The sequence below is a fragment of the Salmo salar genome, chromosome ssa20, assembly GCF_905237065.1.
Source record: "Salmo salar chromosome ssa20, Ssal_v3.1, whole genome shotgun sequence".
In the NCBI taxonomy this organism is placed as follows: Eukaryota; Metazoa; Chordata; class Actinopteri; order Salmoniformes; family Salmonidae; genus Salmo; species Salmo salar.
The window spans coordinates 27,044,922-27,251,858 of record NC_059461.1 but is presented as its reverse complement, the minus strand read 5'-3'; the positions used below and the strand labels follow the sequence as shown (position 1 = coordinate 27,251,858).

General features: G+C 42.0%; 11 protein-coding genes and 1 long non-coding RNA gene across 30 annotated transcripts; 2 read left to right on the top strand and 10 right to left on the bottom strand.

Moving 5' to 3' along the window:
* Positions 1 to 8,272: 8,272 nt before the first annotated feature.
* Positions 8,273 to 10,028, bottom strand: LOC106580367 (N-acetyllactosaminide beta-1,3-N-acetylglucosaminyltransferase 4). The gene has a single exon (XM_045703134.1). It carries the CDS (start codon positions 10,026 to 10,028, stop codon positions 8,892 to 8,894), a length of 1,137 nt encoding a protein of 378 aa, XP_045559090.1. The 3' UTR covers positions 8,273 to 8,891.
* LOC106580366 (leucine-rich repeat-containing protein 43) lies at positions 9,752 to 37,417 on the bottom strand. Of its 2 annotated transcripts, XM_014161327.2 has the most exons (13): positions 37,114 to 37,414; positions 34,897 to 35,154; positions 34,422 to 34,532; positions 33,151 to 33,290; positions 32,104 to 32,342; positions 27,638 to 27,801; positions 27,369 to 27,558; positions 22,853 to 22,992; positions 22,609 to 22,683; positions 19,378 to 19,608; positions 14,635 to 14,740; positions 13,651 to 14,420; positions 9,752 to 10,032 (listed from the first exon to the last, which is right to left on the bottom strand). In XM_014161327.2, the coding sequence occupies exons 1-12, from the start codon at positions 37,198 to 37,200 to the stop codon at positions 14,263 to 14,265; spliced, it is 1,899 nt and encodes a 632-aa protein (XP_014016802.1). In that variant the 5' UTR covers positions 37,201 to 37,414; the 3' UTR covers positions 9,752 to 10,032; positions 13,651 to 14,262. The 2 variants fall into 2 exon arrangements, with proteins under 2 accessions (XP_014016802.1, XP_014016803.1); XM_014161328.2 differs by lacking the exons at positions 9,752 to 10,032; positions 13,651 to 14,420; positions 14,635 to 14,740; positions 19,378 to 19,608 and adding an exon at positions 22,049 to 22,092 and having other exon boundaries at positions 37,114 to 37,417.
* Positions 37,418 to 45,683: 8,266 nt separating this feature from the next.
* On the bottom strand, positions 45,684 to 95,093 carry mlxip (MLX interacting protein). The gene is given in 18 exon segments (XM_014161332.2): positions 45,684 to 48,758; positions 49,608 to 49,737; positions 52,748 to 52,871; positions 53,824 to 53,951; positions 54,255 to 54,362; positions 54,534 to 54,649; positions 54,939 to 55,011; positions 55,145 to 55,251; positions 55,648 to 55,810; positions 55,813 to 56,259; positions 56,414 to 56,508; positions 65,101 to 65,190; positions 65,350 to 65,590; positions 66,176 to 66,217; positions 66,481 to 66,570; positions 67,052 to 67,137; positions 67,614 to 67,720; positions 94,354 to 95,093. Coding segments are annotated over 18 exon segments (2,583 nt in total). The 5' UTR covers positions 94,668 to 95,093; the 3' UTR covers positions 45,684 to 48,636.
* A 768-nt stretch (positions 95,094 to 95,861) lies between these two features.
* Positions 95,862 to 103,284, bottom strand: bcl7a (BAF chromatin remodeling complex subunit BCL7A). 4 transcript variants are annotated; one of them, XM_045702920.1, is made up of 6 exons: positions 103,050 to 103,284; positions 102,138 to 102,219; positions 101,814 to 101,910; positions 101,538 to 101,717; positions 99,018 to 99,166; positions 95,862 to 96,739 (listed from the first exon to the last, which is right to left on the bottom strand). In XM_045702920.1, exons 1-5 carry the CDS (start codon positions 103,139 to 103,141, stop codon positions 99,033 to 99,035), a joined length of 585 nt encoding a protein of 194 aa, XP_045558876.1. In that variant the 5' UTR covers positions 103,142 to 103,284; the 3' UTR covers positions 95,862 to 96,739; positions 99,018 to 99,032. The 4 variants fall into 4 exon arrangements, with proteins under 4 accessions (XP_045558876.1, XP_045558877.1, XP_045558875.1 ...); XM_045702921.1 differs by lacking the exon at positions 103,050 to 103,284 and adding an exon at positions 102,874 to 103,011 and having other exon boundaries at positions 99,063 to 99,166; XM_045702919.1 differs by lacking the exon at positions 103,050 to 103,284 and adding an exon at positions 102,780 to 102,859 and having other exon boundaries at positions 99,063 to 99,166.
* Positions 103,285 to 103,481: 197 nt separating this feature from the next.
* On the bottom strand, positions 103,482 to 113,258 carry cfap251 (cilia and flagella associated protein 251). The gene is made up of 21 exons (XM_045703123.1): positions 113,153 to 113,258; positions 112,441 to 112,726; positions 112,202 to 112,342; positions 111,907 to 112,016; positions 111,706 to 111,814; positions 108,559 to 108,639; positions 108,363 to 108,440; positions 108,226 to 108,270; positions 107,913 to 108,115; positions 107,543 to 107,731; positions 107,197 to 107,447; positions 106,314 to 106,465; positions 106,013 to 106,186; positions 105,688 to 105,875; positions 105,455 to 105,569; positions 105,142 to 105,305; positions 104,975 to 105,065; positions 104,708 to 104,851; positions 104,294 to 104,522; positions 104,001 to 104,102; positions 103,482 to 103,843 (listed from the first exon to the last, which is right to left on the bottom strand). The coding sequence occupies exons 2-21, from the start codon at positions 112,705 to 112,707 to the stop codon at positions 103,692 to 103,694; spliced, it is 2,985 nt and encodes a 994-aa protein (XP_045559079.1). The 5' UTR covers positions 112,708 to 112,726; positions 113,153 to 113,258; the 3' UTR covers positions 103,482 to 103,691.
* A 219-nt stretch (positions 113,259 to 113,477) lies between these two features.
* On the bottom strand, positions 113,478 to 118,061 carry LOC106580369 (26S proteasome non-ATPase regulatory subunit 9). 5 transcript variants are annotated; one of them, XR_006760892.1, is made up of 6 exons: positions 117,962 to 118,061; positions 114,713 to 114,812; positions 114,329 to 114,522; positions 114,087 to 114,178; positions 113,848 to 113,935; positions 113,478 to 113,693 (listed from the first exon to the last, which is right to left on the bottom strand). XR_006760892.1 is itself a non-coding variant. In XM_045703124.1 (4 exons), the coding sequence occupies exons 1-4, from the start codon at positions 118,001 to 118,003 to the stop codon at positions 114,161 to 114,163; spliced, it is 354 nt and encodes a 117-aa protein (XP_045559080.1). In that variant the 5' UTR covers positions 118,004 to 118,061; the 3' UTR covers positions 113,478 to 114,160. The 5 variants fall into 5 exon arrangements, 2 of the variants coding, with proteins under 2 accessions (XP_045559080.1, XP_014016811.1); XR_006760891.1 differs by having other exon boundaries at positions 113,478 to 113,935; XR_006760890.1 differs by having other exon boundaries at positions 113,478 to 113,935; positions 114,087 to 114,522.
* A 250-nt stretch (positions 118,062 to 118,311) lies between these two features.
* On the bottom strand, positions 118,312 to 123,079 carry rabx5 (Rab5 GDP/GTP exchange factor). Of its 3 annotated transcripts, none has more exons than XM_045702914.1 (9): positions 122,975 to 123,079; positions 121,699 to 121,880; positions 121,452 to 121,582; positions 121,111 to 121,262; positions 120,822 to 120,891; positions 120,485 to 120,620; positions 120,228 to 120,322; positions 119,800 to 120,056; positions 118,312 to 119,682 (listed from the first exon to the last, which is right to left on the bottom strand). In XM_045702914.1, the coding sequence occupies exons 2-9, from the start codon at positions 121,854 to 121,856 to the stop codon at positions 119,263 to 119,265; spliced, it is 1,419 nt and encodes a 472-aa protein (XP_045558870.1). In that variant the 5' UTR covers positions 121,857 to 121,880; positions 122,975 to 123,079; the 3' UTR covers positions 118,312 to 119,262.
* Positions 123,080 to 134,785: 11,706 nt separating this feature from the next.
* LOC106580370 (translation initiation factor eIF-2B subunit alpha) lies at positions 134,786 to 140,295 on the top strand. Of its 3 annotated transcripts, none has more exons than XM_014161342.2 (10): positions 134,786 to 135,008; positions 135,165 to 135,178; positions 135,404 to 135,505; positions 135,698 to 135,834; positions 136,029 to 136,145; positions 136,258 to 136,370; positions 136,480 to 136,548; positions 139,599 to 139,674; positions 139,780 to 139,905; positions 140,003 to 140,295. In XM_014161342.2, exons 2-10 carry the CDS (start codon positions 135,166 to 135,168, stop codon positions 140,156 to 140,158), a joined length of 909 nt encoding a protein of 302 aa, XP_014016817.1. In that variant the 5' UTR covers positions 134,786 to 135,008; position 135,165; the 3' UTR covers positions 140,159 to 140,295. The 3 variants fall into 3 exon arrangements, with proteins under 3 accessions (XP_014016817.1, XP_014016818.1, XP_014016816.1); XM_014161343.2 differs by having other exon boundaries at positions 135,146 to 135,178; XM_014161341.2 differs by having other exon boundaries at positions 135,113 to 135,178.
* A 1,232-nt stretch (positions 140,296 to 141,527) lies between these two features.
* On the bottom strand, positions 141,528 to 144,144 carry LOC100195679 (transmembrane emp24 domain trafficking protein 2). Its single transcript, NM_001140708.2, is given in 4 exon segments — positions 141,528 to 141,736; positions 141,950 to 142,057; positions 143,244 to 143,436; positions 143,873 to 144,144. Coding segments are annotated over 4 exon segments (606 nt in total). The 5' UTR covers positions 144,053 to 144,144; the 3' UTR covers positions 141,528 to 141,611.
* Positions 144,145 to 149,773: 5,629 nt separating this feature from the next.
* On the bottom strand, positions 149,774 to 153,257 carry LOC123729145 (uncharacterized). The gene is made up of 2 exons (XR_006760889.1): positions 152,915 to 153,257; positions 149,774 to 150,144 (listed from the first exon to the last, which is right to left on the bottom strand). It is a non-coding gene; the product is annotated as an uncharacterized lncRNA (long non-coding RNA).
* A 459-nt stretch (positions 153,258 to 153,716) lies between these two features.
* On the bottom strand, positions 153,717 to 172,391 carry LOC100306824 (VPS33A core subunit of CORVET and HOPS complexes). 2 transcript variants are annotated; one of them, NM_001165363.1, is given in 13 exon segments: positions 153,717 to 154,659; positions 155,496 to 155,664; positions 155,961 to 156,098; positions 156,213 to 156,350; positions 156,518 to 156,585; positions 156,832 to 156,958; positions 157,772 to 157,968; positions 158,140 to 158,314; positions 161,014 to 161,130; positions 161,263 to 161,449; positions 171,684 to 171,811; positions 171,973 to 172,038; positions 172,272 to 172,391. In NM_001165363.1, coding segments are annotated over 13 exon segments (1,800 nt in total). In that variant the 5' UTR covers positions 172,374 to 172,391; the 3' UTR covers positions 153,717 to 154,471.
* Positions 172,392 to 172,979: 588 nt separating this feature from the next.
* On the top strand, positions 172,980 to 198,469 carry LOC106580372 (rabphilin-3A). 6 transcript variants are annotated; one of them, XM_014161351.2, is made up of 19 exons: positions 173,016 to 173,250; positions 177,940 to 177,975; positions 188,475 to 188,568; positions 188,765 to 188,776; positions 189,163 to 189,291; positions 189,512 to 189,641; positions 189,797 to 189,880; positions 190,431 to 190,611; positions 192,031 to 192,216; positions 192,344 to 192,526; positions 195,650 to 195,729; positions 195,891 to 195,965; positions 196,235 to 196,344; positions 196,548 to 196,674; positions 196,775 to 196,831; positions 197,010 to 197,164; positions 197,408 to 197,489; positions 197,676 to 197,772; positions 197,879 to 198,469. In XM_014161351.2, exons 3-19 carry the CDS (start codon positions 188,495 to 188,497, stop codon positions 198,007 to 198,009), a joined length of 1,893 nt encoding a protein of 630 aa, XP_014016826.2. In that variant the 5' UTR covers positions 173,016 to 173,250; positions 177,940 to 177,975; positions 188,475 to 188,494; the 3' UTR covers positions 198,010 to 198,469. The 6 variants fall into 6 exon arrangements, with proteins under 6 accessions (XP_014016819.2, XP_014016826.2, XP_014016823.2 ...); XM_014161348.2 differs by lacking the exon at positions 177,940 to 177,975 and adding an exon at positions 186,315 to 186,517 and having other exon boundaries at positions 173,022 to 173,250; XM_045703122.1 differs by lacking the exon at positions 177,940 to 177,975 and adding an exon at positions 186,315 to 186,527 and having other exon boundaries at positions 173,022 to 173,250.
* The last annotated feature ends 8,468 nt before the right edge of the window (positions 198,470 to 206,937 follow it).

The following is a 206,937-nucleotide window of genomic DNA, read 5'->3' as shown; positions in this document are numbered from 1 at the left end:
TTGGAACAGTGAAACCCAACGCTGGTTGACTTTCAGTAAAAAACACCTGACCTCGGCCGAGTGGGATCGTGGTCAAGGTTGAAACCGCTAAACAAACCTAAAGGACTGCATACACTTTATTTCTGTTTAAAATCCTTGGATCTTTTTTAAGTGGCCTTTACAAGAACATTGCTTAATTAAATTATCATTTAAGAGAATAAAATATTGTAAACAGATGGTATAATGCTTATGAATTTCTGTACCTAACTTTTTGAATGTTGAATATCTGTACAAAAATAAATGAAATTTATGGATGAATTAAAAAAGTTTTTTGCAGGAGCTCATGTGAAAGGACCTTACTTTTGACCATTTATAAAGATAATTTCTCTATGAAAGGAATGCTTATTTTACAGTAGCGAGACAGACAAGTACAGAAAGATACACACAACACCTGATGCCTCATATCCTTAATCTAAAGCACTTCAGCTTTGTGTCCTGCAGTAGAGACCACATGGTCCACATCTTGGTGGGATTCAGTTTGTGCACCAGCATAATCTCCCTGTAAATGCAGGGGTTGAAGTGTGACACCACCTGATGGAACCCAAAGGTCCTGAAGCCAGAGTGGTGTGTCAGCGTGACATTAATCTTCTGCAGGCACATGCCCACAAAGACATCATCAATGGGGAAGAGGTCAGTGCTGGACACTGCCACTCCCAGGCTCAGCACAAACCATACAACTCTATGCACAAGGACTAATGTACTTTTAACAATTTCCACTGAGAATTTTACCAAAACGTTTGGTAACAGAAGGGGGGGCCAGTGCCCCTGTGAAAACAATTTTGGACCCCCTTGTGGCCCCCCTAAATGTGGAGTATGAAATAATTTTTACATACATTTTTGTTATTCTTTTTTTACATCTGTTATTAATGTAACTGGCCCCTCTAACAGTACAACTGGCCCCAGCTTGCCCCCCCCCCAGTTGAAATGGTCTAGAACCGCCACTGATTCTGTTACCAAACTTTGGATCTGTATTGTTCTTCAAGTAGATGTTTTTGTAAAGTTTGTTGAAATTGTTAAAAGTATGGTTTGTGTAACTTTGCAATCATTGATTTTTGTTCAATATGCATCTTAAACCAAAAATGGAGTCTGTTAATTAAATGTTTACCGTGACTGTCCGCATTTACCCTATCTTGCACTGACTGCCTCACTCACAAGACTATATATATATACACACTATATACAGTACCAGTCAAAGGTTTAAACACACCTACTCATTCAAGGGTTTTTCTTTATTTTCACTATTTTCTACATTGTAGAATAATAGTGAAGACATCAAAACTATGAAATAACACATGGAATCTTGTAGTAACCAAAAAAGTGTTAAATCAAAATATATGTTATATTTGAGATTCTTCAAAGTAACCACCCTTGCCTTGATGACAGCTTTGCACACGCTTGGCATTCTCTCAACCACCTTCACCTGGAATGCTTTTCCAACAGTCTTGAAGGAGTTCCCACATATGCTGGGCACTTGTTGGCTGCTTTTCCTTCACTCTGCAGTCCAACTCATCCCAAACCATCTCAATTGGGTTGAGGTCGGGTGATTGTGGAGGCTAGGTCATCTGATGCAGCACTCCATCACTCTCCTTGGTCAAATAGCTCTTACACAGCCTGGAGGTATGTTGGGTCATTGTCCTGTTGAAAAACAAATGATAGTCCCACTAAGCCCAAGTATCACTGCAGAATGCTATGGTAGCCATGCTGGTTAAGTGTGCCTTGAATTCTAAATAAATCACAGACATTGTCACCAGCAAAGCACCCCCACACCACCTCCTCCATGCATCACGGTGGGATCCACACATGCGGAGATCATCCGTTCACCTACAATGTATCCCACAAAGACACCAAAAATCTCATTTTGAATCATCGGACCAAAGGACAGATTTCCACCGGTCTAATGTACGTTGCTCGTAAAAAATAAAGAAAAACCCTTGAATGAGTAGGTGTGTCCAAACCTTTGACTGGTACTGTAAGTATTCACATCCCTGAGTCAATACTTTGTAGAAGCACCTTTGGCATTGATTACAGCTGTCAGTCTCTAAGAGGTTTCCACACCTGGATTGTTCAACATTTGCCCATTATTCTTTTCAAAATTCTTCAAGCACTGTCAAATTGGTTGTTGATCATTGCTAGACAATCATTTTCAGGTCTTGCCATAGATTTTCAAGTATATTTAAGGTATAACTGCAAAACTGGCCACTCAGGAACATTCACTGTTTTCTTGGTAAGCAACTCCAGTGTAGATTTGGTCTTGTGTTTTAGGTTAAAGGTGAAATCTTCTCCCAGTGTTTGGTGGAAAGCATACTGAACCAGGTCTTTCTCTAGGATTTTGCCTGTGCTTAGCTCCATTCAATTTCTTTATTTTCATGAAAAACTCACCAGTCCTAAACAATTACAAGCATACTCTTAACATGATCCAGCTACTGTACTACTATGCTTGAAAATATGGAGAGTGGTACTCAGTAATGTGTTGGATTGGATTTGCCCCAAACACAACACTTTGTATTCAGGACAGAAAGTTCATTGCTTTGCCACATTATTTGCAGTATTACTTCCTTGTGCGTTGTTGCTGTACAGGCTTGCTTCTTTTCATTCTGTAAATTAGGTCAGTATTGTGGAGTGACTACAATGTTGTTGATCCATCCTCAGTTTTCTCCTATCACTATGTAACTGTTTTAAAGTCACCATTGACCGCATGGTGAAATCCCTGAGCGGTTTACTTCCTCTCGAGCAACGGACTTAGGAAGGGCGCCTGTATCTTTGTAGTGACGGGGTGTATTGATACACCATCCAAGGTGTAATTAATAACTTCACCATGCTCAAAGGGATATTCAATGTCTACTTTTTAAATGTTTTACCCATCTATCAATATGTGCCCTTCTTTGCGAGACATTGGAAAACCTCCCTGGTCTTTGTGGTTGTATCTGTGTTTGAAATTCACTGCTCGACAGAGGGACCTTACAGATAAGTGTATGTGCGGAGTACAGAGATGAAGTAGTCATTCAAAAATCATGTTAAACACTAAATTGCACACAGAGTGAGTCCATGCAACATTATTTCATTTTTTAAATATGAGTCATTTAGCAGATTCTCTTGTCCAGAGCGACTTACAATTAGTGCATTCATCTTAAGATAGCTAGGTGGGTCAAAAACATGTCACTGTCACAGTAACTATGACTTAAGCACATTTTTACTCCTGAACTTATTTAGCCTTGCCATAACAAAAGGGGTCAATACTTATTGACTCAAGACATTTCAGCTTTTCATTTGTAATTACCTTGTAAAAATGTTGAAAAACATAAATCCAGTTTGACATTATGGGGTAAATCACACTCTGTGTGTAGGCCAGTGACCATTTTAATCAATTTTAAATTCAGACTGTAACACAACAAAGTGTGTAAAAAGTCAAGGAGTGTAAAGACTATCTGAAGGCACTGTATCTACCCCAAATAACTCATACGCCTGCACATTGATCTGGTACTCCCTGTATATTCTGTAGCTTCCTACTTGTGTATTTTCTTCCTCTTGTGTTCCAATTTTTTTTAAATCTTATTTTTTTCACTCTGCATTGTTGGGAAGGGCTCTTTAACAAGCGTTTCACAGTAAAGTCTACACCCGTTGTATTCGGCGCATGTGGTAAATAGCATTTGATTTGAGTCAGTGTTACCATTTTACTGTGAAATTGCTCGTATATGAAATAGGCCTACAATAGGCTTCAAGCGGCAAACTTATTTTGTCATACCAAAAGTAAGCAGTTCACACATAATTGTGCCTCTGGGGTAGCCTAGTGCCAGATATGTTTGTGCTATCATGTCAGGTGTTTGCCATGACAAGGAGTGGCATGATGGCACAAACAGACTGGTGCCCAATCTACCTCTGGGGCTTTCTCCACCACAGAATAATACACCATGTTTGTGGAGAATGTCATTCTGCATTCATAACCAAGTGGAATGGTGGTAATTACCAATTGTGACATCGGAAATACCTGTTTTCCACTTGTGTTACAGCCTGAATTTAAAATTGATAACATTTAGATTTTGTGTCACTGATCTACACACAATACCCCATAATGTCAAAGTGGAATTATGTTTTCAGAAATGTTTACAAATTAATAAAAAATGAAAATCCAACATGTCTTTAGTCAATAAGTATTCAAACTTTTTCTTATGGCAAGCCTAAATAAGTTCAAGAATAAAGATTCCACCTCCAACATTGTTTTAGAGAATTTGGCAGTTCATCCAACCGGCCTCACAACCGCAGACCACATGTATGGCGTCGTGTGGGCGAGCATGATAATGCACGGCCCCATGTCGCAAGGATCTGTACACAATTCCTGGTAGCTGAAAAATGGCCCAGTTCTTCCATGGCCTGCATACTCACCAGACATGTCACCCATTGAGCGTGTTTGGGATGCTCTGGCTCGATGTGTACAACAGAGTGTTCCAGTTCCCGCCAATAACAGCAACTTCGGACAGCCATTGAAGAGGAGTGGGACAACATTCCACAGGCCACAATCAAAAGCCTGATCAACTCTATGCAAAGGAGATGTGTCGCGCTGCATGAGGCAAATGGTGGTCAAACCAGATTCTGACTGGTTTTCTGATCCTTGCCCCTACCTTTTTTTTTAAAGGTATATGTGACCAACAGATTCATACCTGTATTCCCAGTCAAGTGAAATCCATAGATTAGGGCCTAATGAATTGATTTAAATTTACTTATTTCCTTACATGAACTGTATCGCAGTAAAATCGTTTAAATTGTAACATGTTGCGTTTAGATTTTTGTTCAGTATACAAACAGAGAACAGCCACCTTTTCAACTACATTCAGTACATTGACATGCTTAACACCCTGGCCATCCTACAATCTAAGCTTGATGCCCTCAATCTCACACAAATTATCAATGAACCTACCAGGTACAACCCCAAATCCGTAAACACGGGCACCCTCATAGATGTCATCCTAACTAACTCACCCTCTAAATACACCTCTGCTGTTTTCAATCAAGATCTCAGCGATCACTGCCTCATTGCCTGCATCCGTAATGGGTCTGCGACCAAACGACCACCCCTCATCACTGTCAAACACTCCCTAAAACACTTCTGCAAGCAGGCCTTTCTAATTGACCTGGCCGGTGTATCCTGGAATGACATTGACCTTATCCCGTCAGTAGATGATGCCTGGCTATTCTTTAAAAGTGCCTTCCTCACCATCTTAAATAAGCATGCCCCACTAAAAAAATTTAGAACCAGGAATAGATATAGTCCTTAGTTCACTCCAGACCAGTCTGCCCTTGATCAGCACAAAAACATCCTGTGGCGTTCTGCATTAGCATCGAAAGCCCCCGTGATATGCAACTTTTCAGGGAAGTTAGGAACAAATATACACAGGCAGTTATAAAAGCTAAGGCTAGCTTTTTCAAACAGAAATGTGCATCCTGTAGTACTAACTCAAAAAAGTTCTGGGACACTGTAAAGTCCATGGAGGATAAGAGCACCTCCTCCCAGCTGCCCACTGCTCTGAGGCTAGGAAACACTGTTTCCACCAATAAATCCACAATAATTGAGAATTTCAATAAGCATTTCTCTACGGCTGGCCATGCTTTCCACCGGGGTAGCCACCCCTACCCCGGTCAACTGCCCGGCACCCTCCACAGCAACCCGCAAAAGCCCCCACCATTTCTCCTTCACCCAAATCCAGATAACTGATGTCCTGAAAGAGCTGCAAAATCTGGACCCATACAAATCAGCCCGGCTAGACGATCTGGACCCTCTCTAAAATGATCTGCCGAAATTGTTGCAACCCCTATTACTAGCCTGTTCAACCTCTCTTTCGTATCGTCTGAGATCCCCAAAGATTGGAAAGCTGCCGCAGTCATCCCCCTCTTCAAAGGGGGGAGACACTCTAGACCCAAACTGCTACAGACCTATATCTATCCTACCCTGCCTTTCTAAGGTCTTCGAAGCCAAGTTAACAAACAGATCACCGACCATTTCGAATCCCACAGAACTTCTCCGCTATGCAATCTGGTTTCCGAGCTGGTCATGGGTGCACCTCAGCCACGCTCAAGGTCCTAAACGACATCATAACCGCCATTGATAAGAGACATTACTGTGCAGCCGTCTTCATCGACCTTGCCAAGGCTTTCGACTCTGTCAATCACCACATTCTTATCGGCAGACTCGACAGCCTTGGTTTCTCAAATGATTGCCTCGCCTGGTTTACCAACTACTTCTCTGATAGAGTTCAGTGTGTCAAATCGGAGGGCCTGTTGCCCGGACCTCTGGCAGTCTCTATGGGGGTGCCACAGGGTTCAATTCTCGGGCCAACTCTTTTCTCTGTATACATCAATGATGTTGCTCTTGCTGCTGGTGATTCTCTGATCCACCTCTACGCAGACGACACCATTCTGTATACTTCTGGCCCTTCTTTGGACACTGTGTTAACAAACCTCCAGACGGGCTTCAATGCCATACAACACTCCTTCTGTGGCCTCCAACTGCTCTTAAATGCAAGTAAAACTAAATGCATGCTCTTCAACCGATCGCTGCCTGCACCTGCCCGCCCATCCAGCATCACTACTCTGGACGGCTCCAACTTAGAATATGTGGATAACTACAAATACCTAGGTGTCTGGTTAGACTGTAAACTCTCCTTCCAGACTCACATTAAGCATCTCCAATCCAAAATTAAACATAGAATCAGCTTCCTATTTAGCAACAAACCATCCTTCACTCACGCTGCCAAACATACCCTCGTAAAACTGACTATCTTGCCGATCCTTGACTTCGGCGATGTCATTTACAAAATAGCCTCCAACACTCTACTCAACAAACTGGATGCAGTCTATCAAAGTGCCATCCGTTTTGTCACCAAAGCCCCATACACTACCCACCATTGCGACCTGTACGCTCTCTTTGGTTGGCCTTCGCTTCATACTTGCCGCCAAACCCATTGGCTACAGGTTATCTACAAGTCTCTGCTAGGTAAAGCCCCGCCTTATCTCAGCTCACTGGTCACCATAGCAGCACCCACCCGTAGCACGTGCTCCTGCAGGTATATCTCACTGGTCACCCCAAAAGCCAATTCCTCCTTTGGTCATCTTTCCTTCCAGTTCTCTGCTGCCAATGACTGGAACAAACTGCAAAAATCTCTGAAGCTGGAGACTCATATCTCCCTCACTAGCTTTAAGCACCAGCTGTCAGAGCAGCTCACAGATCACTGCACCTGTACATAGCCCATCTGTAAACAGCCCATCTATCTACCTACCTCATCCCCATACTGTATTTATTTTTTTATCTTGCTCCTTTGCACCCCAGTATCTCTACTTGCACATTCATCTTCTGCACATCTACCATTCCAGTGTTTAATTGCTATATTGTAATTACTTCGCCACCATGGCCTATTTATTGTCTTAACTTATCTCATTTGCACTCACTGTATATAGACTTTTTGTTTTCTTTTGTTCTACTGTATTATTTACTGTATGTTTTGTTTATTCCATGTGTAACTCTGTGTTATTGTATGTGTCGATTTGCTACGCTTTATCTTGGCCAGGTCGCAGTTGTAAATGAGAACTTGTTCTCAACTAGCCTACCTGGTTAAATAAAGGTGAAATAAATTTTTTTTTACAAAGATTCTATCACATTTTGCATGACTGCTGAAAAACAGGTGCCACCCACAAGGAAGTGGTGAGCTGCACAAATTTACATGCCTCTTCAGATTACAAAGTTGAGAGGCTGTAGTTATCTTCTTTACGATTGGACACACTTTGAAAAAGGTTGCCTTGTCAATCTGTCTGTGTGATAATTGTGTGGTGGAAAGGTATGCAGAGGGACATGGCTGGCTCCTGCTGCCTGGAACTGTTGGAACAGTGAAACCCAACGCTGGTTGACTTTCAGTAAAAAACACCTGACCTCGGCCGAATGGGATAGTGGGATCGTGGTCCAGGTTGAAACCGCTAAACAAACCTAAAGGACTGCATACACTTTATCTCCTCTCTTAAAATCCTTGGATCTTTTTTAAATGGCCTTTACAAGAACATTGCATAATTCAATTATAATTTAAGAGGATACAATATTGTAAAGAGATGGTATAATGCTCATGCATTTTTGTACCTAACTTTTTAAACGTTGAATATCTGTACAAAAATAAATGAAATTTATGGACACATTTTAAAAGTTTGTGTCTCAAAACATTTGCAGGAGCTCACATGAAATTACCCTTCAAACACATTTCATAATACAGTATTTATTTAAATTTTGTTCTCTTATATTTTCTTTACACAAACTACTTCCTCATAAGAAAGTACTGGCTCTGCTATGCAATAAAGTTCATCTGAATAGAAACTGACAAAACCCTGGAAATGACCACATGTTTCAGAAAGCATTATGACGTCACATTTAAATATACATTTACAATCCACAGATTTCAGCTATAGAAGACAAGTTTTAATCACTGCTCCCTCAAACAATTTATTGTGTCTAATAATTCTACACCACAGCTCCCCCTCCCCCCACAGCACACGAGACCTGTTAAGTTTGTTAACCATCAGTACCTCTGTAAACCACTAGACCTGTTTTTAAAGCTTCTGTTCGACCTTTCTAGAACCCAAGAAACATTCTAGAAACGTCCTTGTCATAAGTGTCAAATCTCCGTAGGGATCGTACACCATCTTTGCTGAACTGAATACACAGTAAAGCCAATATGTCAGAATACTTCAAATATTAATATGGAGGAAGGAAAGGAAGCTATTTTTGACCATTTATAAGGATAATTTCTCTATGAAAGGAATGCCTATTTTACAGTAGAGAGACAGACAAGTACAGAAAGATACACACAACACCTGATGCCTCATATCCTTAATCTAAAGCACTTCAGCTTTGTGTCCTGCAGTAGAGACCACATGGTCCACATCTCAGTGGGATTCAGTTTGTGCACCAGCATAATCTCCCTGTAAATGCAGGGGTTGAAGTGTGACACCACCTGATGGAACCCAAAGGTCCTGAAGCCAGAGTGGTGTGTCAGCGTGACATTAATCTTCTGCAGGCACATGCCCACAAAGACATCATCAATGGGGAAGAGGTCAGTGCTGGACACTGCCACTCCCAGGCTCAGCACAGTCTGACGTGACATCAGGTAGCCCCCACCGCCAGCGTATGGAGGATATGGCTTGTTGGGGTACATCTCCTCTGGTATGAAGTACTTCCATTGGTTGAGCCGGATTGGATAGGCTCTTGAAATTATGTCACCAGCGAACAGTTGCTCAGAGGGCTTGTGGCCTTTAACATATTCAACCAGATTGCTGGTGTGAACAAAAACGTCATCGTCCCCTTTGAACACATAGTGGGCCCACTGGCACTCCAAGGTGAACCAGTTCAGGAAGTGGACCTCCTTCAGGGTCAGGTTGAAAAAACTGTCCTCAAAATCCCACTGCAGGATGTCCCCAAACTGCCTGCTCTCCCACTCCAGTAGCTGCTGCAGCAGGAATCCCTGTATTCTGTCTAACGATTTACCTACTAAGAACAACAGTTTCACCCTTTTACCCTGAACATATCCCCTCTTCCCCCAAGTGCTCCGGAGCGCAATCCTGCGATCCACCTGGATGGCTGTGGACTTTATGGCCAGCAGGAGAAAAAGGTCATTCTCACAGGGTGTTGGAGACAGCAGGCGGGGGAATGTCCTGCAGTGTTTGTACATGAGGAAGTTACGGTGGGGAGGTGGGACAGAGGACGGAATATTCTGCATGCTGTCATTGAGGGAGCACTTGAAAACATCCACAGTGGGCTGTGCCAGCGGTGGTGTGGTGGAGGCAAAGGTGTTCCAATGCCAATCTGTGTGGTCCTTACGCCCCACTCTGAGCTCTCCCCTATATGGTAGTGAGACATTGACGTCAATCGTCATAAAGATAACACCAATCAATGACACCAACGCAGTCCCAATGACAATGGACCATCTACTGAGGCGTAGGTTTCTGAAGAGGATCCTCATGGTTCTGAAAAGAATTGCAAGCACAATACGTTTTAGCAACAAGGAGACCGAATTGGCACTGGTAGCATATGGGCAATTCCACTGTAATAGAGTGACATTTTAAAATGTATGACAAACAAATGATTGCAAAGTTAAGCAAACCATACAGCTCTATGCACAAGGACTACTTTTAACAATTTCCACTGAAAACTTTACAAAAACACCTTTTCTTGAAGAACAGTGCAGATGCAAAGTTTGGTAACAGAATTACTGTTTGTGCCGTCATTCAGTATGTACTGTATCTACCGGTATATGTAGTAGGCCTACAATAGACTACAAACGGCAAACTTATATTGTCATACCAAAAGTATGCAGGCCACACATAATTGTGCCTCTGCGGTAGCCTGGTCCCAGATACAGTATGTTTGTGCTATCATGTCAGCTGTTTGCCATGACAAGGAGTGGCATGATGGCACAAACAGACTGGCACCCAGTCTACCTCTGGGGCTTTCTCCACCACAGAATAATACACCATGTTTGTGGAATGACGCAGAAAAATTAATCCATGCTTTTGTTACTTCTAGGCTGGACTACTGCAATGCTCTACTTTCCGGCTACCCGGATAAAGCACTAAATAAACTTCAGTTAGTGCTAAATACGGCTGCTAGAATCCTGACTAGAACCAAAAAATTTGATCATATTACTCCAGTGCTAGCCTCCCTACACTGGCTTCCTGTTAAGGCAAGGGCCGATTTCAAGGTTTTACTGCTAACCTACAAAGCATTACATGGGCTTGCTCCTACCTATCTTTGCGATTTGGTCCTGCCGTACATACCTACACGTACGCTACGGTCACAAGACGCAGGCCTCCTAATTGTCCCTAGAATTTCGAAGCAAATGGCTGGAGGTAGGGCTTTCTCCTATAGAGCTCCATTTTTATGGAATGGTCTGCCTACCAATGTGAGAGACGCAGACTCAGTCTCAACCTTTAAGTCTTTACTGAAGACTTATCTCTTCAGTAGGTCCTATGATTAAGTATAGTCTGGCCCAGGAGTGTGAAGGTGAACGGAAAGGCTGGAGCAACGAACCGCCCTTGCTGTCTCTGCCTTGCCGGTTCCCCTCTTTCCACTGGGATTCTCTGCTTCTAACCCTTTTACAGGGGCTGAGTCACTGGCTTACTGGTGTTCTTCCATGCCGTCCATGGGAGGGGTGCGTCACTTGAGTGGGTTGAGTCACTGACATGGTCTTCCTGTCTGGGTTGGCGCCCCCCCTTGGGTTGTGCCATGGCGGAGATCGTTGTGGGCTATACTCGGCCTTGTCTTAGGACGGTAAGTTGGTGGTTGGAGACATCCCTCTAGTGGTGTGGGGGCTGTGCTTTGGCAAAGTGGGTGGGGTTATATCCTGCCTGTTTGGCCCTGTCCGGGGGTATCATCGGATGGGGCCACAGTGTCTTCTGATCCCTCCTGTCTCAGCCTCCAGTATTTATGCTGCAGTAGTTTATGTGTCGGGGGGCTAGGGTCAGACTGTTACATCTGGAGCATTTCTCTTGTCTTATCCGGTGTCCTGTGTGAATTTAAATATGCTCTCTCTAATTCTCTCTTTCTCTCTTTCTGTCTTTCTCTCGGAGGACCTGAGCCCTAGGACCATGCCTCAGGACTACCTGGTATGATGACTCCTTGCTGTCCCCAGTCCACCTGGCCGTGCTGCTGCTCCAGTTTCAACTGTTCTGCCTGCGGCTATGGAACCCTGACCTGTTCACCGGACGTGCTTGTTGCACCCTCGACAACTACTATGATTATTATTATTTGACCATGCTGGTCATTTATGAACATTTTAACATTTTAACATCTTGACCATGTTCTGTTATAATATCCACCCTGCACAGCCAGAAGAGGACTGGCCACCCCTCATAGCCTGGTTCCTCTCTAGGTTTCTTCCTAGGTTTTTGGCCTTTCTAGGGAGTTTTTCCTAGCCACCGTGCTTCTTTCACATGCTTTGCTTGCTGTTTGGGGTTTTAGGCTGGGTTTCTGTACAGCACTTTGAGATATCAGCTGATGTACGAAGGGCTATATAAAAATAAATTTGATTTGATTTGAATATGTAGTGCTGCAAGGTGGTAATTACCAGTTGTGATGTCGGAAATACCAGTTGGATGCTAATTGACCACAAGCTGTGTCAACCATAAACTACAATTACAGCTATTATGCTTGTAAACAAATCATAGTGTTCAAAAGCCATATTCTTAAATTGTTTTTTATAAATAATGTTTTGTTTTTTAATTTAACTGCCAAAAATGCTGTTATCAAGGTCATTTTCTTAGTGGGTGATGTCAGAGGTCAGATTGTGGGTAAAGTTAGATGATAGAAGAGTTTCCCACTTGGTTATGAATGCAACATTGGACCTAGGCTATGCTTAACAAGTGGGTGTCTAGACAGGTAAATTAGGGGCTCTATTCAATCCGCATCATAGAAGTTCAGCTTTACATCGTAATTGAAATTTAAAGGCAATGTTCCCGCTTTAGCAGAGACTGCATTTGTTAAAAGCTGCATATGTCGGCCCTATTCTATCTTATTGCAACACAATCTCACACTCAATTCGTGCAAATATCTACAAAAAGTATTTCAGCAGATTTTGTGCGTTTTTGCGCGGCTTAGCACCATTATACCCAAGTATTAAGCAAAAACAAGCATAGAAAACAGCATTGGCATTAATAAAACATGGTTGATTAACAATATTGGGTTGTTAACACGTTTGTTTTATGTGGGACACATAAAAAGGCAGCGTAAAAGAACATTTCCCAAAATGCATCGCTCTAATAACTTTAAAAAGATTGCTTAGATGTTTGCCCCCCAAAACAGTATTTTCCTATAAATGAAGTAACACAAAAGTGTGTCTTTTCCTACGAATTAAGTCGCACAACAAATGTGTGTATTTTCACACAGAAATGCAGAAAATCGGCTGAAATACTTTTTGTACATATTTGTACTAATTGAATGTGAGATTGTGTTGCTTATTTCGTAAAGCAATAACAGGGTGCTTGAACGAAGCCAACAAGCAATTCCCATCAGTGGAGAGGACTGCTCATAATAATAGCTGGAATGGAGCAAATGGAATGGTATTGGAAACCATTCCACCAATTCCGCTCCAGCCATTACCACGAGCCCGTCCTCCCCAATTAAGGTGCCACCAACCTCCTGTGATTCCCATAGGCCTATACAAAAGGAAACAGGGTCCAACACTCACTTGATTTAGTTACAATTTAAGTTTTGTTTAATTCAGATTTTCTTTTAAGAGCAAGATGTCTTGTGTGTTTTATAAACAGAAACTGAAAAACCTCAATAATGTTCCAGCACTCAGGTGTAGCCTAAAGAACCTTATGATAATAGTTGATAATAGTTTAGGCTACACCACAAAACTATTTGTCAATGATATACTAGTTACACTAGTTATTTTATACTAGACTGTATTTACTTATTATAAAACAAGGAAATACAATATAATGCGTGATTGATTAACAATTGATAATTGATCCTATCAAGCCCAAGATATTTGGTTTATTTTTTTCATCTTTTATGCGCCTATTCAAACATTTTTATTTTTAGCCATTAAAAAAAGAGTTTCAATAAAACACTAATTCACTTACTTGATATTAAAAACAAAGACGAAGAGACCATCAAAATAGTTGTAGCCTACTTAGGACGTGAGTTTCAGGGGGGAACTGAAGTGCTGTTCCATATTTACCACCATACAATCCTTAGCGGGAAGGATGCACAATCAATGTGCGCACCTGTTGCTGAAATACTTCGTTTATAATTTGCTTGATCCAGTTATAATTCTTTACAAATACTACTATACCCGCGTTTTTAAGAAGTTATGCTATTTGTCTTGAAAAATCGTTGCGAATTGACTACTAAATTCAAGTTACCTCACTGCCCTGAAGGGAAGTTGCATTACATGTATTGTCACCAATTGATCCTATAACCTTGAAGGGCGTGCCTTGCGCTTTGTCATTTGGATATTCTTCATTCCTTGTGACTTTTGTAGACTATGTCCAGTTCCTGCTATGAGATCCATGCACTTTTGAAAATGGAATTTCCCAATATTTTGATATAGCTACTACGAACATGAGGTACAAAAAGGGTGCATTGTATTATCATACATTTGACCAATTTGAGTTCGTAATTGGTTTTAATCCCCAAATTTGTCATGACAACTTTTTGTTTTTCTTCATAAAAATAGCTGGGCTGATGGCTCATCATGGGTGAACCAGGTGATGAGCTTCTGAGGCTGAATGCCATTTATCCAGATGCACAGTGAACTCCACAGTCATTGACTCGAACTGGTTTGGACTGGGAGCAGAGTTGTCGTCCATGCAGAAATCTGCCTCGCTTTCCTTCCATCCTTTTCCGTTACCTATAAGTATGAAGGGAAATATTTAATCTTATGAACAATTTATTTAGTACCATTTTACGTGGAATTGTAATTTTTTCCCCCGTACATTGTGTCCCTTGCACAAATATATTATTCTCTAGAAACTAGCAAGGCTAAGGTATTCTATTTTTCATCCAGGTAAAACTGTCCTAAGAACTGATCAACGCCTACACAGTTGCTATGTATTTTTTCTCACTTTTAGAGGGTGGAGCAACATTCTTCTGCCCCCCTGCACTGTCAGCACTTGATTTAGTTTTCTTGTCCTCCTTCTTCTTGTCATGTTTGGCTTTCTTACTTGGGTCCTGCAGAAAATTACAAAGCATGTCATACATGTACAGTGCATTCGGAAAGTATTCAGACCTCTTGACTTTTCCACATTTTGTTACGCTACATCCTTATTCTAAAATGGATTTAAGAGTTTTTTTTCTTCATCAATCTACACAAAATACCCCATAATGACAAAGCAAAAACAGGTGTTTAGAAATGTTTGCAAATGTATAAAAAATGTACTGAAATATGACATTTACATAAGTATTCAGACCCTTTACTCAGTACTTTGTTGAAGCACCTTTGGCAGCGATTACAGCTTTGAGTCTTCTTGGGTATGATGCTACAAGCTTGGCGCCTATATTTGGGGAGTTTTTCCCATTCTTATTTGCAGATCCTCTCAAGCTCTGTCAGGTTGGATGGGGAGCGTTGCTGCACAGCTATTTTCAGGTCTCTCCAGAGATGTTCAATCGGGTTCAAGACCGGGCTCTGGCTGGGCCACTCAAGGACATTCAGAGATTTGTCCCAAAGCCACTCCTGCGTTGTCTTGGCTGTGTGTTTAGGGTTGTAGTCCTTTTGGAAGGTGAACCTGCACTCCGGAGCAGGTTTTCATCATGGATCTCTATGTACTTTATTCCATTCATCTTTCCCTCAATCCTGACTAGTCTCCCGGTCCCTGCCGCTGAAAAACATCCCCACAGCATGATGCTACCACCACCATGCTTCACCGTAGGGATGGTTTTGGCTAGGTGATGAGCGGTGCCTGGTTTCCTCCAGACGTGATGCTTGACATTCAGGCCAAAGAGTTCAATCTTGGCTTCATCAGACCAGAGAATCGTGTTTCTCATGGTCTACGAGTCCTTTAGGTGCCTTTTGGCAAACTCCAAGCGGGCTATCGTGTGCCTTTTACTGAGGAGTGGCTTCCGTCTGGCCATTCTACCATAAAGGCCTGATTGGTGGAGTGCTGCAGAGATGGTTGTCCTTCTGGAAGGTTCTCCCATCTCCACAGAGGAACTCTGGAGTTCTGTAAGAGTGAGCATCGGTTCTTGGTCACCTCCCTGACCAAGGCCCCTCTCCCCCGATTGCTCAGTTTGGCCGGGCGGCCAGCTCTAGGAGTCTTGTTGGTTCCAAACCTCTTCCATTTAAGAATGATGGAGGCCACTGTGATCTTGGTGACCTTCAATGCTGCAGACATTTTTTTGGTACCCTTCCCTAGATCTGTGCCTCGACACAATCCTGTCTCAGAACTCTACAGACAATTCCTTCGACCTCATTGCATGGGTTTTGCTCTGACATGCACTGCCAACTGTGGGTTGACAGTGTATGTCAACCCACAGTTGCGACCAAACTGTGCTCAGTTTGGTCGGAAGGCCAGCTCTATGCAGAGTCTGGGTAGTTCCATATCTTTTCAATTTTCTAATGAAGGAGACCACTGTGTTCTTGGAAACTTTCAACACTCTAGAAATTGTTTTATACCCTTCCCCAGATATATAACCACAAGTCTATCTCGGCGCTCTTTGAACAGTTCCTTGGACTTCATGGTTTCGGCTCTGACATGCACTGTGAACTGTGGGACCTTATATAGACAGGTGTGTGCCTTTCCAAATCATGTCCAATCAATTGAATTTACCACAGGTGGACTCCAATCAAGTTGTAGAAACATCTCAAGGATGATCAATGGAAACAGGATGCACCTGAGCTCAATTTTGTGTCTCATAGCAAAGGGTCTGAATACTTATGTAAATAAAGGTATTTCTGTTCTTCATACATTTGCACAAATTTCTAAATACCTGTTTTTGCTTTTGTAACCGATGTGAAATGGCTAGTTAGTTAGCGGTGGTGCGCGCTAATAGCGTTTCAATCGGTGACGTCACTCGCTCTGAGACCTGAATTGGTTGTTCCCCTCGCGTTGCAGAAGCCGCGGCTTTTGTGGCGCGATGGGTAACGATGATTCGTGGGTGTCAGTTGTTGATGTGTGCAAGGGTCCCTGGTTCGAGCCCAGGTTGGGGCGAAGAGAGGGACGGGACCTACACTGTTACATTGATGCTGTTGACCCGGATCATTGGTTGCTGCGGAAAAGGAGGAGGTCAAAAGGGGGGTGAGTGTAACCGATGTGAAATGGCTAGTTAGTTAGCGGTGGTGCGCGCTAATAGCGTTTCAATCGGTGACGTCACTCGCTCTGAGACCTGAAGTGGTTGTTCCCCTTGCGTTGCAGAAGCCGTGGCTTTTGTGGCGCGATGGGTAACGATGCTTCGTGGGTGTCAGTTGTTGATGTGTGCAAGGGTCCCTGGTTTGAGCCCAGGTTGGGGCGAAGAGAGGGACGGAACCTACACTGTTACACTTTGTCATTATGGGGTATTGAGTGTAGGGGGGAAAAAAGATGTAATCCATTTTAGAATATGGCTGTAACGTAACAAAATGTGGAAAAGGTGAAGGGGTCTGAATACTTTCCGAATGCACTGTATAGGCCTATCTCTATTGACTAGAAGAGATTCATGACTCTTTATTTGCCTTGACCACAATTGTTTATTTCTGTCAAGGTCTCTTATGGATCATTTACAAATGACAATGGGCAATTTCATGGTTCATTCCATGGTTTGTTTCTTTTTAATACAGACTCAGATTTTTCACTTTAAAATGTATACCAAATCAAAACCATTGATTTCAAAGTTTAACAAACCATAGAATTCTGTGTACAAGGTTTACTTTTAATAATTTCCACAGAAAATGTCACAAAAATATACTGCTCAAAAAAATTAAGGGAACACTTAAACAACACATCCTAGATCTGAATGAAAGAAATAATCTTATTAAATACTTTTTTCTTTACATAGTTGAATGTGCTGACAACAAAATAACACAAAAATAATCAATGGAAATCCAATTTATCAACCCATGGAGGTCTGGATTTGGAGTCACACTCAAAATTAAAGTGGAAAACCACACTACAGGCTGATCCAACTTTGATGTAATGTCCTTAAAACAAGTCAAAATGAGGCTCAGTAGTGTGTGTGGCCTCCACGTGCCTGTATGACCTCCCTACAACGCCTGGGCATGCTCCTGATGAGGTGGCGGATGGTCTCCTGAGGGATCTCCTCCCAGATCTGGACTAAAGCATCCGCCAACTCCTGGACAGTCTGTGGTGCAACGTGGCGTTGGTGGATGGAGCAAGACATGATGTCCGAGATGTGCTCAATTGGATTCAGGTCTGGGGAACGGGCGGGCCAGTCCGTAGCATCAATGCCTTCCTCTTGCAGGAACTGCTGACACACTCCAGCCACATGAGGTCTAGCATTGTCTTGCATTAGGAGGAACCCAGGGCCAACCGCACCAGCATATGGTCTCACAAGGGGTCTGAGGATCTCATCTCGGTACCTAATGGCAGTCAGGCTACCTCTGGCGAGCACATGGAGTGCTGTTCGGCCCCCCAAAGAAATGTCAGCCCACACCATGACTGACCCACCGCCAAACCGGTCATGCTGGAGGATGTTGCAGGCAGCAGAACGTTCTCCACGGCGTCTCCAGACTCTGTCACGTCTGTCACATGTGCTCAGTGTGAACCTGCTTTCATCTGTGAAGAGCATAGGGCGCCAGTGGCGAATTTGCCAATCTTGGTGTTCTCTGGCAAATGCCAAACGTCCTGCACGGTGTTGGGCTGTAAGCACAACCCCCACCTGTGGACGTCGGGCCCTCATACCACCCTCATGGAGTCTGTTTCTGACCGTTTGAGCAGACACATGCACATTTGTGGCCTGCTGGAGGTCATTTTGCAGGGCTCTGGCAGTGCTTCTCCTGCTCCTCCTTGCACAAAGGCGGAGGTAGCGGTCCTGCTGCTGGGTTGTTGCCCTCCTACGGCCTCCTCCACGTCTCCTGATGTACTGGCCTGTCTCCTGGTAGCGCCTCCATGCTCTGGACACTACGCTGACAGACACAGCAAACCTTCTTGCCACAGCTCGCATTGATGTGCCATCCTGGATGAGCTGCACTACCTGATCCACTTGTGTGGGTTGTAGACTCCGTCTCATGCTACCACTAGAGTGAAAGCACCGCCAGCATTCAAAAGTGACCAAAACATCAGCCAGGAAGCATAGGAACTGAGAAGTTGTCTGTGGTCCCCACCTGCAGAACCACTCCTTTATTGGGGGTGTCTTGCTAATTGCCTATAATTTCCACCTGTTGTCTATTCCATTTGCACAACAGCATGTGACATTTATTGTCAATCAGTGTTGCTTCCTAAGTGGACAGTTTGATTTCACAGAAGTGTGATTGACTTGGAGTTACATTGTGTTGTTTAAGTGTTCCCTTTATTTTTTTGAGCAGTGTACATTTACAGGAAGAACTCTGCAGATACAATGTTTGGTAACAGAATAAAACTGAAGTAGATTTTATCATAATTCTGTTACCATACTTTGCATCTGCATAGTTTTTCCAGTAGACCTACATGTTTCATTTATTTACTGTGTAAATTCTTCAAAGTAGTCACTGTTCTATGGTTTTTGTTTAAAGTGAAAAATAAGTCTCAGCATAATTCCAGTACTGTGGAATTGCCCCAATACTTTAATATAGATCATGTAGAGCAAGGGGGCTCTGGTGTCAACTTTGGCACATATTTTCACTTTGATAGTTGTACTTTGCTTGCAGAGAAAGAGGAGAGTCACAAGCTACAGAGTACCTTATCTCGGGGTGGCATGGCCCTGGTGCTTTGCTCTGTGAGCAGCACCCCAAGGTTGCACAGGGCATCAACTCTCTGATCACCAGACACCAGGTCCTGTAGTGGCACATGGATCGAGCCCAGGGTTCTTCTGATGGGAGTGTCCTGGACCAGGTCCATTATTGAGTCTTTCTTCTTCTTCTTGTCTTTTGATTTTTGGTTGGAACAAGTGTTGCTTGGTGGTCGCGCACACTGTCCAATAGACAAAACAATACTTATTTTGTGCTAGTCGAATCTGTCACCATAAATGCGTTCATAAAAGGTTTCCATTAGACATATCATGTGTTGGATTACTACATACTGTAAAAAGGCAGAGAAAATCGTCTGATGACTGAAATGGTAGCTTACGTTGTTACAAATATAGATATTTGTAACAACAGATATAGCCCGTTACAGATATAGCCCATGGTTCACTCCAGACCTGACTGCCCTTGACCAGCACAAAAACATCCTGTGGCGTACGGCATTAGCATCAAATAGCTCCCACAATATGCACATTTTCAGGGAAGTTAGGAACCAATATACACAGGCAGTTAGGAAAGCAAAGGCTAGCTTTATCAAACAGAAATTTGCATCCTGCAGCACAAACTCCAAAAAGTTCTGGGACACTGTAAAGTCCATGGAGAATAAGAGCACGTCCTCCCAGCTGCCCACTGCATTGAGGCTAGGAAACACTGTCACCACCGATAAATCCACAATAATTGAGAATTTCAATAAGCATTTTTCTACAGCTGGCCATGCTTTCCACCTGGCTACCCCTACCCTGGTCAACAGCCCTGCACCCCCCACAGCAACTTGCCCAAGCCTCCCCATTTCTTCTTAACCCAAATCCAGATAGCTGATGTTCTGAAAGAGCTGCAAAATCTGGACTCCTACAAATCAGCAGGGCTAGACAATCTGGACCCTCTCTTTCTAAAATGATCAGCCGAAATTGTTGCAACCCTTATTACTAGGCTGTTCAACCTCTCTTTCGTATCGTCTGAGATCCCCAAAGATTGGAAAGCTGCCGCTGTCATCCCCCTCTTCAAAGGGGGGAGACACTCTAGACCCAAACTGCTATAGACCTATATCTATCCTACCCTGCCTTTCTAAGGTCTTCGAAGCCAAGTTAACAAACAGATCACCGACCATTTCGAATCCCACAGAACTTCTCCGCTATGCAATCTGGTTTCCGAGCTGGTCATGGGTGCACCTCAGCCACGCTCAAGGTCCTAAACGACATCATAACCGCCATTGATAAGAGACATTACTGTGCAGCCGTCTTCATCGACCTTGCCAAGGCTTTCGACTCTGTCAATCACCACATTCTTATCGGCAGACTCGACAGCCTTGGTTTCTCAAATGATTGCCTCGCCTGGTTTACCAACTACTTCTCTGATAGAGTTCAGTGTGTCAAATCGGAGGGCCTGTTGTCCGGACCTCTGGCAGTCTCTATGGGGGTGCCACAGGGTTCAATTCTCGGGCCGACTCTCTTCTCTGTATACATCAATGATGTTGCTCTTGCTGCTGGTGATTCTCTGATCCACCTCTACGCAGACGACACCATTCTGTATACTTCTGGCCCTTCTTTGGACACTGTGTTAACAAACCTCCAGACGAGCTTCAATGCCATACAACACTCCTTTCGTGGCCTCCAACTGCTCTTAAATGCAAGTAAAACTAAATGCATGCTCTTCAACCGATCGCTGCCCGCACCTGCCCGCCCATCCAGCATCACTACTCTGGACGGCTCCAACTTAGAATATGTGGATAACTACAAATACCTAGGTGTCTGGTTAGACTGTAAACTCTCCTTCCAGACTCACATTAAGCATCTCCAATCCAAAATTAAACATAGAATCAGCTTCCTATTTAGCAACAAACCATCCTTCACTCACGCTGGCAAACATACCCTCGTAAAACTGACTATCTTGCCGATCCTTGATTTCGGCGATGGCATTTACAAAATAGCCTCCAACACTCTACTCAGCAAATTGGATGCAGTCTATCACAGTGCCATCCGTTTTGTCACCAAAGCCCCATATACTTCCCACCACTGCGACCTGTATGCTCTCGTTGGCTGGCCCTCGCTTCATACTCGTCGCCAAACCCACTGGCTACAGGTCATCTATAAGTCTTTGCTAGGTAAAGCCCCGCCTTATCTCAGCTCACTGGTCACCATAGCAACACCCACCCGTAGCACGCGCTCCAGCAGGTATATTTCACTGGTCACTGCTGCCAGTGACTGGAACGAATTGCAAAAATCACTGAAGCTGGAGACCCATATCTCCCTCACTAACTTTAAGCACCAGTTGTCAGAGCAGCTCACAGATCACTGCACCTGTACATAGCCCATCTGTAAATAGCCCATCCAACTACCTCATCCACATAGTTATTTATTTTTTTGCTCCTTTGCTCCCCAGTATTTCTACTTGCACATTCATCTTCTGCACATCTATCACTCCAATGTTTAATATCTAAATTGTAATTATTTCGCCACTATGGCCTATTTATTGCCTTACCTCCCTTATCTTACCTCATTTGCACACACTGTATATAAACTTTTTTCTATTGTGTTATTGACTGTATGTTTGTTTATTCCATGTGTAACTCTGTGTTGTTGTTCGTGTCGCACTGCTTTGCTTTATCTTGGCCAGGTCGCAGTTGTAAATGACAACTTGTTCTCAACTAGTCTACCTGGTGAAATAAAGGTGAAATAAAAAATTAATTAAAAAAAAACAAACAAAATGGACTTACTGGACGTAATCTCGTCAGATTAATGGTTATGCTTTTTTAATAGTGTATCTGAAAGTTTTTTTCACACTACCATGGCTTGTAAGTGATTGTAACCATTTCAAAAATGTGATGTACTGTAACTTGACCAGTTTGAGTGTCATGGAAGTGAATTTCCCTCCCCCATTGTGTTAACCACAAACATGCAAAAGCCACATAAAGTATATGAGGAAGCAATGACCTTCTACATGACTATGCTGAAAAACAGGTTATGGCATGTGATACTGTGCCACTAACAAGGAAAAGGTTTATCAGCTGTTAAGTGAAACTATTAACCTCTCTGAAAAAATGACATTGTTGAGAGCTTTTCCATCACCAGACTATAAGGACTGTTAAATTGTATAAGCTCGTTTACCCAGAAGTAAAATTCTGGTGAAGGTTTGTCACTTCCATGAGAGATTACAAATTGTGTAACATCACCTCTTTCCCCCCTTTCTTTTCTGTTGTAGATTTGGTTATTGGCTGTTCTCCTGAAGGGGCAGGCCATGAGAGGACCTAAAAAAAAAGCCAAATAATAGTCAGATAACAATAACTCAATCCTCACAAGACATCCATGCATCAACCTAAACATAAATCTATGCATCTAGAGTACTCAGTATGTGGGTGTGGGAGTATGTGAACTGTCTTTGTTTGCATGGTGCAGAGCGTCTATTTTGTTCTGTACCTTCTCCTCCTCCACAGTCAACCAGAGCCCACGAAGGACAAAGGACTTGAAGGACCCCAGGTCACCAACACTATGCACACTTGTGTGGTCATAGTCCATGGACTCTGCCCATGCCAGCTTATGTGTGCTGTTCATTATCACTGCAAAATGGGGGCAGTGAGAGAGAGAGAGAGAGAGAGAGAGAAATAGTTGTTACTAACTAAAGACACAGAATGATTTTATAGATGACAGAGGATGAGATCAGTGAAAGCTCAATCAGGCGATGGAGGTTTCAAGAATCACCTAGTGGAATCGAATTAAAAGGCATCCTAAGCACGGTCCTGCGTCCCTCAAATATTAATCTAGGGATAGTGTGAGATTTTGGTAATAATTTTCTACTTACCCAGAGTCAGATGAACTCATGGATAGTAGTTTTGTGTCTGTGCGTGCAGTTTGAAGGTAGTTGAGCAAGCCATGCAAACTAGCATTATCGCAATGACTGGAAGTCTATCTTCACATCACAGGGCTTTCTGTAAAGCTTGTATTAAAATTGGAGGAAATACAACTCCTCTGAAGGTAAGAAAACAAGATTCAGTTAACATTTCTGAAACAATATCCCTTAACAACTCTGCATAGTGTTCTCTGATACTTGGCAAAAGTTTTATCATCATGATCAGACTACCTTAATTTATGATGAGAACCTGAAATACAGGAAGCCTAGTGCTCAGGAAGCCTTCTGTGTGGTAGTTAAAGTACTCATACCCTTTGACACATTTTGTTGTGTTACAGCCTACATATACGGAAGGAATTTTTTTTAATGAAATGTATACATTCACTACTGTAAGTCGCTCTGCTAAATGACTAAAAATGTAAATGTAAATATATTTAATCCATTTTATTTTTCTCTCACCCATATACACACACACACACAATACCCCATAATGACACAGTGAAAACATGTTTAGAATCTTTTGCATATTTATTGAAAATGAAATACAGAAATATTTCATATACATACACCATTGTAGAAGCACCTTTGGCGGCGATTACAGTTTTGAGTCATCTTGGGTATGTGTAACCGATGTGAAATGGCTAGCTAGTTAGCGGGGTGCGCACTAATAGCGTTTCAATCGGTGACGTCACTCGCTCTGAGACATTGAAGTAGTTGTTCCCCTTGCTCTGCAAGGGCCGCGGCTTTTGCGGCGCGATGGGTAACGATGCTTCGAGGGTGACTGTTGTCAATGTGTGCAGAGGGTCCCTGGTTCGAGCCAAGGTAGGGGCGAGGAGAGGGATGGAAGCTAAACTGTTACATTGATGCTGTTGACCCGGATCACTGGTTGCTGCGGAAAAGGAGGAAGTCAAAAGGGGGGTGAGTGTAACCGATGTGAAATGGCTAGCTAGTTAGCGGGGTGTGCACTAATAGCGTTTCAAATCGGTGACGTCACTCGCTCTGAGACCTTGAAGTAGTTGTTCCCCTTGCTCTGCAAGGGCCGCGGCTTTTGTGGTGTGATCTGTAACGATGCTTCGAGGGTGACTGTTGTCAATGTGTGTAGAGGGTCCCTGGTTCGAGCCCAGGTAGGGGCGAGGAGAGGGACGGAAGCTAAACTGTTACAGTGGGGGAAAAAAGTATTTGATCCCCTGCTGATTTTGTACGTTTTCCCACTGATAGAGAAATGATCAGTCTATAATTTTAATGGTAGGTTAATTTGAACAGTGAGAGACAGAATAACAACAAAAATATCCAGAAAAACACATGTCAAAAATGTTATAAATTGATTTGCATTTTAATGAGGGAAATAAGTATTTGACCCCCTCTCAATCAGAAAGATTTCTGGCTCCCAGGTGTCTTTTATACAGGTAACGAGCTGAGATTAGGAGCACACTCTTAAAGGGAGTGCTCCTAACCGCAGCTTGTTACCTGTAAAAAAGACACCTGTCCACAGAAGCAATTAATCAATCAGATTCCAAACTCTCCACCATGGCCAAGACCAAAGAGCTCTCCAAGGATGTCAGGGACAAGATTGTAGACCTACACAAGGCTGGAATGGGCTACAAGACCATCACCAAGCAGCTTGGTGAGAAGGTGACAACATTTGGTGCGATTATTCGCAAATGGAAGAAACACAAAAGAACTGTCAATATTCCTCGGCCTGGGGCTCCATACAAGATCTCACCTCGTGGGGTTGCAATGATCATGAGAACGGTGAGGAATCAGCCCAGAACTACACGGGAGGATCTTGTCAATGATCTCAAGGCAGCTGGGACCATAGTCACCAAGAAAACAATTGGTAACACACTACGCCGTGAATGACTGAAATCCTGCAGCGCCTGCAAGGTCCCCCTGCTCAAGAATACATATACATGCCCGTCTGAAGTTTGCCAATGAACATCTGAATGATTCAGAGGACAACTGGTGAAAGTGTTGTGGTCAGATGAGACCAAAATGGAGCTCTTTGGCATCAACTCAACTCGCCGTGTTTGGAGGAGGAGGAATGCTGCCTATGACCCCAAGAACACCTCCACCGTCAAACATGGAGGTGGAAACATTATGCTTTGGGGGTGTTTTTCGGCTAAGGGGACAGGACAACTTCACCGCATCAAAGGGACGATGGACGGGGCCATGTACCGTCAAATCTTGGGTGAGAACATCCTTCCCTCAGCCAGGGCATTGAAAATGGGTCGTGGAGGGGTATTCCAGCATGACAATGACCCAAAACACACGGCCAAGGCAACAAAGGAGTGGCTCAAGAAGAAGCACATTAAGGTCCTGGAGTGGCCTAGCCAGTCTCCAGACCTTAATCCCATAGAAAATCTGTGGAGGGAGCTGAAGGTTCGAGTTGCCAAACGTCAGCCTCGAAACCTTAATGACTTGGAGAAGATCTGCAAAGAGGAGTGGGACAAAATCCATCCTGAGATGTGTGCAAACCTGGTGGCAAACTACAAGAAATGTCTTATCCCTGTGATTGCCAACAAGGGTTTTGCCACCAAGTACTAAGTCATGTTTTGCAGAGGGGTCAAATACTTATTTCCCTCATTAAAATACAAATCATTTTATAACATTTTTGACATGCATTTTCTGGATTTTTTTGTTGTCATTCTGTCTCTCACTGTTCAAATAAACCTACCATTAAAATTATAGACTGATCATTTCTTTGTAAGTGGGCAAACGTACAAAATCAGCAGGGGATCAAATACTTTTTCCCCCCACTGTACATTTGGATCAGCTTTGCACATCTGGATTTTGAGATTTTCTCAAGCTCTGTGACGTTAAATAGGGCGCAACAATCATCAAGTCTTTTCACAGATTTACAATGGGATTCACGTCTGGGTTTTGGCTGGGCCACTCAAGGACTTTCACATTCTTATTCACATTCTCAAAGCAATTACAGCATTGCTTTGGCTGTATGCTTGGGCTCATTGTCCTGTTGGAACGTAAATCTTTGCCCCAGTCTAAATTGGTTTGCACTCTGAAGCAGGTTCTCATCAAGAATTTGCCTGTATTTGGCTCCATTCATTGTTTCTTCTATCCTTACCAGTCCCTGCCGCTGAAAAGCATCCCCATATCATGATACTGCCACCACCATGCTTCACTGTAGGGATGGTGTTCGTCGGGTGATGTGCTGTGCCTGGTTTTCTCCAGACATAGCGCTTTGCATTCAGGCCAAAAGGTTCCATTTTTGTCTCATCAGACCACAGAATCATTTGCCTTAAGATCTGAGATCTTCACATACCTTTTTGCAAACTCCAGGCGTGCGGTCATGTGCCTTTTTCTCAGGAGTGGCTTCCATCTAGCCACTCTCCCATAAAGCCCAGATTGGTGAAGTGCCGTAGAGACATTTCCTTCAGGCAGGTTCTCCTATCTCAGCCAAGGAACTCTGTAGTTTTGTCAGAATGGTCATTGGGTTCTTGGTCACCTCCCTGACCAAGGTTCTTCTTGCCCATTTGCTCAGAAGGCCAGCTCTAGGCAGAGTCTGGGTAGTTCCATATTTTTTCAATTTCTTAATGATGGAGACCACTGTGTTCTTGGAAACTTTCAACACTCTAGAAATTGTTTTATACCCTTCCCCAGATATATGACCACAAGTCTATCTCGGCACTCTTTGGACAGTTCCTTGGACTTCATGGTATAGTTTGGCTCTGACATGCACTGTCAACTGTGGGACCTTATATAGACAGGTGTGTTTCTTTATAAATCATGTCCAAATAATTGAATTAGCTACAGGTGGACTCCAATCAAGTTGAAGTGACATCTCAAGGATGATCAAAGGAAATTGGATGCACCTGAGCTCAATTTGGAGTGTCATAGCAAAAGGGTTTGAATACATATGTAAATGAATTATTTCTGTATTTCATTTTCAATAAATTTGCAAAGATTTCAAAAAATATGTTTTCACTTTGTCATTATGGGTTGTTGTGTGTAGATGGGTGAGAGAAAAAAAATCAGTTTAATTCATTATGAATTCAGGCTGTAACACAACAAAATGCGGAATAAGTCAAGGAGTATGAATACTTTCTGAAAGCACTGAAAGTTGCTTACCATCAATGGAACAATGGTTCGTTTCCAAACTCTCCATTGTCCTGGCTGTGGTGTCTGGTTTTGGAGTGTTGGTTGTTTCCTCCTCACAGTTCTCTTTTGGTGTCTGATAGATACCAACGATGCCCCCATCCATCTTCTCCGCTATGGGTGCCATTGGATCAGATGTGGATGCAGTGTCACTGCCAGCCTGCTGTGACCAATCAATAACTAGATTGTAATATGACAATCAATTAAGTTGAATGACTAAACAGAAAAATGGGATATCATGCCTTGTTGCCAGGGGGTGATTGGCTGAGGAACTCATAGTTGACAAAGTAGCTGTAGCTGACCACAGGGAACTCAGGGACACTCTCATCCACAGTCAGCAGTGGGTCCGGGACACCCCTGATCCTTCGCACTGTCACTGTTGCCATGGCCTGGTCCACTATCTGGTCTGTGGATGGAACATAACCATCTTACTCTTCAAAAGCAGGCTGATACATTTTCCCAAGGTGATTTTATTTGGCCCCCCAAGTTTTATTATTTGACTTGTTGGACATAAAAGACTGTAAAAACACCAGCAAATCAGCTCCAAGTGATTTCATTTTTGTAAATCTGTTCCAAAGTATTCCCACACGCATAATACAGAGATACAGTTGTCACGATAATTTCTAGTTCCAATGATATTAACTCAACTCACTATAAGCTTTGACCAATTCCCCAGAGGTTGTTAAGGCCCTGGTTAATAGAAGAATTTGACAAAGTCCCAGGAGTCTGCAAAAGGTTAGTTCTTTATTCAGAGAGCTCTAAAAAAAATGATACAATGCACATATCCTTTTATACCTCACATTCGGTCAGACCATACCCCTTATAAATGCCCCTCCTCTTCTCTAACACTGTCAATGCTGTTTACAAGTCTTCTCCAACACATACATTGCTTATCATATCCTGCCACATGTCACATAATCTACTGCAAGCCTAACGGTTTCTCCCCTCCCTGGGTGGGGAGACCTCCTTCGTGTTATCAGTTTCACAGTGGTCACAAGTTGTCTGTCACAAGTTGTCTGTTAACAGTTTCTCTTTTCCTTGAATGTCTCACTTACATTGCTAAATAGTAAAGTCTTAACTTGTCCTATGCACACACATTAGAGAATTACAGTCTTATAATTCTAATTCTTTACACAGTTATACATTTCAGGGTGGAATCCTTTAGTCATTACCTTAAAGATATAAATTCCATTATCAACAGTTGAAGTCGGAAGTTTACATGCACTTAGGTTGGAGTCATTAAATCTCGTTTTTCAACCACTCCACAAATTTCTTGTTAAACAAACTATAGTTTTGGCAATTCAGTTAGGACATCTACTGTGTGCATGACACAAGTAATTTTTCCAACAATTGTTTACAGACATATTATTTAACTTATTTCAACTCAGTGCCTCTTTGCTTGACATCATGGAAAATCAAAAGAAATCAGCCAAGACCTCAAAAAAATTGTAGACAAGTCTAGTTCATCCTAGAGCAATTTCCTAGAGCATCCTAGAGCAATTTCCAAACGCCTGAAGGTACCACGTTCATCTGTACGAACAATAGTATGCAAGTATAAACACCATGGGACCACACAGCCGTCATACCGCTCAGGAAGGAGACGTGTTTTATCTCCTAGAGATGAATGTACTTTGGTGCGAAAAGTTTTAATCAATCCCAGAACAACAGCAAAGGACCTTGTGAAGAGAGGAAACCGGTACAAAAGTATCTATATCCACAGTAAAACGAGTCCTATATCGACATAACCTGAAAGGCCGCCCAGCAAGGAAGAAGCCACTGCTCCAACACTGCCATAAAAAGCCAGACTACGGTTTGCAACTGCACATGGGGACAAAGATCATACTTTTTGGAGAAATGTCCTCTGGTCTGATGAAACAAAAATAGAACTGTTTGGCCATAATGACCATCGTTATGTTTGGAGGAAAAAGGAGGAGGCTTGCAAGCCGAAGAACACCATCCCAACCGTGAAGCACTGGGGTGGAAGCATCATGTTGTGGCGGTGCTTTGCTGCAGGAGGGACTGGTGCGCTTCACAAAATAGATGGCATCATGAGGAAAACTATGTGGATATATTGAAGCAACATCTCAAGACATCAGTCAGGAAGTTAAAGCTTGGTCGCAAGTGGGTCTTCCAAATGGACAATGACTCCAAGCATACTTCCAAAGTTGTGGCAAAATGGCTTAAGGACAACAAAGTCAAGGTATTGGAGTTGCCATCACAAAGCCCTGACCTCAATCCCATAGAAAATGTGTGGGCAGAACTGAAAAAGCGAGCAAGGAGGCCTACAAACCTGACTCGATTACACCAGCTCTGTCAGGAGGAATGGGCCAAAATTCACCCAACTTATTGTGGGAAGCTTGTGGAAGGCTACCCGAAACATTTGACCTAAGTTAAACAATTTAAAGGCAATGCTACCAAATACTAATTGAGTGTATGTAAACTTCTGACCCACTGGGAATATGATGAAAGAAATAAAAGCTGAAATAAATCATTCTCTCTACTATTATTCTGACATTTCACATTCTTAAAATAAAGTGGTGATCCTAACTGACCTAAGACAGGGAATGTTTGCTAGGATTGAATGTCAGGAATTGTGAAAAACTGAGTTTAAATGTATTTGGTTAAGGTGTATGTAAACTTCCGACTTCAACTGTATATAGTGCCTTCAGATAGTATTCACACCCCTTGACTTTTTCCACATTTTGTTGTGTTAACAGCTTGAATTTAAAATTTATTACATTTAAATTGTGTCACTAGCTTACACACAATACCCCATAATGTCAAAGTGGAATGACGTTTTTACACATTTTTACAAATTAATAAAAAATGTAAAGCTGAAATGTCTTGAGTCAATAAGTATTCAACCCCTTTGTTATGGCAAGTCTACATACGTTTAAGGGTAAACATGTGACTAAGTCACATAATAAGTTGCACGGACTCACTATGTGTGCAATAATAGTGTTAAACATGATTTTTGATTGACTACTCCATACATACAATTATCTGTAAGGTCCCTCAGTCAAGCAGTGAATTTCAAACACAGATTCAACCGCAAAAACAGGGAGGTTTTCCTATGCCTTACAAAGAAGGGCATCTATTGAATTTCATCCATTGAATATCCCTTTGAGCATGGTGAAGTTATTAATTACACTTTCGGTGGTGTATCAATACACCCAGTCACTACAAAGATACAGGCGTCCTTCCTAACTCAGTTGCCGAAGAGGAAGGAAACCACTCAGATTTCACTATGAGGCCAATGGTGGCTTTAAAACAGTTACAGACTTTAATGGCTGTGCTAGGAGAAAACTGAGGATGGATCAACAACATTGTATTTACTCCACAATACTAACCTAAATGACAGAGTGAAAAGAAGGAAGCCTGTACAGAATACAAATATTCCAAAACACGTTTGCAATAAGGCACAAAAGTAAAACTGCAAAAGAAATTAACTTTATGTCCTAGGGCAAATCCAACAGATCACTGGGTACCACTCTTCATATTTTCAAGCATAGTGGTGGCTGCATCATGTTATGGGTATGCTTGTCATCGGCAAGGACTAAGGAGTTTTTTTGGATGAAAAAAAAAACGGAATAGAGCTAAGCACAGGCAAAATCCTAGAGGAAAACCTGGTTCAGTCTGCTTTCCAACAGACACTGGGAGAGAAATTCACCTTCCAGCAAGACAAATTCACCTTCCAGCAAGACAATAACCTAAAACACAAGGTCAAATAAACACTGGAGCTGCTTACCAAGACGATATTGAATGTTCCTGAGTGGCCTAGTTGCAGTTTTGACTTATATCGGCTTGAAAATCTATGGCAAGACTTGAAAATGGCTGTCAAGCAATGATCAACAACCAAATTGACAGAGCTTGAATAATTTTCTTAAGAATAATGTGCGAATATTGTACAATCCAGTTGTTCAAATCTCTTCTGGACTTACCCAAAAAGACTAACATGTACTGACTAACATGTCTTGATTCGGGGATGTGAATACTTATGTATACTCTGAATTTCATTTTCAAAAATGTCTAAAACCCTGTTTTCACTTTGTCATTATGCCGTATTGTGTGAAGATGGGTGAGAAAAAATCTATTTAATCTCAGGCTGTAATGTCTTTTGAATTCAGTCTGTAACCCAACAAAATGTCAAATAAGTAAAGCGGTATGAATACTTTCTGAAGGCACTGTATGTGATCGGCTGAATCTAATTGATTTTTTAGCTAGGGTACTTGGCTCTCATTGATGATGAAATGCACAGGCCTAACAGAGTGATGAGAACACTGCTGGGAAATGCCTGAGATAAAAAGGAAGATAATAACTGGTTTAGTGAGTAGAATGTTCTGTCAATAATCACTGTAAGGCAGGCTCCTTCAATATGAAAATACACTATGTGTCCACATCATTGAACAGGTAAGGGGTGCTGATTCATACCTGGCGAATCCGATGTACAATCAGATCAACTATCATTACAACTGCCAGGTCGCAGTTGTAAATGAGAACTTGTTCTCAACTGGACTACCTGGTTAAATAAAGGTGAAATAAAAAACTAAAAAAATAATTCTTGTGATTAGCGCATTGTTACGTCAGGTCCTACACTCCTACACAACGCTCCTACACAACGCTCATCCCTCAACCGATCAGCGCAGACGTAGTCGTCACACTATATAATGTAAGACAGTGGTGATAGTGTGGTGATTGATAGCTTAACCTCTCATCTTGGCCAGGCCTTCAAAGCGATGGTGATCATCCGGTGTGACCCGTGTGGCATCCAGGTAGAGCAGCCGCGGGAGGCTGTCGAGGATGAAGCCTGGGTAGGAAGGGGTGAGGGTAAGGGGGTTGCCCTCCAGCACCAAGGTCCTCAGGCTAGGCAGGGTGGCCAGGGCATCCACAAGGGCCCGCTGTCCTTGGAAGCCAGACCAGCTCAGGTCCAGAGATACCAGCCGCGGCCTGAAGAGGGAGTCAGAATGCAAGGGCTGAGCTGACAACTGGTGAGAGGAAGCTGTGGAACTACCTCTGTATGTATGGGATCTGCCTTTTCATCACTCATAACAATGTTTGATTGACCACACAAACAACCTGAACAGCAATGGTAAAAAAAAAGTATGTTTCTCATATTGGGAATAGATGGTATAGCAACTAAATAAATATACATGATAGCTAGTTAATATTTTTTATGAAAATAGTATTTTAGTAACTATAATATGTTGTGGCCCTAATCGATGGGCGACAGGTAGGTTTCGGGTAGAGCGTTGGGCCAGTAACCAAAAGGTAAAAATCAGTCGTTCTGATCAAGGCTGTTAACACACTGTTCCCTGGGCGCCGATGACATGGATGTCGATTAAGGCAGCCCCCCGCCCCTCTCTGATTCAGAGGGGTTGGGTTAAATGTGGAAGACACATTTCAGTTGAATGCATTCAGTTGTACAACTGACTAGGTATCCCCCTTTCCTAAGATCTTCCGTTTCACCCGCAAAGGTTACTTTTGTTAGAACTTTTATTTTATTATTTTATGATGTGCATAACTTTGTTACTTGAATTGAAAAGCGCTATACAATTAAAGTCGCTCTGGATAAGAGCGTCTGCTAAATGACTTAAATGTAAATGTAAAGTTATTATTATTCACATGACCGCTAAGACATGTAACGTCCCTTCCTATTAATGCTAGAGTCTGTTGTCATCTGCTGGTGATTGTGAGCAAGTGCAGATGAGTATTGAAATTGTACTGCTTGTCACTTGCCCTGTGTGTGAGCACTTACCATAGAGTTCCAGTGAGGTACTGGATGTCTGCGGGGGAACCCAGCCTGTTGCAGCCCAGACCCAGATGCTGAAGGCAGGGTAGAGGCTGGCTGCTGAGACCTTTAAGGCTGGAAACCTGGTTGGCGTAGAGCTCCAAAACCTTTCAAACGAACGCATAAAATGCATTGAATTGAAGGACTGTGCAGTGATATCAAAGACGATCACTATATGCATCAGTGTTCATAAAACATCCCAATGATATTAAAAGTTATAACCCTAACCCCGACCCTACTCCTTACCCTAAATTCATGTCCACACCCCGGCTCAACCCTAACCCATCCTAGCTTCATGTCCACATCCCGGCTCAACCCTAACCCACCCTAGCTTCATGTCCACACCCCGGCTCAACCCTAACCCTAACCCACCCTAGCTTCATGTCCACACCCCGGCTCAACCCTAACCCTAACCCACCCTAGCTTCATGTCCACACCCCGGCTCAACCCTAACCCTAACCCATCCTAGCTTCATGTCCACACCCCGGCTCAACCCTAACCCTAACCCACCCTAGCTTCATGTCCACATCCCGGTTCAACCCTAACCCACCCTAGCTTCATGTCCACACCCCGGCTCAACCCTAACCCATCCTAGGTTCATGTCCACATCCCGGTTCAACCCTAACCCACCCTAGATTCATGTCCACACCCCGGCTCAACCCTAACCCTAACCCATCCTAGCTTCATGTCCACACCCCGGCTCAACCCTAACCCTAACCCACCCTAGATTCATGTCCACACCCCGGCTCAACCCTAACCCATCCTAGCTTCATGTCCACACCCCGGCTCAACCCTAACCCTAACCCACCCTAGCTTCATGTCTACACCCCGGCTCAACCCTAACCCTAACCCACCCTAGCTTCATGTCCACACCCCGGCTCAACCCTAACCCTAACCCATCCTACCTTCATGTCCACACCCCGGCTCAACCCTAACCCTAACCCATCCTAGCTTCATGTCCACACCCCGGCTCAACCCTAACCCATCCTAGCTTCATGTCCACATCCCGGTTCAACCCTAACCCACCCTAGATTCATGTCCACACCCCGGCTCAACCCTAACCCTAACCCATCCTAGATTCATGTCCACACCCCGGCTCAACCCTAACTCCACAGAATCACTCCTCCTACTATAGTTCAGTGCACATGAATGGCGCTCTGAGTGTCCCTGTGGTGGGATTCAATGAGACATGGGTTGATGTGTCACAGCCCCTCCTCTCCCTGTGTTGTGTGACTCACTTGTAAAGTGCAGGGCAGGTACTCTGCTTGTAGTTCAGAAATTTTGTTGGCACTCAGCACTAACTCTCTTAGATTGGAGAACCTGAGCAAGCCATCATCAACTATGGAGACCTGATGAACACACAAAGACCCATTCACTGACAGTATGAATTCACATTCAAATAGATAGGAACATATGGGGGACGGTCTTCCTCTATATAGCTGGTCTTTTCCTGAAAATGCGAGACGACACTGCTGGGACTTATCAAATAATGCATTCATCACACATTGTTTTCGTATTGTGCCTGTCCTGCTCAAAGTGATGGCACGTCTTACTATAATTGCCGATTACTGTACAAAATAAAATGTTGGATGAATTGTTTATTTCAGTAGGACAGGTATATAAAGGCTGGTAATATAAACTGGAGACAAAAGATTGCTCAACATATGAATCAAGGCTTGTGAGCATTGGCTATCAGACAGCTAAGATACTCACACCCTTGTCTACAATACGTAGGGTGTTGAAGTGGCTGAATATGAAGTTGCCATGGAGAAGTTCAGGTTTTCGCACGGACAGCTCTCTCAGGGTTGGGGCTTGGGGGCTCCATGACCCCTCATGTCGCCATGGGGACAGTGGACTGGTCAAGTGCTCCATAAGGGCCTCCTCCTCCTCCTTGGCTGCACCTTCTCTCCCCTCGTCCTGCTCGCTGTAGCCCCAACTCTGTTCCTCAAAGATACTCCCTCTGGATTTGCTCTAAACACAACAGCACAGGAACATGCCGTTGAGGTAAAAAGCATTCCATTTCTGTTAATCAATGGTATTTTGTACCACCTCATTCATATCCACTACTTTGTACATGAAAAGAGTTGGAAACCACCACCAAGAGGTGACCTTGCTCGCTGGATGGCACCATCAAGAGCCATGTACTATATATACAGTGAGGGAAAAAAGTATTTGATCCCCTGCTGATTTTGTACATTTGCCCACTGACAAAGAAATTATCAGTCTATAATTTTAATGGTAGGTTTATTTGAACAGTGAGAGACAGAATAACAACAAAAAAATCCAGACAAACGCATGTAAAAAATGTTATAAATTGATTTGCATTTTAATGAGGGAAATAAGTATTTGACCCCCTCTCAATCAGAAAGATTTCTGGTTCCCAGGTGTCTTTTATACAGGTAACGAGCTGAGATTAGGAGCACACTCTTAAAGGGAGTGCTCCTAATCTCAGCTTGTTACCTGTATAAAAAACACCTGTCCACAGAAGCAATCAATCAATCAGATTCCAAACTCTCCACCATGGCTAAGACCAAAGAGCTCTCCAAGGATGTCAGGGACAAGATTGTAGACCTACACAAGGCTGGAATGGGCTACAAGACCATCACCAAGCAGCTTGGTGAGAAGGTGACAACAGTTGGTGCGATTATTCGCAAATGGAAGAAACACAAAAGAACTGTCAATCTCCCTCGGCCTGGGGCTCCATGCAAGATCTCACCTCATGGAGTTGCAATGATCATGAGAACGGTGAGGAATCAGCCCAGAACTACACGGGAGGATCTTGTCAATGATCTTAAGGCAGCTGGGACCATAGTCACCAAGAAAACAATTGGTAACACACTACTTCGTGAAGGATTTGAAATCCTGCAGCGCTCGCAAGGTCCCCCTTCTCAAGAAAGCACATATACATGCCCGTCTGAAGTTTGCCAATGAACATCTGAATGATTCAGAGGACAACTGGGTGAAAGTGTTGTGGTCAGATGAGACCAAAATGGAGCTCTTTAGCATCAACTCAACTGACTGTGTTTGGAGGAGGAGGAATGCTGCCTATGACCCCAAGAATACCATCCCCACCGTCAAACATGGAGGTGGAAAAAATGCTTTGGGGGTGTTTTTCTGCTAAGGGGACAGGACAACTTCTCCGCATCAAAGGGGCGATGGACGGGGCCATGTACCGTCATATCTTGGGTGAGAACCTCCTTCCCTCAGCCAGGGCACTGAAAATGGGTCGTGGATGGGTATTCCAGCATGACAATGACCCAAAACACACGGCCGAGGCAACAAAGGAGTGGCTCAAGAAGAAGCACATTAAGGTCCTGGAGTGGCCTAGCCAGTCTCCAGACCTTAATCCCATAGAAAATCTGTGGAGGGAGCTGAAGGTTCGAGTTGCCAAACATCAGCCTCAAAACCTTAATAACTTGGAGAAGATCTGCAAAGAGGAGTGGGACAAAATCCCTCCTGAGATGTGTGCAAACCTGGTGGCCAACTACAAGAAACGTCTGACCTCTGTGATTGCCAACAAGGATTTTGCCACCAAGTACTAAATCATGTTTTGCAGAGGGGTCAAATACTTATTTCCCTCATTAAAATGCAAATCATTTTATAACATTTTTGACATGCGTTTTTCTGGATTTTTTTGTTGTTATTCTGTCTTTCACTGTTCAAATAAACCTACCATTAAAATTATAGACTGATCATTTCTTTGTCAGTGGGCAAATGTACAAAATCAGCAGGGGATCAAATACTTTTTTCCCCTCACTGTGTATATATATATATATATATATATATATAGCTCTGGCCCCATCCATTCCATTCCATTGAGACTTTGGGATCTTTGAGTGAAATCACACAAGTTTGTCTGCCCTCTTTTGCACCAACCTGATCTGATGTGTGGCCAAAAAAGCTTCATACATAAATGGCTTGTGGACTCACCCAACAGCCATGCCCACATGGAAAGTCCTTCAGGCAGAGGCTACGAAGCTGCTCCTCCACAGCCAAAGAAAGTGTCCGAGAGCCCATACTAAAGGATTAGGGTTGTAGATAAAGAAAAAATAACAGACCCATTAAAGGGAAAATCAATCCCATAAAATGGTGTGAGAGCCACTGCATCAAACTAATTTACTTTTGGGTTTTTGGTAGAATTATGGCTTTGTTTTTCTTGTTTTTTCAAGGCCCTGTTGCTTGTTTACAATCAATTGGCTGCATTTGGCTGTGGAGCCTTCTGAAAGGTTGCCTGGCAACAGTTGACAGAACACATACCAGAGATCTACATTACACCACTTTCCTGTTGTGGGAAGGTACAGTGGCAAGAAACAGTATGTGAACCCTTTGGAATTACCTGGATTACTGCATAAATTGGTCATAAAATTGAGTTTTATTTTCATCTAAGTCACAACAATAGATCACCACAGTCTGCTTAAACTAATAACACACAAACAATTATACATTTTCATGTGTTTATTGAACACACCGTGTAAACATTCACAGTGCAGGGTGTAAAAAGTATGTGAACCCTTGGATTTAATAACTGGTTGATCCACCTTTGGCAGCAATAACCTCAACCAAACATTTTCTGTAGTTGTGGATCAGACTTGCAAAACGGTCAGGAGGAATTATGGACCATTCCTCTTTACAAAACTGTTTCAGTTCAGCAATATTATTGGGATGTCTGGTGTTAACTGCTCAAGGTCATGCCACAGCATCTGAAATCGGGTTGAGGTCAGGACTCCAGAAGGCATATTTTCTTCTGTTGAAGCCATTTTGTTGTTGATTTACTTCTGTGTTTTGGGTCGTTGTCCTGTTGCATCACCCACCTTCTGTTGAGCTTCAATTGGCGGACAGATAGCCTTACATTCTCCTGCAAAAGGTCTTGATAAACTTGGGAATTCATTTTTCCGTTGATGATAGCAAGCTGTCCAGGCCATGAGGCAGCAAAGCAGCCCCAAACCATGATGCTGCCTCCACCATACTTTACAGTTGGGGTGAGGTTTTGATGTTGGTGTGCTGTGCCTTTTTTTCTCCGCACATAGTGTTGTGTGTTCCTACAAAACAGCTCAACTTTAGTTTCATTTGTCCACAGAATATTTTGCCAGAAGCGCTGTGGAACATCCAGGTGCACTTTTGCAAACTTCAGACATGCAATGTTTTTTTTGGACAGCAGTGGCTTCTTCCGTGGTGTCCTCCCGTTAACACCGTTATTGTTTAGTGTTTTACGTATCGTAGACTCGTCAACAGAGATGTTAGCATGTTCCAGAGATCTCTGTAAGTCTTTAGCTGACACTCTAGGATTCTTATTCACCTCATTTAGCATTCTGCGCTGTGCTCTTGCAGTCATCTTTGCAGGACGGCCACTCCTAGGGAGAGTAGCAACAGTGCTGAACTTTCTCCATTTATAGACAATTTGTCTTACTGTGGACTGATGAACATCAAGTCTTTTAGAGATACTTTTGTAACCCTTTCCAGCTTCATGCAAATTGACAATTCTTAATCTTAGGTCTTCTGAGATCTCTTTTGTTTGAGTCATGGCTCACATCAGGCAATGCTTCTTGTGAATAGCAAACTCAAATATTGTGAGTGTTTTTTTATAGGGCAGGGCAGCTCTAACCAACATCTCCAATCTCGTCTTATTGATTGGACTCCAGGTTAGCTGACTCCTGACTCCAATCAGCTTTTGGAGAAGTCATTAGCCTAGGGGTTCACATACTTTTTCTAAACTACATTGTGAATATTTAAATGATGTATTCAATATAGACAAGACAAATACAATAATTTGTGTGTTATTAGTTTAAGCACACTGTGTTTGCCTATTGTTGTGACTTAGATGAAGATCAGATAAAATTGTATTACCAATTTATGCAGAAATCCAGGTAATTCCAAAGGGTTCACATACTTTTTCTTGCCACTGTACACTGAACTATTAAATGAAGTTCCTTTGGCACATACACAGATGGTCTAAAGATATATACATTGTCTTCAAAAAGTATTCACACCCCTTGAATTTGTCCACATTTTGTTGTGTTACAAAAATGTATTTAATTGTAATTTTCTTGTCAAAGATCTACACAAAATACTCCGTAATGTCAAAGTGGAAGAAAAATTCTAACATTTAAAAAAATTTAAGGGAAAATAAAACACTAATTGATTAGACAAGTAACCCAGAGTCAATACATTTTTTTGAATCACCTTAGGCAGTGATTACAGCTGTGAGTCTTTCAGGGTAAATCTAAGAGCTTTGTATGCCTGGATTGTATAATATTTGCCATTTATTCTTCAAAAAAATTCTTCAAGTATATCGTTGGTTGTTATTTATTGCTAGACAGCCATTTTCAAGTCTTGCCATAGATTTTCAAGCTGATTTAAGTCAAAACTGTAACTGGGCCACTCAGGAATATTCAATGGTAAGCAACTCCGGTGTATATTTGGCCTTGTGTTTTAGGTTATTGTCCTGCTGAAAGCTGAATTTGGCTCCCAGTGTCTGTTGGAAAACAAACTGAACAAAGTTTCTCTAGGATTTCGCCTGTGCTTAACTATATTCCATTTATTTTTATCCTGAAAAACTCCCTAGTCCTTGCCTCTGACAAGCATACCCATAACATGATGCAGCCACCACCATGCTTAAAAATATGAAGAGTGATACTCAGTGATGTGTTGTATTTGCCCCAGACATAACGTTGTATTACTTTAATGCCTTATTGCAAACAGGATGCCTGTTTTTGAATATTTTTTATTGTATACAGGCTTTCTCTTTTCACTCTGTCATATATGTTAGTATGGTGGAGTAACTACAATGTTGTTGATCCATCCTCAGTTATCTCCAATCACAGCCATTAAACTCTGTAACTGTTTTAAAATCACCATTGGCCTCATGGGGAAATCCCTGAGAAGCTGTATCTCTGTACTGACTGGGTGTATTGATACACCATCCAAAGTGTAATTACTAACTTCACCATGCTTATAGGGAGCATGGTCTGCTTATGTTAAAAAAAAAAATCTACCAATAGGTGCCCTTTGTGACCCATTGGAAAACCCTTGTCGTTGTGGTTGAAATTCACTGCTCGCCTGAGGGACCTTATAGATAATTGTATGTGTGGGGTACAGAGATGGAGTAGTCATTTAAAAATCAAGCACATTTTGACTCCTGAATTTATTTAGGCTTGCCATAATATGTTTTCAACCGTTTTGTTGACTCAATACATTTCAGCTTTTCACTTGTAAACATTTCTAAAAACATCATTCCACTTTGACATTATGGGGTATTGTGTGTAGATCAGTCACACAACATTTTAATTTGATCTATTTTAAATTCAGACTGTAACACAACAAAATGTGGAAAAGGTCAAGGGGTGTGAATACTTTCTGAAGGCACTAAGTGTTCCATGTTAATGTTATCACCTGGACTTGTGACTAATGGGGAAATTAAACCTTGAAGGATTTTTTTTACAGAATGTGCAAGATCACATCTCATATTGCACTTTTTCTGTGAGCGGTTTTATTCTAAATTGCCTTCTATTTCTCATATTCTAGTGGACATGGATGCAATGCATTATTTCTAATACATGCAAAGTTATTACTATTCAACCATGCTCATTGGTTTGATCACCTGATTCATCAACATCACATTTGCAATGATTATGGAGGAAAGTAGTAACCTAGTGACACCTTCCACTTGCAAACCAAAGTCTGCTGGTAAACACTAGGCTGCGGTAGGAAAAATTACTACAAGATTGTTTAGTAGATTATGGGATTGGAGTCAGAAACTAAAAAATTCCATGTAGGTACATTTCCATGTTTGAAATAGAAATTAGGCTCATTAATTCAAAAACTGTCAGACATCACTAGACAAGCACTCATTAACACATCTTCAGAAACTTGTGCCATGGATCTCACTCGAGGTAAGACACTTAACACCACAGTCACCTACATAATATAGTTGCCGCAAACAAAATGTTTATTTTTTTTATTTTAACAAAGAATAAAAACAAACAAATCTAAGAGAGTATTCATGGGCAATTCATAGACTTTACAAAATATCTCTAAAATCCTGATTTGGTAGGATATGTGGAAGTGGATTCAGATACATTTTTATTTCATTAAAATGGACAAGCCATGCAGAGTGACATCAAATGTTCACCCGTTTGTAGTAGTCAGTCAAATCTATTCCAAAAAAGGAATGCATTAGGATTTTCATAGTTATTTGATTTACCTCATTGTTGAACTGCTATCTCTCTATGTGAGTTCTGTTTAGGACTACCAATATCTTTCATTGCAACATTGTTGATCGTCAGCACTGCCTCAAGGTCAATGGGCCAAATTCAAACTCTGAACTGGCTTGCATCTCAAACACAATACCTGCTTAAAGAATATGTAAGTAGTGGACATCAAATGTTATTTGTCACATGCGCTGAATACAACATGTGTAGGTAGACCTTACTGGGAAATGCTTACTTACAAGCCCTTAACCAACAATGCAGTTCAAGAAATATGAACAATGGACATGGTTATTATATTGTGTAAAAGTGAAATAATGGAAAAAGAGCTTAGGCCTATACATAATATTTGGTAAAATGATTAGACAAGAAAGAAAACATAAGCTCTGAAAAAGAAAGACTGTAAAATGGTGCTTTAATCCTAAATGTATCTTCTCATTAGGTTAACAACAATTTCAAGGGAGAAGACCCACAACTAAATTTGACCATTACAGACATAATTCTGCATGTGACGAGTGTCTCTGCCGTTAGATCCTCCTGTGCCATCGATGGATACCTTCAACAACTGAAACAAATGATTCAGCGAGATGATTTGACTGGCGACTCAGAGAGATTCATATCTCAGACTGAAGTCATCAGGAGCCAGTTCATAGCAGCCATGGATAATCAAAACTGTGTGAAACTAGATCTGGAGAAGCCAGGGGACAGTTCATACATGAGGAAATTAATGGGTTACAAAATCCTTGATAACGTCTACAAGTGGCTGAAGGGATACATACTAGCAAAACACAACAAGCGTCCTTAGACTAGTCTTGTTCTTTGGAGGATAAATGATAAACTTGATATATTTATTCATTTCAATCTATTTATTAATTAATATGTGTATTACTTTTTCACTTGTTTACATAGCATATTTATTTATTTGTTTATGAACCTATAGTAAATTATGCTGTTCAGTTGACCTACCTGCGCTCCATACATAAAAGGTCCTGTTAAGTGCACAGGGGAGCAGCGGCTGCATAAGGTTTTCCCGAAAGTTTTTGATTAAAACTCATTTTAAAACCCATAGTCCCATTTGTTCACAAACCATTTGACTGTCATGCTGCTCTTGTATGATTTTGTGTGCAAAATAAATACGTTTTCTTTTATTCAAAGAAAAGGCCATACGTGTTCCCAATTTAATAATTTTGTATCTGAAGGATGGAATTAATTAAAGGAAAAACACATTATAGATAGCCATAGGTTTTCACATTTTAGAAAAATGAAATATGATCAACATAAGCCAGATACAGGTTGACTAGGGTAGGCCATCATTGTAAATAAGAATTTGTTCTTAACTGACTTGCCTAGTTAAATAAAACATTTAAATAGGCTAGAACAAGTTCAAAAACGTATTAGCACAATGTGATCCAGATATGAATGTGAAGGTAAGGGTTGTTTAGGGTTATGCAATAATGTTGAAAAAGTAGTATGACTTCATATTGTCCAGGACATCTTAGACGAAAATGCATAGTTTGAATTCTGAACATATCAGTTCTACTGGTCGTGAAAACTGGAACCACATTAGTGAAATATTGCAAAATAGTCCTGTATATGCCAGGATAATTGCACAATAGTTTGTATACTCAAGTACCAGCAACAATGTGAATATCTCTTTCCATACCTCCCAGTCTATTTAATGGGAATGTATTAATTTATTAATATATATATTTATTTGCATTTCCTCAATTTGCATTCTGGGATGTGAATTAGGTTTATTCACAGTACTTTTAAGGATATAGTCCTTCCATTGACATACTTCCTAGACTTGTGACATGTGCCGTCGGGAATTTAAGAAAGTAGGATTTTGAGGTTACCCAAAACACTGTACACAACAAAAACACAAACCATGTAGGAAAAAAAGTATTTTCTTTACTTCATAGAGCAAGAAAGAAAATATTTACAACACTTACTTATCTCAGAGGGAACAAACATAGATGAGAACTTCTCCCCCGATTGCTCAGTTTGGCCGGGCGGCCAGCTCTTGAAAGAGTCTCGGTGGTTCCAAACATATTCCATTTAAGAATGATGGAGGCCACTGTGTTCTTGGGGACCTTCAATGCTGCAGAATGATGGAGGCCACTGTGCTCTTGGGGACCTTCAATGCTGCAGACATTTTGTGGTACCCTTCCCCAGATCTGTGCCTCAACACAATCCTGTCTCGGAGCTCTATGGACAATTACTTGGTTGTTGCTCTGACATGCACTGTCAACTGTGGGACCTTACTACCAGTAGACAGGCGTGCGCCTTTCCAAATCATATCCAATTAATTGAATTTACCACAGGTGGTCTCAAATCAATTTGTAGAAACATCTCAAGGATGATCAATGGAAACAGGAGGCACCTGAGAGAGTGCGTCTCATAGCAAAGGATCTTAACACTTATGTAAATAAAGTATTTATGTTTTTTATTTTTAATAAATATGCAAACATTTCTAAAAACCTGTTTTTGCTTTGTCATTATGGGGTATTGTCTGTAGATTGCTGAGGATTCTTTATTTTTTTTAATCCATTTTAGAATAAGGTTGTAATGCAACAAAATGTTGAAAAAGTCAAGGGGTCTGAATGCTCTCCGAAGGCACTGTATATATATTCCATAAATGATCACTCAACCTTTGCCCTTATGAAATTATTCACCATCACTGATATTTCTCCACAGGGTCATATTCTGTGTGTGAGAAAAAATCTGTGTGTGAGATTTGAGTTTTCAGAAACCCTGTGCCAAATATGGTATTCCTACGACTACATTTTGAATCAGGCCAGCCCCAACATCTGGTGAATAGTCAGGCAAGCCCCAACATCTGGTGAATAGTCAGACAAGCCCCAACATCTGGTGAATAGTCAGGCAAGCCCCAACATCTGGTGAATAGTCAGGCAAGCCCCAACATCTGGTGAATAGTCAGACAAGCCCCAACATCTGGTGAATAGTCAGGCAAGCCCCAACATCTGGTGAATAGTCAGGCAAGCCCCAACATCTGGTGAATAGTCAGGCAAGCCCCAACATCTGGTGAATAGTCAGGCAAGCCCCAACATCTGGTGAATAGTCAGGCAAGCCCCAACAGCTGGTGAATAGTCAGACAAGCCCCAACATCTGGTGAATAGTCAGGCAAGCCCCAACATCTGTCACTCAAGTTGATCAAATTACACATCTCATTTACTCTCAATAGTAGTGATTACTCACACAACAAAAAATGACAATAAAGCAATTTCAATATGCATTTTCGAAAGAAAGAGGAAAGAAAGCATATTGGATGATCTTTATCTCAACCTGCACATTTATAAGCAAAGGCCTTTGCCACTTTGACCAGATCTACGCAGCTATTTGACATGGGACTCTGTGGTGGTGAGAACTGAAAGTTTATTTTTAACACTGTGTTTTGCTTGAGAGGAATTTATATATTGGAGACACTCAGTAAAGATGTAATCTGCAGTCTCTTAGACAAAACATTGCACAATATTGTTTGATCTTATAGTGAAGATAACATGGGTGGTGTAAGTGACTATAGTAGAAATATTCATGGTCTTTTAAGGACCAATAGCATTTTGATGATAAACTTACAGGTCAGATATGGGTTGTGTTGGGGACTAACTTGAGCGCTCTCTTTCAGTGTTTTACCTGTTCCTGTGCCTTACTTCACAATTAGCAGCCTTCCAATGGACACAGATGGCAACATACATGATGTTGCATCATGGACAAAAAGAGTTGGACTACTTGGTATGTTTAGGAGCCTTTTCCTGAGTGTTAAAGGTTAAAGAAACTAAAACTCTATAAAGAAGAGCAAACAACATTAGCACTGATTAACTGTAAATCATTGCCTTCATCATAAATGCAATCAATGATGATTATATTGACACTGTAGAGCCTTTTAACAGTAGAAACTGACTTCGAATTCCCTTTCATATTCCACTAGAACCAGCCCGGGATTCTTCCCCCCCTTACTGGGCCCAACCAGGTGGGCTGGATCCAGGAGCCGAAGATGAACGAGAAGCTCACCGGAAAACATCTTTCTGCCTTTCTTTGTTATATGAGTGAAGCTGCCAAACTGAACATGGAAAAGAGGGTGATCAATGGACTCAATGAGACCTGTCAACATATCAAAGACCTGAAATCCTGGATGTGCAACCACCAAGATTGCCAAGAAGTGTGCCAACTCCCTTTTGATGTGAACGACCACTACGAAACTCTTATGTTTGTGAAGAGGCTTCTCACCCTCTACACACAATGGTTGATTAAAGGAACAGAGTAATATACAATATGACTAATTGAAGTCTAGCTTTATTAATAATTAATATATTTATGACAACATTTATTTATTCATCAGTGTACTGATCAGTGTCTTATCAATTGAACACACTTATTTGGTTCCGGGTCACATTGAAAATACTGTTTTTTTGTCAAAGAATTGGCTGTATCATTATGTTACCAATTGTTGGAAATGCCATGTATTGTAGCTGATGCACATTAAGTAACTATGTTCCATTCATTAAAAATGTTTCCGGAAATTGTAACGTTTGACATACTTCCTAGACTTGTGATGTGCCGTCGGGAACGTAAGAAAGTAGGATATTGAGGTTACCCAAAACACATGAAAAATTAAAAAACCATGTAGGAAAAAAAACGATTTTCTTTACTACAAGAAAGAAAATATTTCCAACACTAACTTCTCAGAGGGAACAAACAGACAAGGACTTCCAAAAAGTCATCTCAGAAATGAAACCTTCCTTAAACAAAATTGTTAATACTTGTTTTATAACTTAAACCATGTCATGATTCTTGACAGAGGAATATTTCACACATAGTAACTGCTTTGCAAAAAAAAAAAGTTAAAATCATCATGACATCCTCATGCTCTTGCCCTTTGTGTATTTGCATAGCTCCAATTCCCTTTGAATGGAACAGAAACAAAACGTTTGATCTGAATGACGTCAGATGAATGTTAGTTGTGATTAGCCCTAATGCTGTCTGATGTGGACAATAATGGGCATGTGGGGCTCAGAATCTTGATCTGTAACAATAATATAGTCCCCAGTCATCGGGTAAAGGGGACTCCACTCAGAAAGTAGCAAAGGGTGCAAACATTAAGTGATCACAGTTAAGACATGTACTAAGGCCTCAAAAAGCACACTATAAAACCCCCATAAAATAATATACATTCATGAAATAAACATAACCAATGCTGCTAGATTTGACATCATTCAAAGTAAACTGTTGGTGTGCATCAAGTAATAAATACAGAAAAATCATTAGACTGCCTGAGGAGAGTTAACACAAAATGTGCTAAGACATATAACAAACAAAAAATGAAAGACAAAATATCACACTGCAACAGTAATACAGTATCCATGCATGTACTGTTCTGGAGTGCATTTGTCATAAAGGACTAGTCTCTCTAGACAGATGGGATGACTCCCACAATGTGACAACGTAGGTTGGTGTTTCCAAGACTAATAAAGGAGAGGGGCGTAAAATGTATGTTTCTATATACATTTCAATATGGCCTATAAAAGTTGAACTGCATCTTCGACAAATAAGATCTGAATTAGGAGAGACCTGCATCTTTGAGAGGCTAGCATAACGGCGTCATAAGCATGACTCGATTATGAGAAACAAAAATAGAACATACGCTATGTAACCTGTATGCTTATAGCTGACGCTTGTCTTCAGCTTAAAGTATCTTAAATGTGTTTGTTTGGTTAAAGGGTACAGCATAAACACTCACCAGCGCCTCTCTTAGCGGAACAAGAAAATAGCAACATTCACCTCAATGTTTGAATGCTTCTATAACACAACGTTTCTTTGTTTAATTGACTGAATGGAAGATAGGCTGCAGCGTATGATGTTAAATGTACAGTGTGTGTAGTGTGTGCCCCAAGTGCTTCGCATCGGTCATCGGACCACTCAGGGTCCATTCCGTAAAACTGCATTTTCCTTAAGTGAAAGGTGAATACTTTTCCATGGATAGCCCTGGGCTTAACATTATCTGAGGATATTAGAGACTTCTGGTATGATTTGAACAGTCCAACCCCCCAAGAAAAGGGTAGAAAACCCAGGACGTCTGTCCACAAAGGACTGGTACACCCTCCCTCCCTCTTGCTGCATGGACAGAAGAAAACTGTGCAAGAGTTTGAGACCCCACCAGATGCATATGAGCTGAATGATGAGAATGAAAGACCAGTAGCAAATAGTTACTGTTGAAGGCCTTCATGGTACTCAAAGCATACTGCCAATCAATGCTAAGCTTTTGGTTTGTTTTATAGGCTTTTTGATGGCAAGCTCAGTGCATCCACACTCATCGTCATACAACAGAGTAAACAACAGAAACAACTGAATCTCACTCCTTCAAGAGATATTTCCCTTTTAAGACAGTTCATAGGCCATCTTACACCTTAAATAATTTAAGAGCTGAATAAAAACAAAAAGATAAAACAAAAATGAGCAGGTATGCTAAATGGTTGAAGCGCCATGTTATTTGCCTGCTGAAGTGAGCCTGAAAAAAAGCTGGGACTTCCCCCATCAGATGTGTTGAAGGTTACATTAACAAAGAGCAACAAGGGCAGCAGGTCGCCAGTAACTGGAAAGGTCGCTCGATCGAGTTCCTGAGCCAACAAGGTGAAAAAAATCTGAGCAAGGCACGTAATCCTAATTGCTCCAGGGTCGCCTTTTACAATGGCTGAACATGGCCATGACCCCACTCTCCGAGGGTGTCCCAGGGGGAGTTGGGATATGCAAAAAACACAATTCCAATTCACACATGCATATAATACACACTTGTACATGTGTGAAATAGGATAAATATAAGCACCCACATTATTGCTGTGTTCAAAAGATGCTGTAAAGTTGTTCTATGGGTTGTGTGTATCAATCCTCCAAAGTAATGCACCGAGCCTGGGTTGTCGACAGCAAAGCCCAGTGGATGTGTAGGAATGATAGGTCAGTGAGCTGGATAAGGTCATGTATAAAAAGACCCTAAACATCATGTCCTGTTCTGAATGGTAATGGATAGGGTGGAAGACAGAGTAACCTCGTTGGATTACCTTTAAGGCAAACTAGTGCTGGTGCTTTTCCATACTATTGTTTCAAGGTGTTTTTCAATCTGGGGAGGTTAGAGGAGTTTGTGGTAGGGGCCCTCAGTGGGGGGCTCTACTAGAGGGTACTATGACCATGCCTTCTATCTGAACCCTTCTTCACACCCTCAGCGGAGAGGAAGCGGCTAGGAGTCTGCAGAGTGCCTGTGGGTGTTGGTGACAGCCTGGGTGGCTTCCTCAGGCAGCAGGTTAGGGTCAGTAAGGACAGATGTGCTTGTGCTGAGCTGCCGGAGAGTGCTTAGGACCACTGGACAACAGAAAGACCAATCAGCTATACATTCATCAGAGTTGACATTTTGTGTGACAACAAGTTACACAAAACAAGGTTGAATTTTAAATATTTCTCTCCATAAAATGATGTGAGAAAGTTAGAGGCATAAATATCATACCCCTCCACAGACGGTCATGTGCTAGCTGTCTAATCTGTGTTTTATAAAATGTGCAATAACCATAACAATATGCATTTATATAAGGAATGAAACAAAGATGAAGACAAGGAGCTAGCATGCCTCAGTAGGGCTTCAGATTGTGGAGCTGACTCTTCAGGACCCTACGTCCTGCAGCATGCTAACCAGACAGTAGTAATATAACCTAGTGAACTGAACGGTCTCCAGCGAAGTTAATCTCTGACGTCAACATCCCTCCCTCATATCATGAGATCGCTCCTCTTTGAGCGCAGGAGACAAAGGTTGGCCAAGACACTGAATGTGTTTTTTCTTCTAAATAAATTACAGGAAAAGATTGTGGGTGATAAGAGGTTGACAGATCATGACACACCATGACGCCAATCTTTCCTTAGAAAGCAATGGGGGTGGAATGGATTTTTATACATTCTAAAGAAATAGGTATAGCATAACGTCACACATGCAATCTAACACCTACAGAAAGACAGTCATTCAAGTAAAAATCATAGTGAAATGCCATAATGGAATCATTAGCCACTCTCCTACTCTGACACAGCTACCATTTAATTAAAAATAAAGTGTGTGTGTGTGTGTGTGTGTGTGTGTGTGTGTGTGTGTGTGTGTGTGTGTGTGTGTGTGTGTGTGTGTGTGAGAGAGAGAGAGATTTGGGGTGCTGCGTGGGGTTTACTTACTTGGCCTCAGCACAGGCAGGGAGCAGTGACAGTCCAGCCATTGCAGTGTGGTCTCGCACAGCTCCCCTTTGCTTGTGGTGGAGACCATCCCATTGAATGACTCAAACAGGGGCTTAATGATGATGCTGAACTAAGGATGGTGGGTCAAGGGTCAAACACACTATTGAGAAAACAGATCTGAATTTGCATCCTATTCCTTTCTCACACTGACAAACAAGACAGATATACTCAGATGGCTCATGGAACAACAGTCCTTCAGTTAAGTCCAAAAGTATTTGGATAGTGACATGTTGTTGTTTTGGTTCTGTACTCCAGCACTTTGTATTTGAAATGATACAATGACTATGAGGTTAAAGTGCAGACTGTCAGCTTTAATTTGAGTGTATTCTCATTCATATCGGAAATTACAGTACTTTGTACATAGTCCTCCCCATATTAGGGAACCAAAAGTATTTACACAAATTGACTTATATGAGTATTAAAGTAGTCAAAAGTGTCGTATTTGGTCCCATATTCCTATCGTGTGACTACAAACTTGTTGGATCCACTTGCAGTTTGTTTTGGTTTCAGATTATTTTGTGCCCTTATAGAAATGAACGGTAAATAATGTATTGTGTCATTTTGGATTCACTTACAGTGTAAATAAAACATAGAATATGTTTCTAAATACTTCTACATTAATGTGGGTGCTAGCATGATAACCATGAATGAATCATGAATAGTGATGAGTGAGAAGTTAGAGGCATAAAATTCATACCCCTCCAAAAATGCTAACCTCCCCTGTTATTGGTAATGGTGAGAGGTTAGCATGTCTTGGGGGTATGATATAAAATGCTAACCTCCCCTGTTATTGGTAATGGTGAGAGGTTAGCATGTCTTGGGGGTATGATATAAAATGCTAACCTCCCCTGTTATTGGTAATGGTGAGAGGTTAGCATGTCTTGGGGGTATGATATAAAATGCTAACCTCCCCTGTTATTGGTAATGGTGAGAGGTTAGCATGTCTTGGGGGTATGATATAAAATGCTAACCTCCCCTGTTATTGGTAATGGTGAGAGGTTAGCATGTCTTAGGGGTATGATCTTTGTGCCTCAAACTTAGTCACTCATCATTATTCACAACTCATTCAGGATAATCCATAATAATGGTAGCAATCACAAGTGTTCAGAAACTAGGGCCTCCCGAGTGGCGCAGAGGTCTAGGGCACCGCATCGACTCCAAAATGACACCTCATTTACCATTTGTTTCTAATGGGCCAAAATAATCTGAAACACAACCAAAACAAAGTACAAATGCATCCAAAAAGTTTATCAAGCTTGATGTAGTCATTGTGTGGTAGGAATATGGGATCAAATACTAAACTTTTGACTACGTAAATACATACAGAGCATTCGGAAAGTATTCAGACCCCTTGACATTTTCCACATTTCGTTACGTTACAGCCTTAATCTCTAAAAATTGATTAAATTGTTTTTGACCCTCAATCTACACACAATACCCCATAATTACAAAGCAAAAACAGGTCTAGACATTTTTGCAAATGTATATTTAAAAACAAATCAAATATCATATTTACATAATTATTCAGACCCTTTACTCAGTACTTTGTTGAATCACCTTTGGCAGCAATTACAGTCTCGAGTCCTCTTGGGTATGACGCTACAAGCTTGGCACACCTGTATTTGGGGAGTTTCTCACATTCTTCTCAAGCTCTGTCAGGTTGGATGGCTGCACAGCTATTTCCAGGTCTCTCCAGACATGTTCGGTCGGGTTGAAGTCCGGGCTCTGGCTGGGCCACGCAAGGACATTCAGAGACTTGTCCCATAGCCACTCCTGCGTGGTCTTGGCTGTGTGCTTACTGTCGTTGTCCTGTTGGAAGATAAACCTTCGCCCCAGTCGGAGGTCCTGAGCGCTGTGGAGCAGGTTATTATCAAGGATCTTTGTACTTTGCTCCGTTCATCTTTCCCTCGATCCTGACTAGTCTCCCAGTCCCTGCTGCTGAAAAACATCCCCACAGCATGATGCTGCCACCATCATGCTTTACTGTAGGGATGGCGCCAGGTTTCCTCCAGACGTGACACTTGGCATTCAGGCCAAAGAGTTCAACCTTTGTTTCATCAGATCAGAGAATCTTGTTTCTCATGGTCTGAGAGTCTTTAAGTGGATTTTGGCAAACTCCAAGTGGGCTGTCATGTGCCTTTTACTGAGGAGTGGCTTCCGTCTGGACACTCTACCATAAAGGCCTGATTAGTGGATGGCTTCAGAGATGGTTGTCCTTCTGGAAGCTTCTCCCATCTCCACAGGGGAACTCTAGAGCTCTGTCAGAGTGACCATCGGGTTCTTGGTCACCTCCCTGACCAAGGCCCTTCTCCCCTGATTGTTCAGCTCTAGGAAGAGTCTTTGTGGTTCCGAACTTCTTCCATTTAAGAATGGAGGCCACTGTGTTCTTGGGGATCTTCAATGCTGCAGAAATGTTTTGGTACCCTTTCCCAGACCTGTGCCTCGACACAATCCTGTCTCAGAGCTCTACGAACAATTCCTTAAACCTCATGGCTTGATTTTTGCTCTGACATGCACTGCCAACTGTGGGACCTTATATAGACAGGTGTGTGCCTTTCTAAATCATGTCCAATCAATTGAATTTCCCACAGGTGGACTCCAATCAAGTTGTAGAAACAGGATGCACCTGAGCTAAATTTCAAGTCTCATAGCAAAGGGTCTGAATAATTATGTAAATAAGGTATTTCTGTCTTATTTTAATACATTTGCAAAAATGTCTAAAAACCTGTTTTATCTTTGTCATTATGGGGTATTGTGTGTAGATTGATGAGGATTTGTATTAATTTAAACAATTTTAGAATAAGGCTGTAACGTAACAAATGTGGGAAAAGTAAAGGGGTCTGAATACTTTCCAAAGGCACTGTACTCTACACTCGTAACCTTTCACAAGTCTGAAACCTGAGGTTAGGGTGCTTTCCAACAGTCAGAAACGGTGGCTCTTCTTTGCTGATATAGTGCATCTTATCTAGCCATCTGGTCTAAATAAAATGAACCAGCATAATATTAAAAGTAGCCTGATTGAATCTTATATTATTATGACAAAGTTATGTTCAATGTCAAGGATAAGGGTAAAAGGATACAATCCAAAACTTCCAGTTCTGAAGTGTGCGGCTCTTCACATACTCATCAAACTTCTCCCGCATGTGGTCGAAGCGGTGGCGTGTGATAGGCACTCCCGTAGCAGGCAGCTGCTCCTGACACACACTGTGGCACAGCAATAACGTACAGATCAGATTACTATGTAATGTATCTGACACATGGTATCATCACATATGGTAGGGTGTACATCCACTCTGCCCAGATGCACTTTGGTGATGAAACTTTATTTCCTTATGTTATAAAATACATTTTACAGAGACAAAAAGTATTATTGATGTTCTGAATCCTTCAGTGGGGTCTTTAACATATTATTAACAGTATATACAAAAAATCCGATTTTGCAACCTAATACATCCAATAACAAGCCATGAACTCTTGACAAAGCTGTGCAGGTTTCTCTGAACAACGTGAGGATTTTAAATTTTGTGGTCGTTCTTCAAAGTTGTTTCCACAGGTCGCAAAAAACGAAATTAAATATAAAGACTTTGAAAATAAAAAAAACTTGGTATACATTCAGTGCTCCGTTGACATTTCACAGAGACACGCTTGTTTTGTGAGAAATCTTTGAGAAATAACAGGAATTTAGAATAAATAGGAAAAGCTTATACTAAAATATGAAAATACTACGTCTCAAAATCAATATCTATTTTACCTCTATATTGTTTTATGTCCTGCGGATTCAAGAAGAAAGATGAGCTCAATGGGAAAGTAGCTTGCCAGGTAGCCAGTAGGTTTAATTCATGCACGCGATGCAATTTTCTAGATTTTTACCACTATTTTTCTCTGGCTTCCATTAATTTATTCACCCTAATTTTGGCCATCCTGCAAGGGTACACACTCCAATAACTTTTGAATGGATTATAATAAGAGACATGGGGTTTGGACCATTGGCTTTCTTAGAGGACTATATATACAATTAACATATTTTTGCCATTGGTCAAAAGATGCGTTTTTGATTGGACACCCTACATGTGGCTGTGTACCAATAATGAAACTGTTTCATGAACTCGTCTCCTCAGAGGAGAGTAATAACAGATAACAGTGGGGCAGTACGTACTTTATGGAGGCATTGATCTCCTCAATCTCCTCCCGTAGCCTCTTGGTCTCTTCCTGCATCTGCTGCCTCTCCTGCTGCAGCTTCGCAATGTAGTCAACGGTCTTCTGCAGCGTGCCAGCATTACTGATCTGGTATTAAACACAACAAGAATGGGTGGCAATATTGGGAAGGTCATGTAGAAAATAAATATATATTTTTTTTTTTAATAGTTTAAATAAAAGCTTTGGGTTGCATGTTGGAACATTCAACAGTGTGAGGGTATCCATCTTTCTTTCATTACTTTACTATTTGTACCCTGCACCTGAAAAGAACAGGATGTGCATACACAATGCTTCTGAACTGAACTTTAAATAAAAGCCATCAAAAGCTAGATTTGGAAGATATGAGTATGATGATTCAGAAAACGGATGACAGAAAGATAACGGCTTTACATTGGACTGGGACTTGAGAGTGGGAACCAGGCTGCTCAGCGTTTTGAAGCCAATGTTGATGTTAAAGCGCCTCTTCTGTTCAGCAGTGATGTGGGTCACCCTACGGCTCTGGAACAGATAGGGAGGAGAGACAAGTGTCATCACAATGATCAGTGTCCACAACGCTTCTACGGCAGGCACACTCACCGGACCTGCTTGAAAAAGCTGAATTTATACACAGTCAAAGAAACGCACACAGAGACAGAGAGAGAAGCAGGCAGGTGTGTGGGCTGATGATACCTGGTTGGACTCGTTCTTAGAGAGGGCTGTGCTGCTGCTGCTGAGGGGAGACTTAGGGCTGGAGACCTGCTCTGACCCACACGGTGACCCCTGACCTGAGCCACGCTCCTCATGCCCTTGGAGACACAGATGATCCAGAGTTGCCAAAAACCATCACAACAAAGACTGCTACACCAGTGAGCACCAACTCACAAAGACAAAATCAATAATGTTATGTAAAGCAGAAGTGCTGTAAACATTCCAAAACAATGTGTATGAATGTGTTACCATGCCACATCCTGTATGCATATGTAAAGTTAATGGATCGATAGCTTTTGTTAGACAGTAGGAACGTACCCTCTGACACTTGACTGAGGTTAGTGTACATACAACAGAAAAAGTAAGGGCATGGCGTATGTCACTCACCAGTACAGTCCTCTTTATTGATAATGAGCTGGGGAGACTTCGGAGTCTGTGGAAGGATATGAAATCCAGGAGCCTGAGAGAGAGAGAAGAGAGAGAGAGAGAGAAAGATGGGAAGAAATAAAACACAAATGAAATGAAAATGAACTTACATAAAACTGGGTTCAGTGTAAAGTAAGGCAGGCCCGTGAGAGCAGTCACGGTCTTACCCTTGATAGGCTTGAGGAGGCGATGACCACGCCAGTTGAGGGAACCACGTCTGCTTTCAGGGGAGTTGGAGTAACAATCACTGCACTGGTATGCCCTGGGAAGGGGGCTGAGACAGCAAAATATTTGACATTACAACATCACAGAATAAAAGCTAATTTTCTCTCATTTATTTTATCTCTAATATTGAGCTTGGATATCATTGATGATCTTTGCTAGGATCATTTGGGCTCAATTGCTTGCAAATATTGACTAGGTTTCATTCAGTTTTTCATTACAATAGTGACTGACTATAAAAATGACAAACAGTATTGCCACCTTGTGGTGTGATCACAATATGAGATAGCTCTCTAGTGAAGCAGTAATCCCCCACTTCAATAAATGGTAGTGTTTTGGGAGTAGAACATGCTAGGCATGCATTAATTCAATATTAGATGCAATATTCAAATCAATACACCATTCTCATCCATCAACAATGAAATAGTTTGGGATGTGATTAACTCACTTGTTAGGATGAGGTGAGATGAGGGGATGGGGTTGGCAGGAACTATCCTTTGCACATGGCATGTCTTTTTGCTGGAGCAAGAAGGCTGGATGGGTCTGGGCAGGGCGAAAGTCTGGGGGTGTTGGAGGGGGATGGCAGGTGAGGGTGCCAGGGGCTGGAGGGGGGTGGTGGTGGTGGTGGAGGAGTCCGGGTTAAGGAGCTAAGCTCAGAGCCCTGACTGAAGGTGGTGGCAGCCTCACTGGGTGTAACAGTGGAGGAGGCAGTGTGTGTGATGACAGATGGGGGTGGGGAACCGTCCAGGCTTGTGGCATCGTCCACGGGTGGGGGGGCTACTGATGTTGCTGTGACAGCACCTTGGCATGGCTGGGTGTGTGGCAGTGTGGGAGGGGCTGAGGGTTGCATGAGGGAGGAGCCTCCAGCCTGACCACTAGGGGGCCCTGGCGCAGTGAACAGAGGCATGTAGTTCTGTACATAGGAGGAACCTTCACCGGTCCCACTGGTTTGATTGGCCATGAGGGAGGAGATAGGCAGGGGGGCTGGGGAGACGAGTCTGTGGTCATGACTGATGGACGGTAGGTCAGCTGAGAGGTGCATGGAAGAGAGAAGCTGGCCCTGTCAAGTCACAAGGACAGGAGAAAAGAAAGCACATTTATAATGTTATCAATTAGTCAAATTATGTGAAAACATCTAAGAATAAAGGCAGGAGTGTGTTAGTTCTGGGGGTATGTTAGGGCTGAGGTTCACAGTGACTGGGCCTAGGGTTTACCTGGGATTGAGAGCTGCTGCTGGGTAGAGGAGTGACGGATGAGGCAGTGAGGGAAGCAGAGGGGAAGATGGGCTGACGGAGGCTGTGAAATAAGTCTGGGAGAAGTCTCTAGGTTAGTTAGAATTAGTATAACATCCACTCCACCAACATAAGTGTTAGGATATGCCACCTGCTGTATTACAGTCAACTGCATGGGACTAAGAGGTTCGGCAGACTTTACTCAACGATTCGGAGCACAACGCAGTACGTGAATGTTTTTTGGTCACAAAATGGGTGGCCTATGGCGCTTGCAACGCAGATTTTCTCTGCTCAAATTTTGAGAGGGAACGTATTATTTCTTCCGTCACGGTGCGGGTACTGTTGTGTAGATAGGGAGGCTGTATTTTACCAACAAACTTGCTTGGTTGAAACATTTATTTTGGTCCTCTTTCTCTTCTGGCACAATGTTGTTTCACAAAAGAATGAACTCTACATTATAAATTTAAACTACTCGAAAAAAAATAAGCAACAGTAGCTAGGTTTCTAACCAATTGGCGGAAATATGCACATTTTCCCACCAGTAGTGTTTTTCCACCAAACGGACTTAATGCAGACAAAAAAATCAGCGTGTCAGGTAGTGCACACAAAATCTTTTTTTTTGCTTAAGTTTTCATGTATTGAATAAAACTAAAAAAGGTTCAATGTGTTCCATCGCATTTTCAACTCTATCGACAGTTTTGTCACAAAAACTTGCATTAACTAGCAAATGTGACTATTTAGGTCTTGGCAGGTGTGCTCTAGCCAACAGCTAGAGCAGGTAGGCTAGTCTACATGATGAGATTATTATGGATAAGAGCAAGAATATTTGTATTTGTCAAACGCCAGTCAAGCATCGATCATCATGTCACCAGAATAAGGAGCTCGGTATTTATTAGAAAAGAGCATCAAGCTCATCACTGTGCACTTTCACCACCCTGTGAAGTTCATTATAACTTATTTCATCTCTAGCCTAATAAACTGCTCGGTTTCCCGAGTCATAGGACCACAAACCATATCATCGTGTGACTCCAAGTTAATTTCGATATGATAGTTATTATATCAATATTTGCGCTTAAGCCCCCTAAGGTTGATATCCGCACCCCCGAGGAAATGTAATTAGCATAATATAAAAAATCCCTGTAAAAATCAGTCAGTTTAAGCTAGAGATATGTTTTTTTTTTTTTTTTTTTTACATGGGATGTGTCTCATTCCAACACATCCGCCTATGTCGCACTTCCGCATCAGCAGTGAAAGGTGACAGAGCTAGAGCTGTGAGACATCCCAAAGATCCGTCTTCTCACAAAATCGGCTATAGCGTTCGAACGGTTTGGCCTATAAACCCTCTGTGGAAAGATGAGACGCTCACGAACACTATCGTGTTCTCCGTTTTTCTCTACGACCCCCACAAGAGTCTTGGGATTCGTCTGAAGTAGGTACGGCTGATTTGTCAACTTCTGTCTGTAGCATCCAGACAGTATGGGTTAAACACTGTGCACAGATGGGACTCTCACGAAAATCTACATGCCGGTTGTCTCGCTCTAGGATGCCCAGGCTCGTCTGAAGGTCCCACGGTACCAGGCTGATTTTTTTATTTTTATGGAAGTACACACACACACACACACACACACACACACACACACACACACACACACACACACACACACACACACACACACACACACACACACACACACACACACACACACGTGTATGTGGACACCCCTTCAAATTAGTGGATTCAACTAGTTCAGCCACAGCCGATGCTGACAAGTGTATAAAATTGAGCACACAGCCATGGAATCTCAATAGACAAACATTGGCAGCAGAATGGCCTTACTGAAGAGCTCAGTGACTTTCAAAGTTGCACCGTCATAGGATGCCATCTTTCCAACAAGTCAGTTCGTCAAATTTCTGCCCTGCTAGAGCTGCCCCGGTCAACTGCAAGTGCTATTATTGTAAAGTAGAAACGTCCTGGAGCAACAACGGCTCAGCCGCGAAATGGTAGGCCACACAAGCTCACAGAACGGGATCGTCGAGTGCTGAAGCGCATACAAATTGTCTGTCCTCGGTTGTAACTAGAGTTCGACCGATTATGATTTTTCAACGCCGATACCGATTATTGGAGGACCGCTTTTTTTTTTTTTTTTTGTAATAATGACAATTACAACAATACTGAATGAACACTTATTTTAACTTAATATAATACATCAATAAAATCAATTTAGCCTCAAATAAATAATGAAACATGTTCAATTTGGTTTAAATAATGCAAAAACAAAGTGTTGGAGAAGAAAGTAAAAGTGCAATATGTGCCATGTCAGAAAGCTAACATTTAAGTGCCTTGCTCAGAACATGGGAACATATGAAAGCTGGTGGTTCCTTTTAACATGAGTCTTCAATATTCCCAGGTAAGAAGTTTCTGGTTGTAGTTATTATAGGAATTATAGGACTATTTCTCTCTATACAATTTGTATTTCATATACCTTTGACTATTGGATGTTCTTATAGGCACTTTAGTATTGCCAGTGTAACAGTATAGCTTTCGTCCCTCTCCTCGCTCCTACCTGGGCTCAAACCAGGAACACATCGACAACAGCCACCCTCAAAGCAGCGTTACCCATGCAGAGCAAGGGGAACAACCACTCCCAAGTCTCAGAGCGAGTGACGTTTGAAACGCTATTAGCGCGCACCCGCTAACTAGCTAGCCATTTCACATCGGTTACACCAGCCTAATCTTGGGAGTTGACAGGCTTGAAGTCATAAACCGCGCAATGCATTGCGAAAGCTGCTGGCAAAACGCAGTGAAGTGCTGTTTGAATGAATGCTTACGAGCCTACTGGTGCCTACCACCGCTCAGTCAGACTGCTCTATCAAATCATAGACGTAATTATAATATAATAAACACACAGAAATACGAGCCTTAGGTCATTAATATGGTCGAATACGGAAACTATCATCTCGAAAACAAAATGCTTTTTTCTTTCAGTGAAATACGGAACCGGTCCGTATTTTATCTAACGGGTGGGATCCCTAAGTCTAAATATTCCTGTTACATTGCACAACCTTCAATGGTATGTCATAATTACGTAAAATTCTGGCAAATTAGTTCGCAACGAGCCAGGCAATGAACGCAAGAGCAGTGACACAATTTCATGTTAGCAGGCAATAGTAAGTAAATATGCAGGTTTAAAAATATATACTTGTGTATTGATTTTAAAGAAAGGCGTTGATGTTTATGGTTAGGTACATTGGTGTAACGACAGTGCTTTTTTCGCAAATGCGCTTGTTAAATCACCCGTTTGTCGAAGTAGGCTGTGATTCGATGAGAAATTAACAGGCACCGCATCGATTATATGCAACGCAGGACACGTTAGATAAACTAGTAATATCATCAACCATGTGTAGTTAACTAGTGATTATGTTAAGATTGATAGTTTTTTATAAGATAAGTTTAATGCTAGCTAGCAACTTACCTTGCTTCTTGCTGCCCTCGCGTAACAGGTAGTCAGCCTGCCATGCAGGCTCCTCGTGGAGTGCAATGTAAGGCAGGTGGTTAGAGCATTGGACTAGTAACCAGAAGGTTGCAAAAACGAACCCCCTAATCCCTCCTGAACAAGGCAGTTAACTCCCGTTCCTAGGCCGTCATTGAAAATAAGAATGTGTTCTTAATCTGACTTGCCAAGTTAAATAAAGGTGAAAAAAAAACAAACAAAAAAAATTCGGTGGCCAAAAATACTGATTACCGATTGTTATGAAAACTTGAAATCGGCCCTAATTAAATCGGCCATTCCGATTAATCGGTCGACCTCTAGTTGCAACACACTACCAAGTTCCAACCTGCCTCTGGAAGCAACATCAGCACAAGAACCATTCGTCAGGGACCTTCATGAAATGGGTTTTCAATGCCAAACCGCCGCAAACAAGCCTAAGATCACCATGCACAATGCCAAGCGTCAGCTGGAGTGTTGTAAAGCTTGCCGCCATTAGACTCTGGAGCAGTGGAAATGCCTTCACTGGAGAGATGAATCACGCTTCACCATCTGGCAGTCCAACGGATGAATGTTGGTGTGGCGGATGCCAGGAGAAAGCTACCTGCCCGAATGCATGGTGCCAACTGTAAAGTTTGGTGGTGGAGGAATAATGGTCTGGGGATGTTTTATGATGATTTGGGCTAGGCCCCTTAGTTCCAGTGAAGGGACATCTTAACATTACAGCATAAAATGACATTCTAGACGATACTGTGCTTCCAACTTTGTGGCAACAGTTTGGGGAAGGCCCTTTCCTGTTTCAGCATGACAATGCCCCTGCGAATAAAGTGAGGTCCATACAGAAATGGTTTGTCAAGATCGGTGTGGAAGAACTTGACTGGCCTGCACAAAGCCCTGACCTCAACCCCACCGAAGACCTTCGGGATGAATTGGAATGCCGACTGCGAGCCAGACCTAATCGCCCAACATCAGTGCCCGACCTCACTAATGCTCTTGTGGCTGTATGGAAGCAAGTCCCCACAGCAATGTTCCAACATCTAGTGGAAAGCCTTCCCAGAAGAGTGGAGGCTGTTATCGCAAACGGGGGACCAACTCCATATTAATGTCCATGATTTTGTAATGAGATGTTCGACGAGCAGGTATCCACATACTTTTGGTCATGTAGTGTATATATGGAGACTGTTTAGTGCTAAAAATAAGGGGCCAAAAAAACACTTCCTTTAGATTTTTTGTTGGGGGGGAACAACACTACATATTGTTCCATGTAGTGAATCTGTTATTCAATGTGTTTATATGGGATAATAACAGTTTTTAATAAAATAATAGTAAAATAATAGCTTAGACGTATAATTTAAAAACGTTTCCACCTCTATTTCTCGCATAAAATTGTACCGAAACTTCCTGTTTCCATCACAGCTGTGGTGATTTATTTTTTTATACGGTATGACATATATGGTGTTCCCAAGAACACTAAGGTAACCTGCCTAAATGACTACCTACCCGTAGCACTCACGTCTGTAGCCAAGTAGTACTTTGAAAGACTGGTCACGGCTCATTATCCCAGAAACCCTAGACCCACTCCAATTTGCATACCGCCCAAACAGATCCACAGACGATGCAATCTTTATTGCACTCCACACTGCCCTTTCCCACCTGGACAAAAGGAACACCGATGTGAGAACGCTACTCATTGACTAAAGCTCAGCGTTCAACACCATAGTGTCCTCAAAGCTCATCACTAAGCTCAGGACCCTGGGACTAAACACCTCCCTGTGCAACTGGATCCTGGACTTCCTGATGGGCCACTCTCAGGTGGTAAAGGTAGGTAACAACACATCCGCCACACAGGGGTGCGTGCTCAGTCCCCTCCTGTACTCCCTACTCACTCATGACTGCACGGCCAGGCACAACTCCAACACCATCATTAAGTTTGCAGATGACAACAGTGGTAGGCGTGATCACCGACAACAACCAAACAACCCATAGGGAGGTCAGAGACCTGGCCGTGTGGTGCCAGGACAACAACCTCTCCCTCAACGTGATCAAGACAAAGGAGATGATTGTAGACTACAGGAAAAAGAGGACCGAGTACGCCCCCATTTTCATTGACAGGGCTGTAGTGGAGCAGGTTGAGAGCTTCAAGTTCCTTGGTGTCCACATCACCAACAAACTAACAAGGTTCAAGCACACCAAGACAGTCGTGAAAAGGGCACAACCAAAACCTATTCCCCCTCTGGAGACTGAAAAGATTTGGCATGGGTCCTCAGATCCTTAAAAGGTTCTACAGCTGCACCATTGAGAGCATCCTGACTGGTTGCATCACTGCCTGGTATGGCAATTGCTCGGCCTACAGAGGGTAGTGCGTACGGCCAAGTACATCACTGGGACCAAGCTTCCTGCCATCTAGGACCTCTACACCAGCCGGTGTCAGAGGAAGGCCCTAAGAATTTTCAAAGACTCCAGCCACCCTATTCATACTGTTCTCTCTGCTACCGCACAGCAAGCTGTACCGGAGCGCCAAGTCTGGGTCCAAGAGGCTTCTTAACAGCTTCTACCCCCAAGCCATAAGACTCCTGAACATCTAATCAAATGGCTACCCAGACTATTTGCATTGCCCCGTCTCCTCTTTTACACTGCTGCTACTCTCTGTTCTTATCATCTATGCATAGTCACTTTAATAACTCTACCTACATGTACATATTACCTCAACTAACCGGTGCCCCCGCACATTGAGACTGTACCGGTACCCCCGTGTATAGACTCGCTATTGTTATTTTACTGCTGTTCTTTAATAACTTGTTACTTTTACTTCTTATTCTTACAATTTTTTTATGAAAGAAAAGTAACTGCATTGTTGGTTAGGGGCTTGTAAGTAAGCATTTCACTGTAAGGTCTACAGCCGTTGTATTCGGCGCATGTGACTAATACAATTTGATTTGATTTACTCGCATAAAAACAGTGGATGGAAACGTGGATAGTGTTGCTATAAATCCATGAATACAAAAGTGATGAAAGCATAACCGCCGTTCCTTGATCTGACCTATACAGTGGGGGAAAAAAGTATTTGATCCCCTGCTGATTTTGTACGTTTGCCCACTGACGAAGAAATGATCAGTCTATAATTTTAATGGTAGGTTTATTTGAACAGTGAGAGACAGAATAACAAAAAAATCCTAAAAAACGCATGTCAAAAATGTTATAAATTGATTTGCATTTTAATGAGGGGAATAAGTATTTGACCCCTCTGCAAAACATGACTTAGTACTTGGTGGCAAAACCCTTGTTGGCAATCACAGAGGTCAGACGTTTCTTGTAGTTGGCCACCAGGTTTGCACACATCTCAGGAGGGATTTTGTCCCACTCCTCTTTGCAGATCTTCTCCAAGTCATTAAGGTTTCGAGGCTGACGTTTGGCAACTCGAACCTTCAGCTCCCTCCACAGATTTTCTATGGGATTAAGGTCTGGAGACTGGCTAGGCCACTCCAGGACCTTAATGTGCTTCTTCTTGAGCCACTCCTTTGTTGCCTTGGCTGTGTGTTTTGGGTCATTGTCATGCTGGAATACCCATCCACGACCCATTTTCAATGCCCTGGCTGAGGGAAGGAGGTTCTCACCCAAGATTTGACGGTACATGGCCCTGTCCATCGTCCCTTTGATGCGGTGAAGTTGTCCTGTCCCCTTAGCAGAAAAACACCCCCAAAGCATAATGCTTCCACCTCCATGTTTGACTGTGGGGATGGTATTCTTGGGGTCATTGGCAGCATTCCTCCTACTCCAAACACGGCGAGTTGAGTTGATGCCAAAGAGCTCCATTTTGGTCTCATCTGATCACAACACTTTCACCCAGTTGTCCTCTGAATCATTCAGATGTTCATTGGCAAACTTCAGACGGGCATGTATATGTGCTTTCTTGACCTTGCGGGCGCTGCAGGATTTCAGTCCTTCACGGCGTAGTGTGTTACCAATTGTTTTCTTGGTGACTATGGTCCCAGGTGCCTTGAGATCATTGACAAGATCCTCCCGTGTACTTCTGGGCTGATTCCTCACCGTTCTCATGATCATTGCAACTCCACGAGGTGAGATCTTGTATGGAGCCCCAGGCCGAGGGAGATTGACAGTTCTTTTGTGTTTCTTCCATTTGCGAATAATCGCACCAACTGTTGTCACCTTCTCACCAAGCTGCTTGGCGATGGTCTTGTAGCCCATTCCTGCATTGTGTAGGTCTACAATCTTGTCCCTGACATCCTTGGAGAGCTCTTTGGTCTTGGCCATGGTGGAGGGTTTGGAATCTGATTGATTGATTGCTTCTGTGGACAGGTGTCTTTTATACAGGTAACAAACTGAGATTAGGAGCACTCCCTTTAAGAGTGTGCTCCTAATCTCAGCTTGTTACCTGTATAAAAGACACCTGGGAACCAGAAATCTTTCTGATTGAGAGGGGGTCAAATACTTATTTCCCTCATTAAAATACAAATCAATTTATAACATTTTTGACATGATTTTTCTGGACTTTTTTGTTGTTATTCTGTCTCTCACTGTTCAAATAAACCTACCATTAAAATTATAGACTGATCATTTCTTTGTCAGTGGGCAAACGTACAAAATCAGCAGGGGATCAAATACTTTTTTCCCTCACTGTAGATATTATTTAATTATAAATCGGATTATTTGACATGGGGGAGATGTGGGAAGCTCAAAGGCTAGCTTGCTTGCTTTTTTTAGCAAGCAAGCTGCTAGCGGAGTAGCCTACAGCCGGCACAAAACGAGGTAATGTAAAACACTAAACTTTCATTACATGTAGCTATTAATCAAATATGCAGGTGTTTCTCTTAGAAATGAGCTAACACTGGTGATGATGTTCTATTTCATTTCTAGTCGATCTACAACACCATATGAATCATGACCTTTCCTGGTCAGGTGATATGAGCAGAATTGCAAATTAAAAAGTCAAGCTATTCGGGGGTCTAGGAACACATGGATGGGGGAGGGTATCATTTTACCAAAAGGTGCACGTTGCCCCCCCAAAAAAATATGACTTCACCCAAGCGAACACACAGTAAATGATGGAGTGATCTGTGGATCGGCCTTAACATGGTGCTCCGAGGTCCTGTTAAAGTTTGTGCACTGTGCAAGTGACATTATTTTGGAGTTTGTCGCTGTGGTAGAGTGCATTGTCATTACCTTGCAATGGCTCAAAGGAGTCCATAAAGTCCAGGTTGGGCTGTAGGGGGATGAGTCCAGGCTGGATCATGTCTGCGTTCCCTGCATGAGCTATGGGGAACAGGTGGACACGGATGGGGTGTGAAAAAAAAGTTGTTGAAAAGCAAATCGATTTTTCCAATAGATCTGGTTGAAGGAAGGCTTGGGTGGATCTGAGTAAATAGAAACAGGCTTGGTGTATGGAATGGGATGTTGGTGGCGGGCCCTCACCTATCTCTCTCGGATTGGGCCAGGCCATGGGCTGGTGGGAGGCCAGCGTGGAGAAGAGTGTGTCAGAAAACTCTGACATCAGCACGTCCATGTCAAAGAGTGGGTCCATCTCCATGGGGACAGGTGACTCACGGCTTTTGCGAGCAACTCGGCGCACGGCCATTTCCTCATCCTGACAAAGGGACACACGGAATGTGTCTGGAAAGATCTCCCCAAACAGCAAAAACTGCTCCTCTGGCCCCTTAGGGTGTTCAAAATGCAACAAGCCAGCCAGTCAGTTACACAAAAAACATGCAGTGCACATACTGTACAAACCATATCAAATCATAGAACTAATCTATTTAACAGTTATGAAACATGCAGACTACATACTTAAATTGATTAAATTCAGCCTCTTCAATAAAACACATGCCTCATAACAATCCAAATACAGACCAAGCAGTGTTTGTTTGCACAATTGAAGTAGGGGGGGTGTAACTTGTAACATGTCAAAGTAATAGGAATGTGGATCTGTGTTTGTGTTTTTACTTTGATTTTGTTGTTTTTCAAAATTTCTGTTTTCACATTTCTTAAGGACTCTTGGAAGACTAGCCCTTGGTGGGCTAAAAGAGATCCTAATAGCATAAATCAAATCAACATAGCCTATAGCTTTCCTACCCACGTGTAGTATATGTATTCTTTGTGCATTAATGGCCTATTCTTTATTTTATTCTTTGTCATTTTCACAGATGTCAGATGTAGTGATTATTTGGGTGTTACCCTTAGTTTTTCACTCGCGCTACTTTATTACCTAATTTGAATTGAGGCAGCACACAAGAAGGCATACCTTGAGAAGGCTTGAGAGATCGTCATCCTTGTGCTTCTGTAACTGTGACAAATTGGAAAATCAATGTTATGTGGCAGATTCATATAATGACATAAAATTATAACATGGAGTAGAGCATAGTAAATGTAATACATTCATCAACTGGTTGCCTCACCATCCAGTTAAAGCAACTGACAAGAACCTAATATAGGCCTAATGCTGCTCAGTCATGAACATTAGCCAACTTTGTTTAATTGGTACTTTAATAAATGTTATTATTTTTATTTAAAGGCACAATCTGGCAATAACAATATCCATTACCCTACCCTTTTCTTGAAATATGTCCTCCACTTGTGATACTCTCGAATTACAATTTCAATTCTTCTTTTCCAATATTTCCCCTCTGTGGCTATTGCCTATGGAAGACAAAGGGAGAGGGAGAAAATAATGTGGGGATTGGTTTAAGTGGTAAACAGTAAGGAGAGGAGAGAGACAGAGTGGAACAGAGGAGAGGAAAAAAAATCTTATGATAGATTATGAAGAGGGACATGCAAAGGAGCTAAACGATACATACGGGATAAAAAAAGTGGTCACAGAGAAGAGTTTGGTTAATAGGGTGGAGCAGTGGTATGGTAGTGCTGCATATTATTTTCTGTGATTTTGTTATTGCCGGGGCGGCAGGTAGCCTAGTGGTTAGAGTGTTGGGCCAGTAACCGAAAGGTTGCTAGATCGATTCCCCGAGCTGACAATGTCAAAATGTAATACTGCCCTGAACAAGGTAGTTAACCCACTGTTCCTAGGCAGTCATTGTAAATAAGAATTTGTTCTTAACTGACTTGCCTAGTTAAATAAAGGTTAAATAAAAAAAATATCCCCCAATCCACTGCCCTTTCTTACCTCTGCCGGACGATGGTCCTCTATGTCCATGGTACCATCCAGAGGAGTGACAAAATGGCAGACAGGGTTGTCTCGCTTCTCCACATCTGTAGAGTAGAACACATGCAAGAGCTACCAGTTGAGCAAAAATAACACACCACCTATACTGACATAGTAGTGAATAACTGTACTGTACACTCACATTTTTTCATTTGCTCACATTGTACATAGACTTATTTTTCTACTGTATTATTGACTGTATGTTTGTTTTACTCCATGTGTAACTCTGTGTTGTTATATGTGTCGAACTGCTTTGCTCTATCTTGGCCAGGTCGCAGTTGTAAATGAGAACTTGTTCTCAATTTGCCTACCTGGTTAAATAAAGGTGAAAATAAAAATAAAAAAGACTATACTTCTCAATCATAAGGGGATTCAAGTGCCATTCAGTGGCTCTGCAGACCCAACCCTGGAGCAATCGTTAAATCAAATATTTCTTTCAGCCAAGTTAAACCTGGCATTTATACTATGTTACAACAGTGAGATTGCTGTTTTTAGTGAGAGACAATAGAATATGAAGCATTACATTGCATGTACCAGGCCCTCCAGATAGCGTTGTTGAGCCGAATCTTGTCTCTCCACAGCAGCTTTAGGCCTTTGAAGTTCTTCCATTTTGGTGACACTAACTTGCCGCTGAAAAGGCAGAAGATAACACAAGCCTCTTAATGACCTACTCAAGCGGGAGAGGTGCAGATTGGCAAAATGAAGAGGTGATTTTAACAGTTAGGTAACCTCAAACTGATCAGGTTCCTGGGGTCGGCAGGTAACCTAGCAGTTAAGAGCGTTGGGCCAGTAACCAAAAGGTGGCTGGTTCGAATCCCTGAGCCAACAAGGTGGAAAAATGTATCGTTCTGCCCTTGACCAAGGCAGTTAACCGCCAACAACAACCGCTCCCCGGGCACTGATGACGTGGATGTCGATTAAGGCAGCCCCCCCCCAGCATGCAGAGCGGTTGGGTTAAATGTGGAAGACACATTTTGGTTGAAAGCATTCATTCAGTTGTGCAACTGACTAGGTATCCCCGTTCCTTTTTCCCCTTTTCCTAGAACAATTGTGGAAGTCACCCCTGATTTCAGACAGCTCAACACTATGCTAAGTGAAGGCTACAGGGATGCCTTGACAGTAGACACATCATTTTGATGACCTTGATTCAAACAATATTTAGCGTATTTAAATTACTTTCAATATACATGTTTTGTATATGATTATTTTTTATAACATATTTTAGGAAATACACTTGGTAAGTATTGGCATGTATTTGAAAATCTTAAAATACGGTGCATTTTTATATACAAATAAATACTCCCATGCATTTGAAACCAGGTCTGTTTGTTATTTCATAAAATGTATTTAGAATAAGTATTTTAATAGGAAATTATTTGAAAATACTTCCAATAGAAGTAGTTGAAGAGTTGGTCCACATGATTTGAACATACAAAAAATACACAGAAAAAAAGTAGGCCTATTTAAAGAACAAATAATCAAATACACATGTATTTGAACCCAGGTCTGAACATAACACCTACATCCATAAAGGGACTAAAGCGTTGTTCACACTGGCAGTTAGAATGTTTTTTGCATATCCGATTCTGATCTTTTTCCTGCAGTCTGAACTGCCAAAATATCTATGGAATTGGATACTTCAAGACACATTTCAAACCACATTCATAGGGGGATTTGAAATCAGATACAAAATCAGATTCATGGCCATGCGACTTGTGTCTGAACAGTTGAATCTGATTTATTTGCCCTCGTGTTTTTTAGACTGTTATTTGGCATATCTTGTTGCTTGCTAGTTACTCTGTTGACAGATTGGCAAGAACATGTGGTAGCTAAATAGCAATTGTTAATTGTTTACAATGAACTTAGTGAATGTGTGCTAGCAAACTAAACTAGTTGACTGTTGTGGTTATCCAAAAATAACTTATTTTGAAAGTTGGATCATCTTATCTTTTGAAGCTTTAAAAAAGTGTTTTTACACTACGATTTCGAACATTCAAAGCAACTGGGAAACTTCCATGGCAGGCATTGTTGTCACCTTAGCTTGCTACACAACAACAACTTCTGAGTGAGAGGAAGCACGAGCACCACCCCCAAATCAGCTGCCACAGAACACACACCCGCCATTACCGTGACAACTAGCGTAGCCATGTCAGCAAATGACTACAGTCAACACACAAATCCGATTTGGTCACTGGCTGTTTGGACAAACAAAACTGATTTGAGCATTAAGGCCTGCAGTGTGAACAAGGCTTAAGTAGGCCACCGTTGACAGTGACAATAGTGAGAGGCAGAGAGCTTAGGTGAGGCAATGACAAAGCAGTGGAGGTATTAGCATGTCCTATATATCAAGAACAACTTGTATCTCAAAAGGATCTAACAGTATTTTCACATTAGGCCTATATGATCTGTTGTCTTTGACTGTAATGAAGGAAATCTGCGCCATAGAATGACATGATGCTTAAACTTAATAAATCATAGCATATGCCAAGAGGGACTACCTAACCCCAAATGAGGGATCAAATAGATCCCTTTCGGTGTTTGCAAACATTACCGCACGAGGGGACGCGTGCAAGTTGGTGGCAGAACAAGGGTGAGCTCTCATAGAATGCCAGCAAAAAAAATACTCCATTTACATGTTGCATATGGGTGCATTTCACACTACTTCTGGATTATAATTGGATTTTAATGCTCGTATGAATGTCCTGCTTAATATAATGTTTGTGTCATAATTACAAATCAACTGCATTATACTTTATCTTTTTAAACACTTAAACTTCAACCAGTAAAATGGTTCTTTGGCTAGTTTTGCTACAGCCTATATCAATGAGCGTTAGCATTCTAGCTAACAACTGCTGCATCCAAAAAAGTTATTTTTGCAAAGACCAAACATAATCTAAGCGACTGTTCAAGTAAGATTTTTTGTAAATATTCTAAGTGTATGAGAACCGCAACAAGTTTTTTTGTTTACAAGTAATAGAAACTTAAAATCTAGGCTGTGTTGAATAGGCGCAGATGGTGATGGCTTTCTTACTCCAAGAGTCGCACGCATCTATGCGTGACGTCAGTGTATTGTGTACTGCAAAAGGGTCTATACTGTTCTACTTCAAGCAACCACAACGTTATTATGGCCGTGTCCACATAAAACTTTTAGCAGACGATAGCACACTGCCTAGTAATATAATCTGTTTACTGTAAGTAATGGGCAGTTCATAGGGCTGAGGCGAACCAAGGAAGACAAACTATCAACAGGACAAGAAAAACAAGAAACCGGACATTCAATTTGAAGGACACGTTGTTAATGGCCAGTGTTTAGCTAGCCTAACCTATATCAAATGACCCAATGGGCATAGACTCAAACTACAGGGCCTTCAGAAAGTATTCACACCCCTTGTCATTTTCCACATTTTGTTGTGTTAACTCCCAAATTTAAAATAGATTAAATTGAGATTTGTCATCACTGGCCTACACACAATACCCCATAATGTCAAAGTGGAATTATGTTTTTACAAATTAATAAAAAATAAAAAGCTGAAATGTCTTGAGTCAATAAGTATTCAACCCCTTTGTTATGGCAAGTCTAAATAAGTTCAGGAGTAAAAATGTGCTTAGTAAGTTACATGGACTCACTCTGTGTGCAATAATAGTGTTTAACATGATTTTTGAATGACTACCTCATGTCTGTAACCTACACAGGTCCTGGTCAGTCCCTGGATGGGAGACCAGATGCTGCTGGAAGTGGTGTTGGAGGGCCAGTACGAGGCACTCTTTCCTCTGGTCTAAAAAATATCCCAATGCCCCAGGGTACTGCCCTGTGTAAGGTGCCGTCTTTAGGATGGGACATTAAACGGGTGTCCTGACTCTGAGGTCATTAAAGATCCCATGGCACTTATTGTAAGTCTAGGGGTGTTAACCCCGGTGTCCTGGCTAAATTCCCAATCTGGCCCTCAAACCATCACGGTCACCTAATAATCCCCAGTTTACAATTGGCTCATTCATCCCCCTCCTCTACCCTGTAAGTATTCCCCAGGTCGTTGCTGTAAATGAGAACGTGTTCTCAGTCAACTTACCTGGTAAAATAAAGGATAAATAAAATAAAAAAAACACATACAGATAATAAGGTCCCTCAGTCAAGCAGTGAATTTCAAACACAGATTCAACCACATAGACCAGGGAGGTTTTCCAATGCCTCGCAAAGGGCAACTATTGGTAGATTAAAAAAAATAATAAAAAAAAACAGACTTTGAATATCTCTTTGAGCATGGTGAAGTTATTAATTACACTTTGGACGGTGTATCAATACACCCAGTCAGTACAAAGATACAGGTGTCCTTCCTAAGTTTCCGAAGAGGAAGGAAACCGCTCAAGGACTTCACCATGAGGCCAATGGTGACTTTAATACAGTTAGAGTGATAGGAGAAAACCGAGGATGGATCAACAAACATTGTAGTTACTCCATAATACTAACCTAACTGACAGAGTGAAAAGAATGAAGCCTGTACAGAATACAAATATTCCAAAACATGTATCCTGTTTGCAACAGGGCACTAAAGTAATACTGCAAAAAATTTGGCAAAGTGATTCACTTTTTGTCCTGAATACAAAGTGTTATGCTGGGGGCATATCCAATACAACATTATTGAGTACCACTCTCTATATTTTCAAGCATAGTGGTGAATGCATCATGTTATGGCTATGCTTGTAATCGTTAAGGACTGGAGAGTTTTTCGAGGTAGAAAAAAACCTGTAATGGAGCTAAACACAGGCAAAATCCTAGAGGAAAACCTGGTTCAGTCTGCTTTCCACCAGACACTGGGAGATGAATTCACCTTTCAGCAGGACAACCTTAAACACAAGGCCAAATCTACACTGGAGTTCCTTAGTGGCTGCATTACAGTTTTGACTTAAATCTACTTGAAAATATATGGCAAGACTTGAAAATGGTTGTCTACCAATGATCAACAAACCAATTTGACAGAGCTTGAAGAGTTTTGAAAAGAATAATGGGGAAATTATGCACAATCCAGGTGTGGAAAGCTCTTAGAGACTAACCCAGAAAGACTCTCAGGTGTAATCGCTGCCAAAAGGTGCTTCTACAAAATATTGACTCAGGGGTTTGAATACTTAAGTAAATGAGATATATTTCTGTATTTCATTTTCAATAAATTTGACAACATTTTTAAAAACATGTTTTCACTTTGTCATTGTGGGTTGTTGTGTGTAGATGGGTGAGAATAAAAAAATATTGAATCCATTTTGAATTCAGGCTGTATCACAACAAAATGTGTAATAAGTCAAGGGGTATGAATACTTTATGAAGGTGCTGTATATATTTTGCATAGAAATAACAACTTAATTTGTTCTGCCCCCTGACTGGTGAACAAACAATCAGTGGGTTAAGGACATGTCTTTCCACTGAAGCCAAGATGATGGAGCGGGTGATTCTCACGTAATTGTCATTTTTAAAAGGAGCTCTTTGGATTTCTTGAGAATACATTGACTACCACATTTTCATTTGGAGCAAAAATAGTAAGTTCTAACATCATTATAAATGTTGATTCCAAAGAGTTTAGTTAATGTTTATGTATTTTATAACATTTTTCACAACTGATTGAAATTTCACATAATCACAACACAAAATATCGAGAAAAGAAGAAAAAGTGATGATTTTCCATGTTTATATATATATATATATATATATATATATATATATATATATACACATACATACATACATACATACATACATACATACATATACACATACACACACACATATACACCACAGAGCAAATCTAAGCTAGATATACAGTTGAAGTAGGAAGTTCACATACACTTTAGCGAATTACATTTAAACTCAGTTTTTCACAATTCCTGACATTTAATCCTAGTAAAACGTCCCTGTTTTAGGTCAGTTAGGATCACCACTTAATTTTAAAAACGTGAAATGTTAGAATAATAGTAGAGAGAATGATTTATTTCAGCTTTTATTTCTTTCATCACATTCCCAGTGGGTCAGAAGTTTACATACACTCAATTAGTATTTGGTAGCATTGCCTTTAAATTGTTTAACTTGAGTCAAACGTTTCGGGTAGCCTTCCACAAGCTTCCCGCAATAAGTTGGGTGAATTTTGGCCCATTCCTCCTGACAGAGCTGGTGTAACTGAGTCAGGTTTGTTGGCCTCCTTGCTCGCACACACTTTTTCAGTTCTGCTCACAAATTTTCTATAGGATTGAGGTCAGGGCTTTGTGATGGCCACTCCAATACCATGACTTTGTTGTCCTTAAGCCATTTTGCCACAACTTTGGAAGTATGCTTGGGGTCATTGTCCAATTGGAAGATCCATTTGCGACCAAGCTTTAACTTCCTGACTGATGTCTTGAGATGTTGCTTCAATATATCCACAGAATTTCCCTCCCTCATGATGCCATCTATTTTTTGAAGTGCACCAGTCCCTTCTGCAGCAAAGCACCCCCACAACATGATGCCGCCACCCCCGTTCTTCATGGTTGGGATAGTGTTCAACTTACAAGTCTCCCCCTTTTTCCTCCAAACATAACAATGGTCTTTATGGCCAAACAGTTCTGGTCTGATGAAACAAAAATAGAAGACATTTCTCCAAAAAGTACGATCTTTGTCCCCATGTGCAGTTGCAAACCGTAGTCTGGCTTTTTGGTTTCATGGCGGTTTTGGAGCAGGGGCTGCTTCCTTGCTGAGCGGCTTTTCAGGTTATGTCGAAATAGGTCTTGTTTTACTGTGGATATAGATACTTTTGTACCTGTTTCCTCCAGCATCTTCACAGGATCCTTTGCTGCTGTTCTGGGATTGATTTGCACTTTTCGCACCAGAGTACGTTCATCTCTAGGAGACAGAACGCATCTCCTTCCTGAGTGGTATGACAGCTGCGTGGTCCAATGGTGTTTATACTTGCTTACTATTGTTTGTACAGATGAACGTGGTACCTTCAGGCATTTGGAAATTGCTCCCAAGGATGAACCAGACATGTGGAGGTCTACAATCTTTTTTTCTGAGGTCTTGGCTGATTTCTTTAGATTTTCCCATGATGTCAAGCAAAGAGGCACTGAGTTTGAAGGTAGGCCTTGAAATACATCCACAGGTACCCCTCCAATTGACTCAAATGATGTCAATTAGCTTATCAGAAGCTTCTAAAGCTATGACATAATTTTCTGGAATTTTCCAAGCTGTTTAAAAGGCGCAGTCAACTTAGTGTATGCTAACTTCTGACCCACTGGAATTGTGATACAGTGAATTATAAGTGAAATAATTTGTCTGTAAACAATTTGTGGAAGAATTACTTGTGTCATGCACAAAGTAGATGTCCTACCGATTGCCAAAACTATAGTTTGTTAACAAGAAATTTGTGGAGTGGTTGAAAAACGAGTTTTAATGACTCCAACCTAAGTGTATGTAAACTTCCAACTTCAACTGTAGTAATGAACAAATGACTTATTCGTAAACAAATGTTATTTTGAAGATCTCATTACCGAAAAACAAAGATCTGAATCATGACATTTGTGATAAGTAATATAACGTAAATTATCTTAACACATTTTGCTGGATAACTACCACAATGTAACTCCTAGTGTTTACCTGTACTATTGCAACCTACATTAGATAAACAATTAAACAATGAATTGACAATTATTTAAAGTGTTTCAGTAATGATAAGCAGGTTGCGGAAATGAGAATGAATATTTCGGTAATAAGCATTACTTTTTGACCAAGAAGTTTTAAAAACATAACGAGTATGCAATTAGCTTTTACCTATGAACCGTAAAAGGGTCAATAAAGAATTGTTCTGAAATATGAGGAATGGGGTATGAGCTTCAAGTAAAATGAATTAGAGGTCGACCGATTATGATTTTTCGCCGCCGATACCGATTATTGGCGGGCCGATTAATCGGCCGATCTTTTTATTTTTATTTATTTGTAATAATGACAATTACAACAATACTGAATGAACACTTATTTTAACTTAATATAATACATCAATAAAATCTATTTATCCTCAAATAAATAAAGAAACATGTTCAATTTGGTTTAAATAATGCAAAAACAAAGTGTTGGAGAAGAAAGTAAAAGTGCAATATGTGCCATGTAAAAAAGCTAACGTTTAAGTTCCTTGCTCAGAACATGAGAAAGCTGGTGGTTCCTTTTAACATGAGTCTTCAATATTCCCAGGTGAGATGTTTTAGGTTGTAGTTATTATAGGAATTATAGGACTATTTCTCTCTATATGATTTGTATTTCATATACCTTTGACTATTGGATGTTCTTATAGGCACTTTAGTATTGCCAGTGTAACAGTATAGCTTCCATCCCTCTCCTCAACAACAGCCACCTTCGAAGCATCGTTACCCATGTAGAGCAAGGGGAAACAACTACTCCAAGTCTCAGAGCGAGTGACGTTTGAAACGCTATTAGCGCGCACCCGGCTAACTAGCTAGCCATTTCACATCGGTTACACCAGCCTCATCTTGGGAGTTGACAGGCTTGAAGTCATAAACAGCGCAATGCATTGCGAAGGGCTGCTGGCAAAACGAACGAAAGTGCTATTTTGAATGAATGCTTACGAGCCTGCTGTTGCCTACCATCGCTCAGTCAGACTGCTCTATAAAATCATAGACTTAATTATAACACACAGAAATACGAGCCTTAGTCTTCCCTGTGGCTCAGTTGGTAGAGCATGGTGTTTGCAACGCCACATGGTGTGTGCAATACCAGGGTTGTGGGTTCGATTCCCACGGGGGGCACGTACAACATTTTTTTTTTGAAATGCATGAAATGAAATGTATAAAAAGTATGCATTCACTAATGTAAGTCGCTCTGGATAAGAGCGTCTGCTAAATGACTAAAATGTAAAAATTAATATGGTCGAATCCGGAAACTATCATCTCGAAAAACGTTATTCCTGTTACATTGCACAACCTTCAATGTTATGTCATAATTACGTAGAATTCTGGCAAATTAGTTCGCAACGAGCCTGGCGGCCCAAACTGTTGCATATACCCTGACTGCGTGCAATGAACGCAAAATGACACAATTTCACCTGGTTAATATTGCCTGCTAACCTGGATTTATTTTACTAAATATGCAGGTTTAAAAATATATACTTCTGTGTATTGACTTTAAGAAAGGCATTGATGTTTATGGTTAGGTACAGTCGTGCAACGATTGTGCTTTTTTCGCCAATGCGCTTTTGTTAAATCATCCCCCGTTTGGCGAAGTCGGTTGTCTTTGTTAGGAAGAAATAGTCTTCACAGTTCGCAACGAGCCAGCCGGCCCAAACTGCTGCATATACCCTGACTCTGTTTGCAAGAGAAGTGACACATTTTCCCTAGTTAAAAGAAATTCATGTTAGCAGGCAATATTAACTAAATATGGAGGTTTAAAAATATATACTTGTGTATTGATTTTAAGAAAGGCATTGATGTTTATGGTTGGAGCAATGTCTACCTAAGCGATTATATGCAACGCAGGACAGGCTAGATAAACTAGTAATATCATCAACCATGTGTAGTTAACCTCTTGGGGCTAGGTGGGACGCTAGCGTGCCACCCGTGGTGCACTCCATCAACAGCAGGTGCATTTCAAGAGCGGCAAATTTGAATCCAAATAAATGTCAAAATTCAAATTTTTCAAAAATACAACTATGTTACACCATTTGAAAGATAAACATCTCCTTAATCTAACCACGTTTTACGATTTCAAAAAGGTTTTACGGCGAAAGCATAAATTTAGAGTATGTTAGGACAGTACATTTACAAGAGTTGTGTGTAATGTTTTGTCAAGTCAAAGACAGGGTCACCAAAACCATAAAACCAGCTAAAATGATGCACTAACCTTTTACAATCTCCATCAGATGACACTCCTAGGACATTATGTTAGACAATGCATGCATTTTTAGTTCTATCAAGTTGATATTTATATCCAAAAACAGCGTTTTACTATGGCATTGATGTTGAGGAAATCGTTTCCCTCCAATAACCGGCAGTCAAGTCAGCGTCACAAATTAAATAATTAAAATTAGAAAACATTGGTAAAATATTATATTGTCATTTAAAGAATTATAGATTTACATCTTTTGAACGCAATCAACTTGCCAGATTTAAAAATAACCTTACTGGGAAATCACACTTTGCAATAATCTGAGCACTGCGCCCGGAAAAATACGCGTTGCGATACAGACTAGACGTCATGTTGGGGAGATCTAAAATCGAAAATACTATGTAAATAATCCATTACCTTTGATTCTCTTCATCAGATGTCACTTCCAGGTATCACAGGTCCATAACGAATGTAGTTTTGTTCAAAAAAGCTCATCATTTATGTCCAAAAATCTCCGTCTCGTTAGCACATGATGTAAGCCAGCCGGACTTCTCGTCATGAACGAGGGGAAAAAATATATTTCCGTTCGTTCAAACATGTCAAACGTTGTATAGCATAAATCATTAGGGCCTTTTTTAACCAGAACATGAATAATATTCAAGGTGGACGAATGCATACTCTTTTATAACGTATTGGAACGAGGGTACCCAACATGAACTAGCGCGCCAGGTGTCTAATGGGACATCAACGTTCCATGGCTCTTGTTCGGTCAGATCTCCCTCCAGAAGACTCAAAACACTTTGTAAAGGCTGGTGACATCTAGTGGAAGCAATAGGAAGTGCCAAAATATTCCTAAACCCCTGTGTTTTTCAATGGGATAGGTTTAAAAAGTCAATACAACACATCAGGTATCCACTTCCTGTCAGAAAATGTCTCAGGGTTTTGCCTGCCAAATGAGTTCTGTTATACTCACAGACACCATTCAAACAGTTTTGGAAACTTTAGAGTGTTTTCTATCCATATATAATAAGTATATGCATATTCTAGTTACTGGGTAGGATTAGTAACCAGATTAAATCGGGTACATTTTTTTTATCCAGACGTGCAAATGCTGCCCCCTAGACCCAACAGGTTAACTTCTCTAGGGCCGGCGGGACGAAATCGTCCCACCTACGTAACAGCCAGTGGAATCCTGTGGCGCGTTATTCAAATACCTTAGAAATGCTATTACTTCAATTTCTCAAACACATGACTATTTTACACCATTTTAAAGACAAGACTCTCGTTAATCTAACCACACTGTCCGATTTCAAAAAGGCTTTACAACGAAAGCAAAACATTAGATTATGTCAGCAGAGTACCCAGCCAGAAATAATCAGACACCCATTTTTCAAGCTAGCATATAATGTCACAAAAACCCAGAAGACAGCTAAATGCAGCACTAACCTTTGATGATCTTCATCAGATGACACACCTAGGACATTATGTTATACAATACATGCATGTTTTGTTCAATCAAGTTCATATTTATATCAAAAACCAGCTTTTTACATTAGCATGTGACGTTCAGAACTAGCATACCCCCGCAAACTTCCGGTGAATTTACTAAATTACTCACGATAAACGTTCACAAAAAGCATAACAATTATTTTAAGAATTATAGATACAGAACTCCTCTATGCACTCGATATGTCCGATTTTAAAATAGCTTTTCGGTGAAAGCACATTTTGCAATATTCTAAGTAGATAGCCCGGCATCACAGGGCTAGCTATTTAGACACCCAGCAAGTTTAGCACTCACCAAAGTCAGATTTACTATAAGAAAAATGTTATTACCTTTGGTGTTCTTCGTCAGAATGCACTCCCAGGACTTCTACTTCAATAACAAATGTTGGTTTGGTCCCAAAAATCCATTGTTATATCCAAATAGCGTGGTTTTGTTCGTGCGTTCAAGACACTATCCGAAAGGGTAAAGAAGGGTGACAAAAAAATTCTAAATATTCCATTACCGTACTTCGAAGCATGTCAACCGCTGTTTAAAATCCATTTTTATGCCATTTTTCTCGTAAAAAAGCGATAATATTCCGACCGGGAATCTGCATTTAGGTAAACAGACGAAAGAAAATAAAGCATGGGGTCGACTCGGGCACGCGCCTAAGCCCATTGTCCTCTGATCGGCCACTTGCCAAAAGCGTAAATGTGTTTCAGCCTGGGGCTGCCTCAATATCGTTCAGCTTTTTCCCGGGCTCTGAGAGCCTATGGGAGCCGTAGGAAGTGTCACGTTACAGCAAAGATCCTCAGTCTTCAATAAAAAGAGCCAAGATGAACAACAACTTGTCAGACAGGCCACTTCCTGTACGGAATCTTCTCAGGTTTTTGCCTGCCATATGAGTTCTGTTATACTCACAGACACCATTCAAACAGTTTTAGAAACTTTAGGGTGTTTTCTATCCAAAGCCAATAATTATATGCATATTCTAGTTACTGGGCAGGAGTAGTAACCAGATTAAATCGGGTACGTTTTTTATCCGGCCGTGTCAATACTGCCCCCTACCCCCAACAGGTTAACTAGTGATTATGATTGATTGATTGGTTTTTATAAGTTTAATGCTAGCTAGCAACTTACCTTGGCTTGTTACTGCATTCGCGTAACAGGCAGGCTCCTCGTGGAGTGCAATGTAAAGCAGGTGGTTAGAGCGTTGGACTAGTTAACCGTAAGGTTGCAAGATTGAATCCCTGTGCTGACAAGGTAAAAATCTGTCGTTCTGCCCCTGAACAAGGCAGTTAACCCACCGTTCCTAGGCCGTCATTGAAAATAAGAATGTGTTCTTAACTGACTTGCCTAGTTAAAGGTCTAAAAAAAATATATACATATATAAAAAACTTTTTTTTTTAAATAATACAAAATAAAAAAATACAAATCGGCGTCCAAAAATACCGATTTCCGATTGTTATGAAAACTTGAAATCGGCCCTAATTAATCGGCCATTCCGATTAATCGGGCGACCTCTAAAATGAATTAAGAACAACAATAAATGATCCAAGCGATGAGACTTAAACATCATGATAAAATGAATTAGGATACATTCACAATGTTGGACAATGGTTGTGAATAGGGCTGTTGCGGTAACCGTATTACCGCCACACCGGTGGTCACGAGTCATGAAGGCAGACAAATTCCATGTGACCGTTAAGTCACGGTAATTAGGCTTCTCCAAGCTCTGATGCTGCTGATGGTCATTAGTAGCCTACCAAACTTGCTAACTGCCTGGTAGCACTATTGTCCCTCTAATCAAATGTAATAGAAAATCTAATCAAAGACTTCATGAGAGCCCATGAGCTCATGTTGTGCAACATTTCTTGTAGCCTGTGAGAAAGACCCGATCACGTGATGGAGAGCCATGTGAGTAAGAGGTGTTCCGGAGCGCAGAGCACCCAAGGAGAAGGGCACAACAGCCACTGGACGCAAAAAGGCATGGATTTTTTTTAGGGTGTATTACAGCCACACAAAGGGGATGCTGCTGTGAAATTTGAGGCATTATCAAGTGTTTGTCAAATTGTGAATAAGAGACTGGTAGATTATGTACAGCCTGTTCAAAAAACAAAGCAGAGCTCATACCTTTCAAGCTACTTTTTTTCAAATTAGAGTCGCATCATGCAGCCTTACAATGTATTAAAAATCAAAACATATAGCCCAATGTTTGTAGAACAACTAAAGTTACATTAATCTAGGCTGTATCACATCTGGCCATGATTGGGAGTCCCATAGGGCGGCGCACAATTGGCCTAGCGTCGTCTGGGTTTGGCCAGGGTAGGCCGTCATTGTAAATAAGAATTTGTTCTTAACTGACTTGCCTAGTTAAAAAGGTAAAATTTAAAAAAAAATGAATAAGTCTAAATTAACCATATAGGAGTACCTATTTCTTTGTTGCTAAACCCAATAGCAGCATGTGCACACTCCCTTAAAGAAAAAAAATGGCTTTGAAATAATGGTTATACCATGTAATTATTATTATTTATTTTTTTTACTCAAATCATCACCGCTATCGTACAATGCTGGTTTCATGAGAATCACCCGGGTACACAGTGCACTTGGAAAGGCTGTTATCGCTGCCAAAGGTGCTTCAACAAAGAACTGAGTAAAGTACTGAATTCTTATATAAATGTGATATTTCCGGATTTTTTTATTATTATACATTTGCAAAAATGTATAAAAACAGTTTTTGCTTCTTTCATTATGGGGTATTGCTTGTAGATTGATGAGGGGAAAAAACATTTAATCCATTTTAGGATAAGGATGTAACGTAACAAAATGTGGAAAAAGTCAAGGGGTCTGAATACTTTCCGAATGCACTGTAGCTGCCTAAGCCTGTTGCCTGTGTCCACAAACATAGCCACTGCATGAGGGATCCCTGGGGACACCAGGCTGTAAAACCTCTCCATCTAAGACAGGCTATATGAGGACACTGGCTGCTCCCGATAGACACTCAACTGCCCTACCAATCCCCCCCACCACCCACCCGCAATTGAAAGGCAATACGCTGCTACTGAGCAACGGTGCGGGTGGGTGGGGGATTTATATGCGCTGTGTCATACCATTTGAATGAGTGCCGAGGTTAAGAGAGGACTTGAATGTGGCGGACTGGCACAGTTTAAGGAACCACAACAATTCTGTCAACCTTTTGCACACATAGCAGTTCCACATTGACTGGGTGCGTCTTTAATTGCAGTATGTTGAAAAAGCGGAGTGAGTTTGATTTTATTGTGGTTTCTTCAAGCTATTGTGTTGTAAAAGAGGGTGTAGCTAGATCTACAATGTAGTGCACTTTAGTTGCTCTAAGAGAGCGCCAAAGCCAAAGTGCTAAAGGAATCCAGGTTATGGAGCATGTAGTAAAGGGTAAGAGGTAAATATAGCAGACCTTATCTGACATGTCTGAGGAATTAACTTAGGTTAGGAGAATGGAAGTGCACGAAATGCTGCTGATTTTATTGCCCAAGATCATATTGTGTACCTGCACCATGGCCCTACCACCTACATTTAGTTCAGGTTCTGATCATCAGTTATCGTTCACTACATGTTGTCCACAGTCAAAGGAAATGATCGTGGACTACAGGCACACGCCCATTTACATTGTCGGGGCTGTAGTGGAGGGGGTCGAGAGCTTTAAGTTCCCCGGTGTCCATATCACTAAGGATCGATCATGGTCCACACACACCAACACAGTTGTGAAAAGGGCACAACAACGCTTCTTCCCCCTCAGGAGGTTGAAAAGAGTTGGCATGGGCCCTCAGAGTTCTACAGCTGCACAATTGAGACCATCTTGACTGGCTGCATCACCGCATGGTATGGCAACTGCTTGGCATCCGACCGCAAGGCGCTACAGAGGGTGGTGTGTACAGTCCAGTACATCACTGGGGCTGAGCTCCCTGCTATCCAGGACCTCTATACCAGGCGGTGTCAGAGGAAGGCCAAAAAAGAAAACTGTCAAAGACTCCAGCCATAGACTGTTCTCTCTGCTACAGCACAGCACCGATGCACCAAGTCTGGGATCAACAGGACCCTAAACAGCTTCTACCCCCAAGCCATAAACTGCTAAATAGTTAGTATCTATTTGGTCAACTATTTATCCTGTTGCTGAACTTCTGGGAAGGCTTTTCACTAGATGTTGGAACATTGCTGCAGGGACTTGATTCCATTCAGCCACAAGAGCATTAGTGAGGTTGGGCACGGATGTTCCAATTCATCCCAAAGGTCTTCGATGGGGTTGAGGTCAGGGCTCTGTGCAGGCCAGTCAAGTTCTTCCACACCGATCTTGACATTTATGTATTGACCTCGCTTTGTGCACAGGGGCATAGTCATGCTGAAACAGGAAAGGGCCTTCCCCAAACTGTTGCCACAAAGCTCGAAGCACAGAATCGTCTAGAATGTCATTTTATGCTGTTGCGTTAAGATTTCCATTCACTGGAATTAAGGGGCCTAGCCTACAGAAGGTAGTGCGCACGGCCCAGTACATCACTGGGGCTAAGCTGCCTGCCATCCAGGCCCTCTACACCAGGCGGTGTCAGAGGAAGGCCCTAAAAATTGTCAAAAACCCCAGCCATAGACTGTTCTCTCTACTACCGCATGGCAAGCGGTACCGGAGTGCCAAGTCTAGGACAAAAAGGCTTCTCAACAGTTTTTACCCCAAGCAATAAGACTCCTGAACAGGTAATCAAATGGCTAGCCGGACTATTTGCATTGTGTGCCCCCCCAACCCCTCTTTTTACGCTGCTGCTACTCTCTGTTTATCATATATGGATAGTCACTTTAACTATACATTCATGTACATACTACCTCAATTGGGCCGACCAGCCAGTGCTCCCGCACATTGGCTAACCGGGCTATCTGCATTGTGTCCCGCCACCCACCAACCCCTCTTTTACGCTACTGCTACTCTCTGTTCATCATATTTGCATAGTCACTTTAACCATATCTACATACTACCTCAAATCAGCCCGTCTAACCGGTGCCTGTATGTAGCCTCGCTACTGTATATAGCCTCGCTACTGTTGTTTTTATTTATTTTATTGCCAATTGTTCACCTAATACCTTTTTTGCACTATTGGTTAGAGCCTGTAAGTAAGCATTTCACTGTAAGGTCTACACCTGTTGTATTCGGCGCACGTGACATATTAACTTTGATTTGGTACCCTGTGTATATAGCCAAACTATCCTTAATCATTGCGTATTTATTATTATGCGACTCACTTTTCTATTAGTTCTCCATTTTCCTTCTCTGTGCATTGTAGGGCCTGTAAGTAAGCATTTCACTGTTTAGTCTACACCTGTTGTTTACGAAACATGTGACGGATAAAATGTGATTTGATTTGATCCACTAAGCGTAGTCTGCAGTAAAACTGGGGCAAAGGTTGAGGGATTGGCGATGGATAGTGCCAACCCTTGGCAAGCAGAGAGCTGTAAAGGGGATGCGATTCCTCTGACACAGGTGTCCTATCATGTGTTGACAGGGGTTGAGGGGGTGCCAAGGAGGAGCAACAATTACTTCTATCGCAAAACCCCTGTCAAAAAAGTGGTGCTCAGGCTGTTTGCATTGCCTGGGCAACTGGTGTCAAGTGTCCTTCTCCACACATCAAGCATGGCTAAACAAAGGCTGTAAAATCCCAACCGTTGATTTGAGCAGCAATGCATCAGTCTACTCTAGGCTGATGGGGAGAAGGGGATATTATGGGTGCTCTAAAAATCCCGGCTGCCCCAAGTTGACGTGCTGCATGCAATTTACAAATGCATGTGGAGACCCTCTTGGAGCAGCTGGCCTTTCACCTAAGAGGTTAACTTCTAACATCTAGATGTTCCGCTAGCGGAACACCGCTCCAATATCCAATGATAGGGCGTGGCGCGAATTACAAATTCCTCGAAAATCCGAAAACTTCCATTTTTCAAACATATGACTATTTTACACCATTTTAAAGACAAGACTCTCCTTTATCTAACCACACTGTCCGATTTCAAAAAGGCTTTACAACGAAAGCAAAACATTAGATTATGTCAGCAGAGTACCCAGCCAGAAATAATCAGACACCCATTTTTCAAGCTAGCATATAATGTCACAAAAACCAAAACCACAGCTAAATGCAGCACTAACCTTTGATGATCTTCATCAGATGACACTCCTAGGACATTATGTTATACAATACATGCATGTTTTGTTCAATCAAGTTCATATTTATATCAAAAACCAGCTTTTTACATTAGCATGTGACGTTCAGAACTAGCATTCCCAACGAACACTTCCGGTGAATTTACTAAATTATTCACGATAAACGTTCACAAAAAACATAAATTATTTTAAGAATTATAGATACAGAACTCCTTTATGCAATCGCGGTGTCCGATTTTAAAATAGCTTTTCGGTGAAAGCACATTTTGCAATATTCTGAGTAGATAGCCCGGCCATCACAGGCTAGCTATTTTGACACCCACCAAGTTTGGCACTCACCAAACTCAGATTTACTATAAGAAAAATTGGATTACCTTTGCTGTTCTTCGTCAGAATGCACTCCCAGGACTTCTACTTCATCACCCAATGTTGTTTTGGTTCCAAATAATCCATAGTTATATCCAAATAGCGGCGTTTTGTTCGTGCGTTCAAGACACTATCCGAAGGGTAACGAAGGGTGACGCGCCTGCGCATATCGTGACAAAAAATTTCAAAATATTCCATTACCGTACTTCGAAGCATGTCAAACGTTGTTTAAAATCAATTTTTATGCGATTTTTCTCGTAAAATAGCGATAATATTCCGACCGGGAAACCTTGTTTTCGTTCAAAGACTCAAACTTGAAAATGGAGTTGTCTTGTGCACGCGCACGCCGTCTCATTGTTCTCAGATCGACCACTATCCAAATGCGCTACTGTTTTTCAGCTAGGGACTGCAGAGTCATCATTCAACGTTCTGGCGCCTTCTGAGAGCCTATAGGAGCCTTAGAAAGTGTCACGTTACAGCAGAGATCCTCTGTTTTCAATAAAGAGGCTAAAGAAGGCCAAGAAATGGTCAGAGAGGGCACTTCCTGTTTGGAATATTCTCAGGTTTTGGCCTGCCATATGAGTTCTGTTATACTCACAGACACCATTCAAACAGTTTTAGAAACTTTAGGGTGTTTTCTATCCAAATCAAACAATTATATGCATATTCTAGTTTCGGGGCAGGAGTAATAACCAGATTAAATCGGGTACGTTTTTTATCCGGCCGTGAAAATACTGCCCCCTATCCATAACAGGTTAAGAGAGACAAGCACACCAAGATGAGCCTCTAACACAGGGTTTCTCTGCTCTGTTCTAGGGGACCTTCTGTGTACAACATTTTCATTTCTTCAACTAGGCCTATTTCAGATTAGACAGGGTTTAAACATATGATTTGAATAAATCACCAAACTGCTGTAGCTAAATTAGGTTTAACTGTCAAACTGCTAAGCAAACTTTGCAAAGTTACCCAGACCTGTCCTGTAGCACAGGACCATATTACTGCAACAGCAGACAGTTGACCTTGGTACCACTTCACAACACATTATTTAAAATGCCTAACATCGCATACCGCCCAAACAGATCCACAGATGACACAATCTCTATTGCACTGCCCTTTCCCACCTGGACAAAAGGAACACCTACATGAGAATGCTGTTCATTGACTACAGCTCAGCGTTCAACACCATAGTGCCCTCCAAGCTCATCACTAAGCTGGGAGTGAACACCTCACTCTGCAACTGGATCCTGGTTTTCCTGATGGGACGCCCCCAGGTGGTGAGGGTAGGCAACAACATATCCATCACGCTGACAATCAACACGGGGGCCGCTCAGGGGTGCGTGATTAGTCCCCTCCTGTACTCCCTATTCACCCACGACTGCATGGCAGCGCACAACTCCAACACCATCATTAAGTTTGCAGATGACACAACAGTGGTAGGCCTGATCACAGACGACGAGAATCTATAGGGAGGAGGTCAGAGACCAGGTAGTGTGGTGCTAGGGCAACTACCACTCCCTCAACGTCAGCAAGACAAAGGAGCTGATCGTGGACTACAGGAAACGGAGGGCCGAGCACGTCCCCATTCATATTGACAGGGCTGTAGTGGAGCGAGACGAGAGCTTCAAGTTCCTCTGTGTCCACATCACTAAGGATTTATCATAGTCCAAACCAGGGTTTCCATTAGGAAAATGTTTCGCCAGACATTTGACCAGTAGCTAGGGATGTTAACCGCTAATTTGACCAGTCATACTTATCGGTCTATAGGGTAAATTAGCATAATTGTCTGTAATTCAATTGGTGCGTGTGTATTTTCGTTAATCGTTATGCATAGGGCTATGGCAGTCACAACATTTCGTCAGCCGGTGATTGTCAAGCAAATAACTGTCGGTCTCACGGTAATTGACCGTTAATTAACAGAAACACATTTATCATCTCCTGGCTCCACACAAGCCACTGATTCTGACCCTTGGAACATCTAAAATAGAAAAGGATATTTTCTCCAAACGATTTGAGGGAGTGTGCACATGTGGCTATTCTGTGTTGAGCGGTTAACAAAGAAATAGGTACTTCTATATGCTTAATTTAGAGTTATTAATCTAACTTTAGTTGTGATACAAACGTTGGGCTACATTGTAAGGCTGCATGATGCGACTAATGATGATTTGAAAAAAGTCACTTGAAAGGCATGAGTTCTGCTTTGTTTTTTGTACATACTGTACAGGGTGTTCATATAACATCAGTCACGCATTCACAATTTGACAAGCACTTGATAATGCCTCGAATTTCACGGCAGCATCCCCTTTGTGTGGTGGTAATGTACCCTAAAAGAATTCATGCCTTTTGCAGCCAGTGGCTGTTGTGCCCGTCTCCCTGAGTGATGTGCGCACACACACGGCTCTCCATCAGGTGATCGGGTCTTTCTCACAGGCTACAAGTGAAGACACATTGGGGATGCAACTGCGCGCATCCTTATCCAAATTCCGAGGTGTATATTGAAGATATTGGAAGAACTGTCCACATTTACTTTTCGTCAGCCAACAAGATGAGTAGGCCTAACAAACAGCAAAAGCACTAGCCTATGTCAATCTACAATCCCCCATAGTACAAAAGTTGACCTATTCTATTCTGTGCGAGAAACAAATATTCCAAACAGTTTGGGACAGTTGTGGGATGCGATGGATCCCAAATTAATACAACCACTAGTATCAAACACATTTTTTATGCAATGTGGCTGACACAACAGATCAGAATGTTTAGCCTAATAGTTTACATTTTAAGCTATTTCTTCACATTATAAGTGCAGCAATGCGTACATGGTAGTAGGCCATAAGCCGAATGTTCCATTAGCGGGAAAACACCTTTATAAAAAGTGACCACAAATGCAATTATGCATGTAATGCTTTTATTATAGGTGCATTTTTATGGTGAAAATTATCTTCCCAAACTGGAAACTCACGCGCTGTTTATGTATGCCAGTTAGGCTCTACACCCCTTGTAAAGCGGATTAATGTGGTTAATTTTAAGAAGTTATTTTGGCCACTTCAGTTGTGATACAAACCTTATCAAAACATATAGGCCTATGGGCTAGGCTACTTTGAGGTGCGTGACTATGATTAGAAAAAGTTGCCAAAAAGGCATTGTTTCTTATGCTGGGCTAATATTGTCACCCATCAGACTATTCTTGGTTTAATCTTGTCTTTACATATACATGTTACGTTTGTTTTGATATAGAATGGACCATTAGCAAGCATCTGTCTTGAAACAGGGGCAGCGGAAAAAAATACATATCTATTCACTTAAACAGCAAATGGAGGATGCTTTTCTCTGTGGTTTATTTTCAACTTGTTCTCAACTTGCCTACCTGGTTAAATAAAGGTGAAATAAATGAATAAATGTCAGAGTGATTAGAGGGACAATAGTGCTACCAGGCAGTTAGCAAGTTTGGTAGGATACTAATGACCATCAGCAGCATCAGAGCTCAGAGAAGCCTAATTACCATGACTTAACGTTCACGTGGAATTTCACTGCCTTCATGACTAGTGACTGCCGGTGTGGCGGTAATACGGGGTCACCGCAACAGCCCTAGTCATGCATCTTATTTATCACACAGGCACAGCATACAGAGACTAGTTTGAGGAGCAGAATAGCCTACCACCTGTCAGACAGCACAAGAGTAGCTCCTCAAAAAGTCTCTAGGCTACTGGAGTGAAACCTGCTTTTGTAAGCCCAGCCATTGCGCAACATAACAATTCTAAATGCAATCACGTGTTAACTTGTGGCCATGGTAAAAATGAGCTATTTTTATTTCTCAATCTCAAATCGTAATTAAAGCGCATCTCCCATTCGCCATTCGGGTGTATAGGCCATAGCCTGCCTACCGTTGACTATCAGCAAGTCACCCACCACTTTGCAATATGAGCTTGAGGCAGTATACAGTGGGGGAAAAAAGTATTTAGTCAGCCACCAATTGTGCAAGTTCTCCCACTTAAAAAGATGAGAGAGGCCTGTAATTTTCATCATAGGTACACGTCAACAATGACAGACAAAATGAGAAAAGAAATCCAGAAAAATCACATTGTAGGATTTTTTATGAATTTATTTGCAAATTATGGTGGAAAATAAGTATTTGGTCAATAACAAAAGTTTCTCAATACTTTGTTATATACCCTTTGTTGGCAATGACACAGGTCAAACGTTTTCTGTAAGTCTTCACAAGGTTTTCACACACTGTTGCTGGTATTTTGGCCCATTCCTCCATGCAGATCTCCTCTAGAGCAGTGTAGTTTTGGGGCTGTCGCTGGGCAACACGGACTTTCAACTCCCTCCAAAGATTTTCTATGGGGTTGAGATCTGGAGATTGGCTAGGCCACTCCAGGACCTTGAAATGCTTCTTACGAAGCCACTTCTTCGTTGCCCGGGCGGTGTGTTTGGGATCATTGTCATGCTGAAAGACCCAGCCACATTTCATCTTCAATGCCCTTGCTGATGGAAGGAGGTTTTCACTCAAAATCTCACAATACATGGCCCCATTCATTCTTTCCTTTACACTGATCAGTCGTCCTGGTCCCTTTGCAGAAAAACAGCCCCAAAGCATGATGTTTCCACCCCCATGCTTCACAGTAGGTATGGTGTTCTTTGGATGCAACTCAGCATTCTTTGTCCTCCAAACACGACGAGTTGAGATTTTACCAAAAAGTTATATTTTGGTTTCATCTGACCATATGACATTCTCCCAATCCTCTTCTGGATCATCCAAATGCTCTCTAGCAAACTTCAGATGGGCCTGGACATGTACTGGCTTAAGCAGGGGGACACGTCTGGCACTGCAGGATTTGAGTCCCTGGCGGCGTAGTGTGTTACTGATGGTAGGCTTTGTTACTTTGGTCCCAGCTCTCTGCTTGTCATTCACTAGGTCCCCCCGTGTGGTTCTGGGATTTTTGCTCACCGTTCTTGTGATCATTTTGACCCCACGGGGTGAGATCTTGCGTGGAGCCCCAGATCGAGGGAGATTATCAGTGGTCTTGTATGTCTTCCATTTCCTAATAATTGCTCCCACAGTTGATTTCTTCAAACCAAGCTGCTTACCTATTGCAGATTCAGTCTTCCCAGCCTGGTGCAGGTCTACAATTTTGTTTCTGGTGTCCTTTGACAGCTCTTTGGTCTTGGCGATAGTGGAGTTTGGAGTGTGACTGTTTGAGGTTGTGGACAGGTGTCTTTTATACTGATAACAAGTTCAAACAGGTGCCATTAATACAGGTAACAAGTGGAGGACAGAGGAGCCTCTTAAAGAAGAAGTTACAGGTCTGTGAGATCCAGAAATCTTGCTTGTTTGTAGGTGACCAAATACTTATTTTCCACCATAATTTGCAAATAAATTCATTAAAAATCCTACAATGTGATTTTCTGGATTTTTTTTTCTAATTTTGTCTGTCGTAGTTGACGTGTACCTATGATGAAAATTACAGGCCTCTCATCTTTTTAAGTGGGAGAACTTGCACAATTGGTGGCTGACTAAATACTTTTTCCCCCCACTGTAATTGTTTGAAACCTGAAAGTTTTACTTTACTTCAAATAATGAGGCATGTCTTACCTTGCTTCAAAGTAGCCTTGCAAAAATCCATCCGTAGAAACGTGAAGGCAATTATTTTATAAAGACTTCCTCATGCCATTAACCAGCATTTCTCCCGTTCTATTGTTTTTCATATCAACTCTCTTTTGTTGTCCAGAAGCCAAAGGCACAATCCTAGTCATATCAGTAACCCATCAGTTGTTGCTATTAAATACCCCTTTTTTAAGATTCTAATTCGCATTAGGTTTAGAAAGGCGTTTTCCGCTAATTGCATTTTGGCAAAAGTTTGAAAATGTTGTTTTATTAGCTGCTATAGCCTTTTGAACTATAACAGGATAGGCTTGCTATTGTTGCACGTTTCCATTAAGCTCTTAATGAAAAATGTCCGGTCCTTGTATGCATGCATGGTATCAGAGAGGAAGAGGCAAAGCAAGAGGTTTCCCTCGCGCCAAAATCTGTCCAAAATAAGCCCAATATGTTTCTATGGGCTTATTTTAGCCTACGGTTGTCACCCGCCTTTCCACCTTGGGACGGCTCCCATTGCTAGGGTGGAAACATACGCATCGCACCATTATTCACAGATCTCTGATAGTGTGTGTGTGTGTGTATGTAGTTCCTAAAGGTGCATCGCGGGACATGTCTGCATGGTTCAACCTGTTTGCTGATCTGGACCCCCTCTAACCCTGACGTCATCGGACGCTCTGAAGATGAGATCCTCAATGCCTGAGGGTGTGTGTGTTTGTGGGTGTGTGTTTGTGTGTAGTTACTGTATACTTTATAATGTCTGTAATATTCTATATTGAATGCATCCATTCTGTTGGTCACCTAATTTTACTGTTCTGATTTTTTTTTTACTGTTTCTTGACCGGTTAGTTGGCAGCAAAATTAACCAAAATATGCATCCCTACCAGCAGCATTTTAATTTACCGGACATTTGAGAAATGTACCGGACCCATATGCGTTGGGTGCATAAACTGATTAGGGCGTCCATCCACGGTGCTCAGAATGACAGAAATCACATTTAGATTATGGTAATTCATATTAACAGAACATGCAAGTCGAGGATGCAACGATGTGCGGCCCTTCTTACCAAATTCTGATGCGCACTTTGAAGATGTTTAGAATAACTGTCCACATTTACTTTTCCCCAGCCTACAAGACGAGAAACAAACATCAAAATCACTACCTTATGTCAAACTACTATCCCTTTTAGTAGAAAAGTTTACCTATTCTATTGGTCAGCTTGTCGAGAAAGAAAGCCTATTCCAAACAGACTCTGGGACAGTTGTGGGAGGACAGATCCCAAATTCATACAACCAGCAGACCTAGGCTACGTAAAAAGAACTTTAAAAAGCAATGAGTGATGCAACAGTTTAGAACGTTTAGGTTAAAATGTTGATAAACTATTATTTCTTCACATTATAAGCACAAGGCAGTAGGCTACGCTCAAACGTTTGCTCCATAATGCAATAGGCTGGAAAACATCTTGTCAAAAGCCCACCACACATGCATGCGGATTAACGTGACAGACTAAATATCTCTTTGAAATATAGGAAGAGGGGAGATCTAATAGGTAGCAACTAGCATGGGTTGCTAATATGACTAGGACTGTGCCTTCGGCTATTGGACAATGAAAGAAAGTTGATATAAAATAATTGCCTCCACAGATATGGTCTGATTATTGCTAGACTACTTTGAAGCAAGGTAAGTATACAGACCCCTTGACTTTATCCACATGTGGTTATGTTACAGCCTTACTCTAAAATGTATTAAATTGTTTTTCCCCCTCATCAATCTACACACAATACCTTAGAATGTAAACAGTTTTAGAAATGTTTGCAAATGTATTAAGAATAAAAAAAACTTTAATATCACATTTACATAAGTATTCAGTCCTTTTACTCAGCACTTTGTTGAAGCATCTTTGGCAGCGATTACAGGAGATGGGAGAACATTCCGCAAGGACAACAATCTCTGGAGCACTCCACCAACCAGGCTTTTATAGTAGTGGCCAGACGGAAGCCGCTCCTCAGTAAAATACTCTTGACAGCCCACTTGGAGTTTGCCAAAAGGTACCTAAACGACTCTCAGACCATGAGAAACAAGATTCTCTGGTCTGATGAAACCAAGATTGAACTCTTTGGCCTGAATGTGGAGGAAACCTGGCATCATCGCTATGCAGAAGCATGGTAGTGGCAGCATCATCATGCTGTGGGGATGTTTTTCAGCGGCAGGGACTGGGAGACTAGTCAGGATCTAGGGAAAGATGAACAGAGAAAAGTACAGAGAGATCCTTGATACAAACCCGCTCCAGAATGCTCAGGACCTCAGACTGGGGCGAAGGTTCACCGTCCAATAGGACAACGACCCGAAGCACACAGCCAAGACAACACAGGAGTGGCTTTGGGACAAATCTCTGAAGGTCCTTGAGTGGCCCAGCCAGAGCCTGGTCTCTGGAAAGACCTGAAAATAGCTGTGCAGCGACACTCCCCATCCAACCTGACAGAGTTTGAGAGGATCTGCAGAGAAGAATGGGAGAAACTCCCCAAATACAAGCTTGTAGCATCATACCCAAGAAGACTCAATGCTGTAATCGCTGCCAAAGGTGCTTCAACAAAGTACTGAGTAAAGGGTCTGAATACTTACGTAATATTTCTGGGTTTTTCCCCCAACAATTTCTAAACCTTGTTTTTGCCATTATGGGGTATTGTGTGTAGATTGAGGGGGGGAAACGATTTAATCAATTTTAGAATAAGGCCGTAACGTAACAAATGTTGAAAAAGTCTGAAGGGGGAGGGGGGGGGGGGGTCTGAATACTTTCCGAATGTACTGTATCAACTAGCTATAGGACAAACACTTATAAACCTTGTTTCTTATTATTAATTGTTTTACTGTCATTCTTCTACGCTTCCCATGCTTAAGTTTTGTATTTGCATATTTTACTTTCGGTTTTGAACACCAGCTTCAAACAGCTGAAAATACAATATTTTTTATTTATGGAAAATATATGTTTCACAACGAGTTAGATGGTACAATGAATCTACACTGTACTTGCTTGTTTTTTCACAAACTATAATTAGGCGAACCATCCACCCTACTCGTTTTTAACTTAAGTAACCATCTGTAACCATACCAAAACGTAACATATACTAATTTGAGCCTCTCGGATTTACATGTACTGTTACTTCTAGTCTATGAGACCAAGCTGTATTATTACGCGTTTTACTTTTCTATTATTTCTCCATTTTCTCTCTGCATTGTTGGTAAAGACCCCTAAGGCATTTCACTGTTAGTCGACACTTGTTGTTTAGGAAGCTTTTGAAGAATAAAAATGTATTAGATTCTCATCTGGCATTGGACTCCACATGCAACTGAGTTGCAGTTATTGGAATTATTACATTTAAAGCATTAGACTGTACGCGTGTTGTTTTATGGCACTACTGTAGCCTATACTTTTTTAGAAAATTGTTCTGGAAATGTAGACTCGTGACTAGCTACACCTCATGCTTTGTCTTTGGGCGTGGATTCTGATGCTCGAGACAGATGCTGGAAAAGTAAATACTCGTCCAATTTGTGTTTTGCTTAAATAGAAAAACAAAACAGCTAAGTAGGGATACTTTGGTAGCATGGGATTGAAAACCCTTAACTTAATAAACACAATTTGAACCCAAGTCATAGTCCAAAATGTAGCCCATCTTTAAATGCATTGGTGGTACATGCTTGCATTGTTGGCCTTTCAAAGGCCAGGCAGCTAGCTTGATATCTAGTTAGCTAAAGTTGAACTTTTAGTTTATTTACGATGAGAAGCAATGAAGACACAAACCTGTATGCAAGGGTCATGCATTCGAAAAGTTTTGTTAAGGACGCGTCAATGGAGAGATGTGATGTGCTGGTCTTCCCGAAGTGATACGTCCGACAGGTTTGTTTGTTGACTGTGTCAAAGTCGTAGCCTTTTTTTGGTGGGTGTTCAATGTGCGGCGAGGATACCATGAAATGACCACTGTGGATTATCTGTGACTCTCGTCCATCCGATTTCTTAATCCCCAGATGAGACTCCGTGTCCGAGTCATCGTCCTGCTCCTGCTTGACACTCACTGTGGGACGTCGGTATTGTCTTAGCTCCCTAGTGGTAGCCATATCTTAGCTAGCTAGCTGTTTCTGGACCTATTTGCTAGCTGTTCTCATAGTTAGCGAGTTAAAACAAAGAAAAGTGAATATTATTTATGCCTGATATTTTGCTCGTTCGAATACATTTTCCCGTGTTGTTTGACCCTTTGAGATATACACGTTGAATTGTTGGCAGCCAGTCTTTGGAGTATATCGTCTTTTTCTGGTAGGCTAGCATCAGCTAACAAAAGTGTTGCTAGTGTCGAGGGATTTCCAGTGGGACCAACTGCTCCGTCATGTCTGCAAATGTGATTGGATGGAGTCACAGAAACACCCTCCACTCGAGAGCAGCGGGCTCAAAATAACTAGCCTGGTTGCCAATCTCTGTTCAGCTAACCTAACGTAGCAGGCGTAAATAACTAGCGATTTAATTCCACCCCATGTCATGTTTGGCAGACATGGAATACAAACAGTAGAATGTTACAGAGACTGGTACCCAGACTAGGAGTATCTGACTTTCGTTGTTTGTAAATTACATATTTTCATGTTTAATCTCGATTGCTTTATGGACATGGCTAAATACTTGTTTCGTGTGTGTACTTCAACTAAATTCCTTTTTTTTTATAGCGAATTATCGGGACATAATTACAAATAATTTGACGACTGCAACAGATATTTGACTAAAACAATAATTTCAAACCTTGCTTACGTTTGAATAAGATCACGTGTCTCTATTTCCAAAATGAAAATCACTTGGTGCTGATTTCCTGGTGTTTTTAGAGTCGGGTCCAGCAAGGAAAATTCCGTATAAGTGCACTCGGAAGGTATTCAGACCCCTTGACCTTTTCCACATTTTGTTACGTTCCAGCCTTTTCCTAAAACTGATTAAATACAAAATGTATTTTTTTTCTCCCTTAATCCATTTTAGAATAAGGCTTTATTGTAACAAAATATGGAAACGGTCAAGGGGTCTGAGTACTTCGCAAATGCACTGTATAAAATTGTTTTGTTTAGAAAACTTCTGGGGCCAAATAAAACTACCTGTGAGGCAAACTCAGCCTGCCAGTTGGGGAACATGATATGGCAACATGCTGCCCACACTCTGCATTGTAGCTGTGTAACAGGTTTTTAAAAAATTTACATTATAGAATCAATATGTGCAATAAAATGGCTAGTTAGCTAAAACCAACTGTACAATAAAATAAGGGTCCCAAAAGACAATAGTCAACATTTGACTTTCTGTAGCCAGGCCAGAATTTAAAAAGGCATTTTTAGTTGGGCAAAGGCTAACAAGGAAACAACTATTTAGGCTACTTACAGTTTGCAAATAAAGGTTATACTTAGTTTAATAATCTATACATAGTGTTGCCAGCACTGCTGGACTCCAGTGAGGTATTCAAAGAGCCATCTATAACCAAACAGCCTACATATGCACTGAAAAATGCTTTACAGGTTAACGAAAACTGGGCACTTGTTATACCAGAGTGAAGTATACATACGATTTAAACAAATCAACACGTTTTTCATTATTCTGGTAATTCAAGGTACACAACTAATCTGGTAGCAGGACTATGCTACAAGTGAGTCTCCATAAGAGGAGTAAAGGAAATAGATATGCGACTGACTGAGTGGCACTAAATATGTAGGTGTTGTCTTTAGTTAAATTAACTAAATGTTTTACTGTCAAAGTAATAAACAGAACAGCAGCAGAACCAACAGATCTTAAGAGGATTCAGACGGAAGGATTCAAACAGTGTGTTGACCCGCATGATCAAAAAGTAAATATGTACATATACTTGAGAAGAACAAAAATAGCGGATGTGTGGCAAAATAAGATTTAGCTGCAGTTTAGGTCGACACTGCCCCATCCAGCTGATCCTGGTTTAGTTTAAGTTTTCAAGTCTTTTTTGGGGTAGAGGTGGGTGCTGGACTCCACTTGGACCAATTCAGAAAAATAAAGAAATTAAGACACAGGAGGGATGAGGACATGGCAACAGATCAAGGAATTGGTGATGGTAAAAGATAAGTTAGCTGGTTTTGAGGAAATCTGAGGGAGTTTCCAACTTCCCCTTCTTATTGGGAGGAGTGCCATCTTCAGATTCCTGCAAAAATAAAAAATATTTCAGGAAACATTTAAGCTTCTCATTAAAATACTAATGTCAAAATTAGTTTCATTATACTGCATCAATCAAATTTCTAATTGACTAAAACATACAGTTAACTGCCAAAATAAAGGAAACACCAACTTAGTGTCTTAGGGTGTTGGGCCACCACGGCCTGCCAGAACAGCTTCAATGCGCCTTAATGTTCCAGACACTTGTAGAATCTACGTTATTGGAGGCATGTGGCACCATTCCTCCACGAGAAATTCCATCTGGTGTTTGAAAATTGTGGTGGAAAATGCAGTCTCAGGCACCACTCCAGAATATCTCAAGTGTTCAATTGGGTTGAGCTCTGGTAACTGAGACAGACACACCCTTTAAACCCCCTAAGCTCATTTGAGACCCCTCAAAGTCACAGATCTCTTCTAGCCATGGTAATCAAAATAATAGGCAACTGGGCGTTTTTACACATGACCCTAAGCATGATGGGATGTTAATTGCTTACTTAACTCAGGAACCACACCTGTGTGGAAGAACTTGCTTTTAATATACTTTGTATCCCCCATTTACTCAAGTGTTTCCTTTATTTTGGCAGTTACAGTGCATTCAGAAAGTGTTCAGACCCCTTGACTTATTACACTGTTACATTACAGCCTTACTCTAAAATGGATCAACTTGTTTTTTGCCCCCCATCAATCTACACACAATACCCCATAATGACAAAGCAAAAACAGGTTTAGACATTTTTGCAAATGTATATATAGAGAGAATAGGGCATCAGATTGGACCCCCTTTACAATCCCCTGTACAACTTAGTGCACTACATAGAGAGTAATAGGGCTTCAGATTGGACCCCCTTTACTATATATATATATAAATAAAAATGTCACATTTAAATAAGCATTCAGACACTTTAATTAGTACTTTGTTGAAGCACCTTTGGCAGCGATTACAGCTCTTCTTGGGTATGATGCAACAAGCTTGGCACACCTGTATTTGGGGAGTTTCTCCCATTCTTCTCTGCAGATCCTCTCAAGCTCTGACAGGTTGGATGGGGAGCGTTGCTGCACAGCTGTTTTCAGGTCTCTCCAGAGACGTTAGATCGGGTTCAAGTCCGGGCTCTGGCTGGGCCACTCAAGGGCATTCAGAGACTGTTCCCAAGCCACTCCTGCCTTGTCTTGGCAGTGTACTTAGGGTCGTTGTCCTGTTGGAAAGTGCACCTTCGCCCCCAGTCGGAGATCCTGAGCGCTCTGGAGCAGGTTATCACCAAGGATCTCTTTGTACTTTGCGCCATTCATCTTTCTCTAGAGCCTGACTAGTCTCCCAGTCCCTGCCACTGAAAAAAAACCCACAGCATGATGCCGCCATGCTTCACTGTAGAGATAGTGCCAGGTTTCCTCCAGACGTGACGCTTGGCATTCAGGCCAAGGAGTTCAATCTTGGTTTCATCGGACCAGAGAAACTTGTTTCTCATGGTTCGAGAGTCCTTTAGGTGCCTTTTGGCAAACTCCAAGCGGGCATTTACATGCCTTTTATTGAGAAGTGGCTTCCGTCTGGCCACTTTAAAGGCCTAATTGGTGGAGTGCTGCAGAAAAGGTTGTTCTTCTGGAAGGTTCTCCCATCTCCACAGAGGAACTCTGGAGCTCTGTCAGAGTGACCATCGGGTTCTTGGTCACCTCCCTGACCAAGGCCCTTCTCCCCCGATTGCGCAGTTTTTGGCCGGGTGGCCAGCTCTAAGAAGAGTCTTGGTGCTTCCAAACTTCTTCCATTTAAGAATGATGGAGGCCACTGTGTTCTTGTGGACTTTCAATGCTGCAGACATTTCTTGGTACCATTCCCCAGATCGGTGCCTCGACACAATCCTGTCTTGGAGCGCTACGGACAATTCCTTTGACCTCATGGCTTGGTTTTTGCTCTGATATGCACTTTCAACTGTGGGACCTTATATGGACAGGTGTGTGCCTTTCCAAATCATGTCCAGTCAATTGAATTTACCACAGGTGGACTCCATTTAAGTTGTAAAAACATCAAGGATGACCAATGGAAACAGGATGCACCTGAGCTCAATTTAGAGTTTCATAGCAAAGGGTCTGAATATGTAAATAAGTTATCTTTCATTTTCAATAAATTAGCAAAAAATGTCAATCAGTTTTTGCTTTGTCATTATGGGGTATTATGTGTAGATTGAGGACATTTAAAAAATATATAGAATAAGGCTGTAACGTAACAAAATGTGGAAAAAGTCAAGGGGGCTGAATACTTTCCGAATGCACTGTACCTGTACAAAGACATTCTAGTCTTGGATGGTGGTGGAGGGGAGCACCTGAGAATCTTGAGGAGTGTCCGAGGATGGTTCATTCCTTCCTGTGGACCTTCGGTCTCTCTTAGGTGTGCTTGTGTTTGAAAATGCTGAGGGGTGAACATTTCCTGCAATACCAGAAAGTCTGTCTCAGTGCATAACCATGGGAGACAATATGCTTTAAGCAAATAGAATAAGAAAACAAGACAAGTGTTTGTATACTATTCCTACTACTTCTGTAACAGTTCTGATTAAAAGAGAACATACAATTCCAACAAGGGGCAACTGCAAGTGAATTTGCTGTGTTATTCACTTTCCACAATAGTTTCAACTTCAGAGTCGGCAATCAGTGACCTTGCTTGGTGTGCATTATCGCAGGACTTGGTAGACAAGGCCTGTTTGCGAAATGACCCAGGAAGATTTATTAACCTGTATTTTCTCCAAAATGACATGACCAATTCTGGGTGATGACAAATACCCTATTGTAGCTGACTTCAAAGTCTACACTACAGCACCATCTTGTGGCAAGAAAGACAATGCGGAGTCACATCCATGTACAGAACAAAGGGCTGATATTGGATTATGTTAAATACTCTTTCAAGGGTGTTTAGCTTACGACGTGGTAAAAACCGCATCAATGACAAGTTGACGTACTGTAGTTTGATGAGTTTTGAACTCTGTCCTCAAACGGCATTAGCATGGCAGACTGTTTTAACAGCTCATTACTACAGAAACTACAGCAACCCTTAGTGAAATCCTTTGTTCAAGCCCACCAGAGGAGCCAACAATCTTCTCGCTAGTCTAGTACATAACAGCTAAACTGTTCTCCAAATACACGACATGACCAAAAGTATACGGACACCTGCGTGTCGAACGTCTCATTCCAAAATCATGTACATTACTATGGAGTTGGTTCCCCTTTGTTGCTACAACAGCCTCCACTCTTCTGGGAAGGCTTTCAACTAGATGTTGGAACATTGCTGCGGACTTGCTTCCATTCAGCCGATAGAACGTTAGTGTAGTCAGTGTTACAATTCATCACAAAGGTGTTTGATGGGGTTGAGGTCAGGGCTCTGTGCAGGCCAGTCAAGTTCTTCCACACCGATCTTGACAAACCATTTCTGTATTGACCTCGCTGTGTTTACGGGGGCATTGTCATGCTGAAACAGGAAACTAACTGTTGCCACAAAGTAGGAAGCACAGAATCGTATAGAATGTCATTGTATAGTGTAGCGTTAAGATTTCCCTTCTCTGGAACTAAAGGGCCTAGCTTGAGCCATGAAAAACAGCCCCAGACCATTATTCCTCCTCCACCAAACTTCACAGTTGGCACGATGCATTGTGGAAGGTAGCGTTATCCTGGCATCCACCAAACCCAGATTCCACCATTGGACTGCCAGATGGTGAAGCGTGATTTATCACTCCACAGAATATGTTTCCACTGCTCCAGAGTCCAATGGCGGCGAGCTTTACACCACTCCAGCCGATGCTTGGCATTGCGCATGGTGATCTTAGGCCTGTGTGTGGCTGCTCGGCCATGGAAACCCATTTCATTAAGGTCCTGACGAACAGTTATTGTGCTGACGTTGCTTCCAGAGGCAGTTTGGAACTCGGTAGTGAGTGTTGCAACCGAGGACAGACGATTGTTAAGTGCCGTTGTTGCTCCTAAACGTTTCCACTTCACAGTTGACTGGGGCAGCTCTATCAGGGTAGAAGTTTGACGAACTGACTTGTTAGAAAGGTGGCATCTTATGACGGTGCTACGTTGAAAGTCACTTAGCTCTTCAGTAAGGCCATTCTGCTGCCAATATTAATCTATGGAGATTGCATGGCTGTGTGCTCAATTTTATACACCTGTCAGAAACAGGTGTGACTGAAATAGCCGAATCCACTAATTTGAAGGGGTGTCCACATACTTTTGTATATATATAGTATATTTGACAAACTGTTGTTGTTCAGACTTGAACAAACCTCTCCGTAGATGCCCTCTTTTTCTTCTTTAAAAAAAAAAACAATACTGCCATGTTTAGCATTTAATTATATATTCTATAACCTCATCATTGATTATGGTTTGTCAATATGAATCTTTAAATGAAATATTTAAACAAAAACTTGCTCAATGTTTTCAAAGCCATTCTCTGTATGGTGATGGGTTAATTCTTAGAAATGTTGCTAATGCTGCCAATGACATTGATGAAGACTGAAGAACATTTTGTTCACCTAATGTTCTTTATGAACCTCATCACTACAAGCCATAACATGTACCCTTTTGACCTTGAGACAGCAGTGCAATTCTGGGATTATGAGGGCTGGGTGAAAGCAGTCTGCCTGTCAAGTTAAACCATATTTTTTGACAAGTTGGCACTACTCTTAGAAAATACCTTGAGGTAAGAACAAGAGCAGGGCTAATGAGGACAAGTTGCAGTATGTATATGGTATGGTTTAGTTGAAACTAAGACAGTGCTCTCCCTTTCTGTGCTAGGTAGCATATATACTGACCACTCTTGCTGTCTGTGCTCTTCAGCTGCTCTTTGCCAGGGGACTGACTCTGGTCACTCTTGGCCTCGATGCCGTCACTCTGGGAAGTTGCCATGGCCTCTTGGGCAGGGCTGGCACTGTTGCTGTTCTCCTGCTTCATGGGAGAGCAGTCAGCAATGGAGCTCTGGTTACTGTTATCATCTGAGAGATACAGAAAGTGACAAAGATGAATTTACAACTATTATTGAACCAAAGAACATCATTTTTTAAAGTATTTTGCCCTTTTTTTTAGCTTACCATGCATATCCATCATTCCGGGAGAGGAGCTGTTTTCTGGTGTTGTGATCTCCGACCCATACTTGTCATTGTTGGCTTTCTTCTTATTTTTGCTCTTCTGCAAGATAGCACATACAATGCTGAAGTGGTGCTATTTATTACAGATTTATTAAGAATTACATATTGATGTACTTTATCTCAATATAATAGATAATTGTGGACAAGTTTCTGTAATTAGGAATTGGAAAAGACATGAGGAAAGGAAGCACATGTTGATCATTCTGCAAGGATCTGCAAAAACTATTAAGCAAATGTGGTGCCCCAAACACCCTGTGGAGGACTTACATCATTTGACTTGGGTTCGGTCACAGGCACCCACTTGTAGATTCGCAAGGATGTGTCGCCGACAGTTACCCATTTCTTCTCCCTGCATTAGTTACACAAGGAATTAATAACACTTGTTTGCAATTGATGTATTCAATTTGAAATGTCAACAAAACCCAATATTTTAGTAAACTATCAATTTAAATTACAATTCCCAATAGAAAATGTCATGATACATTTACTTTGGCAAGTTCATTTGAGGTTTAGGAATTTGTTGTTACTTCTTTCTAGACCCAATGACTGCCTATAATAGCCTCAAATCAATTATTTCGGCTAAATTTAGTGGTGATTATACTTTTAGGCTACTTGCAAGCAAATCCACATGACAGTAAACGATATAAATGTCAATTTAATTGAACTATAGGGGCCTATTATTAGTCATACAAAATAAAATTGTAAAGCAATTCGGGTTTTGCACAGTTCGTGTACCCACCACCACCGCACGCGCTCCCTCTATTTGGAGGACACAAAAGAACGAACCTCTCCAAGCGCTAAATTTAAAACCCCGCGAACATAAACTATTCTCACTATACCGCTGTCGTCGAACTACGGCTCTGAAATTAATATTGATACCATTCGAGCGGTGAAAAAGCAGTAACCTACCAGGCTTCTAGTGCATTACAGAATGCTCGAACAGCAACGAAATGGCTTCTAGGTTCAACCCACATTTTTTTATGAATAGATGTCATATTCCTACATTATAAGTGTTTTAAGCGGCGACCTCCTCCCAGATCAAGGCGAGAGAGTGCAGTACACCTGAGCCGAGGTATCATCCGACCAAATTTGATTTAGTGTGTATTTCGTTCTTTCTTCTCCTGGTCTCTCCTCCCCCACTAGCATTGCTGCTCTCTTAGATAACGCGTTCCCTCTTACCAATTTCGTACTTTCTCAACAGCAGCCATAACCCGCTTGATGTCATCTTTCGCCCTACTCCGTGTCTCCGCGCGGACCGACCTGCCCGACATAGCTGCTATTGGTAAAATATTTGGTTAAACTCGCCGGCAGTTTAGACAACGCAAACACATCGAAGAGAGCTCTAGGAGGAAGTAACGCGCCTGCGCCGTGAACAGCGCAAAGCGCTTCTATCGTTCTTTTATTGCTCAATGGCTTGCACGCACACTTTTTGGGTGTTTTTGTTGACAGTCAGGAGAGAAGTTGCACTATTTCAGACGAGTTTTTTGGCCTTTATTTTGAAAGTCTCCCAGAAAGTTAGTTAATGCATAGGCTATTGATGAATTAGACTTTTTTACTTGACACAATAAGGTAAACAATTATAGTGGATGAATAAATTAAATACATTTGCAATTAAATGTTTCTACATTTTTAATATATCATAACATCTGATGTTTTCAATGTATCTTTATTAGCTATTTATATCCAATAAAAGGTCATATCAAACTACACCCATAAGGAAACGGCTGTCAATCATGTTTGTGGGTGCTTCATGAACTACAATCTTCCCATGAGTCTTTTATAGAATGAGCCCCACACTCGCACATGCAGTACATGTAATTCCTATGCAACTTCTGATCCTGAGGGGGACAACATTCCCTCTTGGGAGGAGTGAAGAATCTCTTTAATATAAATGGGGAATCCCAGGATATCACTTGCAAATGTTTCCATGGAAATCTCCTCTGGGATCTCACTCTCCAACACATCTTCTGCATCTGTCCAACACACACACACACACACACACACACACACACACACACACACACACACACACACACACACGTTTTAATGGTAGACTATCAAAACCGTGTAATTTCAGTCTCATTACGAGATTTTTAGATACTACTCTAAACTGAACATGGTGATACATACCATCACATTCAAAAGCTCCCAGCTCAGGTCCCCCCCCTTCTGGATTTAGTCCTACCAGTGTGGTGAAACATTCTGCCAGCTCATTTTCAGTCATGTGTTCCCCTGAGGCAAAAACAGGGTTGACGTGTTATTAGAATGAAATCCCATTACTGACACAGAACAAAGGAACATAAGTACATAACGCTTGCAAATTGTAGATACTGACACTACCCTGCATAAAATTATAGACACAGCAACCAGAAATGTGTGGGGACTAAGAAGATGCCAATTTACAGGCAGCTACACTAGCACACCTCTGTCCTGGAGGAGTTCCAGCAGCTCGTTCTTGTTCACCACAGGCTCTCCCATCACATTGGAGTCACCCAGGACCTGGAAGGTGTGAAGCAGTTCCTTCCTAGAGATGCCAAACGCTGGCCGGTGGTTGACGTAGAGCTTAATGAACTCCTCCAGGTCTATGTCGGTCACATATCTCCCAGACTCAGCATACCTGCTGAACTTGACTTCGTTCTGCATGTCCTCCAGCTGGATAGAGTCATGATCAACAAACATTACTCTTTCTATACTGAACTTAACTCATTTTTAGAACTGAAGATGTTATTATCACTGAAAAACAGGTAAGAAAACAGAAAATGATCAAAGACATAGATTGATCAATCGTTTCCAAATTAGCCTAGTCATCACATTAGTCCTCATTGAGGACTGTGTACCTCTTGCTCAGTGGGAAAGAAGCCCAGAGCCCTCATGACAAAGGGGACCTCTGCTAGGGGGATTCGGGTGGACACCTGTCGCATCTCCATGGAGTCAATGCCTTGGTTACGCAGCTGACAGTAATAGAAAAAGTCCTCCATTTCCTAAAGAGAAAAATTAAAGTGTCACAACAAACAAGTATTGTACAGCCATAACAACTGATGTACCCCACTCTATACAGTTATGAATATTGATGGTTACATGATAAATATATCACTTTAACCTACTCTAAAGAGTTCCCCGTCTCTCCCTCCATCCAGGAGGCTGTAGAAGGGGATCAGCTCTTTTCCACCCAGGGATGCAGCAGCTTCTAATGCACTAATCACACAACAAGAAATAATGATTCAGTTCAACAGGACAACTCAAGGGTCTATTCAGTGAAGGGTCTACTCACTTTAAACTAATCTCCCATGAGAGGACTGTGCAGTCAGACCCCCCAGCAGTGAAGACATATCGACTGTCATAGGAGCAGGCCATAGCAGACACCCCTGTTGGGTGGCAGATCAGAGCAGAGGACTTGTGGGGGTTCCCATCAATGGGCAGAATCTGGACACCCACCTTGAAAAAGAACAATGACAAGTTACACTGAAACCAGTGTCTCTTCATTAGGCAACAAATACACACAAGTCTGGCCCTTAAATTAAGACATATTTGATCTGACTTAGGAGAAGGTGGTTTGATATGATTGGGAGTGACTCAACACTTACCTTGTCTTTTGTGATGTATGCCATGTAATGAGCACTAGGGTCATGGTCCTTAGAAAATGGAAGCATTGCCATCTTTTCAACTGGAGACCCGTATGTGGGACCAAGGAGTGTCTTTCTGCAAGAGAAACCAGAAGTATTCATTTGTGGCCTTCATACTACACCCCAATGACACAGAGATGACCAAAAATAAGAGTACTAATCATGCTTTTACAGACTGTTATTTGGCCGCTGACCTGCACATTTTGGTGGTGCTGTTGAAAAGCTTCATTTTGTAAAGATCCGAGGCGGTGAGCAGGAAGTCCTCTGTGGTGAGGGGTGGGTACCAGGCCATACAGGTGGGCACAGCGCTCTGCTCAATGCGCTCAGAGCTCAGGATCAGCAGCTCATCCTTGACTTTGCTGTTCTGCAGGTCATACTCCACCTGGGCAATCACCACCACACACCAAGGCAAAGTTATCCAAAGTGAGTCAGCATGTCTAGTGGTTCAGCATGTGAAGAAACATGGCATGTAAGTAAACCAGAGTCCTCCTAAAATAAGTGTGAGGGATTGGGACTCACCAGTCTGCGGTCCATGCCCAGGGAGAGTAGTCTGGGTTGGGTGCTGTCCAGGTACACCCCAAATAGGAGGTCCCTGATGGGCTTATAGTGGGAGTGGTGTCTCCCCAGGTATTTCCAGCGCTGCATGCTCTTACCGGTGTACAAGCAGAACACCATCACCGCTCTTCCAGCATCCTGACAGTAGCAACAAAACAGGAGGGGAAAATACAACTTCAGTTTGATTATAAGGCTTCAAGGTAGAGGGCTCAAACCTGTTACTTTCCCTATCCCAATGCCAGAACCACATAGTGTGTCTGCTCACCGCTGTGGCCAGGTAGAGGGAGTCTGGAGAGAAAGTAATGTGAGTGATGCAGTCTTGGCTGAAGTTGAAGCGCTCCTCTGCCTCACTCAGCAATGTGCAAGCATCCAGTACATGGACAGATCCACTTGCAAAGCCAACCGCCAAATAAAATCCTATTCACACACAATGGTGGAAAAAGTACCCAATTGTCATACTTGAATAAAAGTAAAGATACCTTAATAGAAAATGACTCAAGTAAAAGTCACCCAGTAAAACACTACTTGAGTAAAAGTCTAAAAGTATTTGGTTTGAAATATACTTAAGTATCAAAAGTAAATGTAAAAGTATAAATCATTTCACATTCCTTGTATTAAGCAAACCAGACTGAATGTGTTTTCTTGTTTTATTATTTTACGGATAGCCAGGGGCACACTCCAACACTCAGAAATAATTTACAAACGAAGCATTTGTGTTTAGTGAATCCGCCATATAAGAGGCATTAGGGATGACCAGGGATGTTCTCTTGATAATTGTTGGAATTGGAAAAATGTTCTGTTGTGCCTTCGAAATGTAACTAGTACTTTTGGGTGTCAGGAAAAATGTATGGAGTAAAAAGTACATTATTTTCTTTAGGAATGTAGTGGAGTAAAAGTATAAATAGTAAAGTACAGATACCCCCCAAAAATACTTTAGTACTTTAAAGTATTTTTACGCCACTGTTCACACACACAAGATAGCCTGGTCAAAGCTGAGCCAACTCACACACAGACAGATAATATGTTCTAAGGGGAGTTATCCATACACCACAATTTGAATTTGAGAAAATGTGAGATCTTTCTACGTATGAATATAGTTTTACTGTATAGGAAATTAAACAGACAAAAAAAAGCCTCTGCTGGGTCACCTTGGGGGTCATAGGCGATGCACTGAATATGCCTCTCCTTCTCAAAGACCCTGCTGCAGATGGACACCTTGCGCTCATAGTCCCACACCTTCAGGATGCCGCTGTGGCTACCCATGGCAACAACTGGTTGCTGGGGGTGACAAGCCACAGCATGCAGTGCCTCGCAATGCTCGCGCAGCAACGTCTGCAGCACACCACCCTGTGCATTCACATGTACCACCGTCGAGCTGACTGTAGACAGGACAAAGTTCCTACAGACGAGAGGGGGGTTTAGAGGGGGAAGGAGAACAAAGCAAATACGTTACACATACACTGGGGCACAAACTGGCATCACACTGATTCTCACCGGATAACAAACATCTTGGCTTCCAGAGTGCAGTCCTTCAGATATCCCTGGCTGCTGTTGGGTGGAACTTCCTTGGAAAAGGAGATTGATGTGATTGGGTCCAGGTTGAATTCACTGTACCAGCTGATGAGCTTGAAGTTCTCATCATAGAATTTTACATGGCCCAGAGTGTCACCAGTCACAATGAAGCTAAGGAATCAAAGACCATGGGGATATACAAGGAGAGCAACAGTTAGAGAACAACAGCTACACATACCAGGCTGCAATACAAATAACAATACTTCAATAGTGGTAAGGGAGTAGAACTCCAAGCAGAAAGATAAAGCTCCTGTTTCAGCGTTGTTTGAAACCTTGAATGTTGCATGTTCACCTGTCAGTCAGAGTGAGCACGGTGATGCCGTCCTTCTGGAGGGGGATGAGCTTGACGGCTCTCCTAACGAGGGGTCTTGAGGTAGAGGAGGCCCTAACCATGTCCCACAGCACCAAGTTGCCTGCGGAGGTGGCCGAGAGGGCCTGAAGCCCCCTCCAGTGGAACACAGACTGGCTCAGCATGCCCACAACCTTGTTGAAAGTCTTTGAAAAGATGGTGAAACCACCAGAGAGTGAAAGGTGAGATTATTACATGATTATTACAATGACATGATTACAGGTTCTATAAACAACTAAACAGGTAGCGTCCTTACCTTGTCTAAGAGCTCTGGGGCAATATAATCAAGGTGTTGCTTGTCCTGAAATAAATAACTGACAATCATATACTGTAACGCTAGCTGATAACTGTAGCAGTGTTAAACCCAGAGCAAAACAAAACTGTGGTACTTGCCCTGGTGTAAAATAAGACTTGGCTCTCACTGTTGCTGAGCAGCTGAGTGATGTCGTTGGGATTAAAAATGATGTGATTCTGAAAAGGAATTTAAATCAGAACATGTTGTAAAGTCATACATTACTGCAGATATTATCATATGAATGTATTCAATTATATACACCATCTTAAATATAGTGAGACCATAAAAGCTTACCTGAAAACCATACTCCTGGTTGAGGTCAGTTACACACAATGGATCCTCTGTCTCATTTGTCCAGTCCCATATACAAACTCGCTGTGAACAGATCAGAAAGTCCTGTCCACTGTTTGTGTGTTTAAGTTCAATTAACAACATACACCTAAACTAGAGGTCGGCCGATTATGATTTTTCAACGCCGATACCGATTATTGGTGGTCCAAAAACAGCCGATACCGATTAATTCGGCACATTTTATATATATATATTTGTAATAATGACAATTACAACAATACTGAATGAACACTTATTTTAACTTAATATAATACATCAATAAAATCAATTTAGTCTCAAATAAATAATGAAACATGTTCAATTTGGTTTAAATAATGCAAAAACACAGTGTTGGAGAAGAAAGTAAAAGTGCAATATGTGCCATGTAAAAAAGCTAACGTTTAAGTTCCTTGCTCAGAACATGAGAACGTATGAAAGCTGGTGGTTCCTTTTAACATGAGTCTTCAATATTCCCAGTTAAGAAGGTTTAGGTTGTAGTTATTATAGGACTATTTCTCTCTGTACTATGTATTTCATATACCTTTGACTATTGGATGTTCTTATAGGCACTATAGTATTGCCAGCCTAATCTCGGGAGTTGATAGGCTTGAAGTCATAAACAGCGCTGTGCTTCAAGCATTGCTAAGAGCTGCTGGCAAACGCAGGAAAGGGCTGTTTGAATGAATGCTTACGAGCCTGCTGCTGCCCACCACCGCTCAGTCAGACTGCTCTATCAAATATCAAATCATAGACTTAATTATAATATAATAAACACACAGAAATACGAGCCTTAGGTCAATAATATGGTCAAATCCAGAAACTATAATTTCGAAAAACAAAACGTTAATTCTTTCAGTGAAATACGGGACCGTTCTGTATTTTATCGAACGGGTGGCAACCCTAGGTCTAAATATTCCTGTTACATTGCACAAACTTCAATGTTAAGTCATAATTATGTAAAATTCTGGCAAATTAATTACGGTCTTTGTTAGGAAGAAATGGTCTTCACAGACTTCGCAACGAGCCAGGCGGCACAAACTGCTGCATATACCCTGACTCTGCTTGCACTGAACGCAAGAGAAGTGACACAATTTCCCTAGTTAATATTGCCTGCTAACATAAATTTATTTTAACTAAATATGCAGGTTTAAAAAAATATATACTTGTGTATTTTAAGAAAGGCATTGATGTTTATGGTTAGGTACATTGGTGCAACAATTGTGCTTTTTTCGCGAATGCACTTTTGTTAAATCATCACCCGTTTGGCGAAGTTGGCTGTGATTCGATGATAAATTATAAAGGCACCGCATTGATGTGCTGTGATTCGATGATAAAGGCACCGCATTGATTATATGTAATTCTGGACAAGCTAGTTAAACTAGTAATATCATCAACCATGTGTAGTTAACTAGTGATTATGTTAAGATTGATTGTTTTTTATAAGATAAGTTTAATGCTAGCTAGCAACTTACCTTGGCTCCTTGCTGCACTCGCGTAACAGGTGGTCAGCCTGCTACGCAGTCTCCTCGTGGATTGCAATGTAATCGGCCATAATCGGCGTCCAAAAATGCAGATTACCGATTGTTATGAAAACTTGAAATCGGCCCTAATTAAATCGGCCATGCCGATGAATCGGTCGACCTCTAACCTAAACATTATAAATTGGGACACGCACTCATCCAAACATTCAAAAAAGCACTGGTAGATTTCACAATTTATGTTTCCCCTCAACTTTAACACGGGCCTTAAAAAAAAGAGCAGCTCAGCTGGCTCAGCTGAATTACACATTATTCTATCTAACTACACCCCCATATGCCATGTCTGGAAATATGCAGACAGATGGATTAAAAGTAAGTTTACATTGTAATACTTCTGACAGCCCAATTTCTAGCTCCGCCTACAACTTCTGGACTTTATAGCATTCCCAGAAAGCATGGATTATTGAGTCATTATTAGTTTTACACTTGAGACATGACTCTGCCCTTGTGCTGTAGAATTTGTGAATTTTGTCTCTTATATAATAAATTCTATACATTAGTTTGTAGTGGATTATGCATACATTTTCATTAACTGTAATTTCATTAGTTATGCTCCAACTTTCCCTCCATCTTGTGTCAACATCAACTCTTTTTAGAACTTGGTTCCAGTAGTTTATATTTTTTTCTAAGAGATTGTTAGTTGGATATGCTCTCTGCAAAGGTTTGGTATATATTCCCTATCATATGAACATCCTTTTCTGACTCAAATAAGATTCCCTGAAGGTTGCTCTGATGTCCAAAATATTTCAAATCGACATTTCATGATATGTAACTTTTAAGTTGTGTGTATATGATACTATCTACATTGGTCAGTCCAAAATGTATTTAATTCTGTCATGGAAATACATTTATTTCCTGTTACCAAGTCATTGACGGTTTCCATGACTTTAGTTTTCCATATAGCCCAATTCGTCGATTAACTCTGAAAAGCTATCCAAGGACTGTTCCATAAGGGTGTGTTTTTAGGGTGGGATATTGTTTTTTGTAGAATCCATTTCATTTTCTCCCATACTTTTATAGTGTTCTTAACTATGAAGTTGTTAATATTCTTAGCTTTATACTTTGAAAATAGACACGTAAAAAGATTCTGGGGATGAGCATGCACATCTTCAATATGTACCCATTGCTCCTCTTCAGTACGTTTAACTATATGTTGCAAGTAAAAGCCTTGGGTGGCGAGTTGATACAATTCCAAGTCTGGAAGGTTAAAACCCTCAGACTTAGGAAGATGTAAAACTTTCCTTTTTATTCTATGAAATGTATTTGCCCATATAAAGTCTGTTATGACCGAGTATACGTTTTTAAGAAATGTCTTCAGTGAGGTAATTGGAATTACTGAAAATAAATACTAACTTTGGCAGGCATGCTATTTTAAAGAGGTTTTAGATTTAGCTATCATACTTTTTCACAAAGTAGTTTGCATTTAGTGAACTACTTTTTAAAAGTAACTTTAGTTAAGTAAACTATATTTTTCTTTAGGGTAGCTTTGTGTAGCTTAACTTCTTCCAGTGTGAAGTAATTGGTAGTTTGGTAAACTATATTTCCATTGTAGCTTCCCCAACACTGAGCTTACCTGAACATCTCCAGCTCCAACTGTAACCAGGTATTTGGAGTCCTTTGACAGTGCCAAAACTGCAACACCGCCCTCAGGGTGACTGTCAAATAATGTCCGCACAGGAATCCTGAAACATAAGCCAAACAACCACTGTTTCAGAATAACAAATTGAAACAGATACATCAAAAATATAAATGTACTGTTAGAATATTGTTCTACCCTGAAAAGGAGTCCCAAATGATCACCAGACTTTCCTGTCCTCGGTCTGCTGTCACCAGCCAGCGCCTGTCCTCACTCACACACAAACACGAAATGGGGCTGCTGTGACCCTGTGGAAGGTGACCTTCAAGTTTATGTCAATACTATTTGCCTTGAACAGTTATTATTGGCTTTACCTTTGCCATTGAACACTGGCATTCCTAACAGCATAGACATAGCACTCACTCCCTATAACCACAGGCTTTTGCCAACTTCTGACCTTTCTGAGTGCATTTTGGCAACTGCTGGGCCTTACCTGAAGGACGTGTTGTGAATTTGATGTTTGGTCGTACATGACGGCTACATTGGTGCCACCATACAGGATCACCAGCTGATCCTGGTCCTGAAGGCTGAAGACAGGAAGAGCCCTGTTCATCCCAAAGGCCCACTCCAGTGTCTGTCACCAAACACATTACATTTTTCAAATATTGTGCTTTTTTTCTTAGATATATAGTTGAATAAAAATGTGTATGATAAAAAGCTAATTTCATTTACCAGTGCGTGGGTTTTTACATGAGGGGACTTCGGTAACAGTGTCATTTTAGTGGCTGTGTAGACTTGAGAGACAGTTGGATTCTGATCATCTGTCTTGGGTTCCCCATTCTGTCCACTGCCACGGTCACTCATTTCACCCTCCCCTTTACTATCCTCCTCTTTTCTCTGATGCAGATCCCCTTCATCCTTGTCGAGGCCAGTTGTGGCCTGCTGCTCCTCTGGAGGGCTAGGCAAGGGGTCAATGCTCTCGGTTCCAATACCTGACATGACTCAACTCATCACAGGCCTGGTGTATTTTCAGAGAATAGACAAATGCAATTTGAAATGGATGGGTACCATGAGGGCAGTAGCTAGCAACAAAAAAAATCGTTTAAAAAAACGATTAGTTGTCAGTTTGTTGATGAAAAATATCTAAATGTATTACGCCCCCAATCTAGCTATGTTTAATAGCTATTTTCTGCAAGTCTAATTTGAAACCTACTTAGGTTCCTACTTCTACTAACGTTAGCAAGGTATGACAGTGTTCAATAATAAATTGGCTAGCTAGCATAAACTAACTAGCTAGCTATTAGCAAGTGGACTGCTTCTTTAGAGAGGTGCAGCAAGTTGTTTCACAACGAAGAAATAAGACGAATAAACAATGTAAACTATAAATTCCCTGTTTTAGCTAAATATTTCATCGACAGTTGTAGTTGAACAGCAAAATACTCACTTCAGAAACGCATGAACCTACAGCACTGTCTAGTATGAAAGCATCTTGTTGCCTGGATACGCTTGCTGTACAGAGAATGGAGTGGCCAGAGCAAACACGAGCCAGACAGATGTCTGGGGCTTCTCACATGCAAATTGTAAATGTCTAATATCAAAAAGTAATTGCAAGGAAAAACCTGCAAGACCAAGACTGATTAACACTTTTTCATATTTTGGCAATTAATTTGTTGTAACATGTTTCTTCAGGTGAAGAGTTTGGCAAAGGGGAATGTCATCTGAAGAAAACCATTTTCACAATGAAAGCAAATGTAAACTCACACAGAAAATAACCTTAAACAATACTTTTATTAGAACATGAAATTAACATTAAATCAGTTGAAAATGGCAGTCTTCTAATCTATGGGCTCAAAAATGTAATTAACTCATTGCCACCCAGTGGCATACCAAAGCAGAGCTAGTGGTAAGGTTTACCCAAAGATGTCCCTATATGATCCTGCTGGTCACATTGTCCTTATCATTTTTGGATGGGCACAATGTTGCATCTGTTGGAAAAACAATTAACAAGAAGTCAATAGTCAATCTCTCTTAGATATATATGCATCTTGGCATGGCATGTATTTTAACATCCATGCTATCAAATGTGAACTACAAATAGAAATCAGTCTAATATCCATCTCAATAGGTAGGAAACTCAACCCAGTAAACCTCTCCCTGACCACTGCAGTGGGGTAAGGCCCATTTGGGTTTTCTGGCCATTTCGAATCACTGTAACGCTTAATGGTTTCTACGGAGAAAATGGAAAGACAACATGTCATGCCTGGTAAGTTATCACTGTAGTGACTGCATTTCATATGATAATGATTAGGCCATTTGGCATATGAACAATAAAATAAAAGTGGTTATAACAAGATTATTTTGATCAGACTGTAACATACCCCTTCACTATGCTGAACCACCGAGGCAATATTCTGCAGGTTCTGGAAGTTCCTTGCGTTGACGGATCCAAACGCTATGATACCATCACTAACTATGGGGAAGAAACATACATTTCTCACAACTGAAAACAAAACCACCCTTAAATACCCCAAACAAACACACTAAGTAAATACCCATGCCAGTGTCGTAAAAAAAAAGTATATATATGTTTTAGGTCAATCTAGGCACTGTAAACACTCACAGCCTGACAGGCAGGGGAGCCTTGTGAGACAGCATCCGCACGAGCGAAGGGAGAGGGCAGGGTGACCTCCTGCTCCATGGACTCAGCCTGGGACTCTGCCTGGTCCTGGTCCCGCTTTGCCTTCTCTCGAGCATGCAGCCTGTGTAGGGCCATCTCAATTTCCACCATGATGGCTTTGTGATAATTCTGTATACCTGCCACGTTGACAAGGTGGTCATAGTAAGCAGAGAAAATCCAGTAGGCAGTAGCACGTGAGCAAGGGAACCCTTTACACATGCTAGAAGCAATGTACTACATCACTGTAAATTGGTTGTCTAACTGTTGTCAAGTAATATGTCAGTCAAAACATTTTATATTGAACAGCAGTACTCCAAGCTCTCTTACAAGAAATACTGTGCTTTGCTGTTCTGATCTGGTACACATTAACATCTGCGCGAGGGAAGCCCTCTGCATCAACGAGAGGACCTTCCATTCCAACGCCTTGCTAAAAGAGAACACACAAATGATTAATGAATGGAAAACATATTTCTTGCAGAATAGATGTTTTTTAACCTTTACTTAATTAGGCAAGAAAGTTAAGAACACATTTCTATTTACAATAACAGCCTACCAAAAGGCCTACTGCGGGGACAGGGACTGGGATTAAAAATAAAATATAGGACAAAACACACATCACGACAAAAAAGACACCACAACACTACATAAAGAGAGACCTAAGACAACAACATAGCAGCAACAATATTATAGCCCCACAACACGCATGCACGTTGTTTGTAACGTTAGATAAGCAGTGATGTAAAGTAACAAAGTAAAAATACTTTGACGTACTTCTTAAGTCATGTTTTCGGTAACTGTACTTTACAACTTATATTTTTGACAACTTTTACTTTTACTCCACTACCTATCTAAAGAAAATATGTATATTTTACTCCCATACATTTTCCCTGACACCAAAAAGTACTCGTTAAATTTTGAACACCCAGGCAGGAGAGCAATATGGTTCAATTCACACACATCAATATCATCCCACTGGCTCTGATCTGGCGGACTCACTAAGCACAAATACTGTGTATGTAAATGATGTCCGAACGTTGGAGAGTGCTCCTAGCTGACCGTAAATTTAAAAAACAAGAATATCATGTGGTCTGGTTTGCTTAATATAAGTAATTACTTTACTTTGTCAAGTATGACAATTGAGTAATTTTCCCACCGCTGTACCTAAGTACATTTAAAACCAGATACTTTTATTCAAGTAGTATTTTACTGGGTGACTTTCACTTGAGCCATTTTCTAATAAAGTATCTTTACTTAAGTATGACAACTTAGTACTTTCCCCCACTACTGCTGACAGTGGTGTAAAGTACTTAAGTAGTTTTTTGGGGTATCTGTACTTTACTATTTATATTTTTGACAACTTTTACTTCACTACATTCCTAAAGAAAATGATATACTTCTTACTCCATACATTTCACCGGACACCCAAAAGTATGTTACATTTTGAATGCTTAGCAGGACAGGAAAATGGTCCAATTCACACACTTGCCAAGATAACACATGGTCATCCCTTTGGCCTCTGATCACAAACGTACACAAATATATATTTTGTAAATTATGGCTGAGCATTGGAGTGTGCCCCTGGCTTTCCATACATTTTAAAAACAATTAAATGGTGCTGCCTGCTTTGCTTAATATAACGAATTTGAAATTATTTATACGTTTGACACTGAAGAATACTGCTCAAAAAATAAAGGGAACACTTAAACAACACATCCTAGATCTGAATGAAATAAATAATCTTATTAAATACTTTTTTCTTTACATAGTTGAATGTGCTGACAACAAAATCACACAAAAATAATCAATGGAAATCCAATTTATCAACCCATGGAGGTCTGGATTTGGAGTCACACTCAAAATTAAAGTGGAAAACCACACTACAGGCTGATCCAACTTTGATGTAATGTCCTTAAAACAAGTCAAAATGAGGCTTAGTAGTGTGTGTGGCCTCCACGTGCCTGTATGACCTCCCTACAACGCCTGGGCATGCTCCTGATGAGGTGGCGGATGGTCTCCTGAGGGATCTCCTCCCAGACCTGGACTAAAGCATCCGCCAACTCCTGGACAGTCTGTGGTGCAACGTGACGTTGGTGGATGGAGCAAGACATGATGTCCGAGATGTGCTCAATTGGATTCAGGTCTGGGGAACGGGCGGGCCAGTCCGTAGCATCAATGCCTTCCTCTTGCAGGAACTGCTGACACACTCCAGCCACGAGGTCTAGCATTGTCTTGCATTAGGAGGAACCCAGGGCCAACCGCACCAGCATATGGTCTCACAAGGGGTCTGAGGATCTCATCTCGGTACCTAATGGCAGTCAGGCTACCTCTGGCGAGCACATGGAGGGCTGTGCGGCCCCCCAAAGAAATGCCACCCCACACCATGACTGACCCACCGCCAAACCGGTCATGCTGGAGGATGTTGCAGGCAGCAGAACGTTCTCCACGGCGTCTCCAGACTCTGTCACGTCTGTCACATGTGCTCAGTGTGAACCTGCTTTCATCTGTGAAGAGCACAGGGCGCCAGTGGCAAATTTGCCAATCTTGGTGTTCTCTGGCAAATGCCAAACGTCCTGCACGGTGTTGGGCTGTAAGCACAACCCCCACCTGTGGACGTCGGGCCCTCATACCACCCTCATGGAGTCTGTTTCTGACCGTTTGAGCAGACACATGCACATTTGTGGCCTGCTGGAGGTCATTTTGCAGGGCTCTGGCAGTGCTTCTCCTGCTCCTCCTTGCACAAAGGCGGAGGTAGCGGTCCTGCTGCTGGGTTGTTGCCCTCCTACGGCCTCCTCCACATCTCCTGATGTACTGGCCTGTCTCCTGGTAGCGCCTCCATGCTCTGGACACTACGCTGACAGACACAGCAAACCTTCTTGCCACAGCTCGCATTGATGTGCCATCCTGGATGAGCTGCACTACCTGAGCCACTTGTGTGGGTTGTAGACTCTGTCTCATGCTACCACTAGAGTGAAAGCACCGCCAGCATTCAAAAGTGACCAAAACATCAGCCAGGAAGCATAGGAACTGAGAAGTGGTCTGTGGTCCCCACCTGCAGAACCACTCCTTTATTGGGGGGTGTCTTGCTAATTGCCTATAATTTCCACCTGTTGTCTATTCCATTTGCACAACAGCATGTGAAATTTATTGTCAATCAGTGTTGCTTCCTAAGTGGACAGTTTGATTTCACAGAAGTGTGATTGACATGGAGTTACATTGTGTTGTTTAAGTGTTCCCTTTATTTTTTTGAGCAGTGTATATTTTAGCAATAACATTTACTTTTGATACTTAAGTATATTTCAAACCAAATACTTTGACTTTTACCAAGTAGTATTTCACTGGGTGACTTACTTGAGTAACTTTCCATTAGGGTATATATATATATATATATATATATAATATATACACATACACACACTTTTACTCAAGTACGACAATTGGGTACTTTTTTCCAACACTGACTGTTGATATGACAGACTGAATAAAATCAACATTGACTGACATACAACATATTAGAAAAATAACCTAATTTGAGCTCGCTAACGTTAGCTGGTCCACAATGTAAACGTACCAACTTACATCTCCCAAAACGTCGTAGTAAGCTTTAATTTGTTCTTCCATATACTTTAATTTCCATTGTTTTCCTTAGTCATCTTTATGATCCTCTCTCGTCCGGAAAGAACTACAACTACGAGTCGGTGAATAGCAAATAAGTCCCAGAAAGCGCGAAGTAAAAATTCTTAGGTGCAGTCACTATTTCCGGTTTCTATGTGTTGCAAAGAATCGTAAAAAAATAAATACTGTTTTCAATTCGAGACAGAGGGCAGAGCTAAATTGCCTAATAAACATCAAAACGTATTTACAAGAAAATCAGCTTCTTGGTAAAAGCAAAAATGTTTCCATGGATACAGAACAAAAATAAAGTCCACTTTCCTTATGCTTTTTCTTTAATTAGAGGTTCTGCTGTACATTCACTAACAATATTTCTTCATGATCTTCAGAAACTTTATTTAAAACATGTAAACAAGGTTCTTCACAAAAGTTTGTGCTATTAATGAGTAGAACGATTACATGGAAAGGAATCAGCTTTTAAACAAGAACAGGTATATGCAAGGGATTGTAACTGTACCTTCAACAGTCTAATATTGGAAAGTAAGACGTAATCCATAATCAAACATTCAAATAAAGTATTCTACTTTGACTGAGCCACCTCTACTTTACAGGGTTCTACAATAACAGGTTTCACATTTTATTCACAATCTTCATTACTAGTTTTTGCATAGGCACTTGGGTTTATCTTAATTGAGTAATCTAAGAAATATGATAGGAGCAATCAATAGTAAGTCTGCTCACTACCCCAGTAAGTGCTAAATTACAAAAATAATTGTCCTACTGTCCTGATATTTAACAAACTTCAGGGTGCAAGACATAGCTTTTCTCTGACAGCATATAAGAACACATTTCTTGTAGATACGAGAGTAATGTACAAACAAATAAGAACCGTAGAAACGTTAAACAAGGTCAAGAATGTAAACAGATGACAGCACTTTGTGACCTGTTAAACCAAATAGCAAAAATAATTGCTTGTGTTAACAATGGTTTCAAGATCGGCATTTGTCATCAGGTTGTGCTTTTGGTGTGCAAAGTTGGCATCAAGGAATGTTGAGGTCTGTTTTTCTTTGAGGATCCCACCGAAACAAAAATGTATGCCCTTATTTGGTACCTCCTCTGTTATCAATTATGCTACTTCCTATAGTCCTACATAAATACGTATTTTAGCCGATCACCTGCAACTCACTAATATTTACCACACAAAGCTCACAAGCATGAAGAACCAGGGTAAAAAGGTTGCCCACTGTACCTGAGTCTTAATATGGCTATCACTCTGCCTCTGTTAGACAAGTGTTGTTGTTGGACTCTTGACCATCTAGCAACAGCACTGACTGGTCTTTGACATCTGCCTGTGTTATAGTAGAGACAGAATGGCTTTGCAAAAACTCTGACTGGGCTTTAATTTCTTCTTGTGCCAGAGCAGACTGGGATGTCACCTCATCTATCTGTGCCTTGACCGACTGTACCCAATGCTGTAGCTGCTCTTTGAGGGCATTTATTCCTTGGTCCACCTTCTCCTGTCGACCCTTCAGGTCCTCTAGTTGGTCTTGCGTCTCCCTGGCCATCTTTTGCCTCTCACTGCCCCTCTTTGAGGGAGCACGGCGACCCTGCATGTACCCCTCAAACTCCTCTGGGCTAAGGTTGAGTGCTGGCCCATCCAGCTTCTCAATGAAGGCCACTGCGCAACACTACATTAAAACAAAATGATAACATTACCAAAAACAGACTGTAGTAATCTCAGCACAAGTCATTCATGACTATGTACAATCAACTAGTGTACAGTACGCATGTACATATTAGCTCACCAAATTGGTGAAGTAGTAGCCACTCTCTCCTGCCATCAGGCTGTGAGGGAGGCCGAAGCGGATCACATACTGCATGTTGGAGTGAAGCCGGGGTGGGTTGGCCTTTAGTACTACGTAAATCAGGCCAGACAGGTAGTCGTCAGCATTTGCTGGCTCACTATTGGAAGAGGAGAGAGCCTGGAAGACATTCTGACTGCACTTACATACGCATGTAAGCTTGTCCTGTGGCGCTCGCTTGGCATCCATCTCGATTATGGCTGGGGATTGTGAGTGTAACAGTTAGTCCACAGGTAGAATTTGAAAAGGTCTGGAAATGTTTTAGTCAAACTAATTTAGTCATTTGGCTTTCTTCATAATGACATTTCAGTGTTGCTGTTGTCATCTTTTATCCAAATAAAGGAACACCGTCTTCCTTTAAAATAAGTCACCTGTTATAGCAGGCAGAAAGGGATCGCTGACAACCTCAGCCCTCTCGTCAGGGAAAGGCACCCTCAGCATGTGGGGGGTGACCCAGTTTAAGGACCTGTCGAAGTTCAATTCAAATTAAAAACAATGGTGAACTAAGTTGAATCACAATACTAGTCATTAACATTGCTAAGATAGTTTATCTAGCATCACCGAGACCTATAGTACGGGGAGGGGGTTTGGTAATAATGTTAGACAAGGTTATGCATGGCAGTCTGACCGTATCCTCCTCTGGAGTGCCAAGTCTTTCACTTCATCGTCACAGCTGTCATGGCAGAACACCCACTTGTGCAGACGCGTCATGATCAGCTTCTCCATGTGCTCCATCATCTGAGAGACCTGAACCTCTGAAAGACCTACCAATACAGCAGACACAGTGAACAAGTATGTGAAGTTGGGGAATAGGGTAGAGTGAAGTGTTCAGTGCAATATGTTGTGTAATGAGACTGATATTCAAGGACAAACAAAATTATTGTCTATATGTTAAGTGAACAAACATAGGCCCACAATAATTAACATAAAATGGGAACCCACACAGCAGCTCACAAATGACTCACTACTGAAATGCACAGCAATGTTCTGGTAAAAGTCTTGAACAAGGTCAGATTGCTTCTGCACTGGCAGGCCCTGCAGCAGGAAAGAAAATATAACAAGAATATGAATTAAGAGGCTTTATTCGAACTTCAAATATCAAGATAAAAGAAAAGCAGCACAAGAAGCAGGCAATGGAAAGGAATCTGAACTTGACAATTGGAAAAGGCAGTTGAGAGGGCCGTAAAAACAAGTTGAAAGAGAAAAGTAATTGCAGAGATAAGAGTGGAGATAAAGAGGAAGGAAGCACATTACGTGGTAAGCCTCCATGGTGTTGAGGAAAGCAGTGCAACGGGACTGCAGACGTTGAGAGGATGGGTTCCTCAGCAGCTTCAGGAAGCTGGTAAAATCCCCTGGCTCAATGCTCTGATAGGCTTTTAATGTAGCCACCTGGCCCTCTGAAGACTCTGAAAGAGTATAAGGGGTCTCATAAGATCAGCTATTACGGCATTAGCCAAACATGTTTTTGCTTCGTATCACTTCAGATTATAGCATAATCCTACAAAAAAAAATTCACATTAAAATACTCATACAGTTGTGGAAATGACATAACATTTTTTAATGACTGAACTGAGAGGAAGTGCAGAGGGAATCACCTGGGCGTTTAGGAGGGGACGGTCCACCCCAGAAGAGCCTCCTCATCGTATTCACTTTGCGACCCTTCTCCATATTCTTCTTCTCCTCAAATTTAGAAAAGGTGAGGGGAGAACCTGCATCATTGTGGGGCCTGACAGCAGGGAACAACAAAAAGGAAACTTTTGAATATTTCCCTGATCAAAAGACCGGATCGGTCTCTGGTGGACTTGTTTTGCCAATATTTATGAACGACAATAAAACCATTACCCAGTCTCCTGCCTGTCCGCCTCTGCTTTGCGGGTTCGTTCTCGCCAGCACTTGGAGCAAAAGCCCTGCCATGCAGGGTTGCCATAATAGCCACACGCATCCTTGCAGAGAAGCTCTGCTTGAGTGACTCGGATCCCTCTTTGCTGCTCCGCCGCCATACTTCAGCACTCTTTTACTCCCACCTGGTGACATAGCAAACAATTGTTTAACTGTTTTGAACAACTCCTAGACAAACATACATTAAGTAAATACAAACGCAGTAGTGGAAATACATGGATTTGTTACATAGCATAGTTGCAGTTGGAGTCAAATCCCCCCCTTAAAAATGTGGTCCTCCACAATTCAGAGTGTTTTCTATCCGAATGTGTTAATAATATGCATATCCTAGCTTCTGAGTTGGTGTAGGAGGCAGTTAAAAATGGGCACATATTTTTTTCAAAATGTCTCAATACTGCCCCCGAGCCCCAACAGGTTAACTGTCCGGTTGTAATTCTGTTTGTTGAATATCCTAAATTGTTGTAATGTTAATTTAGATCCAATCCTAACCCCGAGTAATATAACGATGATCAAGTAACTAGATAAACCTTTTTCACAATAAATATTACCAGTAAATGATTCATAAAATATCTAACATGATGCCATTTAATCGAGCACAACCACTGGTTCTTAGATATTTTGTCTTCGTCAAAATGACCAACCGTCCTGTCCACAGGCACAGTACGTTGAAATTTAATTGCATTTAACTTCTGGCTTCCCGCGGAGTGTTTTTGTTCAACCTAGCAGTTTACATATGTAAATACACGCGTTGTTAAAACAAACTAACTGATTCAGACGTCTTTTCTGACAGTAAAATAAAACATATTCCTTACTTTGCAAAAAAAATATATTGTTCATTAAAGTAGTCATATTCCTGGTAAAATAGAATGTGTCGCACTTCAGCAGTTGTCCTAACGTTACCACTACTCCAGCTATAAAGTTTAAGTTAGCCCAAATTCAAAACCTAGTCATCTAATACATTAAATACAGACTCTGAGTAAAGCTAACTAGGTTAGTTAGCTAACCAAGAAATGACATGGTGAGTTCACAGCTGGTAGCTAATTTGTTGTGCTAACGTTAACTAGCTAGTTCGAGAAGGCTCCAAAAGGCTAGACAAATTAAATACTTATATATCATGCAAACATTTTAATGACGCATAACCAAAACCCAAATAGTTGGGTTCTTCGATTTTAGTAACTATAGCTAACACCTTTTGATAGCTAGCAAGAAAACGACTTACCTTGGCAGGTTCACTTGGTTGGCCGACGTGACGTGATGACGTGACATCAGCTGCCTGTCTGATGACCCCATAGAATTAGAATACTAGAATGTTCATGAACCTTCTTACGATGGGATAACGGTCAGCCATGTTGGTCAACCATGGTTTGCCAGTGCTGTGATATTGGGCGCTTTCCAGCGGATCACTTTTGTCAAGAGTTGACCAACGTCTTTCAAAGTGTGTTGAATTATGAGTCTAAACATTGTTTGACTTGTGACTAAATGTCTACTGCATTAACTTTACACAAATTATGTGATCAGGTCATGCAGTTTTGGATGAGATCGCCTTCAAGTTGCTTCTCACCAACTGCACCATGCTGCAGCCATCAACTGCGTTGTGGGAAGCACTATTTGTCAAACAATCATTACACGGAACCCAAACCGGCTGCGGGCATGCGCTATTGTGCATAAATGTATTTTGTTCCCCTACACCAAACGCGATCACTACACTCAGGTTAAAATATAAAAACAAACTCTGAACCAATGACATTAATTTGGGGACAGGTCGAAAAGCATTAAACATCTATGGCAATTTAGCTAGTTAGCTTGCACTTGCTAGCTAATTTGTCCTATTTAGCTAGCTTGCTGTTGCTAGCTAATTTGTCCTGGGATATAAACATTGAGTTGTTATTTTACCAGAAATGCACAAGGTCCTCTACTCCGACAATTAATCCACACATAAAACGGCCAACCGAATCGTTTCTAGTCATCTCTCCTCCTTCCAGGCTTTTTCATCTTTGAACTTATTTGGTGATCGCATCTAAACCTTCATAGTATTACCACAACGACCGGCAAAACAGTTTGTCTTTCAATCACCCATGTGGGTATAACCAATGAGGAGATGGCACGTGGGTACCTGCTTCTATAAACCAATGAGGAGATGGGAGAGGCAGGACGACGGACACGTGTAGAAATCCATGTTATTCAATTATTGCACCCACACTGCTCGTGCGTGTCAACGAGCGTCTGCGATGCCAAGGGCTAACACGGAACCCAAACCGGCGCACGTGTGCGCCATCGCTGTCTACGATTAAGATTATCCTACCAATGGGACATCAAAAACTGTAACATCTTATGTTTCACCGAGATGTGGCTGAACGACGATACGGACAATATAGAGCTAGCAGGATTTTCCATGCACCGGCAGAACAAAGACACTACCTCTGGTAAGACGAGGGGTCGGGGTGTGTGTCTATTTGTCAATAACAGCTGGTGCACGATGTCTAATATTAAAGAAGTCTTGAGGTATTGCTCGCCTGAGGTAGAGTACCTTATGATAAGCTGTACACCACACTATCTATATTATTTGTAGCCGTCTATTTACCACCACAGGACGAAGCCGGCACTAAGACCGCTCTCAACCAACTCTATAAGGCCATAAACAAAGAAGAAAATCCTCCTCCAGAAGCGGCGCTCCTAGTGGCTGGGGACTTTAATGCAGGAAAACTTAAATCAGTTTAACCACATTTTTATCAGCATGTCACATGTGCAACCAGAGAAAAAAAAATCCTAGACCACCTTTACTCCACACACAGAGATGCATACAAAGCTCTCCCCGCCCTCCATTTGGCAAATCTGACCATAATTCTATCCTGATTCCTGCTTACAAGCAAAAACTAAAGCAGGAAGTATCAGTGACTCACTCAATACGGAAGTGTTCAGATGACGTGGATGCTACACTACAGGACTGTTTCGCTAGCACAGACTGGAATATGTTCCCGGGATTCATCCAATGGCATTGAGGAGTACACCACCTCAGTCATCGGCTTCATCAATAAGTGCATCGGTGACGTCATCCCCACAGTGACTGTACGTACATATCCCAACCAGAAGCCATGGATTATAGGCAACATCCGCATCGAGCTAAAGGCTAGAGCTGCCGCTTTCAAGGAGCGGGAGAGTAATCCGGATGCTTATGAGAAATCCCGCTATGCCTTCAGACGAACCATCAAACAAGCAAAGCGTCAATACAGAATTAAGATTCAATCCTACTACATCGGCTCTGACGCTCGTCGGATGTGGGAGGGCTTGAAAACTATTACGTACTACAAAGGGAAACCCAAACACGAGCTGCCCAGTTATGCGAGCCTACCAGATGAGCTAAATGCCTTTTATGCTCGCTTCGAGGAAAGCAACACTGAAGCATGCACGAGAGCACCAGCTGTTCTGGATGACTGTGATAACGCTCTCGGTAGCCGATGTGAACAAAACCTTTAATTAAACAGGTCAACATTTACTAAGCCGCTGAGCCAGACAGATTACCAGGACGTGTACTCAAAGCATGCGTGGACCAACTGTCAAGTGTCTTCACTGGAATTTTCAACCTCTCCTTGACCGAGTCTGTAATACCTACATGTTCCAAGCAGACCACCATAGTCCCTGTGCCCAAGGAAGTGAAGGTAACCTGCCTAAATGATTACCGCCTCGTGGCACTCACGCCGGTAGCCATGAAGTGCTTTGAATGGCTGGTCACGGCTCATATCAACGGCATCCTCCCAGACACCCTAGACCCACTCCAATTCACATACCACCCCAACAGATCCACATACTTATTTCCCTCATTAAAATGCAAATCAATTTATAACATTTTTGACATGCGTTTTTCTGGATTGTTTTGTTGTTATTCTGTCTCTCACTGTTCAAATAAACCTACCATTAAAATTATAGACTGATCATTTCTTTGTCAGTGGGTAAACGTACAAAATCAGCAGGGGATCAAATACTTTTTTCCCTCACTGTACAAATTACCTCAACTAACCTGTACCCCCGCCCACTGACTCGATGCCCCCTGTATATAGCCGTATTGTGTTACTTTTTATTTTTGTCTACTTGGTAAATATTTTCTTAACTCTTCTTGAACTGCACTGTTGGTTAAGGGCTTGAAAGTAAGCATTTCACGGTAAAGTCTACACATGTTGTATTCGACACGTGACAAATAAAGTTGGATTTGATTGCACAATTCGCAGGGCTAATACTCTCTATCACTGGTACTCTAAGCCACGATGCATACAAAGCCCTCCCCCGCCCTCCCTTCGGTAAATCCGACCACGACGTCATCTTGCTCGTTCCGTCTTATAGGCAGAATCTCAAAGAGGATGTACCAGTGACAAGAACCATTCAATGCTGGTCTGACAAATCAGAAGCCACGCTTCAAGATTGTTTTGATCACTCGGACTGGAATATGTTCCGGTCAGCCTCAGAACAACATTGACCTATACGCTGACTCGGTGAGTGCGTTTATAAAGAAGTGCATTGGAGATGTTGTACCCACTGTGACTATTAAAACCTACCCTAACCAGAAACCGTGGATGGATGGCAGAATTCGCGCAAAACTGAAAGCTCGATCCACCGCATTTAACCATGGAAAGAGGTCTGGAAATATGGCTGAATATAAACAGTGTCGTTAATCCCTCCGCAAAGCAATCAAACAAGTGAAATGCCGGTACAGGGACAAGGTGGAGTCGCAATTCAACACGGACTACAAAAACAGCCACGTCACGGACACCGACATCACGCTTCCAGACAAACTAAACACCTTCTTTGCCCGCTTGAGGATAATACAGTGCCACCGTCGCGGCTCGCTAACAAAGACTCCCCTCTCCGTGTCTGACTTGAGTAAAACATTAAACTTGTTAACCTTCGCAAGGCTGCTGGCCCAGACGGCATCCCTAGCCGCGTCCTCAGAGCATGCGCAGACCAGTTGGCTGGTGTGTTTACGGACATATTAAAACGCTCCCTATCCCAGTCTGTTGTCCCCACATGCATTAAGATGGATACCATTGTTCCTGTACCCAAGAAGGCAAAGGTAACTGAACTAAATGACTACCGCCCCGTAGCACTCACTTCTGCCATCATTAAGTGCTTTGAGAGGCTAGTCAAGGTCTTGTCACCGCCACCTTACCGGCCACCCTAGACCCACTTCAGTTTGCATACCGTCCCAACAGGTCCACAGATGATTCAATCGCCATCACACTGCACACTGGCCTATCCCATCTGGAGAAAAATAATACCCATGTAAAAATGCTGTTCATTGACTACAGCTCAGCATTCAACACCATAGTACCCTCCAAGTTCATCATGAAGCTGGAGGCCCTGGGTCTCAACCCCGCCCTGTACAACTGGGTCCTGGACTTTCTGACGGGCCGCCCCCAGGTGGTGAAAGTACGAAACAACATCTCCAATTCACTGACCCTCAACACTGGGGCCCCACAAGGGTGTGTGCTCAGCCCTCTCCTGTACTCCCTGTTCACCCACAACTACGTGGCCATGCACTCCTCCAACTCAATCATTAAGTTTGCAGTAGTGGGCCTGATCACCAACAATGATGAGACAGCCTACAGGGAGGAGGTGAGGACACTCGGAGTGTGGTGTCAGGAAAACAACCTCTCACTCAACATCAACAAAACAAAAAGGAGATGATCGTGGACTTCAGGAAACAGCAGAGGGAGCACCCCCCTATCCACATTGAAGGGACAGCAGGGGCGAAGGTGGAAAGTTTCTGGGCGTACACATCACAGACAAACTGAAATGGTCCACCCACACAGACAGTGTGGTGAAGAAGGCGCAACAGCGCCTCAGGAGGCTGAAGAAATTTGGCTTGTCACCTAAAACCCTCACAAATTTTTACAGATGCACAATTGAGAGCATCCTGTCGGGCTGTATCACAGCCTGGTATGGCAACTGCATCTCCCTCAACCGCAAGGCTCTCCAGAGGGTGGTGCGGTCTGCACAACACATCACTGGGGGCAAACTACCTGCCCTCCATGACACCTACAGCACCCAATGTCACAGGAAGGACAACAACCACCCGAGCCACTGCCTGTTCACACCGCCATCATCCGGATGGCGAGGTCAGTACAGGTGCATCAAAGCTGGGACCGAGAGATTGAAAAACAGGATCTATCGCAAGGCCATCAGACTGCTAAACAGCAATCACTAACTCAGAGGCTGCTGCCTACATTGAGACCCAATCACTGGACACTTTAATAAATGGATCACCAGTCACTTTAAACAATGCCACTTTAAATAACGCCACTAACAATGTTTACATATCTTCCATAACTCATATCACATGTATATACTGTATTTTATACCATCTACTGCACCTTGCCTATGCCGCTCGGCCATCGCTCATCCATATACTTATATGTACATATTCTCATTCACCCCTTTAGATTTGTGTGTATTAGGTAGTTGTTGGGGAATTGTTAGATATTACTGCACTATCGGAACTAGAAGCACAAGCATTTCGCTACATTCGCATTAACATTAACTTGATTTGAGTGCCTTTCCAAATCATGTACAATCAATTGAATTTACCATAGGTGGACTCCAATTTTGTTGTAGAAACATCTCAAGGATGATCAATAGAAACAGGATGCATCTGAGTTAAATGTGAAGTCTCATAGCAAAGGATCTGAATACTTATGTAAATAAAATAAAAAATGTCTTCTCAAATTTGCAAAAAAAACTGTTTTCACTTTGTCATTATGGGGTATTGTGTGTAGATTGCTGAGGATTTTCATTTATTTAATACATTTTTGAATAAGGCTGTGACAAAATGTGGAAAGTCAAGGGGTCTGAATACTTTCCGAAGGCACTGTATCGTTGGTGCACACAGGCAGCGGCTGCGGAGAGGGAGCAGACTGCAGAGCAGGCACACACACAAACAAACAGGGAAGTTGCGAAATCAACGAAAAGTTGCTAGGGCAACCTTAACAAGTCGCCAAATTTGTTATACAGGTTGTAGTAAGGGGAAAGGAAATTGGATTAAAATTGATAAAATTGCATGATTAAGGGATTTATTTACAATTTAAGAAGTGTGGTTTGAGCTACAGTGGCCGCCATCTTAGATATGCCATCTTGTCTGCAGATTTGTCACTGGTGTTACTGTTCTTGCCGGTAACAGCAGTGACATGACGATAACACCAGTGATAATAACACAAAACTTTTTTGTCAACGTAGTATTTTAATAAACCCTCAATTATATTAAAAAATACTTGTTAGCATTTTATTACTGTTTCAATATTGTAATCGCATAATATGGCTTTCCTTTTGATAGATATGGCAAAATTAGGTGCTGCTGAAAAGCAAAGACTCTACAGACTCTACGCTTACAAGTATGCTTCAGAGATCCAGTCAATTCACTTCGGGGGGGTCACACAAGCAAGTGATGTTCCACACTGGTGTCCTCGATGTGGCAGAGGAGCCCCCCCCATCTCCTTCTGCACCATCTCACCCAGCAGAAGGCATAATCCAGCAGCCATATGGGCTCACCTGGACCAAATCCTGGACATAAAAGCCTGGTTCCTCTCTAGGTTTCTTCCTAGGTTTTTGCCTTTCTAGGGAGTTTTTCCTAGCCACCGTGCTTCTACACCTGAATTGCGTGCTGTTTGGGGTTTTAGGCTGGGTTTCTGTACAGCACTTTGAGATATCAGCTGATGTAAGAAGGGCTATATAAATACATTTGATTTGATTTGAAAACACCAGTACCCTGCCGTGCAACACCTTCATTTCTTCAGTGATGGCCCTGCCACACAATATAAACAGAAGGGCAACTTTTACATGGTTTGCACAGAACCTTACAAGGAGGGCTTCCAGGGGACTACGTGGAACTTTTTTTAGGCCAGTCACGGAAAAGGTGCTCCGGATGGAGTGGGGGGGTTCATTAAAGAGGTCAGTCGACCTCTTGGTCCACCACGGCAGAGACTTAACAGATGCAGTGTCATTCTACCAGGAGTTAAGGGACTCTGGCAGTCAAATACAGTTGCATTATTTCAGCGGGGAAGAGGTGGAAAGAAAGGCATAGATGATGTCAGAGGTATCTCTGGTTACCATAAAAGGAACCATGTGAATGCACCAGGTTTTAAGTATCACACCTGGCATCCTAAAATAGAGACATAAGTTGTCTTTGCCAAGCAGCGGAAGGCCTATGGGATTGCCCATGTTATGGACTCCAAGAAGTCACCCTCCATACAATGCCGGCTAATGGCCGTGATCTCTCACCTCCACATCAACCAGATGCCATCGACCTGGATACCTCAGCCCCACTTCGTCCAGATGTCATCAAGTCTCACCACAGTGGACAGTGGTGTATCGTGAACTATGATGAACAACCATACCCTGGCATTATACTGGAGGTTGAAGAACAATGTCAAAGTAAAGTGCATGCACAGGAATGGTGTCAACAAGTTCTACTGGCCAAGCCCCAAGAGATGATATCAACTGGTATGGGGATTACCAGATTGTTTGTCTGATGCCAGAGCCATTGCCAGTGAATAAAAGATCCGTTCAAATTTGCCACAGTATCTGGAAGTACTTCGAGGAGCACCTGACTGTGTGAAAGTGGCAGATGTGAACTGGCTACTAGTGAAGAAGCCGTCAGTAGCTAGAAAGCAATGGAGATTGGCTCAGAGATAAGATGTTATGTCACGTCCATGGCAAAGAGAAACATATCTGAAGTAAAAGTGAAGAACAATACAGGGAAAATTCCATGAACATGTTTTACTGCATACAAAATGTTTGTATCAGTGTGGTTAGGAAAACAGTTTGTGTATGTTCAATGTTCGTGTTTCTAATGTTTAGTGGACATGTTTTATGTTTATTACAATGTGTTATGAAAGACATTTTAGTCAATGGGCATCTTTTGGTCTTAATCTTTGACCAATAACCCTCATTTTATTGTTAATATTTAAATCAACCCATCTTATGAAATCTGAAAATATTTGTAATGAAAAATATTACTAAAATTGATAATTTGTTTGAAATAATCTTATGTTTGTCATTGGTTTCACATTGTGTCACTGGTGTTACATTGCGTTACTGGTATTACTGTATGGCATATTGGTGTTCTGGCATCAGAGTTAACCAATTTAATTTAATGTTTTTTTGTATCAACCTAACTGTTGCTGCATTCATTAGTAAACATTTTAAGGATATGATCATTCAATTTTGATGATTCAACCTCTATTTCTAATGTTGCAAGAAAAAATGTCAGACAATAGAACTTGACACATGCAGGTCTAAAGTAAATGATTACTAATCCAAACTATTTCTTAGTATCATCATTAACCTTTTGTCTGATTATATATGCAAATTAAAGACTGAAATTACATTCTCGAAAGCCTGAATTGTCATCTAAAATATAGGTAACACCAGTGACAAGGTACCACCAGCATTTTTTTATGTAATGTAGTGAAACTTTTAAGCTGTCATTTGTTGATTTATAATGGTAAGGGGTTAACTATTATCTAAGTTTTTTTTAAATTATTATTATTTATTTTTTTAATAATAAAAAATGTGTATAAGTTTGCTGTTCAAAAAGCCACCATTTTCATAGAATGACCCAGATTTTCAAATCTGACAACTATGTGGCTGTGTATGGAAATTGTCTTTCTTGGGCTGGGCGTCAGTAAAACTGCAGTACCGAAACAAAACTAAGGCCAGCATCCCGGAGTGGCCTCTTCACTGTTGATGTTGACACTGGTGTTTTGCGGGTACTATTTAATGAAGCTGCCAGTTGAGGACTTGTGAGGCGTCTGTTTCTCAAACTAGACACTAATGTACTTGTCCTCTTGCTCAGTTGTGCACCGGGGCCTCCCACTCCTCTTCTGGTTAGAGCCTTGCGGTTGTGGGCAGTGCAGTTTCCATACCAGGCGGTGATACAGCCCGACAGGATGCTCTCGATTGTGCATCTGTAAAAGTTGAGGGTTTTAGGTGACAAGCCAAAAGCTATTGAACCTAGCATGCCATGACAATGAAAATGGTATATTCTAGGACTGGACGGTATACCGTATTTTACGATATTCCGGTAGATGCACATACCGGTTTGGGTATTTACTTCACTTTCTAGAACGGTATTTGAATGTTTGGTTTGTTAAATGTGATTCACCATGTGTAACGTCCATTTTTACAGTTTACTCTTCTACTTGAGTCATCTCTCTCCACGCTGCTTTCCACACAGACCTAGCCCCACCCCGTCACTCAAGGAGTGTATTTGTTGTTGCTTGACCACGAGACACTTGCGTTCAGTCTGCATGGTCAATGCAGCACAAATAACAATGTTGATGACAACGATGCTGTTTTCACTTTGCTTCTTAATATAAATCCACTAGCGATCGATAAATTACACTATTAGTTTGTGTTTCTTACATTTTCAAACAGCTAGTTTGTCTTTTCTTAATAACTATTAGGGCTAGGCCCCTTTTTTCTCAATTTCCGCCTAAATGACATGCCCAAAGGAAACTACCTGTTGCTCAGGCCCTGAAGCCAGGATATGCATATAATTGGTACCATTGGAAGGAAAACACTTTGAAGTTTGTAGAAATGTTGAGAAAATCCAAAGAAAAACCAACAAGATTTATTTTTGAGAGACCATCCTCTTAGAAAGGCAAGTAAAAGGTCTATTGAAAATTAGCTCCCTGGATGCAATTCCTATGGCTTCCACAGGGTGTCAGCAGTCTGTTCAAGGTTTCAGGCTTGTAACTTTAAAAACGAATAAGAAATACGTTTTAGTACAGGGACGCAATCTTGGAAATTCGTGTTTGCGCGCACCATGAAGACAGGATGTACCTGCTAAAATCGGTTTCCTATTGAATATACTTCTTTCCGTAACAAATATTATAGTTTGATTACATTTTATGGTATCTGAGAAGTAAATAGAAACGTATTTAGACTTGTTGAAACAAAGTTTAGGGTTAGATTTTCGGATTCCTTTCTCTGCATGTTGAACAAGTGGATTACTCAAAATCGATGGCGCCAACTAAACAGACTTTTGGGATATAAAGAAGGATTTTATCTAACAAAACAACATGTTATAGCTGGGACCCTTTGGATGACAAATCAGAGGAAGATTTTCAAAAAGTAAATATTTAATCGTTATTTGTGAATGTATGAAACCTGTGCCAGTGGAAAAATATTTTTAGGTGGGGTGTCGTCCTCAAACAATTGCATGGCATGTTTTTGCTGTAATAGCTAGGGTAAATCAGACAATGCAGCTAGCGGGAGGCCTATCCCTAATTAACAAGTTGGGCATAAATCGTGTTAGACGCTAATGCTAATCAAAAGGGGACCATCGCGCTCTCCCAGAAGCTTGGCTGGTGCGTAAAACCCGCAAATTCAGACAAAAGCTGTAATGGGTCCACACTCAAAAAGATATTGCATAAAGCTTACTTCATTTTTCAATATTTGTATTATTTTCACTGCATCAGGGATAGCGTACACAGACGTTAAACCTTTGCAGCCTTCTTCATTGTAAGCTATTAGCTAGCTAATAAAAATGTACTCAGTCAGAGCAAACAAACTATACAGCCTGATAATACCAGTGATGGTGTAGACCTAAAATCAGCATGTCGTTTGTGCAACAGTATCTTCTAAATCAAAGAGGATTACGCGAAGCATGAATATGTTAGCTACATGAAGTAGCTAAGACAAAACATTAAATGTCGCCAAAGACTATAGGGTCCCCTAGGAAACAATTATCAACACTTCAGTTCCTACCCTGTCACAATAACTCCTCCCTGGCATTTTCATGTCAAACACTGTATTCGAAGTGCCCATTATTTTATTCTAAACTATAGAATTAGAACAATCATTATATTTCAATGACTCCAACAGTTCACTCAAGTTTTGCTCTGAAATAGCAAGTCAATTCACAATTGCAAATTTTGGTTAAAAATAAGGCCTAGATTGTTGCCCATATCGTGCAGCCCTACATAGCTGTGTGGAAATTCTCAAATGAGTGGAGGAAATGGAAAAATAAATGTAGGAAAATGCTGAAAATAGTTTTGGGTTGAAGTTGAATTGAACAGTATGGAGGAAAAACCAATTGAAATCACATGACGAGGAAGTGATAGTAGGTTCCAATCTAATAACAAATCACTGGATGGAAACCAGCATTTAGACATTTTGTGTATCTACTAACAAGGTTGATTACCTTTCCTGACAATGGCTGGCAATTATAGCCAGCTTGTTGGTCCTCGTCATGACTAGGAGGGCATTACTCATCACCATGACAGCATCCAGACACTTAGACAGGGTGCACTAAGGGAAGGAGAAAGACTGAAATTTGCTTGATTGTCCAACTGTCTCTTTGAAGTGGAGGCTAGCTCTGTAGATATTTGCACAGAGAATAATACTAGTTAAATATATGGGGTTCTCTGTTAGCTTGCTGGCCCTACCATATGAGATTTGCATCCACAACAATGACCAGAAGACTGACTTCATCCTCTGCAGAAAAACACAGAACTTAGCTTAACAGCTATAACAGATGGCTATTGTTATGACAATAATTAACTCTTATGCCTATTCATCATGCATTCATGTGATAGTGATAAACTGTAGTAGGCCAACGTTACTGATTGCTAGTTAACGTTAACTAGCTAAATGAATAAAATTATACAATGTTAGCTAGCCAGCTACAGTAGCCATTTAATTCCTTCATAAAACTCATTCAATGCAAGCAAGCTTGTAAGCAATTGTTTTCACTACATAAATGGTAACGTTACACTCCCAATGTTTAAAAATCTGAATTATTGTTTGAGATTATGCTTTATTAAAGTTTATCTCTCCATTTACCTGAAGCCATCCCTATAACACAAACAGCTTGCTAGTTAAATTATATTCTAGCATGCCAAAATTAAAGCCCTGCACAAAAAATAACAATACAATGTTGCATGGCCAGGTGCACCTGGTGAGTGGAGTTATCTTAATCACTAATGGAATTGTCTAAAATGTCAACACCATGTGAAACGAATTTGACCAACGATAACTGAGATATACGTCATCAAATTGCGACATCAGCTACACCATGCCAAAAATGAGCAAACGTTTACCTAAAAATCTGTAGCTGTAAGAGTGACAGGATTAGCTAATATACTTATTTTATTTTACACAAATCAAGGACTCTCTGTTCTCAGTCCAAAACATAAGAAGCAACTCTTGAAATAGCGTCATCCGCGTCAGGAGGAAAAACGTGCTGTTTCATCAGCTCGAGCAAGGTAACGTTATATGTTAGTTAGCTAGCGTAGCTACGTTAATTGTCAACAATAATCCTTCTGGCATTTACTAGGTTAACTGCCTAGAAAGCTTAATCTGTTCAAAGGTGTCATCTGGCCTGCTTCCTGCTTTTGTTGAGGTGTCGACTTGTTTGACAGAATGGACAAAGATGGTGAGTTGAAGTCTCATTGATGAATTTGATGAGTAGACATGCTAGAGACCCTTATGGCCATAGATTCCTGCATGATCTTATAGTTGCTTTCATGGGGGTTGTTTCCATACATGCACAACACTATCCATACAACTCTAAATAAAGGATAATGTTTTTAGTGAGAGTGTAATCAAGTATAATGTGTTTCCATTTGACTTTGACTTGCCCATGGCCATTTCCTTTCAGAGCTGGTGGAGTACTTCAGGACACAAGTGAGACAGGACCCTGAGGTTCCCTCTGCTGTGGCAGCTATCCGCACTCTCCTGGAGTTCCTCAAAAGAGACCAAAGTCAGATTGTCTTTTTTAAAACTTTTCTACTCTCCACTTGTTATACTGATATCTAGTGAATCAGGTTTTTTGTCTGATTACTGAAATCAAAATATTTTCATCACTGCTGAAGAGTTTGCACTCGATTTATAAATTATTAGCAAACAGACAAGTTGTGGTATTGATTAGCTTATGCTTTATGTCCCTGAGCAGGTGAGACCATCCTGGGCTTGAGAGAGAACCTGACCCAGACCATCAGGCGTCTGGAGGAGGCTGACTCCTCTGTGGCTGTCTCGTCTGGTGGCGAACTGTTCCTCCGCTTCATCAGCCTCACATCGCTGGAGCACCCTGTGAGTAGAGAGGGGGCCCTCACCTATCCTCCTCACTGTAACGCCAAGGCTACTCTTATATGCTCCGAGCCCACTTTTTAAAGTGATATTACATGTATTTAATACGTGAGAGTTGCTTGAGTTGTCCAGCATACCATCATGATTTAAGATGTCATTTTCAGAAATATTAAGTGTTTTATTTGTCCCCCAAACAGGATCTCTCTCAATGCAAGAAAGTGATGGTAGAGAGAGGAGAGCTCTTTCTTAAGAAAATCTCCCTTTCCAGGAGTAAAGTAGCAAAACTCTGCCATACCTTTATCAAGGATGGCGCGGTAAGTATTTCTACTGAATTTTTAAATTTTAATGAAGATTCCAAAACCCGCTCCACTGGGACACTCATGGTGATTCTGCCTGACAAACACTGTTCTCTATTGTCATTCACAGAAAATACTGACACACTCCTCCTCCCGGGTGGTTCTTAAGGTACTGGAGAGTGCAGCAGCTGACAAGAAACGCTTCACTGTCTATGTCACTGAGTCACAACCAGACTCTGCAGGGTGTGTGGTCAACACAAACATATGCATATGTCTAATGTAAAACTAAGTAAGCAAGCCCTAAAGAGGAACTTGGAAGACTATTCACAAGTGTACTCTTTTCTCTTTCCAGACGACAAATGGCTGACAAATTACGGAATCTAAACATTCCGGTCACTGTGGTTCTTGATGCTGCAGTGGGGTAAATATCTAAACCATTTCAGTTGATACATGAAATGAAAGCCCAGCTCAATCACACCATGTTTCTTCGAAAGACCATACAGTGCCTTCAGAAAGAGTTCATACCCCTTGACTTATTCCACATTTTGCTGTTACAGCCTGAATTCAAAATGAATTAGATTGAAATAGTTTCTCACCCATTTACAGACAATACCTGATAACGATAGTGAAAACATGTTTTTAGAAATGTTTGCTAATTTATTGAAAATTAAATACAGGTATCGAATTTACATTAATATTCACACTCCAAATTGAGCTCGGGTGTATCCAATTGCCTTTGATCATCCTTGTAATGTCACTACAACTTGATTGGAATACACCTGTGGCCAATTCAATTATTTGGACATGTTTTAAAGAGAAATACATCTGTCTATATCATGTCCCACAGTTGACAGTGCATGTCAGAGCAGAAACTAGACCATGAAGTCCAAGGAACTGTCCATAGATCTCAGAGATATTTGCCTCATCACAACTCTATCTGGGGAAGGGTATAAAAATGTATATAGTGTTGAAAGGTTTCCAAGAGCAGTGGTCTCCATAATTTGGAAATTGAAAAAAAATATGGAACTATCCAGAGCTGGCTGTCCGACCAAACCAGGCAAGAAGGACCTTGGTCAGGGAGGTGACCAAGAACTCATTGACCACTCTTACAGAACTACAGAGTTCCTTGGCTGAGATCAGAGAACCTGCCAGAAGGACAACAGTCTCTACAGTACTTTACCAATCTGGCCTTTATTGGAGAGTGGCCAGACGGAAGCCACTCCTGAGAAAAAGGCACATGATGGCATGCCTGGAGTTTACAAAAAGGCACGTGAAAGACTGAGATCGTAAGGCAAACAATTCTGTGGTCTGATGAGACAAAAATATTACTTTTTGGCCTGAATGCAAAGCGCTATGTCTAGAGAAAGATGGGTGATAAGCTGTGCCTGGTTAACACCATCACTACCGTGCAGCATTGCGGCAGCAGCAACATGTTATGTGGATGCTTTTCAGCAGCAGAGACTGGTAAGGACAGAGGGAATAATGAATGGAGCCAAATACAGGCAAATCCTTGATGAGAACTTGCTTCAGCGTACAAACGACCTCTAACAGGACAATGACCCCAAGCATACGGCCAAAGCACTGCTGGAATGGCTTCAGAACAAGAATGTGAAAGTCCTTGAGTAGCCCAGCCAAAACCCTGACTTGAATCCCATTGACAATCTGTGAAAAGACTTGTCAATGGGACCACTCCCTATCTAACTTAACAGAGCTTGAGAAAATACCAAAATCCAGATGTGCAAAGCTGATACAGACATACCCAAGATGACACAAAGCTGTAATCGCTGCAAAAGATGAATCTACAAAGTATTGACTCAGGTGTGAATAGTTATGTACCATCTAAGGTGCGTACGCAGTAGACCCCGAGACTGCTGCGCAGCTCCCCCCTGGGACAGCCCTGCAGAAGAAATATCAGGCCACAGAGAGATGCACGAGATTGAACTTCACTTAACTTTTCCCCCTGTTAGTTAACACTCAACGTTTCACTTTACTGTGGCAATTTGGATTGAATCGACACAATTAGCCACTTTAAATGCAACATACTGAAACAAAACTATGCAAGACTTAGTATGCAAATCTAACTATGCAAGAGATTTTGTTGTAGGCAGAATGCATCGGCATTGACATGCACGACTCAGCCCGTACTATATACACAGACCGGTGCGGCATAACCAATCAGAGCTGCACTAGGCCTATATGCAAAAAGACCATTGCCATATATGGATCTGTGCCATTTACTTTGAACTGGATTGTTTACAGCATGGTCGTAGATGTATCCACATGTGCACATTTTGTTAATATCCTTTGCTGGTTAGTGAGTTATTAGCCCAGTAATGGATCATTTGTAGTCAGCAATAGGGGTGTGATTGCTTCCTACAAGAGCACAAAACATGTACATCTCTAGACATCTTTGAAAAGCTAGTCAGGTAAAAAATAGCTTTTGTCTTTAATGGGCAGTTTTGTGTTTTTGAGACATGCTTGAATAAGCTAAGTAGCAATAGGCAGAGGGTAGCATAATTTGTCTGATTGTCTAATGGTAGGGGAATAATAATGCATTTTATTTTGTAAAATTGTTTCTTGCATCAAACAACTTTTTTCAGTCACCTTGTCTGAAAGACAAGTGGATAAACAGGTGCATCTCATGGAATGTAGGCCAACATTGAACACCACACATTGGCTGCTACTGTAAACTGAATGATGGAACGGCTATTTCCATGTTAAATTGTTATGGGATGCATTTTCTCCCTTGTTTTTGATGGTAGGCCTACATTATGATCAAATAGCCACAGTAGCCTACATGGCCACTTAAAACTGTAACTTAAAGCAGGTACAGCCTCAGTGTTCACAGTAAACACGTGCTGGAAGTTGCACTGAATTTTTAAAGTTAAAGTTTGCGCTCAGCAGACCTGAAATTTGCTCAGTGCTGAAAACAATGTGAGGGAACATTGCTTATGTACGCTGAACAAAAGTGCTGAGGAGTATTTCTGTCGGTAATAAAGCCCTTTTGTGGGGGAAAAACTCATTCTGATTGGATGGGCCTGGCTCCCCAGTGGGTGGGCCCACGCCCATCCATGGCTGCACCGCTGCCCAGCATATCTGTGAAATCCATAGATTAAGGCCTAGTTTATTTATTTCAATTGACTGATTTCCTTTTATGAATTGTGACTGTCAAATCTTTGAAATTGTTGCATTAATATTTTTCAGTATATGAAATATTTGTTTCATATTCAATACATTTGCAGACATTTCTAAAAACATGTTTTGACTGTCATTGTGTGTGAGAGAATCTATTTTGAATTCAGGCTGTAACACAATGTGGAATAAATCAAGGGGTATGAATACTTTCTGAAGGTACTGTAAATACCCTGTTTTACCTATACCCACCTTTTGGATTTGTACAGGTAGCCTAAATTAACAAAGCAGTCAGTGAAAGCTGTATTTTATTACAGTACTGAATGTTTTTTGTTAAAGGTATATCATGGAAAAGGTGGACCTGGTGATTGTGGGTGCAGAGGGAGTGGTGGAAAGTGGTGGCATTATCAACAAGGTATATTATGAATTGGATAACACACCATTCAGACAGTCTCATGTTGATGTTACCATTTACAACACAGCGGTTTACCCTTTATTCTGCATGCAATTCACATGATAGATTGGCACCTATCAACTGGCTGTGTGCTCCAAGGCTCACAACAAGCCTTTCTACGTTGTGGCAGAAAGCTTCAAATTTGTCCGACTCTACCCTCTAAATCAGCAAGATGTCCCAGAACGATTTAAGGTAATAGCACCAAAATATGATCAATTGGCTATATAGTGATTCTTTCTGTAGTTATGATGTCCTAACTAGTGGTCTCACTTTGCTCTCTGTATTTCAGTATAAAGCAGACACACTGAAGGCAGTGGAAGACCTAGCAGAAGAACACCCCATGATTGACTACACACCGCCATCACTGATTACTCTTCTTTTCACAGACCTGGGGGTCCTCACTCCTTCAGCAGTCAGTGATGAACTTATTAAGCTGTACTTGTAAACCACCACTAGAATACTGACAAAACGCCATCAAATGGATGAACTTGATGCAGATCTTGAACAAGTGAAGTCACCGTTCTATATGCATTTCATTAATGTCAATCCCCCAGGGAATCTGCCTTAAACAAACCAAAAACACGTGTGTGTGTGTGACTATTTACCCCCTACTTGTTTTACTGGAGTTTGAAAGGTTCATCTGACCCATACCAGACTGTGTATAAAAACCAGCAATTATAGCGGCGTACTGTGTAACGTATTGCAAATTAGAAGTAATCAATCTCAAAAGGAAAAAGGAGACACTTTTTATTATTATGAACAGGACTTGGGTCATCCATAGTTTAACTTTTGAATGTTTGTCTGAGCTCTCTCGTGTTGGCTCAGATTAGTTATTCACCCTCTGTACCCAAAATAAAACATCCCTTGAACATAAATACCAATACAAACTATGAATAAGTCTGTAGGAAATTGTCCTCATTTGATAAATAGAAATGCTCAAGTGACTACTTAAAACTGGCAACAGCTCAGATCCCATACCAAGGCTTCTTTTGTACTGCCCTTGCCCCAAAAGGTAGAATCATTACTAAAGTATATGCCATTACTTTATTTTTACCATTAAATGGGCATACTGTGACTGATTGGCACGGGAAGTGTTAAACAAATACTTTTTTTTTTTATCAAGAACTCCCCAGAAAAAAAATACAAGCTGAACAGTTTTGTCTAACTAAAACAAATTTAGAAAGAATAACAGATCAAATACAACACTGGGCTTGGAATGATGTGTCCAGTGTGGCTCAATTGGTAGAGCATGGCGCTTACAACAGCAGGGTTGTGGGTTTGATTCCCATGACGGACCAGTATAAAAAAATGTATCCACTCACTGTCGCTCTGGATAATGGTATATGACTATGTAAAAGCAAAAATATTTCCACCACCTACTCAGCGTAGCCTAGTGGTTAGAGCGTTGGACTAGTAACCGAAAGGTTGCAAGATCGAATCCCCGAGCTAACAGGTACAAAATCTGTCGTTCTGCCCTTGAACAAGGCAGTTAACCCACTGTTCCTAGGCCGTCATTGAAAATAAGAATTTGTTCTTAACTGACTTGCCTAGTAAAATAAAAAAAATTCTATCCACAGCTATAAGATGAGAAAAGCTCATCCTAATGGCATCCAACGTTTTGGGGCGGTGGCTTTGAATGTGCAAATACTCAAACCTTCCTTGATCAAAAAATAACAATACCCTCTTCAGCGCTATTGATGTTAAAGTCTGAGGAGTCAATGCGAAAACAGTATTCCGCGAGTGGAAAAACATGCATATGTACCATGGCCTGAAGTACACGAACAGAAAAACAGGAGATTGGACAAAAGTCTTTTCAGATGTTGTTTGATTTCCAATTTTGAAGTATGGTGTGGCTAATAGCTCAAGTGAATAGTAAATAATTTGAGGGAAAAAATGTTTTACACAACTCTCCGCACTTCGAAAAATCTCTTCAGGTAGTAGATCTGTCCAAGGGTCATGGCTACCAGCACAAGGGCTTCAAAGAAGGACCAAAGCACCACTCGGCTGTTTGTGTTGTCATTAACTGGAGGGGAGAAAAACACAGGACAGTACATTAAACCACTACTGCCACTGAAGTGTTTTCACTAAGCTGTCAAAATTGGGTGTTCTTGACATAAAGGCATGAAATGTTATGCAGTTTGAGATAAGAGCTTAGGTCCATATGTTATTCATTTTCTATGGAAATAGCACATTATACATGGCTGTTATTGAAGTAGCAGCACAGAAGTGGTCTTACTTGCTCTGTGTATCCTCTCTCGGACCTCCATGTATTCCTGCTCGTGTTTTACTGCTGTCATGGCAACTGCTAGCTCATTAATCATCTCTTCCAGCTTGTTCTGGTGGGCTGTGAAAAAGAATGGAAAATTAACAAGTAGTACAGTATACAACATTTTGCAAAGTTAAAGTAACCCCAACAAGCACAGGCACATCCAAGTAAATCAGGTACAACTCACATCAAGGTTAGGTTTATTGTAGATGCTGTTCAAAGTGATGTAATGACTTAAGCAATAAAGAGTTGTGCAGGAAATGTTCGTACATCAAACAACCAGTAAACTGACATCTCCATCTCTCTACCAAAGCTTGGGTATACCCATTGTGCAAAACATTTGTTAACTAACCTTTACATTAACCTTACAAATACATTGTCAGATACATTGAAGTCATTCAAGCCTGTCTTTAGTGCATCTAACATTAAATAACATCTCCTGTAACATAGCAAACTTGGATTAACATAAAACTAAAGGCACCATTTGAGCTGGTCGTGCTGTGCAAACTGCTCCATGAGTGGACACAAGTGTACTGATTTGATACAAGATGTATTATTGAAACTGACCAACCAACACTTTTGAAAAACTGAGGGCAAAAGTAATTGACCCAATTTGTTTCCTGAATGCCCATATGGCAGAAGCTATGGGGGGCATAAATTCCTAAATCCATTCACCATCTCAAGTCATTGCCAGTTAGCATGTGAGTGTCCATAAAGCAAAATAAAACAGCACAACCCAGGCAATTAATATGACTAACTATGAAAATGGTACTATTTAAATTCACTCTGTTCATTTTGTAATTCAGTACTTGGGGTAAGCAACACTACAGAGAAGAGTCCATTTTCTCCAAGGGCATTGAAGAACGACCATCTCTGACCTCATGCAATAGTGTTAACCTACCGTCCCAGGTGTCTCCACCTGATGGAGGGTGGAGAGCAGAATGAGAAAAGGATGAATATGAAGAAAGAAGGAATATGAAGGAAAGAGTTTTCCAGAGAACCTACAAATATAGGGTGAGATTATATTCCCAACATCAGTCAGTGTGACCAGAGCTCTACAATGCAACCATTTTACTTGAATGTGTGCCTAAATATTTTGCTGTGCAATCTGGAATTTTAATTTAGGAGCACCAGTGTGCCTAGAAAAATGAAAGATTCTTGCTTTATTACCTGAAATATTTTTATTAGGTGTACACTTGCTCTTTGTAAAAAAAGGTCAGTGTTGAGCCCTGGTGCCCATTGCTGCCTCTTCACCCCAGTTTACCTTCTGTCTCCATGCCGTCTCCCTTGGGGGCCTCTCCAATGCCAATGGTGAACATGACAATCTTGGGTGTCATGGTGGACATCTTATTGCTGAAGCAAAACTTGTATGTGCCATCCATATGGGCAGCCACCGAGTACTTCCCACTGGATTCTCGGTCTCCTTTGTAAATCTGCTTCCCATCTGGACCTGTGATCTGCAAATGAAAAGTACCTACATAGTCATTGACAATCTATGAAACATTAGGCAGCTAGTTACTCATGTTTTGACTGGACAGCATCAGATATACAACACCACCATCAGTACAAACTCAGATATGACCAATAGCCCTAACATGAAGTCATCCCTTGGCTCCTGATATTTTTTCTTAGGTGATAATCTCGCACTGTCAGTCAACCAAGAGAGTTTAGCTAACGAATGTAGCTACGTATAATGCTTGCTCGCTAGCCATATGGCACAATTTGAGGGACGTTTGGAAGCACGTTAATTTAGCTAGCTACCTACCTACCTAGTTAATGTTTCGCTAGTTAGGCCCATGATTAGCCAAAGCTAGCTAACAGCTGGGGGGGGGGGGGGGGCTTTCCCCGCAATACATTTAAGAAAGAGGGCACCTTTCACAACTCAGACTTTACCTCCACATCGATGTCTAGGAAACCTCCTTCGGCCACCTCAAACATGAGGCCCATCTTGGTACCAGAGTTGACTCGTTCAAAGAAACACTCTTCTGCATGAGCGTCGATGCTTACGAAGTAACCTGACGCTGTGGCGGATAACATAGCTAAAATTACCATACACTCCGAGAGAGTAAACATGATTGCTGTTGTTTTTCGCTACTGTCTAGCTATGTGAAAAATAGATTAGCGAACAAAACGCTCAGCCGCTGACTTACGGAGGAGGAGCCAGCAGTAGAAGGGGGGATGCAACTTCCTCGCAAATGCTGCCACGTAAAGACGGGAAAACGAGCCGCGTCGAGGTTCAAAAAGCCATTCGATTGTGCCCACTCAAATTGACCTCAGGCCCCTGGTCCAAGACCTGGGTGTATTCATTAGGGCGATTCGGTTGCAAAACGTTTCTTAAACGGAAGCAAACAAAACGAAATGGGGATTGACCAGCCTGAATTTGGCCATTAGAACCTCGTTTTAGTAATACAACTGTTTTGGACTAATGAGTCAGTGGCGACCCGTCATTCAGTGCAGGTGGGACTCTTATATATTTTTTGTCTTTTTTGGGGGACTTGCCTGTTTTGCATGTTATTTTGGCATTAATACGTGTCACATATCAGTTTGCAAACAATGTAAACAAAATAAAGTATATATCATTGAGTTAATAAAACCGTATACAAACATGGTCTCTTTTATGTTTTCTTGAGTAAGGCAGCTCCAAAACGCAGGTGTTTCAGCCTAGCTCAGTGCTTTCTGTGGTGGTGGGGAAAGCCAGCAGAAAATACAGAGCGTTGCGCCGTGATTGGCTCAGTGTTCTGTCACTCACGGGGACACTACGTCACTGCCAAGTCTAAGGGTAAAGCTCGAAAATTCAAGCCCCTTGGGTGCTGCTATAGATAAAATGCCCATCTGCCTCACACTAATAATTTGGTCCATTCACCTGCTCTGAATGACGGGTCGCCACTGCCAGGGAGATATGTATACTGTAGCTAATACTAAGTGTATGTTGTGTAGTAAGCTCTTTGTAGCCCATGTGCCTCACCCTAATAATTTGGTATATTTTCACCTCTTAATTTTGCCTACTGTCCTAACTTGGTGGTGCACATGTAGCCTATAACTTTTTTGAGAAATGTAATCGAATATTGTAAGAGCTGTCATTGTCCGCTTATATGCCCCCTTTATTTATCCTACGGTTCTGACTTGGTGTACTGGGGGACTTGCCTGTTTTGCATGTTATTTTGGCATTAATACGTGTCACATATCAGTTTGCAAACAATGTAAACAAAATAAAGTATATATCATTGAGTTAATAAAACCGTATACAAACATGGTCTCTTTTTTGTTTTCTTGAGTAAGGCAGCTCCAAAACGCAGGTGTTTCAGCCTAGCTCAGTGCTTTCTGTGGTGGTGGGGAAAGCCAGCAGAAAATACAGAGCGTTGCGCCGTGATTGGCTCAGTGTTCTGTCACTCACTGGGACACTACGTCACTGCCAAGTCTAAGGGTAAAGCTCGAAAATTCAAGCCCCTTGGGTGCTGCTATAGATAAAATGCCCATCTGCCTCACACTAATAATTTGGTCCATTCACCTGCCCTGAATGACGGGTCGCCACTGCCAGGGAGATATGTATACTGTAGCTAATACTAAGTGTATGTTGTGTAGTAAGCTCTTTGTAGCCCATGTGCCTCACCCTAATAATTTGGTATATTTTCACCTCTTAATTTTGCCTACTGTCCTAACTTGGTGGTGCACATGTAGCCTATAACTTTTTTGAGAAATGTAATCGAATATTGTAAGAGCTGTCATTGTCCGCTTATATGCCCCCTTTATTTATCCTACGGTTCTGACTTGGTGTACAGGGAGAAACACTGTAAGAACGGCCCATGTTCTGAATTCTGTCATAGTCTGGGTAGCCATTTGATTAGCTGTTCGGGAGTCTTATGGCTTGGGGGTAGAAGCTATTTAGGAGCCTCTTGGACATAGACCTGGCGCTCCGCTACCGGGTGCCGTGCGGTAGCAGAGTGAACAGTCTATGACTAGGGTGGCTGGAGTCTTGGACAATTTTTATGGCCTTCCTCTGACACCGCCTAGTAAAGAGGTAGGAAGCTTGGCCCTGGTGATGTACTGGACCATACGCACTACCCTCTGTAGTGCCTTGCGGTCGGAGGCCAAGCAGTTGCCATACCAGGCAGTGATGCAACCTGTCAGGATGCTCTCGATGGTGCAGCTGTAAAAACTTTTGAGGATCTGAGGACCCATGCCAAATCTTTTCAGTCTCCTGAGAGGGAATAGGTTTTGTCATGCCCTCTTCACGACTGTCTTGGTGTGTTTGGACCATGATAGTCATTGGTGATATGGACACCAAGGAACTTGAAGCTCTCGACCAGCTCCATTACAGCCCGTCGATGAGAATGGGGGCCTGTTCGGCCCACCTATTCCTGTAGTCCACAATCATCTCCTTTGTCTTGATCACATTGAGGAAGAGGTTGTTGTCCTGGCACCACACTGACAGTTCTCTGACCTTCTCCCTATAGGCTGTCTCGTCGTTGTCGGTGATCAGGCCTACCACTGTTGTGTCGTCAGCAAACTTAATGAGGGTGTTGGAGACATGTTTGGCCACGCAGTCGTGGGTGAACAGAGAGTATAGAAGGGGACTAAGTACACACCCCTGATGGGCCCCAGTGTTGAGGATCAGCGTGGCAGATGTGTTGTTGCCTACCCTTACCACCTGGGGGCGGCCCGTCAGGAAGTCCAGGATCCGGTTGCAGAGGGAGGTGTTTAGACCCAGGGTCCTTAGCTTAGTGATGAGCTTCGTGGGCACTATGGTGTTGAACACTGAGCTGTAGTCAATGAACAGCATTCTCACATAGGTGTTCCTTTTGTCCAGGTGGGAAAGGGCAGTGTGGAGTGCGATTGAGATTGCGCCATCTGTGGATCTGTTGGGGCGGTATACGAATTGGAGTGGGTCTAAGGTATCCAGAAGGATGCTGTTGATGTGAGCCATGACCAGCCTTTCAAAGCACTTCATGACTTCCGACATGAGTGCTATGGGGTGGTAATAATTTAAGCAGGTTACCTTCGCTTCCTTTAAATGAGGCTGAATGAACTGTTTCATTTACATTTACATTTACGTCATTTAGCAGACGCTCTTATCTAGAGTGACTTACAAATTGGTACATTCACCTTATGATATCCAGTGGAACAACCACTTTACAATGGTACATCTATATATTTTTCTTTGGGGGGGTGGGGGATGGGGGGTTAGAAGGATTACTTTATCCTATCCCAGGTATTCCTTAAAGAGGTGGGGTTTCAGGTGTCTCCGGAAGGTGGTGATTGACTCCGCTGTCCTGGCGTCATTAGGGAGCTTGTTCCACCATTGGGGTGCCAGAGCAGCGAACAGTTTCGACTGGGCTGAGCGGGAACTGTGCTTCCGCAGAGGTAGGGAGGCGAGCAGGCCAGAGGTGGATGAACGCAGTGCCCTTGTTTGGGTGTAGGGCCTGATCAGAGCCTGAAGGTACGGAGGTGCCGTTCCCCTCACAGCTCCGTAGGCAAGCACCATGGTCTTGTAGCAGATGCGAGCTTCAACTGGAAGCCAGTGGAGTGTGCGGAGGAGAGGGGTGACGTGAGAGAACTTGGGAAGGTTGAACACCAGACGGGCTGCGGCGTTCTGGATGAGTTGTAGGGGTTTAATGGCACAGGCAGGGAGCCCCGCCAGCAGCGAGTTGCAGTAATCCAGATGGAAGATGACAAGTGCCTGGATTAGGACCTGCGCCGCTTCCTTGTAAGGCAGGGTCGTACTCTGCGAATGTTGTAGAGCATGAGCCTACAGGATCGGGTCACCGCCTTGATGTTAGCGGAGAACGACAGGGTGTTGTCCAGGGTCACGCCAAGGCTCTTAGCACTCTGGGAGGAGGACACAATGGAGTTGTCAACCGTGATGGCGAGATCATGGAACGGGCAGTCCTTCCCCGGGAGGAAGAGCAGCTCCGTCTTGCCGAGGTTCAGCTTGAGGTGGTGATCCGTCATCCACACTGATATGTCTGCCAGACATGCAGAGATGCGATCCGCCACCTGGTTATCAGAAGGGGGAAAGGAGAAGATTAATTGTGTGTCGTCTGCGTAGCAATGATAGGAGAGACCATGTGAGGATATGACAGAGCCAAGTGACTTGGTGTATAGCGAGAATAGGAGAGGGTCTAGAACTGAGCCCTGGGGGACACCAGTGGTGAGAGCACGTGGTGCGGAGACGGATTCTCGCCACGCCACCTGGTAGGAGCGACCTGTCAGGTAGGACGCAATCCAAGAGTGAGCCGCGCCCGGAGATGCCCAACTCGGAGAGGGTGGAGAGGAGGATCTGATGGTTCACAGTATCAAAGGCAGCAGATAAGTCTAGAAGGATGAGAGCAGAGGAGAGAGAGTTAGCTTTAGCAGTGCGGAAAGCCTCCGTGACACAGAGAAGAGCAGTCTCAGTTGAATGACCAGTCTTGAAACCTGACTGATTTGGATCAAGAAGGTCATTCTGAGAGAGATAGCAAGAGAGCTGGCCAAGGACGGCGCGCTCAAGAGTTTTGGAGAGAAAAGAAAGAAGGGATACTGGTCTGTAGTTGTTGACATCGGAGGGATCGAGTGTAGGTTTTTTGAGAAGGGGTGCAACTCTCGCTATCTTGAAGACGGAAGGGACGTAGCCAGCGGCCAAGGATGAGTTGATGAGCGAGGTGAGGTAGGGGAGAAGGTTTCCGGAAATGGTCTGGAGAAGAGAGGATAGGGTCAAGCGGGCAGGTTGTTTCGCTGCCAGACAAGACTCTGCTGATAGGTGTAGCAGTGGTATAGTGCAATTAATGTATTGTTAGTGTCGCTTTGCTGGCCTGCATCCCACTTTTTTTTTTCCCCCACCAAGATTTACATGCTAAAATCGCTGTTGTCACGTGTGCTCCCTCTCCGGCCTCTAGGTCACCAGGCTGCTCTTTATGGCGCACACCTGTCACCATCGTTACGCACATCTGCGCGTCGTCAGACTCACCTGGACACATGTGGATCACTTCCCTGATTACCTTCCCTATATATGTCACTCCCTTTGGTTCCTTCCCCAGGCGTCATTGTTTCTGTTTCAGTTTCATGTCTGTGTGCTGTTAGAACATTCATCCAACTTCAAGCACCCTGATGTGGGTCTGTGGCTGCGCTGCATGAAGCCCACCATGGCATTCTTTGGTATTGTTCATAATCCCATTCCCTAAACTCGAAAATTGTACGTTTATAGACCCAATTCCAGCAAACATGGTGTAGTTCGTGGGTGGGCAACTTACGGCCCGAGCCCATTCAATCCAGCCCAGGGGAGATTTAAGTAAAAATAAACAAACACTCCAGGCCACTCTTGAGCTTCTAAAACTAGATTAAAGTATGTAGAAAATTATAATGGACCTATACGTTTTCAAATAACCTAATTGCCCTTTTTCTGGGCCATAAATAGCTTTATACAGTATATAGGTTACTGTGGTGCAGACTTATTTCCCGGTCACTACATAGGCCTAATTTGGAGTACTTTGGGACAGGCTGCGGGAATATTTGTGGCCCTGCATCTGATTCCCTTGGAGAGCACTTTGCAAATGACTCCCATCCATAGATACGATTCCAACACTGTGCATCTATTTCGAATGTTTAATGTTGAGTACTTTGAATTTGCACATAAATCCATCCTCTTAGAAACATGGCCAAGAAATAAGCTTACAACATGATCATGACCAAAGCTAAAAAGGACCAGTGCATTGATTAACTGTGATGGGGACTTTCTTCATTCTACGGGGGAAACTAAAATAACACAAAAATAATAGATAAACAAATGTTCTACACAATATCACACAACATACGTTCTGCTACTATTTGGGAACATGCCGTTATAGCTTTATTATTTGGTAACATATTTGTCCCAGGTCATGTTGGACACATTCACTGTACAGTGTGGCTATTTTAACAACAACATAACACAAATTATTTTATAATAGCCACTCTATAGCCTAATAAAGCAACTCAAAGTTCCCCTTTTTATTTTGCAACCATTAAGTATGTTGTCCAGCCTGCTAAGAGCAAAGCACCTAACAGCACTGTGTAACTGAAGAGAACAAATTTCAGAAGTTCTTTGAAGGTCCGAAGAAAGCGGATAGACAAGGGCTCCATCTCGTAACGGTATTCCATCTCCCAATGAACGATGTAGTTTGCAGGATCTGTCTGCTCTGCAATCACAGGCCCTGAAAAGATGAAGGATTTAAATTTGTCCCCCCATTGGGTATATATACAGTAGAGCCTACAGTGCATTCAGAAAGTACTCAGACCCCTTGACTTAATCCACATTTTGATACGTTACAGCCTTATTCTAAAATGTATTAAACTGTTTCCCCCTCCTCAATCTACACACAATACCCCATAATGACAAAGAAAAAACAGGTTTTTAGATTTTTTTTGCAAATGTATACAAAAAAAATTGGAAATATCACATTTACATAAGTATTCAGACCCTTTACTCAGTACTTTGTTGAAGCACCTATGGCAGCGATTACAGCCTTGAGTCTTCTTGGTTATGACGCTACAAGCTTGGCACACCTATATTTGGCGAGTTTCTGATATTCTTCTCTGTAGATCCTCTCAAGCTCTATCAGGTTGGATGGGGAGTGTCGCTGCACAGCTATTTTCAGGCCTCTCCAGAGATGTTCGGTCCGGGCTCTGGCTGGGCCACTCAAGGACATTCAGAGACTCAATGTCCTGCTCTGGAGCAGGTTTTCATCAAAGATCTCTCTGTACTTTGCTCTGTTCATCTTTCCCTCGATCCTGACTAGTCTCCCAGTCCCTGTTGCTGAAAAACATCCCCACAGTATGATGCTGCCACCACCATGCTTCCCCGTAGGGATGGTGCCAGGTGTCCTCCATACGTGACGCTTGGCATTCAGGCCAAAGAGTTCCATTTTGGTTTCATCAGACCAGAGAATCTTTTTTCTCATGAAGAGAAATCTTGTTTCTCATGGTCTGAGAGTCCTTTAGGTGCCTTTTGGCAGACTCCAAGCAGGCAATCATGTGCCTTTTACTGAAGAGTGGCTTCTGTTTGGCCACTCTACCATAAAGGCCTGATTGGTGGAGTGCTGCATAGATGGTTGTCCATCTGGAAGGTTCCCCCATCTCCACAGAAGAACTCTGGAGTTCTGTCAGAGTGTTATTGGTCACCTCCCTGACCAACGCCCTCCTCCCCCGATTGCTCAGTTTGGCCGGGCGGCCAGCTCTAGGAAGAGTCTTGATTGTTCCAAACCTTTTCCATTTAAGAATGATGGAGGTGGCCTCCCAAGTGGCGCAGCGGTCTAAGGCACTGCAGTGCTTGAGGCGTCACTCCTGTGGCGGCCGGGCGCATGCATGCTGACATGGTCAACAGTTGTACAGTGTTTCCTCGAACACATTGGTGCGACTGGCTTCCGGGTTAAGCGAGCAGTGTGTCAAGAAGCAGTGCGGCTTGGCAGGGTCGTGTTTCAAAGGACACATGCCTCTCAACCTTCGCCTCTCCCGAGTCCGTACAGGAGTTGCAGCGATGGGACAAAACTGTAACAATTGGATATTACGAAATTGGAGAGAAAAAGGGGTAAAAACTAAAAAAAGAATGATGGAGGCCATTGTGTTCATGGGGACTTTCAATGCTGCAGAAATGTTTTAGTACCCTTCACCAGATCTGTGCCTCGACACAATCCTGTCTTGGAGACAATTTCTTCGACCTCATGGCTTGGTTTTTGCTCTGATATGCACTATCAACTGTGAGACCTTATATAGACAGGTGTGTGCCTTTCAAAATCATGTCCAATCAATTGAATTTACCACAGGTGGACTCCAATCAAGTTGTTGAAACATCTCAAGGATGATCAATGAAAACAGGATGCACCTGAGCTCAATTTTGAGTCTTATAGCAAAGGGTCTGAATACTTATGTAAATAAGCTATTTATGTTTTAATACATTTGCAAAAAAATTCTAATAACCTGTTTTCGATTTGTCATTATGGGGTATTGTGTATAGATTGATGAGGATTTTTTATTTAATCCATTTTAGAATAAGGCGGTAACATAACAAAATGTGGAAAAAGTCAAAGGGTCGGAATACCTTCCGAATGCACTGTATATCAGCAACATATATTTATAGCTGAAGAGTGCATTAGTAAAGGCATTGCGACCTATAATTGTAGTTTATGAATAATTAATTTGTCAATTGCTCCAAATGCTTTTGGCATTGATCTCACGCTTAGCAAATGGTCAAACATTTACTTCTGACAGTTACAAGCATAGTTACAAGCTAGTCTGTAAATCGTATTTGGAAATTAAACTATTGAAATATACCTATTGATATTTGAAGACATAATAATTAGAAATGCCTAAAATAGCTGTTACTTTCTTATCAAAAGCCCTAATAATTATTTGTAGAGATAAGAAATATTTTTATATTTAGCTTCAACATCCGAGAACTAGAACCAATAACGAGATTAGGAAGAAGCTTTTGTGTGTAAACATTGAAGTGCTGGTCCACACGCTCAGACAGGTAAGCAACTTTATCGACAGAAATTATGTTCAAATATATTTATTTTAAAGTATGTAAAGGAATTAAATTCCCTTACATATATCTATCATATACATGTGGACATGTACCTAGTGCACCTTCAAGCTAAATAATGTAATAGCCTATAACAAAATAGTAGCAATAAAATATATTTCTCCAGACGAAATATTTCACATTAGTTGCACAAAAATAGCCATGCCCCACTTTCGCAACTCAAAATATATCTTTCGCTTTGATAACCTGCAGTAAAAATGATTACATTGTTTAACTATAGCCTACTGTTACTGTTAATGTTGTATGATTTCATGCTATTTTTCTAGTATCTGAAAGCTCTTAAAATGTAAGCGCACGGTGGATACATAACCTACTCACTGGGCATAGGGCCTATAACGTTACAACGTTTCAATATTTATAAACTGCTTAAATTGGTTACTTACCTTGTCGGTTTATATGAAGGATTTTCAACCTCTTTTAAAATTATTTTGTTGAATATACTCTCTGTACACGGGTTTCAATGTGCTGTCAGGAATACAAGGTTATGTCCGTTGCCACAAGTCCTAATGGCAAAGGAGGGGCCAACAACAATTACATTGATTACAAGAGTCCTGAGACCCATGGGGTTTTCCTAATGGAAAATTAAGCCACGTCCTACACCCATTTCTCTGAGGCGAGACCTTGCCAAATACACAATAATAGGCTATGCATTTTCTATTATTTCAGCTCTGAAAATCCTCTGGTGCATGCAAGAACCGCTCATTTCCCTTTCCACTCTTTATAAAAAATGGTCTTATTACATATGTGTAATTGTTAGCATTTAACATACCAAAAGGAATGCAATGTCACAGTAATATATCTTCATGAGATGTGATATAGTGAGTTCCTCACTGTTGGTTCACTAAAATCTCCGACTGCTGTCAATACCCGTCCCCCACTGAGTACAAGCCCCAGCTGTCCACAGCGCATGGCACGGACAAGCCATCGATCAAACCGGAGATCAAACCAAACTCCAACGCACGTATCCTCTACCGGAACATGGAACAAATAGCCTCCTAATTCAATCAGTGTCCTGCGCTGTCAAATCAGGGGCCCTTATGGGGTAAGATCTCCAGACAGCAGAGGGCCATTATCGGCTGATAGGTAGGCCTGTTATTGGGCTAATTGCTCCTCGAGAGAGCAGGACTGCTGACGGCTGACTGGGCTCTCAACCTTTCCTCTCCACGCCACTCCTTCATGCATGCATCCTTTGGTACCATCTTTATTTTCTTCTGCAGGATAAACAACTCATTAAGTAACAATGCATGTGGCCTAATTCACTGTTATCAAGGCTTTTAGATCCTACATGTTGAAGGTGGAAGAAGGTGGAATTGGGATAGTGTAACAGAGGTGCAGTAAGGCTTTACAGACTTTTTAGTTTTGTTTTCTAAACCAGAAAAACATTTAGCCACATTGTAGAGTGTAAGGACAAATGTTAAAATGGCCAGTTTTTTAGAGACCTGACATTGACTCTGGTTATAAAAGCAGTAATCAGCAGTCAATTACACATTTTATTTACAGGACTACTTTTCCCACAAATTATGGCAAGCAGAGAGAAAACCCCTATACTGTACAACACAAAATATAGGTTGAAATCACAAAAATAATAATACAAGCATCTACCTTTCAGCCTTTTTGTTAATACAGTATATATATATTTTACAATGATCTTAAAACCTTCCATCATGCCCCAAGTAAGATATCTTCTCAGCTCCATACAATGACCAAAGCAGGTGGCAATGGAGATGTGCATTTAGCAAGCTGTTAGAGTTGCAGGCAAAGGACAGGGAGAATCGAGGAGCTGACTCCTGGTCACCTCACACTGACAGTTGCTGAGATCAATCAGACACACCTGCAGGGCGCTGGAATATGGACATTAAAAAGAAGCGGTAAGGTCTTTTGTTCTGACTGTTTGATGTGTCTAGCTGTGCATCTGTTCCCCGAGGGGGCGGGCAGCGGGCTCAGGGGGCCTCCGGGCGGTCCATCAGAGACTTGATCCAGCTGGTACCATTGATGAGCTTGGTAGTAGCAATGATGTACTCTGTGCCACCATCCTCCATCTGAGACAGGAAGCGCAGGGCAGCAATTTCTGCATATGTCACCCCTCCCAGAAAGAACACCAGGGTGGTCCTGCTCTCCCCCTGCTGGCCTGTGGGACAGTGTGGGGAGAGAAAACAGTCAAACAGGGTGAAGTTCACAGGGTGCACCACTCTCCAAGGGTGACTCAAGGGGATATGCAAATTTGTATTTATTTATTTCACACACAAATATAAGCACCCACCAAATTATTAATATTATTACTTAGCAGAGTATGTTTGTTTTGAAGTGAGGTTACTTTAACCTCAAACGGATATTAAACATGTAAACACAGAAAGAAAATAAGAGACAGCGCCTCGAGTCATCCTCCATCCACCCATGTCCCCACCCAAACACTATTCTCTCAAACAAACTCCGCCCTCTTCCTGCTACAACAGGCTCGTCTATTGTCAGTCTTCCATTATCACCTTTCTAGAACAAAGATATGGCAGACATGTAAAAACAAGTCAACTGTCTAATACCCAAACTCACAGTTCTAATTAACACATTGCATGGTGTAAATAAAAGGCATCTCAACAAATTAATGATCCTCTTGTCAGTGAGATGTCCAAACTGACCCTGGAGTCAGCAACACAGTTATAACGCTTAAGATGAGGATATTCAACTCCCTGGTCTCTGAAAGGTCAACGGTGCCTTTGCCTCTCCTCTTTCATACACAAATACATGTACACAAACAATCACCCAAACAGACCCACACTTAACGGTAATGTACAGTTTTGTTCACTGTGTACAATAAATCAACTGCTGCTCGAAGACATTTGGCACGGCAGGGACAAAGCCAGCTCTTATCTACAGCCAGCAGATCACCACACATTCACCCAGCCTTTCAATAGCTCAGCTTGTTGTGCAAGAGAGCAACCTGCTGCCTTGGTCTCCTGCTGTCCTTACGTTTCTTATGGAGACCAGCAGGCAGCTGTTGTCTCTCCTCAAAGTGTGGACCAGGGAGCATCTTCAGAACTTCCTCGATGCTGCGCCAGCCGGGCCTGGCCAACACCTGGGTCAGACGGATGCTGAGAGGAGCATAACCACTGTACACATAGGAGATGTCATTGGGGTTCTGGAGGAAGATGACACATACACAAGCTGGGAATCAGTACAGACAATACTACATACAAACCCCACTCTCACAGTTGGAGAAAAAAAGTATGCACGTGAGTTTAATTAAGGTTGTTGTTACATTTGGTTAATGCTTTGAACTTGCTTAATAATCAAAAACAACCCAACTCCATTATTGTGCAAATACAAAGCAATGACCAAATTGTCACTACAATAATAAATGTGTTATTACACAGGTGTAAGTGTTACCCTCCCCCTCCCAGACTACATTGTGTCTCCCTCATGGGATTCATTCACCTGTTCGTTGGCATCCTCCATCCAAAGCTTGAGTGTCTTTCTGATAGTGGGGTAGATATTCCTGGTGCCTGTCTGGGGCTTCAGAAGACCTGTCTTCTCCAGGTTGTTGAGGGTAAGCATGTGTTCGTATCCATATGTCTAGAGAAAACAACACAGGTCAATCATGTTGCCACAGTAGCTTTCATCACATCTTCAAATGACCATTAGTATTAAAACACTGACTTATTGTAATGTAATAAGAAAAAAATGCACCTGCAGGATCTCTCTCTTGTAGTAGTCCAATATCTTCTGCTTGAGGCCGTTGTTGCAGACTGACTGCATACAGACCAGCCGCAAGATTTTGATCAGAGGATCCTTCTGGGCAATACAGTCCTCAATATATGTGTTAACCTGGACAATGGGAACAAGGGGCGGTTGGTCAGCAAGCCTAGACATGAGCACATACATACACACAGGGACTAAGCAAAACATTCTGTTTATAGTGAGGGCAGCTTGAAATATTATCAGAGCCAACCTCATCACACTACAATCTACAAAGCATTGAAAACCTTGTGTACCTTGTCTGTGTCAACTCCAGTCATAAACTCCTGCTCCACTGTCAGGTTATCAAAGAAGGCCTCTGAGGCTGAATCAGAGAGAGAGAAAATATCCATTCACCTCTGTCAACGAGTATCAACAGTAGTCTCTCTTTAAACGATATGCCACACATTTGACAAAGTCAACTACATTAAATGTCACCAAGATCAGATTGTATCAGGTTTTTTAGGGTGGAAAAACAGATTAAGACAGAAGGAAGGAATGAGGAATGGAGAGTTGTTAGTTGGACATGAAAGGAGGAGAAAGGAGAAGAAGTAAAGGCTGTTCCTCTCACTGGTGATGTCCTTTATGAGTTCAGCTATGGAGGTGTGATTGGCCAGCGAGCTCCGTGCTGCCTGCATGTGGGGCAGCTGGGACACAAACTGCTTTATCTCGCCAACTGTTTTGGCATTATGTCGCTCCTGCAAGACAAAATCAACAAACTAACATTAACACTGGAAAAAAGAGACTGTGTAGTGTTACATACAGATGTGAAATGTGAGAGCCAGTTGAGAGATTACTAATATCCCGTGGAAATTACTAAAAATCTACTTCCCAATTACACATTAAACAAACACTAAACTCAACGTAAATATGTGGGAATGATTTCAGATGAAACATACAGTATGGAATGCTGCCATGTAGGCATAACATTAGTAAGAAATGGTTTGTTGCCTAGAGAACAGCTGATATGGTCATCCATCAAACTAGAGAAAATGAACTTTGATTGGGAACAGGTCTGGGCAATACAGAAATGTAAAAAAACATAAACTGAAACACCCACAGGTGTGGGACTTCAGTCTAATTATCACATGCAAAGCATCCAGTGACAGTTATGATGCCAAAAGTGTAGGCCTGTAGGGGATGCATAACAAATCATCAGTGGGAGATTACGCATAAACTAAACAGTTACTTTTATCTGCCACTCCTTTATTGTAAGTGTGTTTACTGTCTTGATCGATAATACTAATTGTCAGTTGGCTTTACTTTTTGCAATTGGAAAACCACCTCCTGAAAAGTCTACCTGGCACATAGAAGGTGATCAATAAGAACACAAATTGATATGATTAGAGAAAGCGGTAGCTAATGTAATTGAGCGGTCTGACATTAGGATTTATCTGAGATTGTAATCCCCAGTTTGTGAAGTGACATTTATAACACATTAACAAAGTGATTTGGATCAAATTAGACAGGAGTGGTTACAAGGAGTGTCTGCGCGCTTGGATGAATCCAACCTCAAAGGCAGCAGAGATGATCTTGGCCTTCTTGCTCAGTGCAGCCCCTATGGCATTGAAGTTTTTGTCCCGTATCTCAGCATACAGCTCCTCCGCTGAGTTGAGCTGCATCTTCTTGGGCTCGGTGGGCAGGTCTTTACCCACCTCACCCTGCTTCTTTTGGGCAGCAAACTTCTCCGGAGGCAACTTCACATAACCTGTTTGCAGACGCATGCGAACAGAATAAAGAAGCACACAAAGGTCCAAAATCCCATACACAAATGAACAGAGACCCCTCAAGATGTCTTTACGTCAATCAATATGTGATTAAATATGTCTGTATTTAGCGTGCATTGTGTTTTCATGCATTAACAGAGGCCCATTCTCACCGTTGGTGATTCCATAAACTTCATCAATGAGGCCCTCATAGGTGAGCTGTGTGGCCAGAGGGGTAAGCAGGTCTATGTTGCGGTCCAGCAGCAGCAGTGAGTCAAACACAGGCAGGATCTGAGTCTGACTGCCAGCAAACTCCCTCTTCATCCTAAGCATCATATTAGCTACATGCTGCACATGGAGAAGAAATCAGGGTTTTACTTCTAACATAATTAAAGCGTTAATTTACACTCTACATAATCAGATTACTTTTATGAGTAACGGAGTAAAGTAGCATGTTACTTTTTCAAATTGGGTAATATTATTACAGTTACTTTGTCAAACAACATGTGCGCTACTTTCAGAATCATATCTCTACCGGGCACGTGCTTTCATGATCCGATCTTGACTTGTTTCCTCATTTAGTTCTCGAGCGAGTGGAGAAAGGCTGCTTGGAGAAATGTCATCACAGCTGCTGGCCATAGAAATGTATAGAGGGCACATCGCTGATATTTGCCATCAATTGCTTCTGTGATAGCAAAGCCCATAATGGGCTTTCCCATCTAGTGACAAGTGTATACCCTCTATACATCGCTATGGGTCCGTGTACGTGCGGTCTATAACCAGAACCTGCGGCTCAAGAGAAAGATTTTGAATGAAAAGATAGGAAATCTGTACAGATTTGCGAAAAGTGCAAATCAATCCCAGAACAACAGCAAAGGACCTTGTGAAGATGCTGGAGGAAACAGGTACAAAAGTATCTATATCCACAGTAAAACGAGTCCTATGTCGACATACCCTGAAAGGCCTCTCAGCAAGGAAGAAGCCACTGCTCCAAAACCGCCATAAAAAAGCCAGACTACGGTTTGCAACTGAACATGGCGACAAAGATCGTACTTTTTGGAGAAATGTCCTCTAGTCTGATGAATCAAAAACAGAACTGTTTGGCCATAATGACCGTCGTTATGTTTGAAGGAAAAAGGGGGAGGTTTGCAAGCCGAAGAACACCATCCCAACCGTGAAGCACGGGGGTGGCAGCATGGGGAAGCTTGTGGAAGGCTACCCGAAACGTTTGACCCAAGTTAAACAATTTAAATGCAATGCTACCAAATACTAATTGAGTGAATGTAAACTTCTGACCCACTGGGAATGTGATGAAAGAAATAAAAGCTGAAATGAATCACTCTCTACTATTATTCTGACATTTCACATTCTTAAAATAAAGTGGTGATCCTAACTGACTTAAAACAGGGAACTTATACTAGGATTAATTGCCAGGAATTGTGAAAAACTGAGTTTAAATGTATTTGGCTAAGGTGTATGTAAACTTCCAACTGTACATTCAAGCAGCATATTAAACTGGGATAACATTGTAGGTTACATCGTCAAGTACACATACATTTGCCAGGGCGTATTATTGATTTATAAATCTGATTATTTCACATGGCGATGTAGGAAGCTATCAACTTCAAAATCCCTTTACTATCTTGGTTTAGCTTGGCATTAAATAAGCAGCCTATTTTGCATTGAAAACCAAATATCAGTGACTGTTCAAACAGTAAACCAACAACATTGTAGCCTTATTAGAATCCCTCAAAAATGTTTTTATTTTATTTATTTTTTTAGAAGTGATAAGGTTATTCTAGGCAATTTTGAAATGCAAAAACAGATGTGCTTGTTTTTCTCCATGACTAAAAATCATGGCATTCTATTTTTAGCTGATATGAGAGTGAATACATTGAAGCAGCATATCAAATTAGGATAATGTTGTTGGTACAAGAATAAGAATATTTGCCAGGGTATATTTAATTATACATCTGATTATTTCACATGGCGATGTGGGAAGCTAATCAAATTCAAAATCCCTTCAACTTCAAGATTGCTGTCTTAGTTTAGCTTGGCATTAAATAAGTGGTCTATTTTGCATTGATAACCAAATATAACCTCAGTGACTCTTCAAACAATAAACCAATCAACATTGTAGCCTTATTAGAATCCCCCACAAATGTATTTTGTTAAGTAGTAATAACTACCTGATTAACTACCTAAAAACAGCCCCAAGCCCTGTGCTTTCATTTTCTCCATGAGCAAAAATGATGGCATTCTATTTTTAGCTGATATGGGAAGTAATATATTCAAGCAGCATATTAAACTGGGATAATGTAGGTTACACTAGCAGGTATAAGAATACTTGCCAGGGCATATTATTTCATTATAAATCTGATTATTTCATAAGGTGGAGATGTAGGAAGCTAAAAGGCTAGCTTGCTGTATTTTTAGCTCGCTAGCAAGCTGCTAGCGGAGTAGCCTATAGCCAACTGGTAGTCACAAAATGAGGTAATTTATAACAAACCTAAACTTTCATTACATGTAGCTATCAAATACGCAGTTGGTTTTCATTGAAATTAGTTAACAGTGGTGATGAATTTTCACACGTGAATCTTCTTTCCTTTTATTACAAATGGAAGACAACAAGAAAATCTATGCTATCACACCCTTGTGTATGTTACTATTAGGGGGTCTAAAAACACATGGATCAGCGAGGGTATCATGTTACAGAAGGTGCGCATTGCTCTGACTCCACCCAAGAGCATGCACACGTGTAGATTATCTTTGGTAGAGTGTCTCGAAACCTTTACTAAGTAGCCTATCTTTGGTAGAGTGCGTGCGGCTCGCCTTGCTCCCACCGATAGTCAAACCAACGGAGTTTTCATGAAAGTAATATATCACGTTACTTTCCACACAAATGAATATTGTAGAGTAACGCTTTACTTTTGTTAAATGTAACGAGTAAAATGTCATATATTACTTTCCCAAATAACTAATACCAACACTGGAGCCAATATGGAATTCTAAACCTAATGAAGTCCCAAGTCGTTCCCAATACTCACCCGTGCACACTCCCCTTTCCCAAATATCTGGGGGATGGTCCCATACAGAGCCTGGAGAGTCATAAGGCCCTTGGCGGTGTGGTACAGACTTGTCTGGTCACTTTCTAGATAGCATTCCTAAAAGAGCCAGGGCACACAGGTTATTACCCCATACAATACAAATGATAGCTTTGTACCTGAGCCTTATTGGGCCTATACATACACTAGGACATGTGTAGTGTCTTTGTGCATGTCCCTGTCCTAACTTACCCTGAAGGCCCCCTCAGACTCCATGGAGAGCAAGTCTCCATCATAAGGGATGAGGTCTAGGATGTACTCGTCTATGTTGATGAACGAGCCCAGGACCCCCTGCTCCTTCAGCCGCTGCTCACAAAGCATGCTCCGCCGGGGCACAAACAGGATGTGGAAGTCACGTGGGGAATGCATCTTATCCTCACTGCAAGAACACACATTGAACACAAGAGATGCACTATAAGAGGAAAAGCAAAACCTATCCACACCCTTATGCAATACTGGCTGCAGCATTACTCCAAAAACAAGGACAGTGTTTAACATAGGGATGTGACAAATGTACACATTTTCTTATGGTTTAAATTATTATTTTTTACATCAGAAAATTACGCCACGTATGAACGCTAGGGGGCAATGCAGTTCAATGTACTGCAGTCCTGGCTACCTACCAGCTAGACCGCATTCACCTTACCGCTATCACCCACCTACTCAAATCAAAGATGGTATTAAATTATGATTTATTTTTTTACAACCAAATCTCTATTTTTGACGTAAATGGCATGTTATAGAAGGGTCCAGGCATGTTTTTGAGAAGGTTAGCCCAAACAGAAAATCACTTCCTCATCCTCGTTGTGTAGTATGGGGGCCCGAAAAAACATGAACAAAGGCTTCAAAAACACCCAAATACGTCTATTAGAAACAGCAAAGGTCTCAGTATAGTGATGAAGGAATATGACATTGCGGATAAAGTTCGGAATGACACAACTTCATGTGTACAACATCTAAAGACCTGCATCACTATAGTGAGAGCTTCGCTGTTTCTTAAAGGATGTATTTGGGTGTTTTTGTAGCCTTTTTTTCATGTTTTTTAGGGGCCCACATACTACACAAGGATGAGGAAGTGATTTGCTGTTTGGGGCAAGTTTCTCAAAAACGTGAAATCACAAAAAAGGTGTCTGGACCCTTCTATAAGATGCAATTTAGATCAAAAGTAGAAATTTGGTTGTAAATAAGAAAATGTATCCTTTAATGCTGTTTTATGTTCTCTGTTGTGTGCCTCTCCTCAATGTTCTCAGTTGTCAGTACATGGGACTTTCATGTCACACTTTTCACATCAATGTGATGGCTCGTTGCAGTGATGTATGACTGTTTTCATTTCTGTAATCAGCACTGTGATTTTCTCACCTCGTCCCAAAATGGGTTGGGTCTCACGGTGCCTCCCTTTCAGCATTGCACCTGTACTGCCAATGTAGCTCAACTCGACCTCGCAAAGTTTACATTTCATCATCTTCTCATTTAACTTCTCAAAGTATTGCCCTAGAGGACTTAACTGCTGTCACTTCCCTGACTCACTTTGCCATTTTTCCAACTGTGAGCGATGATGACGTGCGTTGCGCTTTTTATCAGTGGCAAATCATTTGAAAGATGCATGTCTCCTACTTACAGCATTGTTGCATTAGGCATTTGTTGAATTTGTATTTTTGCCTTTATGATGATGGGGACCTGTTAGTGGTAGTTTGGTGATAACTGCACTGTGACTTTAATTTGGTTAAATACATTAACGAGACCACATTTGTTTAAATGTTACACCCCTAAAGCCAGTGAGATAATGAGATGTTGACCTTTTTCTTCTTGTCCTTCTTTGGGATTGGGTTGGCGGATCGCATCTAACACCGCCACCTACTGTACTGGAGTGTGAGGCCAGTTACAGCCTACCTACATTAAATCCTCTTCATTAGTCCTGTTCCTTCAAGAAAGTGAAATAGCGCCCTAGACACCACTTCCCTCCCCTTTCCTTCCCCCACTACACCACCCATACCTCAACCCCATCTAGCCTCCCTAACCCTTTCACACAATCTCTCCCTATCTACAGTACCAGTCAAAAGTTTGGACACACCTACTCATTCCAGGGTTTTTCTTAATTTGAAATAACACATATGGAATCATGTTGTAACCAAAAAAGTGTTAAACAAATCAAAATATATTTTATATTCTTCAAAGTAGCCACCCTTTGCCTTGATGACAGCTTTGCATACTCTTGGCATTCTCTCAACCAGCTTCATGAGGTAGTCACCTGGAATGCCTTTCAATTAACAAGTGTGCCTTGTTAAAAGTGCCTTGTTAAAAGTTAATTTGTGGAATTTATTTCCTTCTTAATGTGTTTGAGCTAATCAGTTGTGTTGTGACAAGGTAGGGGTAGTATACAGAAGATAACCCTATTTGGTAAAAGACCAAGTTCATATTATGGCAAGAACAGCTCAAATAAGCAAAGAGAAACAACAGTCCATCATTACTTTTTCAGTCAATGCGGAACATTTCTTCAAGTGCAGTCGCAAAAACCATCAAGAGCTATGATGAAACTGGCTCTCATGAGGACTACCACAGGAAAGGAAGACCCAGTTACCTCTGCTGCAGAGGATAAGTTCATTAGAGTTACCAGCCTCAGAAATTGCAGCCCAAATAAATGCTTCACAGAGTTCAAGTAACAGACATCTCAACATCAACTGTTCAGAGGAGACTGTGTGAATCAGGCCTTCATGGTCGAATTGTTGCAAATAAACCACTACTAAAGGACACCAATAAGAAGAAGAGATTTGCATGGGCCAAGGAACACGAGCAATGGTCATTAGACCGGTGAAAATCTGACCTTTGGTCTGATGAGTCCAAATGTGAGATTTTTGGTTCCAACCGCCATGTCTTTGTGAAACGCAGAGTAGGTGAACGGATGATCTCTGCATGTGTGGTTCCCACCGTGAAGCATGGAGGAGGAGGTGTGATGTGTGGAAGTGCTTTGCTGGTGACACTGTCTGATTTATTTCGAATTCAAGGCGGACTTAACCAGCATGGCCACCACAGATTTCTGCAGCGATATACCATCCCATCTGGTTTGTGCTTAGTGGGACTAGCATTTGTTTTTCAACAGGACAATGACCTAACACACCTCCAGGCTGTGTAAGGGCTATTTGACCAAGAAGGAGAGTGATGGAGTGCTGCATCAGATGACCTGGCTTCCACAATCACCCACACTCAACCCAATTGAGATGGTTTGGGATGAGTTGGACCACAGAGTGAAGGAAAAGCAGCCAACAAGTGCTCAGCATATGTGGGAACTCATTCAAGATTGTTGGAAAATATTCCAGGTGAAGCTGGTTGAGAGAATGCCAAGAGTGTGCAAAGCTGTCATCAAGGCAAATGGTGGCTACTTTGAAGAATCTAAAATATATTTTTATTTGTTTAACACTTTTTTGGTTACTACATTATTCCATATGTGTCATTTCATTGTTTTGATGTCTTCACTAGTATTCTACAATGTATAGATTAGTAAAAATAAAGAAAAACCATTGAATGAGTAGGTGTGTCCAAACTTTTGACTGGTACTGTATACAACAGTGTTTGTCTATCCGACCCCCAATCACATCCTGCCACTGCCCTCATGAGGTTCAGCACCTTCCTACACTTAATTTCAAGATGCTCAACATGTCTCTGCCACGTAAGCCTCTCACTAAACCACATAACTAAATAATTAAACTCTGACACCTTACTTATATCCGTATATTTGCAGCCTAACATCTTTAACCTTCCTCCTAGAAAACACCATAAAGCAGGACTTGGCCACGGACATCCTAAACCCCCATGTTAAGAGACCAATCTTCCACACCTTCTTGCATCTTCCTCATCACAAATTGTACATTCCCACCTCTGTTCCCCCATCATCAGAATACCAGGCCATACACTCACTCCCTGTCCCACATCTAAATGAATGCTCTTCAACCGATCACTGCCCGCACCTGCCCGCCCGTCCAGCATCACTACTCTGGACTAGAGGTCGACCGATTAATCGGAATGGCCGATTAATTAGGGCCGATTTCAAGTTTTCATAACTATCGGAAATCGGTATTTTTGGACGCCGATTTGGCCGATTTTTCCCCCCCCCCTTTTCTTTTTACACCTTTATTTAACTAGGCAAGTCAGTTAAGAACACATTCTTATTTTCAATGACGGCCTAGGAACGGTGGGTTAACTGCCTTGTTCAGGGGCAGAACGACAGATTTTTACCTTGTCAGCTTGGGGATTCAATCTTGCAACCTTACGGTTAACTAGTCCAACGCTCTAACCACCTGCTTTACATTGCACTCCACGAGGAGCCTGCCTGTTACGCGAATGCAGTAAGAAGCCAAGGTAAGTTGCTAGCTAGCATTAAACTTATCTTATAAAAAACAATCAATCAATCATAATCACTAGTTAACTACACATGGTTGATGATATTACTAGTTTATCTAGCCTGTCCTGCGTTGCATATAATCGCTTAGGTACATGTTGCTCCAATGTGTACCTAACCATAAACATCAATGCCTTTCTTAAAATCAATACACAAGTATACATTTTTAAACCTGCATATTTAGTTAATATTGCCTGCTAACATGAATTTATTTTAACTAGGGAAAATGTGTCACTTCTCTTGCAACAGAGTCAGGGTATATGCAGCAGTTTGGGCTGCCTGGCTCGTTGCGAACTAATTTGCCAGAATTTTACGCAATTATGACATAACATTGAAGGTTGTGCAATGTAACAGGAATATTTAGACTTAGGGATGCCACCCGTTAAGATAAAATACGGAACGGTTCCGTATTTCACTGAAAGGAAAAACGTTTTGTTTTCGAGATGATAGTTTCCGGATTCGACCATATTAATGACCTAAGGCTCGTATTTCTGTGTGTTTATTATATTATAATTAAGTTTATGATTTGATAGAGCAGTCTGACTGAGCGGTGGTAGGCAGCAGCAGGCTTGCAAGCATTCATTCAAACATCACTTTTGTGCATTTTGCCAGCAGCTCTTTGCTGTGCTTCAAGCATTGCGCTGTTTATGACTTCAAACCTGTCAACTCCCAAGATTAGGCTGGTGTAACCGATGTGAAATTGCTAGCTAGTTAGCCGGGTGCGTGCTAATAGCGTTTCAAACGTTACTCGCTCTGAGACTTGGAGTAGTTGTTCCCCTTGCTCTGCATGGGTAACGCTGCTTCGATGGTGGCTGTTGTCGATGTGTTCCTGGTTCGAGCCCAGGTAGGAGCGAGGAGAGGGACGGAAGCTATACTGTTACACTGGCAATACTAAAGTGCCTATAAGAACACCCAAAAGTCAAAAGGTATATGAAATACAAATTGTATAGAGAGAAATAGTCCTATAATAACTACAACCTAAAACTTCTTACCTGGGAATATTGAAGACTCATGTTAAAAGGAACCACCAGCTTTCATATGTTCTCATGTTCTGAGCAAGGAACTTAAACGTTATCTTTCTTACATGGCACATATTGCACTTTTACTTTCTTCTCCAACACTTTGTTTTTGCATTATTTAAACCAAACTGAACATGTTTCATTATTTATTTGAGGCTAAATAGATTTTATTGATGTATTATATTAAGTTAAAATAAGTGTTCATTCAGTATTGTTGTAATTGTCTATATATATATAAAAATAAAAAAAACATTCGGCCGATTAATCGGTATCGGCTTTTTTGGTCCTCCAATAATCGGTATCGGCTTTTGTTGGTCCTCCAATAAATCGGTATCGGCGGTAAAAAATCATAATCGGTCGACCTCTACTCTGGACGGCTCCGACTTAGAATATGTGGATAACTACAAATACCTAGGTGTCTGGTTAGACTGTAAACTCCCCTTCCAGACTCACATTAAGCATCTCCAATCCAAAATTAAATCTAGAATCGGCTTCCTATTTTGCAACAGAGTATCCTTCACTCATGCTGCCAAACACACCCTCGTAAAACTGACCATCCTACTGATCCTCGACTTCGGCGATGTCTTTTACAAAATAGCCTCCAACACTCTACTCAACAAATTGGATGCAGTCTATCACAGTGCCAACTGTTTTGTCACCAAAGCCCCATATACTACCCACCACTGCGACCTATACGCCCTCGTTGGCTGGCCCTCGCTTCATACTCGTCGCCAAACCCACTGGCTCTAGGTCATCTACAAGTCTCTGCTAGGTAAAGCCCTGCCTTATCTCAGCTCACTGGTCACCATAGCAGCACACACTCGTAGCACGTGCTCCAGCAGGTATATCTCTCTGGTCACCCCAAAGCCAATTCCTCCTTTTGCCGCCTTTCATTACAGTTCTCTGCTGCCAATGACTGAAACGAATTGCAAAAATCTCTGAAGCTGGAGACTCATATCTCCCTCACTAGCTTTAAGCACCAGCTGTCAGAGCAGCTCACAGATCACTGCACCTGTACATAGCCCATCTGTAAACAGCCCATCCAACTACCACATCCCCATACTGTATTTTTTTATCTTGCTCCTTTGCACCCCAGTATCTCTACTTGCACATTCATCTTCTGCACATCTACCATTCCAGTGTTTAATTGCTATATTGTAATTACTTCGCCACCATGGCCTATTTATTGCCCTAACTCCCTTATCTTACCTCATTTGCACTCACTGTATATATACTTTTTTGTTTTCTTTTGTTCTACTGTATTATTGACTGTATGTTTTGTTTATTCCATGTGTAACTCTGTTGTTGTATGTGGTCGAACTGCTATGCTTCATCTTGGCCAGGTCGCAGTTGCAAATGAGAACTTGTTTTCAACTAGCCTACCTGGTGAAATAAAAAAAAGAAACATCCTTAAATATGTCATCTATCATCAGGGTGACCAACACCAGACTAACCACACTTCCCTGAGGAGTACCATTGTCCACTTCAAACCGCATTGACAATTCTGACCCCAACCTCACCCGTATAACTCGATCGAACAAGAAGTCCATGATCCAGTCATACAGACGTCCCCCAATACACTCAACTTGATCAACAACCCTTCCCTCCACATGGTATCATAAGCTTTCTCAATGTCAAAATACACAACACTCATCACCTCTTTAATTGTCAGGGCCTTGGCTATCTCTGTACTAAATGTCACCAGGGCATCCATGGCAGACCTCCCTCTCCTGAACCTACTCTGTGCTACACTCATCAAACCCCTAACTTCCAGGGAATACATCATCCTACTCACTATCATCTTTTCCATCAACTTACACATTTTGGATGTCAGCACAATAGGCCTATAACTGCCCGCCCTAGCGGGATCTTTATATCCTTTTACGAACGGCAACACCACCGCACGTCTCTACCCAGCAGGTATCACTGCAGTCCTACACATCTTATTAAACAACCCTAACACTGCTTCCAACACACTGTCCGGTGCATGCTGAAACATCACATAACACATCCTATCTTCACCAGGAGCAGTCCGCCCACAGCCCTCCAACGCCATTGTCATCCCAAACATAGAAAACTCTACATCCATAGCTTCTCCTGACTCCCCTTTTATCTTTGAAAGATCTCCATGCTCCTTCAGCTTCCCTCCCTCTTACTCTCATCACACAGGTGCTCACATCTATGAACCACTGCAAATGCACAAGATATGACATTTGCCTTTTCTTCTTCTTTTTTTTTACACAGCTGTGACGTTTCCTTCTACCAACACTGGAATTGCAGCATTTTTACCCTTCCCCACCATATTTTTTAAAACATTTTCCAAACTGCACCAATTTCGGTCCCTCTACCAATAGTGGAGAAAAATTCCCGCCATGCCTCCCTTTTCACTGTCTTAATCGTTCTTCTGGCCGCCGCCCTCTTCCTTTGATTCTCCATGAGATTCCTTTCTGTCAATCCATTCCTTCCGTAGAGCTATATCTGTTTCCTGCACCACTTTTGAGCCCTCATCTGCCCACCATGGCACCACCCGCCGTCTTCCTCCCCTGAACGGTCACATTTGCAGCTGATATAATTACAGACGTTACTGCCTCATCCACAGACCTCTCCAATGATAACTTATGTCCCGCCCGCTCACACAGGTACTTGAACATATTCCAGTTAGCTTTCTCAAAGCACCACCTCATGTTATTGCCTCACACACACACACACACACACACACACACACACACACACACACACACACACACACACACACACACACACACACACACTGACCTTACATCGAACTGGAAAATGATCACTCACTACTGTGGTTTCTCTCATCATTTCCCATTTACACCTCCCTGCCACCGCCGCAGACACCAATGTCTAGTCTAAGGATGACTCTGTATCCCTCGCCACATTGATTCTCATTCCCCTCCCATCATTAACACACACTAATCATAAATTCTTCGACTATACTCCCATTGTTATCTTAATGCGCACTTCCCCAGATTTCTTTATGGGCATAAAAAAAAAAACACACCATATTACCTTCCTATCAATCCCTTCTACAGTTGAAGTCAGAAGTTTACATACACCTTAGCCAAATACATTTAAACTCAGTTTTTCCACAATTACTAACATTTAATTCTAGTACAAATTCCCTGTCTTAGGACAGTTAGAATCAACACTTTGTTTAAAGAATGTGAAATGTCAGAATAATAGTAGAGAGAATGATTTATTTCAGCACATTCCCAGTGGGTCAGAAGTTTACATACACTCAATTAGTATTTGGTAGCATTGCCTTTAAATGGTTTAACTTGGGTCAAACGTTTCAGGTAGCCTTCCACAAGCTTCCCACAATAAGTTGGGTGAATTTTGTCCCATTTCTCCTAACAGAGCTGGTGTAACAGTCAGGTTTGTAGGCCTCCTTGCTCGCACATGCTTTTTCAGTTCTGCCCACAAATGTTCTATAGGATTGAGGTCAGGGCTTTGTTAGGGTCACTCCAATACCTTGACTTTGTTGTCCTTAAGCCATTTTGCCACAACTTTGGAAGTATGCTTGGGGTCATTGTCCATTTGGAAGACCCATTTGTGACCAAGCTTTAACTTCCTGAGTGATATCTTGAGATGTTGCTTCAATATATCCACATCATTTTCCGTCCTCATGATGCCATCTATTTTGTGAAGTGCACCAGTCCCTCCTGCAGCAAAGCACCCCCACAACATGATGCTGCCACCCCCATGCTTCACGGTTGGGATGGTGTTCTTTGGCTTGCAAGCCTCCCCCTTTTTCCTCCAAACATAACGATGGTCATTATGGCCAAACAGTTAAATTTTTGTTTCATCAGACTAGAGGACATTTCTCCAAAAAGTACGATCTTTGTCCCCATGTGCAGATGCAAACCGTAGTCTGGCTTTCTTTATGGCGGTTTTGGAGAAGTGGCTTCTTCCTTGCTGAGCAGCCTTTCAGGTTATGTCGATATAGGACTCACTTTACTGTGGATATAGATACTTTTGTACCCGTTTCCTCCAGCATCTTCACAAGGTCCTTTGCTGTTGTTTTGGGATTGATTTGCACTTTTCGCACCAAAGTACGTTCAACTCTAGGAGACAGATCGCGTCTCCTTCCTGAGCGATATGATGGCTGGGTGGTCCCATGGTGTTTATACTTGCGTACTATTGTTTGTACAGATGAACATGGTACCTTCAGGCATTTGGAAATTGCTCCCAAGGATGAACCAGACTTGGAGGTCTACAATTTTTTTCTGAGGTCTTTGCTGATTTCTTTAGATTTTCCCATGATGTCAAGCAAAGAGGCACTGAGTTTCAAGGTAGGCCTTGAAATACATCCACAGGTACAACTCCAATTGACTCAATGATGTCAATTAGCCTATCAGAAGCTTCTAAAGCCATGACATCATTTTCTGGAATTTTCCAAGCTGTTTAAAGGCAGTCAACTCAGTGTATGTAAACTTCTGACACACTGGAATTGTGATACAGTGAATTATAAGTTAAATAATCTGTCTGTTAACAATTGTTGGAAAAATTACTTGTGTCATCCACAAAGTAGATGTCCTAACCGACCTGCCAAAACTATAGTTTGTTAACAAGAAATTTGTGGAGTGGTTGAAAAAACGAGTTTAAATGACTCCAACCTAAGTGTATGTAAACTTCCGACTTTAACTGTGCTAACATAAGAGCTTTGCATGGGTTATAGAAATTGGCTATTGCAATTGTTACTTCTATTCCTACATATTTCTATCTCCAATACTCTGTATGCCATCCCCTCTTTAACGAACGTAGCACAACCCCTCCCCTCTATCACACTGTACCAAACTGAGTCCCGGAATCACAAACTCCAGTTGAGGTTTGAGCCATGCCTCTTGTTCACACACTACATCTGGTACTACCTCCATGTCATCTACAAACTTTTTAAACTCCTGCCCGTTAGCTATTAAGCTTCTAGCAGTCCATTGATGGATTGCAAAAACCATATTAAATAGTTTGCTTCTGTAATTCCCAGGAAATCTTTGGCTGCGCGTACCACCACATCTATGCATGCAGACTATTTCTTAACCTGATCACTCATATTCATCACAATACACATGAACGCCAAGAAGTCAACCCTGTTCACCACCAACGACTGCATACCGATGGACACATTCCGTAGAGACCCCAGTTTGTGCTACTCCCTCACCTCCCCCTGGGATGCTGACCTGATGACATTCTCAGCTATAATATCCATCAGTTCCAGTCTGGGACGGACAAAGAAGATTATATTTTTCACGTCAGCAGCAGGAAGACGCCCCCCTTTGAGGGTGAACATCTTCTCCACCTCATGTTCCTGGAAGATATAAAGAAGACAGATCTGTCAACAACCAGCTTGACATATTGCTATTGCTGTAATGTGCGGCTTTGAAAACACAACGATTCATTGTTGCCATTCTGTCAGACTCGCTTATAAAAAAGTCTACACACCGAAGTACACATTTGAGTCAGTCTTACCTTCAGCAAGGAATATTGTGCTATCAATCCAAAGGGTCCGGTCAGGTATTCATCCCACACAATAGCCTAAGGACAGTCGACAACAATTTTAGACACATAAATACTACGAGTTCCAAAGTTGAAACTTAAATCAACTGCATCTATTTAGCTACTATGTGGATGACTATGTACCACAACAACCCAATTATTGTTTATGTGGATGATAGCCTAGAATGCTAGCTAGTGTTGAACATACATTTCCAATTAAAACAAGATAAAAGGGTTTGTAATTTTTAAACGCTTTAATCCAGGCGTTTTACCTTGCTTCCTGCACATTTGTCCAAAAACTCACGGAGCTCCTTCCGCGCTGCTTCCCTCAAAATGTTTAAATTGACTCTTCCATAGGATAAGTGCGCAGACATTTTTGCTCTGACAGTAAGGGAGTATCAGGTGACTGCTAGCGGTGGTGTGCATCATGTGACCCAACAGCGAACTTCTTTGAGCTATAATAAATATTATGTCCAAAAGATGGCGCTATATCTCCACAATGAACACCCCCAATTATCCCGGAACAGTGAAGTCAGATGCCGAGAAAGGCATTTAGAGACGGGCGGTCCATTTAAAATGAATAAATAAATTAAAGACAAAAAATCGAGGACAACGTGTGGCAATAGTATTAACGATATGCCTCTAGAAACACGTTTTGTAAGATGACCAGGGCAAGTTTGATGAAGCCTATGAAACACAGACATGCAATGTGACCTTTTCATGGGGGGGCAGAAACTTCATAATGCTACCCCGACCAGGAGGCGGATTGAGCATCCAAATCAAATCAAATCCAATAAAATAAGGTTCAATGTTAAAAGTCTAGGCTATTGGAAAGTTTTTACTGAAAGTGTTTAGTCTACTTTCATTCAGCTAGTGTAGCCATTCAATTAAATTGTAAGTTGCAAGAAAAATGTAGAACCAAGAAACCAAGACAAATCTAAAGTAGAACCAGGCAAGAGTCCACTTGAGCATCAATGGAGGCTACTTGGATGCAGGGGTCTCCTTCCCAGAGTACCAAGAGCTTACCACAGAGGAGAGAGCCCACGCAGGGCGCATTGTGTCGAGATCAGCCCCTAGCGACGGTGTTATAAGGAATTCAAAACGAAGCACCCCTCTTCGCAAAAATATTGCTCGTGACAGGCGTTGCATGCGCAATGAACGGTTTTGCTGTTGATTCCAAGTAGCCTACAGTATAAAATGAGTCCGCGTCATTCCCTGACATCTTCCTTCGAGAGAGGGCTGGAATCTCAGGTAGGCTTGCTACGGTTTTCTATCGGTCTGCATCTATTGTGAGCATTAGGCTGCATTTCACGTATTGCAGTTCAGTGTGCTTTTATTAAATATTTTTTTCCACAACTGCAGTTGCATGAATAAAGGAACATTGTACACACATATGGGAACTAGCTGATTCTGTCATGAAACATTGATGGAGCGCTCGCTGCGCTTCAGTTTATCTGAATGATCTCATTGAACATTTATTTGAATTCGAAAATTATAGAATTATTACATAGACCTATGGTATGAAATATGATGCTATTTCTATAAAAGGACCCAATGGAACATAGTTTTTATCTACCTTATGTACGTGTTGAAGATGAAACCAAGTAAATAGATAGCATATTATTTTCAGCTCTAACAAAAGCTTTGAATGAGTGAAATTACTTGAATACCAATAGTATGTATACTGTGCCATACAGCCGACTAAACAGTAAGGTACAAGCTATACTGACGTCATTTTATGTTTAACATAAACCAATGCTTCTATAAAACTGATATTAGGCTACAGTCTGTCTGTTGTAAAATACAGCGTCATATGTATCCTGATTAATTGGTATAGGCTCATGATTCTTTGACGTATTTCAATTTATTATCCATTTCGTTCATGAATAATGTGGTCCATTAATAACCACTGATTATGGCAAAGCTTCATGCAGTCTCCATTCCTCCACCAACATCTCTACACACCCATGTGCATTATGTGCCTCTTTACAATGAGATTGGTGGCAGACTTCAATTCATTCTCCCAGGTCTGGATGATTCCTTGTTGCAGTTGTGTTGTGGGACAAGAGCCCTGGTAAGCCATTTGGGAGATGCTGTGGTTGCAGTAAGCTTCCTCTCATCTCATCCCTGGGCGTTGCTGCAGGATTTGAGAGAAACACATCAGTGCTTGATGTGCCTCCATTCCAGACCTGACTCAGGCAGATTGATTCTAAATTATTGCTTCTATGACAAGAGTCTATGACAAGAGTCTATGACAAGAGTCTATGACAAGAGTTGGGGATGGTGGTATTGGGAGTACTATCATCATTTCAGGTTCTCTCAGTATAGTCAGTGTTTCGCCTCGATTATTCCCTAGATTAGGCTTGCCTGAATAATGGACCACAGGACCAGTCTATGGTTGGTTTTGGTTTTAACCTCAACATGGTTGTGGTTCAGATACCCCTGTTGTGAATATGCCCTGAAGAGGAGGTTGAGACATCACACACCAAACATCCCCTGACCAATAGAACAATGGCACAACCATAAGGCTTATGTTTTCCTGATATTTGTGCCATTGTTTTATTGTTGAGGTTAACACCAAGCATGGACTGGTCCTGTGGTCCATTTACTCAGGGAAGCCTAATCTAGTGAAAATATAGGCGAAACACTGACTATATTGACAAACCCTGAAATGACCATCTCAAGCTCTCGCCATAGTCCTGAAGCATGGCGATTACATGGGGGAGGGGAGATAAGACTGAATGAACAGCTTGCGATATCTGCAGTTGCCTCCTCTCACATGAGCAACTACTGTAACGATTGGTCAACACCCTTGCACCCTCTCGTTCTCTCTCTCTCTCTCTCTCTCTCTGCTTCTCTCTCTACCATGCTATCTATGTGCATCAGCTGCTGTAGAGAAAGAGAATGGAATGGCGAGAGAGGAGGAAAAATGTGACCATGTGTGTCAAGAGACAGGGGGAGTGAGAGGGGGAGGAAAAGATGAGCTTCACACCATATACAGTATACACTGAGTGTACAAAACATTAGGAACACCTGCTCTTTCCATGACAGACTGACCATGTGAATATAGGTGAAAGCTATGATCCCTTATTGATGTCACCTGTTAAATCCGCTTCAATCAGTGTAGATGAAGGGGAGGAGACAGGTTAAAGAAGGATTTGTAAGCCTTGAGACAATTGAGACATGGATTTTGTATGTGTGCCATTCAGAGGGTGAATGGGCAAGACAAAATATTTAAGTGCCTTTGAACGGGGTATGGTAGTAGGTGCCAGGCGCACGGGTTTGTGTCAAGAACTGTAACGCTGCTGGATTTTTCAACCTCAACAGTTTCCTGTGTGTGTCAAGAATAGTCACCACCCAAATTACATTCAGCCAACTTAACACAACTGAGGGAAGCATTGGAGTCAGCATGGGCCAGCATCCCTGTGTAATGCTTTCGACACCTTGTCGAGAACATGCCCCAACGAATTGAGGCTGTTCTGAGGGCAACGGGGGGTGCAACTCAATATTAGGAAGGTGTTCCTAATGTTTGGTATATACAGTATATATACAGTTGAACACACTAATCATAAATTCTTTGACTATTCTCCCATTGTTATCTTAATCCGTACTTCCCCAGATTTCTTTATGGGCATTAAAAACACCACACCATATTACCTTCCTATCAATCCCTGCTACAGTTGAAGTCGGAAGTTTACATACACCTTAGCCAAATACATTTAAACTCAGTTTTTCACAATTCCTGTGATTTAATCCTTGTAAAAATGCCCTGTCTTAGGTCAGTTAGGATCAACACTTTATTTTAAGAATGTGAAATGTCAGAATAATAGTAAGGAGAATGATTTATTTCAGCTTTTATTTCTTTTATCACATTCCCAGTGGGTCAGAAGTTTACATACACTCAATTAGTATTTGGTAGCATTGCCTTTAAATTGTTTCTCTTGGGTCAAATGTTTCAGGTAGCTTTCCACAAGCTACCCACAATAAGTTGGGTGAATTTTGGCCCATTCCTCCTGACAGAGCTGGTGTAACTGAGTCAGGTTTGTAGGCCTCCTTGCTCGCACATGCTTTTTCAGTTCTGCCCACAAATCTTCTATAGGATTGAGGTCAGGGCTTTGTGATGGCCACTCCAATACCTTGACTTTGTTGTCCTTAAGCCATTTTGCACAACTCTGGAAGTATGGTTGGTGTCAGTGTCCATTTGGAAGACCCATTTGCGACCAAGCTTTAACTTGCTGAGTGATGTCTTGAGATGTTGCTTCAATATATCCACATAATTTTCCGTCGTCATGATGCCATCTATTTTGTGAAGTGCACCAGTCCCTCCTGCAGCAAAGCACCCCCACAACATGATGCTGCCACCCCTGTGCTTCATGGTTGGGATGGTGTTCTTTGGCTTGCAAGCCCCCCCCCCCCCTTTTCCTCCAAACATAACGATGGTCATTATGGTCAAACAGTTCTATTTTTGTTTCATCAGACTAGAGGACATTTCTCCGAAAAGTACGATCTTTGTCCCCATGTGTAGTTGCAAACCTTAGTCTGGCTTTTTTATGGCGGTTTTGGAGCAGTGGCTTCTTCCTTACTGAGCAGCCTTTCAGGTTATGTCGATATAGGACTCGTTTTACTGTGGATATAGATACTTTTGTACCTGTTTACTCCAACATCTTCACAAGGTCCTTTGCTGTTGTTCTGGGATTGATTTGCGTTTTTTGCACCAAAGTACGTTCATCTCTAGGAGACAGAACGTGTCTCCTTGCTGATCGGTATGACGGCAGCGTGGTCCCATGGTGTTTATACTTGCGCACTATTGTTTGTACAGATGAACGTGGTATTTTCAGGCATTTGGAAATTGCTCCCAAAGATGGACCAGACTTGTGGAGGTCTACAATTTTTTTCTGAGGTCTTGGCTGATTTCTTTAGATTTTCTCATGATGTCAAGCAAAGAGGCACTGAGTTTGAAGGAAGGCCTTGAAATACATCCACAGGTACACCTCCAATTGACTCAAATTATGTCAATTAGCCTATCAGAAGCTTCTAAAGCCATGACATAATTTTCTGGAATTTTCCAAGCTGTTTAAAGGCACAGTCAGCTTAGTGTATGTAAACTTCTGACCCACTGGAATTGTGATACAGTGAATTATAAGTGAAATAATAATTAATTTGTCTGTAAACAATTGTAGAGAGAGAGAGAGAGAGAGAGAGAGAGAGAGAGAGAGAGAAATTATTTTTATGATAGAGGTAGAAAAAAAGATTGGAAAGAGACACATAAGTGCTCTGCAAGCGAACTACATAATTTAAGGCTGGAAGGCAGATGTACCCATATTCCAGTATCTTTGGGTTTGTTTCCTTAGACCATGCTCTCTTAGGGGACCGGTTCTTGTTCGATTCTATTTCTAGGACTGAAGGAAGGCCATCAGGCTAGAGGCATTATTAAGGGTTGAAATTCAGCACACTAGTCATTAGTAATTAGTTATGTGTTTTGTACCCCTATTTATTTTTCCTCTGAAATTAGATTTAACGTGACGCACACATACATGCATGCACACACACACACACACACACACACACACACACACACACACACACACACACACACACACACACACACACACACACACACACACACACACACACACACACACACAGTATTTTATCAATCCAATTTTCTTCTTCTGATCTCCTTGTTACCATGGTCACAGATGGTAAAGGTAGTTCTGTTCCTCTTCTTCATGTTCCTCGGAAATCCATATTTGGGGAAAAGATAAAAGCCTGAACTGCATCATATTGTATTTGATTTCTGTGCATGAATTTGTGTTTTTTTTTTTTTACGTACATGACTGCTGTACACAGTTTGTTGATTGGATAGCTATATGAATGGTTATGTGTGTTGTGTCTCCATGTCCAAAGGGAGTGAGATGTTTTTCTTTGTACTCCTCTAAGGATCATCAAAGCGTGGGATCAGGATCGATTGACAGAGTGGGTTCCCCTGGACACTTGTTATCACAGCTCTCCAAAAGCTGCTGTGGTGATGAAGAGAAGGGCCATTGATGAGACAATAACTCCACAGTCCACCCAAAAGAGAGGTTTAGAATCAGAACTGGCCATATCTATAGCCTGGCCTTGATTAGGGTTGAATCTGTGACAAGTGCCTCACACTCCAATAGAGAGAATCAACCGCAGACTCAGTCCAATAGATAATATTCTTCTAAAATTAGTTGCCACTGGCAACCCTTTAGCAGCATAGACAGACCAACCTAAGCTGTGGTGATGGAGAGGACCACTGCTGACCCCACTACATCACCAAGTGACAGGTCATTAAGACAGTTGGCTCATCAAAAGCCTTTCCTAATGGGGTAATTGTAGAGAGGGAGTGAGTGTTGAGTGGTACTGCCTAAGCCTATCATGAAGTCAGTGACCGAGCGGTTTCCCTTGTAATCAAACTGCTGAACCTACATTTTTAAATCAAAATGTGTCCTATCACGGGTCATTAAATGTTCAAGAAACGCTGACTGACAACCTCACCCAAAATTGCCAAATCCATATAAATAAATAATCAATCTTTGCATGTGGATTCTGTTTTTGGAATTGATAATTGAAGCAGATCACAATCCCTACCAGTTTGTCAATACACTCTGCTTCAGTGCACAATTTAAAAAAAACATTTTTATTTCACCTTTATTTCACCAGGTAGGCTAGTTGAGAACAAGTTCTCATTTACAACTGCGACCTGGCCAAGATAAAGCAAAGCAGTGTGACATAGATAACATAGAGTTACACATGGAGTAAACAATAAACAAGCCAATAACACAATAAACAAGTCAATGATACAGCAGAAAAAAAGAAAGTCTATATACAGTGTGTGCAAAAGGCATGAGGAGGTAGGCAATAAATAGGCCATAGTAGCGAAGAATTACAATTTATCAGATTAACACTGGAGTGATAAATGAGCAGATGATGATGTGCAAGTAGAGATACTGGTGTGCAAATGAGCAGAAAAGTAAATAAAATAAAAACAGTATGGGGATGAGGTAGGTAGATTGGGTGGGCTATTTACAGATGGACTATGTACAGCTGCAGCGATCGGTTAGCAGCTCAGGTAGCTGATGTTTAAAGTTGGTGAGAGAAATAAAAGTCTCCAACTTCAGCAATTTTTGCAATTGATGTCTTCATCATCCTGCTGTACGGTTGAGGCTGTTTGATGGGAGGAAGCTGAGGAGTGAGCACATGCAACACAGTCAGATCGTAACATATCTCCCTGTCTTGTCACATCACTGCAACTTAAGCTGTACTTAAACAGGTTGAACATGAATGTCAGGAGTCAGGACACATGTCCCATCAAGAGGAATGCCTCAGGGTCAGAAGTTAAACTGACTTGGCTAGTTAAATAAAGGTTCAATAAAATAAAATAAACATTTAACTAGGTTAGTTTTCTTGAGATGAAAATCCTTTTTTCAAGAGAGATCTGTGGGTGCGAGGGGGCTCTTTGTTTGCAAACAGGGATCTGTTGAAAAACACTCAGGGACATGGTACCTGCTAGTTTTCTGGCGGGGCCAGAGGGAGTGTCAGATAGCCAGCAGCTGAAGTGTGCCAGCTCCTCATGGCTGATTTCCAGCAGAACAGCCGGGGGCCCACCAGAGGCATCGGCATTATCCTCAGAGAGACAATAGAGACAGAACGGGAGCGATTCTATTTCCCTCCTCCGCTTAGGCCACGTACAAACATGTCTAGTTTAATAGCCATATTTCAAGGCTTGTGAGTAACAATATAAGCCATGAGATTTTGACATTGGAAGATGCGTGGTTTAATGTAATGCCCCATGCACATCTGATTATGCCTGTCTTCCTGAGATGGAGAGAGGTAGTGAGGAAATGAGTGGAAAATGACTCACAACTCTAGAGTTTAATCTCCACATCCCTCTTCTCACTTCTGGGGTACGGCAAGGATGAGTCACCAGACTATGAGCTGGGAGCACATGAGGGATGAGGAGCCCATCCTGAAATATAATCAGGTGGATGCTGCCTTTATGATGAATGGTGTCTGCATAATGCTTGCATTTTCAGGTTGCCAAAGTCAGGATTGCAATTGTTCAATGACTCAATTTAAATAGGCCTACACATGCAACAGATCATGTTGGAATTAAATCGATTTTTTTCTGAAGATGCCTGTAGATTTGTATTTGTTTTCATCATGCTAAGAGACCATAGGTACAATTGCGTCCTATTTATGTGTGAAGTGTTGTTTGTACAGTATGTGTGTGAGTGTGTACTTATCATTTGTATGTGTTTGTGTGCCAGCCCTCTCCAGTCCCTTCTCTTATTGGCTCTATTTGGATGAAATTGCCGTGTCTGCAGGGTAGTGACAGCGCAAGTGCTTGGTGGTCACAGGAGGGTCTTTCCTGTTTGTTACCCAAAGGGGCTGAATCTGGAAATATGCCTCCCTAGAGGAAGTGGTGGTGGCTGTGAGACCTAGGGAGGGCCATCCTCTCTCATCCGAAGAGAGGTGAAGCCGCCTCTTTGTTCCTCACAGATGGCCACACAGATGGTTCCTGCTGACCCGTTCATATGACTGAAAACAGGGCTAATACTGTATGGCACATTTCCATACAGGATTTACCCCAGTGCTTTACCCAAAAGGCTCAAACTTTCCATCTACGCAGGCCGACAGCCGTGTCTCACTGGGCCATGGCTCCGGCGGACATGCTCTCACTTGGAGCCAAAGCCAGGCCACTTGTATTTTTCTGATGACACTTACATAAAAATGGCTAACTGTGAACTTTAACAGCTTCTCACAAAGCAACTGTTTTGATTATGCAGAGGTTGTTGATTCTGCTCTTTTTATTTTAATTTATTTAATTGAATCTTTATTTAACTAGGCAAGTCAGTTCAGAACAAATTCTTATTTACAATGACTCTCTTCACAAGTCTCAGTGTCTGTGTCAGCCCTAGCTATGGAAACACTATTTCCCTATTATAACATAAGGGTGTATACAGTACACTAGTGTAACACTGGTGGTACGGTCGAAGAGTACCATATGTGACATGTACTGTATGTCCTAGACGAGGAAGAGCCCCTCCCCTCCGCTAAACCACAGCCACATCTCTCACCAACAGGCATACCAACAGGCTCCCAAAAGAAGCCCCTTTCCTGTCCTCCCCATCCCTCCTTCCTGCCAAGCTCTCCTTTATCGCATCATTTTTTCTCCTTCTTCCTTTCCCCCCAGAGCCCACGGTACGTGTTCAGACACACAATGTCTTGCAGATAGAGTAATGAATAACTAAAGTGCACACTAAGGCCTTAAAAATGAGAAAGAGAAACCGCTTCACTGGAGTGAGGAGCAGTGGAGGATGGGGTGGGAGTTGTAAATAATTAAGAAATGCTGAGCGAAGTTTTTGTCCTGCAGTAGAGGGTTACTTGGTGCAGTGCTTTACAGTTCTGTCCATATGTAGGCCTCAGGGTTGCTATCTCACCATCTCACCCCCCTCTCCTGCTGGGCTGACGAGAATGGGCCTTTCACTCAAACCAATGGCCTCCCCAGTCCCCTGCCCATTTCCCCAGAACACATTAACGCCAGAAGCACTCTTTGATCCCAATGACAAAGATACAATTTTGGAATGCGGCGTTTCATCGGTTGTAATGAGAAAGTTGATTATATTTAAGGATAACGTAGGGAGTGGAAGTTAGAAGATAAATGAGCCAAAGTGAGTATGAGCATGGGAGAGTGACTCTGACCATGTAAATCATTCATCAAACCTCATAAAAATATTCAAAATGTAATTTCAGCATCAAGTAATGGATGTAGGTATAACCACATTCAGTTGCCAAACACCGAAGATAAAAATTCCACGAATAGGGATGTTCGTTCCACATGTTGTTATATGAAATTGTTTCATTGATAATCTGATAGTTAAGAAAGCCCAAAGAAAAGCTTCCCAAACAGAAACCACTGATTTGTTGAAGAGTAGGAAAAAGGTTATTTTAGAGTACCTTTCAAGGAAATACCATGACTGATATACAAACACTTCTGTAAAGATTGCTTTTAAAAGATTGTCTGCATCGGCCCATTGCCCGTTGGATGCTTCAGTGCTTCTTATCACTGAAATATAATTATGTTTTTCGCCAGAAACGTTCATATTCTGAAATGGAAATGTTCATTTCCATGAACGGAGCATTTGGGTCAGAGTATCCATGTGTCTTTATATATAAAGTGTGTGAGGGCAAACAAGACAAGGTGTGGAAGGGCTCTATTCTAGCCAGGTCTCTCTGGGATTCTCGACATAACACCATCTACTCTCCATCGGTGCACACCCCAGGAGTCCTGACTACCTCCCACCTACCCACACAGATCAGTGATGCCAAAGGCTCTGGTCCAGGACCCCACTACCAAGCATCTCTGCAGCTGCGCTTACTACTGCCAACAGACTCTTTGGCTAAAAGCGTGTGCTTTTTTTAAATGTAGAGAATTGGCTGGTTGAGTCCTCAATCAGTCCCACTGAAACCAGCAAGAATATTGCTGTAACCGCCCCAATAAACATTCCTACCCTGGCCACTGTAACATGCAGAATGGTATGGTTCGGTTTAGTAGTGGGAAAAGGGTTTAATAAGGGGTGGGCTTGGGGGACTTGTCAGCACTGCTACACACAAGTGGTTTACAGGGCAACATCCTGTGCCAACCAATCAGGGTGTTTTTTTCCTAATGGCTTTTGTTAGTCCTCTGCTAACATTATTTCCAGGTTTTTATGGCTAAAAGGCCAGCTCAGCTCAGCATAAGGAGGGTGTGGTTAACAGACAGAGGCAGAGCAGAGGCACAAGCCCTTTGTCACGACTTCCACCGAAGGTGGCTCCTCTCCCTGTTCGGGCGGCGCTCGGCGGTCGTCGTCACCGGTCTACTAGCTGCCACCGATCCTTTTTCCTTTTTGTTTAGTCATGTCTGTTTTGATTGTTCACCTGTGTCTAGTTGAGGTTGATTAGTTGGTGTATTTAACCTCGCCCTACCCATTTTGTTTCGTGCGGGTTTGTTTGCGTTTTCCTGTCTTTGGTTTTGGGTGGCGTATATTTTGTTCATTGTTTTTAACAGGTGTTTTTCCCTAGACTATGTTCTAGTGATTTTTGTGGACTGCTATTTAGTCTGTGCCTGTTGTGTTTGATGAACTGTTAATAAATACGCCTTCTCCGTATTTACTCCTCTCCTGCGCCTGACTTGTACACCCACCTCTCCTCGAGACCTGACACCCTTCAGCAGCTGGTTCTGCGGTAGACTTACTGAAGACTCTCAGAGCATGGTGGTCCTTTCTTAGCATATTGCAACTTAATGGCAGAAATGTAATATTTCATGTGGAAAAGTGTGCTTTTGTGCTTCTCACATCAATATCTGTTGTGTGTGTAATGTAAATTCACTTATGGCTATAGTGTGATTCTTGGTGGAATGATGACACAAAGCCCCTTGAACAGAAGAGTGATTAATGCATCAAATTGCCATCAATACCTCTCAAAAGGAATTGGCTGTGTCAGCTCAGCAGTACAGCCCTTTTTTGTCACATCAGCCCTCAGGGAGTCAACAACAGCCAATGGCAAGCCATGTTGGCTGTAGCAGCAGTGCCCTGAAGCTGGACACAGGCTTTTTCAAGCTCCACCCCTAAATAACTTTCAATTCTGTGAGTCACAATAGGAACTGCCCCGATGAATGATTAATTAAACTAAAACCAATCTGTGGGAGTTTGCATTATTCTCAGAGTCTCATTAACCCACTTAAGACTTTTCTCTCTTGTCTCAGAGCAGGGCAGAGGAATTCTAACGCTGGAAATTCAGTGCAGAAGGACTCCTGTAATGGTGTATCTCCATTAAAAATGATATAAAGGTGGGACATAACCCAGTTATAACCCAAGTGATTGTGGTCATAATGGTCTTGATATTGTGCTGTAATTAACAGATGCAAGGTAGTCAGCTCCCTGTTATGGACTTCAGGAGAGCGAGAGAGCGAGAGCGAGAGAGCGAGAGAGAGAGAGAGAGAGAGAGAGAGAGAGAGAGAGAGAGAGAGAGAGAGAGAGAGAGAGAGAGAGAGAGAGAGAGAGAGAGAGAGAGAGAGAGAGAGAGAGAGAGAGAGAGAGAGAGAGAGAGAGAGAGAGAGAGAGAGAGAGAGAGAGAGAGAGAGAGAGAGAGAGAGAGAGAGAGAGAGAGAGAGAGAGAGAGAGAGAGAGAGAGAGAGAGAGAGAGAGAGAGAGAGAGAGAGAGAGAGAGAGAGAGAGAGAGAGAGAGAGAGAGAGAGAGAGAGAGAAAAGGTCTTGGCAGAGCGGTGTGTCCATTGCAGTCAGAGCTTCAGGAAGGGTTCATACTACAATGGGAGGGAGCAAGCTAGTCATACTATACCTAGTAGTGTTTGAAACCAGTGTTTCACTTTCCCTTGTTTTTTTCCTTTGTTTTACAGCCGTACATTCAAGTAATTCAGGAACACCATTGGAACATTGCTGGAAACACGTCTTTATCTCTCCCCTGCGAACAGGTTGGGTTGGAGGGGATGTGAGGCTGCGGTGCTGAAAGACACACACTAGTAGGCCTATGGACTATCCTGTTAGTCACTTGATTGAGTCACAGGTTTCTAAATGGGTCCTTTCCACCCCTGTATGAGGGGATGAGTGATGGTAATGATGAAGGAGACAATGATGTTGGTGCTCTGGTTTCCTCCATGTCTCCATCTCTCTTTCTCCTCCCCCATCTTACCCTCTGTCTTCCATTATTCTTTTCTGGCACAGCTTCACATGGTTCTGCATGGTTGTTTCTCCTGTCCCCGGGCACCGCTGTGCTGTGCAGTGAGCAGTGCTGGCTCTCAGACCCCGCGTCATTTGGTAAAATGCAGGAGAAAATGCCAGCTTCTTCTCAAGGCACAATACACAACCTGACTGACTCACTTGAATGAGATGAATGAATGACGAGCTGGTTGACTCTCCAACACTGAATGAGATGAATGAATGACGAGCTGGTTGACTCTCCAACACTGAATGAGATGAATGAATGACGAGCTGGTTGACTCTCCAACACTGAATGAGATGAATGAATGACGAGCTGGTTGACTCTCCAACACTGAATGAGATGAATGAATGACGAGCTGGTTGACTCTCCAACACTGAATGAGGGTCATAGTAAAGATGATGCAGACTAAGTGCCAACCCTGCATCATACTTATTGAGACAGACTCATTTAAAGAGAAGGCTGTTGAAGGCTGTTGACCAGCATGTCGTGTCCTTTCTCTGAATCAGTCCCCTGAAGGTCTCTGCTAATGAGCTCCGTGCAGCCAGCACTGACAGGAAACCTACTTCAGCTGAGGCGTTTTCTCTTGCACACTCACCCCAGTGACGCAACAGTGTCTATCTGCAGCGATACAAAGCTTTGTCTTGGTGAGAGCTGCTCGTCCAGTGTCTGTGTGGTGGATGTCTGAGTATCTCTCCACCTCTGCTCCCCCTCCTCTCCTCTCTCTCTATCTGCCTCCCCAGGATAACCATCCTGAACAAAAGAGGGATGATTCATTTTGTGTGCAGTGAAGGAGAATCATAGTTGTGAGACTCAGCCTATGGGATGTATACCGTGTTATACATTTATGTTGTTCCCTTCGCGAGCTGGACAGTGGGAAATAATGAATGAATGCCGGGTGCACTTACTGTAGTCTACATTTGCATAGTGTGACAGGTTCCAGGCTAATACAATAAGGCATCCTCCCACATGGAAATTGTTGTACATTCTGCTGGTGATTTCAATAAACAAGCAGTATCAGAATAAGTTGGAGTGTTAGCCTACAGGAGTTAATACTGTAGATCAGTGTCACCCCCCACCTTTCTCTCTCTCGCACTTCTAGCTATGTTCTGCAGTGCTCATCTGGAGTTCTGTGGAGTAATCGGAGCAAACTGAAGACAAATTAGATTGAATGATTTTCCTTTTTCCTCCTTCCTTACACTTTCTTTATTCTCTATCTTTTTCTGTCTCACCCTCGCTCTCTCCAATCACATTTCTTTATTCTCTATCTTTTTCTGTCTCACCCTCGCTCTCTCCAATCACATTTCTTTATTCTCTATCTTTTTCTGTCTCACCCTCGCTCTCTCCAATCACATTTCTTTATTCTCTATCTTTTTCTGTCTCACCCTCGCTCTCTCCAATCACATTTCTTTATTCTCTATCTTTTTCTGTCTCACCCTCGCTCTCTCCAATCACATTTCTTTATTCTCTATCTTTTTCTGTCTCACCCTCGCTCTCTCCAATCACATTTCTTTATTCTCTATCTTTTTCTGTCTCACCCTCGCTCTCTCCAATCACACCACATCACATCTCAGTTCCTGGCTATTGTCAGCCTTGGAAGGAGGAGCCTCTAAAACGGAGACAGGCTGCTGTGGAAAAAGGATTGTTGACCCTCCCCACCCTGCTCATTCCCTGAGGACCCGCCCTGTTGCTGGTTGGGTGTCGCTACTCGCTCTGCCTGGTGGTGGCCCTTAGGAGATTTGAGTCTCGTGCACCTACACACACCCGCTGCGTACAGGTACATTCAGGTACATTCAGATTTAATTGCTCAGTGGTTGCATCACTGTGGCACATAAACATGGATTGTACTGTAAGAATTGGCTAGACATTGGGAGACATGGTTTATCTATTGTTACCATAAGAGTTTACACAGATCACAGCTGATATGATTGTTATTCATAGCCCTTGTTGGTATTGTAATGTACTGTATCAGTATCAGACTCTTACATCAATTAGAGTAAGTGTGTGTGGTGACAAGTCAATTCAAGGCCATTACAATCCTGGCCCACACACTTGGAGCAGACAGAGGGTTCTGCCTGCTGATGAGAGTGCAGCAATATTAGTGCTGAAGTCAGTGCTGCATAAGCAGGGGAGATTAAATGTGACCGTCAATAAATTGTGTCAATTGACAGTTAGTTATTCTTTCCTGCATGGATTTCATGGATTGATTTGAGTTGTGGTAAAGATGAGATAACTTTGAATAAACAATTCAGCGTAATAATCTAACAATGTGTGACCCATATTCATTTCATGTGTGACAAGAGGAGAATTGTTCATGTTGTTTCCAATGAAGATATCACAGAACGTTATTGCACATCTTAAAATACAGCCTAAGTGATTTAGGGCAATGAGTCTCTGTAGCTTCACAGAACAAAAATATAAACGCAACATGCAACAATTTTGAGTTACATTTCATATAAGGAAATCAGTCAATTGAAATAAATAATTTAGGCCCTAATCTATGGATTTCACATTACTGGAAATACAGCTATGGATCTGTTGGTCACAGATACAGTACCTTTAAAAACAAGCTAGGGGCGTGGATCAGAAAACCAGTCAGCATTTGGTGTGACCTTCATTTGCCTCATGCAGCGCAACACATCTCCTTGGCATAGAGTTGATCAGGCTGTTGATTGTGGTCTGTGGAATGTTGTCCCACTCCTCTTTAATGGCTGTACGAAGTTGTTGGATATTGGCGGGAACTGGAACACGCTGTTGTACATGCTGATCCAGAGTATCCCAAACATGCTTAATGGGTGACATGTCTGTTGAGTATGCAGGCCTTGGAAGAACAGGGAAATGTTCAGATTCCAGGAATTGTGTACAGATCCTTGCAACATGGGGCCGTGCATTATCATGGTGAAACATGAGGGGATGGCGGCGTATGAATGCCACGACAATGGGCCTCAGGATCTTGTCACGGTATCTCTCAAATTGCCATCGATAAAATGCAATTGTGTTCGTTGTCCGTAGCTTATGCCTGCCCATACCATAACCCCACTGCCACCATGGGGCACTCTGTTCACAACGTTGACATCAGAAAACCGCTCACCCACACAACGCCATACATGCTGTCTGCCATCTCCCCGGTACAGTTGAAACCGGGATTTATCTGTGAAGAGCACACTTCTTCAGCGTGCCAGTGGCCATCGAAGGTGAGCATTTGACCACTGAAGTCGGTTACAACACTGAACAGGCTGGTTGGACGTACTGCCAAATTCTCTAAAATGACGTTGGGGGCGGCTTATGGTAGAAAAATTAACATTAAATTATCTGGCAACAGCTCTGGTGGACATTCCTGCAGTCAGCAAGCCAATTGCACGCTCCCTCAAAACTTGGGTCATCTGTGGCATTGTGTTGTTTGACAAAACTGCACATTTCAGAGTGCTCTTTTATTGTGCCCAGCACAAGGTGTACCTGTGTAATTATCATGCTGTTTAATCAGCTTCTTGATATGCCTCACCTGTCAGGTGGATGGATTATTTTGGCAAAGGAGAATTGCTCACTAACTGGGATGTAAACAAAATTAGTGCACATTTTTTTAAAGAAATACGCCTTTTGTGCGTATGGAAAATTTCTGGGATCTTTTATTTCATCTCATAAAGTTTATATTTTTGTTCAGTATAAGAAGTTCTTGTATGTAGCATTTATCATTTAACTGTGTGTGTCTCATCTCTGTGTGTGTCCACCTGCAGAGTGCGATAGTGCAGCAGCCATGACGGACGCAGTGATGGGCGGTAGCTCAGACCGCTGGGTACCCAACGACAGGCAGAGGAGCATGCATGCCAAGTAAGAACTGGTGGCAGAACAGCAGGCACACTGGGTACACTAAGCACCCTGCGGGAATCGCCGGGCACAGCTGCCTGCTGCATGGTGCTGTTAACCCTTCATGGTGCTGTTAAACATTCCAAGCCTTCGCAGGCAATAATCTATTTTTTCCTCTCCTGTCTGTTTTCTTTTCATCTCTGCCCTGGCTGGGACTCAGTGATAAGGAACAGTAAGTAGAAAAGCTCTCACTCCATCTCTCTTATCTTCCCCCCTCTGCACTGCTCCAATCTACTATTATAGTGTGTGTTTGTGTATGTAAGGTATGTTTATAGGTAAGTGTAGATTCACTCGTGAATGATTGGATGTTCACATATGTTTCGGACACAATGACAGGGTGTTTGTACAATGTGCAAATGTGCATTAGGCCATTATGGTATTATTTGTATTACGTCCTGTCTCTTTGTCCATTGCATACCGCTGTCTATTTGTCCACTCTTCTGTTTGAGCGTTATTTTGCATGTACATTTGATTTCACACTGTATGTCTGAGGGTTTGACCTGGACTAGCAAACTATGCATGCCTCAGCCCCAGACAGTTTTCCTGTGTGGTTGTCAGGGGTAACTGGACTAACCAGGTCAGGCCTGGTCCCGGCGCTCCGGACCTGACTGACGAGGAGAAGGAGATCATTAACGGTGTGATCGCCCGTGCTGAGAAGATGGAGGCCATGGAGCAGGAGAGAATTGGGTGAGAACTGAAGAGACATTCTGAGCTAATAGATTGGAGCTCCATTGCATTGCATACCTCAGTGTTGTTACATTTTCAGCTCTACAAAAATGCTGCACAAGATGATAGAATTACAGACAACATTATTCAATCAGTTGGACTATCATTACCACATTTACCCAACTGAACTTTATGTTCTACTGGTAATTGGCTGTAATGAGAGTTGTCCCAACTGCTGCAGGCGCCTGGTGAACCGTCTAGATGACATGAAGAAGACGGTGTGTGGGGACGGGGTGAACCGCTGTCTGCTGTGTGGGGAGCAGCTGGGTGTGCCAGGGGTCAGCTCAGTGGTGTGTGAGGACTGCAAAAAGGTATGTGCAGTATGGGGGTTGGAAAGATTGGTTTTTGGCCCATCCCTAGAAGGCAAAGGGACCATGTTAGGCCACAATAGAGCCTGAGCAATGAAATGGTACGGTAATTTATGACATTGTGACCTCTTTGTGAACCTGTGTCTCCTCTACTGTAGCACATGTGCACCAAGTGTGGAGTGCAGAGTGGGAGCCGGCCGTGCTCTGTGTGGCTCTGCAAGATCTGCAGCGAACAACGAGAGGTGAGTGTTTCTGTGAAACATACATGGTGACAGGGATATGTCATAGCGTGATGTTACACTATGTGTCATAGTCAATTAAAAGACATGGTGTGTGAAAAATGCAAAGTGACGATTCACTTCAAGCGAGACAAGGGATCAGGGAGATTAACAGTGAGTGTACTCTCTTTCAAAAAAAGGCTTCCAAAAGGGTTCTTCAGCTGTCCCCATAGGATAACCATTTTTGGTTCCAAGTAGAACCATTTTTGGTTCCAGATAGAACTCTTTTGGGTTCCATGTAGAACTCTCTGTGTAAAGGGTTCTACCTGGAACTCAAAAGGGTTCTACCTGGAACAAAAAAGGGTTCTACCTGGAACAAAATAGGGCTCTTGCTATGGGGACAGCCGAAGAACCCTTTTAGGTTCTAGATAGCACCTTTTTTCTAAGATTGTAGGTGTCAGTGTTAAAGCTTGTATGACGCAGGCCATTCTTTTTGGACCCCAGGAGACTAGCTGTTGTCATGGCGTCAGCTATTGGGGATCTGAAAGATGAAAGATTCTTCATCATCTCTTAGGTGTGGAAGCGATCTGGTGCCTGGTTCTTTAAAGGCTTCCCCAAGCAGTTCCTGCCCTCGCCCATGCCCATCTCCAAGTCCAGAGAGTCAAGCGCCCAGCGGGCCTCAGAACCCCAGGAGCCAGCAGCCTCTGACCCCAGGGCTGCTGGTAGTCAGCCCCAGCCACAGGCACAGGCCAGAGGTAACCAGGCCAGACAGAGCTGTGGGAGTTGTTTCAGGTTGATTGCTTTCTTGGCTTGTGAGAGTGGCAAAGTAGATACAGACTTGGTCTGTTTTCATTAACTTGCCGGCAGAATGAAACAGATTCAGCGAACTAATTATAGCTAAATGGGAATGATGTTGCCCTGAACTCAATATTACATTCTAAAACGACTTGAAAGAGAAAGCAACGGAAAGCCTGAATTGTATCTACAATGTTCTTTAGCGATGATGTAGACTGTGATTTCAGATTTCTAAATTTAGCAGACCTATTTTGTCTTTTGTTGGCAACGTATCCCAGTGGGCAATGTACACACAGGAGAGGTCCTAATTCATGAACATTTACCACAGGCGGCTGGTGGCACCTTAATTAGGGAGGAGGGGCTCATAGTAATGGCTGCAATGGAATAAATGGAATGGTATCAAACACCATTCCATTTAATCCACTCAAGCCATTATTTTGAGTCATCCTCCCCTCAGCAGCCTCCTGTGCTGAAGTTGCATACGAAACATTACAGAAGACCAAGCAGTAGTAAGAGTTTGTAGGGGTGAGAAAGGCAGCACAGGACACTGAGTCTATCTCCCAGGTCCAGAGGAGAGTCACGCTCCTAGTTATGACCAGCAGGGAGCAGGTGAGTCATTCAGTCAACCCAAGTATTACTTCAACAGAACCTAATCATGCTACCACCCTAACCCAATCCTCGACCCAGTACTGTACATTAGAGTACCATGCTTGCCCTATAGCCACCCTCTCAAAGCACCATCTCTCCAGTTTCATCAGACAAACATCATCAGATGTTGGGAACTCCCACTGGCTTCCAGTCCCTCCAAATATTTATTTCTCTTATTCATTTCTCATCATTACCATGAAAGCCCAGATCTGTTTCACAAAATGGGCACTGCCACCTCCTCTCAGACAGCCAGATCCAGGAGTGGGTGGTTTCAGTTAGGCAGTGGGAAGTACATGCTGGGGCAAGCCTGGCACCTCCAGGGGGCCCTGGCAATCTGCTCCCACTTGCAGCAGTGTCATTACCATTCTAGTGAGATATCCTCATAAAAGAAAGTAAGGGGGAAAGGTAGAGTAAAAAGCCAGGCTTCATGATGTGATCAAGGTTGCCTGCCACGGCTTGTTGTACTGTATGTAGGTCAATGCCTGTGCATTGGAAAAACTGCAACATCAAAAGGATTCACAGAGACTAGGGAGAATTATGGATTCCACTGCAGCGTAGTCTTAGTGATACACTGACGTGTGTGTGTGTGTGTGTGTGTGTGTGTGTGTGTGTGTGTGTGTGTGTGTGTGTGTGTGTGTGTGTGTGTGTGTGTGTGTGTGTGTGTGTGTGTGTGTGTGTGTGTGGGGGCCTATATGTGTGCACGCTTGTTCATGTGTGCATGTGTGTTGCAGGACCAGAGGCACAGGGGCGTGCTGGCAAACCACCTGTGGCCCATAAGCCGACAGAGGTTCGCATTGCCGCTGGTGGGGCTAGCCCTGGCTACACTGAGGGAGGTGCCCAGAACAGCCCAGTGGTGCTGCAGAAGGCTGTTACAGTCCAGAGCTCCAGGCCCCCTCCAGCAGCATCAGCCAAGCAGGGTAGGGAAAAGCTGGACTCACATCACCAGAACAGCCTTGACACTGAAACACACTTTTCATTCATAGAGGATGGAATTATGAGTGACCAATGCATAAAAACAAATCATTACCTTGTATGTGCTTGTAGCTCCACTGGAGATGGAGGGAGGTGGCTACTCCACTATCACTGCTCCAGCGGAGGATAGAGTGACTCCTGCAGTGCGGGAGGAGAAGAGACAGCCTGCCGCCTACAACCCCCCTCCTGCTCGACAACAAGCCCCCCCGCCTGAGGAGGAGGAGGATGCAAACAGCTGTGATTCGGATGAGGCCAGTAAGTGACCATCTTGTCCTTCCAGCTAGACCTCTACCACATGGGCTCTGTGTCTGTTGCTTCAGTGATCTCTCTCTACGTATTCCAGGCTGTTTTAAGTCAACATATAAAGACTCTGCTCTTTGCATTTGTTTACATAGTCATTCAGCAGACACTTTTATCCAGTCTGTTGTAACATCTCCATGTTTGATCTCTTACTCTTTTGAGTCGGCGGTCTTTGTAGCATTCTAAGCATATCAATCATCTAATAATACTAGCAGCCAACGTGTATCCTTCTAGTAGAATTCATGGAGCTCTATTGGAGATGATATACGATACCCACCATATGTTATCCAAGCATGTGAATCAATATCTTGGAAGAAAAGTATAAGAGGATGTAAAACGAGTCAATAGTGAGTCTGTAATGAGAAACTGTAATGGAACAATTTTTTTTAATGTCTCCCTTGAGTGATGGGAATCGTGTCATGCCAGTCGTACGTCATGTTCCATCCCTCTAGCGGTGAATAGCCTTTCCTCTCTCCCTGGGGGATGGGGCTTTAATTTACTTTGAGGTCTGGGAATTTAGCACAGAACCCATTATTTGTGATACGAGAGCTCTGACGGGATCTATATTTCCCTTGTGTTTGATTAGTTCCCAAATGTTACAGCAGAAATGGCAGAAATAGCAGAGGCTTCATTGGTTGTAGTTATCTATGGAGTGGACAGTGCTAGGACAGTCAGGTCCTGTTGTGCAGGATCAGTTACTCAGAGATGTCCTGGTTCTGTATGCTCAATGGTATAAAGGGTTGGTAGTAGAACATAATTTGTTTGTATCTACAGTGCCTTCAGAAGTATTCACACCCCTTGACTTTTTACATTTTGATATGTTACAGCCTGAATTTAAAATGGATTACATTGAGATTTTGTGTCACTGGCCTACACAATACCCAATAATGTCAGTTTAAAAAATTTTTTAAACAAATATTTAAAAAAGGAAGAGCTGAAATGTCTTGAGTCAATAAGTATTCAACCCCTTTGTTATGGCAAGCCTAAATAAGTTCAGAAGTAAAAATTGACTTAACAAGTCATATAATAAGTAGCATGGACTCTGTCTGCAATAATAGTGTTTAACATGATTTTTGAACCTATTCTCTGTACCCCACACATACAATTATATGTAAGGTCCCTCAGTCGAGCAGTGAATTTCAAACATAGATTCAACCACAAAGACCAGGGAGGTTTTCCAATGCCTCGCATAGAAAAGCACCTATTGGTAGATGGGTTAAAATAAAAAAGCAGACATTGAATACCCTTTTGAGCATGGTGAAGTTATTAATTACACTTTGGATTGTGTTTCAATACACCCAGTCACTACAAAGATGAAGGCATCCTTCCTAACTCAGTTGCCGAAGAGGAAGGAAACCAATCAGAGATTTCACTATGAGGCCAATGGTGACTTTAAAACAGTTACAGAGTTTAATGGCTGTGACAGGAAAACTGAGGATGGATCAACAACATTGTAGTTATTCCACAATACTAACCTAAATGACAAAGTGAAAAGAAGGAAGCCTGTACAGAATAAAACAAACATCCTGTTTGCAATAAGGCTCTAAAGTAAAACTGCAAAAAATATGGCAAAGAAATTAACTTAACCTTAATACAAAGCATTATGTTTGGGGCAAATCCAACACAACACATCACTAAGTTTCCACTTTTCATATTTACAAGCATGGTGGTGGCTGTATCATGTTATGGGTATGCTTGTCATCTGCAAGGACTAGAGAGTGTTTTGGGGGGGATAAAAATTTACGGAAAAGAGCTAAGCACAGGAAAAATCCTAGAGGAAACCCAGGTTCAGTCTGCTTTCCAACAGGCAATGGGGGACAAATTCACCTTTCAGCAGGACAATAACCTAAAACACAAGGCCAAATATACACTGGAGTTGCTTACCATTAAATATTCCTGAGTGGCCCAGTTACAGTTTTGACTTAAATTGGCTTGAAAATCTAAGGCAAGACTTAAAAATGGCTGTAATTATTGCCAACGGTGATTCTAACATGTATTGACTCAGGGGTGTGAATACTTGTAATATGTAAATTACATATTTATTTATTTCATTTTCGATAAATTTGCTAACATTTCTAAAAACATGTTTTTACTTGATCATTATGGGGTATTGTGTGTAGATGGGTGAGAAAAAAAATCTATTTAATCCATTTTGAATTCAGGCTGTAACACAACAAAATGTGGAATAAGTCAAGGGGTATGAATACTTTTTGAAGGCACTGTAGTTACTGGAGATGGCATTATATCATACAAATTACATTTGTGCATTTTCTTTTGTCTGTCTGTACTCTTAATGTTTTCCAGCCATTTGAAATTGTATTAGCTCGGGATGTGTAAGGGCTGGTAGGAGTTAGAGAGAATTCAGTGCACTGGGCTACTGGAGTTGCAGGTTATAAAAGCTAGCCTTCCAACCATTACAATGTGGTGGTTTGGAGCTGTTGGGGGTTTACTGTTTTAAATGAAGGGATGATAGATTTAAACCTATTGATTATCAGTATCACCACAGTTTTGTTCTCCCTTAACATCTATGTATAGACTCCCATTGAACTGCTCTGTAGCTGAATGTCCAGTACTTTTTACTGTTATCAGTCCATTTTATTTACATTTTTCATATTCTGATTGAATTGGGGTATTTCTGTCTTTTTAACTAAAACATTATTTTCCTGAATGTGTTCCTTTGTGAGTCATATTTTTAGTTTCCTTGATATTACAGTAATATTTTGCTGCTTTTTAATGACATTTTCTATTAATATGTGGACGGATGCATAATATATTTAATCTGTTTACAGACCATTTAGGCTGCAGATTCACTGTTGGATTATGCATTTCTCCCTCCTTTATCAGTTCACCGCTTGATCTTCTGTTCTTTTGTCTGCCCTCTGGCGTGAACCTCATGTCTCTATTACTGCTGGCAGTCTCATTGTTTTCTGATACTTTGAGAATCTTTCCTAGTCTAGACTCTCTTTACAACTCAGTGCCTTTTGTCTTAGATGTACTTCTAGTGTCTGTGTTCCAGTGCAGTCAGAGTAGACACCCTGTTTGTTATCTGATCTAATGACTGCCCTGGATGTTTTTCAGCCACTCTTGGCGCGCTGGAGTTCAGCTTGCTTTATGAGCAGGAGAACAACAGTCTCCACTGCAGCATCCTTAAAGCCAAGGTACCACCTATTGCACTCATTTACTCACCCTGAGACAATTACACTGATGTGGCCTGTGTTTAAAAGATGCTGCCGCAGTAGTTCAAATTTACAGGGACTCCTTGTCCCTGCTGTCCTGTCTGGTGACATAAAGAGTATGTGTTGTCTTGTCTTTCCCTCAGGGACTGAAGCCCATGGACTCCAATGGACTGGCTGATCCATATGTCAAGCTGCATCTGCTGCCAGGGGCCAGTAAGGTGATGGAATTCACCTTCCTTACTTTCTACCTAGGGGTTAACATATGCTTGTGTATTTATTATGGTATGTGTCATGATTCAGAAAAATCTGAGAATGATGTCTATGATGCTATGATACACGCCCATTAGCTCAAGCCTGCCGCCTTGTGGCATAAGGATTATCCATTGTACTACATACAAAGCTCCATTGCCTCTATCCAGCCTCAGATATAAGTGCTGAAGTCAAGTTCCTTATCTTGATCTCTTGTATCTACTCTCATGTGCTGCAGTCCACCAAGTTACGCACCAAAACCCTGAGAAACACCCGTAACCCAGCCTGGAACGAGACCCTGGTCTACCACGGACTCACAGATGAGGACATGCAGCGCAAGACTCTCAGGTGGATACTGGAAGCAGAGAAACAAAACACAGGGTTCACTAAACATCAAGACAACACTAAACCACAAAACGATTTATTTCCTGTCTTGTTGTCTCCATTTGTTGACATGGTTTTATCTAAGGGCTGAATTGTTTTACTTTCCATGATTTCTTCCATGGATGTTATGATCCAATATTATTGATGTCCTGTATGGGTTGATGCAGGATCTCCGTCTGTGATGAGGACAAGTTTGGACATAATGAGTTTATTGGAGAAACTCGCGTTGCACTGAAGAAACTGAAGATCAACCAGAAGAAAAACTTCAACGTGTGTCTAGAGAGAGTTGTCCCTGTAAGTAGTATATCATCCTGCTTCACACATTAAATATACAGTAAGAGTCCCATTTGTTTCAATGTCTGATAGGACCACCCATATCCATATCCTTCCACAGACAAAGAAGACCGCAACAGCTGGAGGGGCTCGAGGCATTTCGCTCTATGAGGATGAGGTATTGGTGTATGACCAGCATGCGTGGGCATGTGGACTACCGCTACATGTCCTCATACAAATCATGTCTTCATGATATGATATAAAATGTCACTCTTCCATTCTCTCTCACCCATCTTTCGCTCCCTGTTTTCTCTTTCTCTCTAACCACCCCACCTCACCCCCCTCGCTCTCTCCAGGGTGGGAAGGAGGGTGGAGATGTGGAGGAGCGTGGTCGTATCCTTATCTCCCTCGTGTACAGCACCCAGCAGAACCGCCTGCTTGTGGGTGTGGTGCGCTGCGTTCACCTGGCCTCCATGGACGCCAATGGATACTCTGACCCATTCGTTGAAATGTCCGTGTCTGTTTCACTGTGATTGCTATCAGGAGTGATTACAAACACACGTTCTTCTCTAACACTTTTCCAGTGTTTAGATGATGAAGTATTTCACTTTTCTCTCAAATATCAAAACAAATTGAATTATGTCAAAGTTATTCATTTGCACAGTAGAATACATCTGTTTTGAAATGTATTTCGTATCCCCAAATGCAGGATGACAACATCAAAATATGTTTGTCTTGTTTGTGATGTGTTTAGATGCCTGAAACCTGATATGGGGAAGAAGGCCAAGAACAAAACAAATATCAAGAAGAAAACCCTGAACCCAGAGTACAACGAGGTCAGTTCCCTGTTGGTCCCACGCAATAATAATACAAGACCGAAGTAACCATCTGACAGCTGTACTTTGTTTGTGCTTTTAATATTAAATGTCTGTCAATACCTCAATGTATGGATTTGTGTACTGATTTAAATTCCATTTATTGGAGATCGTGAGGGGGATGACTTCTCATTTGTTGTGTTACAGGAATTTAGCTATGACATCAAGCACAGCGACCTGGCTAAAAAGACCCTGGACATCTCAGTGTGGGACTACGACATTGGGAAATCCAACGATTACATCGGTAAGATCCATAGGAGATGCATTCGAGATCTACTAGACCTCGTTGAAATGTTCCATGTTGTGCCAGTCCTCTCACCCTCCACTCCCTATCTGTGGGTCTGCTGTAGGTGGGTGCCAGCTGGGCATCACAGCCAAAGGGGAGCAGCTGAAGCACTGGTATGAGTGCCTGAAGAACAAGGACAAGAAGATAGAGCGCTGGCACACCCTGTTGAATGAGAATCCTGTCAACAGCAACTAACCCCCACCTTGCATGAGCTAAGTCCTCTCCCTCTACACTCAGCCCCCTCTCCTCTCTCTACCCTGTCTAACCTCCCTCCACACCTCCCCAAGAACCTTCATTTTAGTTTTTGTTTTATTGTACTTACCGGTAGTCTTCCTGTCTGGCTGTCTTCATTCTTTCATGCCCTCAACCCAACCCACCACATGCACCCTTCCCATCCTCCCCTGTTTTCCCAGGTGTGATGTTCCCTTCTCCTATCTCTCCCCCTTTACTGAGACTTATCTGCCAAGTGGACTCCCCAAGAGGCAAAACATGGTATACTTTAAAATCATCCTTCAAATTCAACAATTTAAGGCAAAAAATTATGTTAACGTTTGACATTGCAGTATACAGTTGCATTGAGACGAGCATGCCTGTTGAAGGTGTTATTGAACTTGACACATCCCAAAATAAATAAAAATCAATTTGAAATGCACTATCACAAAAGACGACGAAGCAATATGTTATGGCATTCTATGTGGGATAACATCTGCAGCACCCATTGAACTATGAAGTTCATTAGACTGGCAGGTTGATTTCTGGTAAAATGACACCATACGGTATTATTACCACTTGTATGAGAACGCAAAACCACATGAAAACACTCTGAGGACACACAGCTGTTAATTTAATGATATCTAATTAATATTATGGCATTCTCATGAAGAAGTTTCACATGTTGCTGATCTTCTGAAATTGAGGATAAACATATTCTGGACTATGAAAAAGGGCATGATTCACAAATCAATTCAATGACATTTAGTTTGGAGAGTATATTTCTTAGTTTTTTAATGTATTACATACTAAAATTAATAGGCAATTTAAGTAACTCATATTTATTAATTTCAGTATCAGTTTAAAGATTTTGAATGATAGCACTCCTGGTAGAAAAAAATGTACTCACTTTCTGTCAAGTGTTCACTTTTAGTCCTTATTTGAGTCCTGTTTATAGCACCCTGGTCTCATTGACTAGACTTAACATAGTAAATGTAAATCCAGGACACTCAAATTAGCATGATATGTTATGTTTGGTATGGTTACATAAGACAGATGGTTACTTAAGGTAGAGTGGGGTGGGTCAGCGTATACCGCAAATGCCTAGCAACCCAAAGGTTGCGAGTTTGAATCTCATCATGGACAACTTTAACATTTTAGCTAATTAGCAACTTTTCAACTACTTAGTACTTTTTAGCTACTTTGCAACTACTTAGCCTGTTCGCTAACCCTTCCCCTAACCTTAACCCTTTTAATTAACCCTAACCCTAACCTTAACCCTTTAACTTAACTCCTACACTTAACCCTAACCTTAACCCCTGGCCTAGCTAATGTTAGCCAGCTAGCTAACGTTATCCACCTAGCCACCTAGCTAGAATTTTTAACATATCATACGTTTTGCAAATTCATAATATATTGTACATTCTTGCAAATTCATAACATATACCGTAAATTCCGGACTATAAGCCGCAACTTTTTTCCCAGGCTTTGAACCTCGCGGCTTAAACAATGACGCGGCTAATATATGGATTTTTCCCGCTTTCAATTTTTTTTTCTTCAGAAAAACACATTCTGTGACGTGCTCAGTTTTTTGCCGGCATGAAGCTTTCATTAGACCAATGAAATTGCCGAACGGGTTAAGGGCAAACAACTTTTTTGTTTACTGTTTAGATTAAATCGAGCGCTCTCAAACTTCCCATCATTCTGATTACGGTAATCATTTTGTCACCCTCATCATGGCAAAGACACGGAGAAATGCATATGATGCAGCTTTCAAATTGAAGGCGATTGATCTGGCTGTTGGAAAAGGAAATAGAGCTGCGTGAGGAATTGACTCAGTGCAAAAAGACAACTAAAGCTTACTGCAATTTTTTTTTTTTTACAAGCCGTGTTTCGTTAAAGCCTATTTATTTTTGTTACAAGCAGTGTTTCGTTAAAGCCTATTTATTTTTGTTACAAGCCGTGTTTCGTTAAAGCCTATTTATTTTTGTTACAAGCCGTGTTTCGTTAAAGCCTGTGTAAAGTTCATTTGTTTCAATGTACCGGTAGGCACCTGTGGCTTATAGACATGTGCGGCTTATTTATGTTAAAAAAAAAACAAACATGTAATTCAGTGGGTGCGGCTTATATTCAGGTGCGTTTAATAGTCTGGAAATTACGGTAATAAGAATTGTAATTTTTAACATATCATACGAAATGGGAGATGGAAAACCACAAATGAATACATACCATACAACACATAACATATCATACTGAATGGAGTGCCTCGGGTTTACGTAAAGAAAATACAAAATGTTCTGAGACCAGGTTGGTTTATAGAGGTAGTTTGAAAATGTTAAATGTTTTTATGAGAATGTTTGCACTGAAAAGTTGACCATCTGGACCAGGTCTTTGTTTACGGTGAAGGGAGAGAGGAGACAGGAAAAAATATTATTTCCCTGGCTAGTAATGAGATGTCTACTATGACAGGTGTGTACTTCTCTAATGCACATGGTTTACAATGACAGCTTACAGAGGTTGTCTACTGACTGACAATTTTTACATTGAATGAACATTATCAGATTTTTCACTGACACTTAAAGCCTGCTCCACCTTAGACATACTAAATAAGACATTGTAAGGCTGTCATAAGAGAATGTGCTGCTTAACTTGCATGCACTGTGCTCGTGACCCCTGTGTTTTTTGTGCCTGGAGCAGTCACACACCCCCACCCCTTTTACCCACACTGGTCCCCTCCCTTCCTGCCTCATCCTTTTCTGCTGCACCAATCACTCAAAGCTTTGGCGTGTGGCTGTTGACCAATTACCGCAATTCAAGCAAAGCACACCTTATACAATGGAATGACCTCAATTTATACAGCTGTTTGCAAGTTTCTCAAAAAACCCTATGCATGAGACGTCTTGTGGTTCATGATATATACATAGACTTTTTAAGAAAACAAATTCTATTGTAATTTGATGGTTTACGTCTCTAACCCTTAACATTGTTCCAAATGCTTTTTTTAAACACTGAGGCCACCGCAACATACATGGATTTATGCTGCATGAGTATTAGGACTATTGCTGTTTTCATTTGGTTTCCAATGGATTATAAATTAGTTCATGTGACAGGCTACTTTAGCCTCTCTTCGGAGCATCCTCAGCTTGGTAATGTGACGGGGATGAGAGCACAGCTAGGACCCTGTACCCAGAGCTCAGATGACACTCAGAGGGCACATTAACAAATGGATCTCACCGTCTAGTACCTGAAGGCAGGATATTAATGGAGATTAATCTCATCCATAGAGTGATGCCTTTTCACCAAGTGCTCTGTCTCCTCCTTTGATGGGTAAAACCAGGGGCTCACGCAGTAATTAGAGCCTGTCTGAACTGTGTTGTCTGGCTGTCCACCAGTGGCCACAATTTCAACATTATTTTGTTGCGTATGCACTTGATTTTCACTGGTTCTACAGTACTACTGTAGCCTACCTGTTCTGTTCTTGAACCAGTTCAGTGGTCTTTAACCTTCATTAGTTTCTATTTTCTCTTCTAGATAGTATCTCTAAACCAAAAGAGGATACAACTGTTCTCTATTTTTTTCTGCCTACTGTATTTAATGAAATGATTTGTTGGTTTTATTTATGTAACTGTAAATAAGTAGTGCATGCACTGGAGAGAAAATAAATATAAATATCTATGTATGTTTGCAAATGAATTTGCATGTAAAGATTTTACAAGGAGTTAGGTTTACACAGATCAATAAAAGCTAACTGAAATGGACAAACTTGAGATCATTATCTTGTGTACTGTCTTTGGTCTTTGTGGTGTGATAATAAGTAGGTTGTGTTTCTTTGTGGTGTTGATGCTACTTGCTTGTCAATTTTTCTTTTGCATCAGGTCTCAAAGTGTTTATCCTACTTTTTACCAAGTGAAGACAATGATTTGGAATCCAAGTGATAAAGTTGTTACATGCAAACCAGAGGCGGCTGGTGAGAGGAGCTATAGGAGGACGGGCTCAAATGGAATTAATGGAGTGGTACCAAAATCATCAAACATATGGTTCCCATATGTTTGACTCCGTTCCATTAATTCCATTCCAGCCATTACAATGAGCCTGTCTCCTATAGCTCTCCTCACCAGCCTGATGCAAACTAATTTACTTGATGTGGTGCCATTAGTGGGCATAATGGGTATGTCTTATACAATATACAGTATTTGAATACATACCTAGAAGTAAAAACAAAAATGTAAGTTACATTTTCCGCTTAAAAAATGCACTCATAGTAAAAGTATTTTTAATGTAGCCTATAAACGGGTTTGATTCCCCATATGACTTTCATACCCCAAATAATACCTGAGTGTATGGAGAGGTTAAAAGCATACCTGTCATTTGAAGGCAAGTTTTTTCAGTGTTGTGTCACTGCGATCACAATGATTCTGGCGCTTGCCTCTGGCATTGAAACCAAGACAATAATTTAACATCAAGACTGCAATTAAAATATCAAAGGAAACTTTTAGATCCCATGAAAATAAAGGCTGTTGATTACAAATATAGTAGGTCTCATTTTTTGTATGGTAGCCTATGCAGGTAGGGACAGGTTCAATTTAAATGTTCCATTCCTTCGAGATGATGTAGGCTACTAAGTTTTAGGCTACAACCTCTTGATGACAATTGGAGTCAACTGTATAGGCTACTGTACTTATCTTCTTAATGCTACTGCATTCATACCATTTCTCTTATTTAATCATAAAGTGAGGAGGGTGTGTAATTTTAATACATCACCGATCACCTCACCTTACACCTGTAGCCTTCTCTGATTTCTCCAACCAGTGGTGACTTCTTCCACCCCAAACTCTTGTTTATTGACTTCATTCTAAACTACTGTGTGAAGCAAGTCGACAAGGCTGCTGTATCAGATTTGTTACGTGTGCATTCAGCCTGATCTCATAGACTAGACGTAACATAGTAAATATAAATCCGGCACACTGACATTAGTATGATATGTTATGTTTGGTATGGAAACATAAGACAGATGGTCACTTAAGGCAAAAACTAAAGTAGGGTGGTTGGTCGGGGGTGGGTTGTACAGCGCAAATGTCTAGCAACCCAAAGTTTGTGATTTCAAATCTCATCCCTGATAACTTTAGCATTTTAGCAACTTTTCAACTAGTTACGACTTTTTAGATACTTGCAACTACTTAGCATGTTAGCTAATCCTAACCCTAACTTTAACCCTTTTAGCTAACCCTTCCCCTAACCCTAACCTTAAGCTAACGTTAGCCAATTAGCTAGAATTCGTAACATATAGTACGTTTCGCAAATTTGTAACATATAAAAGGAATTGTAATTCGTAACATATCATGCGAAATCGGTGATGGACATCCACAAATTAATACATACCATATGAAACGTAACATATCATACTAGTGTCTCGGATTTACGTACAGAATAATACGAAATTGTCTGAGACCTGTCTTCCATTTATATGGAAAATGATATAACCCCCATGCATAGCCGCAGGAAGTATGGGTGCTGAGGGTGCTGCAGCACCCCCTAAGGTCGATGTCTGCTCCCCCGTGGAAATCAAATTAGCATAATACAAAAATCCCTATAAAAATCTGTCTGTTTAAGCTAGAGATATATGGGGGGTTTTTTTGCATTGGATGCGTTTCAATCCACCGCAACCGCCTACATAACGTTTCCGCATCTGCTGTGAAAGGTGACAGAGCTAGAGCAGTGTTTGTCAGCTGACTGAAACAGACAAACTGAAGTCAGTTAGGAGGCCGAACTGCAGTCAGGTCAAGACCTTGGTTTAGGATGACGAGCACACAGATGAGCTTCCCTGGGACGGTTTCTGACAGTTTGTGCAGAAATGATTTGGTTGTACAAACCCACAGTTTCATCAGCTGTCCGGTGGTCTCAGCATTGGATGCGTCTCAATCCACCGCATCCGCCTATCTCACGTTTCCGCATCTGCGGTGAAAGGTGACAGCGCTAGAGCGGTGTTTGTCAGACCATGAGACATCACGAACACTTACATGTCGGCTGTTTTGCTCAACCACAGGCCTCACAAGACTTGTCTGAAGGTCCACCTTTACCAGTTAAAATAATGGAAGTATATATGGAGACTGCTTAGTGCCAAAAATAAGGGGTTAGATACATGTAATTTGGGGAGCTGGTGACCGTTTTCTCGGTGCTCCTGTCCAGGGTGAACAATTTACTATTAATTCTTGACCAACACCTTCCCTACTGTGTTACTTTTGTAACATTTAATTAGGAATCAAACTCAATTCACAAATTTGGCAATTTTTTCATACATTTTTGGCCTTTTCATTATAAAATGTCGAAACAACAACGGCCACGAAACACAAAAGCCTAGGTCTCACCGGACACTGACACGGACTCTGATCCCCCCGACCTAGCCAAGGTAATGGTGGCTATCGTTAAGTCTGAACAGACGGTGCTGGCTAAGGTGGAGTCACTATCCACTGACCTATCCACACAAATAGCCACTCTCGCCACTGAGGTCAACACAAAGATTGACTTCGTTAAAGAAGACTTAGTGAAACCCATCCGAATAGCCTGGAAGGCACAAATACTTACTCTGACAAAGTAGTGACACTGGAAGAGCAAGTCAACCGGCTATCATCAGATGTCGTCAAACTTACTTCCAAGGTGGAGAACCTTGAGAACAGGCAGCACTGGGGGAAGTGTTGCATTTTCGGTGTGAGAGAGGGACTTAATCCGTAGGCGGATTGCAATCTACCCTGTTCATAGCTAAACTGCTACAGGAAATTCTAGGCCTTGATTACGCCCCCACCCTTGACCGTGCGCACAGAAGCTTACAGTCCTCACCGAAGAACGGGTAGCTGCCCCATTCTTCGGTGAGGACAAATTCCATTACCTTCAGGAGAAGGAGGATGCTCTCTGTAAGGCTACATGAGTGGCTCCCATCACCTACGACAGCCAGAAGATTCACATTTACCTGGACTTCACGGCGGCAGTCATGAAGAAGAGGTCAGCCTTCAACGAGGTGAGGGGGCTCCTACATCCCTGTCTGAACAGCAAGTTTGGCATTCTCTACCCAGTAGTGCTGAAGATCACTACTCCCTCCGGCGAGCAGAACACATTCGTGGCCCCTACCAGGGCCAAAGAATACATTATTGCACACCTACATCAAATCAAATCAAATGTTATTGGTAACATGCACATGGTTAGCAGATGTTAATGCGAATGTAGCGAAATGCTTGTGCTTCTAGTTCCAAAAGTGCAGTAATATCTGACAAGTAATCTAACAATTTCACAACAACTACCTTATACACACAAGTGTAAAGGGATGAATAAGAATAAGTACATATAAGTATATGGATGAGCGATGGCCGTGCGGCATAGGCAAGATGCAATAGATGGTATATAGTACAGTATATACATATGAGATGAGTAATGTAGGGTATGGAAACATTATATAAAGTGACATTGTTTAATGTGACTAGTGATACATTTATTACATCTAATTATTAAAGTGGCTAGAGATTTGAGTCTGTATGTTGGCAGCAGCCACTCAATATTAGTGATGGCTGTTTGAGATAGAAGCTGTTTTTCAGTCTCTCGGTCCCAGCTTTGATGCACCTGTACTGACCTCGCCTTCTGGATGATAGTGGGGTGAACAGGCAATGACTCGGGTGGTTGTTGTCCTTGATGATCTTTTTGGCCTTCCTGTGACATCGGGTGATGTAGGTGTCCTGGAGGGCAGGAAGTTTGCCCCTGGTGATGCGTTGTGCAGACCGCATCACCCTCTGGAGAGCCTCACAGTTGTGGGCGGAAGCAGTTGCCGTACCAGGCTGTGATACAGCCCGACAGGATACTCTCAATTGTGCATTTGTAAAACTTTGTGAGTGTTTTTGGTGACAAAACAAATTTCTTCAGCCTCCTGACACTAACAGCTTACAGACGGTAGGCAATTAAGGTCACAGTTATGAAAACTTAGGACACTAAAGAGGCCTTTCTACTGACTCTGAAAAACACCAAAAGAAAGATGCCCAGGGTCCCTCCCTGCTCATCTGCGTGAACGTGCCTTAGGCATGCTGCAAGGAGGCATGAGGACTGCAGATGTGGCCAGGGCAATAAATTGCAATGTCTGTACTATGAGACGCCTAAGACAGCGCTACAGGGAGACAGGACGGACAGCTGATCGTCCTCGCAGTGGCAGACCACGTCTGTTTGGTACATCCGAACATCACACCTGCGGGACATGGCAACAACAACTGCCCGAGTTACACCAGGAACGCACAATCCCTCCATCAGTGCTCAGACTGTCCATAATAGGCTGAGAGAGGCTGGACTGAGGGCTTGTAGGCCTGTTGTAAGGCAAGTCCTCACCAGACATCACCGGCAACAACGTCGCCTATGGGCACAAACTCACCTTCGCTGGACCAGACAGGACTGGCAAAAAGTGCTCTTCACTGACGAGTCGTGGTTTTGGGGTGAAGGTCGGATTCGGGTTTATCGTCGAAGGAATGAGCGTTAAACCGAGGCCTGTACTCTGGAGTGGGATCGATTTGGAAGTGGAGGGTCCGTCATGGGGGTGGCCCAGAACTCACTCTGCCACTGCTCCACTAACCTCTCCCCCTTCCAGTGCGTACTGGGGTATCAGCCGGTTCTGGCTCCTTGGCATCAGAGTCAGACCGAGGCTCCTGCGGTGGACGACTGGTTCCGGTGGACAACTGTAACTTGGAGGAAACATGGGTAGCCGCCCATGTTCACCTTCAGCGCGCCGTGCTGCGCCAGAAAGCCGGCGCAGACCGTCACCGCAGTGAGGCCCCGGTGTTCGCACCGGGGGACCGGGTCTGGCTCTCGACCCGAAACCTGCCCCTCCGCCTGCCCTGCCGGAAGCTGGGTCCGCGGTTTGTGGGGCCATTTAAAGTCCTGAGGAGA

Bases quoted from the DNA above. Each gene is read 5' to 3' on its own strand.
- LOC106580367 (XM_045703134.1), bottom strand. From the start codon at position 10,028: ATGAGGATCCTCTTCAGAAACCTACGCCTCAGTAGATGGTCCATTGTC.
- LOC106580366 (XM_014161327.2), bottom strand. From the start codon at position 37,200: ATGGGCTCTCGGACACTTTCTTTGGCTGTGGAGGAGCAGCTTCGTAGC. The intron at 35,155-37,113 runs GTGAGTCCACAA...TGTTGTGTTTAG, and splicing joins CATGTGGGCATGGCTGTTGG to AGCAAATCCAGAGGGAGTAT. The intron at 34,533-34,896 runs GTGAGTATCTTA...TGTGTTCATCAG, and splicing joins TACGTATTGTAGACAAGGGT to GTCTCCATAGTTGATGATGG.
- bcl7a (NM_001141398.2), bottom strand. From the start codon at position 103,141: ATGTCGGGCAGGTCGGTCCGCGCGGAGACACGGAGTAGGGCGAAAGAT. The intron at 102,220-103,049 runs GTAAGAGGGAAC...TAACTAATGCAG, and splicing joins GTTGAGAAAGTACGAAATTG to GGAGAAGAAATGGGTAACTG. The intron at 101,718-101,813 runs GTAAGCTAAAAA...TGTATCTCTCAG, and splicing joins CGGAATGATGGATATGCATG to ATGATAACAGTAACCAGAGC.
- cfap251 (XM_045703123.1), bottom strand. From the start codon at position 112,707: ATGTCAGGTATTGGAACCGAGAGCATTGACCCCTTGCCTAGCCCTCCA. The intron at 104,523-104,707 runs GTACACAGTCCT...GACTCTATCCAG, and splicing joins TCTTTCCCACTGAGCAAGAG to CTGGAGGACATGCAGAACGA. The intron at 104,103-104,293 runs GTGTGCTAGTGT...TTTTTGCCTCAG, and splicing joins GGAACTCCTCCAGGACAGAG to GGGAACACATGACTGAAAAT.
- LOC106580369 (XM_014161336.2), bottom strand. From the start codon at position 118,003: ATGGAAGAACAAATTAAAGCTTACTACGACGTTTTGGGAGAT. The intron at 114,813-117,961 runs GTAAGTTGGTAC...GTTCTCTTTTAG, and splicing joins ACTACGACGTTTTGGGAGAT to CAAGGCGTTGGAATGGAAGG. The intron at 114,523-114,712 runs GTAAGAGAGCTT...TCAACGTGGCAG, and splicing joins AGCAAAGCACAGTATTTCTT to GTATACAGAATTATCACAAA.
- rabx5 (XM_045702914.1), bottom strand. From the start codon at position 121,856: ATGGCGGCGGAGCAGCAAAGAGGGATCCGAGTCACTCAAGCAGAGCTT. The intron at 121,583-121,698 runs GTAATGGTTTTA...CCCTGCTGTCAG, and splicing joins GCGGACAGGCAGGAGACTGG to GCCCCACAATGATGCAGGTT. The intron at 119,683-119,799 runs GTGAGCTAATAT...GTTTTAATGTAG, and splicing joins GCTACTACTTCACCAATTTG to TGTTGCGCAGTGGCCTTCAT.
- LOC106580370 (XM_014161342.2), top strand. The intron at 135,835-136,028 runs GTGAGTAGAGAG...TCCCCCAAACAG, and splicing joins TCACATCGCTGGAGCACCCT to GATCTCTCTCAATGCAAGAA. The intron at 136,549-139,598 runs GTAAATATCTAA...TTTTTGTTAAAG, and splicing joins GTTCTTGATGCTGCAGTGGG to GTATATCATGGAAAAGGTGG.
- LOC100306824 (XM_014161107.2), bottom strand. From the start codon at position 171,693: ATGTCATCAGGTCAGCATCCCAGGGGGAG. The intron at 161,131-161,262 runs GTAAGTTAGGAC...TGGCTCTTTTAG, and splicing joins AGTCTGAGGGGGCCTTCAGG to GAATGCTATCTAGAAAGTGA. The intron at 156,351-156,517 runs GTACACAAGGTT...CCCATTGTCCAG, and splicing joins CTGGAGTTGACACAGACAAG to GTTAACACATATATTGAGGA.
- LOC106580372 (XM_014161344.2), top strand. From the start codon at position 188,495: ATGACGGACGCAGTGATGGGCGGTAGCTCAGACCGCTGGGTACCCAAC. The intron at 192,527-195,649 runs GTAAGTGACCAT...GATGTTTTTCAG, and splicing joins CTGTGATTCGGATGAGGCCA to CCACTCTTGGCGCGCTGGAG. The intron at 196,675-196,774 runs GTAAGTAGTATA...ATCCTTCCACAG, and splicing joins GTCTAGAGAGAGTTGTCCCT to ACAAAGAAGACCGCAACAGC.